The sequence below is a fragment of the Prinia subflava genome, assembly GCF_021018805.1.
Source record: "Prinia subflava isolate CZ2003 ecotype Zambia chromosome W unlocalized genomic scaffold, Cam_Psub_1.2 scaffold_2cwr_NEW, whole genome shotgun sequence".
Classification (NCBI taxonomy): domain Eukaryota; kingdom Metazoa; phylum Chordata; class Aves; order Passeriformes; family Cisticolidae; genus Prinia; species Prinia subflava.
Window position 1 is genome coordinate 3,080,140 of NW_026960607.1, and position 288,358 is coordinate 3,368,497.

General features: G+C 38.8%; 1 protein-coding gene across 1 annotated transcript; it reads left to right on the forward strand.

Moving 5' to 3' along the window:
* The first annotated feature begins 27,223 nt into the window (after window positions 1-27,223).
* On the forward strand, window positions 27,224-242,641 carry SPOCK3 (SPARC (osteonectin), cwcv and kazal like domains proteoglycan 3). Its single transcript, XM_063424260.1, has 10 exons — window positions 27,224-27,377; window positions 101,764-101,809; window positions 120,314-120,428; window positions 150,245-150,371; window positions 176,261-176,375; window positions 207,281-207,400; window positions 231,561-231,782; window positions 238,160-238,222; window positions 239,377-239,514; window positions 240,514-242,641. Exons 3-10 carry the CDS (start codon window positions 120,346-120,348, stop codon window positions 240,687-240,689), a joined length of 1,044 nt encoding a protein of 347 aa, XP_063280330.1. The 5' UTR covers window positions 27,224-27,377; window positions 101,764-101,809; window positions 120,314-120,345; the 3' UTR covers window positions 240,690-242,641.
* Window positions 242,642-288,358: the final 45,717 nt, after the last annotated feature.

Here is a 288,358-nt window from a genome sequence, read left to right on the forward strand (position 1 = left end):
CTCTTATTGTTCACAAATGCTAATGTGCTTCAGAGTTTTGGTAATGTTCATTTGCAAGGAGTGTTTGTAAAGCTCAATCAATGAAGACTGCATTAGGTGAGACACTGAAGGGATATGGGGAACAGAGAGAAGTATGTATAGCACAGCTTATCTGGGAGGCAAAAAGCAGCTTAGTAGTGTTGATGTACTTTTTCCACTCTCCAGAAGTTGAGACCAATAGCTGTGGACAGAAGTTCAACAAGAGGCCAACATTTTGCTGTGCCTCAGTGGAAAAACCCAGGTCCATTCAACCTGATTGCATTACAAATGGCTTTCTACAAGGTAAACTGAGTCTGCTATGCAGTTTCCTGTACTGTGTTCTGGGAGGATGGAGTTTGTTATTAAAGTGCTTAATACTGCATCCAGAATATGCAGAGGCTAAATTTAGCAATGCCAATTTGAACTCTTGGGTTTGGCTTGTTTGGTGTTTTTTACTGTCAAGAAAGAAAAAAACATACGGGGTAAAAATGTGTACCTTAAAAATAGTAGTGTATTTGTAGAATCAGAGTCTATTTTATAAGCAATTTAATGGAATATCTGAAAACGTTATATTCATTCCTAAAGGCAAAATTTATATTTTATGCAGCAAAAATAAATTGCACACTTTCAGTACATTTTGCATTTTGTGATTGCTTTGAAGGAACATATGTTCTGTGAGGACTATTCAAATTTTTTAAATGTCCTATTAAAATCTTAGACACTCTGAAGAATGCTATTCTTGAGCCAAAGAATGGGGTGAGGGAGGAAGGACGCGTTGCTTCTTTTAGCACCATGTTAGTGTCCAGTGGCACTTGGGAAAAGCATGTCCTGATACTAAAGTCACTGAATAGTTAGAAGAGGTATTACTTTAATGTAAGGAAACTGATGGACAGGTAGATTCTTTCTGCCATTAAGATACACTTGCAAAAGTTGCATATTCTTCTGGCAGCCTGGAGGACAAAGTAAAGGGCTAATACAAGGAGAAAGCAAAGTGCTTTAGACTGCCATTTAACATTTAAGCAAAATTTGTTATACTAACTGCTTTTGTGATAAAAGTAGTTAAAACAAAAAAACCAACAAACAGCAGAACATAGTATCTATAAACTTGCTATTACCTCTGTCAAAACCTATGCTCTTCAGCCAGGGAAAGAAACAGAAATCCAGAAAGATCCCCAAGGTTCTAAGTGTCCTGCAGTTACAGTCACATCTGTACTGGGAATTTCTGCCAGTAAACAGGTAACAAGAGCAGGTGCTGATCTAGATGTTATATTTGATTTATCTCTTTGTTAAAAATGTCCTCCTCAAGAAAAAGTCTGTCAGGAGATTTCTGTGCCTACCATACTTTCACCTAGTTCACTGTCCAGTAGAAACACTTTACCTGAAGAATTCAGGGTGTTCTAATCCAAAGTCATAGTTCTTTTTCATGTTACAATCTTATCCCATATCATCTAGGTCTTTCCTCCCATGGTCCCCTATGACTGCCCTTTGCCATCACTGTCCTCTCAATGGTAAATCCTGTGCAGCTCAAAATGTTCCTATCACCATTTTAGAAACAAGATGCATGGTTTCTACAGCATTTCCATCAGTAAACCACTATCAATTAGCATGGGAATGAGAAACTTGAAGTTGATGAAAACATGCAACTGTTTCAGGTTCTATCAGACACTTGGTAATTAGTCCTGCACCTTGTGAACTGGTGCTTCTAAATTTTTGAAAAACAGCTTGCCAGCATTAGGAAGTATTATCAATGTAATTAACTGTGTATGTGCAAATTTTTCAAGTATGGAGCTTGCCTCATCTGAGACTCTTAAGGATGGAAACACTAAAAGGTATAAGGGAAACAGGCAACTCTGTGCTGATATGGGTCAGTGCCTGAGTGGTTTCAACCAGGATGATAGTTGTACAGGTGGAGATACTGAGTTCTATAGAAAGGCATTTCTAAACAATGCAGAAAACAAGAGCTACCACATCCCAAGACACCAGAACTGTGTTTATGAATACATTCAACTAGTCAATCCCTAATGCTATTTGTGTGTACAAGGTATTTTTGAGAGTACAAGTGAAGCACTGGGAGATCTGGGTGATAGTAATACTGTCTTTATGGACCTTGTCTGCTGTTCCACAAATGGGGAATATGACATTGTTATAAAGAAAAAAGATTAAAATGTTAAGTAGAAAATAAATATAAAGCAGACAGCAAGCTACTCCTTCAACAGCTAGACAGAAGTTACAGAAGCTTTTCATTTTGTGTGCCTGACTGAGGGTGACGTAAAAGAATGCCTTAGAGTGTCAGGCATCACTCATATACTGTGATGCAGCTCTAGCAGAGTCAAAAATGGGTAATCACTGTAATTGTTTGCTATACTTGGCTCAAGCACATACAGTAAATGATTTGCAAAAGCCCATTTTAAAGTTCTGATGCAGTGTATCATCAGACACAAGCAAGAACATTGCCAAGACACATTAACAATAACAGTCAAAGCTTATGAAAAGTAGCATTATATAAATTTCATATTAAAAAAAAAAAAGACTGAGCTTTTTGCTTAACCTTATACTATATTTGAACTCAACCCTGTTTTGTAAGTGGCAGAGCTAGTGATCTGACTGTTGTCTCAGTTGGAGTGGATGGCTTTGCTGCTTTGAAATATTATTTCCTAGGCAGCTCAAGTGTAAACAGATGTGGAGGGTTTGTGGGTGTCTCTGCAGAATTTCTTTGCTTGCTGAAAATGGCAAACTATCCTGTTGCACTTCTCTTTATGTCTCCAGACAAGGCTACTTTCTCCAGAAAGCATTTCTTTTGATCTTGCCTCCTTTGCTATGTCAGAATTATGACCTGTGCATACATTTTCCTTTTGTATTCCTGAAAATGGATTTATTATTAACAATGAATTTGCTTTCCTTAACTCTTTCCCACAAAATATTATTTATAGGAAATAGTATAAATAATGTTCAGCCATTTTCCATGAAATTGCCAACAGCATTAATACAGCACCTGATTATATGACCTGTATATTTTCTTCATTAACAAAAGGCAGCCATCCTCTTGCCATATAATCTGGTTTACTACACACACTTACATAGATCTATTATTTTTGTGGTAGGCTTACACTTTGAAAAATTGCTGTATTTCCTCAGTATTCATGGAACAATTGCAGATGCTTTTGAAGCACCTTAAGAAGATAAGCTGCTGTCACAGTGCTTTAATTCCAGCTTCTGTTGTCTTCAAAGGAGTCACAGATTTGCAGGGAAGACTATGGGACTTGGGTCTGTCATCATGTTACTGCAGGGTGATAGCAATACTTGCCTGCTTGCTGCGCTGCTGTAGCAGGAAAATGTCATGCTGAGATGAAACACAGCTGATCCTAAAGACAGATCTACACAGCAGACTTTTGTGGGCATTAAAATGCTGGTCACTAAAAGAATCTGCTACATGGCCCTTACTGACGCTCCTGCATTAGCTTTTCAAAGAACAGCAGTCCTGAAACATGTCTGCAATCACACTGGGGTGCCAGAAAACCTTAGGATAATTGTAAAGGCATAAATTCTGGTATCTGAAAGCAAGGCTTCCAGGATCAATAATTTTTATAGGTATAACTAGTTACAGTGTAAGGGACAAACAGAAACACACCCAGAAACACAAATAATATCCAGTTTCTCTGTATAAATAATTAGGAAGAAAAATAAGTATTATATTTTTAAAACGAGCAATGGAAAGAATTATTGCTCGGACGGCGAGCAAGTAGCAGAGTTGCAATTGCTCAGCTTTCATCCCCATCTCGACTGAGGTCCAACGGAGTAAATGCGGTTCCCCGCCGCCACCAGGGGGCGATCCTCTCCCAAGTACTTCGGGAAAGGCACAGATTCCACATTCCGGGCTATCCCGGTGAGATGTTGCAATGAGCATAGGTCTATTTAAAGAGGTTTCTAGAAGTAAATTTTAAAAAGGTAAGAATATTTTGGCAGCTAACATTTAGTCACGCTCCTAGAATTCTTGAATCTTTGAATAAATTCAATTTAAACATTAATTTAGAAGTGACTGTGCCTTAAGGAACTGGAATGTTTAATGTATTCTCCTTGATTTCAATTAATGAAGATTATTATTAAATATCTTATTCGTGCTTAGAGATCAAAGATACTCTCATAAGTCTGTCATGTTTTTATCTTCATTGTCCATTTCTCATCATTAACCTAAAGTTAGTTAATACTTCCTTATTAATTATCCATATACTTTTGAAGAAATTTATAATTTACCACTCTTTGACTAAAGGAACAAAAGATAAAAGCTTTCCAAATGTTCAGAGTGTATATATATATTGTTAACCACTACTATTCTTCAGACCTTTAACCCAATTGTGTATTTCATTCCCTGCGAGTGCATTGGCATTGTATACAGGACGAAACAACTTCATTTCCAGCTGCATAAAGCAGTAGGCTAGTGAGTATATCTGAATAGGATCAGAGAAATGGAGAAATGACAAGGGAGATACCTGCCATTCAAAAAGAAAAAAAAATTAAAAAGGCAATAGTGGCACTATATTACATGATTTTTTTATAAATCAAAAGCCCACAGATTTCATCATTTACCTTTCAGTTTTGTTTACTGTAACCTCTTAAAAACTTCACTCCAAAAATCTAATAAGGGCTTAAAACAACGGGCATTTTAATCAATATGTAGAGACAGACTTTTTCAGATTGGTAAAAACTCTTTGAATAAGTTATGGGAAGGACAATTATATTTTAAATACCCAGTTTATTAAGACAAAAGTATTCACTGCATGCTTTATAACTCTCTGTCTTTTTATAGTATCTGTGTACATGGCCTAGGATTAGGAATAATCGGGTTCAAACAAAATTTCAAGTCTTTAGTGATTAGTACAGACTTCTGGCATTCATAATGTGACTTGGTGTATTGATCAATGCAGCTATTCATTTAATGTGAAAAATACAATTTGCTTCTGTTGTTCTAATTCTATCCATCATTTTCAGAACAATCTTTGAGAGGAGGCATCAAGATGAGTTCCTAGGCACAAGTTTTATGACACTGTCTAAAAATGTCTGTGCTATGTCTCAAAATATTACCTATCTTCATAGCTTCTGTTTTGATTTGAGAACTATGGTCTATCTTGGAGCTAATTTTTTTACTACCAAGATAGTTACAGGTTGATGTCAAAAATCAGAAAGCTCTATGTCATTCACTCATTGCTGATTTTTAAACTTCTCTTGGTGCATGATTTTCTCCCTCTTCCAGGGGACTTTTGGTGAAAATCTAATTGTTTATTGTAAATCTCTCTCTCAAAAAGTAAGGATTGAGTAACCTCAGCGTTATGACTCTGATAGGTGGTCACCAATACAAAAAGTTAGAATGATGAAGAATGTGGACACTCCTCCACCTTGATTAAAAGAAAGTCTTCTATCACGTGGCTAAAACTGTTCTGTTCTGTAACTCTGAATCTGAGAGAGACCCTGTCATTAGAATTAGGTGATTCTTTGATATTGTTCTGATAAACATGAGGCTGGATGCTGTGCAGGATTTTAGAAAAACTCAGACATTGATTTCCTACAATAAGACTGGATTTGCAACCCTTAATGAATGCAATGCAATGCAACCCCTCCTTCAAAGGTGTTAACAGTTTGGGGTTTGGATTCTCAAAGATGCTGGCAAATTTCAGCTCCTATGTTCTTGACTCTCCCTTTTGCTATTAAGTGTATCATGACTCTCCCTTTTGCTATTATAAGTGTATCATTTAGAGTGATACGTGAAAATTAAATTTCTATATAGAATCCAGAACTTGTACAAAAGAATAAAAAACTCCTGAAAGGACCAGTCTTCTTTCTCTCTTACAATTTGAGTGATGACTTATATTTGGTATTTGGAGTGACTATGTTGAATATTAGGGGTTTCTCTAAAACACAAGCAGCTTCCTTCAAATGAATCCTGGAGCAAGGAAGGAGCATTCTTAGTTATTATCTGTAATATAGGCAAATTATGTCACTTGTACAGTGTTTGAAGGTAAAAGGAAATTTGGAAACAGAGGAGAACTATAAAAAAAAAAAAAAAAAGGCAAAGCAAACAACCCCCCCCAAACAAATACCAGTGAGAGATCAGAATTACTTGCTGTTGCTGTTGTACTCTCTTGGGTTGGTATAGTTAAGATGGGTGTGATATATGTTAATATAAGTATAAATCATATTTTATTATGGTGACATAGGAAAAAAATTAAAAATGCAAAATACTATGTTGTGTATTAACATACCATTATTTTACTCTAATAAACTGGGAAGCTGTTGGACACATAATGTTTTAAATTAAAAAAATATCCCAACAATTATTCTTTGAAGAGCTATTCATTGAAGGTCAACTTATGGTCAAGTATGCAGCCTAGCCACATGCCAAGTGAGAGAAAGGGAAGAAGGAAGTTTCATCAGCTCTGTCAATACATTTCTGCATTTCTATTGAGCTCTATAGGAGTCTCTGGAGGAACTGAGGCCTACCAGTTGGGTACTGCTGCATCTAGGGGGTAGCTCAGTGGGTTACCATCAGACTGACAGTAGCATCTTCACTGCTGTCCAGAAAGGCACCATAGGATAACAAAATACACCGTAGAAATGTTAAACCTATGACCTAACAAATCTATTTAAACCTATTTGGATTAAATTCTGGGTAAATTACAGATGTTTAAAGCCCTATACTTGTCAAGGTAAGTGGAGGAGGTTGAGCAATGTTTTCTCCCTCCTTTCCTCTATATGCACAGCCATTTGGTATACTTTGTGTGTGTGCTAGGGAGAAAATATTTGCTGTGGATCTCATCATCTCAGAGGGATTTAGATTTGAGATTGGAATTATGGTAACTCTCCCCATGGTATCTTGCGCCCTTTGAAACATATCATCCTAATGGAAAATCATCTTTAAGTAAAGGGCATGCAAGTTTCCAATAGATTTATAAATTGCTTTCCAGACTTCACAATGTGTACAATATTTCATTCCTTTCACATTTTCTTCCATGTCAAATAGAGAGGAAACATCAATGTCCTAAAACTATTTGTTGAATTCTAACTTTAAAAGGATTTTTTCTTTAATTTCAGTATTTTAATGTCCTTGAATTGAAAAACTTAAAATTAATTGCATCTACTGGTATCTTTAAATTATTCTTTATTGTCTAAACACTATGTTCCTGTTCTCTCCAATGGTCTACCTAAGAAGCCAGATGGTTAGAAATTTCCAGATCTTTGACTGGGCTCTGAGACAAAACTACATCATCTACAACTCATTACGGTCTCCTTTGAGATTTAGACATATCTGACCCAGAGAGTCTAGGACTCAGAAACTTAGTCTTTGAAATACAGAAACTACAAATTGCAGCCAAATAATTATGATGGAAACTACTTTTTGGTAGGTCACCTAAATTTTGACAAAATTAAATCTTTCAATTTGGTTGCATAAAGTGTTATATTTTGCTGTGTGAAAATGCCCACAAAATAAGCAGAAATAGCTTCCTACAAGGATAAATTATTTTGTACTAACACATTTGACCTGTTTACCCAGTTAATTTGTTAATCGGAGTGCCATGGAACTGGAGTTCCTTTCCTGTGTTCCTTGGGTTATTTTCTGGTGGTTTGTGGTTTATTTTGTTTGGTTGTGGGGTTTTGTTTGTTTTAGAACTTTTTTCCTTGTTTTTTAATATATTAAAGGTGATGAAAAATCATAATAGTTACAAGAATGATCATATGGAAAAATATTTAGTTCCTAGATGTCCTGATTAAGACAAGCTGCCAATTGTGAAACACTGCTGCCAATTCAAAATGTCCAGTTCAATATGGAGAGATTAAGCTGGAAACTGCAATAATCTATAAATTAGCACAAATCTACTCCTGATAGCTTCATCGGTCCTGGAAATCTGGAAGGCCAACTCTACTTCAGAGCAGTGGTGTTTGTTGTTGTGGTCTTCTTGTTCCACATCCAAATATAGGCAAAGCAGTCAACTGAAGAAAGTGAGAGAACAAGGAAGAGATGGAAAAAGATGAAAAGGAATAGGCAAAAGAGAAACTACATATCTCTATTCTGAAAACCCCAGAAAAGGAAATGAATTGGAAAGAAGTGATTTTGAAAGACAGGAAGTGACAGAAAGATGAGAAAGGTATTGGTGGTTTTAATAAATGAAACTTCCATGAAGAATTGTGTCATTGTAAGGTTTTTTTTTCCTGCAATAAATTTGATATTTTCGTATTTAAAAGTTGTGTAGAAATGTGCAGAGGCACTTCTGAGTTATATCATAAAAATTCTATCTTATTTTTTTGCGAGATTTATGATCAATTTAACTTTTAAATTTTACAGAAGGTTTAATGATTACAACACATTGATAAGAACAAGAGAAATGTCATTTCAGAGACCTAGACTTTATATGGAGGTTATTTGTAAAGAAATTGTACCTAATTGCGTAGCCTCCTCTCACTTCTGACTGAAGTGGTAACAAAGTAAGACACAGCATGTGTGATAGTGCCTACAGGCCCAAAACAAATTAATGTAATGGGCACAATTGTGTATTCCTGTCAAATTATGTATTTGATTAGGAAAGGACTTGGTTTCAACTGTACATGTGGTTTTGCAGAAAAAAAATAAGCCAGTTAACCCATGTAATTCTGAAATACCTTACACAGGTCTAGAAACAGAGTCAAAGAATAGATATGGTTTGTGATTGAACTGTAAAACTGAGATTCCTCTTCTGCTGTAATACAGATTCCTTTAATGCTTACACTACTCCAAAATCTATCATGTTGACTAAGTAAAGCTTGACTTTCATAGCAAGATTCTTTTGAATATGTGCAGTCCTCCAGATTTTAATCAAGTTGCATGGGAGTAGTAATCTGCTGGAGGGTTGCAAGCTCTACAGAGGGATCTGGACTGGCTGAATCAATGAGCTGAGGCCAATTGTCTCAGGCTCAACTAGGCCAAATACTGGGTCCTGCACTTCAGCCACAACCCCATGTGGTACTGCAGGCTTGGGGAAGAGCAGCTGGAAAGCTACCTGTTGGAAAAGGACTTGAGGTGCTGGTCAACCAGCAGCGTGCCCAGGTGGCCAAGAAGGCCAGTGCCATGCTGGCTTGTGTCAGAAATAATGGCATCAGATTGTATCAGTAGGACCATGGCAGTGATTGTCCCCCTGTACATGGCACTGGTGATGCCACACCTCGAATCCTGTGCTCAGTTCTAGGCTGCTGACATGGAAAGGACATTGGGATGCTGGAGCAGGTCCACAGAAGGGCAACAGCTGGTGAAGGGTCTTGAGCACAAATCAACCCCCAGCAGCTGGGGTTGTTGAGCCTGGAGAAGATGAGGCCCAGGGGAGACTATTGCTCTCCACAGCTGCCTGAAAGGAGGGTGTAGCCAGGTGTGGGTTGCTCACTTCTCCCTGGTGGCAAGAAAAAACAGCTTCAAGCTGCACTAGGGGAGATTTAGACTGGATATTAGGAAAAAAATCTTCATGGAAAGGGTTGTCAAGCACTGGAACAGGCTGTCAAACCACAGGGAAGTGGTTGAGTCACCATCCCTGGATGTATTTAAGACATGTAGATGTGGCACTTACAGCCATGGTTTGGGATGGGTTTGGCAGGGCTGGTTAATGGTTGGACTTGGTGATCTTAAATGTCTTTTCTATCCTAAATGATTCTATGATTCTACAGTAACAAAATCTTTTAGGTGGAGGTAGCATGGTGCGTTCAACCACAGTCAAAGTAATATGACTCTCTCTAGGTAGTTCCATAGGTTAATTTATCAGCCTACATTTAGTCAATAAAGTATTGCGTTTAAACCTGTTATCACTATAAAATACAGCATACTTGTGGGGAAAGGCCTTTGCTCAGTTACTGAGAGAAGAAAGGGGCAATATATATCCAATATATGTCCAGTATATAATAAAAAGATATGTTATATTGTATCCAATTGCTTTGAACATCATGCATAAAACATTTTACAGGAAAACATTAGTTTCCTAATAAATAAGATTCAAAAAAGTCTGAAATAGGAACTAATATAAAGCAGGATATTTCTGTATTGGATAAATTGGATTAAATTGGTTTAAGTATTTGAGTAAACCTCGCCATTTTGATTAGTCTGGCAAAACAGTAAAAAACTAACCCTGGTTTTGCACAAAAAACCTCAAAGAAAAGCAAAGTCTTGTAATGTGTTAAAAAAAAATCCATGAAAGCAGTCTCAAGGTTAGAAATTTATCATTAAATAATTTTCTTGCTTGCTACATTATGTATAGGCTAGAGCTATTGTTAAGAGAAGCAGTCAAGAATTTCAAGAACCTTGTCTTCAAAATAAGATGTAAGAGCAGACAATGGCTTGTGGTCCTGGAGAGTAAATATTGGGAAGGACATTAATTAGCATGCCAAAAGAATTTTACTAAGATGAGGTGGCTACAATGGGGCTGAAAATCTCCAGCTGTGCGGAACTCTCTGGAAGGAGGAAAAAGTGGTAAATGAAGAATCAAAAAGGGTCCCCTACCTGTTTAATCAACTGCAACGATTAGAATAATTAATATGTTTTCAAATAGTGTTGCAGAAGCATTTCTTAAAAGATGCTGGTTATCCACATAGTAAAGAAAAACAGGAGAGTGTGTTTCAGAGAGAAAATAACAATTTAAAAACCCAACAAACTCTTCTGCTATGTAATATGCTTTTTTCCCCCATGTTATTTTCATTCTTATGCAAATGAATGAAGAGCTAAAAGTTTCATTGCATACTTCATCTTCTAGTTTTGTCTGCACCAGAATTACTTGCCCAGGTAAGTTATACAAGTGAATTTGCAAAATTATTCTTATAACTTACTTCAGGCTTGAAAATCCATAGTGAAATAAGGTTACCCAAACCAAATATACCTTTCATATCATACTATCATCCACAGTACTTTTTGTTCAGCATAACTCAAATTGTACATCTATATTTCTGACCAACATATTTGAGTAAACAGGAAATTTTCAGTGAGTAAAAATAGGAGCAGTATCACATCTTTGCTTATCGTTATTTCTCATTTTTAGCCGAGAACAAAAACCATGTGGAAGACCTTCGGTCACATACTTTGGAAAATGTAAACTATAGGGGGTATGAATTAGAAAACTGCTGACCTACTCCATAAACTTCTAGAATACTTAATTATAGAAAATTATGAGAAAGACAAGAAAGAAATTTAGAGAAGTCAAAACTCACAAAGGGTACCTATGTCCTACGCAACTTCTGAATTGCTTCTATTGAGATTTTGTGGTGTGAGATGGTTAAAACACATCATCACCCAACACACAAATATCAACTTGACGCCAAATGTTTTTTGGTGCTTAAATAAAGCCAGATCTGAAAATTCAGCCACAGCTCTTGAAGGTACATCTGGATAAGGAACATGCAAAATAGGGATGCTTAAACTAGGAAAACATCTTCTCAAGGAGATTGTGAATAACACAGGAAGGTCTTAACAGGCATTGGTTTAGAAGCTTCATCAATCTTACGATGTTATGACTGTTTTGTTCACAGAAAATCTACTGCATACAGTGTTTGATTTGAAAGGTTGTGTCTGGGACTAGGACACAGGAGACATTTGCCTTTTTCTGGAAGCTGTGATGTGTGCTAGATAAAACTCCGGGACAGGAAAGGTTTCAGATTTTTTACATTGTACTGAGAACAGTCAGATGAGAAGAGTTCATAATTTATAATGAATAAATTGCATCTAAAAGAATTGATATGTAGAGATAGAAGATTGTCCTTGGCATCAAGGCACTGCTGATTATTGTGTTGTAAGTTTTAACATACAGTTTAAATTGTTCACTGGACAAGAAAAGAGTTTTGAATTTTTGAACATCAGCAAATACAAAAATTCATTGCAAGCTTTTCTAGATACATAAGCTTAATTTTGACAATGACAAAATATTCTGTCATCAAAGTGAAAAATTAAGATTTTATCTCTAGGCAAGGTATTTTTCTTGATCAAACCTGAGTTTGGTTGGGGAAGTTCTTCACTTTGTATTACATAAAAAAACCAGATCTTTCTGTGTTTAACAAATTTGGATGAAGAAGAAATTATCTTATTTTTGAAGGCCTGATTTATCTTTGTGAATTCCTGTTGCATCTGCTGTGGTTGTTGGGGCTATATAGAACATCAGAAAGATTAGATGCAGTGTCAGGCAGAGATATCACACCATTAAGATGTTTTCTGTTTCAGTTGTAAGTTTCTGAGAACTTTGCTGTCCTGGTTTGAGGGGGAAGTGAGTTTTCCAGGAAGTTGTGGGCAAACCAATCAGTGGTCAGGTTTTATGCTAGCACCTGGAGTAGCCACTGTGAGGTTAGACATGCCTCTGAGAACACAAAGAGTTAAAAGCAAGGACTTCAGAGGGATTGCCCCCTCTTTAGTTCCAGTTGCGAGGTGAGCACACATCTCTCCCCTTCCCCCCAGCTCGCGGGGCTGGGTGGGGGAGGGGAGGGGAAAAGCCATGCGGAGCCTCTTCAAGATGGACGGGTGGAAAACTGTAGCGGTGCCTTCCGTCCCCGTTCTCCTCTCCCCCCCCCCCACCCCTACAGAGAGGTTGCCACTTCAGAGCTTCAAAATTGATATTGGCAGCAGCCGGCAGCAGAGAAAGAGCAGGGGAGAGAAAAAGTTCCCAGCTGCGTAGAGATATGCTGAACCTGTGACCCTGACCGGGAGCCAGAGACTTTTAACTCTTTCTTGGCAGAAGAAAACTTTTTTCTAGACATTGATTCTCATGGCTGGTAGTTTGTGAGAAGAGAAAGAGAGACAGCCTGAGACTGAGATGACAAAGGAAGATGAAAAGAATCCCAGATGGGCAGTGATGAAGAGGAGTGGCTTTTTAAGCTGGACTTTTGCATAATGTTAGCCATAGACTGAACCTGAGTCTTTTTTTTGAACATAGACTGTATTTGGGTAGATGCAGTCGGCTCGACTTTGCTTCAGTGACTAGCACTGTAGGAGTGGAGCGAACAGAGAAGAGAGGAAGAGAGTGTGGTGGCGCCCTCTGCCCTCAGAGATCTCTGTTCTTAGAACCCTCGGCCCCAGGGGAAAGATGGGGAGGGACTGCTGTCCTGGCATGAGACTTAGCCAAGCATCCTTAAAAAGAGCCCTATATGCAGCTTTGGCCCATGGACAGTGGTGAGAGCACTGGACATGGAAAAGATGTCACCACGGCAGACCTCTCCGGGCGGTGCCATGGGTGACTGTTGCCCTGGTTTTTCTGAGATTTTTTTAAAGCCTTCTACTTGCTTATAAGATGGAGTCAGTTCTTTAGTTACTGTACAATATTAAGGGTCAGTTTTTCACTTTCTTACACTCTGGAACATAAACAACGTTTCTTGTTTTTGTTCACTGTCCTTTGCTTACATATTTCCAGCCTGAAAACAATGTTGGTTGACAGCTGGTCTGGCCAGTGGGGTGAAGGGGTAGTAACCCCAGAAGCCAATCTGCTACCAGACCCACAAAATTATAAAAGGAAAAGAAATAAACAGGCTGGCCCCTTTTTTGGTGGGGAGCAGCTTTTCACTGAAGACCTTTGCCTCCGTGTTGTTGATTTTGCGTTCCGGGCAACAATTGGTGACCCCGTCTGTGTGAGAAGACATTTGGTGAGATCCTTCCTTTCCCTCCCTCCCTGTTGTGCGGTGTTTTTAGGAAAATTGCTTTGCACTGCCCCGGTGCCAGTGTCTACTCCTGTGCTAGTATGCAGGACTCCGTAAAGTTGGAGTTTTGGGGGGATTTGTTGGAGCGGAAACACGCTCGGGTGTCTCGGCAGGAGCTTCAGCGTTTGTACGAGCGGGGCAGAGGGCGTGGGTTCTTTCCCACGCCAGATGAGATGCTCCGTCCAGAGGCGTGGTCCCTCCTGGGAGAATGCCTCATGGAAGTGCTCGAAACGGAATATGATGTGGAATTAGCATGCCTTTTGGTGCAATGGAAGCTGTTTGAGGGGGCTGCGTTCAGGTCAACCCCTCCCAGCTCGCAGAGCTCGCGGGCTGTTTCCCCCATCCCGAAAGGGGGCGGGGAGCTGGAGGAGGGCAAGGTCATTCTGTCAGACCCAGAAGTATTGTCTGAGCCCGGACTTCAGCTCCCAAGGGAGGAAATCCCAACCCCTCCCTCTCCGGTCGCTGCGCCGGGGGGTCTTTCTACCCCGGGCTCCGGTGTGGATCTCCGGGGGGCGGGGCGCGCCCCGGGCCCCTCGGAGCTGCTCGGGCAGCAGGGGGGCGGGGCCCCGGCAAGCCCGGGGCCGGTCCCGCCTGTGCCTGCGCCACGGCGCCGCTGGGGCAGGACGGAGGAGCCCCTCCTCCATGCCTTTCCGGCGCTGGAGGGGGACGGCGACCTGGGAGCGCGGCCCCCACTGTTCTTTGACCGGGATTCAGTCACGGTGTGGTGTCCATGCTGTGTCACGCCCACTACGTACCCGGTGAAGCCGGCTGGAGCGGCACAGCCCGCTCCAGCGTCCGGGCTGGCCCCGGGGGGTGGTGCGCTGGCCACTTCTGCGCCCGCCCCGCCTGTTCAGGGCGCGGGGGCCAGGGACGCCGCAGGAGGCGAGACCCCGGTCGGTTTTTCGCCGGACCCCGCCCCGGCGGGCGGGCGGACAGCCCCGCTCCGCGCAGGGACGGCTCTGCCTGCTGTGGGTGTCCGCCCTCCCGGTGGGACCCTTCTGGGGGCGGTCCCAGACCCTCCTCTCCCCGCGCTAGCTGCGGCAGCGGCCGTCTCTGCCGGGTTGCCGGCGGCAGGTGGGACGGCCCCGGCGGCGGCCGAGCTGCTGCTGTCGTCTCCGCCTGAATCAATCCCGGGCGGTCAGGCTTTGCCGGGATGCGTGCGTGCCGCGGAGCCCTTGGAGCGGTCCCCGGCGGCCGGTGCCGCGGCGCTGCAGGCGGGCTCCAGCCCCACGGGGGCTGGAGGCGGCCCCGGCGTCAGCGGCTGGACCCGCTGCCCCTCCCTTTCCCGCTGTGAGCGCCACGGCGGCTGCGGACGCCGGGATGTTTAAGTTCAGCGCTAGCGGGGACACGGCCGGGATGCGGCCGGTCTTTGATAGGAGTAAAGGGCCCCGCACTGTTGGTTCTTCCTCCACAGCCTGGTGGACACTTCCCCCCGTCAGGTGATAGTACGCCCGAGAGACCACGAGCGGTTTTGGGGGGAAGTGAGAGCTAAGGCTGAACGAATGGGTGATTGTGCTGGTGCGCAAGACTCATTGGGGGTTGAAGATGTGTACTCCAGCCCTGTTGGTATTGCTGCTGATGCTGCTGCTGGACCTGCAGTGTCTGGTGTTCAGCTAATCCCTAGCCGAGTGCCTGCCTCTAACCCTTGGGACCCACAGGGCAGGATGTGGCAGGTTCTGCTGCTTCATCCGGGGGTCTTCAGGCCTTCCCTGTCCTTCAGGGCGTTACTCATAACACCCATCAACCCTTGGCTTGGCAGGCCTTGGCAGAGCTGCGTGATGCAGTCAGGAAGTATGGTCTGGGGTCGGCCGAGGTGATGCAGATCCTCCAGTTTTTCAACGCAAATCTTTTAATACCATTTGACATAAGGACCATAGCTTGGACCCTCTTTCCACCAGTTGAGTATGACTGCTTTGAGTACAAGTGGACTCAGCTGGCGGCCAGAGCGGTGGAACGGAACACGACACTGGATCCGGCCGATCCTAGGCGTACAGTTAATACTGATATGCTACTGGGAACAGGCAATTATGCCAGGGCCGATGGGCAGGTTGGTTTTCAGCCCTTGGTCCAGGAGCAGTGCCAGGAAACAGGCATGGCAGCCCTGGTCCAGACAATACAGCTGGCTACTCCACAAGAGTCCTTTGTGACGATTGTCCAGGGAGCTGATGAGCCTTTTCTCCGCTTTGCGACAAGGCTGACTGCTGCTGTTGAAAAGCAGGTGAGTGATCCTGCAGCTAGGAAGCTCATGCTTCAGTTGCTTGCTCGAAGCAACTGCAATGCTGTTTGCAGGGGGATCATTGAAGCGCTTCCTGGGGATCCACCAATGTCACGGATGGTTGAGGCCTGTGCGAGGGTGACCCCTCCCAGCCACAAGATGGTTGCTGTGGCTACAGCTGTACAGCCAGCTGTGCCTACGGTCGTCCAACCAACGGTAGCTATGGTGGCCCAACCAGCTGTGGCTGCAGCCATGCAGCCGGCTGCGGCTGCTGCTGTACAGCCCGCCTGGATTACTCCCCAGGGTGTGCAGCGGCAGCAGAGGGGTGCTCGGGCCAGGAGGAAACAGGGCAGAAAGGCGCAGAAGCCTAAGGCTGTCTTGTTCTTTTGTGCACGATGTGGAAGGCCGAATCACGTTGCGGACGCGTGTAAGGCAACAGTGCACGTGAATGGTCATTCCTTGATCGGTTCAGGAAATGCGACACGGAGCGCGAAGGTGAGGCGCGTGCCGACACAAATGCCTCAGCCTCAGCCTGAACCAATGGAGATCTGCTCGGCAGGCTTGCAGCCAGCACCCGCAGTTCAGCAGGTGTTGATGTCTGCACAGCCGAGTCTGTCGTGATTGGTTTGGACAAAATACACAAGGTTCCCCTGGATGCCTTTGGTCCATTGGGTGATGGCATGAGTGCCTTCCTGATGGGGAGGTCCAATGCCACGATTCAGGGTATCATTGTGCACCTGGGGCTGATCGATGCCGATTTTTCCGGGCAGATTCACGCGATGGTCTCCACACCCACCCCCCCTCTTACTATCCCAAAAGGCACACGAATTGCTCAACTTGTTCCTTTTAAGTCTTCTGTTTCCAGGACGGAGGACCGGTCACGAGGTGACTGCGGCTTCGGCTCTACTGGGCCACCTCAAGTGCACTGGACTGTTGCCCTGACCAAAGACCATCCTGAGATGGTGTGTACTGTGTCCATGGCTGGTGCAATGCCACCGGAGACTCAACTTCGCGGCCTCCTGGACCCCGGGGCCGATGTTACGATTCTCTCCCTGGCAGCTTGGCCCCCGCAGTGGCCTTTGAGCCTGGTACAGACACCTATCACGGGCATAGGAGGAACGACACAAAGCTACATGAGCCAGAATCCCATTGTCATTACCAACCTGGAGGGACAGACGGCCATGGTTTGGCCTCATGTTATGAACACTCCTAAGAACCTCTGGGGGAGGGATGTTTTGGCCGCATGGGGGGTGCGACTCAGCACGGATTTTTAATGGGGGCCACTGTGATGAAGGGCGCAGAGTGTCCCACGCCTCCTTTATGGTGGCTGGTGGACAAACCCATCTGGGAGAATCAGTGGCCCCTCTCTCATGACAAGCTAGTCGCCCTTCGTGAACTTGTTCAGGAGCAGTTGGACCAGGGGCATCTGGAACCATCTACCAGTCCCTGGAACACTCCTGTGTTTTGCATTAACAAGAAGTCTGGGAAATGGAGGTTGCTACAAGACCTCCGAAAAATCAATGCCGTGATGGAAGGCATGGGGACATTGCAGGCGGGCATGCCATCGCCTACCATGCTTCCCACGGACTGGCCGGTCCTCATTGTCGATCTGAAGGATTGTTTTTTTACGATCCCTCTGCATCCCAATGACAGACCAAAATTTGCCTTCACGGTACCTGCAGTAAACAATGCCAAACCTGCGTAGAGATATCAATGGAAGTTTCTGCCTCAAGGAATGCGAAATTCGCCGGTATTATGCCAACGGTACGTGGCCCATGCCTTGTCTGGAGTTCGCAAGCAGTTTCCTGACGCTCACGTCTATCATTATATGGACGACATTTTGGTGGCTGCGCCCACCCAGGATGAGCTGCTGAGGATACAGCCTCAGTTGTTGAATGCTCTGCATTCACATGGACTGCAGGTGGCTCCAGAAAAGGTAAAACAGCAACCTCCCTGGAAATATTTGGGTGTCAAAATTCTGGAACGGACAATCCGTCACCAGGAGGTGCAGTTTGTGCAATCTGTAAAGACACTGAATGATGCTCAGAAGCTGGTAGGTGTCATCACTTGGTTACATCCTTACTTGGGACTGACCACCGCACAACTGTCTCCCTTGTTTGAATTGTTGAAAGGGGACACTGATTTAAAGTCACCTCGTAAATTGACCCCTGAGGCACAAAAAGTGCTGGAGGAGGTGCAGCAAGCTGTTTCGGCCCGCCAGGTGTACCGTATTGAACCTTCCATTGATGTCCCTGTGTTCATCACCACTCCTGATTTACATCCTACAGGTATCATTGGCCAATGGAACGATGATTGGACTGGTCCTCTGCACGTCTTGGAATGGGTCTTCCTGCCTCATCAGCCGCACAAGACGGCAACTGCGTTGTTTGAATTGATTGCACACTTGATAATCAAGTGCCGGCAATGCTGTTTGCAACTGATGGGTGCAGATCCCTCAAAAATCATACTCCCGGTTCAGAGGGAGGAATTTGATTGGAGCTATGCGAACAACGTTTCGCTGCAAAGTGCTCTAGAGGGTTTTTCAGGGCAGATCATTTATCATCTGCCCAGCCACAAGCTATTGCAAGTGGCAAAAAATACTCAATTTTCATTACGACCCAAAAACAGCCAAGAGCCAGTGCAAGGACCCACTGTCTTCACTGACGGTTCAGGCAAAACAGGAAAAGCCATTGTTACCTGGAAGGATGGATCCGAATGGCAGGTTTTGGAAGGCCATGAGGACGGGTCAGCCCAACTGGTTGAACTAAGGGCTGCCGTCATGGCATTTGAAAAATTTTCTCAGACACCCTTCAGTTTGATCACGGATTCCGCCTACGTTGCCGACATCGCACAGCAATTGGGTTATTCAGTTTTGAAGGAGGTCAGTAATCCTGCCTTGTTTCATTTACTGAAGGCCCTGTGGTGTGCAGTTCAGTCCAGGGTTCATCCCTATTATGTTCTGCATGTACGAAGCCACACTAATTTGCCAGGGTTTATAGCGGAAGGTAACGCAAGGGCTGACAAGTTGGCTAACCCAGCGTGGGTAGCTCCTCAGCCTGACACACTTGCTCAGGCCAAGGCATCGCATGGGTTTTTCCACCAAAATGTGCATACACTGCAGAAGCAGTTCCAACTGACGGCCACTGAGGCTCGTGAGATTGTTGAGTCATGCGACGACTGTCACGGTCTTGGTGCGCCATTGCCGGCAGGGGTTAACCCCAGGGGCCTTAAGGCCTTGGAGCTTTGGCAGACCAATGTCACCCAGGTCGCCGAGTTTGGCCGGCTCAAGTATGTGCATGTCACGGTGGACACATTCTCCTCTGCGATGTGGGCTTCGGCTCACACTGGAGAGAAAGCCTGCGATGTCATTGCCCACTGGAGACAGGCCTTTGCCATTCTTGGCATACCTTCTGCTGTGAAAACTGACAATGGTCCTGCTTATGCCTGTCAACAGGTACGGCAGTTCCTACAGTCGTGGGGTGTGTCACACAACTTTGGCATCCCTCATTCTCCAACAGGACAAGCGATCGTAGAACGCGCTCACGGTACACTCAAGTGTGTTCTTCAGAAACAAAAGCAGGGGATGCAGGGCGAAACCCCGCACAGTCGGTTGGCAAAGGCTTTGTACACCATCAACCACCTTACAGTGCCGCAGAACTCAAATAACCCTGTGATTTTGAATCATCACCTCTCGTTGCAGGTTTAGGATGACGCGCATCAGCCTCGAGCAAAGGTTCGGGTCCGAAACTTAGTCACCAAGCAGTGGGACGGTCCCTATGACCTGATAGCTATGGGGCGTGGGTATGCATGCGTGTCCACAGATACTGGGGCACGTTGGGTACCCTCAAAGTGTGTCCGTCCTGACCTGCGACCGCAGAGGCAGAATTCGGCTAACAGGAGAGGTGGAGGCCATGATCAACTTGAAGGTCGCCAAGTGGATAAATCATCAAGTGATGACTCAGATGCTGATGATGCGAGTGGTCACTCTGATGATTCCTCCACAGAAAGTGGTTGAATTTGTATATACGCCTTTTGTAAATTTGTTCATTTTTCTTTTTTTCTGTTTTTCTTTTTGTAAAGTTAAAAAGGGTGAGATGTTGCCCTGGTTTTTCTGAGATTTTTTTAAAGCCTTCTACTTGCTTATAAGATGGAGTCAGTTCTTTAGTTACTGTACAATACTAACGGTCAGTTTTTCACTTTCTCACACTCTGGAACATAAACAACGTTTCTTGTTTTTGTTCACTGTCCTTTGCTTACATATTTCCAGCCTGAAAACAATGTTGGTTGACAGCTGGTCTGGCCAGTGGGGTGAAGGGGTAGTAACCCCAGAAGCCAATCTGCTACCAGACCCACAAAATTATAAAAGGAAAAGAAATAAACAGGCTGGCCCCTTTTTTGGTGGGGAGCAGCTTTTCACTGAAGACCTCTGCCTCCGTGTTGTTGATTTTGCATTCCAGGCAACAGGTGACATGGAAACACTGAAGGGTGGACCTGTGTTTCCTGGGGGGAAGTCTATGGTGTGAGAGAGACTCCTCTCTCCCTTGCCGAAATGAAGATTAGTTTTGTCTGAGTAGTGATTGTTTTGATTGAGAACCCAGGGTTTTGGTTTATGGAGAATAACGTGTAAGGGGTAGAAATTGGGGGAGGAGGAGAAAATGTTCTGGGAGGTTTTCATTTCTGTTTTTGTGTGTTTAGGGTATTTTTCTTTTCTATTTTCTGTTCTTATGTAGTTTAATAAAGTTTTCTTTCTGTTTTCAAGTTTTGGGCCTGCTCTGCTCTGTTCTTGATCACATCCCATAGTAGTTGCTAAGAAAAACATATTCATGGGTGCATTAGCATCTGGCCAGTGCCAACCCATGACATTTGCTTAGACCTGTCTTGAGGTGGTCTTCTGCCTCTGATTTTGGACAGGTCCACATAACAATACCTTATTCAGTGGTGTATGTAAGCTCTCCATAAAAACAGATGGATGTGTCCTTAATGCTGACCATCATGCTCTCTGGATCTTTGTGGTTTCTGCCTTTTTGACAGTACTTGTGTTAGCAGAGATCCACAGGTGCTTAGCAATCTAATCAAATTCATGAAGAATGAGAAATATGAGCACCTTGGAGCATTTACCCTACAGGAAAAATATTAAGGATTAAATTGCAGTAATAGCAGAAGAACAGGGAAAGCCATAGGGGACAAACACATTAAATCTTGAAACCTGCAGTGGCCTGAAGTAGAAGATGAAAATCAAAGAAGAATGAAAGATGAATACTTCAAAGCAGTTAGTCACAAGTTGCAGAAGTCAAGGGGAAGTTGAGACGCACCTAGCAAAAGACATCAAGGTTAATAAGAAGTAATTGCAAACATAGTATTACTATAAAGATGAAAGAAAAGCATGAGTTCCATTGTAAAGGAAGAATGCAGTAAAGAGAAAAGTAAGAAAAAGTAATTAAAAACCTATGCACCAATCATTAACGGCATGTAGTTGGTTAAGTCAGTCATCACAGCAATGACAAGAAAAAAGAGCTAAGACTGTAATGAATCTATTCTGTAATTTTTGTAAAAATGAGATTGTTGTAATCATCTTATGAACTCTGCCCTGAATATTCACAGAATTGTTTGAAAGGGTCTCAGAGTTGTTATTCATTGCTTTTGAGAAACTGTAGAGAACAAGCAGGTACGAGATGACTGTGAAAAACCATAGAAAATTAAAGGCTTTCTTTAAAAAAAGGGACCTTCAAAAAAGTGGGTGAAAAGGGGTCAGAAAATTAAATTCTTGTTGTTCTACCTTCAATTTCTGGAAGATACAGGGACAGGTAATTCAGCACATTAATGTCTAGATGTCTGGAAGATACTAAAGAAGATGCAAATCCTATCAAGCCAAAATAATTTGTTTATGAAGTAAGTCCTCTGTTCAATGATGTTCTAGTGTTCTAGACATTGACAATGCAAAAACCTCATAGTCCAATTCAGTGGGATAATAAAGTGATCAGAGATCCCAAAATCATGGTATAAGATTAACAGAACAGGGTAAAAATATGGTAATAAACACATGACTGGGATGAAATGCAAACTGTGGTTACAATAGTTTCCAATATGGGAAAGCCTGCTGATCAGAGGAAAAATCATTTGTTCTTCATGCTTTTGGTGAATAGGATTCACCATAAGTTATAAGCTTAAATTGCAGCAAGATCAACTTGTTTCAGGTATTGGAAATGTCTTCTAAAATTGGTCTAGTAAAACCCACTGACACAGATCAGTGTGGAGTTTCTATCACTGACAAACTCCACTGATAGTGATTCTAGAAATAGATTTGGATCGACATCTGCCAGCAGTAACAAGGTCCATCTGGCTTTGCCTGTGGGCAGTGGGATTGATTTATTAAAATATGAATATCGATCTAATATCAATATTCAACTGTGACGGACAAAAGACTCTCTAACAGGTAAAGTTAGAAAGTGTATGTTTATTGCGACGCTGGGCAGCGCGTGGGATAGCTCCCTAATGCGCACTGCAAAGATCACAGGTAATTACAAAGCCTTTTATTTACAAAAATGTTGAATACACAAAATACAAATGCATATTCATACTCCTGTCCCTTCCTCTTCTCCGCTTCGTATGCTAATTGACAAAAAGGCTATTAAGCATGCGTAGTCTGTTCCCTGAAATGGGTCGGTGGTCTTTTTGTGAGGAGTGGTCACCAAAAGGAGGAAGTAAAACCAGTCTTCCTCTTTCTAAACTTTCAACCTTTTCAATGCAGATGTGATTGATGGATGGTAGAACTCCCTGTTTCCTGTTTTCCAGGACTATTTCAGTGGGTTTCTGGAAACAGGAGGCCTGGTGTTGTATTGATTAGTTTCTCTGTTTGACATGCAATGAGTCATTAAATCCGGGGTAGCTTATCTTAAATCTGGTTTCTTTTAACCACCCTCTAACTTTTAACTGATTTCAGCAAAGCTTATCTATTCATTTCAGCTAAATCAGCAACATCTATTGTTAACTGTAACCTTAGCTTTTCTCAAAGCTTCAAAATTAGTCTCAGGATACCTAGATGTTCCCTTGGGATTCCCTTCAACATAAGTTTATTCAAATATAATAACACAGCCCTTTCAGTTAAAATATTTTAAAAAATGAACTCCAGACTCAATTGCCTTAAGTGAACATATTCTTCATTTGCAGGAAATGGTAAGGCACTTTTGTGACAGTGTTCAGGGCATAAATTTCCTTGCATTTCCTAAAAATTTATCAGCATGTCCCTTCTATTCCATCAGTAACCTATGCATACCAACTTTTCTTCCAATATATATCTTTGTACATAGGTTGCATAATTCTAATGCTCTTTCATACAACACACAGATGTATCCACAAAACGCATATTTACATGTATACTCCCTCTTTTTTTCTTCTTTCCATCCTTTTCCTTGTGCAACAACCATATTACTCATGCCAGTATTGTAATTTGCAAGTATATTACAACCTACACCATTTTCATTGCTTGCATCCCTGTAGGATACATCAGCTACTCAGAGGGGAAGACACTGGAACAGTTATTATTCTAAATTAGTAAGTCTTAATATTGAAATATTTGTTAACGAGAATTTGTAAAATAGATAATATTTTGGAATGGAGAAGAATTTTTTTTTGTTAATAATAGCAATGCTTCTTGATTGGACAATGATAAAGAGCTATGAGGCAGTTTCTAAACTCTCAGTTCAAAATTATGTTCCTGTACCATTAGTATTCTCTTACCACTGCTGCAGTAACAGATTCCCTGTCACATCTTAAAGATGCTATTGTTAAACACATCAGTATGTAACAATACAGTTACATTTTCTGTAAGAAATGTATGTACATTTAAAATAAAGAATATTTCTCAAGGTACATAAGTTTAATCTTTGAAGAGAAATGAAATCATTGAGGAAAAAAAAAACTTCTTAGTTTTGTATCTTCAAAATGCCATTTCAATCAAGTATCACTGTGTGCTTGAATAAATGGAACTACCAACTTGTGTAAAGTCCTTGATCAGAATGAGGCTCTTAAATCAATTAGGTAGAGTTCAGAGTGTTTAAAATTATAATGAATACATTTAGAATTATTAAAGGCTTCAAATAGCTTGGTTCAGGCAAAATTACATAAAATTGATCATTAGTGTGTGTTGTCAGTAGAAACTGCAGTCATAGGTGTTGAAGATAGCTTTTTAGACAAATTGCAGTGAAACTTTTAAAACTCAAATCATAAGAGATTTCCCCTTCCTAAGGATTTTAACTGAATGCAAATCTTAGCCACTTTTAGTCCTCTTCTCTAAGTATGGAAAGATGAACAATAACTTAAAAATGCTAACTAATATCATCTGGATGAAATTGTCAAAGACACATGAAGCAAACCAAAACAAAAATAGATCACCTTCATTGCTGGGTAAGTGAAAACACAAATTCAGGAACTGGGATGCTGTTAAAAAAGTTTAAGTAAGTCTTAAAAAAAAAAAACCAAAAACAAACCAACAACAACAACAACAAAACCCCAAAAAACCCCAAACCCCAACACATTAGATTTATAGAGAAATTTCTTCTTTGCCAAAGGGCAAAGCAATTTGTAGGAAATGAACATTAAGACTGACAAATAGAAACTGGATTGTCAGAGAACGATTCTATAAAGCACTGACTCTATAACCCACCCTGAGAATAACATGACTGTTTTACTGATTATTTAGCCTCTGTGCAGACCCTCTACCCCTTTGCTTTGAATTTTATGATTCATTTATTACAGAATATAATGTCATTCTGGATAGGTAGCATTTTTAGAGTCAGGCACATAAATTCTAATCTTGCAATCATCCTGTCTGTCATACGGGTGACAGGATTTTCATTGATTTTAGTGATACAAGTTTAGGAACAAAATGGCATGTATTATGTACTGTATAATGTAGGTTCTTTGATTTAATTAATACTTTACTATCTGTCTGTAGTTACAGTTTATGACCAAAATCAAAACTTGCTAAACTCAGTGGCAATCTCATAATCCCTTCTCTTTTTGCATGAAGTGGCATTTTTCTGCCATCAAAGAATCTCTTGATGGACTTGACCCTGTTGTTCTGGTTTTTCTGAGTTTTTTTAAAGCCTTCTACTTGTTCGTAAGATGGAGTCAGATCTTTAGTTTCTGTGCAATATTAAGGGTCAGTTTTTCACTTTCTCACACTTTGGAGTGTAAACAACCTTTCTTGTTTTTGTTCACTGTCCTTTGTTTACATATTTCTAGCCTGAAAATAATGTTAGTTGAAAGCTGGTCTGGCCAGTGGGGTGAAGAGGTAGTAACCCCAGAAGCCAATCCATAACCAGACCCACAAATGTATGAAAATGGAAGAAATAAACAGGCTCACCCTCTTTTTGGGGAGCAGCCCTTCACTGCAGACCTCCTGCCTCCGTGTTTTTTGTGTGCCTTCCAACAAGACCCTAGTTTCAACTCTGAAAGTAACTCATATTTTACCACAAAAAATACTTTCAGCAACTACACTGAGAGTGCTGTGTACTTGACATACTTGGCTACTTCGCGGTGGGTTAATCTTGGCTAACAGCCAAACGCTTACCCAGCTGCTCACAGCCCCTCTCCTCAGCAGGACAAGTATAGGAAGAACTGGAGTGAGAGAGCTCATAGGTTAATAGAAAGGAATCAGGAACACTGTTTACCGATTACTGTTGCAGACAAAACAAACTTGACTGGGAAAAGTTTAATTGCCAATTAAAATAAAAAATGTAGTACATAGTTTCAGTAGGGGTAAGGAAGACGACACACTTTTAAAATTTTCTCCCTTCTTTTCCCAGGCTCCTCTCTCCCTGACCAGCACAGGGAAAATTGAGGGCAGGTACAGTCAGCATGTAACAATTTCTTTGCTGCTTGTTCCTTTTCACACTTTTCCTCTGCTCTGGCATGGCTTTCCCATCGGCTGCAGTTCTTCAGGAAAATGAGCTCTGGTCTGGGCTTGCTACAGTTTCTCTGAGTATATCCCTTTACTCTGGCATGAGTGTTCCAGGGTCTGCAGTGCCCTGCCATGGAGAGCACTTTCTCATCTCTCTCTGGCCCCGGCGTTCCCTGTTGTTTCTCACCCTTTCTGTTCCCACTTCCTCTCTCCGCGCAGCATTTTCTGCCCTTTGTTAGCTGTGCTTTCTCAGAGGCACCGCCAGCTTTGCCGAAGGGCTTAGCTGTGGCCGCAGTGTCTCCACTGTGGCGCTGGTAGGAGCCAAAAGGGAGCAAAAAATCCCAAAACGGGAGTCCCGCACCTCTTGTCACAGAGCCCACCCCGCAGTCTCTGCCCCACTCCCTCTGCCGAATCCTTGCAACACGCAGCTAATACAAACCTAAAGAGCAGTGTTACTCAAGTCCAGGGAATAAAACTAACATTAATAATTTGATTAATTAGGTCAACAGGATGGCAGAACTTAAATATGGAGGCAGGTATGCTGGAAAGGTAATGGAACTATTTCTGCACCTTGCTCAATTCTAAATTAAATTTAGCTAACTCGGCAAAGCAACCAGATGTCATTGAAGGCTTCGAGTTAATATACTGTTGCTGTTTAAAAAACAAAAACCAGAAAGGGAGGGAAAAAGGCTTCCCTATCCCTTACAAGAGGGATAACACGGGCAGGCGGCATCACAGCGTGCCTCCATCAGCACTCAGAGGCGATCCGCGAGCTTGCGTCTCTCCTTGCCCTGAAAGCGCGGGAAGTTCTATCTTGACATGACGGTGAGTTTAAGGATCGCGTCCGCCGAGGGGCTTTCGCCAATCCAGCTCAGGGTGCGAGGTGCCAACGCAGCTGTAGCGAAGTTCCAGCGGCATCCATCCCCACCTGGAGGAGGCGGCGGCATCGCGCGGCTGCTGCGGGGCCGGGCGGTGCTCGGCGGGGGTGTGCCGGTGCTCCCGGCCCCGCGCTGTTCCCGGTGGTGCGGGGTGCCCAGCTCCGGGCGGGAACGGCGGGCGCGCGCCTCTCCCGGTGCGGCAGGCGACGCGGCGCGGGGGCGGGGCGAGGGGCGGGCGGCGCGCGCGGCGCGGGAGCGGGGCGGACGGACGGGCGGCCGCAGACGGCGGCGCGTGCGGGGAGGGAGCGGGTGCGGGGCCGCCTTTCTGGCCGCGGCGAGGAGCGGGTGCGGGGCTCGCAGCAAGGTGACGGGCTGGGCAGCCTCCCCTTCCCCTTCCCCCCGCCGCTCTCAGGTGGGCGAGGGGGCCTGTCGCAGGCGGCTGTCCCGTGCCCCGCCGGCAGCCCCCAGGCGGGGTTCGGCTCCGCTGTGGGTAACCCCCCTGCCCGTGTCCTCTCTCGCCCAGATGCTCGCGGCAACCTTGGTGTGCGTGTGTGCAGCAGCCTGGTGCAGCCCGGCGGCGGCGGCGGCGGCTGGGGACAGACCGGATAGCGGCAATTTTCTGGACGATAAACAATGGCTCACGACCATCTCCCAGTACGACAAGGAGGTCGGGCAGTGGAACAAATTCCGAGACGTAAGTTCAGCCCTTCCACCCTGCCAGCCAGCAGCCGCGCCCAGCCCGCTCCCGCTGGTTCCGTTCACTGCAGGGTGTTAGGGCATCCCTTGGGGAGCAGGGGCTGGGGTACAGCCTCAACTTTCCCCCTTCCCCTCGAATTTTAGTTCTTAATTAATTGCCTGCGGCACCTCGGCGAAGAGGATGGGGGTCCCGCCGGGCAGTTCCCGGGGCGCTGCCGCCGCGGAGCGGCCGGGCCGCCCGGCGTTCCCCGGGCCGCCTCGCACCTTCGGGGCCCAGCGGCCGGGCCGCGGGAGCCGCTTCCCGCCCCGCGGGGCGCCAGGCGGTGGAGGGGGAGACCCGCGTTTGTCCTCCCTCCGCCCGTTTCCCGCCCCGCTGCGGGAAGGGATGCGGTGCGGGCGCCGGGCCGGGGTAGGGGCTCGCCCCGCCGGTGCCGCCCGGGACAGGGCCCCTTCCTTCCCCGGGCACCTGGCAGCGGCGCCGAGCGGCACCGCCGCGTCTCGCCGTGCCCTGTCAGAAGTGCCGGCAGGGAGGGCGGGGGAGAAGGGGCAGCGCTCACGGCCGGGGGTTGCGGTGTCAGGGGTGCGGGGTCTCAGCGCTGCGGCGGTGCGCGGTGTCCGGAGCGCCGTGCTCGGAGCCCCGGAGCAGCAGCCCCAGCCTGACCCGAATCTCATCAGTTACGAAACCTGCCGCTGTAAGGTGGCTCTGTCCTCAGCGTGCTTCCCCTGTGCACCGAGTTCGGGCTGTATTTGCTGCAAGTGAAGTGAAACACAACCTATTTTCAAAAGCCGTTCGCATTTCTTTCAGTGGAAAAGATTTTCTTTGATCATCCAGTGTCCTGCATCCCTTGGTGTCACTTTTAAAAACCTGAATTCCAACCGTGCAAAATAATTTTCTGTTTTCTTTACTGTTTAACCTACTGGATTTCTTTGATTTGGTGTAAAGCATTGATTTGGTTTGCAACTTAAGAGGCAACAGGTTTCTTCTTATTCTACAGCCTGCTGGTGACTGCAGTTTACTGTAGCAAACTGAAGTAAATGTCTCCAAGAAGTCTCTTATTTTTCTGAGACCTGGAGTGTCTTGTGATGCATGTATTTTCCAGCTTTATGTCTGTGTTGCATGTGGGATGCAAACTTGGCTTTTTATCTTAAGCAACTAGGAAAGAACTACTGGAGTTGTGGGAGAACTTATTTTCCCAATATTTTTTATTAAACAGGATATCTGCTGCGTGCTTCTAATCAGTAGTCAGATATTTTTGTTTGCCTTGAATATCTAAAATAAAAGAGCTTAGGTTTATGTGAAAAATACCTGTTCAGTATGCTGTGCATTGAGACCTGTGATTTTAGAAAAAAAAACACAAGCTAAAATCTGGTGCTATAGAAATGTTCTAGGATTAAAGACTGCTGCTAGAAAACTCCAAAATACGTACATCAGTTATGTTTTGTAATTGGGCAAAGTCATTTATCTAAGGACTAACCTGCAAGGCTGAGGAAGCTAAGTGCTCTCTAATGCCCGTCTCCTGGGTGCCCACTGACATGTACTGTAATACTGGATATTAGCCAGATAATTTATTCTGTGACAAGTAGGTGTCCCCAAGGATTTTAAGAGTGACTGCTTTGAGGAAGTACTGCATACTGATTCTTCTGAGGCAATTTGCAAATATGCTGGCTTATTTTTACACTGTGTAAATTTTATAAGGCTGTTTCTTCAGTGAAGGGTATGCTTTCATTTCCTGTGCAGAATGCTTATGTCCTTATGTCTGGAATATTTATTTAATTTTTCAAGGCTCTCCCTTTAAAGCATAGGTAGTTTTCAGTAATTCATAACATATAACTGTAAACCCCCCCCAAATTATGTTAATCTACCTGTATGAGAATCCATTAGAAAAAATCTTGTAAGAACACTTATCAATTATCATACTTAAATATAACATGGTAGAGAAGATTTACCATCCTGCAATTTTGTATAATTAGTAAATTTACTTGTGTGACTGTAATCTGTTGGTTTTGAAATTGTAATTAGCAATGTAATTAGTGATTCAGGTGTGGCCTCCTGTTAAGGAACAGAATGGCAGCATTTGAAACGTGTAGGGGTAACTGTCTTGCAGAGTTAAAATCAAGGTATGCAAGGCCTGTGTCTATAACTTTATTCTCTGGCCAGAGTAGGATATTTTTTGCAGGCTTTAAATACCCTACAGATGTAATGATGAGATGGAATTCTGGTGTGAAAAGAAGTATTGAAAGTATTTAAAGGCTTAACTTAAGACTTAACTGACAGGACTGATTAATGTGAAAGATAATGACCCTGACTTCTGGCTCATTGGCTCAGTTTAAGAGTTTTAGATCACAGAGAGAAAGAACACAGTCAGAAAGGGAACCCTTACAGAACCTGATAAACCATGCTATTTTATTTATAAAAAACCAAAAACCAAGCCAACCCCAAAACCTAGCTCTCTTAACATCCTCTAAAATGTCAGTTTTGTCAGTAAGTGTTATTAATGTGAGATTATTAGCTAAGATCTTTTCAGTACTTTGTACAGGCAGAACTGTAACTGACTTCAATTCTTGTGAAAGGTCTTGATCATTCTGACAAATCTGTTGAAAATACTGCAATAGGTCTGAGCAAGAACTGTCCCTTAACATGTAACAATGGGAAACTAGATGTGTGTTAGAGGCTACCTACCTTCCCATTTTTCTTGTGCAAAAATTGAGAATGGTCTTGTTTTTAAATAGGGGACTGTCCATCTTAAAGATGGAGGAGATGGGGTATGTCAAATATCAACTCCCTTAAGTTGTATGGGCAAGTGGAACATTTTGGGTTCTGTAGGAGGGTACATTTATTTTTTGCCTGAAGTGCAGGAGAGGAAGAGTTTACAACCCCTTCTTAGTGCTGTTGCACTCCAGTTGCTGAGTAGCTGCAACTATTCACATCTGTCACTAAAACAAGTCTCAGGGTTGATGTGTTTACTAAGGTTTTCCAAGCTGCCTGGTTAGGCTGCTTTAGCAGCCAGTGGTGTCATGATGCTGGGAGGTTCTAGCCCATGGGAATGTATCCTCTGTTTATTTCAGGCTTGGGAACTGAGGCTTTTCGGTAGATGCTCTTAGGGGTATCTTCTTCATTGATATTTTGTTTTATTGATAATGCTTTGTGGTTATGGTTTTATCTATGATGATAGCACTAGATATTTGATAAATATATGTACATATACTGCAGTTTGTCTGAAATAAAGATTCACTTTTTGAAAAATGTGATTGAGAAATGGTATAACATTTATACTCCTACTTTGAACATCCTAAATCTTATCTAGCAAACCTTCATTACTCATAATGCTGTAAATCTGTGGAGAAAAACAGATTATTGGAATATAGGAATTATTTTTTTCTTTCTGATTACTTTCCAAATAGTGGAGGTGTTTTTAATCCTAGAGCAAAACACAGTGACTTTGTAATTTAAAATAATTTTGTCTTTTTATATTATTTTTACAGTCAGTTGGACAAAATTGCATATAACCATAGTTTTTTAACCTATTGTATCACTATCTGAAAAACTTTCAGACTTTCTTTTCAGAAGTTTTATTTTTAATTTCTTTAAAATACAATGAAGCAAGATTCTGTAGAGTAGCTAGTTTTAGTAATTGATATTTGTAAAGTGTCTTGTGCATTTGTGTTCATTAAAAAGACTGTTTTATATGGTGAATTTTACTTGCTGCTGGAAGAGAGATTTTGGGTTCTAATTTGCTTGTTAGTGATACATACTTTTTCTTTTCAGAGGTCATAATTAAAGTGATTGCTGTATTTTCAAATTTAAGTTGATAAATGAACTCCACAACTTTGTCATAGTGCTGTGAAATAGTAGGGTTGGTTATCATTGCAACCAGTTGCACCATACTGCTGTATTAACTATCATCCCACCATGTTAATACAGTTATCAAGGGTAAAGAAGGTAGAAGAAAATGGAACAGGCCATAAAACCAAGCATCTATGAAGAGGAAGTTTGCACTGGAAGTACTCCTTTTTACTCTGCTTTGCTGTGGGGTGTTCTCACATTGACCATCAAATGTAATGCCTTCTACAAGACATGGCAAGTTTGGGCAGCTTGTGTTGGCTTTCAAGGGGAGTATTTAAAGAGTATGTTTTTTCAACATTAGTGAAAACTAAACCTGTGTGTTTGGAAAGGAGATAAATTGAATATTCGGTCTCCATACCAATTCAGTAATAGCCAGCATTAATTATTCCCTTGTCTGTTTTGGAGGTTTAAGGCTTCTCAAAAACAAACACTACCCCTCAATTAAGCTCCATGCCAACTGTGCATTACTGTTGTGAGCAGAACATCTCTGTCCAACTGTGGATCCCAACTACATCTTTGTACCATTGAGCAAGCCAAAGCCCTTTTAAGAGGGATTCATCACAAGTTCTTTGTGGGATTACCATGTAAACATTCAGAAGGTTTTCATGCTTCTGGAGTGGAGTACCAGTGCCTTTACTTGAGGAGGAGGACTTCTGTTCAACAAGACTTTTGCAATGGACAAGAAGCCTATCAGAAGTTTATGGAGGGTCCTAAATGTAGTTTGGAAGAACTCAGTATTTAGGATTGAATAGTGCAACACTCATTGTCTTTTTTCTAACTCATGTTACCTTCTTAGCTGTGAAAAAAGGTTTGGTGGTCTTATTTCTCCAGTACTTTTTATGGTTCAGGGTAAAAAAACCTTATTATTGGGTACAGCAGCTCTTTTATGGCATAAATGTCATGATCATGACATCAGGAGGAAATGGAATTGCAAAACATGAAAGATGAGCTGCTTCTTTCTTATGTTGCCTTAAGCCGAAGTTAAACCAAGATCTTGTAATAATGTAAAGTTATTTTTGCAAATAGGGCTTTGAATCTTTTCCACGTGCCAGTCTGTTAGCTGAAACTTACAAGCACTTCTTAAGTAGTGTCAGTCACTTTTTTCCATGACTTGCTTTGTATGATCTGAGTCTTGTTAATATGGTGAAGGAGAAAAAATTTGGAGCCCAGGAGGTCTGACCGAAAGAATAAGTATTTAGTACCTTCACCTATAATTACTGCCTTTGAAATAGAACTAATAAGGACCCGAGTGCTCTTTTTTAAACTCTGAAATATGGGAAAGTAAATATGACAAAGTGTTAAGAATTTGTATTAGTTTTAATTAATTAAGGAAATTTAAGCAACTATTGAATTGTTCATAACTTCTAAATTGAATGTAACAAATTAGTGGGAAAGAGTAATGGAAATCTTAATTTTTCCTTTCTTCCCTATTGTAGACAAAGGCTTCTAATTTTTATATGTGCTTTTAATTATTCTCAAGTATGGATTCCTTTTGTCTTTCCCATGATTACATTTCCTATGGTCTGTTTTTGCTGCCTGTTTCTAGTGCCAAATACTTTTTTGTCTGAAAAGGCAGAGTCTACTAATCTCAAACTGTTGTTAACACTGAACTCTTAAATGTCTCTTGGAAGGCGTTAACTTGGAAGCTCTTTATATAGCTAACGTTTAAAAGTTAAGTAAATGGTAATGTGCTTTTCCTTAGATTGCCCTCATAATCTAAAGTAAAGCTGATAACATTGTTTCATCTTATCTCTATCTCCTTTCTCTGAAGAATAATCTTTATTTTATATGCTGTAGGTTATTTAGTGGCTATGGATACCCAGTCTTCTCTTGTCTTTCCATTAAATCTTATTGGGATTGACTTTAGCCATCTGTGCTTATTATAGTGTAGTATAAATAGCTTTGTAATACACAAATAGATGGTAACAGTAACAGAAACTGCATAGGCTATCTTGGCTTTACAATTAGAAGGGAAAAATGCTTAAGAGGTTTTGTAAGGGGTGGCAGAATATAGAAAACAGTGGCTTGAGCAGAATGAGAATATTTTTAGACTAACGCCATTTCCTCTTTCTTCCTATCTCCTCTGTTTCTGTTAATTCATAATAATTGAAGTATTTGATGTAACTATCTGCAGAAAAGAGAATAATAGCTTGGATTAGTATGTTTCCAAGTGTTGGGCAGTTTCTGAGTGTGACTCCTTCGACTGAGTTAAGCAGTTGTGTGTTGTTTCTGTGTCATGACCATGTTGTCATGACTTGTGGTGTGTCCGCGTTGTCCCTGAACCCCCTCCCTTCCCCGCAAGATATGCTGAAGGATAAGAAAATAAGAAAATCCTTCAGCAGCTGGTTACTTTTTTGGGAGCCCAGCTTTAGAGCAACTCCCATGTATTCAGGCATCAGGCAACTTTTATTCCAACCAAGGTATTTCTATCACTTTTCTATCAGTATTGAAAAAGTACTTTAGTAAAATAGCTGTATTTTGTTTTGTGTTAATGTTTATAATGTAGACATTTTTTTAAATTTTTGATATTGATTTTGGAATGGTGTTTCTCCTATTACTTGTTGTTTTTCTATTATCCTATTTGTCCTAACTTGACATATTTTAGTGTCTTAGTAACCATAGGGCATTTCTTTTTCTGCAAGTCCCACTATGCTTAATGCTAAAAATCTTTCCTGTTTGCTTTAGAAACAAATACTGTGGAGGCAATGCTAGTAAATGCCAGCATAGGAGATTGTATTTAAAGCTTTTGTAATTTTCATATTTCTTGAAATTTGATTTCTGAAAGAAAAAAGATAGTGGCTAGTTATATCAGTGATCAGAGCTTCACTGGGAATTCTTACCTAATTTGAACAATCTCAAGTATTTGTTAGATCTTTTTTTTAATGGTTTTTCACTTCTACTTTCCCATTTCACTCTGATAGATGACAGTAGGGAAAATTATGTAGGAATTAATGATGTACCTAAAAAAGATGGTGCAGTTTAAGGTACCAACCTTGGACAAGACACAAGGAGAGACAGAATGAAATTATAACCCATGACAAAGATTTCACATTACAATGAAGATGTGATTTCACTGATCTGTTACTATCTTTGCAAGTGGCTGCTTTAACAGAACACAATAAGAGAATGGGTTTAAAAGATTGAAATAATTCAAACTTTTTGGTGTTTTACCACTTCCCAAAAGTATTATCTTAATATGTTGTTCTTACAAACTGCCCAGTGTTGACATTTTGCTGCAGAAAATACTTATGAACTAAATTTTTATTTTCTCATGTGATACATAATCATTGATTCAGAAGAGACTGTCAGTTTGCAGCTTATTCAGTATCTCTCTAAAAAAGCCTACAAGTCATCAATTTTATGTAGTGCACTTAAACTGGGCCTACATGCAGCTGAAAACAAACTCCTTTGACATTTCTGAGCTTGCTCTTGATGATAAAATTCATTCCAGTTGTTAAATCTTTGTGGCGTAGCAGTGAGAAGTACCGAACTTACTCCTTGTTGTATGCTACTGTGTGTGAAAAATGATGTGTTTTACTAGCTATTCATTAAAACAGAGGGAAGTTATTAATCTGAGCAGTGTGGGGGGTCTATATTTAATGATGCATATATGTTTAAGGATTTAGCAAGGTTTGTGTTGGTGACTGGGGCATCACTTAAGGAGAGTACCTAAGCAGTGATTCTTAGAAATGAAAATGATTGGTAGGTAAAGGAGCAGTGACAAGAATCCATTGTAGAAAGTGGCCTTGCAGCCTTTTGCAACAGAGTAAATTAACCACTTTGGTCAGATTTAGAAAGTCCATGTCAAGCTCTGAGAAATCTGTATTCATAAAGTTTAGGACCAGAGTAGACCATTGGATTTGACAACATGCTTGCCTGCGTATAGTGACTTACTTTCTTATATCCTGACAGATTATATTACACCCAAAAATTGTACTTTGGCAAAAGCATTTCAGGTTTCAGCAATCTTTGTGTGCTACTGACACAGATTAAGGTTTGCTCTCTAAGGCCTGCACTGTGAGGGAATTAATTATCTACAATAATCCCAGATGATCTAGGCAACAGATTTATGCTGTTTTGCAGAAGAATGAGGAAGAATACTATTTAAATTCATACTGGTCTGATCTGGAAGTGCTTCCTTCTTTGGCCCCAATATGAAATGACTGGAATGAGTGCTTGATTTTTCTTATGCTAATTTGCTGTTTAAAAGGATTTCTGTTCCACCATCTTTATAGAATTTTCTTGTGTGCATTGTCAGTAAAAGACAATTGCTTTTATGTGAAAATTCACAATTGGTTTTGGAATGCAAGCCAATTCAAATCTTAAGGAAGATGGAGAAATGGCTTTCAAATTTTCATTAAGATAATCACCAGGATACATACTTGTCTTAATCTGGTGTTCAAATCTTTAAGCATATTAAGAAATAGGTAGGAAGTTTTGTTTCCAATATCCAGGAACAAAAAACATGAATGTGAACAGCTCCTTTACAAAGCCAGCAAAGAGCTGTCAGATTGGTCCCTGTATTGCAAATAGTGCACAGTATTTCATACATGAACTGGATTAAGGCACACTAAGTGCATAACTATTTTTCTAAATCTTAGTCTAGAATTTCTCTCCTAAACTGTTAAACTGTTCAATTTTTCATACCTGTGTGTATTTTTACAGGTATATACATTTAACTTTAGTCAGGACTTGGTAGGCAGTTACAAGGTCCTGTTTTGATGAACTCTGGTACTTGGGGCATGAGAGGACAGAATTTCTTTACACTATTAATGAAAAGATTGAATTATGTTAGAAAAAGAGGCAATTGGTTCCACCTGTGATAGCCACTGATATTCATGGACTCTTTAAAAGAAAATATCCTCTCAAAGCATGCAGGGTTATATGCCCAAAACTGCCTTGTAGTTACTGTAAGTAATGTCTTAGCCAAGTTAAGTGTAACATGATTATGAATCATGAGATTTCTTTCTGAGATCTGCGGGTGTAGTCTCATAAAGATGGAGAGGGAGGTATATGCAGAAGTACAATTAACTATGTAGATTTGTACTGCAGAGTGAATAATGTAGACATATAAAATCTCAGAATATTTCAATCTTCTTCATTAGGACTGAATGTGGATTTATAAATTGGGTTCTACACAGTGGTAGAACTGTGGTTTGGACACAAGCTACCATACCCTTCTGTGTTTACATGCTTTTTACATATGCTGAATGTTTACAATTCCTCTCTTTCTTTTTTTTCATTCCTATGTATCAATGATAGTTTCTCAGGGTGTATGAAACTATTCAGTTTTCCTCCAAATTTTCTAGATTTGGATTGTAGCACAGCTTCTGTAAATGGAAGACATTTTTGAGTAACATAACTCATTGGAAGAGAATAATATTTTTCCCCCAGAAGGTTCTAAAGTACTAATATTATAGAGTATTTGATGTTCAGCACATGGAAAAGTTGAGCTGTTGTGTTTCTTTTTGTTTTTGTGGGGTTTTTTGTTGGTGTTTGTTTGTTTGTTTTGTGTGGGTTTTTTTGGTTTTTTTTTTTTAATTTGTTTGGGTTTTTTTACATAATAAATGAATGAGGCCACGTGTATGTGAGGGCACACACATGCTTAGTCTAACTGGTACATCAGATCAATAACAATGTAAAGTGATTTTACGCTGTCTGTCCCTCGTTCTGAGCAGCAAAATGCCTCACAGAATATGAGAAGTATTTTATAGGTCCAACCTCAGCATGTCTGCAGTTTTATTTTACCATTTGATATCCCATTGATTGCAGATCATTTTTGGATCTATACTGAAGGTGACATGGGTTTAACAGTGTTTGTGTTGTGCAGAATGAAATAATAATTCTGAATTCATATCTCAGATTTGTGAGGCAGTTATCTCCAATAGTTTCAGGTCGCTGACTGGAAGAACTACATCTTTTTTTACATTCCTATAAATATCACATAAGAACAAGGCAAGTATTGCTACAAACATGTAGAGATTGTAAAGAAAATGTTTGTTTGAACTCCAGCTTTTCCAAGAAAAGTGGAAGAAATTATAAAAATAATACTTAAAGAAAAGGTGAGAAATTATTCTGTGGAGCAAAGCTGATGCTTGATTCTAACAGTGCTTATCTTGTTGTAAGATGTGATAGCATCTTACACAGTTTAGGTTTTAAAAAGATCTTTCTTGTCAAACATACTTCTTTAGCTGGAAAGTAAGGGGATCTTGAATTTTTTTGCAATTGGTCTGTGGCTTTCCAGCCCAGTTTGAATGTAGTTGGACTATTCAACAGCATGAACGTTAGGAGATCTTTTCCCTAAAATATTGTAAATTTCTGTCAAACATTATTAATAATAATAAGTTCATCTGGTTAATAATATCTGGTTAGTGCTGCTTCTTCTACAGATACCAATGCTTTTTATTCTAATGCAGATGAAGATTAGTAATTTGTACATGGTTAATTCCCACATACACAGATCCTACTCTTGCTAAGTTATAGCAGAAAGATGCTTTTTTTAATTACCGAAAAAAGTACTAGTTGAAGCTAAAATTTCTATAGCTGTAAAAGTTTTCACAGTATTTATACAACTGAGTTAGAATATGTCAATGTGTGTCATTCGTTTATACTGCAATAAAACAAATTTAAGTATGAAAATGAAGTAGATGTATTTTCAGATTTGACAAATGAATTTTTCAGTTGTTTTAACTTAGGTAGCTGTAGCCAAACAGCTTGCTCATTAGACCAAAAAACCTGCCAAGAGTAATCAAGCATAGGGATGAAACAAAAGACATGCTGTATTATTTTGTCGTGCATTGATCAAGAGAAGTGGTTGATTGAAGCAAAATTAAGAGGAAAAAAAGAAAATAATTTTCATAATGCTGAATTAATTATAATTTCAAAGTGATGTGTAGTCAGCCAACCCTGTAATGTCTGAATTGTTAAAGGAAGTTTTTCAAATAGTGTATTTTTAAAGAGTTTTTCAGGAAGTGAAACATTTCTGCTTGAAGTTTTTGGATTGTTTTTTCCATTTTATCAAATCTTCACTGTGGGTTTCTCAGAATCATAGAATCACCAGGTTGGAAGAGACCTCCAAGATCATCAAGTCCAACCCAACCCTAACACCTCAACTAAACCATGGCACCAAGTGCCACATCCAATCTTTTTTTAAACACATCCAGGGATGGTGACTCCACCACCTCCCTGGGCAGACCATTCCAGTACTTTATCACTCTTTCTATAAAAAAAAGTTTCCTAATATCCAACCTGTATTTCAGCTTAAGTCTGTGTCCTCTCGTTCTATCAGTTGCTGCCTGGAGAAAGAGACCAAGCCCCACCTGACTACAGCCACCTTTCAGGAGTTTGTAGAGAGTGTTAAGGTCACCTCTGAGTCTCCTTTTCCCCAGGCATCTCTGGGATGGTGTTGTATTAGACTGGAGCTGAACCTGATTTGTAGGAAGTCTTGTCTAATCGAGGTCACTGAGGATACGTTCACTGATATTTGCAGGGGATGGAATTGTGCTAATCTGCTTATTTTAAATAATTATTTGACCATTAAGTCTACAAAACAGACTTCTGGATATATTCTGGATCTTTGAAAAATTGAAAGAAAGCAAACTTGAACTGGAGAACAAACTAAGTCATCCATCCAATAACTCCTTTTCATTAGAAAAACCTCTCTAGTTGTCGAAAGTAGTGTAAAATACCAAGATTATTGTGTGGATTTTTTAAATTGTATTTTTCTTTTTACCTTATTAGGTATAAGAGAATTACAAGTTTGTTGCAACTTACGTAGTACAATGTAAACATTGTTTCTTTATTTTGTTGAGTTACTATATTTGACTGGGGATTTTAATTTTCTTTTCGATAAATTATTTTCCTGAGTAAGTTGTTATTCTGCAGCTCTTCCCCCCTGCTTCCCATCTTCAGCCATTTACGAGGTGTGAATACAAAACAATCTTTCAGTTTCACTGACCTGCATCAAAGTATTTCATTTTGACTAATTCATCTTCGAGGATTTCTGTTTGTGTATTTAAAGTCTGTGTCTGATTCATTTGCTGCATTGCTTCGTGGAGTTGTAGGTAGGTGCCTCTGTGCTGCCTTTACATGCCCTGCTCCTACAGTGAATTGCAGATTGCATGATCATTCTGCTTTCCCCTTTTGCTGAATCACGATGCTCTGTGCAAAACAGTACAGAAAGTCAAGTAAATTGGAGTGTGACAATTATGAAGTAGAAATAAAGTCAGACAAGCATTAAAAAAGCTTCACAGTGCATAGCAAGACAATATTTCTGAGGCAAGATTTTAATCCTGTATCAGAAAGGCCATTTATATAGATAATAATATTGTTAAAAACTAAAGCTGAGGAGCCTATTTTGTCAGAGGTATTAAAGGATCTGTTCCACAGTTTGATTCTGTGGGAAATCACAGAGTTGATGGCAAAACAAAGTACTGGGATGGATTTACACAGTTTTTTCTTTCATCTGTTGCTAGAGTAGATTGATCATCTGGCATCATTAATTCTTAGATGTCTCAAGTAAGGTACAAATCTGTAGGCAGAACAAGTCAAAAACAGGTTTAGGTAAGATATACCATTGTATAATTATAACTATATTTTTTGAAGTCTGTATTTAATCTCTGTTCATATTATACTATATCCTGCTTATTTTGCTTGTCTTAAGTGAAGTTCTGTTATACCTGTCTCAGATTTATTTTTTTAACAAGTTACTTAATCGTTTGGTGTTTCTGACATTTGTATTTTTCCTCATCTTTATTCAGAAATCTAAGCTACTTGTTATTTCTCTTCCTGACTAGGCAACACAATGGGTTGTTCATGTTTAAATATTTTCACTAAAATCAAAATATTTTATGTCACTTTCATTTTATGACATTCACCAGAAAATTAGAAATGAGGCTAGGATGAAATGAAAGTCAAAATTTTATTGCTGTTATATCAGCTGTAAGGATTTGCAGCAAGTACCTTATGCATGTGGATATTTCTTTGACACTGGTCACGGTGATAAATGTCCCTTTCTACTCAACCTTTATACCAGTTTCAAGTTTCTGGTCAATCCCATAAACATCTCGAGGGTTAGTGTTGCTTGGAGTCTCCAGGTAAGAACCAGTGATTTTATGCCTTTTCTATGCCAGTTTATTTTTATGTATTTGGTATGACAGAACTGGAAAAATGGGTGAAGAAAGAACTTCTTCCTTTTTCAACCTGGATCTAAATCATCAAGATGACTCCTGTTTTAAACAGTTAAATGCCTGAGACTATAAACTCTGAAGCTGAAGGTCAACAGCACCACCCATCCTTGGGGGCTAGAGTTAGTGAGCATGTAAACTTCCCACCCTTCGTGAACCTAGATTAGTGGAAAGCTTGGCAGTACAGTTGCATTGTGTCAAAAATAGAACATCTTATCTAAAAGCCTGAGTATCAATTCAGGTCAGAATTCCAGATCTTATCACTTAAGCCATGAATTTGGAAGAATTTTTCTCATTCTATTTTTGTCCTTTCTGACAAGTAGACTGTATGAGGCTGGAAGTCTTCCTGATTTCCTTCTGCAACTTTAAGTTTCTTAAAGAAGGATTTGAGTGAATAGTGTGCTTGCTGAAGTTAAATATCTATAACAAGAATCTGTTTTATTTGTGTGTGTATTCTGTGAAATTTGACTGTGACTCAGATAATGCCTTATTGCTTTTCAAAATACTGGTATTTTCATATTTTGTCATTTGTTGGGGTTTTTTTTTTTTTTTTTGATTCATTTTTCATTTAGAAGGAGTTAAGTACCTAATTTTTATTATAAAGCAGGGCAGTTTGGCACAGAAAATGTCCTGTAAAAAGTGTAGATTGTACATTGGGAAAAAGGTTTAAGAATTAATTGAGTTATAGGGGATTAAAAGGGAGGATAAGTGCTTTACTCCAACAGTGTAGAATTAGTTAAGGACTTGATACTGTTATTTAGCTGTTCTGAGCGATTTTTGGCTTGAGGTGTTAGGAGCAGGTATTTGTAATGACTGACTGCCTGGTAGATTTGTAGGACAAGGAAGAATCCTGAAATCTTTAAACACTATGTATTAGCTTTCTGAGAAAGCTTTCTGAGGAAAATGTGTGAAGTCTTATGAAACAGCAGAATACTTAACTGTTTTTCTAAATATGAAATAGTATTGCACCACCCCAATAATCTTTGCTTTAAAGTTAAAAAATAACACAAATATGAAATAATTATTCCATATTGTCCTTTGATTTACTGTTTCTCACCTAGTTCATTGTCATTGCTCAATTTATGTTGTTTTGTCACCATGAGACTTTCCTAGTTTGCTGAGCGTTCATAATAAAGTAGAAGTGTGCACCTTCTCATGCTCGTTAATGTAAACAGGAGATCGTGTTTTGTAAATATTGTCATTGTTTTGAATTCCTTCTCCAAGAGATGGGGAGGTTGAATGACAGCCTCCTTGACCAATGTGGGTGAGAGGTGGGAATGCCCACTCTCCAATCCATGGTCACCTTGCTAGAAGTATATAATAGGAAGTAATAAACAAAGCAGGAGGATTCTCCCTGCTGCTCTCTGATCTCTCCAAACTCCGGCTCCGTGTGTCTTTCTGGCGAGGCTCACAGCGACATTGTTTTCTCTCTGTTTAGTTGTTTGCACACAGCAATTAAATTAGCATTCTTGGGAGTAAGCTTAAGAGCAATTTTGGGGGTTTCTAAAGAAAAATTGCTGCTTTATGATCACATGAATACTGTTTCATGATTTCTTCTGAGAATGAAACAGCACAATTTGTAAGCAAATATTCATCCAAAGGCATTTAATTTCCCAGAGTTCTTACCTCTTGGATGTCTAGTTACCCCCTATAGGCAACCTACTATATGTGTTTGTTTGGAGAAGTGGAATTTATCTGGTTCTTTTACTAGATCAGATTCCTAGTTAATTTCTAGGAGTCTGTATTTTAATGCACTAAAAATAGCTTATTTCCTTACATCACTTAGTAACATGATTAAAATAAGACTGAGTGCCAACTGTTAATTTTCACAACAGCTTTTAATGTTTGAACATGTTAAGTGCATCCTGAAATATCAGTGATAAAATGATCAGGTATAATGATTTGTTAATAAATCATTTAATGATATTCAATTTTAGTCCAGTACTATTGACCAATACTTGGATAGGTTGATTTCAGTCTTAGAGGGGATCTGATGCTGGATTTCTCAGTTGAACCAAACTGACAGTGTAGTCATCCTAGTTAATCACTACTGGGACTGATTTCTGCATACTGAGTTTGAATTTCTCGCGTCTTGAGTGCTCTGTGTTCTGTCCAGCAAAGAGTTTAGGCCTATGGCTGATGTAAGCCTGTGAACAAGCTTCCTGTGAAATCACTTGTTGTTATTCCATTAAGTAAGATTATTAATTTGTGTTAAGATCACTTGTGGAATTGAATTTTATTTAAATGGTATGCTCTGTCTCACCCCTCCAAAATGTACGGTTTATCCCAAGTCTGTAACCTCCCCTGCAGTATCATGTATCTGTAATCCCATTGGCCCAAGAATCAATCCTGGCCCACTTCGAATTTCCCTGTTAAGGGTGCGGAAGGAGGGGGCTCGCTCTCTTGCTCTGGAGGCCTGTGGAGGCTCTGCCCCTCTCCCCTTCCCTCTCTCCCCCTCCTCCCCCCTTCCCCCCTCTCCCTCAGAAACCATGCTGCCTTCCTGGGGTCGGACTCCAAATAAATCCTCATCTAATCAGCACCTCACCAGCCGTCTGAGGTCTCCTTGCCTGTCTGCATGCAAATACCAGTGAACATAGGGCCAGGGGGGCCCCCCGGGGGGACCTCCCCAAATCCGCACTGCAACAATCACTACTATTTGGCCAATTTCTTTTTTTGCTATTGTTTCCAATAGTGTGGGGTTGTTTTTTTAATAGATGAAGTGGTTGTATTGTTTGCTTTTGGAACAGGTACTGCCTTACTGGTGGGTTTGATACAACAATATTACTTGGACATTTTAGGAAGTTAAGCTCTGCTACTTTGGCAAGATTAATTTTAGCACCAGTTACTTTGACAGCCTAATTCACATTTTATTCACACACACAAAAAGGAAATATGATAAACTGTCAAACTACTGTGGTGTCTGAAATGATTTGGTTCTTTTTTAAGGAAATGCTAAAACCACTGTGTTTATTGACCTCTGAAACCTGCAATCTTCTTTTAAATTAAGTTTCTCATTACTAATGTAGTATAACTTTCCAAAGCATAGAATTTGTGGTGGGATCTGCTGTGCAGGAGCAAAAAATGTTAGTGCCAATAAATATCAGATCAAGTGTGTAAATACATGTAGATCAATTTCTAGATTGTTATTTGCAGGTATAACTATCCTGAGAAAATACTATCCTTTTCACTATTTTAAAATTTATTGAAGAGGAATATACATTAAGAAACCCAAAATCTTTTCAGTAGTTAACGTAGTTTATCTTACTTGGACGTGTTTCAAAATTTTATGTTAACCAGTAAAGCTAAAAGTAAGATTGTTTATGAATTTAAGATCGTATTTAGTTTCTGCAGCTTCAGCTCTGTATCCCATCTTTTTAGTGTACTCTTCTGTGCCTAAATATTCTATACTTCCTTTATATCTGGACGCTCACCCCTTCCTGTGATGTAGCTCTTTTAAAGTTAAACATTTCTATAACACACAGATCAATAGTTTATTTTGAACAATGGCATACAGTACATGACTCTCAGGGTTGCTGTTCCCTGAGATGCTCCTTGGGGTTGCTGTTCCTCGAAGTAATAAGGTTTTCTCCCAAGGTTGCTGTTCCCTGGGAATCTCCTCGGGGTTGCTCTTCCCCGAGGTAATAAGGTTTTTCGTCTTCTCTTTGCCCTAAGTGTTTCATGCCGGAGCCAGAGACGACAAGCTGAGTCCGCCAGTGCGTGTTTCCAAGGTTGTTTATTCTTCATTATCTCTCAGTTCTTTCTCAGCTCTGCCAGGCCTCCCTGGCAGGGTACCTTATCTTAGATCTTTCTCAGCTCTGCAAGGCATCCCCAGCAGAGCAGGACACGCGGCGGACTGGGCGGATCAGAGAGCCCTGCACCTTATGTACGGTACCCTTGACCCAACCACCGTCCAAAACGTACTTTTTATTTACAAAATTGTACCAATACCTACTACCTATGCTAACATGTCATTTCTACTCTAAACCAATCTCTAAAATCCAACTCAGCAAAAGATGGGGGACGAGAGCAAGAACAAGGAGCATAGGGGCCACTCTCCAATTCCTCCATCTTGCCTCTTCAACCCCATATACTAAAAATCCTAGATTCTACATTTACATTCTATGATTAACTACTGCTTATTTTGAATTCTCTCAGCTTGTGATTCTTCATACAATGTGGGCATTCACTCCCATGGCCAGGGATCAGAGGCAGTGTCCTCCTGGGCTCTGTGTGAGGCTGGTTGACCCCCTTGTACAGATCCCAGACCCCCCTGTCCGGTCTCCAAACCCTCCAGGGTGGCCAGAGGGATGTTCTAGACTCCGACATCTCCCCCTCCTCTTTGCAGTAAAAATGCTTCTCTGACAACTCTGTTCTTGGCCCGCCGTATGCATTGAAGCAAACACAGCACAAACATCAGAAGAATCACAAGCTTCAACAGGAAATACACACATACTCTCAAAAGTTCCCTCTATCATGATAAAAGGTTAAATAAATTGAACACTCCATCCATTCAAGGCTCAGTTCTCATATTAAGTTGGTTCACAGCCTTTTTCCAATTGTCTTATGTTCTCATGATATCTCCTCAAACTTATCTACTCGAGTCTCAGTCAGCAATGAATAATCAATTGCTGTTCTGTTTTCACCTCACACTGTCAATATCCGTTAACAAATCATTCAGTGCAAGAGAAGTGGCATGGGCATACTTGTTCCGACAACAGCCCCTTTGATCCAATGGTGTTAAAATCATCCCTGATACTATCTGCATTGCCATCACAACTTGGATCATATTGTTCAACAGATCTTTCCTCTCTTGCTCTTTTATCAATGTCATGCTGGGTGTTAACAAAGAAAATCTCCTATTGCTGCATGGACCATCCTTGACATATGCAGGGATCACAGACTGAATCCTGTCTTCACAAATGAAAAAGATTCCTTTTGGGAATTGCATTGAAACCTGGCTCGATAGTTTATCTGACATCTCAGTGTAGTTACACCAAGATGATGCACTTTTACAAATCATATGATTTGGAGTGACGTCTATGATGTTATCTTTTTTGTGTCACTCCAGAAAAGACCAAATTTTTTGCACAAATTCTTTTTTGCTGAACCAAAAATTTTTCATTCCCGAGGTTCACAAAGAACCACAGAAAAGAATTTCATTTGAACATGCCATTTGTCCACTAGGTTGAAAATGAACTGTGAAATTGCTGGAGGGATGTCCTCTGGGATCGACTACTTGCTCGATCACCTGCCTGCTAAAAAACTCATAAAACATATTGAAAAGAATTTCCTTGATCTTGAGTATATCAAACGAAAGATGTTCAACTCTGATGCATTGGCCAGAGTTTCCCAACCATTCTCCCTTGACTGAATCATGGACGAAACCACCCCACTGCCTAACGCAAGCAGTGAGAACACAAGGCACTGTTGCCATGAGTTTTTCCTAGCTAGTGAGCGTTTCATATTAAGCAGAAGGTTTGTACCTTCTCACGCTCTTTTCATGTAAACACCAGCTATGTTCTATAAACATAGCCATTGTTGTCACATTCCATGCTGGGACAAACAAAACTGTGTGACAGTCCCCTTGACCAATGTGGTAGAGAGGTGGGGATACCACTCTCCAATCCATGGTCACCCTGCTACAGGTATATATTAGGTATAATAAACAAAGGGGGGGTCTTCTGCCCTGCATGCTCTGTGAACCCAGATCTGTCTCCCCAGTCTCATTTCTGGTTAGGCCTCGCGGTGATAAGGCACAAGTATAATACTTGATTGAACTGCATGTTCAGAGGCCTCACTCTCTGTGGGAATCTCTTAAATGCAACACCACTCAAGTCCCAAGAGAAATCCCAAGTCCCAAAATCTTTTGCACGCCGAACGAAGAGATGTCCGCAGTCTTGACAGCTCACGTCTGCGTGCTCGCTTCTCCGTTTCTTGCACCAGCGTCTGATGCCGTTGACTTTGGCAGAGGTTCTCATGCCTTGCTGATGCTCATTTTCAGCTCCTGTGAAAACACAAGCACAATCCATGCCCCAACCTTCAATTTAAATGATTTTCCAATCCATCCTGTCTCTGGGTTTCTGCTCAAGACTAAAGGATTCTCTTCCAGTTCCACTTGATGCTCGGTGAAGTGGACTCTACAAAAGAACTTGTCAAAAGTTTAAAACATACTAATTTTTCCTCAACATTCAGGATTCTGCTTAAATTTGCACTCAACATTCCTCCCCTCTCCTTTTGAACCATGAAGGTTATTTCAATTTTTTTGAGATATAAAACATGACATGAGTACTATAAAGCATGACAAAAGACTTCAATAAAAAAATGCTTAACACAAAGAAAAAATTCGGCATACCAATGAAAATGAAACGTGATTATCAAATCATTTTTGCCATCACCTCAGAGACTGCCAACTGCTGAAACACTTTCCTTCAGTGAAAATTCTGATACCCTTTCCCGGGCAAGGACATTAGGTTTCACCTCAAAGTTGATTCAGCTTTTATATTAATAGGATCAAATTGCCAAGTCAAGATAACTTGCATGTTATTTTTTGGAGCAGAAACCTCTGGGCTTTGTTGGCAAACAACATCCGTCCAAGTTAAGATCAGAGTCTGGCCAGGACTCAAACTTCAAGTTGGAGTGATGCTCTTGAGTATATTCTTTAAATAAAACCTCTAACAACAATGAACATAAAACGCCCAAAATACAACAAACTGTCATAACATTTTTACACAAAAGAAATACTTAAAGCTTAAGATGAAAAATGGATCAGATCACTCAGGAACTCGTCTTTTCTGGAACTTTTCTTGAAAACAGTTGAGTACCAATTGGAACAATCACAGGATCAACAGCTGATGGAAAAATCATCAATGATGCTTCAGGTATCTCTCTCCAAGACCTTCTGAAAAACACTTAAAGATTTAACAAACTGAAATGCAGTGCCTCTACTCACACAAGAGGTACCAAAACAAGCCCAAAATCTCATTCCAAGAGAAATGCATAACACAGTTAAAAAATCAAATGAAACTTCAAAAGGACATGCAAAAACATTGCATAAAACATACAAGATTGATTACAAACGAGACAAACTATATACTTAAAATGAAACTTAATAAAAAATTCTGACTTGCACTTAACAATACAACTACATTTTTCAGCAGCAGCATTTACGAAATGCTTAACTGGCTAAAAAACAAATAGAAAAATTCAAAATGACAAATGCCTTTTGAAAACCCTATAAACAAATGACAAAGCATAAAAACTTAACTGTAATATCAACTTACAAGTACTATGAATTTTTTATATATATTTTCGTACTCTATAATCAATATATCAATACTTAACATGTGAAATTTTATTTCAAGACTCTCATAGACTTGTTAATTCAAAACTATGTATGTCTTGGGTTGGAAATTGTAACCAAAGATGTGTATTCTATTTTCATCTGTTGAAGTCGGTTGGGAGATATTGTTCCTTATCTCTTGTAACTCTAGGGGTGGAAAGAGGGCGGATGCCTTCTGTTAATGGGACACCTGATAACACCAGATAAGGCAGTGCCTTCTTATCTCTTCCTCCACCCACCCTGCTCTGAGGTATATCACCTGTGAATGGGCCATTTAAGGCCTCTCACATGACTGATAACATTACCTCATTCCATTGTGAGATGCTCCACCCAGCGGGAGGAGCCAAAGCCTTTTTACCCGGATAAAACCAGCAATCCCAAACACCAAGACAGCCTATTTCCACTGGATTCCCAGAGGACTGGTCCCTTTCTTGAGGATCCTCTCTACTTCAACAGAGCCACATCTGTCACTCAAGGAGGACTTACTTCGGACTGCTTCCTACACCCTGACCAACAGGGTGTCAGGTTTGCCCTCTGACTCTGTCAGTGGTCCTTTTTACTATTGCATTTGTCTTATTTTTATTTTTATCTTTCTTGTTGTTTGTTCTCTCTCTATTCAATTGTATTTCTGGCTTGGAGTCTCACTGGTTTTCTTTCAAACCAGCACACTGTAGAAACTTGCCCTGTTTGTAAACTTACTTGTTCTTCTGCACATGTGTTTTTGTTGTAGATCTTTCATGATAACTTGCTGAAGAATAAGCAATAACTAATCAAGAACAGCAGAAATCAAGAGCATGACCTCAATTTTTTATATCCCAGGGGAGAACTTAGTATATGAAATGTAACTTGAATATTATGAATGTCTTGGGTTGAAAAATGTAACCAAAAATGTGTATTCTATTTTCGTCCTTTGAAACCCATTGGGAGATATTGTTCTACTCTCTTGCTCCATCCATCTTACTCCTGCACCCATCCTCTGCCAAGGGACATCACCTGTGAATGGGCTATTTAAGGCCTCTCACGACTGACATTACTTCATTCTATTGTGAGATGCTCCACTCAGTGGGAGGAGCCAAAGCCTTTCCACCAGCATAAAACCTGCAATTCCAAACCCCAAGGCAGCTGGTTTTCTACTGAATCCTTGGAGGAAAGACCAGACCCATCTTGCCAGCACTGGACCCTTTTCTTTTTCTCTACACAATCATCTCTACTTCACAGAACAACATCTGTTACTCCAGGAGGACTTATTTGGATTGCTTCCAACTCTGACAACAGGGTGTCAGGTCGTATCTCTGACTCTGTCAGGGTTTTCTAGGACTTTTGTTTGTTTGCTTGTTTGTTTTTTGTACTACCGTATTTGTATTTTTTTAATATTTCTATTCCCATATTTTTGCCTGAAAGCTCCTAATTGCAAAATTGTAATAATTTGGAGAGAGGTGGTTTTTATACCTTCTCCATTCCAAGGGAAACTCCAGTTTCCCCTGACAGATACGCGTCTTTCCAAACTAAGACAATGAGGTATGGGCCAGGTGTTTTTTAGCAGCCAGCTCCCGTAGTTTATGTGCCTGCATTCAGCTAGAGCTGCTGCTCTGAAAACACTGTTCTGAAATAGATTTGTATGTTTTTTGAGTACCTTGGGAAAGTTTTGTTTTGATAGAAATTGTTTCAGGTTCTGTAGGGCTATTGATGAATTCAGCAGAAGATAAAAATAGCTTTTAAATTGAACATGTGTAGAAAGCACTCAGTTTCTACATAGAAAATAGCCTTACCTGGTGGGATTTCTGTACAGTTTTCTTATAAAATGTGGACTTTTTGATGTCAAATGAATTATTTTCAGCAGATCTGATGGTTTTTGCTGAAATGTTTGCAACTGTAAACAGTCAAATTGTTTTCATTAAGACTTCTTTTTGTAGGAAGCGAGGTTAGAGAAACGTGATATGGAAAGTTAGTTGCATGCTCATAGACTTGTGCTATTAAGTGTTGCTTAGCACTGTCTGGGAGAAAAAAAATCACCAGAGGTACTGCTTATATGTGAAAGGTTCTCATGGGTTGTAGTGAATTCAAGGTAGAACTCTGACCTATGAACAAAAATGGTGTACTCTACCAGGCTATTGAAAAAAACCTCTCTAAAATACCTGATGAAAACTAAATGTGTGCTTTTAAGCACTTCCAACTCTTACAGTTATTTCACAGTACTACCATTTATTTGTGGTCACTGTATTTCTTGGTAGTTTCTGTCAGTACCTTGCTGTCCCGTATCACTGATATAGAACCAAAGTGTGATACTGCAGTGTGGTTTCACAATAGGCATCATATTTCTTGATGGATTTTGGTGATTGATTATATGTAGAGATATATGTGATTCTTAGCTTGTATTTTTAAAATGCCCAAATGAACCCAAATGACTTAGCAACCAAGAAGCAGCAACTTGCTGCACATAATTAAGTTTTTTTGTTATTAAGTTAGCATATGGATTTGGTTGCTTGGTGAATAAGTCTATCTTTAGCATACATAATCGATTTAAAGGGACAAAGTAAATATGCTTAATATTTTCTTCCTGGTTTTAAGGAGTAATTTTGTATACTTTACATTTTCATATATTTTCCTGTTTGTTTTTATTGGTCAACTGCAATGTGTTTCATATCTTTGTGTCTTGTGTTTACTTTCGTGTTGCTTTATTAGATAACTGATGGAACAAAAGTAGCTGAGTGCTTCTCTAGGGGAAAGAGGAAAATAAAATGTTGATATGTATACAACAAGCACTAGAAGGATATTTTCACTCATTTACAAATTATAGCATCAGTATGGCAATTTTTTCATAGCTGGATTTTTAAAGCCAATGTTAGGTGTTTTAGATTTATTTAGGCACAAACCAGCAGGGCAAATATGTGTCTGTTTGCAGGAGGAGCAGCTGGTTTTTTTGTGTGTGTATGTGCATACATATGCACATGGCAGGTTTTTTTGGTATAAAATTCCTTTGACTGTTAACTGTAGGTCTGAAACAATAATACTCTTTTTTTTTTTTTTTAGAGTGAAGGAAAAAAAATGAGGCTGGATGCAATTTTACAGCTTCTGTAATTCTAATTACAGAGCTAAGCTTAAGGAAAGGGTGGTATATGTTCTTTTTATTGTATACCTTGCCATATATGATGTGGCATAAATTTTGTTGGAAAATTTGTTTTTTTGGGATTTTTCTCTCTCTTGTAGTCAAAAAATATGAGTTTGCATTATTTTGCTTTAAAAGGACTCTTGCAAAAATACTGACTTGTTAAGTTTGTCAAGTGTATAATTAAACCTTTTGTCTCATATAGAAGTATTTCATTTAAGTTGGTAATGTTAGGAAGACTTAAATCAGTTTGTGATAAATGAACATGATATTATCCTTGCTGTATCAATTATAGCGAGTAAAGAGAGAACCTTGGAATAACTTATCTCTCCAAATGAAACTGGAAGATCTTACTAAAACTCTTAATTATTTGTTTAATAAAGTATTTGTCATCAGGGCATCTGTCACTCCTATGGGTCTTAATTTCTACTGAGCACTTTTTCTATCAGTGATGGAAAAAGTTGAAGTTTCATGTAGAAGAAGAAGAAGAAACTTTCATGAAGAAGAAACTCATAAAGATGAGTTTCATGTTGAAGAGTTACAGAAAAAGATATTTTTCTGAAGTAAGAGTAATCTTGTGAATTGAGTCCTGATTACAGAATTACTATCAACAGCCAATACATGTATATGATTATAATTGAAAAATAAGTAGTTATAGAGAGAAAATGCTTTAGCTATTCCTTCTGGTATCTCCCTGTGGAGAGACTAAAGGTGCATCTGCGTGGCAAAATGCTCTCAAGAGATACGTGTAATGAGTGAGGCTATGGAAGTAATAATAATATAGCAATAGCATAGCTCTAGTAATGCAGGGCAATAAGCAAGCAAGTTTATCCTGTTTCTGAGCAATGCCTAAAAAAGCAATATATGCTCACACTTTCAAAGATTTTGGTATTTGAATTTGGTGTGCAGAGGTCATTTGAATGGATCCGTGTGGAACTTTGAACAAAATGTGTAGTTTTACACATTTTGTGTAAAAGTGCTTAAGTGCCTTTGTGTGAAGTAGCTTAATATAAACCTCATTTTTGCCACCTCCAAGTGAAAACTTAATGCAGAACAGTTTGCCATCTTGCTTGTAGGCAGGACTTAGTCCATTGAGATTATTTTTGAACATCAGCCACTAAACAATTATATGTATTGTGGCTAGCAGCATGTGTGTTACTGCTGCTTTCCAAAACCAAAAAATGTTCAGTGGCAATGTTGTAAAAGTAAGTTGTTGGTGTGCAATTATTTGGAGGCACTGCTATTATCAAAAAAGCTCCAAATATATTTAGCTTATTCAATTGTTAAACCTGAAACTTGAAAAAATATTTCAGTTGTTGGTGTCCTAATTTTTTTGACTTGGTGACTAAATTTTAATTCAAATGAAAAAGAAGAAAGTTTTCTAAAGAACGTATTTGACACATTTCAGATTTTTTTTTTCTTTCAGTACTCTCCAAATGCTCATGAGTACCAGACAAAGAGCCCATGCAGATCAGGGGCTCCGTTTACTAATGCTATTCATAAATCAGCTATACTGCTGCAGAAATTTTGATATTTCAGCTGGTCCTTAATCCAGGACCCCCCAAAGTACATGCTTTCTTTGACTCCTTTTATTCTAGCAACTGAAGTAGGTATGAGAGGAGGGAAGAGTCCTTAATCTGTGGGGAAATTTAGTTAGGCATTTTTTTGGCCATGGTTAACCTCACTTCTGATGTAAAGAATGAAGAGCAAAGAGAAGGATTAAATTGAGGAGGAAAATAAGTGTACACACCCCAAAAACTTTAAAGTAGAAAGGAGAGATTTTTTTTCTTGTCTCTTTCTGACAGTTATTGGAGAGAGGAGAAAACTTCAAACTGAATGAAAGCATTGTTTGAGATGTTTATATCCTCTGCTATGTATGCACATATTTGAGTAATTTGCCTGTTGAGCATCCAAATAGGAGCAGACTCTTCCTATTGATGTGTTTCTTCAAGGTTCTCAAAGATAAAGCAGCCTAAGGAAAACTGACATGTGTTCAAATACTTTTAGAGGTGTAATTTAATTTGCTTAAGGCTATTGCATCTTCCCTTTTCTGGTAAGGATAGATGAGGAGTTCGACCCCAAAGTACCAGAATGAAAGATCACAGTTAGGAAAAAGCACATGGTTGAGATTGGATATTGTTATCACTGTTCCGTGTCACTTTATGTATTTAAGACAAGCTTAAGACTCCTAAAGTGTGTATATAATAGTCTTGTTAAAACAGGAGGTATTTGTTTATATTACAGTGTTAGAGTAGGAAGAACATATAACCACACAAAGGCGATCATATGCGGTTCTTTATTAGCACACGGGACACGGACGGTGGGGACACCCAAATCTTGTGCCCAAGGATACAAAGTTGCTTCATGATTTTATACCTTCACGTTATACATATGTTAACAAACACCCACCCCTAGCTACTGACTCCCCTGATCCTTAGTTACTATCTCAAATCATACCTATACTTTACCCTGAGTTATACTTGATTTGGTTAAGACAGTTCTTCCCCAATTATCTCCTGGGCTGGAATCACACCTGATTCAGTTAAAACAATAGTATGATGCTAGTTACAGTAAGCTGACGTTTGTTCCAAGGCCTGGCTGCGTCAGATTTCAGGCTGTGCGTCTTCTAGCTCCCCCACCACCACCTGAAGTTAGCCGCTAGCCATGCAGAAATCATTTTTAACCCCTCACTATCAACAGTAGCCTTTCTACTTTGTTAACTGTGTTCCTGTACATTAGACTCTGTTTTCTGTTTTTCATTGTGAACTATCTGGAAATGGAGGATATAGTGAGACATTTTTAAGGCTTTTAAGCCTTTCAGCACTGATTAATGTGACAGTTGGAGAGGGAGAAATTTTTCTCAGGTTATCTCCTGAAAGGTCATCCATTTTCCACGCAATTTGAGCTGTAATTAAAAGGAAGAGTTGTTTAAAAGGGGAATGAGCTTAATGGATATTACACTTGTTTGAAAGGGCAAATCTGCTGTGAGTAAAAATTCTGCTTCCCAAGTGCCTGAGTTTCTATCTCAGGAGGTGTTTCTTCACTTTTCCTCTTTGTCTGAGCCTTTTAAAACTAGACCTAAGTTTCTTTCTCCCTCCATGCGAATCACCAGGAATATAGTCCAGGCAGGAGTAAATTGCTAGCATTATCATCAGAGGAATGAAAAGACTTGAAGCTCTTGGTGACCATGTTATTTTTGCTCACTGGCTGTTACCATCTCTGCCTTAAATCAGATCATGTGGTGTGCCCAAGGTCTGTGCTCTGTACCTGTACATCTCTAACCCCAGTATCTTGGTCTGAAAGTGTGCACGTCAGTACAGCTGCAAATAGTAAATACTTGACTGACTTTTGCTATATGAAGATTAGACCAATGTTTCTGTCTTTCCTGCTCTTGTATTTCTTTCCTGTTTCCCTCTCCATCTCCTGCATGCTGATTTTTTTTTTTGTCATTTACATGATCACATATGGCAATGGTCAGTTGGCAGAAATATGTAGTGTCAAATTTTCCAGTGCTGAATAATTCTTGGTAGGATTGCTCTAGATAACTTCCACTGTAGTTAATTATTACGGTACCATAACTTGTTGTCTTTCTCCATATTTATGAATGTAGTCTTCATGAAGGAGTTTTGCTTTAATCTGAATGTCAATTACCTGAAAGCTTCATGCATTTCTCTGTGCTAGGGTGGAAGAAAGAGTCCTGCGATAAGGCAAGAAGAGATTTTAATTTTTATTTCAGAAATGTTTTGGTAGAAGAAGTAGAAGAAAAGCTATTATTTTCTATAATCCATCATGACTTCTGTCATAATTCGTGTCTTTGCCATTGGGATACAAATCCTTAGAAGCTGAGAAAATGGAAAGAACCAGTTCAAGAAAAGTTTTGATAAGAATGCTACTTCTCAAGGATGTCAGGATAGTGTGAGTTTCTCATGGATAGATACATACATCACCCTAATAGTGGAAGAATTTTGAGAAATCTTCTGTGTATAATTTACATTTTTATGTATTCTTTTCTCTGTTAAAATTATTACTAGGCAAGAAATGAAATTTCTCTCAGGAAGGAAGCAGGGAACCAGGTCACACAGGATATGAAGAAGGCTGACGTACTCCACAACTTTCTTGCCTCAGTCTTCACTGGCAAGTGTGCCAGTCACACTGGCCTGAGTTGCAGGATGCAAAGGCAGAGACTGGAAGAATTAAGAACCACCCACTGTAGAAGATCAGATATGAGATCATCTAAGGAAACAGGGTCCATGGGACCTGATGAGATACAACTGTGGGTCCTGTGGGAACCATCCAAGGAAGTGGCAAAGCCACTACATATCATATCTGGAGTCTGGTGAAGTTCCTTCTGGCAAAGGGGAAACATAACCCTCACTTTTAAAAAGCAAGATAAGGAAGACCTTGGAAACCACAGATCTTACCTAAGTGTCTTACCTAAGTGTCCAGCAAGATCATGGAGAAGTTTCTCCTGGTAACTCTAAGTGATTGGTGACAGCCCAAATAGCCTTCTTTGATGGGATTACAATGTGGATACAGTAAGAGCAACTGATATCATCTTCTGGGAACTGTGAAGAGCATATGACACTGCCCTGCACAACACTGTAATCTCTAAACTGGAGAGACATGTTTGGTGGGTGGATCCAGGGAATCAGGAATTCACTGGATGGCTGCACTAGAAGGGTTGTGGTCAACATCTTGATGTCCAAATGGAGATGATTGGCATTCCTTGGGGGTTGGTGTTGGCACTGGTGCTGTTTAACATTGTTGACATGGACAGTGGGATCGAGGGCACCCTCAGTAAGTTTGCCAACAACACTGAGCTGTGTGGTATGATCATAATGCTGGAGGGAAGGGATGGCATCCAGAGGGACCTGGACAGGCTTGAGAGATCGGCTTGTGTGAACCTCATGAATTTCAGCAAGGCAGAGTGCAAGGTCCTGCACCTAAATTGGGGCAGCCCCAAGCACAGATACAGGTTGGGTGAGGAATGGACTGAGAGCACCCTGGGGAGGACTCAGTGTATTGGATGAGAAGCTCAGCATGATCCATCAATGTGCACTTTCTGCCCAGAAAGCCAACCACATCCTGGGCTGCATCACAAGAAGCAAGGCCAGCAGACTGAGGAAGGTGATTCTCCTACTCTATTCTACTCTCATGATACCCCACCTGGAACCGCTGCATCCAGGTCTGGGGCTCCCAGCATAAGAATGACATGGATGAGAGGGAACAAGTCTAGAGAGGGGTTGTGAAAATGGAGCCTGAAGTGCCTCTCCTGTGAGGACAGGCTGAGAGTTGTTTAGTTTGGAGAGCAGAAGGCTCTGGAGAGACCTAAGAGAAACCTTCCAGTACCTAAAGGGGGCTACAAAAGAGCTGGAGAGGGAGTTATTACAAGGGCCATGTACTGATAGGAGAAGGGGGAATGGCTTCCAAGTGAAAGGGAGGAGGTTTAGATGAGATGTTAAGAATAAATCCTTTACTGTGAAGGTGGTGAGACACTGGAAAATGCTGCCCAGAGCAGCTGTGGATGCCTCATCCCTGGAAGTGTTGAATGCCATGCTGGACAGGGCTTTACATAACCTGGTCTACATAAAGGTTCCCCATCTATGGCAGGAGAGTTAGACCCAGATGATCTTTAAGATCTCTTGCATCCCAAAACATTCTATGCTTCTGTGATACCTTCTAATTTTTGAGTGTTTCAGCAACCTTTTCAAAAATCTGACTGGGATAGGAAGTGTTAACTGTAGATCCTGATGCCTCAGTCTGTATGAGGCTTATTTAACTTTGATGCTCTTGCCAATTTGCTTTTTGATGGTCTTGAAACTTTGCTTTTTTGAATAAGTGTGGAGGAGGTTGCAAGTCCCATCTTCCTATTTTCTCCAGTGAAATTAGAAAAAATGTGTTGTTTGTATGGAGTCAGAAATTGTATTTTGTTTAAAACCTCCAGTGCCTTTTCATTGCAGTAATTTAAAATTAATAGATTATAGTTGTCCTTACAGAGAACAGTTTATCCACTTATGCCACATGGCGAAGCAGTTTTACAGCAAAGCAGTCTTTTATTCTGAAGTCTGACTCCTTTTTTATTCAAATTGAATGTATCCTCGAGCTTTGAATTTGTGACTTCTCCTGTATTAGGGTAGCCTGAAGGTGAGCTCTAGTTCTTGGCAAGTCCTAAGCTCTTTTTTCAGAGTTTTTGTCTTGCAGAGCTGTGACCATCTAGTGGTAGATGCCTTATTTTTCCTTCTAGAAGTGTACTTTTCCCTAGTGAACCTAAATATTCTCTAATCCCGTTGAGAGTAAAAAACTCTGTTCTGAAGAGCACTGGCAGTACTTTTTATCTGGATAGAATGCTCTTATTATCTTAACAGTATTGTAGGAAGAAAGCTTACTTAATCAGTATTGTTAAGATGAACGCCAGTTCTCCAGTTTTACTTTTGTGTCTTCTGTCAGTGGCCAGTTTCGTATTCTAGGTTATTACAGATCTAGATTAATCTGAGTTCTAAACAAAGGATTGCTTTTGACTGTGTGTGGGGGTATGTTTTTCTTGTAAAGTGTGTATATGTTCAAAAACAAAATGGTATTTTTTCTACTTTATATTTTGAAAAACATCACAAAGTCCTATAGAAAGGATGGGAAACTGCCACATTTCTCCTGAAAGGAAAGAAATGGACAGTTTCAAAAGGTTACTTATTAAAACCAGAAAGATATTTTGATGCTACAATTAATGTGACTGGTGAAGAAACCTTGGATCAGGACTGTTAAAATGACTCTTCCCCTGGATACTGGTTAGATTGTTGTATTACAAAACTGTGTGAAGAAAACCCAGGCAGATATTCTAAGGCATTCTTCACTTCCCCTCCCATTAATTTTTTACAGTAGCTTATATTGCTGGCAAGTGTCTAGCATGTAATCCTTTTTGTATTCCACACCTGGAAAGGGAAGGCTTTGTGTAACTTGTATATTCCCAAATCTGTTCTTTTATAACAAAAAGACTGTCCATTTACTCCACCATGTACTTAAGTATCAAAACTACTTAAGATAACAAAGGAAAAGCCACAAAGGCATAATGTTGTAATTTCAAAATGATACAGAGGCACTTCAGAGCAGCCAATAATATTACAGGCTTTATCAGTGTTGCATTAGTTCTTTACTTCATAAATCTTTCCCTATACAAATCAAATAGATATTTGACAAAAGTGATGTAAGGGAAAAGATGTTACAAATCTCCAGTACAGTTAAAATGACTGCAGCTAAAGAAGGTGTAATTATTTCATCATTCCATCTACAGTTCCCCAATTCATCTAGAAAAGCAGTTATTGAGAAAGGCTTTGTAAGTTTGAGGTCATGTTCATTGTAGGCTTTAGACTAAGTAGTTGGCTCAGGTGCAATATTATGTCTTGCTACCCAAGTCACTGGAATTTTTGGGGGGTCAATTAGTTGTTTGGGTTTTTTTTCCCTACTTAGTTGCACACACTTGGCCGTATTACACAGAATACAAAAGCAGATATTTATAATTTTTCTTTACCTGGTAGGCAGTCACTAGAGGGTAATATATTCTCATCTCACTTTTGGTCTTTCCAAATCCTCACGCAGCTGCCTATGTGCATTTATTTAGCCTGTGAGGCAGAATTGGCAACTTTTTGAATATTTGCAATCAGAATACTTTTGTTGGATGTTACAGTAATGGGGCTGGAGGATTGCCTGAAATCTTCATTGGAATAAACTGTTAATCTCAATGCTGTTGGCAAATAAAGCCTGTATTTTCAGCAAACTCTTGGATTCTTGAGTTCTTTTAAGTTTTCATATACTTGAAACTCTTTTTGCAAAAGAAAACCCCTTTGAGATTCTACCAGGCTAAGTGCTTGCAAAGAAGGATGACATTAATCTTGGATTTGGTGAGAAGTGTGTGGTTGAGGCATATGGTTGTTTCGGACCATTGCAATTTGGGGAGAAGAAAATGGAAAGGAAATTTTTTTTTTTTGAGTAGCTTGGTCAACTTGATGTGTTGCTGCTCAGAATCACAGAGAATTCATATTCTCAAATAATGCTTATCAGACTGCATGTCTGTCTAGAACTGAAAATGGTGAAATTTTTAATGTGGTATTTCTATTCAGCAGTCAGACCTGATCTACAGAATCTGAAATGGCTTCTTATCTCATTTGACAACTTAGTAGCTACAGATTATTTCAGGTTTGTTCTGGTCTGCTGTGAGTTTTTTCATCAATCTCTTGCAAGAAATGTTCTCAAGGATTCTACTGAATCAAATTCTCTACACTTATAAGTGCATAGTGGTAACAATTTCCTTTTGAGTGGTAGCTTTCAGTTATCTATACAGACAAATTCACAAGTGCTTTTGAGAAACTCCAGTAATTTTGTCTGAAGTTCTGTTTTATCCTCTGATTTACTGAATTCTAGTGGCATAAATCAGTTTGTTATTCTGTCCTTCAAAACTCTCTGCCTTCTATTTGCACCTTTTTATCTTTCCAGGAGATTAAAAAGTTAAATTCTGTTAGTTTTTAAAATATCTTAAACCTGGCCAATGACCATATCTGTGGTTTGGTAGACACTCAAAGGTATGTAGCTGAAAACTGTAGAAGGAATACCAAGTTAACAGCTGCAGTTGTGTGCTAAAAATATATAAGGGGTTAGATGAAGAACTGTAAAAGTAATTGTAACATACCTACTGCCTTTCAATGACACTGATCCCAGAGTGCACCCTTGTCTAAACGTAGCCAGCATTGGAATTTGCCACCAGAGGGCAAACTAAATGAACATGCTCCCCACTTCTATATGTTCTTGAAAATCAGCTGCAATTCTTCATGTCAATGTAATTAGATTTTTTTCCCCTCTACATTAATGATAAATATTTTTTAAAGAAAATACTCTTTTTCACTGAAGAGATCGTCTTGTCTTGGTTCATTGTGTAGCAACAATAACCTGAAAGGCTAACTTTGAAATAGCATGTTTCATAGGAATGATGTAAAACATCACCAGGCTAGTTTTACATCTTACTGGTGGATGGGTTTTGATGGCATGTGCAAGCAGAAGATCATCAGTGGGTCTTCTGCTTCTTTTCGTGATCTGAAAGAGCATTAGTCAGTATGAGGGTGTCAAAGAGGCTCTTTTGTTTACAATAGGAAATCTTTAGTCATGTAAGTTTGGGAATAACTATTCTAAAGTCCATTTCCCTGATGCTGCAGACACTGACATTGTTCCTGTATGTTTGAAACAAGATATAATTTTGTTTTGCAACTCAAAGTAGTTCCCTTTTACACTTGCATAGAGCTTTGTTATTTACGTTCCCTTTAAAGCAAACCACTTTACTAGACAAAATTGCACAAAAGTTTTGCTGAGGCAGGTAATGAATTTGTTCTCAGTTTAGTATGAAAGATGACACATATCAGTGTTCATATATTTTTTGGTCAGTAGAAATAGAGGGTATATTTCTTTGGAGAACTATGTACAAAATTAAAATATAGTAAGAACAAATAAAACCACCTTTTCTAAACCTTTCAACTGCTTAACAAGCAGGGAATTGATTTTAGTCACTGAGTTTAGTAGCTTACATGGATATTATCTTCTGTCATTGTGTACTGATAGATACATCTTAATTTTCATTTGTCTTTCCATGAAAGAATATCTTTCCTATTTGACATAAAATTATGGCTATCAGATGAAATAGTATATGTAATGTAATGTGTATCTCATTGGAAGAGAATGGTACAATGACTTAATTTGTTGTTAGTTTCATGTTGATTTTAGAATGTAGAGGAATGCATTTTCTTCCTGGGATTTCTCAATACCAAGCTATGATGTGATGTGCTCCTGTTTAAATTTGGGCTTCTTGGCCATGGTTAGTTTTATTCTGTAAAAGTTTCAATATGGCCTGGGTCAAAACACTGTGAAGCTAGATGAGATTGCAGGATAGAAAGAAATGCTTTGACAGGTTCTGTATTGAGTAACTTTGATTTAAAGAAATGGTTAATTAACCCTCATGTGCAAGACAGTAATTATCACGGACTGTATGTTTATGATAAAATTTTTCTGTCATTCTTTGTAAACATTTGTAAATATATTTGTTGAGCTTTTTCTTTGGGATTTGTGTGACTTGGTAGAAATTTTGGATTTGATTCATGTAGAATATTGGTCATTTTATAATTGGAGAACTTAAAAAATGGAAAATGATCCTGACAGAGTAAATACAGTATTTGACAGATTTTCAGTGGGTCTGCTTTGTAGATAATATGTTCTAATATAATTTAAAGTATATTATATTTGCAGTATAATATTTCTGTAATGCCTGGCAGAGGAAGATTTTGAACCTTTACATCTGTGTACAGCTACCTACTAACATGATTTGTAGTAAAGGACCATTTTTATTAGTGGCAGTTTGATATATTTTCCACAACATCTTGGCCATATCCATTGTATTTCAGAAAGGTTTTCTCTTGAAAGATTGCGTGGGTAAGATGAACATGTTACCATGTAGAGGTATCTCCCTGTATCATTAAAAAATCCAAGAAAACACAAAAAAGACTAGAAACTCTCTTAAAGCAGGAAAGTGGTAAACTTCAAGTACTTGCTTGTGCCTCATCTCTATGGTGGATCAAACAGCTTAAAGACTCATTTGATACATTTAATGCTTTTATTTCAATTAAAACAAAGCATGTAAAGAGTCGAAGTCTGACGTCTGGGACTGCACTTGAGGCTGGAGACCGAGCAACGCAGGTCCAATCAACGTGATTAATAACATACGTTCTCCTCTTTATTCACGAGATGGCTGGTTATATACAGTACAGAATAGTTTACAGTAACAGGTGCATTTCTATTGGCAGTGAAGCGTGGACAAATATGTAAACTATTACAGTTTAAGGCAGCTACCGTGTTTCCATCCTAACTATCTTAGCTAAGGCATGTACACACCTTAAGTGAATTTTCTAACTGCACCACAGGTTTATCTACTTCTACGCAGATTAAACGTTGAGGCCTAGCAGGCCCAAATCTGAGGCCCAGTTTGGAATAGCTCTACCTTTATTCTATGTCATCCTGCTCTTGCTACAGAAGTCTTCTCTTTTATTTTGGTAAAACTGTATGTGTAATAATGTGTATTTTGTTCCTTATATACTTTTTATTAAATAAGATCGTAAGATATATACTTTTTATTCAATATATACTTTTGTCGTGGTTGGGGGGGAGAGGTGAATTCTTCCAGGGGGATGTGGGCAGTCCAATCAGTGATCAGCTTTTCTGCTGGCACCTGGGTTGGTCACTCGGAGGTTTGGACACGCCTCTGAGGACACAAAGAGTTAAAAGCGGGAGTCTGAAGGGCTCAGCCTCTTTTTTCGGATCCTGGTTCCAGCAGAGGGGCATGTGAGGCCTCCTTCCCCTGCCTGGCCACGAGGCTGGGTGGGGGAGGGGAAACACGTGGTTGGCTCAGGTAAGCCGGAGCCTCCGGGGGGGGAAGAAGAGAAGGGACAGGACTGGAACTGAGCTGCCCCGTCCAGGATGGAGGGGTGAAAAACTGTGGAAGTGCCTTCTGTGTGTGCTCACCCCCCTCCTTCCCCCCAAACTCCGGGAGAAAGTGCTCAGCCACGTGGGGGTTTGCGGAGCCTGGGAGTGCCTCCATCTGCAGCACCCTGCTGAGAAGAAACTGTTAACCCTTGCTTGGCAGAAAGAAACTTTTCTTAGACATTAATTCTCATGACTGGTGGTTTTCAGAGAGAGGGAAGCGGCCTGGGACCGAGATGATAAAGCATGATTGGAAGGAATTCGATAGAAGAATGAGAGGAGTAGCCTTCTGAGCTAGAATTCTCTTGCATAATGTCAGCCATGGACTGAACTTGAGTCTCTTTTGAACATAAACTGCATTTTTGGGTGGATGCAGCTGCCCCTTGCTTTTGCTACAGTGACTGGCACTTGAAGAGTTGGAGCGAGCAGAGAAAAGAGGGGGAAGGTGAGGTGGTGCCCTCTGCCCTCAGAGCAGACCTGCTCCTGGAACCCCGGCCCCTGGGTGAAAAGGGAGAGAGCTTGGCATGCAGCATCCTTAAAAAGCCCTGTATGTAGTTTTGGCCTATGAGACAGCGGTGAGAGCGCTGGACGTAGGAAAAAGAGAGTGTCACCTTAGCAGACTTCTCCGGGCGGTGCTATAGGTAACATGGAAACACATAAGGGGTAAACCCCTGTTTTCTGAAGAACAGTCTGTGGTGCCAGAGAGACTCCTCTCTCCCTTGCTGAATTGAAGATTAGTTTTTTTTGAGTGGTGATTGTTTGATTTAAAACCCAGAGGTTGGTCTGTGAAAAGTGATGGGTGGGGAGGTAAAAACTGAGGGAAGAAATGTTCTAAGAAGTTTTTATTTCTGTCTCTGTGTGTGTTTAAGAGTATTTCTGTCCCTGTTCTTATGTAATTAATAAAGTTTTGGTAGGTTTTTTTTTGTTTTCAAGATTTAAGCCTGCTCTGCTCTGTTCCTGATCACATCCCACAAGAGTTGTTAGAGAAAAAACATATATTCATGGGTGCACTAACATCTGGCCTGTGCTAACCCATGACATTCATGGTTCCCTGACCGGGAATCGAACCGAAAGAATGATAGAATGAAAACTGTGAGATAAGATCAAAGAAGAACAAGAGCAAAGCATAAATTAAGTGATGATGTAAATTTATAGATGTAATGTTAGTTGTTACTTTAAGACAGTGTGTCCTCAGAGGCGAGGAGTAGAGACTGTCGTAGTTGGGGGGGAGAGGTGAATTCTTCCAGGAGGATGTGGGCAGTCCACTCAGTGATCAGCTTTTCTGCTGGCACCTGGGTTGGTCACTCGGAGGTTTAGACACGCCTCTGAGGACACAAAGAGTTAAAAGCGGGAGTCTGGGGGGCTCAGCCTCTTTTTTCGGATCCTAGTTTCAGCAGAGGGGCGTGTGAGGCCTCCTTCCCCTGCCTGGCCACGAGGCTGGGTGGGGGAGGGGAAACACGTAGTCGGCTCAGGTAAGCCGGAGCCTCCGGGGGGGGAAGAAGAGAAAAGACAGGACTGGAACTGAGCTGCCCCGTCCAGGATGGAGGGGTGAAAAACTGTAGAAGTGCCTTCTGTGTGTGCTCACCCCCCTCCTTCCCCCCAAACTCCGGGAGAAAGTGCTCAGCCACGTGGGGGTTTGCGGAGCCTGGGAGTGCCTCCATCTGCAGCACCCTGCTGAGAAGAAACTGTTAACCCTTGCTTGGCAGAAAGAAACTTTTCTTAGACATTAATTCTCATGACTTGTAGTTTTCAGAGAGAGGGAAGCGGCCTAAGACCGAGATGATAAAGCATGATTGGAAGGAATTCGATAGAAGAATGAGAGGAGTAGCCTTCTGAGCTAGAATTCTCTTGCATAATGTCAGCCATAGACTGAACTTGAGTCTCTTTTGAACATAAACTGCATTTTTGGGTAGATGCAGGTGCCCCTTGCTTTTGCTACAGTGACTGGCACTTGAAGAGTTGGAGCGAGCAGAGAAAAGAGGGGGAAGGTGAGGTAGTGCCCTCTGCCCTCAGGGCAGACCTGCTCCTGGAACCCCGGCCCCTGGGTGAAAAGGGAGAGAGCTTAGCATGCAGCATCCTTAAAAAGCCCTGTATGTAGTTTTGGCCTATGAGACAGCAGTGAGAGCGCTGGACGTAGGAAAAAGAGAGTGTCACCTTAGCAGACTTCTCCGGGCGGTGCTATAAGTAACATAGAAACACATAAGGGGTAAACCCCTGTTTTCTGAAGAACAGTCTGTGGTGCCAGAGAGACTCCTCTCTCCCTTGCTGAATTGAAGATTAGTTTTTTTTGAGTGGTGATTGTTTGATTTAAAACCCAGAGGTTGGTCTGTGAAAAGTGATGGGTAGAGAGATAAAAACTGAGGGAAGAAATGTTCTAAGAAGTTTTTATTTCTGTCTCTGTGTGTGTTTAAGAGTATTTCTGTCCCTGTTCTTATGTAATTAATAAAGTTTTAGTAAGTTTTTTTTTGTTTTCAAAATTTAAGCCTGCTCTGCTCTGTTCCTGATCACATCCCACAAGAGTTGTTAGAGAAAAAACATATATTCATGGGTGCACTGACATCTGGCCAGTGCTAACCCATGACAACTTTCTATTAAAATAAGATGTTTGAGGTTTAAAAAAATAATTTTTGATAGTATTCTTTCAGAATATCTAAGAAAGGGCTTTGAAGTTCCCCTGTAGCAGGCAGCCTTACATTATAGAAAAGAATTGATGACATTACAATTGGAACAATAGTCTGCATTGATTTTTCATAACATCATGATAATAATGTGGGGGATAATTTTATAATACCTTAATACATATTTGGTTATTTCAAGCAAAAAAAAAATCAAGTCCTATTTTAGTACAATTTCATATTTAAAAATTAAATGGTATTTCTGGCATATACAACTGAAGGAGGCATACCTTGGGTCTTACACAAGATTCTTTGCTGACTGAATATTGAAACATGTTTTCAAATTAATTTAGAAATTGTTTTTATGGCATTTCTACCAACTCCTGTCCAGTTTGAACTCTTATCTATATTATTAATAAACCTTTCTTTTTCCTCTCTTCTCTCTCAGATCTGACCTACCTGCTCATGCTCTTGAATAAATGCAGGGATATCTACTCGAAATGACTCCTGGAGAGAAAAGCTTTTAAAAAGTGACCATAGAAATAGAAACTTGATGTATTTATTAGTGTATTACTTACTTTTCTCGAACTGGATAAAGTGAACAACTCTAAACGAGGTGATTCATGACTCATCAACTGAATTATTGAAACAAATAAATTCCCCCGAAATGTTCTGTTCACACAGTAACAGAGGGTTTTCCAGTTACATCAGAAAAACTGACATAGATGGCTTTCTTTTCTCTGCCTTTTCTCTTCCAAATAGAAGTTCTTGCTGCCTCTGCATGAGATGGGTGACAGTTCAAGGATGGAATGTAGGAAAGCAAAAAATGTCTTTTTAATAATTGTGTTGCTCATGAATGCTTCAAAACAGGCTCAGATAAGTTGTTGACAACTTGAACCTTAATGACAGAGTGCATGGTTGCTTTGTTTTGTTTTAGAAACCTGGTATTTTCAACTAATCTTGTTTTTCTATCATTATGAACATGTATATTTAACTATGTGATCCTGCATTTTTGAAGGCAGTTTTGCTTGTTTGTTTAACAAACTGTCTTACATTCAAGGTTCTTTTTATTATTATTGTTTTAGTTATGTGCACTTAGTGAATTATAGACTGGACCTTAATGAAGTAATTATTGAGGGAAGAACAGTCTGCATCTACTGTATAATTGTCTTTTGCTGGCTAATGCAATCAAATTTGTAGTTACACTCATTCAGCTTTTTGTGTCTCTTCACTTGGGTCTTTTAAGTAGATTGTTCTAAAAATAAACCAGTTGGTCTACTTCATATTGTAACTACTGGTGGGATTTAAAGCTTAAGATCTTTAGAGGAAAAAACCCCAATGCCTTCATTGATAGACAGGATAGATACCTGTTCCTTTTTGTGATGCTGGCTATTAGCAGTCTGCTTTGTAGTTCTTCCACATTTGAATTAAATGTGGAGTTTTTCAGGAGTCAGTTATGATCTTGGCTTCTAATAAAACTTACTTGGACTTTATCTTCCTGAAAAATAGAGTCTGAAGTAACTGTATCAATGTCTCTGGAATATTTTCTACAAATGTCCCAGACCTGACAGAAGAAATAAGATTTCTTTTAAATTTTTCTTTATGTTATACAAGAATAAGGATGTTTGGAACCAATATGTTCAGTCCATGTATCAAACATTAGATATATCTGTAACAGTTAGGTTCTGATAAGATTGCATGCAAATTTCTATATTTTAGTTCTCTCCTTTAGTATTTCTCTCATAATCAAATAAGCTTTAGGGAATAGGTAAAGTGTATGGCATATATGACACTGATTGGAAGATAGCAATCTTGTTGGACTTGAACTGTATGTCTTGTTCATATATTGATAGCTTTGTATGAAATTTGTTTGAAACATACGCTTTTGCTTGCAGAAAGGAAGCCAGTGTAGAGCTGTAGAGATGTTAAGCTAGCCATTGGCTTGCCCTTTGTGCTCTTTCTTGCTCTTGTTTTGTCTACAGTCTTCTTTCTTTTTTTTTTTTAGCATAAGAATACAGAGAAAATTAAAAACTTTCCATGGTCAGCAACCCAATGATCCTAAAATGAAGTCTCCTACATCTGCAGTAATGACAGCTTTATATGAACTACGTGAGGGAAAATAAAACAAGTCGAGCTCAAAGTCTCTCATCCAGCAGCTTATGTCTGATAGTTGGCAATAATGAGCAACCACAATAGCAAATAAATGCATCACTGTAGTTATGGAGGCTTCCTCTTTAAAAAAAACCCAACCCTCTGAAAATCTGTAGTGCTACAGTATCTTAATGTATTTCTGTAGTGTGCTATAGCTGCTCCCCATTTTTGTGTTCTGTTTTGCCATTCATGGCTGTAGTTGCAGCTTTGAATGCAAATTACTGTCCTTCTAGTGGGATAATGGTTTTACTTTGTATTCCAGACCTTGTCCTATACAGATATTTAAAAATTAAGAACAGTATTTTATTGAACTGAATTACATGAACCATATAAAATTTGTATTTCCATAGAATTTAACAAGGAGCTGACTTGGCCTTCTCGTTAAAATAGATCTTAAGATACTTCTGAGTCAAAAGTATTTCACCAGCTACGACTACATCATTTGGCTTCTACTCTAACAAGGAACAAAAACTATCTTGGATGTTTTTGACTTTGATTTTCAACAGTTAACCAGCAAACATTTGCATCCAATAATGAAGGAAAAACATATTTAGGTTTGTATTTTGGTATTAGCATAAAGTTACTCCTGCTTTACTTAAGTTTGACTGTATATTTATATTTTTTTTCCTTCTTAATCAGTTATTTTGGATTTCCTAGCACTGGATTTGTACCTGTGTCTGTCAGTGATCCCTTTTCCTACTTCTGAAAACTTAAGAAATGATTAGTCTTCTTTTCCTCTAACACTAAAGGTTTTTTTAACTATTACAAGTGGCTGTGGGATAGCTGCTATTCAGAAAACCGTGATATTCTTAAGAAATCTCAGTTGTCACTTATATTGCTTGTTTGGGTTTTGTTGTGTACCAATAAAATTATTCTAACATTTCTGATCAAGCTACAATCAATTCTGCAGTTCTTTTTTTTTCTTTCCCTCAGGTTAAAAGCTGCTTTACTTTTTTAGATGCTGTGCTTAAAAATTAGGAGCTATTGCAGTACTTACAAACTCTGAAGGTGTTTGAATTTTATCAGTGCTGTTTCCTCATCAGATTATCAGATAAGGAAAAGGATAAAACAGCAATTTATCAGGGAGTTTGTTAACTGAATACTTAGCTCTTCATATCCTACCTCCATATAATTCTTGTATAGTCTGTCCACTAATCTTTGAACTTGATAGTCACATTGAATTTAGCTCTCATTAGGCACTATCATGGTACTTTACTTGCCACCTTGTTTTGTGTGGAAATTTATCTTAAGCAAAAAAACTGAATTGTGGTAGTCATGACTGAATGTAGAATTTTGTGGGCTATATTTAGGCATTTTTTATAAGGTAGACTCTTCTGTACTTTCTCTTGGCATCAGATTTAACTAGAATGAACTGATGTATTGCTGCTACAAAAAACAGGAGAGGCATAGAGCAATTCAGGTTAGAAAGACAAGTATCTCCAGAAACATGTTCTGACATGGGTTGGTCCATTTTATTCAAAGGCAAATTGTACACTTTCATCGTAAGTATTTGGGATGGAATTGCTTTATTCAGTGATCTACATTTTTAAGCAGCTAAGTATTACTTGTTTTCTTCACAAATCACTGATCTTCAAAAAATTAACATCAATGAAGATGCAATTTTCTGAACATTTAGGCAACAGTCAATATAGAAGGAAAGGAGAAAAAATAAGCTACAAAAGTGATTGTTAAAGGACTTATTAAATTCATTTTAGAGGAATCTAAAATACTGAGGCCATTGAAAAAACCTTAGTAGATATTATGGGCCCCCAGTAATCATATAGTACAATAGTGAGTTTGTGAAATGTGGGAAAATTGTGGATAGAAATCTTGAAGTGCCTTATATTTTGGAATACACAGGCTTCATACAGGAGACAAGAAAATTTTAAAATTGCGCATATCACCTGCAGAGTTGCAAAATTAATATTCTACACTTTTACTCTTCAGTTTTTCTGTGTCTTTAAGAGGATTTTTATAAATTAAATAAAAATATGATGCACAGCTTTCAGTAACTCCCATGTAATTTGTGGAATGTGATCAATAATTCTGGATTTACATCTTGTTTATGTGGACATGACTGAAGCTGATGTTATGGAACTGTCTTACAGATAATGATTTAAAATGTAAATACAACTTGGGAGATGGTGATGGCAAAATTGAATGTGTATGCTCGTGCTGGAGCTTTGCCACTCTTCAGTGAGCATATGAATGTTTTCAGGTTGATAATATTCTGATACATTTTTATCATCTAGTGAAAAAATGTTTGCATTGTGGGTATATATTTAAATCCAGAATGCTACACTTACAGAAAGGAGTGAGGTAATCCTAAAGTTTAGTCATTGAAGTAAAATGCTACTTGTTTACTTCGATAGCAGAGTAGGGCAATTGTGTCACCTTTAACATTACTAAGTTTCTTTGATGTCTTCAGAGTTTATGTGGGTCTCTTGCCAATGTATGATCTTTAAAGGAAGCATTAAGTATTTTCTACTTGAACCTTCCACTGCTAAAAGTTCAGGAAGAGCCAGTTTCTCTCTGACTGTTTGAATGTTCCAAATAGCTATTTGCAATTTCAGTCTTTCAATTTCAAAGTTACCGTGTGGTTATAGACTGGAGATTGTTGGGTTTTCTCTCAATTCTAAGTGTCATTATTATTTACCTTCAAAAAAACTGTTTGATTGTGGTATCTTTTTAAAAACAATTTCCCCTCCCTACTTTTATCTACCTTTATACAGGAGACAAATGATTGTAGGATGCTAAGGCCGTCTCTACAGGTTAATAGATCTTAAAAGTCTAAGAACATTTTAAAGTCTTATGCAAAGTTGTTTATTACAAGAAAGCATATTACTGAACGTGCGAGAGTCTTAAATGAGCGGTTTTGCAATCGGTTGTGAGCATAAAGTTTTAGAAAATAAAATACTAGAAAAGCAACAGTCTTGACACAGAATTTAACACCGCATTACAGCCTCCAGGTAAAACAACTTCCAACTCTTGACTTCAAGCAGGGTTCTCGGCTGCAGGGTCACAGTGGCAGGAAGGGGTCTTGGGGTCTCGAATCCGTGCAGAGTCTTCGGCAGCCTCGAACAGAGTTCTGGGGCAAGTGCCACAAGGGGCAAAGGGAGAGGACCCCAGAGCCCTGATTTCACGTGACAAAGGCTACAGTAGATGGTACTTTTAAAATCTCGTTTCGGCTTCCTGGCAGGGCTCCTTCTCCAGGCTGCAGGAGGTGGAGTTTGGATCGATAGATCAGATTGATCGATCAATACTTCCACTTTCAACCTAGAGTCTTTTTATCTATGTATTACAAATGCATATTCATACCTTTATTTACACACTACTCAATCTAGGTTCAATTCTCTAAGTTCGTAAAACTACGAAAAACTACGAAAAGCAGTATCAAAAACTTACACATATAGCATATCTGTCAGTGCAAAAATTCTATCTTGCTAACGTAAAAATTCTATCTTATTGTGCGTGAAAACTCTATCTTCATATACATGAGAAACTTTATCTTATTTGCGCAAAATTCATACTAATAATTATAAACAGTACTCTATTTTTGTTGTGTCTAAACTCTATCACTAGGCCTTAAGCTCTGAACTTCTACACTAACAATTAGGCACTTAGGGTATGTGAAGCTTAAAGCTGAAGCTTAAACCTCTGTGTGTGTGTGGCTTTATATATTCTAATTTTTCTAAAGGTTTTGATTCAGCCCCTATACTTTTCACTCTCTGTGGAGGATCTATGGAAACATGGACTCCAACATCTCCCCCTCCTTGTTGACTTATGTAGACTTTCTCAACAGCTTTATTAATCATCTATACTTGTTTTAGGTTTGGCTAACTGGTAAATCTGTGCTACTAAAAGCAAGCAAAGTAAAAAGGCAAAAGGATAACATAGAATTGTTCTCTGTTGGAGTCCATGTTTCCATGGATCCTCCACAGAGAGTGAGAAGTACAGAGATAGAATTAAAACCTTTAGAAAAATTAGAATATATAAAAGCTTTAGATACATAAAGTAGAAATCTAACCCTTAGCTTTAGTTTTACATGCCCTAAGTCCTAGTTGTCAGTGTAGAAGGACACAGCTCCAGGCCTAGTGATAGAGTATAGACATAACAAAAATAGAGTAGAGTACTGTTTATAATTTTTAGTATGAATTTTATGTACAACAAGGTAGAACATTATGCTAGTAAGATAGAGTTTTACGTTAATAGATATGCTATGTGCGTAGGTTTTGACGCTGATTTTCGTAGTTTTACGAACTTTAGAATTGTACCTAGATTGGTTAGTGTGTAGATAAAAAATATGAATATGCATTTTGCAATTTGGGATAAAAAGCCTCTGTGTCAGTCGGTCAGGGGTCGATTGATCAATCTGATCTATCGATCCAACCTCCACCTCCTGCAGCCTGAGGAAGGAGCCTTGCTAGGGAGCCGAATGGGATTCTAAAGGTACCACCTATTGTCGCCTGGCATCTGGGCCCTGGGGTCCCGTCCCTTCCCCCTGCGAGGGTGCGAGACCCCGGGACCCCTCCTTGCCCCTGTGATCCCGTCCCTTCCCTTTTCCCCCTGCGGCGTTTGCCCCGGAACTCTGTTCAGGGCTGCTGGGGAGTCTGCGAGGGTCCGGGACCCTGGGACCTCCTTCCTGTCTCTGCAACCGGGAACTGCAAGGGTTTGGGACCCCGGGACCACTCCTTGTCCCTGTGGCCCTGCGTTTGGGAACTCTGCCGAGTTTGGGACCCCCCCCATTGCCACTGTGATCCCCGTGGCCGAAACCCCTGTCTGGGATCTGTGATCTTGTGATCCCTTTCTGTTATTGTGACCCCACGGTTAGAGAATCCTGCTTGGGGTCAGGAGATGGGAGGCTGATTTACCTAGAGGCTGTAATGTCAGATTTATGCTTGCTTATAGTCTTACTAGAGTTTTGCTTGTTAGGAATTCTATGCTTTGTTTGCTGGTTCATTAGAGTTTTGTGTGTTAAGATTTCTATGCTTTGGTTATTGTTTTATTTAGACTTTGCTTGTTTATGTTTATAATTGATCGTATTGTAAGACCGCTCTTAGAACTCTCGCACCTTCAGATACATGCTTTGTAAATAAACCACTCTGCTTAGATACTAAAATGCTGTAAGACCTTATAAAGACTTTAACCCGTACAACGACCTCGGCAGTTCTCCACATCTACTAACAGAAATTCTACATTACTACAGATTCTTACATTAAAATCTCAGAAGTCTAAAGTCTTTTGTGACTAAAGCACACGATAGCAGGTGCAAATTGAAATCTCTGTGCAGTTCACGTCTGCGTGCTTGCTTCTTTGTTCTTGGAGTGGTCAGCGTGTTTCTGTGCTTGATGTCTTCACATTCTTTGCTAGAATTCACTTGGGTTCCAAATCTGCAGAAACACAAGCAAGCTCTTTGCTCCAAGTTAATAGAGAAAGTGTACCTTCAATTTGTCCTGTTTATGGATTTCAAAACTAAAAAGAACCTTTTCCCTGTGTGTACCAGTGTAAAATTGCACTTAAATATATATCCATTAACAGATGGATATTTTGTACTTCTCGATTCTCATGAGTTGGCTGCTCCTGTAGATACAGGAAGTTGCACTAGCTGGTAGACTGGGCAATATTTATGATTGATGCAAATATAACATAAGTGCACAGGTACTTTGAACAAATGCATAACTGTTAAGGACTAACAGAAATCAGGAAAATTCAGGTACAACAATTAAGAATATTTTCGATAACAGGCATAATTGATGACTTATCAATGATAACGTGTGTGAAATCAAATGATTAATAATTACTAAAATATTGTGCCATCATCTCAGAGTTTGCAAACAGCTTTTGGAACTTTTTTCCAGTGAGGACTCAGACTTCTTTTCTTGGGCAAGATGCTCAGGTCTACTCCGAAAATCGGTTCAGCTGTCATTTTATAGGGTCAAATTGTCAAGTCAAAATGACTTGAATTTATTTTTTTGAAGCAGAAACCATCGGAGCTTTTGGCAGAACATCTGTCCAGATAGAGTCAAGGCTTGGCCAGGGCTCAGGCTCTAAACTGGAGTGAGGTCCTTTAGTACATTTCTAAAACAAAGATCTTAACAGTAGCATTTATGAAATGCTTAAACAGTTAAAAAATAAAGGAAAGATCTTGAAATGACACGTGTTTTTTGGATAATTAGAAGAAGGATATTAAAGCACATTAAAAATCAACTGCAAATAAGGAAAATTAACAAATTCACATCATATAATTAATATATCAACACTAATCATCTTAAAAGTTGAAATAACACTTTTCTAAACTCATATACTTATAACTTACAAAAAAGGAACTTTACTAAAACAGCTTACAACCAATAACAATCATAACATGGATTTGTGAAATTGCAGCTAATGATAAAACCTTTCATGAAATTAAGGATATGGCAAACTGCATCTTCTTCTATCTACTAATAGGTGTTCCCCAATGTTTCATCACTGCTGTTCTCATGAAGTATCTTATCTCTAGAAATAATTTAACTTTACAAATAAGATGAGCATATTTTAACAGAACTTAGGGTGATTTTAAAATCAAAAAATACTTAAACTCACTATGAATAAATTTTGGCAGAAAGAACTTAACAAAACTCATATGTGATAAAACTTTAAATTAATAGAATATAGACTTAATATTATCTAAATTTTATAAAACTTAAACTTACCAAAACTTAAAAGTAACTGCAACTTAACAGGGCTCAAACTTAACCAAACTTAACATAGCATAATTTAACTGAGCAATACTTAACTTATACTTAAACTAAACTACACAAAATTTAATCTTAATATTGACAGATTACTAAAATATAACTTAACTCAGACATATATATAATAAATGACTCTAATTAAAAATTAATTTCTATTTTTACTCTCTGTTGTAATAGTGCTCCATATTGTAATGGATTTCTGTATGGATCAAACTGCAAGTTAGGTGTTGTTCTCTTTGGTGGTGACTGGTTTCTCCACAACTGGACTGAAGAAGCCCAGAAGAGATGCTGGACAGAGGTTTTCCATATAAAGACATGCCAGGTCATCTGTACATTGTGTCTATAGCATCTATCAGGCGATCTACAAACGTAGAGAAATGACTCTGATGTTGCTTGCTTTATTTCTGTATAAGTCTCTTAAGGAGTTTCTACTGACTGAGTCAACACCAGAGCTTTACAAGCAGTGTTTTTAGTGTCTCTGATTTAGTGGTTCTAGTGAGTTGGCACCCTCTCTGCCATCCCTGACTGGCAAAGCTAAAAGCGGCTCTTCAGCCAAGTTGAAGTTCTTGTCTCTAATTGCTTGGCATCTGACTGCTGCCCAATTTGTCAGGGATTCATGCTGAGCTCTTTTTGGAGGACGTCTTGATTCAGGCAGAGGTGAGGGGTGTTCTGTGTCAGAAGTGGATAAGTCTCCTTGTCAGTTTGAATCTGCTGGGTCTGAAGTTGATGAATCTGAGTCATTGTCTGAGGAAATATCATTTATGTCTCTGTTTTGATGCATTATAGTCTTGTGGTGTCTCTCACTGATGTCCTGTGTAGTTGCTTCACTTTGGTGCCTGCCCACCCTGTTCCCCCCTCTTGTTGAAGCATTGGTATTGGACAAAGGTTTTTTCATACATGAATAATCTTTTTCTTCATTCCAGCTAACTGAGCTGATGTACCATACAGACTATGTAAATAGTGACCTATGTGTGATATCACTGTAACATCAAAAAAGACTTAAACCAGGAAGAAGTTAGTTTGTGATCTGATCCATTTTTTATTTAAAATGTATGCTAGAATTGCGATTACAGATGTTTTAATTTAGATGCAGTCTATACTTTAAAGAAACATATGGTTTAGGTTTGAACAAAATAAATCATCTTCATACGTATTGTTTGGAAGAAGATGCATTTTGTGCTTACCCATGCAATAATTACCTGTGTTTTAAATGGGCAGGCTAATGACGTGCACTGATAGCAGTACATGGATACTTTATACTTGCAGCTTCCAAACTTGAACTTGGGGAATGGAGCAGTACGTGCTGCTATGTGAGAATGAACTCCATGCCAGCCAGACTGAGTACAGCCTGCTGCCTGTTCCTACTTGCATGGCTTCTATCTTTGAGTACTTTTATTCTGTCTTGCTGGAGTTCTGCTTCCTCCTTGCTTCTCCCATGTTTGATTTCACTGCCATCCTGCTATGAAGCCTGTCTCTTGTGAGAGACGAGACATTCACAAAATGTGTTTTTATTGTATCTATAAGAGCACTTCTCAAACTTTGATTTGCTACTGTAATCATACATTGTTCATAAATTGTGGAAGTCAGAGGTAGCTGCTTCTCCCAGACTCCCATTTTGCTTCTAATTTAGAAGCATTACATGACGAATTAGTGCTGAAGTACTCCCCCACATGTATGCCTCTCTTCAGGACTGTTACACACTTCGTCAGTGTAGACTGAGTTGAGTACTTAGTCTTCTGTCCTACTCAGTTTGTATTACTTTTTTCCCCTCCTTTTTTCTTCTTTTAGTCTGTTTTCTGTCTTTTTAACCACAACAACTGCAGTCAAGGCAGATAACCTATTAATTCTGTATGTATTTGAATACATGTGTAAAACTTGTTTTTTGATGAACTTCATTGTAGTTTAATCTTTTAAAATTATTGTTGTCCTTTCCCTCATTCAACATCACTACTTGATTGGTACCCTGGTTCTTTGCCAAGGATCACGTTAAAATTGCAGTATTGAAGGCTATATCCATTTTCATTGTTAGCTGGGTTTCTTGTGTCACTATTGATTAATTTGTTTTTTAGTTGCTGTTTCTCAGTGAGCTCAAAACACTTGATACCTAACACTTGATACTTTTGTTTATAACATTCATTACAATACAATGTGATTTAAATTATAATTAAGCATTCTTTTGCATTTCCTCTCTTTTCACTTGGTTGTAACCTTTTGAGATAATTCCATGGAATAAAGAAGAGAGCACAAAACAGTGGAAACTTCTAATTAATTTTGAGTAGTGTTTCTTCTGTAAGTGGTCCAGTTAGTATACATTCAGAATTCAGATGATGAGTTACAGGATATTACCATTACTAATAGGAACCACTTGACCAAAAAGAAAGTCAAATCATATGTTAGCAACTATTAGAAAATAATAGAAAACAAATTAGATGTGTTCAAGTTGCTGTATAATTCTGTGGGGCACATTGTCATTATCCCTCTTCTAACCCCTCAAGATATAGTCTAGAATTAGAAAAAATATTAAAAAGGGGAAAATAAATTATGAAGGGTATGAAAAAGTAGATTTTGATTTAAAAAATTACTCAATATTTGAGAAATCTGATAGGGAAAAGGAATGGTAGTGAGAGGATGTTGCTTTGCTTTCTTTCTCTAAAGACCTCTGTCTCTGTTTATTGATCAGTCTGTATCACTTCAGTAACAGACTGCATCTGTCTGTTCTTGGCTCCAGTTGGAGATGGAAATTTGGGTAGATGGTTCCATGTGGCAGGGTTAGTTGCCTGCATACAGTGGCATACATTCTAAAACCAGGAACATTTACGTCAGTGGAAGTATTTAAATGCACAGGAACTGTAGTGGAATGAATACAAGATGGATTTACTTGAAATTTAAAGCCAAAGACAGTAGAATAGTTTTAACAAAGAAAATGGAAAAGTCTGTGTACCATAAGTAATGGGAAGGTTGGTGGGTTCCCAGTCTTGTGGGTGACCATGTGTTTTGAGAGCAGAAAAGAGGTATTTCTCATTGAATTTGTTTCAATTCCATTGAATTTCAGTTTCACGGGAGGAACAGTTAGGGTCACAAGGAAACTGAAAAATTTATTTTCCACAGCTTATGCCAGTCCTAGCAAACATACAAGCCGGGTGAATCTTTTATCTAATCTACCTCCAAAACTAATACCAGTGACCAAAAAGAACTCTGAACAACAGGTGGCGATTTCGCATTTTTGAAACGTATTGCTAAAACTGTTATTTTATAATGAGTCATGGTCTGTGGACACATGATTTGCTTCCAGTGCGTTAAAGACAAAAATCATATATAGTAATCATATATGTAATTGTCCTTGTTACTGGATGAAAATATGTAATATGTAATTGTCCTTGCTACTGGATGAAAATCAAGATGGCAATTAAAAACCAAAATTCACCTCGGCAAAAAAAAAAAAAAAAAAAATAGAAACAAAACTAAGGAAAAAAACCAAACCTTTCATGATTTTATCTTTACCTTTTTATCGTCTTCACCTCCACGCATTCTGGTTTTCCTTCTTTTGTCTGAGTTTTAAAAAAAATATCTGCAGATCAGTAAGCACAACCAGCACCTCTGTTAATTAGCTGTGATTTATCAGTCCTGTTCTGGGTAGTTCCAGTTTCCCATATTTATCACTGTATGTTCTATGAATAGAACTATTGTGGTCGGTTTTGTTAATTGAGGTAGGCTGCAGCCATACATTTGGAGTATCACTGCTGCAATACTTTTCTTTGAGGAACTGCTGACAAAACTGCCAGCTGGTGACTGGTATAGATAAGGAGAACTTGGTCTATGATTGCAGATTGCTTTGTCCTTGTCATTGAGATCTCAGTATCTTTCAGGAATTTCATAAAATGGCACAAGTAGGGCTTGACATGTGATTATTTTTCTATTTCCCTAAGTGAGGTTTTAAATTTTGTTTTTGCAGTACTTATTTTTCCTAGTTTCTGATGATGATTATCTTTTTCCTTATGGTAAGGTATGGCCAGACAGTGGATATTGCATTTTAGAAAGGCAAGCAGCAGTGCGTCTAAAATTCTGTTGCTGTTACTTATTTTACAAGATATTAAAGAAAGACCAAAACAAAAATAACCCGGAAGAACAGTCTTCAAGGATACATTGTGCACTGTCAAAAACTCAGCCTGAGCAATGATCATTGAAGCTTATTACAGAGGGATAGAAGGACTGGTACTTGGCATAAATTGTATAAGTTGCCTAAAGAATTAATTTCTTCCTGGTATACTTGTTGGAAATAGATACAGAATGTGTAATTGGCTTTGTCAGTCAAAACATGCACGTTTTGTACAAAATATTCAAAGGAAATTTCATCCAAGCTCTAAGATGCTTGAAACTTTCAGATGTACAGTAAGCTGGATTGACAGAAGTCAGCTGGCAGAAAGGAGCTGAGCATGTGAAGTGTAAAATTGCTTTGTTTTGGAGTAATTTCAGTGATACCATTTTTTAAATTTTTTTTTTCCCCTTTTGATTTGCTTTGTTCCTTTTAGTTTGAATGAGCTTGGGCCATGTGTGGTCATAATTTCTCCTTTTTTCTCAAATGCTCTTGGAGGATTTTGTGGAAATAACAGGCTGCAAATCTTGTATCATTTTGTCATGTTGATTCAGCATGTCGTGTATGTAAGAGAGCTGATGCTTACAATTGCATCCTTATAATGGAGATGGTGTGGATGTGGAGTGTTTAAGACTGTTCAATGACTTACTTAGAATCCGGGATAGCAAAAGGTTGGAGAAGATCCTTTAGATCATCAAGGCTAACTGCAAAAGTATTACTGTTGAATTATTTTGATCATTCTCTGGCTAAGCACGAATAAAGCAGGTCTGAGTTAGATCAGTGGAGTTTTCGGTATGCATTTTTATGGTATGAGCAAAGATAATGCCCCTACAACACCGTGTAAATGAGCAGCCTCATGTTTATAAAGTCATATGTCATGGGTTAGCACTGGCTAGATGTTAATGCACCCATGAGTGTATGTTTTCCCTAATGAGCTACTGTGAGATGTGGTCAAGAACAGAGCAGAGCAAGCCTAAAACTTGAAAACAGAGAACAAAACTTTATTACATTACATAGGAACAGAAATAGAAAGTAAAACTCTAAACACACACACAAAACAGAAATGAAACCTTCCCAGAACATTTCTTCTCCTCCCCCAATTTCCACCCCCTACACGTTACTCTCTACAGACCAAACCCTTGGGTTTTAAATCAAACAATCACCACTCAAAAAACCCCTAATCTTCAATTCAGCAAGGGAAAGAGGAGTCTCTCTCGCACCACAGACTGCTCCTCAGAAAACACGGGTCCACCCCTTATGTGTTTCTATGTCACCCATGGCACCGCCCGGAGAAAGTTGCCGTGGTGACACCCTCCTTTCCATGTCCAGTGCTCTCACCACTGTCCATGGGCCAAAGCTGCTATAGGGCTCTTCCAAGGATGCTTGCATTCTGAGCTCGCCCCATCTTTCCCCTGGGGCCGAGGGTTCCAAGAACAGGTCTTCCCTGAGGGCAGAGGGCGCCACCACAGCCTCCCCCTCTCTTTTCTGTTCGCTCTACTCTCTAAGTGCCAGTCACTGTAGCAAAAGCAGAGGCAGCTGCATCCACCCAAATGCAGTTTATATTCAAAAGAGACTTGAGTTCAGTCTATGGCTAACATTATGCAAGAAAAGTCCAGCTCAGAAAGCCACTCCTCTCATTCTTTGCCCATCCAGGATTCTTTTCATCTTCTAACTTTATCATCTCGGTCCCAGGCTGTTTCTCTTTCTCTTCTGAAACCACTAGCCATGAGAATCAATGTCTGGGAAAGTTTCTTTCTGCCAAGAAAGGGTTAACAGTTTCTGGCTTCCGGCAGGGTGTGGGCTCAGGCACTCCCAGGCTAGGCAACTCCCACGTGGCTGGGCATCTTCTCCGGGGGGGGGACGGGGACGGATGGGACGACATGGAAGGCACCTCCACAGTTTTCCACCCCTCCATCCTGGATGGGGCCAGCTCAGCTCCAGTCCTGTTCACTCTCTTTCCCCCCCGGGGCCCCAGCTTACTTCAGCTCAGCCGCGTGGTTATCCTCAGCCCGGCCACGTGGCTCCCCTCTCCCCCTCAGCCTAAAGCTGAGCGGGGGAGAGGAGATGTTTCCCTGCTGAAACCGGAACCCAAAAGAGGCAGACCTTCTGAGAGTCCTTGCTTTTAACCCCTTGTGTCCTCGGAGGCGTGTCCAACCCCTCAGTGGCCACTAAAAAATGCCAACATTCAAATCTGGCCACTGATTGGTTTGACCACAGCCTCTTGAAAAAACTCACTTCCCCTCAAACCAGGACATCATATTTCCTTTTAAAATTGTGTAGTGCCATCCATGTTGTTTATAAAATGCCCTAAGTTAGGGAAAAAAAAACAACCCCAAAAATGAGTGCTGAAAATTATGAAGACATAAGTAGCAGTAATATGTTGAAGATACCGTTTAAGTACCTAGGGTTAGGAGGAAGCTGATGAATAAAAAAAAGCAAACTACCAAAAGTAAGGAGATTTGAGATGGTAAAATAGGATGTCTTCTTCCATGTAGTGAATGATATATTGACATAAAAGAAATATGGCAAATCAGCCTTTCCTATTGAAACTGAACAGAAAATTACATGTATTTAGCAAAGATATGACTGGCTAGTATAGCAGGAATTTGGTATTATGTATAAAGGGATTTTACAGTAAGCTCTGTATTAGTAGCACCCTTAGCAATGTTAGTTTGACTACTTGGAGTACAAGGATTGATGCTGCTGGTTTTTTAGAATCTTGTTTAATGTAACTGAGTATTTTCACGCAGATATGCCTAACTCTGCTAGTACTTTTGGCCTTGATTCTTCTTTGTAGTGAATATAGGCAACTGGTGGCTTTGGAACATCTGTCCAAATTTTGTTGTGTCAGGTATTTCTAATAATGTTAACTTTTTTTTAACTTGATGGTCTCTAATTTTCCATATACTGTTCCTGTAATATGGTAATTAGACCCACAGAAGCAGAGATTCTTGATTGATAAATTTAAGGCCAGAAAAAAAGCCATATTTACTTACCCTGATGTCTTGTGTTACATCAGCCAAGTAATTTCACTACCAAGCTCTGGAAAAAACCCAGATTCCTTAATGCTCTCAACCTGATGTACAGTCATTGGGCTGATCCTTAGGATATGAAAGTTACGAAATCAAGCATTCAGAAATTATACTTAAAATTTCAGCCAAATGGATTTATTGGTCCTGTTGTTGGTCCTGTTGTTGCTACACAGTGTGATACAGCCTTGTACCTGCATGCTCATACCTTGCACCTATTAAGTGGAAGGGATTTTCTATGAACCATGCTTGACCTCAAGGGCAAAGGACTTACGAGTCATTATACTTATGTTTCAGTCATGTTTCAAAGTACAGAATAGGTAGTGAGGGCACAGAACTACAGGAAGAAAAAGGAAGGTAAAGTTAGTTTATACTTCAAGTTATGTGTATGGAAATGTAATCTCTGGTTTCTGTGTTTATTTTTAAATATTCAAGCTTTCTAACTTGAAGAAAGTAATAGTATTGAGTGCAACATTAAAAAAAAGTTATTAAATTTTTTTTTCCACAAAAACAGCTATTAAATATTTAATGAAATAGAAGTGATGAATTAATACTGTAGCATTGTCATGTCTAATGGAACATACACTGAAGAGAATACTTGAAGAGAATGTTACACTTTGAAACCTGACTACTCTTACTCAAAGACTTCTTCAAGGGAGATCCAACATAGGTTTTCTGTCTGTGAAACTCAGAGAAAGGTTTCATATCTCCCAGAGTGAGCATAAATCAGTTTAAGTTTTTAAACTTGATTCCACTTTAGAATGTAAATCAGCTGCTTAATCTGTAATGTTTTGCTGCAGAATAAACTGCAGAGATTACATGTAAAGTTTCAATGAAGTTTCTTTCATGCAAGCTGTCATAGTAAATTAAAGAATTAAAATCCCAAGTGAAGGTGGCCCTGAACAACCTGCTCTGGTTGACCCTGCTCTGAAGCATGGATGAAATGAAAAGTATTCAGTTGTTCATGCAAACTTGAACCTCTCTTTCTCTGATCCTGTACAATGCAGATGCTGATAGTTCCCTTAATTAACAGATGAAGCTGTTAGTCATTGTTTTCAAATTCATGTTTTAAAGTAAGCTGCTGATAAACTCTAGAATGTCTTCTGTGCTCAGGGGTTTGGTAGTTTTTGAGTGTCTTTTTTGGTTGGTTGGTTGTGTTTTCTTTGTTCTGTTTTTAAGGCATTTTGCTTTGTCCCAGTTACAAGCCTAGCACATAGTTTTTTGGTAGAATTCTATTGCAACTCAAGTGACAGCAGTGCAAGTACGTGCTACATGTATACACACACATATTAAAAAATAAATGATCCAGCACTTAAAGTTGTTTTGTATTGTCCTAAATTGGTTTTGTCTGTAAAGAGTAAGAAAATAGGCTTTTGGATTCTCTCCAGGGTTTCCTTCTTGCAGACCTGAATACTGATTTTTTTTCTTTGTGTATTTCTTGCTGCAATTGTTTCTGTGTTTAGTAGTTTAATATGAGCAGTTGCTTAAGTGGGTGCCTTAACTTGTTTATTCTGCTTCATTTTCATATTCCTCAAATTTTCTGGAAAAAAAAATTCTAGTTAAATCTAATGTTTACTAGCTAAAATGCAGATTATTTAAAAAAATAAAACAACATGATCTACATAGAGGCAGATATTCCTGTTAGTAATGTTGCTTATACATGTATGTGTGTATCTGTGTACCTCGTAACAAAACTGTCTAATTTTTCATATTTTACTGTGGAATTAAGTAAACAGTTTGGAAGAAAAGCTTATTTGTTTAAGTGTAATAAATATGTGTATAGACTTTGGTACATAGTTCTGAAACAGAATTTATGTGGTTTCAGTAGACTTCTGGAAAATAACTGGTTTGATATCTTATAAACAGGTAGATAAGAGCAATTTCTTGGATTTGTGTGCATGTACATGGTAAGCCATCAAACTGTTTAGTAAATCAGTAGTTTTCACCAGCCACTTTAGACACAGTCTCTACTTTCTAGTGAAAACCAAAAGAGTGTACTATTAAAAAATTGATATTTTATTCCAAAAATGTGTTGCTTATTTATAATGTAAGTACTTCAGTGCTTTAGTGAAGATTTATTTCTTGATGATGGCAATAATATACAGTGGAATTATTTGTACTTGACTTTTATGTGTGAGAACTCTGTGAAAAGTGCTTGTCCATATTCAGATGTCTGTAAATATTCCAGGAGTAGTCTTAATATTTCTGTATAAATAGGAAAGCTGCAGTGAGGCTAATGATACATGTAGTAGGAGGACAGGTATTGAAAAGCACTTTGCCCTAGTATCTGCTTTAAAATCTGGAACTGAACTCTAGCTCTGAGATAACAAATTCCTTAATATCAGCCAAAGCTATTCAGACAGTAAATCTGCATGCAGATATGCATCCAAATTGAAAGGTCAGCATTGTTTCTTCTCCTTCCCTGTAAAGCAAAGCAAATAAGGTCCAGTCTCTCTCTCTCTGAGTTGAAAACTTAAAGATGACTCAGTATAAAGGGACTTGGGGGTAAAAAGCCAAAGGATTTTTAACAATATGAGTCTCATCATCAGGATACTATGATTAAGTTCAAATATTTTGTTTGCTGCTTTTAGAGGATGCACAGAATTGGGATCTGGAAGGTGACAAGAGAGCTGAAGTTTGCAAATGGGTGCAGCCATTGATCCTGATGTAGCAGCAAGCAGTACTGTCAAGCCAGAAAACATGGAAATACATGCTTTTCTTTGCTGAAAAGATTTCATCATAAAAGGCAATCAAAACCCTCAATGTATTTAGTAGAGATTTGAAATAAAGATATGTTTTAGCATTGCAGAACAATTCTTGTAGTTTTGGTCTTTTGATTAAATATTATCATACTTAAGTATATTATATAGTAGTATATAGTTCTTACAATAAAAAAAAGGTTACTATGTATTTCATAAACTCATAGAATAGTTTAGGTTTAAAGAGACCTTTTAAAGGTCTTCAGTCCAAACCTCCTGCCATAAGCAGGGATGTCCTCAACCAGGTTGCTCAGAGTCCCATCCAACCTGGCTTTTCAGACAGGGCATCTGTCACCTCTCTGGGCCACCTGTTCGTGTGTCTCACTACCCTCATCGAAAAAAATTTCTTCCTTATATCTAGTCTGTATTTGTGTTCTTACCAGTTTAAAACCATTAACCCTTGTCTTATGACTAGAGACATATTTGTTGTGCTTCTGTTCTTGTACGTAATTTTATTATCTAAGCATGTCAGCTATCATACAAAACATCACATATGAAATACTTTATTAGAAAAAATTGTTGGGCTGTAATCTTCTTGAAAATGTTGTGTGTGGCTGAAAATAAGGCTTGTTGATGCTAATACACTGTAGCAACTTGGAAATTGGCAGGATATTCATAGGCTCAGCTCCAGTATTCAATCTATGCTGTAGAAGAAGAGCTGACTTGACTGTATTCTAGGGCCTGACAGGCAGAAAACAGATCATCTTCTTGGTGGTTTTTTTTCTTACTTTTCCTTTTTTTTAGCTACATGTAGATGGTAAAAAGTGGATTTTTTAGTCTGTGATCCTCATTTATGTGCTACAGATATTATTTTAATCTCAGACTTGGAAATCTGTTGTAATAATGAATATTCAGTGCATTAGAATAAGAAAGCATGGACTTAATTGATTTTGCCTGTTGTCTCTCAAGAAATCACAGAATCACAGAATCACAGAATAATGAGGTTGGAAGAGACCTCTAAGATCATCAAGTCCAACCTATGCCTTAACACCTCAACTAGACTATAGCACTAAGTGCCATGTCCAGTCTTTTTTTAAACACATCCAGAGATGGTGACTCCACCACCTCCCTGGGAAGACAATTCCAGTGCTTTATTATTCTTTCAGTGAAAAATTTTTTCCTAATATCTAACCTGTACCTTCCCTGACGTAGCTTGAGACTGTGTCCCCTTGTTCTGTCAGTTGCTGCCCTGTGGAAGAGACCGACCCCCACCTGTCTACAACCTCCCTTCAGGAAGTTGTAGAGAGCAATAAGGTCACCTCTAAGCTTCCTCTTCTCCAGGCTAAACAACCCCAGCTCCTTCAAACGTTCCTCATAGGGCTTGTGTTCCAAGCCCCTCACCAGCCTTGTTGCCCTCCTCTGGACACGCTCAAGCATCTCAATATCCTTCCTAAACTGAGGGGCCCAGAACTGGACACAGTACTCAAGATGTGGTCTCACCAGCGCCGAGTACAGGGGAAGAATGACCTCCCTGCTCCTGCTGGTCACACAATTCCTAATGCAGGCCAGAATGCCATTGGCCTTCTTGGCCACCAAGGCACACTGCTGGCTCATATCCAACCGGCTGTCGACCAGCACCCCCAGGTCCCTTTCCGCCTGAACACTATCCAGCCACACTGTCCCCAGCCTGTAACACTGTAGGGGATTTTTGTGGCCAAAATGTAGAACTCGACACTTAGACTTATTAAACTTCATGCTGTTGGACTCTGCCCATCCATCCAACCGATCTAAGTCTCTCTGCAGAGCCCTCCTCCCTTCCAATAGATCAACACAAGCTCCCAGCTTAGTGTCGTCTGCAAATTTACTAATGAACGACTCAATCCCGTCATCCATGTCATCTATAAAAATATTAAATAGAACTGGTCCCAGTACAGACCCCTGAGGGACACCACTGGTGGCTGGTCGCCAGCTGGATGCTGCACCATTCACCATCACTCTCTGGGCCCGGCCATCCAGCCAGTTCCTAACCCAGCGAAGAGTGCTCCTGTCCAAGCCGTGGGCTGCCAGCTTATCTAGGAGTATGCTATTGGAGACAGTATCAAAGGCCTTGCTGAAGTCTAAATAAACAACATCCACAGCCTTTCCTGCATCTACCAGACGAATTACCTGGTCATAGAAGGAGACCAGGTTGGTCAGACATGACCTACCCTTTGTAAACCCATGTTGACTGGGTCTGATACCCTGGCCATCTTGTAAGTGCTGTGTGATAGCACTCAGTATGAACTGCTCCATTATCTTACCTGGTACTGAGGTCAGGCTAACTGGCCTGTAATTACCAGGATCCTCCTTCCTACCTTTTTTGTAAACAGGTGTCACATTGGCCAGTTTCCAATTGCCTGGAACCTCACCAGTGAGCCACGACTCCTGATAAATGATGGAGAGCGGCTTCGCAAGCTCATCTGCCAGCTCCCTCATCACCCTAGGGTGGATCCCATCTGGTCCCATTGATTTATAAATATCCAAGTGTCCCAGCAGTTCTCTGACTGCCTCCTCTTGGATAACAAGAGGACCATTCTGTTCCCTGGCACCACCTACCAACCCCTGAGGACAGTTATCTTGAGGATAAGCTGTCCTACCAATAAAGGCTGAGGCAAAGAAGGCATTAAGCATTTCCGCTTTTTCCTCATCTTTGGTTACTAAGTTGCCTGCCTCATCCAATAAGGAACTGAGGTTGGTTATACCCTTCCTTTTATCATTGATATATTTGTAAAAACTTTTTTTATTGTTTTTAACAGAAGTTGCCAAGTTAATTTCAAATGTTTAGAACATCCTTGAAAAGTGTTTACATGAGGGGAGGATGAGAAAATAATCTTAAATATTGAAGACTAAGACAGATTTTGTTGCTGTTTTCAGCTGCCCTTTGTGATAGTTTAGAGCAGGTAGAGCCAGGCTGTTCTTACTGATGGGCAGGGGTGGGATTAGAGGTAAAGAACAGGTTATATGAAAACCCTAATTAAGTGAAATAAAACCCGTTTCTTGTGAGAGTAGACAAAGAGTGGAATAGGTTGCCCAGACCAGCAGTTGGAATCTCTCTTCCTAGAGATACTCAAAGTTTGGCTGGGCATGACTGTGCAACCTTTTTTAATTGGACGTGCTTTAAGCAGGCGTTAAACTAGATGACTTCCAGAGGTTGTTTATAACCTAGATTTATTTTATGATTAAATGGAAAATTAATATTAAATAAGAGACTTTGCTATACTTAAGAAATAAAAGGGAGTTATTAAAACCTTGTTCAATAAACAGTTTGTGATGGTATTTTGTGTAATTTGTGAATGTAAATTGCAAGCTTTAAGTATTAGTGTGGGATTGCATTTTATGGAAATGGTTTGCTCTTGTTCACCCCTGGAAAATGTATGGTTTATCCCAAGTCTGTACCCTCCCTGCAGTATCCTGTATCTGTAACCTGATTGGCTGGAGAATGTTACCGCGCCCCTTTGAACCTCTGTGTTAAGAGTGCTAACGCAAGGGGTCTCGCCCTCTTTGCCCTTCTTCCCCCTGGAGGCCTCCGGACGCTCCCCTTCCCTCTCCTCCCTTCCCCCTCTCCCCTTCCCTTCCCCCACTCCCGCAGGACCATGCTCCCTGCCTGGAGTGAGGCTCTGAATAAACCCTCATCTCATCAGCACCCCACCGGCGTCTGAAGTCTCTTTGCCTGCCAGCACGGGAACAACCACGACCCTAGGACCCAGGGGTCTCTCGGGGGACCCCCCCCCCCGGGGACCCCCCAAAATTTAAACAACCACATATTAGATCTGATACTGTTCTGTTAAGGAAGTTTACAAGATGTTCACTTCTTTCCTAAGTCAGAATGTGCAACTACCCATTATTTTCCAGCCTATTTATTTAGCAGGGTACAGGAAATACTTGAGGGAGAATGATACAATAAATAAGTAATTTTCTTTCTACATGTAACACAAATGATACATAATTACAGCAGTTAAATTGCAGAATATGTTTGAGAAAAATTATGTGTATTTATGTGTACCTTACCACAAACACATAGATCTGTGCACTGGTTCACAAATTTAGAAATCGTTGCTAAGTGCCACTAGCAGACTAGGGAACTTGCTTTCTAGTCTAGTTAAAAAAGAATATAGAATGGAGGATGGACAAATTTTTTACATCTTACAAAGATAGTCTCCTCTTCTCTTGTTGTCTTACTGTCTCCCTTTATCTGTGTGCACAGTGGTTTTGGTCTAGTAATTTCCCTGTCTCATAAGAGTAAATACATCTGTTGCTGTGTTGATCATAATAGCAAAGAGTAAACTAATTCCACCTCCTTCCTTTTATCAGTAGGTTTTTGTTAGAATTACTCAGCAGGACAGCATAGAGACATTTCTCCTCTGAGTCTTTTAAATATTTTAGCACTGATGCTGTTGAGGCAACACTTTTTATTTTTTTAATCACCTTAAATTTCACTCCATAGTGACAAGTCAGGAGGCTGAAGGAAAACACAGTCTCAGGCCAGTGAGGCTGGTGCAGTGTTAGCCACTTTTGGATCTAACAGCGTGGTTGGACCATCTCTCCTAAAATCTGAGAAAGATGCTCTAGTAGAGGATTTAGGACAAAATGTAATTTGTTCAAAGGCACCATGATTTTCCTGCAGTATTTCAAGGTCCATAGAGAGAACGGGACTCAGGATACAGAGGCTTGGCATAAGGATTCAGATCCCAACTGACCTCACAATCCAAAGCAGACAGGTTCTCTCAAGTATTTAAGAGGGAAGATTGTTCTTTCGATGCAGTAGGTCATAGCTGTTGACCTGGAAAACATTTTGCTTTTTTTACTTCTGTCACCAAAGTGAACTACACCTGATCCTGACAAAATATGACTAGTTGAGGATGGGAACTCAACCTATCTTGAAAGTATCACTGAGAAGAAATGAACTGAATTTTTAATGTACTCAAGTGCCCTTTCAGGCCATTGTTTTTCTTTTCAGCAGAAGGAAGGTGGTACATATAGGCCATTAGGAATAATGAAAGACAGTCTTCAGCTATAATTGCAATTTATTTATAAAGTGTGTTATTACTGAACATTTCCATAGACTGAAGAAGGGAGTTGGCATCTGTGGGCCTGACATTGGTCTGAATTTAGGCTTCAGGCTATGCCAGTGTCTGTGTGAAAGGCAGACGAGCAACTTTCTCATGTTATCCTGAGAAATCTAAAGGAGGAATTCAAACAAACCTTGGGAAGTGAGAAACCATCTGCAGGTGGTGTTTTTCCAGCATGTTTACTGGAAAGAATTGTTTACTAAAAGGTGTAGATGCTGAATAACCAATCATGTTCTTTGTACCGAACTACTCTATAAAAGCAGAATTTAAAAGAATAAAGTTTGCTCTCATTTTTACCATCATGGAGAGTCATGTTATTTCTGTGCCGTCCAAAATCCATAACAACAGGCATCTGGTCTTAAATGTTAGCTGTAGTTCTTGTTATTGTTGAATTCACTGCAAAGATTTGGTATATTGCTTTATTTTTTGTAACTAGTACATTGACAGCCATGACATTCTGCTGCTGCTTGTTTGCCACCGTAACTAAGACAACTTGACATGCAGAATTTGTAGGGAAACACACAGTAAGGGCACTAAGGATTTGATCCCTGGTCTTGGTATGTAACTTTTTTTATTGCAAAACCTACATGACAGAAAAAGGCAATGATACGTGCAGTATTTTAGAGATTAGTGTTATGGTAGATAAGGGTTTTTAAAATTTTCATTAGCACTGTATCTGCTGCATTGAGCTGTCATTCTCTATAAGTATAGCTGTTTTTACTACTAAAGTGCTTCTGGTTTTGGTTGCTGTACTCTTTCAGTCTACTTGATAGATGCAAAACCTGTGCTCTTTACACGATAAATTGGAATTAAATACTAATGTCAACATTTCAAGGAAATGTCAGGCAAAGAGGACATGCAGACAGAAAGTCTGATTCTCCTTCCACTTATATAGTGTACTTCTTTCAGAATCAACATGGAATTAAATTAACAGAATAGTTATTGATGATGTTTTCTTCGTAATCATGTTTCCCTATTTGGAAATGGGAGGTCTCAGCTGTTTTTTAACTAGATCAGTCTCCTCTATGCCAAGCTTTACTTGGGCAGGGAATCTACTGGCAGACATATATAGTACCTTGTTGAATTTAACATGCCATATTTAATAAACTGTGTTTAGAAAAATACTTAATTTCTATAGCGACATCACTGTAATATGGAAAGAAGAGAATGTGTTTAATTGGTGATAAAAGTATTATTTAATGTTGGTCTTTTAATAAGGTAGGTTATGCCAAGTGGTGTTTCCTCATGAAGTAAGCTCTGAATACAGATCCTCTGTGTTAAAGAAAAAGTAGTGGCAAGTTAATCCATGCTCTTCCAGCTAAAAGATCAGTAATTATTTTTTGTGTTAAGAGTGTAGGATAGTATGGAAAATTCAACAACAGACAGGCTGGATATGCTCAACAAATCATTATAATTACTTGTGTGTCAAAGTCTCTTTTTCTCTGTACTTTAACTGTGACTTTTTTTTTGTCTTCTTCTTATAGTGATTAAAGTAATGGTGAAGCCTGGTCTCAAGGTGAAAAAAATATTTGGAAAAGCCTTAATGGGCATATGTGGATTTTGGGTCAAGTCTGTGGGGAAATGTTACTGAAATTTAGGCTTTGAAACTTGATATAGTAAAATGGAAAATGAGGTAAGGTGATTTTGAATGGATTTTTTTTTTAAAGCATAAAGCTGTGGAGATTCTTACAGGAATGTAGACTCGGGTTTAGAGGTACTATAAAAAGAACATTTAATTTGATCTTCTATCATTTTAGCTAGGTTTAGCCTTTTAACAAAGATAAGTCTCATTAAAGTACTACAGAAAATTTCTGAACAGAAAAGACAATAGCTTTTTTATAAGAAGGAGTAGAGAGTTCTGTTTTGTCATCCTCAGTATAGAGCACCAGGGCTTAACTCAGAAACCAAGAATGAAAGAAAGATTAGGAAGAGACTGAAGTTCACAAATTGCCTTCAATTTGGAAAGATCCCAAAATAAATTGCACTGTATGTTGTACAAATGATTAACATTTTGGCAACATTGAAATTAATCTCATTCTAGAGCAGGACATAGCAGATTTTTAGTGCTCAGCAATACAATTCTATTTTAAGGCAAATTGAAGACTCTCACTGTTCTTGAAGCACAGGGAAAACTCAAGAATGCAGAATGCAATTTCCTAACTGGATACCAAAAAGGCTCATTTTCCTTTTCAGGGAGTGTGTGTGCATGTGCACGCCCATGTGTGAGGAGTTGTGTCAGTTGTAATTGCAGCTGCTAAGAATTCAGCCCAAGTAAAATAGTCAAGTCTTTGGTGTTAAGTCCCTCAGACGTAAAAAAGCTTCTCAGAGCATGTCCTTTCTAAGACACTGCTCCTCTGTGAGTTCAGCACGGACTTGGTGTGTCACATACCGAAGCATCAGCAGGGTTTCCTGCAGCCGGTGGGATTATCCTTTGTCACTCATCCTGACAAGGTCCGAATCTGGTAGGTTTGAGATTAAAGTCCATAATAACCTGACATAAGACCTGAGGAACTGAGATAACAGAATGCTCTTGTAGATGGGAAAGGAGAACGATGCTAGGGGTACAGTAACATTGAGAAAGTAGCATGATGTAATTTCTTTGACTGTTAAATAATAATTTGTCTTGGTCATGGTATTTTATTGTGATAGTTCACAGATATTTGGTATTGGCAGTTGGCAGTTAAGATCCAAACACTGTGATAAATATAGCTTTTTAATTTTGATGCGTGCAAACTAGTCCTTTAGTCAAATCAGTGAAAAGGAGTTAGCATTCAAATATTTACCTTGTCTGAAAACATTTCTGCTGATGTCCTTGAGATTTGGAGAAGCCCTAAAGACTGAAATTAAAAAATGTAACTTTTAAAGAAAAAAGAGTGAAAAATTTTAAGAAAAAAAAATTGAAAAAACTAAAAGTAAAGAGTAGGTGATTAGTTAATGAAATTTGGAGACTATGATAGAGTCCATTAGTGGTCATTGTAAGATGCTGCTGCAGCAGGGATACTAGCCAATAGACTTTTTTCTTTCAAAAGTTTCTAGACTTAAATTTAGGGTAACTTTTCCTTCATCAGTTCCCAACACAGGTAATGAGACTTTCTTTACTCGTGCTTGGTCTTTCCTGACATTTCTTACTGTAGAACTTTGTCCTTTATTTCATGTTCAGTGTTCTGGAAACCGTTTAGGAATGGACATTCGGCTTGCAAATATTTTTCTAGGAAATGAACCCTGACTTGGTTCTGTTTAAACAAACAGACTAAGATATACCAGTGAAATCCCTTTCATCTGTAGAATAACTATTTCTTTTCAGTGAGACAGCTGATCTTTTCTAAATATATCTAATAATTAAGCCCATTTCAGAAATATATTGCTTGCTGAAATGTGTATTTTCCCAAATCACGATATAATACCATTACTGTACTAAATCACGAATCACCCTGAAATCTCTGTGTGCTTCTGTCTTTTTCTTAAATGTGCTAAATTTTTAATTTTCTAATGTTGGCAAGAACTGTGGGAATTTCTTTGTATCCTACCAATCAAAAGGGATGACTGAGTTACTTAGAATATAGTTCTTTTTTTCTTACCAACCTTATTTTCTTTTGTCTATATACTTGTTCTCTTATTGATGTTAAACTACATGACATCTTATTTAAATTCCTTAATTGTAGATACCAATTGATTTTTTAATATCTGTGTAGCACTCTTGAACTGAGACCAGTAATTTTAACTTCCCTCTATTAAGTTGCAAACCTGTTGTATACATATGGTTTTCCTTCCATCCCATTTTCTGTTGACACGTTATTTGCTTTGTAATGACAATAACACTAATTTCTCTCTTATAATATTTTATATTCCTTAATTTCTTCCATTTTGGACTGTTTTCACAGTAAGGTGTTCTTTCTCTCCATGGCAATGAGAGGTAGACTAGAACATTGTTCTGAGCCTTAGCATGAGAGACCTTTTTTTATTTTTCTCCTCTGCTGGGAGAAACATACCCAAATTCTGTCTGTGCAACTGGCATGATATGGTAGATCTCATGATTATCTTTGTAATTAATTTTCTCCAGGATGAAAAACAAACAAGCAAAATCAACAAAAGTATAGTATCTGTTTTGTAAGTGATTCCAGGTTTTTATCCCCGACATGCTAAAAAGACAGAAATTTTCACCTTCATGAATGAAAATTGATGAGTAGCACTTTTTTTTTCCCCCCTCTTGCTGTGGTCAGATATGGTTGAAAAAACGTTTTCCAAAAACTGCATAAGAGCCACGGCCTTTTCAAATCCTTTCTTAGACATTTAGTAGACCTTTAAAATCTACACTATTACTGTCCTTGTGTCCTCTGAGTGTCCTTCACATCTTGCAGGACTTCTGTCCTGAATATGATCCAAGTTTTTATTGCTGCATTATACAAAAAAAGGCGGGTGGAGAGAGAGGCAAGGGTTTGAAAAGACAAATGACATGAGCTCCTGTCATTTGTGGAATAGTGCAGCATTTGATACAGAAGGTGCACCACACCCCCCATTGTCTCCTTGTGCAGAAAACTGTTCCTTCGTTGTACAAGGCTCTCTGGCTGGTAAGCACCCTTGGTGGGTCTCTGCACTGAGTATTTCTTTCTTAGCTTTTACACTTTAAGGTGTTAGCTGTTTATTCCAGTTTCCAGAGATCTCCTTTATAAAGTTCACCTTTTTTTTTTTTTTATAGACACAAACCATAGCCTCACAATCATATTGTCATTCTCTTTCAACATATCAAGGTAAATTCCCTCCAGCCTCACGTATGTGATCTGAGCTCCCTGTATAGTCTGGTGCTGTTTTGCCACTCTTAGCTGTCTGTGGAACTGTATGCAGAGGATCGAGGAGTAATTTTTGCCCTTGTTGCCTTGGCTGATGCATTAGTAAAGTGGCACTTGAGGAAATGGAACAGCAACAGGCCTATGAAATGCCTGAGCAGGCATATCAAAGTCCCATGGATAGTTTTTACCTCACATGTCATCTGTCGTCATTTTTTTAATCCTATTGTCTAGCAAATGTATTTTAAGGCCTTCTTCACAAGTTGAATCTTGAAAGCAGAATAGGAGGAGCATGACCAGAACTTTTTGTATTTGTAGTGAAAAGATAGTTCATTATTTATTTTATTCATGATGACAAAATAGGAGATGCACTTTTAAAGAAACAATGTTTTAAATTTTACTGGGATCTAGAAGCTTACAGTGTTTGTCCTTTGATATGAATTCCTTCCTTTTCAAAATGTTTTTCAGTATTTTCTCCGTATTTCTGAATATATGCTTTATTGAGCATTTGGTATTTCTTGACAAGTGATTTAAAATACTGTGCTATTCAAATTTGCTGTTAGTAACGCTGCTAGTACCAAATAGACAGCATCCACAGAAATCTTACTGAATGGGAGCTGTGCAACAGAGAGGGCTCAAAAGTGGTGGCTCCTAGCTCAGCTTCATCAATGGTCCTGGAAGCACGAGGCAAAGGAAGGGAGCAGGATAAACATTAAATGTGGGGAGCTGAGTGCCAGAGTCACTGGAAGCAGCTATTGATTCCAATTGTGCTTTGCCAGCCCCATGAATACAGGTGTCAGGGGTGGCACAGCCCTGGGGCTGGGGCCCCAGAGGAGGCTGACATCAGCCTCCCTGGAGGCTGGCATGGAGCAGCAAAGCCGTGTCCTCTCACCTGTCAGTGTGGCACCCACTCACGGAGGCTGCCTGCCAGACAGGCAGCAAAGGAGCCCTGCAGCAAGGCTCTATCTTCCTTGCAGGTGATTGTCTTTCTCTGCCAGAGGAACAATGATTGTATTATCTCTGGGGTGGTTCATTATTTTGGAGTTTTTCTCATGTTGGTTCTTTGAGTTACTAAACTGATATCTTGACTCATTGATTCTCAGAAGTATTGATGTAACAGGCCACTGCCTTTATCTGTATCTGAGTACTTGGAGCACTGAACTCCTGGTGGTTTTGGCTAAACTAATTGTTTCTAATGGGAGACTTAATCTGCAGTCAAGGCTGGCAGAAGTCACCGTTGTGCTAGCCTGTAAATATCTTCTGGACTTTTTTTATTGTTTTATTCTAATTTCGTAAGTGTAATAAATGTAATTTTTTAAACTTTTTTTTATTTTTTGAAACTGATTCACTGAAGAAGGGTTCTTGCTCTGTGCAGTTCTTAAATGTGACTATGGGAATCATAACAGGTATTTCAGCTGATGAGAAAAGGGAGATCTTGTTGGGAAGAAAGTATTGAGCAAAAAAATGTGCTTGATACAACAGTCCCCGCCGTCCTGGAACTAGTTCTGTTCCTAGTTCTACTGCAGGGCTGTAGCTATATGACATCACATAAGGTCTGACAGATCAAGCACAACCTATAGAACACATCTGGGACAATTAGTAAAAACTGTGCTAAGGAGCACATGGTCCCTCTTGGCTTCTTGCCTTCACAGGTGTTCTGAGATACGTGACATGCTGTGATAGTCAATAGGCTTCTGGGGTGTGCAGTATCTGCCTTATTCTCATGTGTGCACTATCCTGCATTTAACAGGCTAAACTAACACTCCACATTTGTACAGCAGAGTGCTCACATGGCTTATGATAGATCAGATGTCTGTGCATATCACCGGAGATGAAAACCAGCATCTGATAGGCAAGTGAGTATCCACATGCTGCTGAACAGCATGCCTGCATCCTGGATGAGAATTCCAGACTGGCTCGGGTTTCAGGTTGAGGAATTTTCCTGTAATTTTCCAGTAATTTTCCATAAGCATGATGTATTTTCCTGGTGCAAGTTATGGTTCCTCAGTTATGGTTTATGTTTTGAGGTAGTACTCTCATTATATGTGTGTATCATAGCTCCTCTGTGTGTGCTGTCTATGGCCTCCATTTATTTAAGGAAACTACAGTGTTTAGGACTGGTGTATTTCTCATATGATGGCAGCTTTGTTGTTGTCTCATCCTTTTGTTCCTGTAACAGTTCTCCATGCGACCAGCAATTTAAGGATAATGACAGTCTCACTGACATTAGACCAAAGGTCCTGGAGCAAAATACAAGTGGAAAATAATTTCTGCACGTTTCGTGCTTTCTGTTTCCGGCACTGGGAAGAGGTTGGTGCAGAGGTATCAGATGACAACCCTACCCCAACTCTTTCAGTGAGACTGAGGATACAAATATATGCTACAGTCTCTGGGGAGGTTTGGGGCAGATGAGCCAAATCCTCTACTATTGGACTGGTGCAAAGATGTGAGGGGGAGATACTTGGTGAGCTCAAGTTTGCTGCAGAAGTGAGCTTGAGGCAAGGGGAGAGCTGCGATGTGGGTGAGTTGGCTTGTTGAAGTGGAGTTTGAAAATAGCATAGCTACCAAATAGCAAAGACCTAGCCCAAAAGAGGTAAAGAGCTTTCATGTTGGATGAGAAGCAGATGTGTGTACTTGAGATGCAGATAGAAAAATTGGAATGGAAAGCCCATTAAGAACTCCTTGAAATTAAAATGAGTGAAATACTCAATAAGAAAAGAGCTAAAAACAGTGAGGAAAAAAATCTGAATCTAATGCTGTAGGTTTAAAGTTTTTAGGGAGCATGTGCAGCCAGAAAAACTTGCTTCTGAAATTGTCAAATGCAATTCTGTGTCCCTCTACATACTGAAGTATGAAACTCTTCTTTGTTAAAAACAAACCAAGCCCTCTATAGGAATAGGGAGTCCAACTCCCTATAATGTATTTTTTGCATTATGGTGAGTCAAAATCTGAGTGGAATTTTGTACAGGCAGAATTAAGTTTGCTGTTGAACAGTGTTCAGGAAATCTTGTCTTTCCTGCTTTAGTAACTGTTAGAAGTACTGTTTCTTGAAAAGTTATTTTAAATGAAGCCTGACGTGCAGTTGCCTATTAGACTTCTTCTAGAAGTGGTAGTTTGTAACTCACATAAATAACAGTATCCCTGTGCTGCAGCAGTGTAATTGTATTTCAATAAAATATAAAGATAATTATAAGTTCAGAAAACTGCTTCAATTTTAGTGGATTCTCTGTTACAAATCAGCTTTTATTTTAATATAATAGTTTTTATTGTATAGGCCGCATTAGAGCTAAAATGTTGAATACAAAACAAGGGCTGAGTTTTCTTTATCCAGTTTTTTAGGTCAACCTTGGCCTGAAAATATTTGTGAGGAAACTTCCTTCCTTGCCCATTGACACCTGCTGTTCTCTGAGTCACTCATCAAGCATGTATTACTATGTTCTTTAGAATATAGATTTCTGTTCAAGTGATGGCAGCATCTACTCAAAATGTTGCAGAGGAGAGATTGGTTAAATAATGTAACAAATGTGCTGCAGAGGAAAGAAAAGTAATAGGATCATAGGTTCTCTGTCTATTGAAAAACGAAACTTCTGCTGCATAACTACATTGCCATGTATGGGTTAGGTTTTTTGTTGTTTGATTTTTTCCATGGAGCTTTTTTCTCTCTTACCATACTTAAATGTGTGTTTTTTAAAAACTTATGTAATAGCTCCTTTTTTAACAATGAGAGAAGTCCAGAAACAAGCAATAAAAAAGGTCAAGGTAGAATATTTTTTTCATTTTTTAATATATTTTCTGATTAAGCTGCTGTTTTGGTTCTTTTTTTTTACAGTTGACAGATTTTCAGATGACATAGATTTTTTTTATAGTAAGACCTTTTCAGGAAAAAAAAAAAAATTATTAGTCTCAAAGTGCATATATATTTGTAGCATGAGCTTAAGTTCTTAGAAACACTTCATCACTATGATCCTGAATGAGCATAATGCTTAATCATGCATAATTTTAAGGCATGGATATTAAACTCATTGAAATCCGTCATCCATGGCTCTTAGAAGTACTTTGTGTCTTTCCAAGAGACACTTGAAAGAAATCCTGGCATTTCACATAGTTTCCAGTAGAGCAGTAAGGGTGAGTTTTCTGTTTAAAATGTATGAATACCTTTAGCTGGAAAATGTTGAAAAAGTGGTATGGTTACTGTTACAAATCTGTGACTTTATTCTGCAAACTTTTACAACTTGTCCTTTAACATGCTCAGGACAAAGACAAGAAAACCCCAAAGAGATTCAGAAGACTTAGGCTCTGTCTTGAGATCCTGAGACATTGACTTTTGCATTTATAGATTGTTAAAGGATACTTTACCTAGAGATAACTGTGATGCTACCCAGCCTTCACTGTAAACTGTGTATTCCTTCATTCTGTTTTTATATTAATATGAAAATGTGGCTTTGTATGTTATATAATGATCTTAATTACATTCTGCAGAGGATATTGAACATTATTATAATCAAACCTACTGACTGAAGATCAGGAAAGATCTGAATGTAAGAGGAAGCCAAGTTCTTATGGAGAAGGTTAAACAGCTTCAGGAATATTTGTAAAACTGTGATACTATAATTTACTGAATTTCTTTACTTAATCTGACAACTGATTAACAATTTTAATTGTTTGTAGAGGCACATAGGGATTTTGTTTAACATATCCAGTAGTAGATTTTATTTAAGTAGCAGCTGATTGGAAATATTAATTCTTCAAGAAAATCAGTATAGGTATATATGGTTTATGGGTATTTATATTTTGGATTTAAGATAGAAAATTCCATGCAAACCATTCCAATCATACAGTTAAAAAGATCAAATCCACAGACACAACCTATAAAGACAATAGAGGGGTAGGTGTATTGGGGAGAATACAGAACAAAATAGTGTTGTGTTGTATATAGATCCATAATGCTGCTTTATCTTGAATGCTCTACACAATTCTAGTTGCCAGGAAAACAGACTTGGAAAAGATTCACAGAAGGGTAACAAGAAAGGTATAGAGTTGCTTTGTAGACAGAAGTAAGTCAGCAAGACTTCTAGCAATGCCTGAGGGATATTATATTTGGGATCTGTGAAGTTGTCTGCAGTACAGAGATGAACAGGAATCGATTTGTCTTCTGGATGGTTTGAGGCCAACTTGAGAACATGTAATTTATACAAGCCCCACTTGTACAGTCTTCCTTAAGCAAAATGCAGGATGCTTTGCCTTAGAGGGGATATTTGTCACACTCAAGATGACTTCTCTTTTGTTCTAATAGCTTTATGTTCTAGATATTCTAATTTTTTGCCATTTTAATAATAACAACCCAAATTTCTGCATGGACTCAATCAAACATTGTTTATTTTAGTAAACGTAGAAAGAGAATCTGCCACTTGGATGTTTTTTCAAGATTTTAAGTTTTGCCACTGTGGTTTGACTCCTGGAAGAGCATTGCCTTTCAGCTGGTTCAAATCTGTTCAGAACACCACTATAGAAATAACATGATAGAGACTATTAGGAGGAATATTTGAAAAATACTATCATAATTGTAATTTCTGCTTACTTCTTGTGTGATTAGAAAAAAATGATGTGCCTGTGTGTATTTTATTACTTTAAAAATACAGTAATTAAAAAGGCAAATCACAGTTACTGATTTGGAGATTGTTAATCTGTGCAGCACCAGAGTAAAGGAATGGTTAAATATTGGTACAGAAATACAGTTCCATTTTGCACTTCTAGATTCTGCTCATTTCTTTCTTTCTCTTTCAAAGCACAAATTTTCATAACAACATTTTTACTAATTAAGTGTTGGAGTCCATGTTTCCATGGATCCTCCACAGAAAGAGAGAAGTGCATGGATTGAATTAAAACCTTTAGAAAAATTAGAATATATAAAGTCACACACACATAAAATAGAGATTTAAGCTTCAGCTTTAAGCTTCACATACCCTAAGTGCCTAATTGTTAGTGTAGAAGTTCAGAGCTTCAGGCCTAGTGATAGAGTTTAGACATAACAAAAATAGAGTACTGTTTATAATTTTTGGTATGAATTTTGTGCAAATAAGATAAAGTTTCTCACTTATGCTAAGATGGAGTTATTACGCACAATAAGATAGAATTTTTAAGTTAGCAAGATAGAGTTTTTGCACTAATAGATATACTATATGCGCAGGTTTTTGATACTGCTTTTCGTAGTTTTTCATAGTTTTACGAACTTAGAGAATTGAACCTAGATTGGGTAGTGTGTAGATAAAGGTATAAATATGCATTTGTAACATATGGATAAAAAGCCTCTGGGTTGGAAGTGGAGGTATCGATCGATCAATCCGATCTATCGATCCAACCTCCACCTCTTGCAGCCTGGGGAAGGAGCCCTGCCAGGAAGCCGAAATGGAATTCTAAAGGTACCATCTATTGTAGTCTTTGTCACTCGGGATCAGGGCCCCAGGGTCCCTTTCCCTTTCCCCCTTGTGGTGCTTGCCCTGGAACTCTGTTCAGGGCTGCTGGGGACTCTGCTTGGGACTCGGGACCCTGGGACCCCTTCCTGCCACTGTGACCCTGCAGCTGGGAACCCTGTTTGGGATTCGGGACCCCAGGACCCCTTCCTGCCACTGTGACCCTGTGGCCGGGAACCCTGTTTGGGATTCGGGACCTTGGGACCCCTTCCTGCCACCGCAGCCCTGCGGCTGGGAACTCTGCGCAGGTTCGGGACCCTGGGAATCTTTCTTGTCACTGCGATCCCCGCAGCCGGGAACCCTGTCTGGAGTTCGTGATCTTGGGACCCCTTCCTTTTATTGTGATCCCTACGGCCGGGAACCCTGCTTGGGGTCTGGAGTTGAAGGCTGTTTTATCCTAGGGCTGGAATGTTGTGTTAAATTCCATGTTAAGGCTACTGTTTATTCTGGTATTTTATTTCTAAGACTTTATACTCGTAACCGATTGTAAGATTGTGAGACCGCTCATTTAGGACTCTTGCACCTTCAGATATATGCTTTCATGTAATAAACAACTTTGTATAAGACTTTAAAATGTTCTTGGACCTTTAAAATCTATTAATCTGTAGAGACGGCCTCGGCAATTAAGCATAATCACTCAAATATGGTTTAGGCTGCAACCACTTTTTTCTTTTGGGGTAAAAACCCAACAAGTGTTCTGTACTTTCAAACACATATTTGATGCTTGATCATTTTTAACTTCTGACTGTGTGGCTTTGACAACTGTATGAGATTTACATTTTCTCAGTAGTTTAAATTTGTATAAATTGATGGTTTTTTACAGTGATCTTTTAGCAAGTGGGATAGAACTGCTGGATTTGACAGTATATTCACTGCGTTTTGTTAAGTTTAATTAATACAGACTTTCAAATGTTTCGTACAGTCTTTTAAATATTTTGTTCTAGATAATAGCTAGTTGGATTAAGACATAATAATAAATCATTCCAGCCATTTTTCTGTGACACCTCTTATCTGAGGTGTGCAGATCAATCTATTGTCTTGGCTATGAATTTGTAATTTGTTATCAAATTTCTCATAATCTTGAAAGCAATTTATTTAATTCAAGTTTTTCCTTCTTGGAATTGAAGCCTAATACAGCTGATGACAGAATTAGGAAGATATTTTATGTTTATGAAGATGATTCATAGAAAATAGAGCAAACTAGACTGATTAAATGGAAGATCTGATACAGTTAAAACTGCATAGCAAATTATTTTTCTAAAAATCACATTTTTTTAAAATAGCTGTATTTTATTGATGATGACTTTGAAGCTTTACTTTTGAAAAATCATACACTGAAAATATGATTAAGTTTTTTAATACTTTTGAAGTTAAAAGACAGGAAAACTACCAGAACATTTTAACAACAATGTTAGAAACATTACCTCTGTGAGTACTGTAAGACATTTTCTATTTCAAATGCTAGTAAGATTTTTTAGTAGCATTTTTACTTTATGAGTGATGCAAATGGCCTCTGAATTACACTGTTTTATTCTGTTTAAAGAAATGTGTCCCATTATGATAACTGTAATCTTTTTCTCTCTTTTTTTTATTTTATTTTGCTGCTTGCCTTTTCTAGGAAGTAGAGGTTGGTATGCTTCTTCTGTTTTTTATGATACTGTGAGCTTTTCATGGATTTCTTAATGCTTTACTAAACTTAGGTTGTTTCTTTCCCTCCAGGATGATTATTTTCGCACATGGAGTCCGGGTAAACCATTTGATCAAGGTAAGATTCCGTTCCTAGGTACTTGTGTGGTCTGGGAATACACAAGACAGAGAGTCAAACAGACTTGATTAGCATAGCTAGTTTGATAACCAAGATGCCATGGCAGGAGCAAACAGAACTGTGAAAATTACAGGAGATGGGATTACACCTGCTTACGGGAAGAGAGAAGATGGAATCAACTTCTGCAAGCAAAGAATTGTTGTAAAATGCATGAGTTTTTTGTGTGATTTTTAACCTGATTATTGTAGTAGAAATTATTAACCTGTTTGAAATAGTATATAAGCTTTTGGGAAACCTGAGTAAAATCGAATTCTGATCACCGAATCAGTCTTCCGTCTCTCATCAATCGCCAATAATTGGTGCTCCGTATGACCCGAGAAGAACCGGCTATCTGCTGGCAATTGGCGACGCCCCTGGAACTGATTGTGATGATGAAAGAACCGCGTTTGGGCCCCTGATCATCTGTACGCCGGACGTGACAGGTGAGCCAGGGGAACTGAAGGTTTGGGACAGGACGTGTCCAACGGGAGAGATGTTAACAAAACCATGCAACGCTTGCTGAGCAAGCATGGATCCCCAATCCTTAAGTAGGACCTTAAGTCGCTCCTACAATGGGTGTCACGCATGTTCCCCGATACCTCCCCTTCCTCTGTTCTTACTCTCCGCTACTGGGACAAGGTCGGCGTAAAGCTCTACGACCTGGCTACGCTGCCTGGCCACGAGCCAGAGCTACACCTGCTTCCTGCATGGAGGGCGGTCATGGAAGCAATTAAAAAAGAGGGGGGGAGCGAGGCAGCCACCGCAGAGACGGCCCCGGAGGCCGTGCCAGACCGAAACCTGCCCAGGTCCCGCTCCCCGTCCCCCGTCCGCACCTCCTCCCCGACGAACGCCAGGGATACAGCCCAGCTGCCAGCTGCACCCCCACCAGGATCCCACCAGCGACCCCAGAGCCGCCGAACGCTAACCGCTTATGGGGACTCTGACTCTAGCAGTGATGGGGAGTCTTTTGATCCCGGCCCCGAAAAAGATCTGGACTTACTCCCTTCAAATATGCATAACAACTGGTTACGGATAAAAAAGAAAGCCCTTAAGGACAGAGACTTTGATACTGCAGCAGAAATATTTGTAGCCCCTGTGGGACTCGGCCCGAGGGGGGGGAATCCCCAATGGGAGCCCTTGGGCCACTCAGAAATTAAGGAACTGCGCCATACTGCGGCAGAATATGGTCTGGGGTCCCCTTACTTCAGTAATTTGTTGAGAGCAACTTTCACTACTCACCTCATGACCCCTCATGATGTTAAATCCTTAGCAAATGTTTTGCTCACCTCAACTCAATATGCGATATTCATGGCACAATGGAAAAGGAGACTGGAGAACTTAATTGTAACATATGCAGGTCAAGCAAACCAGGCCCTGGTTGCTTTAACTATTGACCAGTTAGCAGGGGAGGGAGCGCATACCGATCCTAATGGCCAGGCTGCCTTGCCAAGAGAAGCCCTGGAAGGGATCACAGAGGCAGCTCGTTTTGCATTTCTTAAAGTCCCTGATGCAAAAACCCCCCCGCAACAGTCCTTCATAAATATTAAACAGGCTCCCCAAGAACCCTATATGCAGTTTGTGGACAAATTGAAACAAGCACTGGAGAGATAGATTGATAATGATCAAGCCAGGGAAGTTGTGCTCCTCAAACTGGCTATTGAAAATGCTAACGATGACTGTAAACGCCTCTTGAAAGCCCTGCCCCCAGAACCTGAGCCCACACTGCTTCAAATGATAGAAGCCTGCAACCGCCTGGGGACATTGCAGCACACTACAGCAGTGACCTACCAAGCTGTGGGACAAGGCATAGCCCATGCTTTTGCCGCTTTAAAGATAATACCCAAAAAGCAGTTGGTTTGTTTCAGCTGTGGGGAGCCCGGGCACCTTAAAAAAGACTGCCGAAAGGCACAAAACCCGAGAACACCGAACTTGTGCCCTCGCTGCCGGAAAGGTCCTCACTTTGCTAATTCCTGTCGCTCTAAATTTCACAAAAATGGCCAGCCTTTGCAGGGAAACTCATCTCACAGCACGGGATGGCGAAGCGTGAAGACACAAGTCCCACAGCCAACCCAGCAGCTGTCGCAACCGGAACCAACCTTCAGCTTCCAGCCAGTGCAGGCCCTGCCCACCGGACCATCTCCGACCTACGTCCATCAACCCCAGGGAGTGCCGGACTGGACATTTCAACCCATGATACAGTAACGTTGACCAATTCCTCAGTGTTTTGTCTCCCCACAGGAATTTACGGACCTTTGCTACCAGGTCACCATGCTTTGCTTCTAGGTAGATCTTCGACCTCAGTAATAGGATTGTTTGTTTTACTGGGAGTTATTGATTCTGACACGGTTGGGGAAATAAAAATCATGGCTTGGACCCCACAGCCCCCCTGCGTGGTCCCGGCAGGGACCAAAATAGCCCAGCTTGTATTTTTCCCAGCAGCCCCCTTATCCACACCCCCGATAACTAATCAAAGGGGAGGCGGGTTTGGTTCAGCAGGGGTACCACAAATTTTTTGGACGCAGCGCATAACTCCTGAACGTCCTACGTGCCGATGCAAAGTGTCTCTGAGAGGGAAAGAGTTAATTTTAACCAGACTCATTGACATGGGCACAGATATTAGTCTTATCTCCCAAAATCAATGGCCTAATGACTGGCCATTAATGCCTGTCCCCCAGGTCCTCTCAGGGGTGGGTGAAAACAGTCAAAACTATCAAAGCCAACACCTGGTACAGATCACAGGGCCTGAGGGGAGGGTGGCAACTGTCAGGCCTTATGTGTTGTCTGTGCCTCTGATTTTGTGGGGGAGAGATGTTCTATCTCAATGGGGAATTTTTATGCAGTCAAATTTTGTATAAGGGTCATTGGGGCACGTGACACCCCCAAACTGACTTGGAAATTCTCTGATCCAGTTTGGGTAGACCAATGGCCCATGTCATTAGAAAAACTGCGGATATTGCAAGAACTTGTACAGGTACAGCTGGAAAAGGGACACATAGTCCCATCTAATAGCCCTTGGAATTCACCCGTGTTTGTAATTAAAAAGCGGTCTGGGGGGTGGAGGCTGTTGCATGACTTGAGGAAAATAAACAAGGTAATTGAGGGAATGGGGCCCCTACAGCCAGGCCTCCCTTCCCCTTTTATGATTCCTAGAAATTGGCATCTAACAGTAATTGATTTAAAGGATTGTTTTTTTGACATTCTGCTGCATCCAGATGATGCACCCAAATTTAGCTTTTCTGTGCCGAGCATTAATATGCAGGCACCACTAAATCGATATCATTGGTTATCACTTCCCCAAGGAATGCGAAATAGCCCAATTTTGTGCCAGTGGTATGTGGCAAAAACCCTGAGCCCGATACGGGAACAAATGCCTGATGTTCTGTTGTATCATTATATGTGTTATAAATGCCAATACAATATTCCAATTAAAATAATAATTTTGTTTTTTAACAAAAGATTAAATTACAGAATTTTGGTAAACCCATCAACAGCAGAGATATTTGACAATTTTTACCCGGGAAAATGCCAAGGGTTAACCTTGAGACACAGAACCTGGCCGTCTGCTGTCTCCCCCTAGGTTCACAAATTTGCCGGGTTCGGGGCTTGGTTTTTATACACTTTATTCTGCCCTTGGCAATATTTCCTCATTTTCCCCTTTGTGTCCAAGCTAGCTATTCAAATTCATGGGTGTCTCTGGCTCAGCTGAAAAGAGTCCCCTCTCTCCGGTAAGGTGTTAATTTCTGGTTTCTGCAGATTTCCTGGCTGATTAATGGTCCCAGATATGGATGATGATGCTTGATGCTCGGTGAGGGTGTCGGCTGGTGGTGTTGATGGCCCTGCCGCCTTATCTTGATGGGTCTCCTCCTGGTGATTGAGGAGACTGCCAGTTTTCCTGTAAACCTTTTGTCTATTTCTGAATGTGAGCTTCTGGGGTGGTGCCTGCCTTTTCATAATTTGGTTTAACAAAATGTTACAAGGTATCCTGAAACTTATACTTTCATACAACACATATATATACAGTTTTTTATAGTTTTCAATTTATCATTAACCATAAGAACATGAATTAATCATTTCACATTTTTCACATATGGATGATATTCTTATCTCTGCAGAAACTGTGGGTCGAGTGGAGGAAGCAGTGCAGGCTGTCTGCCAAGGTGTTACCTCAGCGGGCCTCACCATTGCTTCTGAAAAGGTTCAAAAGGCATCTCCCTGGAAATATTTGGGCTGGCGAATAGGCATGCATTCTATTTCTGCACAACCCTTGCAAATTTCAGTTGAAATCAACACATTACATGATGCTCAAAAATTGCTGGGAACAATAAATTGGGTATGTCCCTTGCTTGGGATTTCAAATGCAGATTTAGAGCCATTGTTTGCCCTCCTGGGAGGAGAGCCCAACCTCTTATCACCCAGACGCTTAAACAGAGAAGCACAAATTGCGCTTCAAAAGGTAGCTGATGCTATCGCTCAGAGGCAATCAGCCAGATGGGCTCCAGAACTGCCATTGTGGCTAATCATTCTGAACCCTAACAAACAGCCTTATGCCTTAATATTTCAGTGGGACTCAGAAAAACCAGACCCTCTGCTAATTATCGAATGGGTCTTTTTGCCTAACAATATTCCCAAGACTATTTCCATGCAAGATGAGCTTATGGCCATGTTGATTTTCAAGGCTCGTCAAAGACTGACCTCTTTGGCTGGGAAAGATTTTGATCGTATCTACCTCTCACAATGTTTTATTTGAATTGGTTGCTACAGATGTCTGAAAATTTGCAAATTGCTTTAAAGAATTACCCAGGGCAGATATCTATCCATCCGCCTAAACACAAATTATTAAGTTCGTCTTTTAATTTAATCCCCAAGCCAAAGAGAAGTGAGACTCCTTTGCAAGCTATGACAATATTCACAGATGGGTCTGGGAAAACCCATAAATCAGTGATGGTATGGAGGGACCCTGAAGCTGGAATTTGCCAATCTGATATTGCTGTTGTTGAAGGGTCTCCACAAATAGTGGAACTAGCTGCCATGGTCAGAGTGTTTCAGAAATTCAGCACACCTTTTAATTTGATTACTGACTCCGCATATGTTTCAGGTATTGTACAGAGAGCAGAGAATTCTGTTTTGAAAAATGTTAAAAATGACATTCTTTTTTCCTGGTTAAAACTGCTGGTCTCCCTGTTAGACCAAAGGACGGCTCCTTACTTTGTGATGCATATCAGGTCACATTCCAATCTACCCGGCTTTCTCACTGAAGGTAATGCCCAGGAAGACTTGTTAACCTTATCAGTGCAGCATGTTTTGCCTAAAAAAATAGAACAAGCTAAACAGTCACTCCTTTTTCCATCAAAATGCTGGGGCTTTGGTAAGACTTTTTAAATTAACTCCAGCATAAGCCTCTAATATTATTTCTATATGCCCTGACTGTCAGTGTTGCTCCCTTCCTAATGTGAACACAGGGGTCAACCCAAGAGGTCTACAGACCCTGCAAATTTGGCAGACAGATGTGACACACATTCCTGAATTCGGCCACTTGAAATTTGTGCATGCTTCTACTGATACCTTTTCAGGTGCTCTGTTTGCCTCAGCTCACACAGGAGAGACAGGGAAAGACACCTGCCGTCATTTCGCTGCTGCCTTTGCCACCTTAGGAATTCCGCAACAGATTAAGACAGATAATGGACCTGCATACATTTCCCGTAGAGTTGCAAACCTCCTTATGGTGTATCACTAATAAAAGAGGCATACCTCACTCACCCACAGGACAATCAATTATAGAATGCGCCCATGGCTCTCTCAAAAGTCTTCTGTTACAACAAAAGGGGGGAGCCGGGGACACTCCTGCTGAAAGATTATGCAAAGCCCTGTATGTTTTTAATTTCTTGAATTGTTCAATGACAGACTTAAATCCCCTCAAATTATTAAACTTGCTACTGTTGTCAGAGCTTTTCAAAATTTTTCTCTTCCTTTTAATCTAGTGACAGATAAAGTTTATGTTGCAAAATCGTGAAGCCTCAGCTGTAAAAGAAAGTGTAAAACCTGCAAACAGATGATAGATTTGAATAGCTGAATAAACTCCTAAGAAGCTGAAGACTCCATAAATAAATTAGAAATTTAGTTAAAATAAGCTTATATGTATTAGACATTATATTATGTATTGTTATAATTATTCCTTTTATTTTAGTGTGTTTAAACTAAAAGTAGAATCTGGATCTTGGCTAGATAACCTGTTTAGTGGCTGGGGTTTGACACCTTGGCTAAAAGATTTTCCTAGGATAGGAATGCATGTAATGATTTTAATAATAATTGTATTAGTTATGATACCTTGCTTGCTTCAGTGTGTGCAGAGATTAATTAATAAAGCCATCAAAGGGGTGTTCTTGGTTAATACAGAAGGGGGAGATCTGGGAATACACAAGACAGAGAGTCAGACTTGATTAGCATAGCTAGTTTGATAACCAAGATGCCATGGCAGGAACAAACAGAACTGTGAAAATTACAGGAGATGGGATTAAACCTGCTTACGGGAAGAGAGAAGATGGAATCAACTTCTGCAAGCAAAGAATTGTTGTAAAATGCATGAGTTTTCTGTGTGATTTTTAACCTGATTATTGTAGTAGAAATCATTAACCTGTTTGAAATAGTATATAAGCTTTTGGGAAACCTGAGTAAAATCGAATTCTGATCACCGAATCAGTCTTCCGTCTCTCATCAATCGCCAGTAGTGTTGGATTATATTTGTGTAATTATAGTAATAATTTAAGTAATTATATTTGTGCTCCTGTTCTAGAATACTAACAGAATTCTGTTTGTTTGTGTTATTTTCTCTGTCTTCAAATAATTGATTTAAAGAGGTTCAGAAATTCAGCCTTATCATCGATTTATGTCTGTGATTTTTTCAAACATTTATTGGTTAGAGAAAAATATGGGAGCATTAGAAACCTCCAAAGTAGCTTAAAATTTCCCTTGGGAAAACATGAGGTTTGGAAGATTCTGTTTTATTTGTATATTTAAGTTAAGAACTCATGCCTTTTTAGTAGGACATCTGACAAAAAACAGGCATGCAGTCTAATAAGTCTTTTGCAGTCAAGAACAAAATTATTAATATTTTGAATGTCTCTTTATATCCATTGGATAAAAGATGATCTAGAAAACCAATTTTGGGAATCTGTCGCATTCAAGTGATCTATCTTGAGGCAAAATGCAGCTGGAGCTATGGGAATGCTGCAGTACAACAGTTTTAAGCTGAGAATACTATGAACAAATGCAGGAAATATTCCCATTACACATTCCCTCCCCAGGCTTTGGAACTTAATATTTACTGTGAATATAATCCCCCTCCTGTATGTTGTTTCAAAGTGTATTGCTGCCATTTTAAAACTGCTGAGAATCTTGTTACTTTTTTAATTGCTCTGAGAAAGGCTTCAGGGACTTTGTCTTTTCTGATAGCACCAGAGGCATAAATACAATGAAGAAACAATGCAGGGGCTTGTAAACAAGAGACCAAGATAAAAATATGTTGCGAAGATAGTGTTTATTCAATTTCAAAGACTTTCTCCACAATGGATACTGACTTGCGAGGGATATTTTTTTGTTATAATATTAGAAAATTTTGTAGTTCAAGGAACTGGTAGTTGTGCATATTATAAAAACGAGTGTTATTAAATTTAAGCCTTCCAGTCCCTAAAGGAGCCTACATGAAAGCTAGTGAGAAGGGACTTTCTACAAGGACGTGTGATAGGAAAAGAGGCAATAGCCTTAAGCAGGAGGAAGCTAGGTTTAAATTTGATATTAGGAAGAAATTCTTTACTGTAAGATGGTGTGAGGCACTGGAACAAGTTGCCCAGAGAGACTGTGAACATCCCTAGAGGTGTTCAAGACTAGGCTGGATGGGGCTCTGACTAACATGGTCTAATGGAAGTTTCATTGCCAGCAGTGAACAGGGGCATTTGAACTAGATGATATTTAGGATCCCTTCCAACCTTAATATTTCATGATTCTATGAATAGTGTTTTAATTAATTCTTCCATACTTTAGCACATTTCTTACGTTAATGGTTTAAAGTGTGTCAGAATTGCTCATGTAGACAGATCTGTGTAATTCTATTTGTATTAATAAGAGTTTCTATATGGAAATACATGTCCAAACATGCTAGGAGGGTAGCCCTTACTATGAAAATGTATAATGGTATTTATTCCTGGGCTGCAAGATCTATTTTAAAAGATGGAAAAATACTACAATTTACATTGCAATCCACCACCACCATTTCTTAAAGCAACATCTGACATTTGTTTGAAAAAGAGAACTTATTCTCATTGAACTCATTTGCTTATATCCTTAGAAGATAGAAAAACATATTTAAATGTTTTGAATGTATATTTTATATGTGTATAAATGTATATAGACCACTGATAATTTTTTTTCTATAAATACCACAATGTAACTTGTTAATGAACAATTATGTGGGGCAGTTATTACTGTTGGAATAAATCTGTGTGTTCTATTAGATATTAGATATTTAGTTACTGCTAAAAGGCAAGTTTTGCTCCTTCAGTGGTTTTAGAAATAAGCAAGTAGAATGTTTTGTGTTTAGGACCATTCAAAGTTGACTATTTCAGTAGCTTTATCAATGCTTACTCAAATTAACCTCCCCATACACACACAATATTTTCTGACACATTTTCTTCATACACCACTTTTACATCAGATAAAAATATACAGAATACTTCTGGTGCATTTTATTTTTAGACTATACATGGTAGCAGAGCTTGCAGGGTGTAACTAGTGAATAAAATTGCATATACAAAGACACTGCTGTAATTTTGTGAAGTGGAAAGGATGTTTTCCTTTGCTCAATAGAAATACTTTGGAGGAAAAGTGGAGTATATTCATGTAACTGAAAAAAAATGCAGCATGACATTTCTGTAGAGGTTGAACACCCTGAATGTGTAGTTGGTTTGTAGATGTATTTATAAAATTTCTTGTAGACCATTCCATTGAATTATTTTGTGCTTTTGTAGTATTAGGTTATATTAGATGTCTGTTTACAGCAGGAATTTTGTAGATACTGTTGTACACCTAAACCATATTTTGAAACTATTTCGCTTGTATTAGTTTAATAGCTCTGTGTATTTCATCTACCTAGTTCTATAATAATTTGGGTAACTAAGGATATCCAGATATATGCAAACATATCTCTATAATTTGCAAATATATTTCTGTACAGTGAACTGAAATAATTTAGAGTCATATTCAGTAAAATAATTTGATTCACTCATTTCCAAGCCCTGGGAAGTCATAAGAGAGTTTAATGAAGATCCATTAGTTGAAGACTGAAAGCAGTTGTGTAGAATTAATTTTGCTGCATTTGATGTGTGCTCTCATGATCTAGTTTTTATAGAACTATTGATGTTTTTAAACTAGAAATATATATCCATCACTTTCATGATAAATTGCAGTGCTTTACAATTAAAATGTATCACATAGCACTTTAAAATGCTCTCTCAGATAAATAATGGTGTCTTTGTAGGAGGACATTGAGTTTCAAAAAGAGCAGAACTGTAAAGCTTTTAAAAATATTTCATGTTTATTTACTGTTAAGACTAAACTATATTTAATCTGGTGAACAGTTTCCAGTTTCAGGTATTCAGGTATGTTTAGGAATCCTGCTCACTAATGAAGTACACTAGATCCTAAACAAATTCCCACTGCTTTATGATACTTTCAGCTAGCCCTTGCCTGGAAAGATCTCTTGTAGATGTTTGAGGAACGCTTTCATGGTGTTTTATCTTAATTATCCGATGCTCTGTTTAAATGATTCTTTTATTATTTCTCTTTTACAAATTTATCTATTGTGGTAACATCACAGAAGTGCCTTGCCCTGTACAATTCACAGACTTGGCTCCTAACTCAGGTTCACAGCATAATACACATCTGCTTCGCTAGTTATGGCTTGCAAATTCTTTCAATATTTATTTTGTGGGATCATTGAATGAATTCTAAATTTTATCGCTATTTTTAAAAGAGGCTGTAGAAAGGATTTTTATTGAGGCTACACTGAGCCCATAGTAAAAGATTTTGCTTGCCTTCAGTAGCAGTCTAAGCCCTTATTCCTGCTGTCCTGACACCTTTACTTTATGCCCTGATGTTATGTCTAGAGTCATCATATTGAGGATTATTATAAGATAAAATAAGAAGTGTGTTTTTTGTTTGTTGGTTTTTAACATGGCCAAATCCTGGATTCAGGTGGCTGTTCAGACCCACAAATAGTTGTGTCAGAAAAGTGGAAATGCGTTGCAGGGTGATAGTGACTGTCCAGAGGTACAGCACCAGAGCTTCTTGAGCTGGCAGCATGCTGAGAAAAGGGAGTGTGAAACTGTTCCCTTGCAGCTACAAACCTGCTAAAATTTAGTCCTGCAAATCTCTCACTTTAGAAGTCCAGCTTCTCTCCACTGTGCTGGCATGTCCCAGACAATGGTCAAGTCCTACAAGCACTGCATACCTGAAAATATTTTGGTGTGTACTAGGACTGCTTCTTCTTTACAGGCTCACTGAAAGGCCTAATTTGCTTATGTTTGCCACAGAAATTCAATATGAAGGCATGTAAAGCAGCTAATAGTGGAATGTATTAAGAATATGAAATTGGAAATAACATTAGTTTAATGGTGAGGGAAAAAGAAATAGTTTAATAAATCCCTTTAGAAGAACCAAACAATAAGCAAAGACTGTAAAGAAGAAAAAAAAGCTGTACATAGTTTTACTTGAATAGAAGAATGAAACCTGAAATATTAGAAGTTGCCTTTTTGACCAATTTCTTCTTGTATTTAAAAACCTGTTAATCTTTAAAATTACAAATATAAAAATTGTTAAGATATTCTTTACAGAATTTTTGTTGAGGTTAAAATTTCAGTTTTACTGCAAGTACATTTCCTGGTCATTTTTGTTATTCCAAGCTTCTTCAAAATGCAGATATATTTCTGATGTATTAGATACTTAATATGAATAGTCTGTTGAATTCTGGTTTAGCTGGTTTAAGAAATTCAAAAGCTGGAGTTGATTACAGTAAAATGAAATTATGATTAAAGTTTTCCCTAAGTAACTTAAGAATACATAATGAAATACAGAAATTAGTGTTCTCCAAGAGACAAAAATAGAATCATTAAGGTTGGAAAAGACCTATAAGATTGTCGAGCCCAACCTTTAACCCAGCACTTCCAAGCCCACCACTACCCCATGTTGCTGAGTGCCACATCTACACATCTTTTAACTACCTTCAGGGACAGTGGCTCAACCGCTTCCCTGTGCAGCCTCTTCTAATGCTTGGCAATCTTTTCAGGGGGAAAAAATTCCTACTATGCAATCTTAAACTTCCCTGGTGCAACTTGAGGACTTTTCCTTTCTGTCCTATCACTTGTTAGCTGGGAGAAAAGACCAACTCCCACCTCAATACTCTCTCCTTTCAGGGAGTTATAAAGGGTGATAAGGTCTCCCCTGAGCTTCCTTTTCTCCAGGCTAAACAACCTCAGCTCCCTCAGATATTCCTCATCAGCTCTATGATCCAGACTCTTCCCCAGCTGTGTTGCCCTTTCTGGACATGCTCCAGCACTTCAATGTATAGAGGGCCCCAAAACTAAACATAGGATTCGAGGTGCGGCTTCACCAGCACTGTATCTTCTAGCATGTTCTTTTGCAAGAATAATCATCTTGGAGAGTGAGACAATAGGTGGGAGAATTTTCAGGAAGATGCATTTCTGCTCTTACAGGTCTGCAGATGTTTCTTGGTCCTTGTTGCCCAATTTCAAGAACCCAGAAGTCAGTTCTAACACAGCTAGCATGTTTCTAAATTATGATCTAGTGTATTTAGGGAAGGATAATATAATGCTTAACTGTTTGTTGGTGATATATCACTTGTGAATGTTCAAGTAGTCTTAAGGTGTTATTTCTTTTCTGCCAAATCAAGAAAGTGAACACTTTGCTATAAAAACAAAAAAGTGCTTTACTAAAGCTGTTGAAAACTTAAAAAGTATGCCAGGGAAGTGTGCACTTGCATTTCTCCTTGTCTTAGTGGGTTTGGGTATCTTTGCAGAATATTTGAGAGTTCCTTATTATATATAGAAGAAACTCAATATAATTGTCTTAATTTTGTTGGCACTTACATCAGTCTGAGTCTGAAATAACTGTTTTTCAGCTATTTAAATAAACAGGATCATTTCTGAATTGTCACAGATAATGATAAGGGGGGCATTTGATTGACTACATGGAATTTCTCATTTACATCTCTTTTTGAGCTATGTGTAACCTATTCTCTTGTAAACTTTGAAGTAATGCCCAAAAGACAAAACACAAAAAACGGGAATTGTTTTGAAGCAGAGATGATAGATAGTTGTGAGGGGGAGAATTTCTTATAATTTAGTCACTGCACAAGTGGCTTAAAAAAGTGTGAGTCAGTGAAGATGACTGTTTTAAAGAGAGTGGAGAAAGAATGAGTGAAGTATTTGAAGTTTTGAAAAAGAGACTAAGCTTTAGTGGGTTTGTTCCACAGGATGAACAGAGACTGGCAGATTCAATTTTATATTTTTAGCACTTATTTTAACTTATATTATCAAAACCTAGAATACCAGGTACCGTGTTATGAATCAGTGTAATGGCATTTTTATGTCCTTTTTAGAAAATTTGCAGCAGTGAGCAAAATGGAAATATGCAGTACTTTGTGTCATAAGGTTATAACCAGTGTCAGATGGTTATAAATTTGTATTAGATGTTTATTTGTTTATCAGAACTTTTGTGTAGCGTAACTACAACCATTGCAGGGCAGCTAGAAACTCGGTACTGACGTCCCAGAGCTTAGTAATATAGAACAGTAGGAACAGTGGTGCTTTTTTACAGAAGCCTGATAGAGACCTTACACAATTGTCCTTGAGTCATCAGTATGGAGAGTTTGGAGCACTCGTGAGAGGAGAATTTCTTGGGTAGAAGCTACCTCCATACACATAACAACTTTAATTATTGAAGCACTTGCTCACAAGTTAGAAACCAGACTAGACAACCAATGATGTTCAGGGATTTGAATCTGAACTTTCAATCACTTCTTTGGCCACCTACAGAAAAACCTCCACTCTAGCCGTCTTACTGAAGTTGTATATTCATGTGTCCAGATGGAACTAGTGTTCAGGAAGATTCCTCTTGTGAACATCCAGCTGTAGTTACCTATTCTGCTTTTTATGCTATATAGTGAATCTTACATGGCAAATACAGTCCCTGGGAAAAGAAACAAAAATTTGAGATTCTTCTTTTTCAGAATGCTCCCATCAAGTTACTGAGGTAAGCTATTTCTTGTTTATTCTCTCATTTTTATTTATAAATTTCAGATTTCTAGCTGCCCAGTGGTTCATTTTCATGTTGAAGTTAAAAGGTGTTTTTTCTCAGTACATGTTGCATAGTAAGAAGGGCTTTTCTTGTTACAAATCCACAGCAGTGTGGGTTCAAACCATCTGTGACTGAGGAGGATTTATATGTGCACATGCAAATTTTGAATGCTGATCACTACAATTTAGGCAAAAGATAACCATTACCACTGTTAATTTTAATTAAACATTTATCTGAGCTCCCTGTTAGCTGACAATATCAACTGAGTGTTTATGTGCTCTGACTTGTTCTCCTCCCTACTGTTACTGGGAATTGTGGTGCTGGGATTCTACAATTATCAAGACCCACAACACTTGTCAGTGAGAAATCCTGCTATAGCAGGCAAGAAATTGTCATCTTTCAAAATGCAGAAGTAAGGATACTCATGGTCTCTCGGTACCTTTGGGAATTGTGTGATTTATCAAGGAGGCAATGAGTCATTCCCTTCTACAGCTCTGTGTGCCTTGGGTTATAACCTAGGCATTTGACCTGATTATTGATATTTTAGTTAAAACTTTTAGATAATTTAATTTTTTTCTCCCTGCATTGTCAAACAAGAAAACTTTGTAGGCAAAAAAGTCAAGACTTGCCTTTTAAAGTAGTGGAATTAAATGACTCATGAGATGTGCAAAGCATAGCTAAAGTTTTGGTAAATGGAAACAAAATATGTAGTTGCTTCTTATTTTGCCCATCAGAAATGAATCAAAACATTGGAGGAAAAAAATAGACTTTAAGTCTGAAAACTTTGTCCTTAACCTTTTTTTCACCTTTCATTTTACTTCAAGTGGAAAGTAAGGAACATGTTAGAATGCACTCAAAAGATTGTGGAATAATGATAACTTACTCTGATTTCTGCCCCAGTGCTACCATTAAGAATATTCCTATTATATTCTCTATAAAAATGATGTTCTGACCAATGTCAGTTTTCAAGAATGCTAGCTGTAAATTACCTTACAGAAAAGATGACAGGAAGTTTTTCTTAATTGCTTTCCCAAATTTGAATTATAAATAAATAGATCCATTAGTAAGAATTGAATCAAGTTTTCAAATATTAATTGCTTCCTTACCATGTGAGAAGAACAAATCCATACTAATGGAAAGTCAGCAGAAGTTCCTAATCACAGAGCGACTTACTTGTCATTTACAATATAAGTTCTTAGAGAAATAGTAGATGTTAAAAACAATTTTTACCTTTGATATGCTTTTTGTGACAGTGATATTTTTCTCCTTGTTGAAATTTAGTTAGAATGGCATTTCATGGTAGTGTAGCCAGATACATGGACAAATGTAAAGTAGGCATGCAGACAAATAACCTGTAGCAAGTATACTTTTCTGAATATTAGAAGCTGTGTAAAGCTGAACATTATCAAGTTGTTAAAGCTAAGATCAGACCTGCATCTTTAGAAGCTGCTTGTATTCGACATTGTAGGAAGTCAGCTGATACAGTAGTAGAGATGATTTCTGACAAGATTTACATAAATACATTTGTTACATCTAGAGTCTCCTTCCTGTAGTGCAAACCTTTACCAGTTTTTAACAGCAGTGTAATTTTGCTGTACAATTGATGTTTTCACTTCAATTATGGGAAAGCCTCTAATTTTCATAAATATGATGATATTTTAATAATTGGATAAAAACTTGGATTGATACCTGTTTCACGTTGAAGATAATAGCTATGAGGAACACATCAGTCCCACTGGGGGATTTTGATGCTTGTGATGATTTTGGTGGGAATATTGTACTTTTTCAAAGCTGCTTATTTTGGCAGAAATGGAAAGAAACATGCTGTGTTGTCTATGCAAGTCTGCATATTCTGAATAAGGTGGAGGACTGCCAGGAATGTTTTGTTAGGGATAGCTAGAAGATGGACTGAAGAAGTAAAGACTTAGTGCCATGTATTTTGTGATATAAATGAGTTACATGCTTAGCAGAAATCTATGGTACTTTTCCTGGTATAAATTTATGCATTTTCATATTAGTTTAAGCTATTTAGGATGACTCCTTGTAGAGACCAGACACATAGTCAGACATGTCCCTGCGTTGTAAGGGGATTACCGTTCTTCCTCAGCATGAACAACTTCAGACCCTGGTTTTGAAAACTGTTTTTCTTGTGGCTTAGCCTTTATTTCTCATGAAAATTATTCATTTGTCAGTTCTAAGTATCAAATAAAACAGACTCAAAAGATAGGCAAGCCATTTCCATGCTTTTGTAAATATATAATTTTTTTTAGTCCTTTCAAAGCTGGCAAAATCGCTAATGCAATCTGATGTGGGTGCTATGTACTTTATAGTGTAGGATTGACTAGAGCATCTGATGTTCAAAGAGAAAAAGAGGAAGACTCATAGTGGTTTCCATGGTTTCTAGCAACATTTCTTTCTGTGTTCTTTCTTGTTTTTATCCTCTGGCATGTTGTTAATCCAGGCAGACATTGACCCTTCAATTAGTTCATTTTTTCACGTTCCAAAAATTTGCAGTTTTTTATCAGTTATTTATCTGATCTCTCCCTTGCCGTTCAAAAAAAATTTCCAAGGATATACATTCTTCTCTGACTTCTGCATCAGTAAAACTTAATTTGGTAACTAAGAAAGTTTCATGAAAAAGTACTGGGAAAAGGGAGGTCATGCATCACATGTAACGCGAGGACAAAACACTTCTACAGGGAGCTCATAGCTAACAGAGCAAGTTCAGCAGGTCATGGAGTGAAAATGTGAATTAGTGTCAGTGGCAAGACCATGGGTGCTGGACATGCTTTTGAATATAAAAATGGTCTTGTGATTTTGGCACCCATGGCTCTGCTGGCTTATTCACCTTCCTTAGTGAGTATATAACTCACCTGAGGTGATCAAGGGTTACATACAGGGCATGATAAGCACTGAGTGCAAATAGTAAAAGATTATATTACTTATATCAGTAAATTATATGTCTTGGTTTCCATTTGATACCCATCAAATTGTTGTCTTTATGACAATGTGGGAAATTACCATTTTTCCTTATAAAGTTGGGTTCTGCCTGTAATATTTTGCCAAAATGTAACACATTGCCAAAAACGTATTTTATGGCTAGCTAAATTTGATGGAATTGTCAAAACATATCTTCAGAATCCCAAGAACTTTGGAAATGAAGCAACCATTTCAGTGGGAATGGTTACATGATCTCCCATGTTCATTCTTTTTCCTGAAACCTGTTTCCTACTTGGTATTAAACTCAGCATCCTTATATGATTCCAGATTTCTGTTACTCATGGGTTTTTTTATTACTTCATTAACCTATTCTACTTTACAGAAGAGTTATCTGAAGATAGACCATATTCCAGTATCACTACCTTAGTGTCTCCATCAGGGAACATTCTGGGAAGAGGTACTTGGACCAGTAGCTTTAATGATTACTAGTAGCTGGCATTACATTCTGCCTGACTTAAAGCAGAGAAAATATTTTAAATGGAATCTAAAAACTGAAGTAGATAGGAGAAGGTTATGCTCCACTTAGTTTTGACTCTGACTCTCTAACCCTAGTTCAGTCTTTTTTTTTTTTTTTCTGCATTGCTTCCCATTTGTATAGAATTGTTGTAATCAGATTTATTCTGGATTACTTGTAGTGGTTTCATGGCTAGTTTGCTGTAGAAATAAAAATGTGTGGAAGAAGAATTCATCTTTTGATGCAATTAACAAAATACTTCTTTTCTGTTGGCATTGAATTATTATTATACTAATGATTCCATCACTTTTCTGCTTTGATGATAATATGATGTATTTGCTTTGCACAGATGAATGTATTATAAAAGAAAACTGAAAAAGTCACTGCTCAGACTACATTTAATTACACTTAGCACTACATCATCTTGTGTCAGAACTGAAACTAATGATCAGCTCGGTTCTTTTTTTCTGGGTACATGCACGGTTAGCAGGCTTGGGTTATATCCTCTGTCAGGTCACACAGAGATGTGGTTAAAAGATTATTTTGGTTGTGAAGTACAGAAGAAATTTCTTTCAGAAAATATATATGGAAATGTATGCTCTCAGGCCCATGGTGTGATTGTTTGGAATGTCCTGTGCAGGGCCAAGAGCTGGACTTGATGGTCCTTGTGCGTCCCTTCCAACTCAATATTCTGTGATTCTGTGCTATTTTATAAGCAGATGCAAGAAATGGGGAAAGAGCATTTCTGAAATACAACTGAATGCTGGACAGTAATAAGCTAATGGGAAGAACACAGGAAAACTGAATTCCAGTTGTTCATAGCTTTTTTGATGTAAAAAATGATACCAATAGGGGTAAAATATCAGTTTTGGAATACTTAGATTACTTGAAAAGGCACCATGGAGATTGGAGAAGGGAGAAATTGGTTGGCCCTTGTGAGAGCTTAAATTGGCAGATGCTTTTCTATATTATAGCCATGTAGGCATGGCTACTTCAGAAAAATGCAAATTTAATAGTAAGCAACAAACTCCATTATTTGGCTTTTCCAGTATTATAGCCAGAAATTACTCTTTGAAGTTGGAATTGTGCTTCAGAAAAGACTATGGATAATGACTAAAGGACCAGCTAAAAAAAAACAAAAAACAAAAACAAAACCACAAAAAACCCCAAAAAACAAACAAAAAAAACCCCCCACAAAGCAGAAATAGAAACCTAGAAGGGGAGTAGAATTTATGTTTAAAGATGGAGTCACACAAATCACTCACCTGCATATTTTAGTTTACATTTTCTTTTACTGAAATCTCATCTGAGTAATAATTTCTCAGTAAATTCACTGTCATTGTTCACCACAATGTTGAGTTGGTAGAACCCATTTGTGTCTTAGTAAGCACTTAAGGGAAACTGCTTTCAAGGTGGCAATACCATCATTTGGGGATGGCAGTCAGAGAGTGGCGATTGTTAGAATATAGCAGGGAGTATTTACTTACCTGCACAACAACTGTATATTTTCCTGGTTCCTTTCAGTCCAGCACTGTACAAGCAGCAGGCCAACCCCCTCCACATACTGAGTGGGTTTTATGTGTGGTGTTGCTTCCCTAATTTCATATTCTAGATAACAGTTAACAACTGTCTAAAACTATTTTCAGCTTTAGGTCCGGCTAAAGATCCATGTTTGAAGATGAAATGTAGTCGCCATAAAGTGTGTGTTGCACAGGATCAACAAACTGCAGTTTGCATTAGTCACCGAAGGCTTATGCACAGGTAAGTACTTCAAGAGTTAATCCTGTAGACATTTTTGTAGTGTTCATGACTGACTTGTAAACTATAAATCCATTATAATTAGTTTAATTACTTAACATATGAGCAGAGTAGAAGTGGGCTTTAGGAGTCATTATGTATACATAGCTTGATTATAATATTTACTATTTGATTTGTTTTAACTAGAAGTTATACATATGTAATATTGCAAGCTGCTGGTACAGATACACTTAGGGAAATAACCACTGTGCCAGTACCAAATGAATAAAATTATTGTGATAGTATCCTACTGCTGTACATTACCTCTCAAGGTTAACTTTCCCTGAGATTCTCCTTGGGGTTGCTGTTCCCCAAGGTAATAAGGTTTTTCCCCCAGGGTTGCTGTTCCCTGGGAGTTTCCTCTGGGTTGCTGTTCCCCGAGGTAATAAGGTTTTCCGTCTTCTCTTTGCCTTAAGTGTTTCACACCAGAGGTAGAGACGACAAGCTGAGTCCGCCAGTGCATGTTTCCAAGGTTGTTTATTCTTCATTATCTCTCAGTTCTTTTTCAGCTCTGCCAGGCCTCCCTGGCAGGGTACCTTATCTTAGTTCTTTCTCAGCTCTGCGAGGCATCCCCAGCAGAGCAGGACATGCGGCGGACTGGGCCGGATCAGAGAGCCCCGCACCTTATGTACAGTACCCCTGACCCAACCACTGTCCACAACGTACTTTTTATTTACAAAATTGTACCAATACCTACTACCTATGCTAACATGTCATTTCTACTCTAAACCAATCCTTGAGATCCAACTCAGCAGAAAATGGGGGACGAGAGCAAGAACAAGGAGCACAGGGGCCACTCCCCAATTCCTCCATCTTGCCTCTTCAACCCCATATACTGAGAATCCTAGATTCTACATTCACATTCTATGATAAACTAACTACTACTTATTTTGAATTCTCCCAGCTTGTGATTCTTCATACAATGTGGGCATTCACTCCCATGGACAGGGATCAGAGGTAATGTCCTCCTGGGCTCTGTGTGAGGCTGGTTGACCCCCTTGTACAGATCCCAGACCCCCCTGTCCGGTCTCCAAACCCTCCAGGGTGGCCAGAGGGATGTTCTAGACTCCAACAATTACCTTGACATCATCACTTCTTATATGAAGCTAGAGAACTCAAAACTGCCTGCTGAAGTGTAGGTAACAGCCTGATACAGTGTAAGTTGTTTGAGATTAGTGGGGGTTTCTTCCCCTCTTCTTTTTCTCCTGTGCATTCTGATTTACTTTGCATGCTGGACTGGTTAAATGTAAGAAGAAAATATATAATAAATTCATGTATTTTTGTGGCTTTATCTGAGGCAGAAATATGAATATGTAGGACCTGAACCGTACTTAGTATGGTTGAATATGTAGAACCTGAACTTAGTTGAGTCATGACTGTTGCGTGCTAAGGAGATGGAGTCATATTGCATTTTCGACTTGAGATTGTTCCTTTTTTTCCCACTTTATTATGGGAAACTGGACACAGTAGAATGTCTAAATTTCAATAAATTGATTTAAATAAGTGTCTGTTAAAGTGCTTTACTCAGTAGTGGCTGAAAAGAGCTGAGGAAAATAAGACTTCCTTGTGTGTTGGAAGAGGATCATTTCAAGTACAGTTTTATGAATGATACAAGGAATGTTCTTCAAGTGTCTAGGTATGTTAAATACATCCATCTGGAGCTTTTCAAACAAGCAAGATAGTACATAGTGAAAGGAAAAGTTTGAACTGTTCTCGATCTGCAGCTGTACTTAATTAACAAAAAAAAATCAACAGTATTTGTGGAGTTACACTGTTTATATTAATTTCAGTGTAGAGCTAGACATTTTAGTTTGATAAGATACTATATATGGTGCAAGAATTATTATCAGACAAAGGTAGGTAGCCTGATTTCAACTGCATATGAAGTGTCAGGAATATATGAGTGTTAACTGTGAAGAGACAACATAATTCAAAATTTCTAAGAGGTATTAGATGTCATGGAAAACAATGACAATAATGACATTTCCTAGTTAAGTATACATGCAGTAGGTGACGACTGAAAACTCTTTTAGATTAGATGAAGATGCATATTCTGGTTGAATTAAGAAACTTTTTGACATCAACCTTCATCCCTGTATTATTCCTCCCACAGTTCTTAGTACTCTTTTAGAAAGGTAATATTTTAAAAGACAAACTTGCCTGAATATAATGCAGTCAATAATGGGAACCTTTGGAATGGCGGCAACTTGATGATCATGAAAAGAACTGTAAATCTGGTCTTGTAAAGTAGATTAAGCAATTTTCTACCTACCTGTGCTGAGCCAGGGTGGGGTTTTCCCAAGCTTAGATCTCCCTTTTCCCCCAGATTGCCAAATACAAGAAGTAATTTCCTTTGTGCTTTCTTTCTAAAAAGGTTTTTCTTCATGCGGTTTCTGACCTTTTTGTAACATGGTGGGATTAAAGTATGAATATCATAAACACAACAGTCATGTCTGCTGGATCTCTTTACTACTATGGATTTTCTTTGCCCAACATGTTATTCCTTCACTTGTATCTACAGTTTGCATACTCATCAGTAGGGCCATTGTTTCCCAGAGTTCCCAAAGGACTAGTCCACCCTCTATGAGTCTTGGTAAAAATTAGATGAGAAAGCATAACTTGACAGTTGATAATATAACCTATCTACCAGTATCCATTTCTAATACATCATTTGCGTGTAATCTGTTGTGAATAAACATTTACAGAATTTCATCCCAGTAATCCTTCGTTTTGCTTAGTTTGTGTGTATGCACATGTGGTGTTCTTCTAGGATCAGATAATATAAATAATTAAGAAAAAGCAGTTGGGGATGTTTTCTGAAAAAACAGTTGAGACCTTTTTCATGAACTACTGGGAACTCTTCATAAAGAATTTGCCCATAGATTTTAATTTGGACATATTTGCTGTATGTATACATCCATAGATGTTCCAGAGATTTTTCCCAAGACTCTTGCACAGGAAAAGTAGTTTAAATATATGAATTGATACAGTGGCAAAGATGATCCCCAAGAGACACTCAGGGAAGAAGAGACTTTGCACGCTTCCAAGATAAATAAAAAGTTTATGGGCACCTTTGTGCTACCCCTGGGGAAAGAGGCAGCTTTCAGTTACAGCTGAATAGATTTTTCTGTACTGTCATCAAGTTGAAATACACTGATTTATAGTGGAATTCTCTATTACTGGAAGCAGCATTCCCAAGCAGCCCTATTACCTAGTTCATAAATTTCTGTTTATAAATTCTTTTACTTTCCTTAGGTAATAGCATAAACAGAGAAGTTGCTAATCAGTGAAGTCTGATAATTGTATCAAATAGAGGACTCAATTTAGTAATTTCTTTTGTGGTTTGTAAGAAATTAACTTGCAGAAAAAACAGATAGGCAGATGTTGTTCAGTCCGTGCTCTCCTAGGTGTTCTCTGTACAGTACAATCTCCAAACTATTGTAGCCAAATTTGGATTACTGAGGGCCCCTCAGCAGCACACAGTGAAGCATGGGTGGATATCCCAGCCACCTGCAAGGCTGGTAGTGACATGATATGGTAGTGACATGACAAGGTCCCAACAGGATTAATTAATGTGACAGCACATTTTAGTGATGATTCTACCTGTTCTTTCAGAAGTAGTAAAATTTCTATTAACTTGGGGATCTCAGCATTGTGATCTTGCTGCAGTGTGCTTGCATTTGTATGGTTTCAAAACCAGCTACTGTGTCTCACTTTCCTTTTTATGGAGTTGTGGGTCAGGCAAGCCTATGGTTTTGCTCTTTCCTCAGTTTCCATGGCAGCTGAGATCATGGTCTCCCCTCAGTCTCCTCTCAAGGCTCATTTCCTTTTCTGGTAGACTGCCAAGATGGCAAGTCCTAGCACACTCCTGCAGGCCCACACCACAAGAGCTTCCTTTATGTGTTGTCCTGTTGCATTCCCTTGGGGAATGGTTTCTCCCCCCTCAGAGACCCCTAGAGCCTGTAACCATGTAGTTTAACCCTTCCTCCCCTTTCTGACCCTATTGGCTGTGTTCCAATTATCCCTCCCTGGCAGAAGCTTAGATAAGGCCCTCTTCTTCCGCACTCGTCCTCTTTCCCTTCTGGTAACCACCTGGAATAAACGTCTTGAACTACAGCTGGGGGTCAGAGCCTCTTTTGGATCCTTTGTCCTGTCCATGAAATATTCCTCCAAAGCCCTCTAAGGTCTGAGCTAGCATTGGAACATTGGAGGGCCTACAGGGGGATTTATTTCACTGTCCTGGAAAGACTGAATAGCATTTGACAAAAAAGATGAAATAGGTGTTGTAGATCATTGGTTGTGAGAATACTTGGAAGTACCAGGACTTTGAAAACACAGGGACGTGCTTAAAGGAGCAAGGTTTTTGTTGGTAGCAGGTAACAGCATTTGCATCTCTGCTGGCTCTAACTGTGTTGGAAACTGTGTTCTGTGTGCTATACACTTAGCTCTATGCTGTGAAAGAAAGATAATGTACTTGAGGGGAAAACATGCAGGATATGTATATAAATGTTGGTCATATTATTCCCATGTGGATTGCTGTGGAAAGGCAGTATCTGCTGGCACTTGAATGCATCATAAACAGATAATTCAAACTATGGTGTAAAACAGAATTTTCATTGATTCTTTGAAATTTAGGAATTTGTCATTAACTTTTCCTTTTGGCTGAATGGTGTTTTGCTATCCCATTGTGCTTTCCAGTTTATCTTTATTGGTCAAGTGAAAGGGCTTTATGGGGAAAAAACCCATAAAGGGTCTTTACATGAAATAATGAAATGTTTTGGAGTATGCCTTATTCAGTTATAAATACAACTTGCAGAATATGAAAACAAATATTGCTTATACTGTGATGTGTTGATTGAGAGTGTTACAGTGACAGGCAGGATATTCATCACACTAAGAGGAATCGTCTACTCATTTTAGTTTCCAAGCTCTTCACTCTCAGGAGATTTAGTTATTTGCATCTGCGGTACTAAGAATCTCTGGCAACTATGAGTTCACCCCTGTGAGCTTGGGGAAGAGGAAAGAAGTTATGTGAGTTTTCTGCCAGAAGACAGTTGGAGAGGAATAAAAAGGGAAGAGTCAGAGCAGAGGGCTGTAGGTGGTAATGGACATTTCATAATGCCCACAATGGAATGTGTACTTTTTGTATATTGAGGGCAGCAGGTGGTAGAGATAAATCCTTAAATCTCCATGTACTTCTTGTTGCTACCTTGAGCGAGGAAAGAAAGGATACGTGCAGACACTATGACATGTAGGAGCTCTTTAAGGCCATGCCCGCTGATTAACTAACCAGGCTCAGAAAACTGGAAAAGTTAGTCCAGTGGTGACCTATTTACACATCCTGATGAATAGTGTGTTAACTTTCTTTTAGATTTGAAACAGAAAATTATGATATTGACACATACTGTAGTTTTCACTAAGACTGAATGCTGTGAATAATAGGCTGCAGAACTAAACTAAACAGTGTATAGGTGAAGTTCTAAGCCAGTAGGTTAGCTGCAGATGAAGAGCAAGAAAACCTGAAAAAAGGGGGGAGGGTTGCTATGCAACAGAGAATTTTAATGTAAGCCTAACAGTAAACATGGGACAGTGCCTGTGGTTTCAGGTGAATTACTTTTATTGGAATCCTTTCTGTACTCTGTGTTTGTCAAAAATATTTAAGTGCAACACTTAAAGGTGAAAGAAAGAAGAGGAGGTGTGGGCTCTGTCTTCAAATGCTTCTCTTTCCTTTTATCTCAAATCCACTGCAGGAGACAATTTATAAAGGAGATGAATTCAGTTGAGACCTACTTATTGTACAGCCCATTCCTAGATTTGACTGCTTACAGCTGGAAACCGGTGAAGACTCTCTCAACATGATTTGTCTACAAGTTCAGAAAATTAGGAAATTGCGAAAGTTTTGGGCCAAAAATCATGTTCCAAGGAAATATCAATGTCTGATATATTAGAACCTAGTGACTAATCTTGTACTTACTCATTGATCCTAGTGGAATCTGATAAAAACCAATCTCTTTTTCTTCTTCCCTAAGTAGAACAAAAGTACTGTAAAATTGATTGGATACATTTAATCAATCAGTGCTTGGAGGCATTAAATTATTCAGTGCATTGAAGGTGTGTGCAGTTTTTCTAGGCAGATGTAGATCTCTTATGAATTCCCCACAAGACATAATATCCCCTGCCCCCACTGTCAAAGTTCTGCTATGCTCCTATGAGTTTATGTGAATTGTGCAGATCGACACAACATCCCCTGCTATGGCAGAAATAGATTGCATTTGTCTCTGCCAAAGCATGTTAAGATGGAATAACAATGTTTAAAGACCAGACAGCACTTACTTGTGTAATGATATCAAACTCCCTATTTCTTTGGATTTTTTACCTTCTCCAATAATTTATTCTTAGGTTTCAGAGTAAGGAGCAGTAGTAACTGGTTCTCAGTAAATGCTAAGCCACCGATTCTGGTGATACTAGCAATTCTAAAAAAACCCCTCACTGTTCCAGAGAAATGTGCAGGCTGGACATCTGTAAGGTCCGCAGCTGGGTAGAGGTGAGCAGTACAGAACGTGAGAAGTACAGAATTCACTCTCTAAGAATTAGTGACTTCAGAGTTCTGTGAAATGAAATTAGATTTAGTGACAATGGTTCCCTGCCCCAAGCCTGTGTGGAGTAGGACCTGAATTTAGGGATTAATAAAAATTCTGTAATATTTGTGCCTATGGGTACAGTCTTCAAGTCAGGACAGTTTCACTATTAAAGTGTATTAGAGTGTCACTTTATCAGAGACTCACAGAAGCTGATAGTGGTAGAGATGTTGCATCACCTAATCTACTTCATTAAGGTAGAGGAGTTGTATAGCTTCATACATTTTGTGGTAGCATTTAATCTTGTTACAACTTCCTTCAGGGTTTTAGTTTAAATGACATTTTGAAGTGCTCATTTGGTTCAAGTCATTGGTCATGTAGACTATTATTATGCCCTGGACTCTGTCCTCTTCCAGTTTTTTGAAGAATGTGTAAAATCAGTCTAAATACATTTTAAATGAGGTAGATTATCAGAAGTTCTTCCCTGTGTTTGGTCACCTTAGTATTTTAACTTGAGGAAAATGTTCCATCTTAGCTTGGAAGTGATGAGTGTTTTGGCCTTGGAGCATGATGTGGATTAGCCTGGGTCATGTGACAGAAGCTCAGAGTAACACTGTGAAAGAAAGCCAAAACCTTTTCTGTTTCTATTCATGTGGGTACTGCACGGCTGAGATTATGCTCCCAAGCAGAAAAAGTGAAGAACTCCAAATATGTGGGAGGCTTATTTGTGAAAAAAATGCACACACATATATAATGCCTATGTGTACATACATATGTTCACGTACATATATATATGAATGAATATACATGCATATGTATTCTTTTTGTTCATATTGTATGGATACATGTATCCTAGATTTCCAAAACATACTTCTGAACCTGAGGTATTTTGCTATCTCCCCTCCTTTGCAACAAAGGAAAGAGGGATTTTAATTCAGACTTTTAATTTAGACTAAATTTCTGATTAATAAAGAAAAAGGATGTAATTGCAAATCTGTAGTTGTATTAAGTAGTCTGAGCAATTTTGAAAGCTAATCTATTAGAGCTGATATGGAAGATTTTCTCATTTGGTTAGAAAAAAGGAAAAGAAGCAGAGAAGAAGGAACAGTATATCTTTGTAGCTTTCCTGTAATTTTATGTGCTGCAATGTTTTATAATTTAAAAAAAGAACAATAAAATAAGCTTTTAAAAAAAGAAGGAAAACAAAAGACTTACTTTGGGCAGATTTTGTGAAAGTTGCAAACACCACTATTTAGGATGTCATCATTTCACATTATAATGCTGCTGAAGAAGGCCAGCTGGTGCAGTTAAGTCCCTTATTGGAAAATTTAGTCTGATTCATTACTGTGATGTGTATTTGTACACAGAAACACTTAATCATTCTTATCCTCCAAGCTCTTGAATCTACTGGAGGCTTTCTGGTTCTTTGCATAATTTGTGCTGCCAGTCTGCCAGCTTGGCAGTGTTTCAAGCTTGTTGCATTATCTGTGTTTGTTTGCACAGGAAGTGATGCTGCACGTAGGCTGAATTTACAGTAATTCTTTTGTAATAGGCTAATGAGCAACACTACTTCATTCACAATACTAACATTATATAGCTTTGATTAGACCAATTATTGTGTAACTATGCCATTGTGATCATACTTGCACTCTACAAAGTACTGAAAAGGAAAGTTGCTTAGCCTTGGCTTAATTGAACTTGCTGAGAAAATAATTTGGACTTTTATGTGCTTAAGAGAGGTGAAAATTTGAATATGTTGGAGATTTTTGTATGCTATGCAATTTAATTTATTAAAGTGAGAAAATGAAGCTTCTTTTTTTACTCTGCATTTCATTGCGTTGGGGAGGAAAAAAGGCGACTAACACTGTGCATCATACATTCTGCATGTGTTGTGAAGGCCTGTTAATTCCTTGGTGAGCTTGTGTTTCCTCCATTCAAGTTCGTAGGAGTTAGGGGTACGCAGCTAGAGGAAAACAGGATCCTCTCATGGAATTCCTTACCTCTCTATAGGGAGCTTTTGCTAGCACTAGTGGAAAACACCTGTGCCAATTGCATTGTATATTGCAGTTATCGGTGTTGTCCATATCAGCCTTACTATTTATTAAGGTTGTTACTAAGCCGTACAGTATTTATACTTCTTGCTGTCCAGCTTCAAAACTCAAAAATTGCTGTCCTTATGGAAAAAAAATCTTATCCAACCCCTGGACTCCTCAAACTGTTTCTGTAAAAATCAAAAATACTATTTTTTTAATATTTGGATTTGTTTTTTGGTGGTTTTTTTGGTTTGTTTTTTTTTAATATGTAAAGCAGATGTTAAATAAAAGAGACTTAAACAGAGCCTTTGTATTCTATTTGTTAGCAGGAGTTGTCCACTATACTTTCCGTGTTTAAAAATCTGTGATAATGCCTTTTTTAAGGAAAATGTGGAGCCCTATGCTAGACTAAATCATATGGACTTCAGTTAAATTAATAAGTCCTGGGCCTACTCATTTTCTACCTGCTCCAGCAAGAAGCTTGTACAGACTCTCAGTTGCTTGTAGGGGTGAAAGGGTGCACTGGATAATCAGTGCCCATGGTAAATATTTTTGTGATTATGAGACTTCTGCTTAGAAATTCTGCAATGAGATTATAAACTAGGATTGGAATTCTTTTCAGGAAAATAGATTTCAACATGCTGTAATTCTTTGTCTTGCTGTTGGTGGCTGAAGGCACACTCAGTTGTACCATCTCCTAAGAAGCAGTGAGTTAGGACACTTCTGTTCATAAACTAGATAACAGGAAAGAGTGTGACTAGGAAATGTGACTATCTAGGAAAGCTTTGCTGTTAGAGTGTACCATTTTGACTAATCCTGGGAGATGTTAATGTACTGTCCTGTTTGTAAAAAATGGTGTGTCAGCTTTTGTTGTGTTGTTTTAAAATGGTCTTTTTCCTTACAGTATTCCTGAGAATCTACTTTAAAAGATGACTCTTTTTGTTAAAAAGATCAGGAAGAATGATGAAGACAGTGCTTTTAAATTACTTCTCTGCCCTTAACTATGAAGTTGTGATTGCAGTCCACAGCAATAAGACTTGCTGTGTACAACTGTAAACACTGAAATAATACAAAATTATAAGAATAAAATCTTTGAATATTCCTTTATTACAAGAGATAGGCAAAGTGACTTCAGGAACAGTTCAGCGCCCCTTCCTAAAAATACCCGTTAAGCTTGTGATATGTTTTATTGTGCTTTAAAAATTAGCTGTCAGAATAAGCTTTCAGTGTATTTTATTAGAAAATATTATCAATTCTAAAATAGCTGATGCAAACATTTTTAATCAGTTAATGCTTAATATGGAGTTTCTTCATGGGTTCTGTGTTCAGGGGGTTGGTTTTGTTGTTTTTTTTTTTTCTTTCAGTATTACTGAAATAATGTAATACTGGGTAATGGAACACAGTAGAACTTCAGGGTGCTTGTATATGAAGGGTTCTTTCACAGGTTTTAAAATTTGATTTTGGTTGTAATGAGGTGCTTTTATTACTACCTAGCATCAGTTCTTACACATTTCATTTTATGTGAAAGTTGTGGTTTGCAAGTTGTGTTTATAGGCTCTGGATACGTCTGTTGTTTCGCTTATGTACCAGTGGTGGGAAAAGGATAGTGTGTGAAACAGAGTAGGAGGACTATTCAGGGAATAGAAAGTATTGTACTAATTTCCATTTATGTAAAACAGTACATGTAAGGTTTCCAATGCTGAGAAATACATTAAGTGTAGTAGGTGGAGGTGTTTGTCATCATCGAGTGAAATATGTGCATATATTGCTACTTTACAGTAAAATGTACTACTGCTTTTGGAAATCAAATAGTGTACTCAGGATGCTAAAGGCATGTCAGGAGTCTCTAAATGTTTGTGTTTGTTACATGGTCAATTATATAAGAGGGTTTTGTGTCTGGCAGTATTTTTATCTTTTGTTTAAAATCAAATGCCAAAACCCTTTTCACATGTCCAGATTGTCTAAAGTAGATTTGCTTTACAAAATGTTGTAGTCTGCTACAGAAGTATTTTCCTTAGGTGTGTTGCTTTTGAGATAGACTACTATATCCTTTATATTAGATCCTTATTACCAAAAAAAAAGTATCTATTTTTTTTTCCATTTTATGTCAAAATCTACATACTGGAATGTTTATACCACACAAATACTTTTCTTAAAATGCCCATGCATCTTCTGTATTAGTAGTAATAATAATAATGATGAAAAATTCTTATAATCACAGTACAGTTTAAAGCTGAATTTAAAGCTTCTGAAATCTGTGAGATCCACTGCCTTAATTCAGGCACTGTCTTTCCAGGGGTTTGAAGAGTTGTTTTAGGTTTATTGTACATACACAGGCTATCCACATGATGTGTGGCACTGTAGATTCTGGGTCCAGAAGTGTCAAGGAAATACTCAAATTCTGTCTAAACAGAACTCCTGAGGGAGGCAAAGAAGAGATTACACCTGAGGAAACCTGAACTCATAGTAGCTGTGAGTGCAGCATGTTCTGGTTCAATTCCTTTGAGGTGTACTTCTTTCAAATAGACTTTCAATGATACATTTGAACATTCAACTGCAGGTACACTTTGGGGATAAAATTTATATAAGCATTTTATAATAGTAGAGTGTGGTTTTTTACAAGATTGCAAAAGTGCAAAACATTCAGGATGTATCCTAATTTTATAGACTGAATGTTGCCTGAAGTTGCAGATGCAATAGCAACAATGCTTACAAGTATATCACTTTCCTAATAGACACAGACTTGCGATTCCTAGACTGTTCCATAAAGCAATAAAAAGCAAACAAACAAAAGGACCCCAAAACAAACTAACAAAACTACACAGAAGAAGAAGCATCAATTTTCTCTTGTGTTCAGGACAACTTTTCTCCACTAAGTAATGGGATAGAAGGATTAAGAGACCACTAAACTGGTTCATAGCAACTATGGATCAAGCCATCCAAAATTATAATTTTGGAGGATATGTATTCATCAATGCTTAATTTTGTCACTGTGATTTAAAATTTAGTTCTTTGTGTTTTCAAGCACGACTGTGTATGGGACATAATTGTTCTGTTCTGCTTGTAGATTATTTTAGTGCAGAGTCTAAAATAACTGTTGTAAAATACAACCATTTGAATCAGAAATAATGCTTCTGGGAAAGATGTTTCATAGAGAAATACACCTACGTGGGCTTTTTCTTGTCAGAGAGTTTCATATGTGTCAACATTTAAAGTAATTATTGTAATTTAGGGATTACTTCATTTCTTCATCAGCTGAAGATCTGGGCACCTAAATGTTTCTGAAAACATTTGCACATCTTGAAGAATGCATTCCCCTTGACTTTGCCTTCATTGTTTGCACATTAATTGCCAATGAATGTTTGTAGTACAAAGATTTGCATACTTACGGAAGCTGCTTTGAAGTTTTGATCCATAAATTCAACACAAATTATGTTCCAATCTTTGTCTGTTGGGCCTTCTTCTTAAAGATAACCCCAGACTTCATCTCCTCTTCAACCCCAAACTCATTGGTGCAAGGTAGAAGCAAAGAGTAGAAAAGATTGTCTGAGAGGAGCTTTAAGCTGGGGAGTAGGGTGATAAACTACAGGAAAGTGATATCCTGAGGTTATCAGCTGTAGCAAGAGCAGGATGATTTATGGAATGAAGGTTGAGCTATCCCAAACTGGGCCTCAGATTTGGGCCCATGTAGTAGTAGATAAACCTGTGGGGCAGTTAGAAATTCACTTAAGGTGTGTGAATGCTTTAGCTAGGACAGTTAGGATGGAAATACGGTCGCTGCCTTAAACTGAAATAGTTTACATATTTGCTCACGCTGAATACCAATAGAAATGCACCTGCAACTGTAAACTATTCTGCACTGTATAAAACCAGCCATTTTGAGAATAAAAAAAGAACATATGTTATTAATCATATTGATTGGACCTGCGTTTTTGTTCCGTCTCCAACTCCAAACAAGGTCCCTGATTTCAATCAGTGATTGATTTTGCATATTTGGAGTATGCTACTAGAGTCTCTAAAAGGTATGAAGGTACCACCAAGATCCTCTGGAGGATCTTAGATATCATAAACCAAACATACATAGTAGGAAGTAGGAGGTGAGGGCTTGCTGTTCCCTCATTCATTATTATAGTGAACACTGGAGACCTCTATACTATTGACCTTTCTACCCATACAGTTCTTTCACAGAGAACTCACAATGGTAACATTTCTAGGGTAACTTGAACTTTTTTCTGTACACATTTGAGATGTCTAGAAAATGGAATTTCTTTCATATTTCAGATGTGTACAGATATCTAGAATTTTTGACATCATATAACTGTTAACTTCAAAGAAGAAATGCTGTACGTTTTATATCTATACTGCAGTATTTTTGTCATGCTCTAATTCACCTATCCCATTTTCAAATTGTAAAACAAGATAATTTTGTCATAGGATCAGTAATTGCTTATATGTTCAACTGAAAAGCAAACACAAAGGGTCGTTATGAAGAAGTTGTAAAATTTAGGCAGATGCAGTGTAGCAAGAGCAAGATGACTTATAGAATAAAGGTTTAGCTATCCCAAACTAGGCCTCAGATTTTGGCCTGCCTAGAAGTAGATAAACCTGTGGCGCAGTTAGAAAGTCACTTAAGGTGTGTACATGCTTTAGCTGGGATAGTTAGGATGGAAATACGGTAGCTGCCTTAAACTGTGATTGTTTACATATTTGTCCACGCTCACTGCCAATAGAAATGCACCTGTTACTGTAAACTATTCTTACTGTATATAACCAGCCATTTCGTGAATAAAGAGGAGAACGTATGTTATAACCATATTGGTCGGACCTGCGTTGCTCTGTCTCCAACTCCATTCTCAGAGTCCCTAATTCTATAATGCAGTAGTTATAGTAGTTATAAAAGCAAACAAAACAATGTAAATTTGTAAAGAATGGTAGAGAATAGTCTGTAAATGTTAAGAAATCGTTTTGAGTGAGGTCTCACAATTTATTTAATAGCCCTGTTATCTATGGCTCCTTGATAAATGACACATACTAGAAACAGAAACACTTATGAGCTGTTGAAAATAGGATCAAAGACCTAAAGAGAGGTCTGGATGAAGACACTGGAAAATGGGCAATTAAGTTAGTGCTAACTTAGTAAGAATGATTTTGACAGGGTTTTATTTCTGTAATCATTGCTGTTGGGGGTTAGATTTCTTTTTTCTTTCACTTACAGAATTTTTTTCCCATAAGTTGCTAGGAGACTAACTACTGGGTACTTGTCTAAAACAAAAGAAGTGGCCAAAGGAGATGGCAGCACCAGGCTACACCTATTGCTTTTGGGTCTCAGGGAGCTTCCCTCAGAGGGGGGAGATAACGCCAGTTTTGGGAGAGGTAAAAGACAGGGTTGGGGGCAGCTTTGCTCTCTTGCTCTGGGCATCAGAGGCAGAACGGCTGCTGCTTGCTGCAGGAGTTCGCTGTTACCCACCCCCGTCCGGTTTTGGAAAATCGACCACCATCTGCTCGGGTGTGCCAGAACCCTGAGCTTGCCTCCTCCTGCCCTGCAGGGCCAGCCCTGTCCTGCTGCCGCTGTTCCTTCAGCGCTGCTTTAAGGCTTTCCACCACTCTGTGGCCCTGCACTGCCCTGCCCTGCTGGGACATCCCTGCTGCTCCAGCCACCACCAACAGAGCTTCTGACACATCCACCAGCCCGGGACTTTTTTCATCGCTCCAGCTTGGTGCTCTTGGAGTCCCAAGAGATCAGACTGCCTCAGGCTTTCTGAAACCAAAGCCTCTCGAGGTTCTTGGTTCTGTTTATTATTAATGGTGTAGTTGTTATTGTTTATTTGCCTTGTTAGACATACTAGTAAAGAACTGTTATTCCTACCCGCATACCTCTGCCTGAAAGCCCCTTTAATTTTCTAAATTAGAATAATTTGGAGGGAGAGGATTTGAATTCTCCATCCCAAGGGGGGTCTTGCCCCTCCCTAGCAGACACCTGTCTTTCAAACCAAGACAATTGCTCAGTTACTTTAATTTACTCTCATAATAAAGGAAAGGGGAAAACACATGGGGCAGCAGATTCCAAACAAATTTTAAGAACCTGTTTAATTTTGAAAGATGCTACTGCCACAGAGCTCTTGGTCTGCATTATAGTTAAAAGGAAGGTTGAGAAATGTAGGAGAAGGGAACACAGGTGACCTTGCTCCTGATAAGTAACAGCTGTGTTAATTACAATACAGCCTCACCCCTGATGAGTCACAGCTGTATCCAATAAAGATAAGTGTGATAAAAGGCAGTGGGTTAGCTGGCGAGGGAGATCATGAAGGAGGAGGAACCTTGTGGAGGAGGGAATGAGAGACTCATGAGGAAGAAGGAACCTGGGGAGAGGGAATCACTGCTTTGAGGTCAGTCTGGGTCTGTAGCTAGAGCCTGTTGGTGGAACCTGCAGTCACAGTCTAGCTAAGTAAAGGCCTGCATTCAGAGTCTGCAAACTAATCCCTGCAGTCATAGTTTAGCAGGAAATAACCAGCAGTCAGAGGCTGCAAGGGAAACCTACAGTAGGAGCTTGCTGCAGCCAGAGTCAGTGAGTAGTTGGAGTCAGGATGGCTGAGCTGTAAAGAGGAATAAATCAGGACTCTTTTCATGCTGTGGTAAACAGGAAGTCTGTGTCTTAGATCTTTTCTACTGTCTGACAAGAGGGCTGCTGCAACAGAGAAATATGTGTGTGAAGAGCTAGAGCAGTCCTCTAAGCTAGCGTGTACGTATGACAACTGATTTTTCTGGCATGTGACAAACCTGGTCTTTGCAATAGAGTTGTAAGTTTTGTCTCTGGTCACTTTACTCCTAAGTTCCTTTTAGCTGTTCCTTTCCAGCTGCTTTCTACAAGGAGACTTATATTTGACCAGCAGACTGGACACGAGTCCAATTAGAGACCACCATTTACTGTCTTACCAAAGCCATTTAGTTATCAGAATATGTGGTTATTTATATATGCCTGAACCTATAAAGACTACAATAAAAATAAAATTTGAGCTAAATTATGAAATACAGAAGGAAAAATGCCACTGTAAAAAGTAGCACTGTCTCAGGAGCTGCTCTTAGAATTTTTAAAATAAAAAAATCCTTCTCTTCTGCAAACAGATGCTTTTCCAAGAAAATTATGAAATGCACCTTTTTTTGCCCCACAGTGGGAGCAGAAAATATTTATTTCCAGTTGTCATCTCTCAATAGATTATTTTTTTCCTTTTTCTGTGTAACCACAACATTTTTATCACTTTTACTACATTGTAATTTTGGGACTTTGAAGTTGAATATGTGATTGGTCTTCTGAAGACAAGTGTTTGGAAACATGTTCAGCTGTGAGGCTGAGTGGTGAATTTTTTGTTTTGCAGAGTCATGACTTTGAAGATGAAATTAGGCAGCTAAATCAGGATCAGTATTGTGTTATGGTATGCAGAGATTCAGGGGTGTCCAGCTGAGGCACCAGCAAGGGCCTCGGTTGTATGAAAATGTAGACCTTGTAGGAGTCATTAAACAGAGGAAGGGGTGAAGCCTTAGGTATCTGATTTTTCGGTTTTTCTGGACATTTGGAAATAATTTTTGAAATATAATAGAATTTTCAAATTTTGTGTGATGCAGAGTGAAGATGTCAAAGTACAGAGCCATAAAAGCTGAACTGCAGTTCCCTTTGTGTTACTATCCCAGAAATATTGATTATTGCTGTTTCACCTTTTGTATTGTCCTTTTGTTTATTTAAGAATTCTCTCTTAGTGTTTTTGTTGTAGTTTTGTTTACTGTTTTTCTCTCTCTTCAAATAATTCTTTGCCATTTTTCTATATTACTTTTCTTCATCACACTATTTAGTATTTTCACTCAGCATTGCTTATTATTTATGCAGTCATATCCAGTAAGAGATGCTTTAGGGTGGCTTGAATAGAGAAGAAATAGATTATGTATTATCATGTAGGTACCATTTTATGGGAGCCACATTAGAGTAATTGAAGAAGGAAGAAAGAAAAAGTAAGGAAGAGTCTATACCGTTGGTGTTTATGAGCATTGATAGAAAAGGAAAAGGTATTAGAAAGTATTGGAACATTACTGACTTCTTAATGGCAGAAAAAGAAGTTATGTCCAGTTGTTTGCCTGTCAGATTACTTTATGGAATTGAGATTGTTTTTTCTTACAGACATAAGGGCAAATATAATGTTAACATAAATAATAAAAGAGAACTTCTGTCATGCTAGGCTAAATAATGTGAAATAACTTTACAGTAGCTAGTAAAACTACTTTTGGCAGTATTACTGACAATTTGTTTTTCATTGATATTCTGGCATACATATTTCGTCATGGATAAGTCTGTTTTGTATTAAATTTTCATCTGTAAAATGATCTATTTATATGTGTGAATTATCAGACTAGAAAACCTCACTCTTCAAATCTTTGATTTTCTTGCCTTGGGCAATAGCACAAATAATCTTTTATGTTTTAAAAATACCTTCATTTATAGATGGCAATGAAAGTAGCAAAGTTTTGTTTTAAACTGTTTGGTTTGTTTTCAATACACCAATAACTGTATCTATCTCTGTGGGTTTAATATGTCTATGACAAAAGCAGATTAATAAGTAAAACAAACTATATATTATTTCAATTTTGAATATTTTCAAGCTGTAAAAATCATCACTTGCAATATATATAAAAAAGCTTAATTGCTCTGTAATTGTTAAGGGAATGTTTCCCCCATTGAGAGTCACTGTTGACAATCCTTGGATATAGTCAGAGGTAAAAGAATATTACAAATTAAAAGTAGCATTTAGGGAATATCAGTATTGTTGCAAAATATGGTCAACAAAGAACAAGAGCAAACACAAGCAATATGCAGCCAAAATGGAGGCTGTGCACTTATTGCTCTTTCTTTTAGTACATTTAGCTGGTGCAATGCTGTAGTGAACTGGGTTTATATTTTATCAAATTTTTGCCCTCTTCTCCCATGAAGTTTTTCTAAACAGATTTTCATACTCGTTCAGTGAATTTCTGCATATTTGCTAATATGGGTGACCAGAGTGTACAGACCTCTGTTGCACAATGAGTGTGTGATAGAAACGGTACTTACTGATAGTTTTGGCTTATCGTGGCATGCATGGATGTCCTTGCCTAGGCAGGCTCTGCCCTGAGCTAGCTGTGTGAGATTTGAGGAGAAACACTCCTGAGCTATGACAAACTTCGCCTTTAGTAGTAAACGAGGAGGAAAAAGGAAAAGTTTTATGTTCTTTCAATATAAAAGACTATCAATAGAATAAGTCAGTATATTGCAACAGATGATCCTCCATGGCGAATTGTTTGACACCCTGTTTTTGCTCATTTATCATCTTACTATACACTTGTTGCTAAATGTTTTGTCTGAGCAGACCTCTATGTGATAAAAGCTTGTCAGCTTTATCTTCCCATTTTCTGTCATCAGACTTAATTCATAAACTCAGAAGACATCATACTGGCAGAAAAGATAATATCAAGCTGAGAAGCCTTTCTGTTTGTTTGTTTTTTCTCCTCTTCCTCTCCCTCTGCAGGAGTGAGAAAATCGGTGCTGATAGGTGATCTTCCATCTATCTAAGGAGCACTTGGAAGATTACAGTACAGTATGTTGACAGTTGTCTACATGATCTAAAGGAATTCTCTCTTTCACAGACATGCCATAGCTATTAACCAGTGCCAGAATACAGAACTTTTATGAGGTACTGATTCACAGACATTGATAATTCTCTTAAAAACTCATGAACTGTAAAGCAGTGCTCTTTTAGCACCTGATTAACAACACCATCTAAAAACATTGCAGCCTTTGTCAAAAGTGACCTAGAGTAACCACAATAGCAAAACTAGTTTGAGATAAGAGTTCTTTAGTTTTAATTTAAATACCATATAGATGTACTTGTAATCCTGAGCACCACTGCATAACACAATTTTCTATCAGTGTGTGCTGTGTCTTAGAATCTGTAACCACAGACGTGTTATTATCTTTATGGCTGTAGAATTAAGGGCAAATAATACTAGCACTAGAATTATCAAGACAGCTGGCCTATTTCAAGCCTTGTTCATAGGAAGGTTTGGCTTGGAACAAACCTTAAAATCATGTAGTACAACCCCTCTCTAATGGACAGGAACACCTTCCACTAGACCAGGTTTCTTAAAGCCCCATCCAGCCTGTCACTTCCAAGGACAGACCATCCATAATTACTCTGGGCAGCCTGTTCCAGTACCTCACCACCCTCATAGTAAGTGTTATATATGCATAGCAAATTAATAAAAGAATTTTATTAATAATTTACAAAATAGAATTTAGAAAAAGCCACAAACAAAATCAGTGTCGAGCCGAGGGTCAGCACTGGGTGAACTTAGCTTTAGCCTCTATCGCACTGGAGCTCCCCTGTTCCCAATTTCAGTCTCTGTGGGGCCAGTTTATATACAGTTTCTTTGGCTGGACAGGGCATTGCCTCATAATTCTTTGTCTTTCCAGTTTCTTTTCCATATTCATGTAACCTTGTCTTCACTGCAGGACGGTTGAACAGATTTCCAAGTAGAGATGAATACTTGATTCGATTTCTGGGAATCTCGTATTGGGATGCACACCTCCTAGATCCATATCAAGTGATAATCCTTGCATCCTTGTCGAGTCTATCTCCAGAGTGGGCTTATCTCTTCTCGGAGTCACTCTCCTTTCTGTTGCAAATTGTGGTCCTTGCCTGAGTTCTGGGCAAGGGCATTTACAGTTCCTGAACATCTTTCTTTATTTCCAAGCCCGAGTGACTGTTACTGTATTTCTCCTAAAATGTGACTGATTTTACACCATCGATCACAAACGCAAATTATTTCACATTATCTTACATGAACATGAATTATTTCACATCATGTATTACAGTGAGGAATTTCTTTCTATATCTGATCTAACTTTTTTCAGAGTAAACACATTACCCATTGTCCTATTTCTATGTGCCCCTGTATTGCTCCTCAGCGCCAGGCAGTAGATAATATGTAAAGACGTTGGTTATGTCTATTATGGATTTCTTGTTAAGCAGAATTATTCTTGATTTAGGTAGAGTATGAGTCTAGTTCAAAGTTGTTTAATCTTAAATGGGTGTCCAGGGTAGGTATAATTATAGTACACATTGCCTGTAATATAGCAGTTTAAAGTAAAAAATCCCACTTTTCCTGTTTAAGCAACTGATTTGTGGTACTTCAGGAGGAGGGGAGAACAGTAAATTAAATCTGGCAGGTTTAAGAAGCTGAGCTGTAGGTGGTGGGTGCAGCATCAACCACGCAGATGGACACACTGATGAATGGAGTTAAGTACTGTACAATAAAAGCTGAAGCAGAGGCTGGGGAGCAGGGAAGTATCACTCACTCTAAAGCTGTGCTAAAGAGCAAAGAACATTTGTTAAAATGGATGGCTGCAAGGTTTTGTGGCATAGAGTGATTCTGAGGCAACCCTGAGTAACTTAGGCAATTAAGGAATATTCAGATCCCTGAACATGAATGTGTTGAATGCATTCTTTGTAGAAGGGGGCTTGTTATTCCTCACAGGTGTAATGAGGAACTCAGACTTGTTAAATACAATCGGAAGAGACTTATAGTTCCTTATGTGTCTCCTTAAATTTTTCAATTTTGGTTCAAAGTATGTTTCTTTACTTACTTTCCATACTTAGTATTCAGAAAGAAAAAAAAAACCTAAACGTGTTCATTTGAAAGTGATCAATACCTGATATTTTCTACCTGTAATCCTACCTAAAGAGTTGAGTATAGAGAGGATAAATTTAAGTCATTGGCAGAGCAGACATATATTGAAAGGACATATATTAAAGGAACAAAATGCAAATTCTTCTTTCAGATATTGATTACTGTGATGCTTGTAAATGGATTTTTCTTCCTTCTTTTCTGTCTTTATTTTTAAGCAGCCACTGTGACTGATCCTGCATGAGGGAAGAAAGAGCTGCAAGTGTGGGCAGCAGGGGTGCAACTTGCACTTGACAGGCAATGAGAGAGATAGATTGCATGAGAATCACACTGCAGGGTTCTGAATCTGATAAGTGGAATATCAATTTATTCTTATAGTGGTGAAAAAACATTTTTGTGGCAGTGTTTTGAGCCAATAGGAAAAGTAGCTATTTTCTAGTGAAAAATTATTCTGTAATTATGTTCAGCATAAAGTAGTGAGTGTTGTAGGAATAGACATCCTCATAGTAATATTAGTCAAAATATTGTTACTATTTATCTGCTTTGGATTGTAGATGTGATTATTAGTTATTTGACTGTTTCATTTATTTTAATCTTTTTTATGTTTAAATTATTTTTATTCACTTGTTTTTTATAAATCAGTAGCATTAAGGTGCTCTCTAATGAAAACTGTGGTTTTTTAATTGGACTATCAAATGTAGGTAACAGAAAGCATCATATGATGCAAAACAGATTCTGAATTAATAACTTTGAATTCTCTCTCAATAATAGATACATAATCATTGAAAAATTTAAACCATTACCCTGCCTTGCAGTTTTGCAATTGCTCAACATGCTGAGACATAGGACCCCTGTTTAAGTGATGATCAAATGAAATTATTGCACTTTTCTTACTATTAGGGAATTTTGGATTCCTGTTCCTTAGCAAACTACTAAGAATTTAGGATGTGACACAACACTCTGGTTAGTAGATGTAGTTCTTAAAATTAGGTGTATTGACTGAAGAGAACTATTTGCTGCCTTAAAAAAAAAGGTTTCTGCTTTATTAAATAACGTGTAAAAGAAAAAAGTGATTACTTTTGCTTCTTGGTTATCTGTTTTAGAAAATGTTGAAAAATGCCTGCATTCCTTTGGAACACAAATTGATTTTTTTCCAGTAGAACTAATACATAGTGAATATATTTATATTCAAAGAGGTAAACTCTGCAAGGCTGAGTACACACACAAAATCTATATAATGTTTTGTCTTTGTAAAGTAGAAAATTATAGGTTCGAACTGTGTTTAGTAATTCTTTTGGCTTTATAAAATGAAAAGTTCTGAGAAAAGAAAATAAATATCTCTAAGAAATTCTTAAAACACTGCATTGTGCCAAGGTCAAGCACTTAGATTAGCATAAAAAGCCCTTGTGAAAGACATCTGCATATCTTGGTGATCAAAAGGTGAAGTCTAAGTTTATAAGTTTATAAGTTTATACACTATTAAAAGTCTTTCTAAAATAATACATAATTGCTTTACCCCAAAGTGGGGGGGGTGTGTGTATATGAATCTCAATTTCTTTTGTAATAGTGCATATATGTTGTATCAACTAAAATGTGTATTCAATTTTTTGAAGCTTCAATTCTGGAATGACTTAAAATTGTGAGCATCCCATGTAGTCACTGAAGCTGTTCAAATCTTTGCAACTTCATTTCTGTCAGTTTGTGTTGTGAAAAATTTAACTATTGAATATTGAAGACAGGCTCCCTATTAATTACATGGAAGCTGGACTGAGCAATGCAGAGCACAACCAATATGGTGAAATCATACGTTCTCCTTTTTATTCCCCGAAATGGCCGGTTAAATACAGTTTCAGATAATTTACAGTTACAGGTGTTTTCTAATTGGTATTCAGCATAAAAAGGAATGCAAACAATCTCAATTTAAGGTAGATACCATAATTTCACTTTAACTATCCTATCTAATACATAAACACCCCTTAATCTAAATTTTAACTGCGCTACAGGTTTATCTACTTCCACACAGGCCCAAACCTGGGGCCCGTTTTCAGATAGCTCAGATCTCGTTACAAAATACCTCATATCCATGTTCTCTAAGAACTTCTGTTACAGAATATTAGTGAGATATATAATGGAATGTTTAAGGTTTTATCGAGTAAAATAAAGCCTCTTTTTTTTTAATTTTAGTAACACTTAAGTAACTTTGTAAGGTAGGAGATCCTTAGTTTCTTACCATCTGTTGAATGAGTAAAAGTGCATATATCCACTGAAAGAAAGAAGTAATTTTTAGGTTAGTTCTATGAAGTACAGGAAGTCCTCTAAAAACTTGAATTAGGAAAAATGGTAGGTGAGTTGATAAGGTTAAAAATTATGAAGTCAATGGTAATTTTTCATGATCTCTAATCTTTGAAAACAATATCTAGTAAAGGAAGTATCTTTATCACTTAAATGATGATACATTTTCATACAGTTTCAAAATAATTGAAAGACCTTTTGCTGTAGCTTTACTGTTCTCCAATTCTTACGTTGGAGGTCAAAACAGCTATGCTGAAGAGCCACATTAGACATCCTATGATAGGTGAATCATTCTGCCATGTGTGAACACCTGCTTCATCCAAGGTTTCCTTCCAGCTTATGCTTAACTTGTGAAACCATTGTTGTAATCTTTGCTCTGTAGTCCACTTTATTCAAGTAGTTTTTACAGGATGCAAAGGCTCTGTAGGCAGAATACAGTCTACCTGGAAGTATAAAATTATTGCCCAATGGACACAATATTTAGCAGGGACTAATTTGCTGTTACACAGGACTGATGATACTCTCCATCTCTTTCCAGATACTCAGTGGGTCTTTGCTGGCCAGACAGTTCCAAGTATAATGTATTGACTTCTATAGCTCATTGAAATGGACTGATCCTCAATGTTGTTTAAACTTCTGTCTCTGTTTTTGCTTTTATGATTTTATAACTTTTCATATTTGTGGTTATTTTTCCCTCCATTGCTGACTGACCTTGTTCAACAATCTTTGTTCTGTCTGCAGTTTTACCTTTCTTACATTTCATGGTTCCACACTACCTGATTTCTGATAGTTCTTCCTCACAATTTAGTAGTTTCCTCAGTAGTGTATGCCAAGGTTATCCATCCATGCCATATTAAAACCTCAGTCCTTAGGAAGAAGGCTAGGCACTTAGCTGTGAGATAACTGGGAAATAAATGCCATTCTTCCCTATTCTTATGGCCTGAACTGCAGATACTTGTGGGGTGATGGAGTGTGCTTTGCTGCTTCATTGACCAGCATGCCTAGAATTCTGAGACAGGGAGAATATGGTTTATGCTCAACTCTTACCTTTAGTGGGTGAGCCTAAAGTTTTGACAGCATCTGTAGCTCAGGACTTCTAAGTAGGATTTGTAGAATAGGTAGGAATAAAAGGCAAAACATTCACAGAAGTCATAGAGCAAATGAAAGTGTGGGGTAAAAATGGTAAATACTAATTTGTTTAATAGTCTTATTATCTAGGTATTTATGCAAATGTGCCTCACTAATTTCTCTTGAAGTGATTTTATCAATCTGCTAATTTGAACAAATATTGTGATAGAGTTGTTACAGATGTTAAGGGTCAGCTTGCACCTCTGTCTTTAGAAAAATCTGAGTGCATGTTTTCTGTGACAGAATGTCACCCTGGTTTTGAAGACTTTTCTAAGCCTTCTGAAATGTTCTTCATATAAGAGTCAGAAATTTCACCTTATCACACTTTCTACTATAAACACTGGCCATGTTTTGCTAACTGTCTTTCATTGTTTACATATTTCTGAGTGAGAAGAGAAAGGTGATTGACAGTTAGCTTGACCAATGTGGATTGAGAGGTAGAATTCCGTCCTCCAATCCACGAGCACCATAAGAAATGTATAAAACTGAGTTTTGTAAATAAACTCGTCCCTTTTTTCCTGCTTCACTCACCAGTGTGTCCTCATGTAGTTCTTTCCGTGTCCACTGTGACATCAGAAAATGTCTATTATGTACAGGATTGCTTTCCACATCTCCGGCATTTGCTAAGCAAAATCTGCTTCAGCTATATGTGTGTGTGTGTATTTCTAGTTATATATACAGGAAATGCATGGAACTAAATCAGATCTGTAGTAGGCATATCCATAAATAATATTGGACAGGAAGTTCCACCTGAATGGACCTCAGTAAACTTGCAAATGACACCAAGCTGAGTGGTGCTGCTGACACTCCTGAAGGACAGGGTGCCACCCAGAGGGTCCTGGACAAGCTCCAGAAGTGGCCTCATGGAAAACTCATGAGATTTAGCAAGGCCAAGTGTGAGGTGCTGCACCTGGATTGGGGCAACCCTTGATATCAACACAGGCTGGGGGATGGACAGATCGAGAGCAGCCCTGCCCAGAAGGACTTGGGGATACTGGGCACAAGCTGGCAATGTGCCCTCTCAGCCCAGAAATCCAGCTGTATCCTGGGCTGCATCCCAAGCAGCATGGCCAGTAGTTGAGGGAGGTGATTCTCCTCCTCCACTCCATTCTTGTTAGACCCCACATGGAGTGCTGCATCCAGCTGTGGGGCCTCCAACATAAGGATGTGGATGGGATGGAGCAGATTCAGAGGACGGCTGCAAAGGGCTGGAGCACCTCTCCAATAGAGACAGCCTGAGAGTAATGGGGTTGTTCAGCCCATTCAGGAGAAGAGAAAACTGGGGAGACCTTGTAGTACACCCTAAAGGGGGCCTGCAAGAGATCTGGAGAGATTTTTTTCAAGGGCATTTAGTGATGGGACTGAAAAATAGTAGGTTTAGATTAGATACTAGCAAAGAATTCTTCCCTGTGAGAGTAATGAGGCACTGAAACAGGTTGCCCAGAGCACTTGTGGATGCTCCATCCCTGGCAATGTTCAAGGCCAGGCTGGATGGGGCTCTGAGTAACCTGGTGTAGGGTCAGGTGTCCCTGCCCATGACAGGGGGATTGGAATGAAATTATCATTAATGTTCCTTCAAACCTAGAACATTCTATGATCCTATGATTTCTGTGTTGGGGTGCAGTCTTTATTTTTTTGTCTTATTAAAATGGTACACTTGCGAACTCATTCAATCTACCCTAAGACTGGTTATCAATACATACAAATATCTTACCAACAATGTTAATTTATTTAAGTTGCTAAAATATATTTTATTTTGATGCCCACATTAATCTTACTAATTTTTGTTCTCAGTTAATTTATCTCAGTTTCAGTTGTTATTAGTTTATTCAAATGGATTTTTCTTCTATTTGTTAGAAATAATGCAAAGTAAAGAATGAAGTGAAAATAATATATTCAAAAAGACTGGCAGTAATGGATTGAGAGGTTTTGACATTTGAAAGAAACATCTTAGTAGTATATCGACAACTATAGTTTTCTTCCAAGAGGCTTCTTCATGAAAAGGCAACTTTGAAGGAAATTCAGGCAACTCTAAATAAAGCAATTAAGATTTTATGATACAAGTGGGTTTTCTGATTATGTTAATCTGACACAGCCTGATTGTGTCCCCCTAAAGGCCATGGCAAAGCATAATCAGGCAGACTCTCTAAATTAGAATCACTCTAAAATCTCCTAAAGATGCAAATGTAGTTATCAGAGAACAATTACAAGAGTTCTTTCAAAGATTAGTTTGTAGTAACTCAGACTTTTTTCGACCAGTGTGTATTTGAAAAAAATGTGTTTGAGATTATCAAATCTAGCTATAAAATACCCTTTTTCAATTAAATTGGGCACTCATGCATTTTATAGACATCATTAAATAAGTCATGTTGCCAAAGAGTTGCTCGAAGCTAAATTTCAAATAGTTTACATTAAGTATTCTCAAAGTATTTGAAGGCACAATCACTGTGTATACAGGAAGGTAAGTTTATGTATGCAAACAGGTACATAGGCTAGAGTTATTGGGCAGATTGGCTAATTATGTTTCTAGGCAGGCATGCACAGTTTGGTGTATGCAAATTAATGCAATCAGAAGCACTGCTGGTAAATTAAGCCCATATATTTAATTTTACCCTTTAGGAGTCAACACTATCAGATAATGCGGAGCTTGCATTCAGTAATAGTTATTTTATTACAAAACAGGTACCAAAACCTTTTCAGGAAATTTTCAGTGGAAGAGGTTGACTTTCTCATGACATCATATGTTTAATGTGACCACATACTAACAAGTGCAAGAACATTTATAGTGATTGCAGTAAAACTGCAAAATTAAATGACAAAATTTTATTAGCTGCAAGTTGCTGTGATCTGGGTCTTCTTCTTGCATATTGAATTATGATAAATATAAGGAAGAAAAGTTATTTGTTAAAGTGAAATAACTGCCTTGTTTGCTATTTTTTTCATGTCATAACATTTTAAAATGTAAATATATATTGCTATATCTACATAGCTCACATAAGTAATAACTAATTATATGCATTATAGTTTTGTACCTGTTTCAGGATATTATTGACATACATCAATGATCATATCTCAAGATAATTTTTATCATCACAGTAATTTCTCAGTTATTTCCATGTCAGTAGTTTGTGTGATCATTGCCTAATTGTAAAAAACATAACTCCAACACCTGGTTACAAGGAAATAGTCAACAGAAACAAATCTGATGCAGTTAAATAATGGTGAAAGGAAAAGTTTGAGCACGTAAGTAAAATGCATTATTCAGGTATTTTGTGAAATGCTTGTATCTACCATAACTAGCATTAAAAATACTTTTAATTGATTTTTCATATTTGCCTGTCAGTGACTGACAGTCAAAAAGAGCTGTTCAGCAGCTTTGATGATACAGTCCACTTTCAGCATCATTGTACTAAAGCTTCTGAATAGATATCCATACAAACCATTCCCATGACCAGATCTCTGGATTGATACCTTCAAAGTATCATTTTTTTATAATTTCTTTATCGTTATGCCTCTCAGTACAATTTTGGAAAAATAGAGATCTATCTGTTTTTTGCAAAAATATTATTAGTTATATAGAAGCCAATTTTGGTAACAGTGATCTGTTGAAGGTCTCAGAGGAGTTCTGTGTAAAAGAGGAAATTTGACACTCTTCAGCTTAAATGAGTGCTCTGGGTCAGTTTGCATTTAAAAGCCTAACAAAGCAGAGGTTAGTTGAGGAAGGTAAGTTATCTGATTATATCAATTTCTATTTTCTTCATACCTTTCCACTCATCAAAGAACTGCAATTTCTACGTTCTGAACCTGTTCTAGTTTCCATCGTCCTTGCGATGCTGAGACACCTCTTTTCCTTCACGTGATTTTACTTCTCTTCATCTAAAAGGAGGGTTTTTTCTCCTTTTTCTGTCTTTTCTTGTCTTCATCAAGGGTGTATATATACTAAAACACTAAGCACCACTAGTCCTTTCTTTGATATATTTTAGGCATCTACACCAAGTCCTTCTGTGTGTCTGACAACTTCTACTTCCAGTCTGGTTTTTGCTGATGCCAATGAGCTTCTCTCTGTTGACGTCTTTTGCAATTGATTTGTACAGCATTTTAAAGTTACTGTGTCTCTGATAAACAGAAATTGCATCAGGTTGATAGTTGGGATGCTGGTCTTGTCAGTAGCCTTAGGCTACTGGGATGCTTCTGGATAATTGTGAGCTACAAAAGTAACAAGAAGTTAGAGAAAGATGCAGCCATCTGTATAATCTAATAATGCTGGAACTCATGTTGAATGATTGGAAAACTCTCAGTCAAGTGGAAGGAGCAGCAGTAGTCTGATTATTACTACATATTGTACATAAGCAAAAATACAGTTCAACTTTTTTTTACTGTAATAGAAATTAGATGGTTTTTCCTTTGTCTTCAAATTATGCAACTCATCAGAAAGGATTGTTACATGTTAATAAAGGTGTTATGTTTGAATTGTTTCCTTTTTAATACTTCCTGGTGGACAAAATATCTTCCTGTATTGATAATTTATTACTTATTATGCTACATATAACTAAAGCTCTTTCTGGCTTTTTCAATAGTAACCGACAGCTTCTGTGTACTGTGTACAGCATCTCACGTTCTTGTTTACACTGTAAAAAAAATCTGTGCAGTTCAAAATTTCATAACACAGCATAACCTGAATGTAAACTTCTATGATTCCTGTGTGGTTTTTTTGTGGGGGTTTTTTGGTGGGTTTGTTTGTTGTTTTTGGTCTAAAAGACCATATTTACAGCTAAAATTATTCACAGCATGTTAACATTAGCATGGCTTGGAAATGGGCTTTTGTTTTTTGTCATCACCAGTTTACTGTTAAGTGTGCTTTTAGCCTTTTACTCTGCTCATTATAAAACCAGAGGATGAAGAGTTTCTCATGTTTCTTTCTATTACTCCAGACAAATTCTCAAACAGTGATTCATTGCTAGCAAAATAGTTCTTGATTATCTGTAGGTGAAAGAGTTCTGCTCCATTAAAGAATATTTGATTTGAGATTTTAGAAGTTTGAGCATTTGTTTGTGTTTGATAAGTCATTGCTGTATTCTAAGTGTCATCAGTTTTAGGTTCCTCATTAAAATCCCTAGAAGAAAAAACCCAGTATAAAAATCATGCTTTATTTTTTTTTTTATTTATTTCTATGCAAGAAGTAACTTTTTCATGTATTTTTAGGTCATAAAGGAATTGTTTCAGGATACAGTGGCTGCTAAATGCTTTCACAGTTGAAAAAAAATGGTAAAATTAATGAATAAGAATTAATTGAAAGCTACAGAGAAAAAGCATGTCTGTCTGAAGGTGGCTGTATACCACAAACTGAAAGCTATAAAAATACTGTGAAGAAGCATCAGTAACTTATTTTAGACTTTTAGTCTGACCCAGCGTAGCCTTTTCCTAATTTGAAATAATCCATCTAGCTCTATGTATGTTTATATGAGGGTACACATATATGCTTGTGTAGATTGATTATGTGCTCCAGTGGATTAACTTCTTTTTTTCCTTTGAACTTTATATTTAGTGTTGACTGAATTTTGCAAATTGTAAACAATGACAGACAGTGTTCAAAGTGTGGCAAACAGTAGGACCACCTCCCTGTTTCTATAAAGGTATTTATGATACAGTTCTCTAAAACCTAAATGTTGCCTCATAAAATACCGGTGTTGATACAATAGCTCTATTCCTACTGTTTAATAACAAAAAGAGTAAGTGCCAAGTAATTCTAACATCTTTCACTGATCAATAAGTATAACGGTCCCCAAAGCATCATCTTAATAATCTTTTTCTACTCATATGTCTTAGAAAGTGAAATAACATGCAGGCATCAAGTACCACTACAGCGAGTAAAGTACCAAGGTGAAGAACTTTATGCCAAAGACATTAGCAGCCTTTTATGTAGAAGAAAACTTTATGGTTCAAATTCTGTATGGCTTACTGTTTGTAAAGGCTCATTAAAATACCCTGAATGTGTTCTATTTTTACTACTGCTTATCAGAATTACATACTTTTTGTTTACTTACAGTATGAAAGAGGCTGGTTTCGGCCATAAAGAGTGGAGGGGTGGTCCCATTTCATCAAACTGCAAGCAGTGTCCAGTAGTTTATACCAATCCTGTTTGTGGATCAGATGGTCACTCATATTCTTTTAAGGTAAGAACTGAATAAAGCACTAAATTATTCTTTCATTGTTCCAGTCAATTCCAGCTCTTGGGAATAAAATAATATATTGTAACACAAACCAGTATTTATTTGTTTTGGCTAAAATATGTATTACAGAATGCAACCTACAACAGTTCTAGTATTTTGTATGATGTAAAAGCAAAATGGTAGCAAACCCTAAGCAGCATAAACCAGTAATACCTGGAGCAGCAGAGTGTGAGAGTGCTCCACAATATAACGGAGCACACTGAGTGCTCCATAGTGTGACAAGACACCATGGCAGAGTTTTGAGTAAGCAAAAAAGTGTTGGGTGTCTCCAGCTGGGGGTAGAATAGATATCTTAAGTCAGATTTCCCAGTTGAGCATTGAAGGTGTTCTTCAAATTCCAGGCTCTTAGACATAGAGGTAACATACCCAGAAAAAAAAAATGTAATAATGTAACCGATTGTTGCATGTCTTTCCTTGCAACAGTGTATTATGAGTTTTAAGATCATAATCAATTCTTCCTTTTCTAGTCCTTAACCCTCCTGTCTTTTCTCTCATACATATTTGGAGGTAAAATAATTTTAAAATGTCACTGTCAGTTTACCCAGTCTTGTTTGGATGAAATATTTTGTGCTGCTCCTGCTGAAGTCCAAAAATCCTGGAACTGCATTAGTACAGTGCAGAGATGAAATTGTGAGTTGGAGGGACTTCATAATGCTGAAAACAGTTTAATTTGTTTAGCATCCTTCATTAAAACTTTGAGCAGAAGAATGCTTAGCCATCATTAACAACTGAGTCTTCTTTAATAGAAAATAGTGTGGGCTCTTGATAAATCCATTTTTCTCAGAAAGAGCATGTAATTCAGCAGTGTGAAAGGAGCTCCTGTATTCTGTCTTACTGACACTGTGTCCTTACACTAACAAATTGTTTCATTAGTAGATAATATCCAGTGCTTCAAGAGAAGTATAATAATAGATTAAATTGATGAAGATGAAGAAGCTCTGTGGTTGTTACTTATGAAGAAAAAAATCCATATTGCATTTTAAACAAAATACTTTAAGGATATTTCCTAGTATCTAAAGATTTTAAGCGTTTCCATAATTTGGGGTTTTTTTTTGCATAATCACAAATTAATCACATCTGAAGTTTACACATCTGTAGTCACATGCAATATTTACAAAAAAGAATTAGTTTCCAGGAGGGACTGGGTGTTGGATCGAACACCAAGTATCTTTTCCAAAGTGTCTTGGGTTGAAAAATGTAACCAAAAATGTGTATTCTGCTTTCATCTGTTGAAACCTGTTGGGATATATTGTTCTTCTCTCCTCCTGCACCCATTCTCCTCCAAGGGACATCACCTGTGAATGGGCCATTTAAGGCCTCTCACATGACTGACAACATTACTTCATTCCGTTGTGAGATGCTCCACTCAGTGGGAGGAGCCAAAGCCTTTCCACCAGCATAAAACCTCCAATCCCAAACACTAAAGCAGCCGGTTTTTCCACTGAATCCTTGGAGGAAAGACCGGACCCATCTCGCTAGCACTGGACCCATTTTTTTTTCTCCAGAGTCATCTCTACTTCACAGAACAACATCTGTTACTCCAGGAGGACTTATTTGGACTGCTTCCAACACCCTGGCAACAAGGTGTCAGGCCGTATCTCTGACTGTCAGGGTTTTCTAGGACTTTTGTTTGTTTGCTTGTTTGTTTTTTGTATTACTGCATTTGTATTTTTTTAATATTCCTAGTAAGCAACTGTTATTCCTATTCCCATATTTTTGCCTGAAAGCTCCTAATTGCAAAATTGTAATAATTTGGAAGGAGGGGGTTTTTATGTTCTCCAGTTTTCCCTGACAGATACCTGTCTTTCCAAACCAAGACACAAGGATATTTTATTCATGATAAACTAAATGGTCAGATTTAACTAGTGCTTCCTAAACCCTGACAATATTTTATGGCTTTTATCTTAAATCTTACATTAGAAAATGTTTTTCCTACTAACTTGAATATTTAGTTATAGGGATTTGGTCTAGAATCTTAGTTTTCCTTTAAAGAAAGCAATTAAAAAAATTCTGATGCTTACATCAGGTTATCTGAGGCCCTACAAATGAGTTCTGGACTCTGGCGTAGCTAAAAAATACTTCCTTTCATTGACCCTGTGACTTTAATTTAGGAATTTGAAAAGTATTCTGATTTTTATTAACTGTAATCTCTTGCCTATGTTTTTTTATAAGCTAAAAGTGTGCTGGTATCTTACTAGACATTAGGTGATGCTGTCATTTAGTATGTACTTCCATTTAAAGGTTCAGGCAGTCTTTAATTCTCAAGTCCAGGCTGCACACAGATATAATACAGATGGTAGTCTCTACAGTTTTGCAATTTAAATAGATGAAGTAGATAAGTTAATATAATTAATACTGGATGAGCAACGTTTTTATTTTTTATATACTGTGTACTTCATTTATTGCAGTCTCTCCCTAAGTTCTTCCTGATGTAATAAAAAGATCACCCCACTTTAACCTCATTGCTTATTTCCTATTTTACCATATAGGAATGCTGTATTCTAAATATCTCCATAGGTAGAAGTGACCTTTCTGGCCTCTCACAGTCTGGTCTGGAGTAGACGTACAAAAGTCTATAAATATAGATAAGATGCAGATATTTTGAAATCAGTTGATGCGTTAAAGGTGCAGCTGTTCAAAGGGAATGATGAGAAGTGAGTGGATTAGACACACTGTGCTCCCATTCCAGTGCACTGTCAGTGCTGCAGTCAATGCTGCAGTATGTTAGCCAACCTCAATATCCCTTGCATGCGAACAATGCAGAGGTAATGTACCCTCAGAGGTATTCTACAATATTGTACTTTTGTCTTCCACTACCTTGTAATGGTAGATTTCAAATCTCAGCTTACTGAAGAAAAATGCTAAAAATGTTTATTGCCACAGAATCTCTATATTAGCCTATAAATATTTATCTTTATTTCTTTTCAGTGATGTGACGATTTCGTATTCTGTGCTGACAGTTGCATCAGAACAGAGGTCCTTGCCAGGTTATTTCAAGAGCAATGTTTTTAAAAAATTACTAAAGACAAATATTTGTGTTCCTATACTCCAGGCAAAATTTGTTTCATTGTGTCATCAAGCTCCAGTAGGAGTTTGTACAGCACTTTTCTTGTATTTAGAAAGCATTCATCAATGACTCTGGAAAATTTTGTATAATACATTTTCTGATAATAAGTCATTAAATAGTAATAGTATTGTAGAACACAGCCAGGCAGTTGACATTTGAGAGATGTTTGCTCTTTTGGGAGTATATCCTTGCTTTTCAGGACAAGCCCATGAAACACTTGAATTACGTTATGTAACTATAGATATTTCATGCGTTTTGCTTTGGAAAGCAAACAAGCAAAAAAAGATGATATAATACGTGAACTGTCTAGAAAGAAAAGTTACCTCCTAAATTGAGCTTTTCCGGAGTATTTAAGGATTATTTGTTTCCCGCTCATTTTTGCAGTCCAGGTTAGGTTTACTGTTTTCTCAGCTCACAATTAGTCTCATGAAGTCAGTGTAAAAGAAAAGTAGCAGGTGTAAGATATTTGTCCCTAGCATTGCAGGAGTGTTGAAACAAAAATATTACATGCTGAAATGTTGAGTAATCACAGCGAACATGAATTATTGTGCGAGAAGAAATTCAGTTTAAAGAGATTCTGCCATCTCCTTGGCATGGTGGTGGTACAATTTTTACTTAATGGCCTTTAAATAGTATTGCATGTGTTCTGCAGCTGGTCTGTTTTTTACCTTCTGCATTTCTCTAAACTTTGGCATTTGAAAGTGCAGTATGCATTTTTACATTAGGAATTCTCAAGAAGTGCTGTCTCATAAGCCTTTAGTATCCCTATATACTTGACATTCTCCATGAAAAACACAGCCTGTTTGTAGCTTCATCTATCCTGGGATTAATAGGGAAATAAAAGGATATGAAGTGCAGCTCAGATGAGTTGTTTTGAGGCAGCAACCCAGCTGCTGCCATTCTTTCACCCAGGGAGGCAACTCACTGCTGTGCAGCACACGCTGTAAAGCTGCTGGTGTAACTGGGATGATGGTGATGCTCAGGCTTGGATGCTTCTGCTGGAACAATTCTCCCATATTGCAGTATATTGTAATTGGACTTTCAGAAAAATGGCCAAGAGGAAAAAAAAATATGGTCATGCAAACAAATCTTCTTTTGAGTGGATTTTGCATATTTTGATTTTAGCTCTGCTATTTGGTGTAATGGGCTGAAGTTTTCTCTCAAGTTGAATGCAGTTGAAAATTAGTCCCACTTCAGCAAAATCTAACCTTAAATAAGATCAATGAACAGTGCTTGCAGTATTTTGAAAACACAGCAGAAATAACTTAATCTTTAAATTATGCCCATTGTCCCATGTTTTTATGCCAGAATCTCTTTGGCAGTTTTATTGTTAGCAACAATTTGCTCAAGATGGCTTCATATTGATAGTGGAATTTTTATGAAATATGTTTTCTCCTACCTGTGAAAGCTTTGTCTTATTGATGACAACCATGTATGTATAAATAACAAGAAAAAATGTCTTCCAAAAGTAATGGGTCTAAACTAGCTTCTCAGACTTAGATGCAACCTGTATAGGAAAGAAATCAGAAAAGAAGATAAAAATCTTGAAAGACTCCACAGATAGGTAGGTGGATTTAGATATTTTAAATATTCAAATACTTTCCTCAGTTTCCCAAATTACAATTCCTTTCTGTGGGGAGGTTTGAAAGAGTTGGGGATAAAATTGCACTATGTGAAGGAGTGAGTTTACTACTCCATTCAAGTTTCATTTATCATTTTGCATGAATCTGAAACAGATTTTTATTCTCAGGGCATCCCACGTTTAACATTTTTCTTTTTAAAATCATAGCTATCTTTACTCATTTCAGGTATTTCAAAATTTTAACTTAATAATCTGTATCTTTTAGCAGTGTGTTTAGTGTAAGACAGCTTGTTGCTAAGAATCAAAAAAAATACCTATTGGCATTTTTAATCTTTGTTGTTATTTTAATGACTTAAAATAAGAGTTAATTAAGGGTTATTTTAAATCAACTTATATGGATTTAAATTTATTAATTAGTGTATTGTGAGCTTTCAGGTCACATGCCTCAGCTGTTGAAAGTTCTTTTCTACTTCAGGAGAGATTGCTAGAAACAGAATTGCTATTACATAGTAAATGAAAGTATTTTTCACAAGCCTGATTTAGTGTATGTCAGTCTTACTTCTTAAATTGGCCTAATCCACTATGCCTTTCCATTTTTATCTGATTTGTTACTAAGCAATCTGCTGTAGACTTAGCTGTCAGTTGAAATGTGGCCAAAAATAATAACGTTAAATCATTGCCTGTCACCTTTAGTAATAAAACAATGTAATCTCTCTGAAATAATTTTCTTGACAGCATACAGATACTTTACTTTTGCAGCTGGAAGAAGCAGCTTCTTCCAGGTGCTCTACCAGCACTGATTTCTTTCTCTAATAAAAGTAGATTTTGTCAAAAGGGACATATCAAAATTAAGATTTGTGTCTCTAGCCCAAGCAACACCCAGCCAAAATCACCCCGTTCTAAGTGGAAAAATCTAAAACCTTCTACAGACCAAATCTGGGTTGTACTGTTACAATGAACTTGTGGCTGAGGTACACTGACAAATAAAAAATTTGTTTGTAAATGGGCGGGGGGGGGGAACAACCCCCAAAAAAGCCAACAAACCATGGCCAGCCCTTCTTCTGCCCCAATCTCTCACCTTAAGAAACTCCATAAACAATGAAAACCCTGTAAAAAACTTTTCTTGAATGACACTATAAGATGACGAATAGACAGTGAGAAAAATAAAATGTGTCATGTTTGATCCTGGAGTACACTTTGTGTTTTTACAGAAATAGTAGAAACTGGTTGTTGATTGTTTAAATGCTTAAAAAAGGCAAACAGTGAAAAAAGAAGGAAAGGAGATTGGCTGAAGCTGGAAAATCAGACATAGATGGGTTTTGCCAGTAAGGCCTGAAATTTTATCTGGAACCTTTATATTGATAGGATGGGGTATAAAAAAAAAAAAAAAGGGCAGAGTGTAATATCATAAGGGTGACTAACTTTATTTAATCCAGATTTTTAAATAGGCTGATGTACTAAAAATTCCAAATTATATCAAATTATACATAACTGATCTCCTCTTTATCTACTGCATTCAAAAGAGCTGCTAAAGCAGTAAAGAAAGAAGACAGTAGCTTAGATAACAAAATACTTTACCGAAACTTTAATATTTTGAAATTCTGAGCAACTCAGTATTTCTTAGACTATGATGATGTATTTATATGAGTAAGAATTGAGTTTGATTCCCTTTTTCATTTCCAGAATATCATGTTCATTCAATATAAAATTATATATTGAAGTTGCATTAAGAGATACCTAAACTTTAATACTTCAATTAAAAAAAATGCAACTTTATGGACTGAAAAGTATTTTCCAAAGGCTTCGTCTACGTAATTCCTTTAAATGGAGGTGCACCTCAGAATGAATGAGATGCTGACCAAGAGCTTAAGGGTCAGGATTAAGGGGAGACGGGAATCAGTGACATTTAAGTGGGGGAGTGCTACAGGCCACTCCACCAGGAAAAACAAATGAATGAGGACTTCTATAGACAGATAGGAGCAGGCTCACTTTCACAAGCCCTTGTCTTCATGAGGGATTTCAGCTGCCCTGTTGGAGGGACAACACAGCAGGGCATAAGCATTCCAGGGGTTTCCTGGAATGTATTCATGAGAAATTCATTCTCCAGGTGATAGAGGAGACAAGAAAGGAGAACTACAAGAGAGTTGGAGAGAAACTTTCTTCAAGTGCATGTTGTAATAGGATAAAGGAGAATAGTTTTAAACAGACCATGAATAGATTTAGGTTATATATTAGGAAGCAATTCTTTACAATATAGGTGATGAGTCACTAGCACAGGTTGCCCAGAGATGTTGTGGTTGCCCTATCCCTGGAAGTGTTCAAGGCTAGCTTAGACGGGCTTTGAGAAAAGTAGGTTTATTTGCCCGTAGCAAGAGAGTCTGAACTAGATGATCTTGTAAGGTCCCTTCCAACCCTCAAACATAGGGTCATACTGTGATTCTGTGTATGTTTTTTAAAACGGTTTTATCTTTTTTCTAGAATGGAAAGCATCTGGGCTGTAAGGAAAAATCAATCAAAGAATAGGACAAACAGATAACTGAAAGAAGTATCAGTGTTTATTAAATTACTCTCATGTCATGGCACTAGGATATGGATCCAAAATTTGGAATGTAAATTTGTGTGTTAACTGTCCGATGGGACAACCAGTAAAACAAGAGAAGTCACACTTCTGAAAGTGAAGTGGAGATTATAGTTAAAGATTCAGATTTCTTGAACTTTAGACTGCATTAGAGACATACATACTTATGTGGAGAACAGTCTTTCTCTGAGAGGTTTAACCATCAGAAGTTAATCTTTTGAAAATAGTATTAAAAATGTTCTAACTAGAATTACAAGTAAAATAATCTGAATCATTTTGGCACAGCAATTCTTTTCCAGAAAAATGTGTCCACATTATATGCAGGCAGAAATGCATAGGAGCTGAACACAGGAACTTGGATAGTTAGCCTTGTGGAGCAGAAACCACTTATGTAAAGAAACCAACAGAGAAGGGTCTGGGGTGTTGAGACAATTAATAATGTTCTTATGTTTTGTAGTTGTTTGAAACATTGAGGCACTGAGAAAATAGTATAGAAGTTAGAGATGAGCTGTGTCAGTTGAAAGGAGGAGATCAAAAGACACTGCCTCAAATCTACAAGTTGAAGCTCATTAAACCATATAGTTTAAGTGGAGTAGAAGATAAGGATGGTAACAATTCAAGAGCTAGTTAGGTGGGTTAAGAGGATTTTTATGATCTTGGGAAGCTACTGTTTAGGCATTTATTTCCATAAGAAAATTGAAAAGAAGCTTTTAATAGGGAGGGAGAATGGTTAAAAATTACATGAAACGAAATAACGTCAACCTAGGGAACTAATTTTGAGAGTTTATAGTAACAATCAGTGATAAGAATGGGGTTAAAGAAGTTGAGATGGAAACAAGCAAATTGCAAACAAGAACTGGCTCAGATCTTGGCCCAGTGAAAGCATTCTGTAGCAATTAACTGCAGAACTGCAAATAAAGTGAAAATTACTAGAAAGAATGTAATTATTCAAATTAAAATTTTTAAAACATGTAATTACATTTAGTAATAAAACAGAGAAAATTGTTTAGCTTCTAAAAAGATCCTTACACATATGTTCGTGCAGGTCACATTTGCATTTAGAAAGAACCTGAAATACTGTGAAATTTAGGTTTCAGACACCATAACAGATTTAGACCAGCAATGCTATAGTGCTATAGACTAGTCATGTTAGCCTGGAGAAAAAGAGAAACTTTGGTCTTGTTTTTTGGGTTTTTTTGGGGGCTTTTTTTGTTGGGTTTTTTTTGTTGGTTTTTTTTTTGTTTGTTTGTTTGTTTTTGTCAGATTCCAATGAGGAAAAATGTCTGTAATGTTAAAGAATCATTTTCCAGGTCTCACATTTTGTTGGGTTTTTTTTCAAATTTGTAGTTCTGGCAAGCTCACAATGAAATATTATAATTGTGAGCCAATTGCTTCATAAATATTTCATTGAAAACAAATTCAGACATATGACTGAGTATCAGAGGTAGGTCCTCTGCATCATAGCAATGTGTCAACTACGGCAAAAAAAGGAAAATCTTAGTCCACCATGGACTTACTGAAAAAGAAAAATAAGCATTGGTGTAGCAAAATTTTTCAGTCTGGTTCTTCATTCAAAACATAATATATGAAAACATGGCTTTATGTTGTCCTGGTTTTAATCCATACGTTTGTCACAGAACAAGAATAATTTTTGCATGTTTTAGAAATCAAGTACTAACAGCACAAGGGGGAACAACTAAGGCACAGTTTTTTGTCTCTACAAGATGTAGCTCTGTCTTGGTTTGAAAGACAGATATCTGCTAGGAAGGGGGCAGGACCTCTCTAGAGATGGAGAATTCAAATCCCCTCCCTCTAAATTATTCTAATTTAAAAAATTAAAGGAGCTTTCAGACAGAGGTATGGGGATAGGAATAACAGTTCTTTACTAGTAGATATAACAAAACAACAAACAAACAACAACTACAGCATTAGTAATAAACAGAACCAGGAACTTTGAGGGCTTTCTTTTACAAAAACGCCCGGGGCAGTTTGATCTCGGTGCCCCTGCAGGACTCCGAGAGGCCGAGCTGGAAGGGAGGAAAGTCCCAGGCTGGTGGATGAGATGAGGAGCTCTGCGCTGGTAGCTGGAGTGGCAGGGGATGTCCCGGCAGGGCTGGGCAATGCAGGGCTACAGAGTAGCAGGAAAGCCTCAAAGCTCGGAGCTCAGGATTCCTCAGTACATGAGCAGATGACTGTAGATTTCCCAGGACGAGACAGAGGCAGAGTGATGGCCGCAAACTCTTCTTGCAATGGGGGCAGCTTGACTGTCCTCTCCGAGGCTGAGAGCAAGCAAGAGTGAGTTCCCCTCCCTCAGCTCTGTCTTCTTGCCTTTCCCAAACCTCGTCATCTCTCCCCTCTGAGGGACACTCCCAGGGACTCAAAAACAATAGGTGTAGCTTTGTGCTGCCATGTCCCTCAAGTACTCCCTTTTGTTCTGACTAAGTAATCAAGGCCTCTTGGAAACTTATGGGAAAAAAATTCTGTAAGTGAAAAAAAAAAACAAATCTAACCCCCAACAAGCTCTTTAAGCTCAAGAGGAGATATGTGATCTAGTGAGAAACAGTCATGCTTTGGAATGTTAATTCCCCCTTGTACAACACCATGTTTCTTTCCTGACAGAGTGAAAACTAGTATGAATATGGAATTACGTGAATATTTTTTGTCACTGATAGCACATTGAGCTTTGTATTTTGGACTGTATAATAAAATCTAGCACTTAGAGCTCGGTCGTGGTTGCAGGGGGAGGTGAATTTTTCCAGGGAGATGTGGGCAAGCCAATCAGTGATCAGCTTTTCTGCTGGCACCTGGATTGGTCACTCGGAGGTTTGGACACGCCTCTGAGGACACAAAGAGTTAAAAGCAGGACTCCAGGGGGTTTCGGTCTCTTTTGGGTTCTGGTTTCAGCAGTAGAAACATCTCCTCTCCCCTGCTCAGCTTTGGGCTGAGTGGGGGAGGGGAGCCACGTGGCTGGGCTCAGGAAAACCATGCGGTGGAACTAAAGTAAGCTGGGGCCCCGGGGGGGAGAAGAGAGTGGACAGGACTCTGGAACTGAGCTGCCCCATCCAGGATGGAGGGGTGGAAAACTGTGGAAGTGCCTTCTGTGTGTGCTCACCCTCCCCCCCCCCCCCCTGCCTCCGGGACAAGATGCCCAGCCACGTGGGAGTTGCCCAGCCTGGGAGTGCCTGAGCCTGCAGCCCTGCTGAGAGCTAGAAACTGTTAACCCTTTCTGAGGCAGAAAGAAACTTTTCTTAGACATTGATTCTCATGACTGGTAGTTTCAGAAGAGAGAGAGAAACAGCCTGGGACCAAGATGATAAAGCATGATTGGAAAGAACCCGATGGGCAGGGAATTGAAGAAGAGTGGCTTCTGAGCTGGACTTTTCTTGCATAATGTTAGCCATAGACTGAACTCAAGCCTCCTTTGAACATTAACTGCATTTGGGTGGATTACAGCTGCCCCTGCTTTTGCTACAGTGACTGGCACTTTAAGAGTGGAGTGAGCAGAGAAGAGAGGGGGAGGGTGTGGTGGCGCCCTCTGCCCTCAGGGGAGACCTGCTCTCGGAACCCTCGACCCCAGGGGGAAAAGGGGGAGAGCTCGGCATGCAAGTATCCTTAAAAGAGCCCTATATGTAGCTTCAGCCTATGGACAGCGGTGAGAGCGATGGACATAGGAAAAAGGAAGTGTCCCCTGGCAGACTTCTCCGGGCAGTGCCATGGGTGACATGGAAACACATAAGGGGTGGACCCGTGTTTTCTGAGGAACAGTCTGTAGTGCGAGAGAGACTCCTCTCTCCCTTGCCGAATTGAAGATTGGGGTTTTTTTGAGTGGTGATTGATTTAAAACCCAAAGGTTTGGTCTGTAGAGAGTAATGTGTGGGGGGTGGAAACTGGGGGAAGAGAAGAAATGTTCTGAGAAGTTTTTATTTCTGTCTCTGTGTGTGTTTAAGAGTTTTCTGTCTCTGTTCTTATGTAACGTAATAAAGTTTTGGTTTTTTTGTTTTCAAGATTTAGGCCTGCTCTGCTCTGTTCCTGATCACATCCCACAGTAGTTGTTAGGGAAAAAACATATTCATGGGTGCATTAACATCTGGCCAGTGTTAACCCTTGACAAGCTCAAATTAATGTTAGCATACAGTATGTACTGTCTACGTCTGTGCAAGTTGCTTTTAGTACTTTTATTATTTTTCCTGTAATTGAAACTAATAGGCATGCCCTTTAGATGCTATTTTACCTCAGATACAACTTTATAAATATTTCAACTTAGATATAATTGGATAAATTGAACTTGTTTAATTGGCAATGCAATCAAGCCAGCATGGCTTAGGAAGTCATATCACATGAAAAATACAGCGATAATGCATGCTAATAAGGAATAAGCAAATTGTTTTAACAAAAAGTTCCACACTTTAGAAGCCATTTATGTCTTGTTATAGGGTTTTACAGCTTTGCCATTACTTCTGTGTTACTGTTGCCATTATTCAGAAATTTGCATGCAACAAAATGTTTTTGTTCACCTTTAAAATTTTTCTTTGAATGTTGTTATAAATGCTAATCGGATATTCCAATTTTAAATAATAATTTGGTTTATTAATAACAAATCAAATTACAGAATTTCGATAACCCACCAACAGCGGAGAAACTTGACAGAGTTTTCCCGGGAAATGTCAAGGGTGAACCATGAGGTACAGGGTCTGGCAGCCTGATATCTCCCCCAACGGTTCACAAATTCGCCCTGTTTGGGGCTTGGGTTTTATACACTTTATTTAGTCCATGGCAATATTTCCCCAGATTCACCATTGTTTCCCCACTAACTAAACAAAATTCGAGAGGCTCCCCAACCAAGCAGAAAAGAGTCCTTTTCTTAGTTCAAGTGTTAATGTCCAATTTCAATAGGTCCTTATAGTTGATGAGTGGTCGAGATATCGAGGATGTGACTTGATGGTCCGCGAAGCCGGCACCCAAGGTGTGAGTTGCTGGTGCCAGCTTATCTCCGGGGTCCCCTCCCTGGTACTTGGGCAGCTGCGGGCTTTCTCGGAAAAATCCCTTTGTTCTCTTATGAATGGAGGTGTCAGCGGTCTCGGGGCTGTCAGTTTCGCCGTCTGCTGCAAAGTCTCTTTAAAACATAAACTTCTACCTGATATCACATTATACAACTTTATAAATTTCTAATTTATCATAAAAACATGAATTAACCATCTATGTTTATAACAAATGTTAATTCTCAAATTTGTAGTGGGAACTTGAAAATGTAGAGTTAGTTTTATCTGAGCAATATTTATTTTTCTGTCTCTCAAGAAAATTTTTCCAAATTGCAAAATACTGAACGCCAGTAATGGGGTACACCAAGGATCTCACATACACACAGTGCTGCGTCACATTCTGTGCATCTCTAGCTTGGGTGGGATAAATATGGAGAAGTTTGAAACAAGGAGCCTGATGAAGTGCTGAGGTTTGGACTATACAGGCAAGAGCTCTGAATAAGAGCCAGAATTTATGGATTTAAGTATATGCTTATATATGTCAGAAAGAGATTTTTTTTTGTGTGTGTTAAGCATGCTTACTAGAAGCTTTTAGTAAATTTTCAGACTGCATCAATGTTTATATTTTTGGAGTAAGTCAAGAGCACAATATAATATATAACATGGTTATATATTTTTAGCCCTTTTGTGAATAAATTTTTAAAAACACAATAATTTTATTTTTTATTTGAAATATCTTTTTACACAATTTATTGTATTCAAGGAATATTGAAATATTAATTTGGATATGAGGAAATATATTTTGTACACAAATACTAAAAGCATTATTAATAGTTATTCTTAATTTACTAGAAATAGTGTATTTCAAGTAGGGATTTACCATTAATTAAGCTTTGTGTTCTTACTTGATGATATAAAATATTAGTTAGCCTGTTTGCAATATGTATAGAATAAGTTAGTGAGGTGCATATTTTCCAAACTGAGTACGTATCTAAAAATTCAGACAGCTGATTTTAAAAGCAGATAAGTTCTTTGAAGGATTTGCAGAAGCTCCTAAGCATCATGTGTCTTTAAGAGCGTCTAAGTAGGAGAGCAAAGATAAGTAGGTGCCTAATTTAAAGAATCCCAGTCGGCATCTATCGGCATGTTTCTGAGACTTAATATGTGTTCTAGGGTGTCTGAAAAAGACTGACTGTCTAGTTGACCTGATTTCAGTGATTTCAAACTTTTATACTATTGCACTGCAGAGTGCTGAAGAAAACAGACATGGTGGATGGGAAGAAAACTATGCATACAGGTTTTCATTTTTTCATGAAAATAGTGTTCTCTAATTCATAGCTTCATAAACAATGTATCATCGGGTTTTTTTCAACCACAAAAGATTTTCTTTGCTCAGGGTCTTGGTTCAGTAGACACATTTCCTGTTTTTCTCTGATCAAAGTGCTAGTTGCATGTCTTTATCGTTAATATATTCAACAGTTGTTTTCATTTTAAATAGTACTTGTTTGCTGAAAAGCTTTTTATCCAAACTCCTATTTTTTAGGTGAGTAATACACATGCTTAGCAGGTTACTGATGAGACAAAAAGGCATCTGTAGATCCGGGTGATGCTTCATACATAGATTTGCACATTAATTTTTCCTTTCATAAGCTTGAATTAGTTGAAAATATGATCTCTTGGCATTATGCCTAGCTGCATTTGGCTTGAAATTCTATACTTTCTTGGCTGCTTTTTGTAAAGAAATTCAAAATTACATAAAATTTTCAAAATTAAGTTTACCACATCACCAACTTTGACCATATTTTCGCCTTCATTTAAAGCCAGCCTAAAGTGATTGTATGAAGCAGTCCTTTACTTCTCTTCTATGTTCTTGTAATGGTTTTGAATTCAAAACCATGCAGAAACACCAAATTATGTAGAGGTTTAAATATTTTCTTATTGTATGTTATAAATGCGTAGCCAATCCAGTTAATAACAATGAATTTTATTAATAATTTACAAAAATAAAATTTGGAAACAAAATTTGCAAAAACGAAAAAGCCACAAACAAAGTCAGTGTCAAGCCCGGGGTCGGCACTGGGTGAACCTAGTTTCAGCCTCTATCGCACCGGAGCTCCCCTGTTCACAATTTCAGTCCCAGCAAGGTCAGTTTATATACAGGTTTTGGCCGGACAGGGCATTGCTTCATACTTCTTTGTCCTTTTCGACTCCTTTTCCATATTCATGTAATTCTGTCCTCACTGCCGGAGGGTTGATTGGGTTTTTGAGAAGAGATGAATACTTGATTTGATTTCTGGGAGTCTCATATTGGGATGCACACCCCAGATGATGAAGTCTAGATCCATATCAAGCGATAATTGTCGGTTGTGTTCAAGTCCATCTCCAGAGTGGGCTTATCTCTTCTCATAGCCACCCTCCTTTCTGTTGTAAATCATGGTCCTTGCCCAAGTTTCGAGCAAGGGCATTCACAATTCTTAATCCTTTTACTTTTTTTCCAAGCCCAGGTGACTGCTACCATATTCCCCCTAAAATGAGGCTGAATTTATACCATCAATACATCATATTACATGAACATGAATGCTTATACATTTATATTGCATGAACACGAATTACATCATATATTACATTGTGAAAATAAGATTAGGAGAAAAGGCAAAACAGGCTCAACTTAAAGAAAAAAAAATTATTAACACACACTAAAAGAAAGAGGGAAAGAAAATAAAATGAAAGTTTTCAAAGCACTTTCACGACTCTTGCTAATGGTTTACTTTCTCACATACAATATAAAGAGACAAAATTTGTAATTTTCAGTCAGTTTCACCATTCAAATATAATCTTTCATCTGTTCTTTTAGGAAAGGAGTCTCTCTTAGAAACTTCTATGGAATTTCTCCACTAACAACATAAAAGTTGTCTTGTGGGTCTCATCTCTCACAAAGACAGCCGCCCAGAAACCTGCCTTTGTGAGGTCCTTCTCAAATGCAGCTTTCCCAACACTGCATATGGGCCATATCTGCTTATTAGGGGTACTGTTTAAGGGTGCCTTTTTCTAGTATAAAACAAATGTTCTCTTCTATTTCTCAAATCATCTTCATCTCAAAAACTAAAAATCTCCTTTTCCTTAGGAGCAAAGAGCTTCATATCACTTTTAACTAGAGCTTTACATCCCCCCCGACAGCATTCATATGTCACAAGAAAAAAAAGTCCATTATCCATAATTTACTAGAGACGTCCAGCCAAATTAGGCCACTCCTTCTCCTTTGTTCCAAATAGTCTTTTCACTCACTCTTGAAGTTTCATGCTATGTCCCTTTATAGTTCAATCACTTTGTCTGTTCTCACTTCAGGAAGGGCTGGTGCTCTTGGAGTTCCATTTGCTGGCAGGAAAGCGTTAAAGCTTGCCGGGCCTGCGGTGCTCATATGGTCTCGCCGAGCAGCAGCTGCAAAGATCTCAAAGCCATGCCGGTGGGACAGGCTGGTGGATGCTCTCTTTTCCACCCCTCGATGTGATCTAAGGTAGCTCAGCTCGGGGCTGCCATCAGTGTCTGCAAGCTCCTTTTCCTCACTGCTGGCTGCTCCGGGCCTAGCCATGGCCTGACCCCCTCTGCTGCGGCCTCCAGCACATGGCCAGCCCTGCCGACCCAGAGCCTCCCCTCTTCCCCGCCGGCAGCCGGGGAGGAGAGGAGCTCGGTTCGGCCGCCCAGGCCGCTCCCCGCAGCAGCGGCTCCCAGAGACCGGGCCAGGCCCAGCCCGGCTGCCCAAGGCAGAGCGGGCCTAATCCGGGCCCTGCCGCGGCCCATGATGTTACCTGGTGGCTCACCGGGAGGGAAGAGAGGGAGGGCTCAAACAAAGCCTCACTTTTATATGGGTATTGCCAAAAGTCACATTCTGTTTTCTCAGTGGTCAAACCACATGCCAATAGTCAAGAACTGGCCCTTGATACGTCCTTGGCTTTTCTAAAGAAATCCAAGGTCCTGACAGCACAATAGTCCATATTCTTCTTTAACTAAAAACCAATCTGCGTTAACCCATAACAGTTCTGTATCGAGTAATGGTCTGTGTTGAACTGGACCTGGAACACACCTGGTCAACACTCACCCTACCCACCCTGCCCCTATGTTTGGTGACAGGAACAACCGAGTTAAAAATAGATACTTTTGTTAGAAATGAGATGCTTGACATGGCCAATATAACAAGCAGCAATTCAATTTAATAATTAATTAATTAGCATGGTAAAGTGTGAGCAAAGACAGCGCGCTGGGTACAGTGGTAGGGGTTTTCCCTTCCGACTGCACACCAATTGCTGGACTTGCTGGATTTTATTGGCTATATTCATACATATTCATAAGCTTTTCTCAGCAGTTTCTATTTCCAATATTTAACATCATTATTCAATACCTATTGTGATCTATTTTAAATTTCAGTATTCCAGGATGTTTTTTTTACCAGTCTGTGAGAAAGCCTTTTTACATTGTAAAACTACAGTTTAAAATTCTTTAATACAAAACAAGCTTCTAAAGTTATAATTCAAAGACTCTTATTACAGAATAGCTTGAGATTTATAATAGGTAATTGCAAGCAAAGTTTGTTCAAAAACCTTCCATGCTTTCCTCGGTTGTTTATTAGAACTCATCTTTATAACTGTCCCATGGCTGTGTTCTACAATTACAATTACACATTCTTTTTATTTCCCTGACACAAAATACAACTTTGTATTTCACACTTTCTTAACATATTTGACTTAGATTCAAATCTGAGGGCATAATTTCACATAACAATTTGCACCAAATACAGCAGAGGCAAATTTTGTGCTGGGGAACGTATGTAAGCTTTTTTAGATAGGAATTAAGTTTGAAAATGGGGAATGTGGATAAGAAAACAGCATGAAGATAAGTTGAAAGCACATAGTACTGAGTAATCAGTTTATCTGTTCAGCTGTCAGAGATACCAGCTTCTAACAAGAGAGAGAAAACATCTGTATTGATGCATGAATGTGGGGTTCTGTCGGAAAGATTTCTACCTGTGAAACAATGATACAGGAAAAAATATATCTTTGTGGTACTCTAGCATGAGCTGTTTTTTCAGAGATCCTGTTGATTGCATCATATAGAATTTTTCTGAGCATGAATTGTTGATCATCTAGAAAATATACAGGAAAGAAAGAACTGTGACCATGTTTTGGTGGGAACATATAAACTTTGAAAGGATATTCCAAATAAACCCAGCAATTCTATTTGTAGCATATTCACTGATAGTTATCAGGAGGAATCTGAATTTAATTATTTAGGTGTGTATTTTTTTCTAGACTTGGATAGCATGCTTTGTTTGATTTTTATATGTACAAAAACATTAGGACTTCTACAGAGCTATTGTTGAGATAAGGTACGCTTAAAAGTGGTGGTTACTTTTCAAGGATGAGACGCTCTACAGTTGCATAAATATTAATTAATGGTTGTCTAAAAAGTAATTTACTAAATGTTCAGTATTAAATATGATGGTGTTCTAGAAAGCATTTCTGTAAGTCTCAGCACCTCAGCAGATGAAAATATCTGAGAGTCTTAACAGTGAATTCACATTTTGTCCAATATTACAGATAAACTTCTGTTTAGAAAAGAGTGTGTTTTATATCTGGTCAAGCTTCAGTCTTTCAGTGTGAAGGGCTTGAAGCACATAATGGACACAGTATTCTCTGGTCATCTAGGTGAATATCTTGGCAGCTAATTTCTGCTGACTTGTGTGCTGTAGGGGTGTACCATATCTGCTTCCAGATGCCCAGCATGTATACAGATGGAAAAGAGGGATTGGAGGGGAGTGTCTGCAGAACACTTAAGGCTTTGTTCTTTACTTGCCAGAGAAGTCACAGGAATCCTCATTACTTAGTTTTAGTTAGTATTGTTTAAAAGTCACTAGATATTCCTGGCAAGACAGTACTGTTGTGGAAAAACTTGCACTGAGGTTGTAGCATTTTCAAAAAGGAACAGAATTAAGTCTGTGAGAAGAAGCAGATTGATAAAATTATAGGAAATGCCAGAGTCAATGCTACTCGAGGACTTTATCTTTCTTTTTGGGTAGACTTAGAATGCAATCCTAATTCTATTGCTTTCTTCCAGAGGGCTCTTCATTCACATAACACATGGAATGGACATTACTCCTTTTTATCTAATCAGGAATTTGTTGTCAGTACACTCTTAGGTCTTTTATTTTACGGTAGCCAGACAGTTAAACTAAATTTCTCATATACTTTAATATGTCTTTATTCCTTGTACATTTTGAGAATTCTGCAAATAGCAACTAATTTACAGCTGTCTCACACACTGTCCCTCTGTGATGTCTTTTTACAAATAGATGATGGTTCTGCAGATGAAAGCAAATAAATTATATGTGAGATGTCGTTATCCAATTTAAGGATTTTTCTGTTCATATTTCACATTGCATAGCATTTTATATATTCAACTAATTTTTGTTTTAGTTTATCTAAAAATATTTACAATGTTCTCAAATCATATGTCAGGTTTTCAAGACCTCAGGAGAGCACAAATACACTCAGTACCAAAAAGAATTTTGCTGAAATTATCTAGGATCAGTAGACCACTACAAGCCTTACTTTTCTTTCCTTTTGTGCCATCTCCCTAGTTCATTCATTACACATCTTTCAAACTCTTGAGTAAATTAACAAGATTTATACAATCAGTAATCTCTTGACACTGGTTCATTCCTGTAGCGGATCTGTACTGTACTTCCCAACTGAATGACCTTGATGCCATTTGATCCACCCATGTTCTCAAAGCAAGATAAGCTGCACAGGTGTAATTCCTGATGGATTTATCTAAGCCTGGTTGTAAAGACAATTACTAAGATTCAAAAAGCTTCTCCATTTTAAGATGTCACTATCCTTAAAAAGTCTGCCTAGTATAATTTATTACTTCTCTGTAGCAATTTAAGACAATTATTTCTTGTAGCATTCATCGTGGTATTCTTTTCAGGTACCTTTCAGATGTCTTTTGCTTGTTTGACAGCTGTTATGTGAATCGTCTTTTCTTAAGAGTCCTTCAGCCTCTTTTTGGTGACTATTTTCTAGGTTTCTCATTATTCCTGTTACTCCTTTTTCAATTAATTCCTGTCTGGTTTAAAGCCTTGTCACAAGCTGTACAGAGCTATGTGAAATTATCTTACATGTTTTGTAGGTTGCACTAGCATTTATATATCCTGGTATAATGGTTTTAAACACTGCTCAATTTTTTCTTCCTTTAAAATAGATGTCTAGCCAATTGCTCCAGCTTTTGTTAATATCTTAATTATTTTGTCTGTGTAACAGTAGACCATAGCAGTTTTCTGTATTGAATTACATTTTATTTTAGCATATTTTAATATTATGCCTATTTCTATTATATCTCTATATTCTAAAACTCTTCCATGTTCAATAGGACATCCTTTAGCTTATCTTCCAACACTCTAGAATAATAGAATAACCTGACTTGGAAGGGACCACAAGAATCCTCATGTTCAACTCCTGTCCTGCACAAGACATCCCCAAGTCACACCATGTTCCTGAGAGCCTTGAACTCTGTCAAGCTTGGTGCTGTAATCAGTTCTCTGAGAAGCCTGTTCCAGTGCCCAACCACCCTGTGAGTGAAGAACTTTTCCCTAATATTCAACCTAAGCCTCCCCTGACACAACATCAGACCATTCCCTTTAGTCCTGTCACTGGTTACCACAGAGGAGAGATCAGTGCCTGCCCATCCTTTTTCTCTCATGAAGAAGCTGCAGACTGCAATGAGGTCTCCCCTCAGTCTTCTCCAGGTTGAACAGACCAAGTGATCTCAGCCACTCCTCATATGGCTTCCCCTCAAGGCCCTTCACCAGCTTTGTGGCTCTCCTTTGGAGGCTTTCTAATAGCTTGATATCTTTTTTATGTTGTGGCACCCAAAACTGCACACAGCATTCAAAGTGAGGCCACCCCAGTGCAAAGCAGAGTGGGACAATCCCCTCCCTTGCCCGGCTGTCAATGCTGCGGCTGATGCCCCCCAAGACACAGTTGGCCCTTCTGGCTGCCAGGGCACAATGACTCAAATTCAACTTGCCATCAATCAGGACCCCCAGTTTCCTTTCCATGGCACTGTTTTCCAGCATCTCATTCCCCAGTTCATCTGTACATCCAGGGTTGCACCATTCTAGGTGCAGAATCTGGTACTTTTCTTTGTTGATCTTCATACAATTAGTGATTGCCCACCCCTCTTATTTGTCTAGGTCTCTCTACAGGACCTCTCTGCCTTGGAGGAAGTCAGCAGCTCCTCCCAATTGAATGTCATTTGCCAACTTTCTTCATATACTTTTGAGTCCTGCATCCAGGTTGTTTATGAGGACCCTGAAGAGCACTGGCCCTACAGTGGAGCTGTGTGGAACCTTATTAGTAACTGGTCACCAGCCTAATGTACCCCTAATGTTATCCCATTTACCCCACAGCACTTTGTGTCCAACCCATGAGCCAGGTGCTCAACAATCACATGATGGACTCATCCTGCTGTCTGCTGGACATTTTGTCCAGAAGGGCACTGTGAGAGACAGTATTGAAAGCATTACTGAAATCCAAAAAGGTTATATCAACTGGCTTCCCTTGGTCAGCTAGGTGAGTAACTTTGTTGTAAAAGGAAATTGTCAAGTTGGACTTCATCCTCGTTAAGCTGTCCTGGCTGTGACCAGGATTGTGACCAATTATTGCATTGTCTTTCATATGTCTTCCTGTAACTCCTAGAATAATCTTCTCCATAATTTTACCAGGCATGGAAGTGGGACTGGGTCAGCATTTGCCAGCTTCCTGTTAATTCTCCTGATTCCCAAGACCATTGAAAAGTCATGGAGAGAGATCTGGTTAGGAAATCAGGCAGCTCTTTGAGTACTACACTGGCATGAATCCCCTCACACCACCTCTCGTTTTTGACCACTGTTTCTCATTGTGTCCTCATAGCCTGAATGTCAGTGAATTCTTTTTCTGTGGAGCTTTTCAGGTATGTTTCTTGCTCTTCTACCAGTTTAAGAGTAACACTGAAGGAATTTTGACCCACCAATATTTACCTGAACTATCTTTACAGTGTCTTAATGCACTGTTAATCTGGGGAATGATGTCAAGAGGTTTGAACCAGAGTTCTGTTTCTGGTGTCGTTAGCTGCTAATAAATTGTCAGAACTGCCTTGATTATTTCCAGCTTATGTAAGCACCATGATGTTGCTTTGTTTCTGAAAACAATGAATATATATCTCTGCTGCCTGCCTGTCCTTAAAACAAGTTCAGCGAGGGTAACATTTTACCATACCTGTGAATGGGAGTACTGGTTTGGAAGTGTGTGCTGACCTTGCACTCAGTATCTCATGTATCTCTGTCTGTGCCAGATGTTGAGCATTAAGTATTTTTAGTGTTTAAAAGGATAGTGTTGTTATAAATGCCAATACAATATTCCAGTTAAAATAATAATTTGGTTTATTAACAAAAGATCGAATTACAGAATTTCGGTAAACCCATCAACAGCGGAGATACTTGACAGTCTTTTTCCCGGGAAAATGCCAAGGGTGAACCTCGAGACACAGAACCTGGCCGTCTGCTGTCTCCCCCTAGGTTCACAAATTTGCCCGGTTCAGGGCTTGGTTTTTATACATTTTATTCTGCCCTCGGCAATATTTCCCCATGTTTCCCTTTGTGTCCCAGCTAGCTATTCAAATCCAAGGGTGTCTCTGGCTAGGCTGAAAAGAGTTCTTTCTCTCAGTTCATATGTTAATGTCCAGTTTCTATAGATCCTTATGGCTGATGAATGGTCAAGATATGGATGATGAGGCTTGATGCTCGGTGCCTTATCTTGATGGGTCTCCTCCTGGTGATTGAGGAGACTGCTGGTTTCCTGTAAACCTTTTGTCTATTTCTCAATGTAAGCTTCTGGGGTGGTGCCTGCCTTTTCATAATTTGGTTTAACAAAATGTTACAAGGTATCCTGAAACTTATACTTTCATACAACACACATATATATACAGTTTTTTATAGTTTTCAATTTATCATTAACCATAAGAACATGAATTAATAATTTCACATTTTTCACAGTGTTATTTGCAAATAGGACAGAGTAGACAACTTCAAAGGAAAAGAAATTAAAAAGAATAAAATTGCAACTCATGATGCTAGCTGAAGCACCTATGAAGTATTTACTAGTCTCTTCAGCAACTTCACTCTGAGTGAATCAAAGGAGCATTGGAGTCTGTAAAAAATAATCTCTCAAAAAAAGGATTAAAGAAATCTTCAGAAATTAAATCAAAGTACTACTTTTTTTCTTCACACTTCCTACTCTATTTCTCAGTAAATCAAATCTGGAATGGGTTTATATGTCAAATATTAAGTGGTGGTCTCACCAACCAGAGTAATCAAAGCCTAAAGCACAACACTGTAGGTTTGAATTCTTAAACTACTAAGTTTGAATAATAAAAACTCTCAAATCTTAAGGAAAGACATCTCTTTTTAACAGAGACGAGTATTAAATTTGAGCAATAATCCATTCCACAAACTCCAAATACTTGTTTGAGCATTAAAATATGGATTAGGTCATGTACTTTCTGGAGAGAGGGCTGGTGGGCATCACAGTAATGTAAGCACTCTCCTGTACAGCCAGGATAATTGAGGTAGAAAAAGTATTCAGTTACTTCAAAATCAGCATGGGCAGGTGTTTGGTTTGATTCCACTTTCTAGTCCTTTATGAGATATTTATACTATATAGCTTTCAGTTGGGACAGTTACCTTAGGATTTTTTGGGAGAATTAAAAGGTTATAAGTGTCATTTTCCTTTAACCATGCCTTTTTGGCAAAAGGTGATGCATTCAAAACTGAAGTACAGTAATGACTTTATTTAAGTACACAAAATTTGAGGTATTAATTTCTGTCTTTTTAGTACTGGCAATGGTGCACAAATGTACTATTTTTATACAGTGATGCACTTCAGATTATGCAAGATGTAGAACTGCATAAGAGTGTGAAAAGACTAGAAGTCTGCTTAAAAAGTTGGTAAAGTTCTGTAAATTTGCAGTGCTTAAATCTGCATACTACTGGGAACCTCAAGTGAAGTCTTTCAGGAGGCTTCTTGATTCTTACATAGCTACAGTGCTCCCACCCCTTACATATTGTTAGGAGAGGGAGAAACTTGGGCTTTAGCATTCTCTGGAAATCCCAAGAATCATACAATGGAACTGCGTTTCAATTAAGTTATGTACCCCAACAAAATATAACTCAGGGAATAAAAGCGACAAATTCGGGTGAGATTGTTCTGAAGTGTAGCAATGCATAGAAAACACTTCATATTTTTATTTGTTACTTGAACTGGTTTTCTGACTCGTATGGTTCTGTGGCCTTTACCTTTTTAAAGAGACATCTGGCATCTTTTGTTCAAGGATGAAGTGTTCTCCATAACAATCTTTCTTCTTTCGCTTTTTGAAAAAGCTCTCTGTAGATGCTTCCCTCCCTTGTTTTTTTTGTTTATGTTTTTCCAGGTAATACATTGTCATGGGTTAGCACTGGCCAGATGTTAGTGCACCCATGAATATATGTTTTTTCTCTAACAACTCCTGTGGGATGTGATCAGGAACAGAGCAGAGCAGGCTTAAATCTTGAAAACAAAAAAAAAACCCACCAAAACTTTATTAATTACATAAGAACAGGGACAGAAATACTCTTAAACACACACAGAGACAGAAATAAAAACTTCTTAGAACATTTCTTCTCCCAGTTTCTACCTCCCCACCCATCACTCTTCACAGACCAACCCTTGGGTTTTAGATCAAACAATCACCACTCAAAAACAAACTAATCTTCAATTCAGCAAGGGAGAGAGGAGTCTCTCTCGCACCACAGACTGTTCCTCAGAAAACACGGGTCCACCCCTTATGTGTTCCCATGTCACCCGTGGCACCGCCCAGAGAGGTCTGCCAGGGTGACACTCTCTTTTTCCTATGTCCAGCGCTCTCACCGCTGTCCACAGGCTGAAAACTGCATACAGGGCTCTTTTAAGGATACTTGCATGCCAAGCTCTCCCCTTTTTACCCAGGGGCCAGGGTTCCAGGAGCAGGTCTGCCCTGAGGGCAGAGGGTGCCACCTCACCCTCCCCCTCTTTTCTCTGCTCGCTCCACTCTTCAAAGTGCCAGTCACTGTAGCAAAAGCAGGGGCAGCTGTATCCACCCAAAATGCAGTTTATGTTCAAAAGAGACTTAAGTTCAGTCCATGGCTGACATTATGCAAGAGAAGTCCGGCTCAAAAGGCTACTCCTCTCATTCTTCCATCGAGTTCTTTCCAATCATGCTTTATCATCTCGGTCTCAGGCCGCTGCCCTCTCTCCGAAAACCACCAGTCATGAAAATCAATGTCTAAGAAAAGTTTCTTTCTACCAAGCAAGGGTTAACAGTTTCTTCTCAGCAGGGTGCTGCAGGCGGAGGCACTCCCAGGCTCCGCAAACCCCCACGTGGCTGAGCACCTTCTCCCGGAGTTTGGGGGGGGAGGAGGGGGGTGAGCACACACAGAAGGCACTTCCACAGTTTTCCACCCCTCCATCCTGGACGGGGCAGCTCAGTTCCAGTTCTGTCCCTTCTCTTCTCCCCCCCCCGGGGGGGCTCCGGCTTACCTGAGCCGACCACGTGTTTCCCCTCCCCCACCCAGCCTCGTGGCCGGGCAGGGGAAGGAGGCCTGACACGTCCCTCTGCTGAAACCAGGATCTGAAAAGAGGCCGAGCCCCCCAGACTCCTGCTTTTAACTCTTTGTGTCCTCAGAGGCGTGTCCAAACCTCCGAGTGACCAATCTAGGTGCTAGCAGAAAAGCTGATCACTGATTGGACTGCCCACATCCCCCTGGAAAAATTCACCTCCCCCCCAACCACGACATACATCCCAAAGAAAGATCTCTATGCAAAGAACTTTTTTATTGGAAGAAAAGTTCAGCTTTTCCGTAAGAGTGACAATGGTTTACAATGATATTATTGTCTCTGTATGTGGCTTTTAACTACATTATTTTTATACACTTGAAACAACAATTTTGTTTCTCAGATATAGTTAGCTTTTATGTGGTTTCTGGATTGGAGCTGTAAGTACGCAGATCAGAACCTCACAAATGAATCTGTTTCTGTATCAGAAAAAATAGTCACTATGCATAATTACGTTAGGCACAGCTTTTCATTTTATTCATTAATGCTTTTTACCAAGATACTGTCACCTTAAAGATAGAAATTCAGTAATAAATTCTATAAAAATTGACTGTTTATTGCTCCTTTCAATAATGAATGCTGTTGCTGTGTTTATTTGCTTATAGCATACAGATAAAACCTATGCAGTCTACTTCCATTTAGCATGGATATTCATATCAGTCTCACACCACAAGTACCTTCATGCTTGAATTGAGTCTGAAACTGTAGCCAGGCTAGAAACCAAAAACTTTTTACCTTTCTTTATTCTAATTTTTCTTACAGAAGTTGCATTTAATGCAGAAGACTTTTCTTCACACCTGTCTGGAAAGATTTAAGCATTTCATGAAAGATTACTTCAAATTTCATAGAACCAGAATTATTTTTAATAAAATATGTTTATATTAATGATAGCCATTCTGTCTCCTTACAGTGCAAATTAGACTATCAAGCTTGTGTCTCAGGAAAACAAATTTCAGTGAAATGTGAAGGACGTTGCCCTTGCCCTTCTGACAAATCCACAAATGCAGGCAGAAATGACAGAAGAGGTGAGTGATGGTAATTTGTGAAATATTTTTAATATTCATTTCCAGAAGGAAGGGAGATTTTGCACGTGGAATATTACAGTTATCAGAAACATTCATTATTCTTGAATAAAACCAGCTTTGTTTTGTTCAAGGTTGTTTCTTTGCCAAGGGTTTTGAAATTGTACCTATAATAACATACCATGGTATTTTTCAAATGAGCTGTTCTAGTATGAGTTACTGCTGTTCTTTTCCTCATTTGCTGTTTAATACTCCTGGAGATGCTTATAGGTGTATTTAAGACAAGAAATTATTCCTTGCTCCTCAGTGTTTTTAGTTGAATATTTAGGAAAACGAAGTGTGATAGAAAGGAAGTCCTTGTTGCTGGTCATAGTAGCAGGCAGTTGAGCTGTACAACTGTTAGTAATGGCTGTATTATGTAAGCAAGTTCATTTGAAAAGTGCTCAACAGGTGTAAATCAGCTTGCTTTTGGACCACGAATGAGATTATGCTGTGTCTTGGTTTGAAAGACAGATATCTGCTGGGAAGGGGGCAGGACCTCCCTAGAGATGGAGAATTCAAATCTTCTCTTTCCAAATTATTCTAATTTAGAAAATTTAAGGGGCTTTCAGGCAGAGGTATGGGGATAGGAATAACAGTTCTTTACTAGTAGATATAACAAAACAACAAACAAACAACAACTACAGCATTAGTAATAAACAGAACCAAGAACCTTGAGGGCTTTCTTTCACAAAAGCCCGGGGCAGTTTGATCTCGGTGCCCCTGCAGGACTCCGAGAGGCCAAGCTGGAAGGGTGAAAAGTCCCAGGCTGGTGGATGAGATGAGGAGCTCTGCGCTGGTAGCTGGAGCGGCAGGGCTGGGCAGTGCAGGGCTACAGAGTAGCAGGAAAACCTCAAAGCTCTGAAGAAGCAGCGGCGGTGGGGGGAGGGCCAGAGAAAGTGAGCTCAGGATTTCTGGGTACACAAGCAGCTGATGGTAGATTTCCCAGGACCAGGCAGTGTGATGGCCATGAACTCTTGTCATGCGTTAGCACTGGCCAGATGTTAAAACACCCATGAGTGTATGTTTTTCCTAATGAGCTACTGTGAGATGTGGTCAAGAACAGAGCAGAGCAGGCCCAAAACTTGAAAACAGAGAACAAAACTTTATTACATTACATAAGAACAGAAACAGAAAGGAAAACTCTAAACACACACAAAAACAGAATTGAAAACTTCCCAGAACATTTCTTCTCCTCCCCCAATTTCCACCCCGTACACGTTACCCTCCATAGACCAAAACCTTGGGTTTTAAATCAATCACCACTCAAAAAAAACTAATCTTCAATTCAGCAAGGGAGAGAGGAGTCTCTCTCGCACCACAGACTGCTCCTCAGAAAACACAGGTCTACCCCTTATGTGTTTCCATGTCACCCATGGCACCACCCAGAGAAGTCTGCCAGGGTGACACTTTTTTCCATGTCCAGTGCTCTCACCACTGTCTATGGTCTAAAACTGCATATAGGGCTCTTTTAAGGATGCTTGCATGCCGAGCTCTCCCCATCTTTCCCCTGGGGCCGAGGGTTTCTTCTCTGAGGGCAGAGGGCGCCACCACACCCTCTTCCTCTCTTCTCTGTTCGCTCCACTCTTAAAGTGCCAGTCACTGTAGCAAAAGTAGAGGCAGCTGCATCCACCCAAAAGCAGTCTATGTTCAAAGGGACTCAAGTTCAGTCTATGGCTAACATTATGCAAGAAAAGTCCAGCCTAAAAGCCACTCCTCTTGATCTCTGTCCATCTGGGGTTCTTTTCATCTTCCTTAATCATCTCGGTCCCAGGCTGTTTTCTCTTTCTCCTCTGAAACCACAAGCCATGAGAATCAATGTCTGGGAAAAAGTTTCCTTCTGCCAAGAAAGGATAAACAGTTCCTGGCTCCTCCCGGCAGGGTCCCAGACTCGGCACCTCTTTACACAGCCGGGAACTTCTCCTCTCCCCTCCCCCCGCTCTTTCTTCGCTGCTGGCTGCTGCCAATGTTCGAAACTCTGAAGCAGCAATCTCTCTCCTTGGACTTAGGGGGGGGACAACACCTTCAGAGTTTTCCACCCCTCCATCCTGGATGGGGCCAGCTCAGCTCCAGTCTCGTTCACTCTCTTCCCCCCTTCCCCGGGCATCGACTTACCTTAGTCCGGCCACATGGTTCCCCTCCCCCACCCAGCTTAGTAAACTGGGCAGGGGAGTAGGAGATGTTTCCCTGCTGAAACCGGAACCCAAAAAAGAGGCAGACCCTCTGGGAGTCCTTGCTTTTAACCCCTTGTGTTCTCAGAGGTGTGTCCAAACCTCCCAGTGGCTACTCCAAGTGCCAGCATAAAACCTGACCACTGATTGGTTTGCCCACAACTTCCTGGAAAATTTACCTCCCCCTCAACCACGACAACTCTCTTTGCAGCAAGCGGCAGCTTGACTGTCCTCGATGCCGAAGAGCAAGAGTGAGCATCTGCCCCCCCAGCTCTGTCTTTTACCTTTCCCAAAGCTGGCTTTATCTCTCTTCTCTGAGGGAAACTCCCAGAGACTCAAAAACAATAGGTGTAGCCTTGTGCTGCCATGTCCTTCAACTACTCCCTTTGTTCAGGTTAAATACTGTCGTTAAGGTTTCTTAGCAACTTATGGGAAAAAATTCTTTAAGTGAAAAAGAGGCAAATCTAACCCTCAACACGCTGCTAGAAAACAAAGTTGCTTTGCAGTGCTTCTTAGACATTGGTGCAACTGTGGAACAAACTGGAGAGAAACAATGGTGGCTAAGCATATCTGTATTTCAGTGGCTCCCAGGTGATTGTGGAAGGTGGTCTTTAAACAAAACATGGTAGTGTATTTGGTGCTTCTGAGTAGAGAGCGGTCATGAGGTTTTAGGCTACCATGGACCTGAATCTGTCAAGAAGAGCATGATTGGAGGTCTGCATTTTTTAAATTTGTTTAGACTGATCTCTGTTAGATGAATCTTTTGGTTCTTTTTGTATAGTAACACTTTTGATGAGTAAAATGCTTTGAAAATACAGCAAAATTAGTTTTAAAGATGACTTTTTTTCCTTTTGCAACCTTATAACTGATTTATTAAAATATGAATATCGATCTAATATCAATATCCAATCGTGACGGACAAAAGACTCTCTAACAAAGTTAGAATGTGTATGTTTATTGTGACGCCGGGCAGCTCGTGGGATAGCTCCCTAATGCGCACTGCAAAGATCACAGGTAATTACAAAGCCTTTTATTTACAAAAATGTTGAATACACAAAATACAAATGCATATTCATGCCCCTGTCACTTCCTCTTCTCCACTTCATATGCTAATTGACAAAAAGGCCATTAAGCATGCGTAGTTTGTTCCCTGAAATGGGTCGGTGGTCCTTTTGTGAGGAGTGGTCACCAAAAGGAGGAAGTAAAACGAGTCTTCCTCGTTCTAAACTTTCAACCTTTTCAATGCAGATGTGATTGATGGATGGTAGAACTCCCTGTTTCCTGTTTTCCAGGACTATTTCAGTGGGTTTCTGGAAACAGGAGGTCTGGTGTTGTATTGATTAGTTTCTCTGTTTGACAAGCAATGAGTTACTAGATCCGGGGTAGCTTATCTTAAATCCGGTTTCTTCTAACCATCCTCTAACTTTTAACTGATTTCAGCAAAGCTTATCTATTCATTTCAGCTAAATCAGCAACATCTATTGTTAACTGTAACCTTAGCTTTTCTCAAAGCTTCAAAATTAGTGTCTCATAACAGTAAAAGAAAAATACTGCATTCCTTCATTAACGTTGGTATTTCATTATAGTTTTAAGCACTATTTCAGATTTATTGTGCAGGATAATCTTACTTTCCATTATATGCTGTAGCTACTGCCAAAACTATATTTTTTTCCTAGTTTAAAAGCAAATTAATGTTCTTTTAACAATGAATGAAGATTACTATAAAGAATAAACTGTGTGTGGGCATACAAGTCAATTAAAAAACTGATCTGAAACACTTCTTTAGGTCACATTTTTCATCTTTGGCAATATAATTGATTGTCTAAATATTAATTGAATATATATCATTAAATACTCCCTGTGAAGTAACCCCTCTGCAGAATTATAGCCTTAACATTTTTAAAGCATTAATTTACAATTTCATACAGTATCTTGAAAATAAATAGACAAATATGTCATCTGCTCACATTGTTGAACACAGTGAAAAGTACTGGAAGACCCAGCATCATGTGGCTAATGTGGCCCCTTTGATAGCATATACAGTGAGTGTAACCTTAATGTGATTGCAGCATCCTCTAGCAGTAACTTCTGTCTCCAGGATGGATATGGCAATATTTGCTAAACAGTGGGCATGAAGTGAAATTAAGATAATGAGGCTAAAAGCATCTCTCTGTGAGTAGTGGGCCTATCATTCTCCAGTGTTAGTCTTTTAATATGCTATCACTGCCCTTCATTTTCACCAAAATAAGATCAGCATTTTCTCTGCTGGAAGCTGTTTCATCTGATGCAGTTATCTTTTTACTTGTGTGTATTCTTTCAAGCATATTTAGTTTTTCATACTCCTGTGCTAAAACGGTAACAAAAATCTAGAGACAATTTTTTTGCTTCAGAAATTAGAATTCTTTAAAATTAAGAATGAACTCTTCTTGATGATTTAAGTTGCCTAGGAGTCAATATTACTTGTGCCTAGTTATGTAAAAGAGAAGGAAAAAAGGTATCATAGGTACATGAATTAACACTTATCCTGTCCTGACAGATTTTCAGAGCAAGCAAGATACAGGGCTTTTCCAAATGCTACATTTTGTTCCAGTGCTGAAATTTGTTCATATATTTTCTTTACAAGGCCAAAAGCCAGGAAACTTGAGAAACATGAAAGTGATCTGAGTATCATTAGTGAAATTTCAGCTTTTGTTGTGACAGAATACAAAATTTCTTACGACAGAAGTTCTAACAAAAGTTAGAAGAATACAATTTTTGTCTGTCCTGGTTTGAGGGGGAAGTGAGTTTTCCAGGAAGTTGTGGGCAAACCAATCAGTGGTCAGGTTTTATGCTGGCACCTGGAGTAGCCACTGAGAGGTTGGACACACCTCTGAGAACACAAGAAGTTAAAAGCGAGGACTTCAGAGGGATTGCCCTCTCTTTGGGTTCCGGTTAAGGTGAGCACACATCTCTCTCCTTACCCCCAGCTCACGGGGCTGAGTGGGGGAGGGGAAGAGCCATGCGGAGCCTCTTCAAGATGGAAGGGTGGAAAACTGTGGAGGTGCCTTCCATCCCCGTTCTCCTCTCCCCTCCCCTCCCCCCCAGGGAGAGACTGCCGCTTCAGAGCTTTGGAATTGATATTGGCGGCAGCCGGCAGCGAAGAAAGAGCGGGGGAGAGAAAAAGTTCCCGGCTGTGTAGGGATGTGCTGAGCCTGCGACCCTGCCGGGAGCCAGAGACTTTTAACTCTTTCTTGGCAGAAGAAAACTTTTTCTAGACATTGATTCTTGTGGCTGGTGGTTTGTGAGAAGAGAGAGAGAGACAGCCTGGGACTGAGATGACAAAGGAAGATGAAAAGAATCCCAGATGGGCAGAGATGAAGAGGAGTGGCTTTTTGAGCTGGACTTTTCTTGCATAATGTTAGCCATAGACTGAACTTGAGTCCCTTTGAACATAGACTGTATTTGGGTAGATGCAGTCGGCTCGACTTTGCTGCAGTGACTGGCACTGTAGGAGTGGAGCAAACAGAGAAGAGAGGAAGAGGGTCTAGTGGTGCCCTCTGCCCTCATGGAAGATCTCTGTTCTTGTAACCCTCTGCCCCAGGGGAAAATGGGGGGGGACTGCTGTCCCAGCATGCAAGCATCCTTAAAAAGAGCCCTATATGCAGCTTTGGCCCATGGACAGTGGTGAGAGCACTGGACATGGAAAAGAGAGTGTCACCATGGTAGACTTCTCCGGGTGGTGCCACGGGTGATATAGAAACACATAAGGGTGGACCTGTGTTTCCTGGGGGCCAGTCTATGGTGCGAGAGAGACTCCTCTCTCCCTTGCTGAATTGAAGATTAGTTTTGTCTGAGTGGTGATTGTTTTGATTGAGAACCCAGGGTTTTGGTTTAAGCAGGAAAGATGGAGGGTAACGTGTAAGGGGTTGAAAGTCAGGGAGGAGAAGAAAATGTTCTTGGAGGTTTTCATTTCTGTTTTTGTGTGTTTAGGGTCTTTTTCTTTTCTATTTTCTGTTCTTATGTAGTTTAATAAAATTTTCTTTCTATTTTCAAGTTTTGGGCCTGCTCTGCTCTGTTCTTGATCACATCCCACAGTAGTTGTTAGGAAAAACATATATTCATGGGTGCACTAGCATCTGGCCAGTGCCAACCCTTGACATTGTCTTTCAGTGGAGCTCTGTAAAGTGTTGTAGTGGTTGGATTTGATGATCTTGGGGATCTTTTCCAAATTAAATGTTTCTATGGTTCCATGATTCTAAGCTGCATGTGCATGTCAGTTGCTTACAAATCTGATGAAGCAAACAGGCAAAGTAAAGTTACTGTTCCTTTTTCAGGATAACTTAAGTGTTTCCTAAAATACATCCCCTACCTAGGCTGTTTAGGACGATTGTTCATCTTTTCTGATTGAAATTACTGAATGTTTTTGGGTGTATCTGGAGAGCAAACTATGTCTGCGGACTTTCCCAAAACAGTCTTGGTGTGGATCTCTATACTCTTTTGCGAAGCAAGTTTAAACCACTGTTAAGAAAACCAGATTTTCTTCTTAAAATATATGTGAGGTTAATAATGCAGTCATAGGGTCCTTTTAGTTGGAAATGAACAATGAAGTTTGTCTAATCCTTATCTCTGATGAATGCATGAGGCAGGTGAGGGGATCCAAGCTTTTGTGAATGCTGTCTCATTTTAATGAAACATTGAACCCAGTTAATGTCCAGGGTCTCTTAGGTCAAATGCATAAATGAAAGGGCTAAGAACTTGATCTGGATCTACATGTTTAAGTTGTTAAGAAAAACAAATGTGAAAAGAAAAAAAACAAACAAACAAACAAAAAAAAACCACCCCACAACAAAATAAAAATCTTTACCATCTTTGTTTTGAATGTAGTTTAGATAAAGCAATGGGTATCATATAAACTATGAACTACAATAGGTACTCCAGTAATTTTTGGAAAGAAACAGAAAAGACAAACTCAGGGTGACAAATGGGAGGGGGACATCTGCGGAGCATTAGAGGCAGTATTAGGGGAACACAAAATCAGAAATAAATTAATAGGGGGAGTACAGAAGAGAGGGAGGGCTTAGGAAGTTGTGTAGAAGCACAGTGAGAAAAGAAGGTAAAGCACAATGAAGAGGAAGCACCACCGCCTGTGATGGATGTGTTGGATAAGAGACATGTGAGGAAGCATCTTGTTTTCCAAGCATAGCCATTACCTCATGTCCTGCTTTTGCCCCAATCTCCTTTTCAAGTGTGTGCCAGGATTTGGGGTATCCAGGTCATACTGAGTTGCATAGCTGTGAATGAGAGGATTTCACTGAGCTGCAATCTGCAGATCTTTATTTTTCTAAGTACTTCTGAGTCTCTTTTCAGTGTTTATGTGGAACCAGAAGCTAGGAAGGGTTCTGTGCACATTTTTACAAAACCAAGGAGTCTTTTGTCCCCTTGGCAGTGTCTGGGCACAATTTTTTCTTTCAAATAGTGGTCATGGTCCTTTTGCTTTGAGGTGTAGTGAGCTCTGTGTCTTGCTTGTCCTGCTCTTCAATCTGATGGGTAAGAACAAATACACATGATGCAAAGTAGGGTCAATGAAGACCACAGGCATTTCTGCAGAAATTTTGTCTGCAGAGGAGTGTATGGCTGACAGCTCTTAGCTATGGTTAATGACCTTCAAAGGTATCTAAGAAAAGCATCTATTTTCACTTATCTTAAATTTGCTCTACTCCAGAGTACATACATCGGGAAAGTTTAATTATTCTTAAAACTAAAAGTCTTGACAGAGTGCTTCATTTTATTTCCCTGTCGAGCTGCACTAACATTCTGACAAATGTGAGCTGTGACATGCCCAGGATCCTGATCTCCCAAACAGTCTGTTTCAAAGATTTGGCTGTGTACTACAGCATCCTTCTTGATTATGTCTCTGGATATCTTCATCACAGAAATAAGGCTATGTTTCTGCCCTGACATAGGGTCAAGATTCAGCTGGGATATGCAGTCACACCCAAAAGCTCAGGGCCAATTGAAGGCCCCGCAGTTTAAATGGCAAAAGCTGTATCATTGTTGGCAAAATATTGAATATACATTTTTATTAGAAATTGAAATAGAAGAATTCAGTCTCAATAATTTTTGAGTTAATCTCTAATAAATCCTGTGCTGAGAGCTCACTTAATATTTTCACTAAAATAAGAGATTTAGGCTCACATTCATGGAAGAAAAAAAGGACTTCTCTTTCTTTCGGCATCCGAGGAAGACTATGTAGCTAACAAGGAAGCTCTTACAAAAGCTCTTTGACTCTAAGCTTTTGCCAAAAGGAGGTGAAAAGGCAACATTGCATGCTCAAAGTATTTTCAGTCAGCATATCTTAAAGACTTTAATGACAGAACATGACTGCTCTCTCAGCTGCATCCTGTTTTCTACTGAATACTGCCAAATTGTTAATTGCTTTAACAATAAGGGATAAATAACAGTAGGATTAAAGACACTGTGGATACTGGTTCATTCTGTGTGCATCAATGTTTGAAAAACAAATAGAGGGACAAACAACCAAGCTGCCCTCTCCCAAATCCTCTGATTTAATTTCCATAGCATCATCTTTTCAATACATGACCTCCGCTACTCTTCATATAGTACAGGTATAGATGCCAAAAATGAGCTTTGTTTTGTTTTCATTCAGAGAGAACACTGACTGGTTTCCAGACTTCACAAATAAAGAGACTGAGGGCCAAAAATACCACTTAACCTCCTTAATCTCTACTTTGTATTTCTGCCTTTCAATGACAGATGCTACTGTTTTCTAATTCCCCTTTTTTCTTTTGAAAAAGTAACTACAGGACATCAATAGAATAAAAATCCATGTTCAATCCAAGATTTACCAGGCCGATTAGGACTGATATTATCAGTGACCAGTTATGGGGTTGCCAGAAGAGGTCATTTGTATGAGACAGTGAGCAAAATTCCCATCTGTAAATTGAAGAGTTTCATGCTGTGTGGTTGAGGATAAAATTTAACTTTCAAACTTGTAGTATGACAAAAATAACACACCAAAGAAAATTGCTGTTATGTTATAGTGCTGTTTGGGCTTTATTTCCAAATATGGCAGTATGTTTTAAATTTTTTCTGAAAAGATCTAATTCTAACATTTAATTTCACTCTGTCATGCTTATTACAGAAAATAAAGTGACCAGCCTATAAAAAGAAGCACAAAGGAAAATATGCTGGTTCTCATCATGGGCAAACTGTTCTCAGTTAACTTTCTCAGAGGAATATGCACAGTAAATGGAAGGAGGTGGTCTTGGTAGTCTGGGAGTATAGGTGGTAGCAACATTTATATGTGAGTTAAGTTTGCACTAGGTAATTGTCAGCTTTCTAGTTTACTGTTCTTCTTAGCCATACATTTGCATTCAGTAAGATTTCTTTATGTAATTCCTACTACAGTTCTACAGAATGCAACAATAGAATAAATTCTCTCTGATTTTTTAGTTGCTTTTCATTTGAAAATTTTGCTGATTTTTCTCAATATAGTCTAGATGATGCCTGAAATACAAGAGCATAATGATGAGGTATCTGTGGAAGCACTGAAATCCAGGAGTTTGTCTTACCTGTACTGCTTGAGCTTGGTGTCATTGTGGCCTCACAACAAAAATTGAATCTGGGGCTAATATTTCTGCCCTTGCCTTACTGCTGGCATCAGTGTGAATCATGCTATTGATTTAAATGTAAATAGGCTATAACATCAGTTATATATTTTAACTCTGTTTCCTTGTTAGCAGAAAAGACATTATCCATAGGTAAGCCTTCTTACTCTACTAATGTTTCTGAACACTATTTTATTATTGTTTCTGAAACCTTTTGGTTTTAAAGGTGCTATGAAACTAAAATGTGTTACTGTGTATACATTGTAGTTCTTCAGAGGGTATTGACTTACAAGTAAATGTTCATTTTACTTTTATTGCCTTTTTTTCCTAGAATACATAGTTTTTACTTTTCAGTCTTAATGCTATTCATCTTAGAGCTGTACTTGTCCAAGCATGGAAGCTACTGTTTTTCACCTTTTTTACTTTGTTACACACATTTACAGTAGTGATGAGCTGTAAGTATACATTATTTATGATTTGAAGATAAAGTGAAAATTGATGCATTGTGAATTTTTATGCTTTGATATTTGGTCAGCCTAATTCATTAGGAATGTCCTTTTCTTCTCTGTTTTATATAAGGTGAATGACATTTTTTACTTGCTCTTTAATAAGAACTACTATTGTTTTTCCAGATTTTAGAGCTTTACTGGATATTTTATAAATGGTAGGTTATTTCTGAGATAGCAGACTAATAATCTTTGCAACAATTCATTTGAATATGTAAATTATTTTCATATCTATGATAGAAAGGGAATTTGCTAGCACAAAAATACTGTGTTACTTTATTTGTAAAATACTGCATTTATTTAGGATTCATTACTGTATTTGTGTAATAACAGAAACTCAGTGGAGCTAATTTTATTGGTTGTTTCTTCAATGCTAAGATTTTTTTTTTGCATGAGTCTTTTAAATGTTTGAACTATCTTTTTTTCTCAAGTGACACTGAGCCAAGTAAAATTGAATTGAAAATCTTCCTGTCATTAATCAAACTCCATGCTAAGACTTTTCAGAAAGAGACTTCTTCATGATAATTAGTAGTAATCTAATGTAGTGTGATTAGTAGCAATCTAATGTGGTGTAGAATGACAGAGAATGTGTTTGGGATGAGAGTGAGCTGACCTGCATGCCCACAATCCCTGGTTCCCTTGTCAGCTAGCCTGGGCTTAGCACAGCACACCCATATACCTGGGCTTCATTCCTTTGGAAGATGGGAAGGATTGGAAAGGAGTCTTATAGGCTGCATGCCAGGTATTGTCCATGTGTGATGTGGAAGTGATGAGGGGCCTGTGGCTGAGTTTGAAGGACTGGAGAAATGGAGATGCAGCCATGTAAGCTGTTGTTAGGCTCTAGAAGTGACTCAGTTTTGCTTCTGTTTCTCCTGTAATAAAACTTCTCCTGCATGGAGTAGTGTGTGTTCACGTTGTTTAAAACTCCTTTATAGTTGGAAAAGGATAAGTAGAATGGGTTAGTATACTGGTAGATGACCTTTTGGCTAAATTTTTTTTGCTTTTTCTTTCTGTTCTTGCAGGGTTTATAATATTTGGGAACAAGCAGTAGAAATATGTATTGTGCAGAAAAGAAGTGATACCACAAATGCAGATAGAGCAATGCGGCAGAGACATTCTAGTAAAAAGAATGCTATTAATTCACATCAGAGTGGAACTGAGAGTGTAAAAAAAAGTGAAAAGGTAGAATGTGCTTCAGAAGTGATCTATATTTTGATATTCTCTGAAATTAAGTCATAATTGCAGAATGAATTAAAATTTGATTGAGCTTGACTGTTACAAGGAAGAAGTGAAGGATTAAGGAAAGGTTGTCTGTTCCATAATAATACTGTTTATGTAAAAAAGGCTAGAGTGTATATGTTGTGTTTGTGAAAAATAATCCCTGCAGCACTGCAGAACATACTCGAGAATGCTTAGAAGAACATTTTATTGTTTCCAGGATGAAGTGTAATACTGAGAAAAGATTGTTAGCTGAGTGCTTGTTGTCAATATTGCAAAGAGCTATGACACAAAAGGGAAGATGGGAATATTACATACCCATTACTGGAAACAGCTCTTTGTTTACAGTTCCAAGCACCTTTGCAACAGCAATCTTCTCTAGAACCACCTTGCCTTTGGTCTTCATTTGGTCTGTTTATTTCCAAGTCATTCCACTTTTTATGGCTACTTTCGGAAACTTTTTGGTACTCAAATCTATACAGTTCTGTCAAATCCCATTATGTATGTTGTATCCACAAATTTACTCTTGAATAGAAAGTTCCTAAGGTCTCAATGCTATGGAAAGCAGTTCTATCCTACTGTGGTCGACTGCACTTGGAGAATTTGCTTCTCATGTTTCTTGTTACCAGCAAGTGAGTGTTGAACTGACAGATCTGGCCTTGTGTTAAAAATAGTTGTGTAACACAGCTTTTGATTTCTAAAATAATGCCAGTGTTGCATCTCTGCTCACTGTGTGAGTACTTTTTATCACAGGACACCAAGGGCATGTATGTCCTGTGCAAGTTGTGGCTTAGAAAACAGGTGTGCATGTTGGAGGAGCTGGGCACACCGTGGGACCCCTTGCCCATCCTGTGTGTAGGGAGCAATTCAGGGCGAACTTCCCAAACTCCATCTCAAGCAAAGCTAGCTGGTTCACTATAAGTATGTGGGAGTGAGCTTATACACATGGGGTGAATGCTTAGAATGCATTACTTTTTTTGTAATCTTTGATTTCTGTGCAATTGTTCCAACACTCAGGACCATTTATACACTGCTTCTTTTTAGGTAAAGAATATATACAAGATGAGTAATCAGTCATTCAAAGTTGTAGTCTTACTACTACAAAGTATTCATATACTTTTCACAGGGGAAAAGATTGTTCTATAGGAGTTCGGTTTAAAATGATTTATTATGAAAATTTTGATTAGCTTGACTGATTTCTTTACTTCATTTCCCCTTGTGTTTTAGTAGGAGGGGGAGCCCCAGTGAACCCAATGGTGAGTATGCCTTTAGAAGTGAAAACGTTATCTACAGTGTATCAGCCTGTGGTTTTGTGTGTTCTCCTGCAATTTTAAGAGAACTAGGCAAGCTGATATGACTAAAGAAGATAATTAATGCTGTTTTCATTTAGGTTTTATAATCATTAATTTTATCTTAGATCTTGAAACAATTAATGAACAAATTCAGTTCTAGAGTCCCCAAAACATGCAAATTATTTGGTAAGTTTAGTCTATGTAGCACAACAAACTCTATTAAACTATTTTAGGTAGTCATGAGAGCATGCTTTTTAGGATATATTCATTATTTTCTTTTGCACTTTGCCAACCAGCTTCCATGGATTATTAAATGGAAGCTTAAATATAGTCCAGACCATTAAAATGGTGCTGCATTTTATTATATAGCTATAATTGCCTTAATGATGTAAATGAAAGGGCCTTGCCAGTCTTATGGTACATTAAAGGCTTTACAAGTGTGTCACAGTAGTTGTATTGAGAATAAATAACCAAAGAGATGCAGATCATATGCTAAGTATCTGGATCAGCATTATCTTGCTGTTCATGCAATGTACAAATAAACTAAAGATGCCTTTATGTTTGTGTCTCAATTACTGATGTGATGGTAATATTTTTTTACTGATACTATTTTTATACCATCAGTATGCAGTAATACTTAAAAGTCTTTCATTACTCAACAGTGGAAGATTACTAGAAAAATCAGGGGTATTTTTGTAAATTAGGTAATTAAATTACTTAATTTGCTCCTCCTTCTTATTTATTGAAGATAAAACATGGTGCTAATTGCATAACCTAATTTGGAATTATTTTTTCTGTAAGTATGTCAGTTTATTGAACAGTGAAGCTACCTGAGATCCTTAGGAAGCTCAGGAATGGACTGATGATGGTTCAGTAGTATTCTGAAGGTGGATCAGTGAGATTCACGGAGTCCTCTTCAAGCAGGATGTAAGCTGAGTGGTATTTAAAGAACATGTGATAACCTTTTGGGAACCACCTCTCAATAATATTAATTGAGTCTTTAGTACTTCAACTGTGCTATGTGTGCTCCCTCTTAAATAGTTGCAGTATCACTTTTCCAAAGTGACTGTTCTAATAGCTGCCAAAATTTTAGTATTTTCTTTAAAATATCAAAGTTCTTTAGAAGGCAGGGATTGAAATGTCTGTCTTTGGCAGCTATTGCTGATGTTTCTACAGCTGCTACACTGAAATTGACAGAAAATTGTTAATATCCTGGTGATATGGTGTCCCTTTCAATTTATTGTTTTTTAAACATACATGTTGTATCTCATTTATTCTTTGAAGGTGACATCTGTCATGGTTACTAGTTTCTACTTGAGCTAATTTTAAGCAAATATTCCAGTAAGATACTATGCAAGGAAAAAAGTTCACTTGGTATCAGCACATCCTTACTTGGTTACACAATATCCTCTTTCTTTCAATAGTAAATATATAATCAGTTCTTACACATAAAAATAGAAGTTTTCTCTATAGCAATCTTTCTCACCTCTCCTGAGCATACAGACAAAAGAACAGTATTGATTTACTGTTTCACTTTTGCTTTTCTTGAGTAAATGTTTGAACACACTTTCATAGTTGAGAATCATTGTTCTCTTGGTTGGTGTAAAGTTTTGAGGCACTACTGAACATTTTCATGTGGTTGTGTGTATTGACTGATACTCTGAAAATATGTCTGTGCATTGAAGGTACGATGACACCTAGGCCATGTTCATATCTCTCATTTCTAGCTGTGATAATTTCTAAAAGTTTGAAATGATGATGCAGTGTTGGAAAGAAATTTTACACTATTAGAAGAAAGTTATTTAACAAAACTCTCCAGGATGATTTTTACATGCTTCTGAGTGTCTTTAAGCAAGAGAAAGATGTATTGTCAAAAACTCTCCATCCTTATTTTGCATGCAAAATAGTCCTGCTAGCTTTGAGTCTTTATGTAGGTTACTACAGGTTTACGCAGAGTCTTGGTAAGAATATGTACTAGTGTCAGCATGACCTAATTGATGTCTTGAAGGTTTTTACTGCCACAAAGGCAGGTTTTGTATTTGTAGATACAGATTTATTTTGTATTCTTGATGAATCAACATTATGAAAACAAGTATTAATAAAATTATTAGATCAATCCTTTGTGCCTCAAAGTATAGTAATTACCCAACTGTGTTGCTTTTTATCTGCATCACAAAATACAATACTAATTTTATTTTTTCTTGATATCTTTATTTTATATCACAGGTGCAAATTACTTTACATGTCAGAAATTCTCTAAATAAAACATTAAAGTCTTAATGGAAAATAAAAAACCCAACTTCTTTCCTGAAGATACCATGACCCATGAAATTAGCTGTGGCATCTTTTTTAACTGTTCTGCTGATACTGCAACATTGAGTGCTACAGCCACCTCACATGCAGGCATCAGCACTTGTTGAGTTTTGTCAAATTGTTAAGCTTTGGGTCATTAGCATGGTGGCACCTTTAAAACATAACTATCCCCTAAAATTAAATGGCTTTATATTGTGATTTACTAGTACTGAAGTATGTTTTTGTAGGAAAAAAACCCAGCAAACAAATCTTATATTTACCATTTCAGAGAGTACAAGTCATAAGAAATCCTGGATTGATTCATTTTCAGTAATAATTCCTGTCAATAATTTTTGCATTATTTATCCTCATTTTAGTAGAGGTTTGTTAGAATATTGAGAACAGTAGTAGAGCACAAAACATTTAAAAAGAGAGTCGTAAAGCCAATTTAAGTGGAAACTAAGTAATTAACACAGTTTTGTTCTCTTTGGTCTCTTCAGCAGGATTCTCTCAAATTCAGATATGAAGGTTTTAAGAAAGTTTACTCTTTCTCATAGGAATCTGATTTTTTTGGTCTAGTTTTCATTTAAGGTCAGTACTTGAAGCTGATGAACCCCTGTGGTATTTCTGTATGTACAGTTTAAGAGGATTAAAAGATACAGTGAAGATACAGGACACTAAATCGCTGGTATTATATAGTTACCTTCTTTCTAAAGGTTTAGCTTTAGAGAAGGAATACAAGAAGAGGGTATAGTTTTAGCAAAATGAACAAAATACTGCTGTAGTTCGGAAAAACAAAGAAAATAGTAATACTTTCTGATTTTGTGTTTCATCCTACTTAAATCTATTAAAGAGAAAAAAGTGTACAATTATATCCAAGTCAGTTGTCATGTTTCTGACCCTTTAATTGAGCATTGGATCATAACTAGACTTCATAGAAAACAGATAAATGCATAACATTAGGAAAGCAAGTTTAAAAGAAAATTAGTACAGATTGGAATAATTTAGAAGAGTTGTCCACCAGCTTTAAATATTACTGATTGATAGCTTAAAAGTGTTTTTTTCTGAGCCAAAAGCTGGCAATAGCCAACAGTACACAGTGTCAAGGCTAAAGGATGCAGACAGTTGTCAGAGACAAGCATCTGTGACAATTTGCTGCTTAGGAAAAGAAAGCTAGAGATCAATGCAGGTATTCACAAGGTTATTGTGTACATGTATTTATTTCTTGATGTCTCTAGAATTTCATTCACTAGGGTTAAAGGTAGAGTTTGTAATGCAAGCACTGATTTACCATGTCCATAGTTCATCCAGACGGTCTTTAATTATTAGTGAGAGCTCTCACTGACTGTAAGGATTAGCAGCCTGCACCTGTTATAGCCAGCACCTCTGTAGTGTTCATTTGTGGGCAACATGAATCTCGTCGTGTAAGATGCCAGTCTGTCAGCATGTTTTTCCTGCATTGCATGGAGGGCTATTAGAAGTTCATTGATGTCACTGAGCGATGACAGGGAACTGATTTATTTAGTTTCTTAAAAAAGGTTCTCAGCAGTGGCAGGAATGTAGCATTCAGTACAGAGTAAATACTGTAATTCAGCTTTCTAGCTGAAGTATATTCCCTTTCCAGAGAGCATCCTGATTTTCTTACATTGAAGAACTACATATTACTTCTTTCTGTCTTTCTCCCTCTCTCTAGACCACTTGGTACTATTTTTGCACATACCATGTAACACTTCACTCTGCAAGTGATAAGTCTAAGGTATTAGTCCTTGTAAGTTAGGGTAAGAGAGTTAGAGTGAATGATAAGCATTTAGTTACTCATTTATCTTAAATTGTTTGACTTGCTATTTTAGTTTATTTGAAATTAATTCAGTTTTTTGCATAAGTGATAGCCAGTGTCACAAGGATTTTTCATTTTTTTATTTTAAATCTATTTCTAAATTCCTCTAGGGTATTGAGAAAGATTTAAACTCAGTTGTGTTTCCTAAGAACAGACTTTGACAAGACAAAGGGGCTGGGCTTTTGATTTGCTCTGTTTCTCTTTTCAAAACCAGAAACAAATATAGAAATAAGCTTGGGGGGGGGGGGTAGGTGGAAAACTTTGCTTAGTGTAAAAGAAGAAAGAAAGGAATATCCTTTTTTCCCCCAAATAATCTGTGGAACTACACAGAGAATCTGAACAAAGACCCAGTAAATGAAGAATTAAATTATACCATCACTTGAATTGATTTTTGTTGAGATGTTGAAAATTATCAGTAAAATACTTCTGCCACCAAACTTTTACCAGGCTGCACACCAGTATTACAGAATCACAGACTAGCAGAATGGTTGAGTTTGAAAGTGACCTCTGGAGGTGCTCTTGCTCCAACCCTCTGCTCAAGGGCCACTGAGAAGAGGTTGCTCAAGAACTTGTTCAGAAAACTTTAAAGTGTCTCTGAGGTTCAAGCCTCTACAACCTCTCTGGACAACTCAGTTACTCTCACAGCAAACAAGTTTTTCCTCATGTTGAGCAGAAACTTCCTGTTTCACTTTAAGCCCATTGCTTCTTGCCCCATCACTGGGAACCACTGAAAAGAGCCTGGTTCTGTTTTAATGTCCTCCCTCCAGGTATTTATTCACATTTATGAGATCCCATTGTTTTCTTCTCCAGCAAAAATGGTCCAAGGCCTTTCAGCATTTCATCACATGAAATTCTTTTGATGCACAAAATGTAAAACTAAAAGGTCCACATTATAATTAGCTATTTTAAATTGTCTATCATAATAGAATCTCATGAGTGATATTGTCACTTTTCATGGCAGTTAGTGAGACAATTTTGGTTAGCTGTGAAGACCTGTGAAAGAGGAAAATTTTTTAACATGATCTGAGAACTATAGCACATGTATGTATATTAAGGAATACTACACTTGCTTCTGTGTGCAGATGCATATTTTTCTTGTTTAGCCAAAATATAAAGATAGAAATTGTCTGATCTCATGCATTTGAGGATCAAGTTGAGAAATGTGTAGCTTAACATATAGCATGAAATATAGTCATGAAAATGTGATTTATAGCTCAAAATACATTTATCACAAAAAATTCTTTGTCATTTTAGTGATGATGTAAATCCATAAATTTCCTAGCTAACTTTGTACAGTTTACAGTGATTCTAGATTTACATGCTAACTTACGTTAAGAGAAATCTCAAAAAAAAATATTGTTTGCCTACATTCACACACAATGCACATATTGTAATACTTTATATATATATGAAGCATAGTTTATATCTACATGAAGCACCTAGAGCATTGAAACTATTCTGTGGAACCAAGTGGAATTTTTGTAGGGTAGCATACTCATGTACAAGACACACTGAATACTATGACCAGTAGTAGTAGCAGTAGTCTAGAAACCCAACACATTTTACAGAACACAAACTCATAAAAAGTGTTTGCAAATCATAAAGCCTGCAAAACAGCCTTTGTTTTCCATCTGCTTCAGGCACAGTGATGTAACATTCAATTCCATCTGAAATAAGCATTTTAGTGGGTAATGATTTATTCTTGACATTTGGACAAAGGACACAAAGGAGCCTTGGAAGTAATTTTTAAATTCCTAGCTATATATATTTATATGTAGAAGCAAGTTAACTATGCACAGCATAAAGATAAAATTGTACTGAATTTCATTACCATAGAGGTCGTGGTATAATTGCACAATCTACTATTCCTTTTTTTTCTATTGCTCTACCTCAAAGCAAGATTTCTTCAGACTGGAAGAAAGTCCCTCCTGCAGTTTAAGGATTTACATAATGGAAACAGAAATGCATATATCCATTAAGAAGGCGTTTACAAAGAGATTGATGGTGTTGGCATGTGTTTGTTAAGCACCAGGCAAACCACCAGTCCGTATGTGCAGATTGCCTGCACTGCATGTGCTGTGGTGTGTCCTGGAGGCTTGCGGCTTAATAGCTTGAAACTTGTATGGTCCACTCTTCTGGGAGAGCTGAACATGAAATGGTCTGGTCAGAGCTTCTGCTCTTGTTCTGTTATAATCTAAATTTCCTTTTGATTTCCAGAGTTTTGGGGTAGATAAAGAACAGCATTCCAAAAAGCTGAATTGTGGGAACTCTTTTCCTGTGTGATTGAGCAATTTGTTCCAGTGTATCACATGGACATTGGGTTATTTGGTTACATAAATCAGAATGGAATATAAAATCCTTACCAAGCATTATAAATGCTTATTGGTGTTATTTTGAGTGACAAGAAATTTCTTTTGCAATGGAAGCCAAACAGTAACTGTGAAAACAAAGTACATCTGCCTATTGCGGTCTTTGCAGAGGTACTTATTTGCTGTCAGTGTCTCAGTGTTAGCCTGCATCGTTTTATTTTCTAAAGCTTTGAATTTACTTTATCTGTGCAATATCAGGCCCTACAAAAAATGAACATTTTCATGAAGACAATTTCCTTACTTCTTTCAATGCTGTAAGAGAAAATGTGGACTCAAAAATTACACATATCCACATATCTTTGTAGTAATTGGATTACTATCAATTAATTTAGATTAAAATGTTCAGCATCTTACCTTTCTGAAAAGAAGTTTTACATTGTAGTGTTTTTCAAAAAATTAATACCTATTATTTTCTCCAGAAAAAAAATCATTTAGTAAAAGTATGGTAACGATAAAAGATATTTTGTTACAGAAATATGTGCTGAATGACAAATACTTGATTTCACAGGAAACTTTTCAACACTAAAGTGATTAAATGGGACACCTTGATTATGTGTTGTACAAGGAAATACAAATAATGTGTGGTTCATTAGTTCATGACTTCAGAATGTGAGGGACTAAAGAAAGAAACAGCCTAGAAAGGGGAAAAAGGGGAAAAAAAGAAAATGTGAGTAACAATGAGATGATGATTCTCTAATTACATCTTTGGCTCGGGAGCATAGTTTTGGGCCTACCAGGCAGGTGCTTGGCTGCCTTGTCTAGATAAAAGAGGAGAGAAACTCACTATTTTTTTTATGTCTATATTCAGCCATATATTTATGTATGTTCCTATCTTCTACTGAAGAGCTGAAAAATTTTGTGTGTGTGTAGTAAATGAGAAACAAATAAAATCTAGATATCTAATATATCTAGTTGACTACCTTTCAGGGAGATTTTGGAGAGTTTGTGTGAATTGCTCCACTGTGGACCACTATCACTGCCTATATCCTCAGGAAGTTTCTTCTAATTATCATCACTGCTGAGTGACTGAATAATCAGAGAAGCTGTTGCCTGCATCTTTTTCACAGGTGATCGGTGTGTTGAAAATGTCATGGTTTCTGTTTCCTTGTTTATTAATTTCTTCTAAGAGACTTACCTAGCACTCGGGCATTTTTTGACTTTAGGCAGTGACTAGACATTCCATATTCATTTAATTTATTTTGGTCAGCTATTAGTTTACATCAGATATTTTACACAGCAGTGTCATGGTGGTAGCAGGAGTGGTTTGAGTTCAGAGGACTGAGTGTTGTATATTAAAACTATTTGGTCACAGCTCCCTCATGCTGACTCCTGTTGAAATAAACAGTGTTACTGAGTAATTCTGGGCACAAGTCTGAATTGGGAGAGGAGTGGCTGGAGAGCAGTCCTGCCAAGAGGGATCTGGAGGTGCTGGTCAGCAGCAGCAGCTCAGTGAGAGTCAGCAGGGTGTGCCCTGGAACCCAGAGGGCAAAACCCTTCGTTACAGCATAAAATGAGACTAAACTAGCATTTTTTTCTCTATAAGTTGATTGCATATTAAGAAATAACAGCAGTGTTGGTTCTTAAAGTAGAAACGTGTTGATGATTTCCTTTCAATTAATCAATTAATATATGCAGACAGCAGCAAATAAAATCCCAAGTCTCTTCAGGTATTCAAGCAATAGCCTTCAAATTACAACTGTGAAACTAGGAGGAAGTTTTGAGGTTTTATGCAGTAGCAGTAAGGGGTTTTCATCTTTGTTGAATGCAAAACTGGTACTGAAATCAGTGACAAAGCTCCCACTAAATGGAACCAGGGTTTTTATTTGTTTAATGAAAGAAGAGCCATGGAGAAACTCTTAAACTTGCACCCATTACACTGCAATTTAATCTTTTTGGTGGTGGTGCCTGCTGCTGAGTCCAGTAATCTCTGCACACGTTTGCTGTGCCTCAGCTCCTTGCTAGATGTAAATTTGCTGTTTGAAAGTCATTGAAGAGCAATATCAACATCTTGAAAGCGAGGCAATGAGCAATGCAGACAGGAAAGCAACAACTTTCTGAGCTCAGTGCAGTGGTAGCAAAACATGGGGTTTGACCTCAGTGAATTCTCATGTGGCTGTCAGGGCCTGTATCTTTTAAAACTACCTAAATAGCCTAGTGATGCAGCTGGCCCTATAGGAGAATCTATATGAAAAATAGACATAATTTCACACTTAAAATGTTTCTTACTGTTGTTAATAGGATGTCTTCAAAACCATTATCAGTAGATATTTCATTATTTCTTAAAATAATTAAGGTACTGATTTTGTTTCTCACTTTTAAGTCTCAGGTACTGATGCTTTATTTGCAGACTCTTTCTGATGTCACTGACAGTTTAAAGACTTCTACAGATTTTGTAAACAGTGCAAAACAGTGGTGCCATTATTAGGGACAGTAGTTTGGAAGTCTCAGATGCAGTGGTGAAGAGGCTCACAGTTGACACATGGCAGTTCTTTTCAGCTGTAGGCAATGGTGCTGATAATCGGCACACCCAGTTAGTATGAATGCCTTTCATGGCTTATGATTAACAACTAAAATTATAACTGAATAGATTACTACCTGGCATCTCTAATTGCCCATACTCTTTTTGCCTTGAAAGGCTCTTAATCACCATGTGGAAAAACAATGTACATTCTAATTATATAGATTTTGTCTAAAACGCAACACATTTTCTTGTATAGGTTTTTTTCAAAATATAATGTAATTTCTTTAAACAAAAAGGTTATATTTTTCTTTTCTTTTAATAGATTGCAAAATTTATTAAATGTAATTTTTCATTGTGAAAATGTCAACAGAATTGTTTAAACAATCATCACTGTGTTGATCAGTGTCAGCATTCCTTTCCTCTTCAGAGAACCAAGTAGTTGGTCTAGACAGCAGCTAAATGAGAGTGAAATTCTGGCTGTACTGCAGTCAGCAACAATTTTACGACTGATTTCAATAAAGTAAGGATTTTAGGAGAGCTTTGTTCTGTTCTGCATACGCATGGTGCTGATTTGTGCCTTCTGTAAGCAGCTCCTTTCAAAAACTTCTGTACTTGCGAAGTCAACGTGCAGACAATGCTGCATGCAGGTAGCCAGCAGAAGGACTACAGCCGGGAAAGAATTTTCTGAAACCTGTCATGATACCAGGACTGACCCCTCATGGTGTCTGGTTGGGATCTGATGTTGATTTATGTCACACACAGTATACTCCGTGTGCTAAAGGTTCTCTGTAACACATATGAGGATCACTCTTGGTAATGCAAGATTTTTGGATTTAAAATACATATAAGAATAACCACATTAGAAATTACTAAGGCTAAATAAATTGCTATCTCCATGAATATTCATCTACAGCTCATAAAAATTCCCTGATCTACATCAGACATTCATGAACAATCCATTCAGTGCTGAATGCATAGACTAGCAAAACATAACTGCACTTTGCTAACATATTTCATGTATGCATTTGTAAACATTTTGGGTATTTGTGCCCTAATCATATTTTTTAAAACTCATTAGCTTTTGCATTTCTCTTTACAGTTTTGATTAGTGAATTTGTGTGGAGACACAGCTGCAGATTACATTTACTTAACCAGCATTCTGATTTCCCTGAGGTGGTGGTAGTATAGTAGAATTTGCATCTCACTGCCTGTTATTTCTAGGCCAGGTCCTGCTGTTACATTGCTGTATAATAGATTAACTGTCATAGGTTTCTTCAATAGTAGAGAAAGAGCTTGTCTACTTCTGTTGGCCTTACTTTAGGAAAGATACAAATAATTAGATAAATTGGGGTAATTTTGCCCTCTTGAAAGGTCTACAGACAACTGTGTACTCTTTAATGAACAATTTATGTGATTTACAGCAATGTTAGTGATTAAACATTCAAGAAAAACACACTAGCAAATGGTTTGAGTACATACAAAGTGGTTTAAAGCATCAGATCACAATCTAAATATGAAAAAGTAAATTACTGAAATGCAGCCTTGGATCTGTCAGACTTCAGTGGGATGCAATATGATGTAAGATTACTTTATGTCAGAAACTTGCAGAGCAAATTGTAGTTAATTTCTGTTAAAGGGTGATTGTTCAGCCCACTGTTCCATTCTCTTGCCCTTCCGTGCCAGAGAAAAGGTGCAAACCGGTAGATAGTCATAATGAGGAGCAATAATTTTCTCACAACAGAAAGATCTATCAGTCCCTTCTAGGTTCTGTGCATGGTTACCTGATGTGCTGCACTTCTCAAGTGTTTTATCAGGAGAGAACATTTCTGATTTCAGAAAATACATAATTTGAAATGGTGAAATAATATATACATATTTTAAAATTTTCTTTATAAAGAGCATTGGTCAGTGATCCTTTTACCTTTGTGTCTACTATGTTTCAAGGGATTGTGTGTCAAATGCAAGAAGTCTTTGCAGGTCTCTGTCAGTCATGATCTTGAAGGGAAGAAAATGTCCAGACTTTGTCCCATAGCTGTGTAGTGCTTTCAGGAATCCTTAAAACTGAGTTTTGAAAACTACCATAGCTTTAGGTTATGGTTTCCTTAAAAGCTTTCACCAGTAGCACAATTTTGATCTGTCCCTGTTGTAGTTTAGATTTAGGGGGGACCCTGGGGAGGGTTCCCCGGGAGTCCCCCAGGTCCTAGGGTCATGGGTGTTCACATGCAGGCAGGCAAGGAGACTCTAGATGGCTGGTGAGGTGCTGATGAGATGAGGATTTATTTGGAGTTCGACTCCAGGAAGGCAACATGGTTACTGAGGGAGAGGGGAGAGGAGGGGGAGCGGGGGAAGGGGAGAGGAGCAGAGCCTCTGGAGGCCTCCAGGGAAAAGAGAGCGAGCCCTCTCTGCTTGCACCCTTAACAGGGAGCTTCGAAATGGGCGCGGTAAGATTCTCTAACCAATACAGTTACAGACACACCATACTGCAGGGAGGTTATAGACTTGGGATAAACCATACACTTTCCAGGGGTGAGCCAGAGCATACCGTTTCAACAAAATGCAATTCCACATGTCCCTATTTGATACTTCCTATATCTTTTATTACATGAAATTATTATTACTGGATTTAGTTGAATATACAGAAGTATTTGAAAATTATCTTGGAATACAGCATATTACAATGGAACATTTACTATCTTCTGCTGTGTGTGTTCATAACTACGCAATTTACAGATTATTAACATCATTTTCATCCTCAGAAATTAATAGTTTGGAATAACAGAGCACGATGAGAAATTATAGCCAACACTACAGGTTAGCAGCATTTAGCAAAGGAAGCCATGTACATTGACTCTCCTTCAGAAAATAAATTAGCAAATTCCACAACAGGTCTGTGATACTTCTGAGAGACTAAAGAATCAGTATTGTCTTACTTAATTGGAATGTCTAAGTCCACATATTTCAAGTTGAAGACAGTAACTTGGCACATAAATTCTGTGTTGTGGGTACTACTGTTTTTCCTGCACTCAGGAATTATTATATTTTAATGTGAAGTATTTTAAAACTGTGAGGACACAAAAAGATCAGATTTATTTTATGAAAATGTAATTTTTTAAAATCATTTTGCATATTGTGAAGCATTAATCATGTGCAGAATGTCTGTATGGAACATTAATTTGGGGCAGTAAGAATAAGCAGCCACAGTTTCCTGATATGGTATCTACAACATTTGTATTAATTATCTCATAACATAGACTAACTGAAGTAGAAAATTCATTATGTTTAGCTAAATAATAAGGAAGTCAGAATGCTTTTATTTATTAATTTCAAGATATTATCTTCCTAAAATCACTGGCCCTGGAGGTAACGGATGACTGATAAATATCAGCTTATAGAAATAGAAATATATGCATGAATTTTTTCAGTTAACGGCCTTTAAAAAAAAAAAAAACAGTTCTAACTGTACATCTGGGACGGTAAAAAGATGACTGAAATGACTGTTCCATATTTTAGTTACAGGTTTGGAGGAATTTTTGTCCTTTCATCAAATTTTGGGTTTTGCTAGCATGCCCTTTTGCCATATGTTACTCTTCCCATTTGTGACAGAGGATGCAGAGCTAGAAGCACTGCTCTATATTGCAGGAATTGTAAGTCACTTGCATACAATTCTTAGACATTTAGAGTTAGCCACATGGATACTAGCCCTAATTCTGGAGCCAGGAATTTTCAGTCCAAGTAATCAGTTCCTCAGGGCTAAATTTACAAACCTCTGCAGAATGGCAGCCTTGCAAGGCACTGTCACTGGGTAGTTACTTGTGCTATAATGTTCCAGCTTACTATAGGAGATAATGTAAGTAGATAATGTCTTTAAAGGCAGCACTGAGTTCTGATGGCAGTTTTAGGGTTACTGTATTTTCAGAAGAATGTTTAAATGCTCGTGCTGGAACAGATGCTCAACATCTACTGTGCAGCCATATGATAGTACATGGTTGGTAGGTGTCATGGGTTGGCGCTGGCCAGATGCCAGTGCACCCATGAGTGTATGTTTTTTCTAAAGAACTACTGTGAGATGTGGTCAAGAACAGAGCAGAGCAAGCCCAAACTTGAAAGAAAACTACATAACAACAGAAAATAGAAAAGAAAAGAAAACCTAAACACCCCAAAACAGAAATGAAAACCTCCCAGAACATTTCTTCTCCTCCTCCAATTTCCACCCCTTACATGCTCAAACTGTTAACACTTACACATTACCCTCATCTTACTTGCTTAAACCAAAACCCTGGATTCCCAAAGTCATAATCACTCAAAAAAACCAATCTTCAATTCATCCAGGGAGAGAGGATTCTCTCTCGCACCACAGACCCCCCCCCCCCCAGGAAACACAGGTCCACCCTCCCGTGTTCCCATGTCACCCATGGCACCGCCCAGAGAAGTCTGCCAGGGTGACACCCTCCTTTCCATGTCCAGTGCTCTCACCACCATCCATGGACCAAAAACGCATATAGGGCTCTTTAAGGATGCTTGGCCAAGTACCATAAACCAGCCATCTTCTCATATTGGGACTAAAGTCCCCCCCCATTTACCCCTGGGGCCGAGGGTTTCCAAGAATGTCAGAGATCTTCATCCTTCAAGACAGAGGGCACCACCACACCCTCTTCCTCTCTTCTCTGTTCTCCACTCCTACAGTGGCAATCACTGCCACAAAGTCTTTGATTTCGAGCCAAATGCATCCACACAGTCTTATTTATGTTCAGGAGAATTCAGGGTCCATCTATGGCTAACATTATGCAAGAAAAGTCCAGCCCAAAAGCCACTCCTTTTCATCTCTGCCCATCTGGGGTTCTTTTCATTGTCCTTTATCATCTCGGTCCCAGGCTGTCTCTCTCTCTCTCTTCTGAAACCACCAGCCATGAGAATCAATGTCTGGGAAAAGTTTTCCTCTGCCTCAGAAAGAGTTAAAAGCTCCTGGCAGGGCCGCAGGCTTGGGCACTCGCAGGCTCGGCAACCCCCCACGCCGCTGGGCACCTTCTCCCTGGGGGTGGGGGGGGGGATGGAAGGCACCTGCAAAGTTCTCTACCCCTCCATCCTGGATGGGGCTGGCTCAGCTCCAGTCCCGTTCGCTCTCTTTTCCCCCCCCCGGGGCACCGGCCTACCTCAGCCCGGCCGCCTGGCTGCATGGTTCCCCTCCTCCACCCAGCCTGGTAAGCTGGGCAGGGGAGGAGGAGAAGATGCTTCCCTCCTGAAAGCGGAACCAGAAAAAGGAAGTCCCTCTGGGAGTCCTTGCTTTTAACCCCTTGTGTTCTCAGAGGCGTGTCCAACCCCTCAGTGGCCACTCCAGGTGTCAACATTCAAACCTGACTACTGATTGGTTTGACCACAACTTCTGGCAAACTCACTTTCCCCCAAACCAGGACAGTAGGTAATGCTTTGAAAGGGCATTGGGCTTACATGAGCATCAGCTGTGGACAGCAGCTTCTAATAATCCTGCTCACAGCTGATTCAGAATTGCTGCTCTAACCAGGTTTCTGGATGTCTAGCAATCCTGGACAGATGGGTGCAATCCTCAAGTTACAGCATGAGGAAATACTGTTGTATTTTTCAGGGGGAACAGTATAGAGCTACAAAACAGTTGTTAGTAGATTCTTCAAAGAGGGGTAGTCTCTCAAACACTGAGGAACCCTCACATGAATTGTGATGGTCAGAGGACATGAATGACTGCCCTGAGCAATGTGATGTAATTAAACCTACTTTTAGCAGAGAGTAAGACTGAACTACTTCTGGACGTCTCTTTCAACATATATTATTGTTTGATTCCGTGAATCAAACAATATCATATTGTTTTTTAATGGCAATATTTTTGTAAGTCATGCACTGATTCTAGTATGTTGAAAAAGATTTAATAGCAAGAAGTCTTGCTTCAGCACATACTGACTGATCAGTTGCCCATCTCACATGGAGTAGTTGTTAGTTGACTCTAAAACACGGTTGATGTGTACCCTTTTCTTTAAGTTTTCTATATGCTGTTTATATTTACTTCCTGGTTATTTTATCATATACATGAATTTATGAGTATAGTTCTACCTGATTGAATGAGAATATGTGTGCTGAGGAAGATCATCTGCATAGCATGCAGTGTGTTTCTCACTTCTTTTTCTTTCTAAATCATTTTTGTGACCCTTCACTTAGCAAAAGCTACTCCTTGGTACAACAGTGTTGCAGTATGCTCATTATGTCCACGTCCATTCAATACTTACTAAGCTACAGATCATTTTTTGTGTGTCTGTGTTTACATAAAAAGGAAGCACTGTTAAAATAACTTACTTTCTCTTATTTCAGGAAGCTAAGACTGGTTTAAATATGTTAGGGAATTCAATACATTATGCTAGCACTAAAACATGTTCTGCATGTCTTTACAGCTTTCAGTAACACTATTTTTACTTCATTAATTAGCTTGAGTTGAAAGACACTAAAAGAACTCAGGCTGACACAGCATTTTTAAATATTTTACTTCCAATCTGTAAAGTATATTCAAATGCCAGCACAAATCATAACATTTACTTTATGTGAAAACAGATAGAACAGTTGTTTTTCCACCTAACATTTAAATAATATTTATCATAAAGATATATCTGGATTAAGTACCTATAAATTTTCAGATACCTTCATTTTTTTGCATAGCCATAGCTGTTAATTTTACAAGACAGTCTCATTGCTTGAAATGGCAGTAGACTCCAGTAACCTTTGAGCTAGTGACTTCGTATTACCTTGTACTAATTCTCTTAATGGCTACTAAAATTTATTGTAATAGCAGGATTGCCTTGCATTGGCATTATACAAAAACTGAAGTACTTCTTGGCAGGTTCCTGAGTGGATTCATGTGATTTAATATGCATTTTTTGATTACTGTCTAACCTTCTACAACCTTTACTGTCTGTCTTTCACCATTAAAGATTCATCTCCCAGTCTATCAGGTGAAATAATAGTCTGAATAGATCTGAATTACCTCATCTTGACTTATTTTAAATCAGACAAATTTGCACAATAATTTCACTCCTCTGTATCTTTACAAGTTCATCACCAGGATGAAAAGTTCCTAAACATTTTTTAGTATGTATCAACTAATTCATATAATTTTTCATCACACAGTATAACCTTGAGCACACATGCTTCAGTGGCAAATATCATTCTAGTGAATGGATTGTTGAGTTGATCATCTCTGTTGCAGAACATGAATGTTACCTCATTCCTGACTGGCTCAGCCTTGGCCAGCATTGGGTCTGTCCTGGAGCCAGCTGACATTGGCTCTGCTGGACATGGAGGAAGCTTCTGGCAGCTTCTCACAGAAGCTGCCCCTGTAGCCTCCTGCTACCTAAACCTGGCCTTTCAAATCCAATATAGAGCTGTAATGGAAGGAGAAATTAAAGACGAGCAGAGTGTCCCAAGTTAATGGCTGATTCTTTGTGCTGACGTGTCAGCTGATTGCAAGAGTTGGTACAGGAAGGTGTCCTTATGGCAAACACAGAAATCCCACGTGTTTGAATTACGATATGTAGGCTTGGATCAGGAGACCATTTTCATCTGGTTGTTGTAATACATTTTTGAGTACACATGCCTATTTTTCATTATTTTTTCTGAGTTCTCTATAAATAATCAGAAAAGAAGTAGTTCTGTTACACAATAGAGAAGCACAAATACAATTTTTATTAAAATGTCAGTCCATAACATGCAAATATATGTATAGAGGAATTGTACTTTAGTCTTTCATGGATAGAATCAAAGTATCGAGAGGGACTTAAGTAAAGAATAAATAATCCCATCTTAGATGTGTGCAGTTATACAGGCACTGATAGTTGTTGACATAATGACATTTCTTATTCCAGAATACAAATTGGTGTTTCATAGTGTTGTTCAATTTAATGAAGTGCTAAAAAAGCTATGTCACTATGTGTTGGATTGCTACACAATAAAGGAAAAGTAAGCAAGCTGGAGATTTATTTTCAAGAGTGTCACTGTGAAGCTCTGCCAACTTAGGTGGGAGCTCTTCAGGTTGTAGCTTATTCGTTTACTGATAGACCTGGAAAGTGATCCCAATTTGGAAATGATAGCTATTGAGAATGGCAGCAAAAGGCATTTTGTTAACTGAGCAGGGCTATATCTGGTGTCTTTTCTGCTCTTGTCATCTTCCAGATACTGCTATTTCTTTTGTCTTCTCTTAGCTTTTCCCAAACAAATGGGAAGATGGAGTTCTGGGAGGGATCTCTACTTGGTTCAAGCATGCCCTTTCTTTGTCTTCTCAGTGAATAAGCCTCTTGACTGCAAATCTCTCTCTGATAATCTGCTTCTGTTGCTGGCTTCTATATGAACTGCCAGTACTGTACAGCACTTCAGCCAGTCTGCTACTAATCTGCTGCTCTTGGTACTACAGATGCTCTCTTTGGTCTGGTGTACTTTTTCTGCCTTTGCTATTTCTGGTCAAAGAATCCATCCTTTCCATCACCGAGTGGCTGTACAGTTGCCTGTTTGCTGTCACGTGCTCACAGGTCTGGCTTGTGAAGCTCCATTCCATGGTATAAACTTCCAGGACATTGTTGAAACACTTTTGCTGTCAATCCCATTTCCTCTTTTCATGCCTCAGCATAGGAAAGCAGGTTGGCTGGTCATGATTATCAGCCTAAATTATACTTCTGACCTGTTCTGGTAGGGCTTGGATTAGTATTGCCTTAATGAACATGGAAATGAAAAGACAAAGGACTGCAGTGGGTATTTCAGCCTCATCTGCAGTAAGATGTGAAAATACCTGTGCTGCAACTATAGTAGTTTGCAAAGGAAGTTTTCTGTTTCTTGGTATCTGTAATTTTATAATTCCTTTATACAGCAGGTATCTATTTCTGGAGGACCTTCATTGGGTTTAGAAAGCATACCTGAGCAATGCAACTGATTTAAATAAAAAAAGCTGTGGAACGTATATGTTTGTATTATTATATGGGTATATGGGGTTTGGTTTTTGTGGGGGGTTCAGGGATTTTTTTTTTTTTTTTTTTTTTTTTAGCATAATTTGAAAAGTTCTATTTAGCTCGCTGGAGAAAAAACATTTAACAACTCTGCATTTTGTTTTTCAGTGTGCAGTGATCTGGAATTCAGGGAAGTTGCAAACAGATTGAGAGACTGGTTTAAGGCACTTCATGAAAGTGGAATTCAGAATAAGAAGACTAGGATGGTTCAAAGGCCTGAAAGAAACAGTAAGTGATTTCTGCTTGTCTTATTTGATGTTTTCTTTGGTCCTTTTCTATTCTTTTGTTTTTCCTTTGCTAAGACCTGCCTTATTCTTGTGTGCTTTAAATAGGCATGTGTACAAAACTATAACTTTGGGTTTTTCTGAAGTTGGTTTCCTATTTATGGCTTAGTACTAATACAAGATGTTCACTTTAGACTTTCAATATCATTTGGTAGGACAGCTACCATTCACAATGCTTTAATTTGTGAATGCTGTCAAATTAAAAAAAATAAAATAAAGGAGCTTAAATTATGTGTGACCCATCTTTACTAGTTAATGTCACTGTAGGTACTGGTACAGAAATAGAGATGGAAAAGAAGCTTGTGAGTAAAAAGGAATTTTTAAGGTTGTACTTGAAATTGGAAAAGACTCAGAAGTAATAATGAAGTGGAAACAGTAGAGGGCATAATTTGTTTTTAACCCCCTAAAATATTTAAATAGATTTTTTTTGTTGTGGAAAGTAGTTACATTTTAAAATGTAATCATCAAAGGGCTTATTTAGAAGAGCAATTGAAGTGTGCATTAATAGTTCCAAAAGTGAAGTCCTACTGTGAGAGGATTCAAATTGGATTTCATAAGCCATAAAACTCTACCTTTTGTTAATATAATGAGCAAATAATGAATTCTTCCAGAGTATGTTTCACAGAACTTAGCCACCACTGGCTTCTTACCTTACTTTATTTTTAGCTTTTTAAGTATTTGAGCTATTTTTTTAGCTTTTGGTTGTTTCAATTTGAAGCATTACTTTTTCTTTTTTTTTTTTAAGAAATCCATTAGTTTCACTTAATTGGAAATGCCATTTCATTGTGTGATTCTTTTCATGCTAAAAGATGTGAATAATTCTGTAAAACAATGAATTAAAGATGGTTCTGTCTTATCTGGGAATATTTTTCTTAACATTGATATAAATCATTTCTGAGGTAAGGTGGTAATACAGTTGTTGGAGTTTATGTTTCTATGGATTTTATATAGAGAGTGAAATGTGAAGGGACTGAATTAAAACCTTTAGAAAAATTAGAATATATTAAGGTATATATGTATAAAGTAGAAATTTAAGCCTTAGCTTTAAGCTTTATATGCTTTAAGTGTTTAGTTGTTAGTGTAGAAGTACAGACTTTTAGGCTTAGTAATAAAGTTTAGACACAATAAAAATAGAGTACTGTTTATAATTTTTAGTATGAATTTTGCGTAAATAAGATAAAATTTTTTACGTATGTTAAGATAGTTTTTTACATAACAAGATAGAATTTTTATGCACAATAAGATAAAATTTTTATGTTAGTAAGATAAAGTTTTTACACTGATACATATGCTATATGTGTAAGTTTTTGATGCTGCTTTTCATAGTTTTTCAAACTTAGAAAATTACACCTAAATTAAGTAGTGTGTAGATAAAGATATGAATATGCATTTGTAACTTATAGATAAAAAGCCTTTGAGCTAAAAGTGAAAGTATCAATTGATCAACCCGATCTTTTGATCCAACCTCCACCTTCTGCAGCCTGGAGAAAGAGCCCTGCCAGAGAGCTGAATAAGATTCTAAAAGTACCATCTATTGTAGTCTTTGTTGCCTGGGATCTGGGCCCTAAGGTCCCGTCCCTCCCTTTCCTTTCCCCCTGCGGCATTTGCCCCAAAACTCTGTTCAGAGCTACTGAGGACTCTGCAAAAGTTCGGGACCCCGGGACCCCTTCTTGCCTCTACGACCCCAAGACCCCTTTCCTGTCAAGTTCTTAAAAAGTAATTTCAATTATGAAATTATAAAACCACTCATTTAAAACTTAATACATGCTTTCATATAATAAATCACTCTGTTTAAACCCTAAAATGTTCTTAAACCTTTAAAACCTTTAACCAGTAAAACAGCCTCAACATACAGTTAACACCATTTTGTATTGAAATTGGAAAAATGACATTTAAACCCATATATTTCCAACATGCATTCTGGTTGGTGCCCATAACTGGCATGTGATCTGCTTCTTATGCAGTAGTGAAAACAATAGAAATACAAAGTTTGCAGCCCTTAAGAATTTATTGTATAGATAAAAAAAATGTATCTAATTACGTAGGTTAGTACATTGCTTAGTTTAAGGTAAACTGAAATATTGTGTAGGGTCCTGTTTCTTGCTGAATGCTTACTTTGATATTTGGGCAATGATAAAAGAAGCAACTGTAGAGCTATTAAGTATTATGTCCTGCATAAATAACAAGTCAGTGTTTCAAGAAATTGGATTCCATGTAATGCTAGAAAGTAAAGTTCATTAATACTTTGAATACAGTGAGATCTAGTGCAAACGCAAAATTCTTAAAAGTGAGATTTTTCCCTTGGCTTTTTTCCTTAAGCACACAGGTGGTTTTGATAAAACCTACAATCTCTACTTGAAACAGGCATTTGTACTGTGATGTGTATGTGGATATAATATAGTCATATTTATTATGTCACTTGTATGCTTGCAATTTTTTTTCTTTATAATAGCAATCAATGACTAGTTTTAGACTTAAGATCCAAGATTTTAATGTGAGGCTAAAAATGCAAGAATCTTGTGGATTTTTGGACACTATTTTGGAAGCCTTCAAAGTTATAAAGTTCTCTCTTTGGCATTGTACAGAATGCACGTATTTTTGGAGGTATGTGAAATTTAGGGCACAATTTAGATTGCATGCTATTCTATCATTTTTTGAGAGATAGAATCAAGAGTTGATTTGAATGACTAAGAATAGTCTTTGCAGGGCTTTTTTTCATCAACAGGTAAAAGATTACAATCTCTGTGGAAAATTCTGTTTCCCATATATTAAATTATATATGTGACTTTAATTACTTGTCAACATCATGCTGTCATAAATGTTTGACTTAGGTTTTTATTATGGTACCAGAATTTGGAATATTGTACTAAGTATTAACTTACTACTGGTTCTAAATTTGATTGCAGTTTGATGATAGGCTTTGGTTTGATGCTTATTTTCTTTTTACTAAAATAAAGCAAATCAAGTTTTACAAAATGGTTACATGTGAGACATTCAGTTTGTCCTATATTTTCTTCTTTTTCTTTTCAAAAAAGAGATATTCAACAAAAACCTATAGTGTTTCGCATTTGAACAATTTGAACAATTGTTCAGTGGGTAATGTTCCAGTACTGTGGTCAGTTACTCAAATTGCATGTAGCTAATTGTGAAAAAATACTGGATATAGATATTAAACATGCTATTTGTGCAGTATTTACTCGATTTTATAAATAGCCAATATTTACATGTTTGTAATAATTTGACAGGCTACTGCAGGAAGACAGTCAGTCCATCTATGGACAGAAAGCAATTGAAAGATTGTATGTTCAGTAGTAGGTTTTCTTCAGTAATTTTACACAAATTATTTTAAAACTGGTCTCACTAGTGCTGTATGTTTTTCCTGTTATGTAAATTTCTGTACTTCAGAATTTCTTAAAAGAGCAGAATACATACTGCATTTTATGAGAAATTAACATGTCTGTTGTTTAGAAGAAAATAATGTGTCACTGTGTCCCTGTAAACACATAAAGAAACATAAAATATGATAACCATTTAACATGGTAAAGTCCTTTCTAATACCGCTTAAAATTTTTTAAAACTGTTCTTGAAGAGCAAAGTTCTCAAGTAATATCCCTCGATGTCTGTTTTCAAAGTCATAGGAAGTCCAAGACATCAGGCCTGTTGCTATCTGAGTATATCAGGCCATCCAGCCATATTGATATCTTAGTACACCAGGGCTTTCCAGTCCCTATTTTGGAAATATAAAAAGCTATATTTGGAAATAGAGAAAGCTACAGCTACAAATAAAACTTGCAAAGAACTTCTTATCATGTATAATGACTTTAAACTTAGCACATGAGACTTAGTGGTCTGTGCAGAATAACAGCTGTAACAAAAAGCCACCTGAATGCAACTTCTCCTTTCAGAGTCTGATCTAACAGATCCCTGGAGTTATTCATTACCCTTGGGGAGTTAAAAATCTGTTTTGTCACCCTTTTCCCCTAGGCTTTCCTGTATTCTTATCATAAAGTTCCTTCCTCACTGAAAAACCATTCTGCATTTAAAGAAGCAATTTGTGGCTTCCTCCCTGGTTGTCTCTTTATATTTAGGGTTTTTTTCATATTTCTGTCACTCTGGTGGCATTTAGGACGGGATATATTAGAAGACTTGAGCACAGTCCTTCTGACCAAGGCAGATTTGCAAGTTTACATGCCTCGCTGGTGCTTTTTAGAGTTGTTCCAGCTATTAAGTAATCCATTTTGTTCCATATAATCATTAATATACCTAAACAAAACAAACAATAGTGTTCTGCTAGAGCCATCACTATGCTGTTAACAAGTCAGAAAATGTCTGGTGCCTATATTGCTGTGTTTTTACAAGAGTAAGGTAATTTTGTCTTACTGACACTTTTTTTCCTAGAGCAGAATATTATTAGTAATCAAGAGTAGGAAATTTCAAAAAACAATAGGGTATTATTTCCAAAATCCCTTTTGGGTCCAGATGTGGTCAAATGCAATAGATCTAAAAGTATCAATAATATAGATGCTACATACAGACTTAAATCTTTTCCTCTGGCCATTTATGGTCTAAATAGATGACACAAAGGGGAAAAGTATATTTGACCCTCATACTACAATAATACCCCCATTATTTTTCGCTTGTGGATTGGAATATGTGGAGTTAAAAATATTAAGTGACATTTTATGTACCTGTTTAAAGTCTATTCAAATATTTTTTTCTATTTCTGTATTAATTTTGTGTGATAAAACACAAAATTAATGCATCATATGCAGAGCACAAAAAATACCATAGTCCCACAAATATTTCTGCTAACAGGCAGTCTATTTCTGAAGAATACTTGTGCACCTTGTCATGTTAGAAGTTGAAAGACCAAATGTCAAAGGTAATAAATAGAGAATCTTCTTATGGCTTGGAAATAATATGATGATTTGGAGTCTAATACACTAATAATTTTGAAAATATCCTAAAAATACAAGAAGCCTGAAAGAAAATTACTTTCGAGTGGCTTGTCTGGAACTAGGATAGTAAGATATTATTACACTAAAATTGACAAGTCCCTATACGAAATTGTGGGAGGAAAAGACTAATTTTGTAAAGAAAAGTAAATCAAATAAGCAAATCCAGATTTTTGCTTGAAGATTTTCATTTCATTCTGACTATCATGAGTTCCTTGTTGATGAAGAGCCAAGCTGGTATTATGCAGTGATAAATTACATTTCCCTGATCTTAACTGCCAAAGCATATTTGAAAACCCTGAGGTACAGACAGAACTCGTGAGAATAATAGGGTTTTCCTTACTCCTAGAGTAAAGAAAGAACTAGAGCAGAAAGAATTGTGGTTTTAAACAGTATTTTTGATGTCTTCAAAACACTGATGACTTGAGAATTCATCTAATTCCCGAGATTGTTTCAGAAAATGTTCCGTAAAGCTGAACTGCAAAGTTGAACAGGCTGGTAACCTGAACCATAGTTCTAGTTTGCTAGAAAGGAAAGGTTCTTCCAATGAATTTCTTCATGTGTCGGGTAAGCCCATGCAAAGGCATCCTCAATGCAAGGGTCTGCAAGAAGAAATACAGAGTAGAATTAAAATCCATCTCTACTTAAAATTAAGTCTCTAAATGAACCACATCAGTGTTATTGACTGAAATTGGCTTTGACTCAATCTTTTGTACAGAATTATCCTTATACACAATGAAACATGTGGATCTTTATTAATTTATATTATATATATATATATAATTGTTGTTGTTATTATTATTATTGTTATTATTAATCCTCAGTTATCTGCTTTCCTCTAGCAATCACTCCAGTTCATAAAATGGTAAATCTGGTGTACCAAATAACAAACTTTATCTGATCCATCAATCTATTAGGAAACTGATAGCTTCCAGGAATAGGATTCATGTTGTTTCCTCCCCCTCCCATAAAATTCTTAAAAACACTTTCTGGAAGAGACTTCAGAATGTAACTTTCACAGGGAAATTGCAGTTGTACTTTATTTCTTTCTCTTGTACCTTTTGTTGTGACATGAGAGTCAGTTTTCCTAGGTTTATCAAAATACCTTTGGTACCTTCCCCATGTTCCCCAGGGCCAGGAGTTGATCTTTGATGATTCTTATTGGTCCCTTCCAGCTCAGGATATTCTGTGATTCTGTGTCTTGCCTTAACCTGGGCTCTGCTGGTGTCTGTGTAATCACAGTGAGCAGGAATGTATTACAGCCTCAGGGGACAGAGAGTGTTATGCCTAAATCTGTCTCCTGGCTCTTATGGAGCCAGACGAGGCTCACCAAGATCACCACTTTTTTGATCAAGTACAAAAGCATTCACCTCTGCTTAGTCCTCTTTATTTTAGTCTTTCCTGCTCTGCTCTGTCCTGATTGCATTAGGAAGTGAAACATTTTCCCAATTTGTGCGCAGTAGGCTTCTGCTGTGAGATTCTGTTCACTGAAGGTTTTCTGCTAACCAGAATATTACAGAAATCCATTACAAAAGAAAACCTTCTTGCTTGCAGCTATGCAAGCACACTGAACAGGTAAAATCCACTGTCTAGATGTCAGCCAGGAGTCTGGCCAACAGTGCATGTGTGTTTATTGGCATGTGTGATTTGCCAGTGACTTTTCTTGCTTCAGACAGCACTGTGATATTGGAAAAATTATGCACTTCCTGGCATATTAGATAAACAATTTCTATATAGTACAATGTGTGAGCCCTGTGTATGTATGCTGTTTTGATTTTCACATGGTTTCAAAAGCTGTCTTCCTCAGGCACACGATAGTTTTGTCTTAAAAAGCAGATAAGAGATGAAATTCTCCCTGGAGAAATAACCAGAAAGAAGAGCATTTCTGTTGGTTCCTTTTGAGCAAATGTTTTGAATGCCCAGTATGTAAGCCATGGAGGATGGGTATATTTCTTAATAATTTTTCCCTTGGGATTGTTTTGACCAGGAAAAGAGCATGAGCTGGTACTTCATATTTTTTAGACAGTGTTCAGAAATAGCTGCATAAAAGTTCATTATGGTATATGGAAATAGATTTTGAGTAAGTGGTTAAAATGAAAAACATCTTTCATAATTTAGTCATCTGAGCAGCAGTTTTTGCTCTCCTCAGCATAATGCCCTGGTACTTAATCATCAAGAATAAATTGTTATTCAATTATACTAATTATTCCTTTGTTTCTGCTTATTTCTTTGTGTTACAACTCTGAAAAATGTGTAAAATCAGCATTCTAGTTGGTGTTCCAAGTGATAATATGTGGGAATACACAAGACAGAGAGTCAAACAGACTTGATTAGCATAGTTGGTTTGATAACCAAGATGCCATGGCAGGAACAAACAGAACTGTGAAAATTACAGGAGATGGGATTACACCTGCTTACGGGAAGAGAGAAGATTCAATCAACTTCTGCAAGCAAAGAATTGTTGTAAAATGCGTGAGTTTTCTGTGTGATTTTTAACCTGATTGTTGTAGTAGAAATCATTAACCTGTTTGAAATAGTATATAAGCTTTTGGGAAACCTGAGTAAAATCGAATTCTGATCACCGAATCAGTCTTCCCGTCTCTCATCAATCGCCAATAATTGGTGCTCCGTATGACTTGAGAAGAACCGGCTATCTGCTGGCAATTGGCGATGCCCCTGGAACTGATCGTGGCGGTGAAAGAACTGTGTTTGGGCCCGCAATCATCTGTACGCCAGACGTGACAGGTGAGCCAGGGGAACTCAAGGTATGGGACAGGACGTGTCCGACAAGAGAGACGTTAACAAAACCATGCAACGCTTGCTGAGCAAGCATGGATCCCCAATCCTTAAGCAGGACCTTAAGTTGCTCCTACAATGGGTGTCACGCATGTTCCCCAATACCACCCCTTCCTCTGTTTTTACTCTCCACTACTGGGACAAGGTCGGCGTAAAGCTCTACGACCTGGCTACGCTGCCTGGCCACGAGCCAGAGCTACACTTGCTTCCTGCATGGAGGGTGGTCATAGACGCTATTAAAAAACAGGGGAAGAGCGAGGCAGCCTGCAAGGCTACCGCGGAGACGGCCCCGGTGGCCGTGCTAGACCGAAACCTGTCCAGGTCCCGCTCCCCCTCCCCGACGAACGCCAGGGATAGAGCCCAGCCGCCACCTGCAGCCCTGCTGGTATCCCACCAGTGACCCCAGAGCCGCCGAATGCTAATCACTTATGCAGATGCTGACTCTAGCAGTGACAGAAAGCCTTTTGACCCCGGCCCTGAAAAAGATTCAGACTTATTCCCTTCAAATATGCATAACAACTGGTTACAGATAAAAAAGAAAGCCCTTAGAGACTTTGCCTTTATTTCAATGCCGCTTCAAGTTTCACCAAATGGCCAGCTTTTACAACAAATCATCTCACAGCACGGGACAGCAACGAGTGCAGACACAAATCCTACAGCGGACACAGCAGCTGACATGGTAACCAGGCGCAACCTTCAGCTTCCAGTTGGCCCAGCCCCCATCCACCGGACTGTCTCCAACCTACATGCAGCCACCCCAAAAAGTGCAGTAATGTTGTCTGATTGCTCTGTTTTTGTCTCCCTACAGGAAGTCTATGGACTCTTAGTACCCCGTTACCATGCCTTGCTTATAGGTAGATCATCTGCCTTGGTAACACAACTGTTTGTTTTACCAGCAATCATCGACTCTGACACAGTTACAAAGATAGAGATCATGGCTTGGATCCCCCAGCCGCCCTGTGTAGTACCGGCCAGGGGCAATATCGCCGAGCTCGTACCTTTCCAGTAGTACTCTTATCCACACCCCCATAGCTAATCAGAGGAGAGACAGGTTTGGTTCAACAGGAATACCACAAATTTTTTGGATGCAGCGCATAACTCCTGAATGTCCTACATGCCGATGCAAAGTGTCTCTGAGAGGCAAAGAGTTAATTTTAACCGGATTCATTGATATAGGCACAGATATTAGTCTTATCTCCCGAAATCAATGGCCTAATGATTGGCCATTAATGCCTGTTCCCCAGGTCCTTTCAGGAGTGGGTAGAAACAGTCAAAGCTATTAGAGCCAACACTTGGTACCAATTACAGGGCCTGAAGAGATAGTAGCTACTGTCAAGCCTTTTGTGCTGTCTTCTCCGCTAGTTTTGTGAGGGAGAAATGTTCTATCTCAGTAGAGAATTTTTATGCAGTCAGATTTTGTATGAAAGTCATTGTAGCATGCGACTTTAAAACCAACCTAGAAAGCAAAAAAAAAAAACCAAACCAAAAATCCCAGTGTGGTAAATTGATGTCTCTTAAGTTCTTAACAGGAAAGGGGGAGCCGAGGATGGCACCCCTGATGAGAAGACTGCAGAAAGCTCTTTTATGTTTTCAATTTTTTAAATTGTTCTTGATGGACTCCAAACAGATGTTACAGCCTTTGAGTAAGAACTTAATGCAAGACTGCTTCTCTCTTTTCTCTTGTTTAGTTTGTCATCAAACCTAAGTTGAATGCAAATGTGCTATATGTGAGATACTATAGTACTGTGCATCTCATAAAAGACGAGGTATTTGCTGTCAATGTGATCCATCAAGATGCATCAGAAATAATGCACAAATTCAACAATTAATGTGTGTATATAAGTTTGATCTACCTGAACAATTAGAGCACAGTGGCTTGCTGCCACTGAAAATAAAGATATATGATGATTTCCTGAATATCATGATATTTACTAAGAATTGTTTCTAGTGCTCAGACATAGCCTGTTAAACTTACATGTTTTTGACAAAGATAGCACGCTGATAACCAGTTTGATTTTAGGTTCAAAAGAGATCCCTATAGAAATATCTAGACTGATGCATAAGAATGCATTCTATTTCAGCACAACCTTTGCAAATTTTAACTGAAATCCAAACTTTACATGATGTACAAAATTTTTTTAGGAGCAAGCTCCCTAATAAAAATTCCAAATGCAGAACTAAGTCCTTTGTTTGAACTGCTAAAGAGAGATTCAAACCTTTTATCTCCTAAACGACTTAATTTACAAGTCCAACATGCACTGCAGAGCTTGGTAAACCAGCAAGCTGCACACTAGGCACCTAAACTGCCTTTTCTTTTAATAATTTTGCATTTAGCAAAACAGCCCCACACTTTGATATTTCTATGACTCCAAAGCACCAGCCCGTGTGCTTATCATTGATTTTTTTTACCTCACCAAGCAACCAAAACCATCAGTACCCAACATGAAATGATAGTTTCTGTCAGACTAACAACTAGTTGGGCTAACTTCTCTTGTAAGTGTAAAATTTTCCATTGTTTTCCTGCCTCTTATCACCTTTATTTGAATTAGATATTTCAAGAATCTAAAGCTAATCAAATAGCCTTTGCTGAATTCAGCAGACAAATCTCAATACATCCTCCAAAACATAAGCTTTTAACACCTTCTCTGATTTTTCTATTAATTGAAATAAAGTTCCACTTCAAGCCTTAACAGTATTCACAGATGGTTCTAGTCACTCTCATAAATCAGTAACAGTATAAAAAACCTCTTTTTCTAGTGCCTAAAGATCAGATGTATCCACATTTGAGAAATCCCCTCAAATTATTGAATTTGGTACTGTTGTCAGAGCTTTTCAAAATTTTTCTGTTCCTTTTAATCTAGTAACAGATTCAGTTTATGTTGCAAGAATCGTGAAGCCTCAGCCCTGAAAGAAGGTGTAAAAAACCTGCAAACAGATGATAGATTTGAATAGTTGAATAAATTCTTAAGAAGCCGGAGACTCCATAAATAGATTAGAAATTTAGTTAAAATAAACTTATATGTATTAGGCATTATATTATGTATTGTTATAATTATTCCTTATATTTTACAGTGTGTTTAAAGGTAGAATCTGGATCTTGGATAGATAACCTGTTTAGTAGCTAGGGTTTGACACCTTGGCTAAAAGATTATCTTGGGATAGGAATGCATGTAATGATTTTAATAATAATTGTATTAGTTATGATACCTCGCTTGCTTCAGTGTGTGCAGAGATTAATTAATAAAGCCATCAAAGGGGTGTTCTTGATTGATACAGGAAGGGGAGATGTGGGAATACACAAGACAGAGAGTCAAACAGACTTGATTAGCATAGCTAGTTTGATAACCAAGATGCCATGGCAGGAACAAACAACTGTGAAAATTACAGGAGATGGGATTACACCTGCTTACGGGAAGAGAGAAGATTCAATCAATTTCTGCAAGCAAAGAATTATTGTAAAATGTATGAGTTTTCGGTGTGATTTTTAACCTGATTATTGTAGTAGAAATCATTAACCTGTTTGAAATAGTATATAAGCTTTTGAGAAACCTGAGTAAAATTGAATTCTGATCACCGAATCAGTCTTCTCTCAATAGCCAATAATAATATATATAGTATGTTATTTAGGCAATAATTTCCTAGGCCTAGGTCACCTGGTGATTTTTTGATTCTTAGTTCTGCATCACCTGACGCCTTCTTGTGTCAAACCCTGTTAGCAGATATTAAACTCTAGATCTGTACTTCAAGGCTTTTCTCTTTTACCCAAGTATATCACCTTCAGGATGTATTATTTTATCGATATTGTAATAGAGGAAGCAAGTCATTGTTAAGAGAAAGTACGTCTGATAATTTTAAGTTTGGACAGTTCAGTAAAGGTTCTTTTAAAATGAACCAAGAATTTTACCACAATAATCTCTAAAAGAGTTGGTAATGTGTATATAGACCTGAAGTGATGATCTTTTTGTGGTGTAGCAGTTCTGGAAGAGGTGGAGTGATCCATTTTATATCAAACAAAGCTAATTCTATCTCTGTCAACACCTGCCTGGTTTACCTCTGAAATACTTGAGCCATTTTTATGTATTTTATTTATTTGAGCAAAGCGAATATTTGACCTACATTTAAGACATTTCTATATTGCAGTTACTGATGGGTGTAAAAGACTGTCTTGATGAAACAGGATCAATGAAAACTAAGAAGAAATGTGATTTTTATCTATTTAAAACACTAAACTTGTATATACTAAACAAGAGGAAGAAGAAAAAACTAGCAAAAACTACAGAAAATATACCTGGGCTGTAAACAAAAATAGAAACCACTTCAGAGTTGAACTCTGAAAAAAAAAACAAATTACTTTCAAGGTAAAACATGATCAGTCTTACAAATTGTTAAATCAGTTATTTAGTAGAAAGTTAGACTCCATGATCCACAGTGCTTTTTTCCTCCAGTATCTGATGCTATTTAACACATAGGTTATGACAGTTTTCATAAATATAAGCTTTTCTTATATAAAATATTATTTTTTTTGAAGTAGGTTTATAAGTTCTGATATACCAGAATTATATATTCCTATCTTCTAGGTAGAATATGTCATGAATATCAGACTTCATACTCTATATTTAAATATTCAGCTATGGTTATGTTAAACTTTCACAGGATTTATTGAAAATATTAGAACATAATAGCATTTTTCTGGTGCAATCCTGTTGGTATCAGTGATCTGTAATAAAATTATCTGCCTTTTAATTATATTGCTGACTCCAATGCAATTTTTTTTTAATTTCAAGCTTTGTCCTTAATTATGAAAAATGTAATAGAGAAGATGTTGGCAGGACATCACTTCTTAAAAAATCTAAAAGCTATATAGAAAGAAGTAAGAAAAAAATTGAGGAATGGGAACAGAGGATGAACTCCAGTCACAGGCTAATGGTAGTTAAGGAAATCAAGAAAAAAATAGGGGAAAAAATCTTATTCAGTTGTATAATATTCTTCCAACCTTAATTTAGTGGTGCGTACACCTTTGAAATGTTCAGTTCTCTTTCACTGTTCTTCAGATCAATCTAGTTCTTATTAGAGTATCATTTGAAACTGACAGAGGAGTTGGACTAAATGATCCCTTCCAACTCAGCTTATTCTGTAAAATAAGCAGATGTTTGGAGGTGTCATGGGTTAGCACTGGCTAGATGTTAATGCACCTATGAGTGTATGTTTTTCCTAATGAGCTACTGTGAGATGTGGTCAAGAACAGAGCAGAGCAAGCTTAAAACTTGAAAACAGAGAACAAAACTTTATTACATTACATAGGAACAGGAATAGAAAGGAAAACTCTAAACACACACACAAAACAGAAATGAAACCTTCCCAGAACATTTCTTTTACTCCCCTAATTTCTACCCCCTACACGTTACTCTACATAGACCAAAACCTTGGGTTTTAAATCAAACAATCACTACTCAAAAAAACCTAATCTTCAATTCAGCAAGGGAGAGAGGAGTCTCTCTCGCACTACAGACTGCTCTTCAGAAAACACAGGTCCACCCCTTATGTGTTTCTATGTCACCTATGGCACCACCCAGAGAAAGTTGCTGTGGTGACACTCTCTTTTCTATGTCCAGTGCTCTCACCACTGTCTATGGGCTAAAGCTGCATATAGGGCTCTTTTAAGGATGCTTGCATGCCGAGCTCGCCCCATCTTTCCCCTGGGGCTGAGGGTTCTAAGAGCAGGTTTCCCCTGAGGGCAGAGGGCGCCACCACACCCTCCCCCTCTCTTCTCTGCTCGCTCTACTGCAGCAAGTCGAGCTAGCCACATCCACCCTAAAATGCAGTTTATGTTCAAAAGAGACTCAAGTTCAGTCTATGGCTAACATTATGCAAGAAAAGTCTAGCTCAAAAAGCTACTCTTCTTCATCTCTGCCCATCTGGGATTCTTTTCATCTTCTTTTATCATCTCAGTCCTAAGCTGTTTCTCTCTCTCTTCTGAAGCCACTAGCCATAAGAATCAATGTCTGGGAAAGTTTCCTTCTGCCAAGAAAGGGTTAACAGTTTCTGGCTCCCGGCAGGGTGCAAGCTCAGGCACTCCCAGCCTCGGCAACTCCCACGCGTCTGGGCATCTTCTCCCGGAGGGGGATGGGGGGGGGGGGGGGGGGAACGACACATGGAAGGCACCTCCACAGTTTTCCACCCCTCCATCCTGGATGGGGCTAGCTCAGCTCTAGTCTTGTCTATTCTCTTCCCCCCCCGGGGCCCCAGCTTACTTCAGTTCGGCTACGTAGTTCTCAGCCCGGCCACTTGGCTCCCCTCCCTCACTCAGCCTAAAGCTGAGCAGGAGAGAGGAGATGTTTCCCTGCTGAAACCGGAATCCAAAAAGAGGCAGACCTTCTGAGAGTCTTTGCTTTTAACCCCTTGTGTCCTTGGAGGCGTGTCTAACCTCTCAGTGGATACTCCAAGTGCCAGCATAAAACCTGACTGCTGATTGGTTTGCCCACAACTCCCTGAAAAATTCACCTCCCCCTAAAACTGAGACAGGGGGGTTTCTGCTTTCTCTTAGTATCGTTTATTAAAAACATAAAACTGTCTTCTACTATCCTAAAATACAAATACTTCATGATGTGAGCTTTGCCAGCATGAACCACAAATGCTAATTTAAAAATATTTTGTCCCAAGCTTGAAAATGATGCCTCTTTCAATAAACTTAAGCTGGAATATCCACATGCAGAGATATTATCTTCAATTACTTTGGCCTACAAGGTCTATCCTTAAATACACCTTTTAAGTGGCTTTTATCTTAAATTCCCTTCTAGTTGGCATCTTTTTAATTAAAATCATAATTGCTCTATTTCTGCCCCATCTGGGTGAGGTGGCCAGGGCTAAATTGAGAAAAAATTTGTGAGTGTAAGAATAATTTCTCCTGTCATGCAGGTACACAAAAGGCAGGATAGGTAGCAGTATGTTTTGTGTTGACCTCTTTTGGTATCCCTAAGGCCATGAGGAGGATCTCTAGCTAAAAGTAGAATTAAGAAAGAATGTGTTAAGAGGCCTTTGAGAACAGAGCCTTACAGGTAAATTATGTTACACTGAACATTAATCTGTAGAAAAAATGTTTTTAAAATGGAGTAACCTTCCAGATTTTTTCTAATCAGAAACACTGGTTGAATAATCCTGACACCTTTTACAGATAAGGTTGCATAAGACATTAACTCTATATCCTTATTCATTCAGTTGGGTCCTGTATCTCACTGTTCTTGGTAATCCACAGAAAATAAGTTTTGTCCTGATGATTTATCAAGGGCTGAAGATGAAAGGAAAGAGATCTTTGGCTGAATGCTTGGATATGTTTTTAAATTGTGCTAAACACCTGAAAAGTTCATAAATATGAAATGGCTGGCTTAATTTTTTTTCCTTTTGTGTCACGGTGCCTTTAAGAGAACTCAGTCTCTCTGCCTGCCTCGGCTAGCTCAGACACCGCAGCAGGCTAAAGGGTACAGCTAGGCAAGTCACGCAAGCCTGCTGATCCCTGTGAGTTCTTGTCCTGAGAGGCTGTGTGAGGCAGTGGAGAATGCTGACAATGATGGAGAAGAAGGGAGGAGCCAGTCCGGTAAAAACGACAGATTTATTTGGGGGTCCCACAGGACCTCCTTACCACCTGCCTGATGCTCAGACTGTCCCTGAGGCTCTTCTGACCTGCTGTTTTATACAGCAGTGAAATGGGGTGTGGTAAGGAGGTTACAACCAATGGGTTTCAACTAAAGGGGTGGTACAAACATGGGGTGACATTACAGAAACCAATCAGGGACAACAGGGAGGGGTTTACACAGACTATGAGAAAAGACTGACAAATAACTGAATAGCTACATGACTTTGGGGAATTACAGGATAATACCAACAGGAGAAAAATGGGGTACAAGGAACATACCATTGTACAATCAACCTGCACAAACCTAACAATCTTATTATGAACTTAATTCCACATGTTATAAATGCCAATATGATATTCCAGTTAAAATAATAATTTGGTTTATTAATAAAGATCAAATCACAGAATTTCGATAAACCCACCAACAGCGGAGAAACTTGACAGAGTTTTTCCCGGGAAAATGCCAAGGGTGAACCGTGAGATACAGAGCCTGGCAGTCTGCTATCTCCCCCAACGGTTCACAAATTTGCCCGGTTCGGGGCTTGGTTTTTATACACTTTATTCTGCCCTCGGCAATATTTCCCCATATTTCCCATTGTTTCCCGACTAGCTATACAAATTCAGGAGTTTCCCCGACCAGGCAGAAAAGAGTTCTTTTCTCAGTTCATATGTTAATGCCCAATTTCTATAGATCCTTATGGTTGATGAATGATCGAGATATGGGTGATGACAGAGATGGAGTAGTCAGGAACCAGGAACCGTTGATGTTTCTGCGACCTTATCTCGATGGGTCTCCTGCTGGTGCTCAAGGAGGCTGTCCGTTTCCCGTAAGCCTATTGTCTCTCTTCTGAATGGAGGCGCCTATTTTTTCAGGGTTGTTAGTTTCACCATCTGCTACAAGGTCTCCTAAAACATATACTTTACCCAATACACAGATATACGGTTTTATAGTTTTCAATAATATTTCATTAACTACAAGAACATGAATTAATCATTTCACATTTTTCACAATTTCCCCATTTCTTTTCCTTTAATTAACTATTTAATTCATGTTCGCATACTTAGCATATTTTTTTCCTTCCCCCTTTAGAAGGCAGTCCACCCTCTCTGATTGCATATTTACCCAACTTTCAATTGTAGACAAAATTTCAATTCTTTTGTTTTCCCGGGTGCTATTTCTCACAAATTCCATTATTATTCTTAGCTTTTTCAATTTTATCTATATATTAATTAGAAATTCGTGGGTCTTTATCTTTGTTTCCATTATATGGATTGGACTGCGTGATGTTAAACCCCCCTCAGAGGTCCCTTTCAGTGGGATTTCTGAGGATGAAGAGAGCATTTGTGACTAATGATCTTTAGGTAGGGTCTGTCGGTTGAAATCCTTTTTGAATTTCATCCCCTGGTCCAAATGTCCCTTTTGAGGGTGCTCCAAGGTGGACTGAATTTTAGCTTCAGGGCCGTCTATGTTGGGAAACCTCAGGCTAAGTTCAGTTTCATTATGCCAGCCCTCTGTCAGGCTCAGTTAGGCTTATGACCATTAGAGTGATCTACAAACCGATTCCTCTGTTTATGCCAGCGCCCATTGGGTTGCATCCAATGGCGAGGTGTTTGTTTCTTCTCAAACAGCAGGTAAAGGTTGCTCCGATCCTCTTTCTGGTTTCTGCCTCATATTTACTAGGTGGTTTCCCCTTAGACGGCTTTAGCTGTTCTGTCGCGGCAGGAGCCTTTTGGACCAAAATCTTGGTTTCTATGTTTTTGCTTTTCCACCCCCGCTTGCCGAATTTTAGGTGTTATCCAATTGATTCCCGTTTTCCCCACCGATCACACGGTCAAAAATGTCTCTCTTAATATTACCCGCCCCCTTCTGGGTTTTCTTTTAAGGTGGATACGAAGGTTTTCCTTCAGGACTTCTCTAAGTCATAGTCCCGTGCTCCTTTAGGCTGTTATGTCCTTGATGTAAATGGATCCTCAAATCTCCTGGGGAAGAAACTACTTTCTACTAGGGATTTTCCTTCGGGGCCTCCTGGGGATGTAGTTCCTCCTCCTTAATTTTTTGGGGCACGGGTTCACCTCTCTTAGTGTTTCTTCGCAGTGGCACCTGTTGTAAAAGGAACATAACAGAGGAACCCTCCAACTGAGGGGTTAGCAAAGACTACACCTTCGTCATATGTCATTCTTTTACCATAATTTATCTGATTATCTAAGTCAAAATCTTGAAATTTTATCATAGCTTGCTTCAAATTAAATTTATCAATTAAGGATCTATGCATAATGTAAATTTAAATTTAGACAGTACTTTTGAAAAATCTTCAGAAATGCCTTACAGGAAAAAAAACCTGCTACAGCTATTATTCAGACAATCTGAATATTTGAATGAGTTTTGCTAGTTCATAATTCACACATCATCTCTATACAAAAATAATCTATCACACAATTCCGCACACAACTCAAAATCTTCTTTTCATGCAAGAATGATTCAATTCCTTATCCAGAATTTAAAGAACTCAATACAAGATTCAAAAATCTTCTTTTTGTACTGTTACAGGGAGAAAGTAAAATTAACAGAAAGAGAATTTTACCTCCTATTGAACGAGGTTTATAATAAAACAGACAAACAACACCTTTTATATATTCTACCAATACATCTGAAAGTGTCCACTTGGTACATGAGTTTTGTACAGCAAGTAAACAATAAACACTAAGACAACTTTAAATCTCATAGACTAGCTCCAGGTAATATGTTTCTAATGAAGGATAGCTTTTAAGTAAAATTAGTATCCAAATGAGAAAAAAACTTAAGACCTCACCCATAATCCTGGGGAAGTATTTTAACAAGACATAGAAAAAAGAAAAAGGAACAAGGCATACAAAATAGAAGAAAATTATATCACAAATAACAGAATCTATTCCTTCACCACTTATAGAATATTCTCAAGATATACAGATGCAATAAAAACAACATTGGCAGCAATATAGAAATGGCCTCGTCTCAGACACTTCTCACATCTGTATTTTGAGACTAGCTTGAAACAGAAAGATTTAGACAAGGAGCATCAGGGTTGTAACTTGTTGAGGGTCTGAGCTTCTTCAGCTTTTATCACAGGAAGTGGATAGAACAGCAAGGCTAATTCATCTGTAACATGCATCAAAATACTTGAAAGCTTTCCAGGGCTGAGTCACCTTAAAACTCAGGCCCTATTAGCTAGACAGCCTTTCCCAATGCAGATACCAGTACGTAGACACCACTATTTATCACAAAGAGCTTCCACAAACTTAGCTTTTACTAACAACCAAACTTCAGCCAACCTATTACCATTTACTTTAGATGAAAGCACCACTCCTGCACCTTTCATCCATTTTTGTGTATTATTACACCCAGAAGCATGGCCTGAAGAACCACAGGCAACTGCCAGCCATATGACATAGAAGCTGCTCCACATAAGTCATTTATTCACTATTTAGAAACACGGGTATCAGAATAGCTCCAAGGTTTGCATTTTCCAAACTGAGGGGTAAGTAAAAAGACACAATATCAAAGGGACAACATTAACTATCTTTTCTATGAAATCAGTAATTAGAAAGGAAAAATCCCTGTTTCCACTAAACAAAATGCATACAAAATAAAGACTGCAGAGAAAAAGATTTCTAACTACTAACACAGAGAAATCACAGCTAGTCCAATTAAGCAGAAAGATCCTCCATGCTTAGATGTGGCTTGGAAAAAAACTTTAAGGCTTGTTTCCCCTACAGAGATTATTATTTGAGAGGAAGGAAAAGAAAAAAACTTTTAGTTCTCAGCTCCTGTCTAGCAGGTGTAACTGCTACTAGTCCTTGGAACCACTGTACCATGGCATAACTCCGACTTAAGAATTGAATCATAAAACTAACTACTACTTCAATATCATCTTCAAGAGTAAAGTTTTCATTTCTAGCCTCTTAACTGCCATAAGCAGCTCTAATTTGGACACCACTGCCCCTATGCCTTAATATTAAGAGAATATACGTAGTGAAAAACTTATGCAACTTAATAAAATACCATATTCCCATTTCATGTTCAAGTTTACTTAATTTCAAACTGTAGCAATTATTTCAAACCTACATGAGTCACATCCATCATGTTATCAACATATTTTAGTTTGCATGAAATCCTCACGTCTAGCAAGCAGATAACTAAGAGAAAAAGCCTTAAACAGACACATGGATACTTTCCACACATAAATACAACTTTCTATACTGTTAATAACCACAAAGCAAGCTTTCATATCTATATTCAGAAGCATTCCTTGTATCCTTCAAATCAATGTTACCTTTTCTCTATTCCCCCCACAAAGACCAAATATATCCAGTAATTTAGCATCTGTGTATCACCTATTAACCTTGGCTTCCAAAACCCCATAATTTATTTATACTAGTTGTACTAATTTCCTGACCTCCTTTCAGTCTTTATCCGGGCATTCAGCACCTTCTATCATCCAATTAACTCAGAGGCAGAAAAGAGAAACAAGAGAAAGGAGAAAAAAAAACCCTTTTAAATTTTTCCCTGCGCACTCAGGTTCCATCGATTCTATGTAAGTCGCGGCAGAATAGCAATATTCACAAAAACACACAGCCTAAAAAAAACTCCTAATACCCTTTCTAGTAAATCAGTTTTATTCTTGATTCCTCCTTCCCAGTCCCTTATCTGTTCTAGTTTTTTCTTTTATACTACTCTCGCCCAGATCCCTACATCGCTATCTCCGTTCTGGGCGGCTCCACGTTGTCCCAGACAGAGAAACACCGCCTGCCCTGCCGCCAAAAAAACCCCGCCGCTTCTGTCTCCTAGCAACCGCACTCGCCTCACCGCGGGGGGTTTTGTTTCCCTTCTCATGTTAACAAAAAAGAAACAGAGAAACTCCACCGATCCTACCTGAAAAAAACCTACACAATTCCTAGGGAACTTCTAAAAAGTGTCCAGCCCGAAATACACAGATCTACCACTACCAAAGAAAAGAGTAAGCGAGATTCCTTTTAAATCCTCTTTCTATCTTTCTTTTAGCAGGCTGGTGAGAAATTTTCCATTCTGGCTTATACGCCTCCCAGCACCACCAGTTTCTCTCTAGTGCATTCCAATTTACTTTAGGTAATTTCTGTTTAGCTCTGCTGCCTAGCTTAACTGTCTTTTTTCCCATGTTTCTTCCCGGGTCGTTCCTGCCACCACACCAACTGTCCCATCCCGAATCTCCCTCAGGTCCTAGATCGTCCTCGGGGGTCCAGGTTTCAGCTAGGGCTTTACCTGATGTATAATTATTTAACTTATATCTTCCCCCTTCCTTTTTCTTACCCTTCTTTCCTTTCTCTCCATAGTTTAGCGTCGGTGGCCGGGGTTCGGGATCGGGACCAGAGGCGGGGACCAGGTCCCCTCTCGGGAATCCCCTCGGGCGAGAGGAGGGGGGCGGCCGCGGAGCTCGTGGTTCCGCATGGGTCTCGGATGACAAAGCTAACACTGTCACCAAGGAAGCCGGGGAGGAGGAAGAGGTGGGGGTTGGTGCAGACAGCGCTTTGGCCACCGAGCCGTGAAAGAGGCTTTTCCCGTAGTCCAATTTATCCAGTATTTCCCTTTGGTCAGAATACAGTTCTACCCGTACCCAGTACCATAACAGGACATATGTTAATTCCTCAAATTCTCTCCTTTTCTTCTTAGATACATAGTCCCACAGAGCTTCCCATGCCCATTCGTCAAAAGTACCAAACACAGGCCATATGAGATTTTTCCATATCTCCTTCTCTCCCCAAACATTCATGCATAGATATATCATCCGATCTTTAGATGCCCTTCTCCTAATTGGGCATTGTTGCCAGCCCTGCACTATTTCTCCCAGTGGGCTTTTCCGGGAGATTTCAAAAGCAGCCCCCGCTGAGGTTTCCCTTAAAGAATCCTCGAGATTCGACCCCATCCTTCCCGTGGCGCAGAAGTTTTGATGGGTTGTCACACACAAAAATTAAATCCCAAATCCTTCTGAACTCGGTGCTGTTAACTTAATAATCCACCAGAGGACCGAACTGGGGAGGTTCTGTTAACGGCGGGCTCTACAACCGCCACCGAAAAAATTAACTGACCCTAAGGTCACAGTCAAGAAGGCTTACTAGTCTCCGAACTCTATGGGACGTCCTCTTTCCTTCAAGACTCCTGGTGACCACCAACCTCCCCGTCGGGAGACATTCACACAAATCTCACAAATTCACACACTTCCCTGTCCACCAGCCGTGTCCCTCGCGGGACAACGGAAACGTGATCTCGAGGTCCGCTCTCGCTTCGTGATAATATCGCGTCTCGTTCACACACACACACACACACGTTCTCATTCGCTAGGTCACCCCACTCAACCACATGATACTTACGGTCTATTTTCCTGTGTGGATTCTTCGTGCACGTAGATTTTTACGAGTGAAACAATACCGTGGTTACCAGGGACCCTTCCCTGCTGAGTTCCTGAGCCCACCCAAGCTAGCTTGTCCTTTTTACCCCTCCGCTGTTGTGGTTTTTGGGTTTGTTTAGCCAGTAGGTTCTGCTGGACTTATCCCGATCTACCGAGCTGCTTTTTACAGCGGGGCACCTCCCAGTCAGATATGGGGGGTCCACAGATTTTCCAAAACTGGCCCCGCTGAGGGCGCCAAAACTGTTATAAATGCCAATACGATATTCCAATTAAAATAATAATTTGGTTTATTAATAAAGATTGAAAAACCCACCAACAGCGGAGAAACTTGACAGTTTTCCCGGGAAAATGCCAAGGATGAACCGTGAGATACAGAGCCTGGCAGTCTGCTATCTCCCCCAACGGTTCACAAATTTGCCCGGTTTGGGGCTTGGTTTTTATACACTTTATTCTGCCCTCGGCAATATTTCCCCATATTTCCCATTGTTTCCCGACTAGCTATACAAATTCAGGAGTTTCCCCGACCAGGCAGAAAAGAGTTCTTTTCTCAGTTCATATGTTAATGACCAATTTCTATAGATCCTTATGGTTGATAAATGATCGAGATATGGGTGATGACCGGAGAGGGAGTAGTCAGGAACCGTTGATGTTTCTGCCACCTTATCTCGATGGGTCTCCTGCTGGTGCTCAAGGAGGCTGTCCGTTTCCCGTAAGCCTATTGTCTCTCTTCTGAATGGAGGCGCCTATTTTTTCAGGGTTGTTAGTTTCACCATCTGCTACAAGGTCTCCTAAAACATATACTTTACCCAATACACAGATATACGGTTTTATAGTTTTCAATAATATTTCATTAACTACAAGAACATGAATTAATCATTTCACATTTTTCACACACACCACCACACTTTTGTCTTCTTTGTATCAAACAAAAATAATAATTAATGCAACAGATCATCAGGGAACTAGAAGTAGAGATCACCCTGATGAAAAGTCATAGTTAATTTAGAATTTCTGGGGAAAGGGATTTTGTGTTGGTCTGACTTGCAGAGGGAGTTTTGATGCTATCAGCTTTCTTTTCCTTACTGAAATGCTAATTCTACCAGAGTAGGCATTTCCATATATAGATATATATCTAAGAGAACATCTTTTGACTTCTAAATACAATTCCAAGATTAAACCTGTTTAGCAGTATAGAAACACTTTTCAGATTTCTTTACTGTTGTCAGAACAACAGCAAAGGCAGCCAGGCTTGATTTTCAACAGCAATACCTGTGTGCTCTCATGTCAACTTTTCTATAGCCATATCTATCAATCTCATTTTTTCAGTGCTCAGTTTTTCAGTTTTAATATAAAGTTTTGAGAAGAATGATGTTTAGTAGCACTAAATCTTGTTCTGTATTAGGGTGTGTACTCAACTTCCTGGCCACATCGGCCTGTGGCATGACCCACAGCACATGAACCAGAAAAGGTCTTTGTATCATCTGCAGCTCACAGCTTCGGCAGAGGCAAGAGGCCTGGTGGTTTATGCATTTCCCTTTCATGTCCATAGGCAAGTCTGCATGTATTTTAAAGTTCATGCAGGAAACATAAATAGGAGGTGTGAGGTTTGGCTACAGGAATAATTACTCAGCCTCTTCCATTTGGCCATTTTTTCAAGCAGTGGTTTAGGAAGATGCAAGCTATATAGGTAAGTACAATACTGGCAGCCGGCTGCTCTTAACAATCATCTTTTACGTGGCCTCCTCCAAGATAGAAAGTACACCATGTAAAGATGAAATACAATTTCAAAGCATTGTTGAGCCTATTATGTTCCTTTTTCATAGATTTAAATGTATGTTATCAGAAAAAAAAAAAAACAACCCAAAAAAACCCAAGCACAGACTCCTACAAGTTACCTGGAATTTATTCTCTTCTTCTGTTAACTTTGCAAACCTCTTAAGTTTCATTCTCTGATTTATAATATCACTTAAATTCCTCATCAGTATTACTTTCCAGGAAATCATTGTATATCATTAATTACTGTGCATAATGTGTGTGCTATACATATAACATTTGACACAAAACCTCATATTTCTAAATGTTTTGAGGCTGACTGTAGGATAGTTTAGCAGTTTAGTGATTTTAAAAGTGAATCTGACATATATTTTCTATGTGCATTTCAGTAGCATACACTGTTTATTTATGGTATCTCTGTACCACCAGAGCTATTTCCATGATGCAACATTCTTTTGTGGTGACTGGGATCAGCAGCTGCTCTAGTTTTCCTCCTATATAATTTTTTTTTTGTTTTGTTTTGCCTCTTAGGATTTGATACCAGCATTTTGCCAATTTGCAAAGACTCCCTCGGCTGGATGTTTAATAGGCTTGATAGGAACTATGACCTGTTGTTGGACCAGTCAGAACTTGGAAGCATTTACCTTGACAAGAACGAGCTGTGCACCAGAGCGTTCTTCAATTCTTGTGACACATACAAAGACAGTTTGATATCTAACAATGAGTGGTGCTACTGCTTCCAAAGACAGCAAGGTAAAAGAAGAGATCAACCTGCATATGTACATGACTGACCTTTTTCTTGGGCTTTATCTTTTTATTAACATATTAAGATTACAGTGAACTACAAGCTCTTAAATACTGTGCAATGAATTTGTTTTAAGGTTTGTGACATATGGCGAATACCTAAAATGAAGTAAAAAAACCCCAAACAAACAAAAAAAAGCCAAACACCTCAAGCTAAATGTAAAGGCTTGCTAGAAATTCAAGGATTCTAAATAAAATGCAACACTGCCGCTAATGCTTTTACAGCTATATTGCTCCTCATGCCAAAATTTAGCATCTATGTAGAGGGAAAGAGCTGAAAATAAAGAACAAAATTACTTAAATTATTTCTTTCCCAGTCTACTTTGCCTACATTATAAAATGAACTTTTTTATTGCTAATGTAGGGTGTCTTAATGTTCAGTGAGCCTAATCAAATAGCTGAATGAACATTATGGGTGAAATTATTTCTAGTCATTTAGACCTAAAACCAGTTGGTTTTTATTACCTAGTTGAATCTCTTGTTAATGTTCTGATGTGGTTTTGGCTAGACAAATAAACACAACCTATAAGCATTGTTTTCCTGAGGATTATATTACAATTTTAGACATAGGTGAGACGTCACGTAAATTATATAATCAAGCTAGTTGTAACATATCAAGGAATTTACTCATTGAATATTGTGTGAAATTGGTCAGAATAACCCCTGGTGTTTTTCTTACTAACATGAGGGAGTTTTTCTAAAGGATAAACAGCAACTAGGGTTTAGATTTCTACTGACGTTAGAGGAAATAAAACTGATTTGGTGGAAAGTTTGCTAAGCTAATTCAGCCTCTTTCAAAGTTTTAGTATCAGTTTTTAAATCTCACTCGTACCCTTTACCCTTAAATCTCACTCTCATGATAAATTCTCATTAACATTCAACATTTATAGTTTCCTTCCAATTTCTGTGGAAATAAAGGTTTTTATCATGCCACATCTGCCAGTTGTAAATCTAAATAAAAATAAAGTTGTACTTCCATAGATAAATACTAAATAGCTGGTATTTTTTCTTTGGTAACTTTCTTGTTAAAAAGTTAACATTTAAACTTTCAAAATACCTTGTTTGTTTTATAGTAGCACAAGAACTTTTGTTAGATTTTTTATAAGCATGTATGTACTGCTATCAACACTAGCAAATTAGAAATAACACAGAAGTAATGTATCTCTTAAAGAACATAACGTTTTGTTCATTTGTCTATAAAATATAAAAAAGACCACATTAACTTCATCTTAATATATAAATACCCTTAGTCTTTGAAGGGCAATATAATTCTTTCCTATTACCAGAGGAAGTACAGCAAATTACATGTAGGCCTACATAGTAGGCCTACTATGGTCCAATGTTTTTCCACCAATTTCATATAATGCATGCATGGCATAACCAGGGCATTAAGAAAACCCTTCCACAGATTAGTTTCAAGTAGTTCGGCATTTTCTTATCTATAAACACATTTAATGCATAATGTTTGCTCGGTGTACTGTTAGAAGCTAAGGATAGTATTGTAAAGATTGATTTAAACACTACAGAATTGTATTAGTGGTAGCCCAACAGATCCATCTTTAAGTGACACTGATTCTTCACATTGCAGAACCCAACATTATCAAGCTTTTCTTCCCCTTTTTAACCAATTTCCTCACTGTCTTGATAATGGTGTTAAGGTGCTGATTTCAAACAAATTAGGTAGTCCTTGATACCACAGTGTATTTGAGTATATAGTAAAAAATATGTCTCCTAAATGGACATGAATTGAAATGTTTCAGCAACCCTTGCACATGAAACATGCACTTCATCCTTTGAAATTAACGTCATCAAAAATCTGTATTATCCGATTTTTGGTGTAAGGAGAAAAAAGTTTAGTCTTCTTTTGTCATGTCTTATTATTAGCTGTTGCACAACTGCCTGAGCCCTATTTCCCTAGTGTATTAGTGACCCCTTGACTTCTCTGTAATTCACATTGTTATGCTGAACCGTGGAATATGTTCATGTCTAGTTATGTTTTACTTGACGGAATGATCTAAATAAGGCCTTTAACTAAGCCTTTTCTGTTAATAGCAAAGAGATGGAAAAGCTGAGAAATTCAGCAGCTTCTTTCTGATGTTTATTAAAATAGGTTGATATTAACAGAATGTTTCAAGCTATGTAGAGCAGTTCTCTGTAGTCATTGAGCTTAGTAGTGCTTTCTGGGCAGTTTTACAGTACTTTGTTGATTAAAGTTGTTCTAAAGGGAATACAAAAATTAGTCAGCCATATGTATATATTGGGATAGCAATTTCATTGTGCTTTTTAGAAGTACATAATATTTACTTGAGTCATTATCTGAGAGGCCCTCACTGGTTTTGATCTTAGTTTTACCATGCAAGATTCTCAGGATTAGACAAGTACTTGAAACTCTTCTTCGTTCACTCTTTCTGCCTGATTACACTACACTAGAGCTATTACTGCACATTACTAACAACTTCTAGTCAATATAGGCAAGTTTTTTATGAATCCTGAAGTCAGATCTTTCTTGTGGAGATGATGATCTTTCTGTACTAGTTGTCCTGCCTTGACTAATGGTTAAACACTTAAGTACTGTCCAATGATGCTTACTGCATTTTTTCTTGCCCTTACTCTGCTTTAAATGTAGTTTAGTATTTCTGAGGTATATCCAAGCCATTAAAATGCATTTCTTCAGTACATCAAAATCTGCACTGTACCAGTTTTCTTTGCAAGGCTTTCTGTACACTTTGATCACTATGGCACTCTAGTTTTAACAATCCAAGCAAGTGTTTCAGCACTCATCTTTAGAACTTAGTTTCTTAGTTGTTCAATGCTAATGTGACACTTCAGTGCTTTCCTAAATGCTGAAATGCTGAGGCCTTTGCAATGTTGGCCTTTTTATAGGCTGATTTTTTTCTGCCAGTAATTGGTTACTGCAGTCTTGTTTTGTTGTGTCACTGATTCAGAGTAGGAGACTAGCCAAGATTATTAATGTTTAGCAGCAAAGTATTTCTTTACTACAGGCCTCTGCATGGATCAATTAGTCCAGCACTTCTGTAGATGCATTTTCTTAGAGGCTCTTCTGTCTGTCATGCCTGGAAGACATCTTCATGACTTTAAAAACAGTCCCTCTTACAGAAGAATGATAATTATCGTGGTTTGTATTTGCCAGTCTAAAGATTGCAAGGACTTCAAATATATTTATAGATAGTTACAAAGGAAGATGTAACATGCTTTTATCAAGATAAATGGTGATCATAAATGTGATCCCCTGGCAGACTTCTTGAAGTGTAATATTGATGCTTCAGATCCCTAAAGTACAAGCTTTGGATGTCCAGCAATTATAATGCTTGACCCCAAGTACAGGCAAGATGTCACTGCAACTTTATCTGCAGTGGACCATATTCCAGAATTTAGAGAAGCTGCCAAATATTATCTACCTGACAGTTGAAAAATCACTGTTTTGTATTGGGATAAGAAAGAGAATCTGAAATTAGGAGGCTCACTGTGTGGGTAACAGCTCCTTGAGACCTATCTGTTAAAAAATCATAGACGTTCTTTGTCAAACCTACCAGTTTGACTCCAGTTGATCTGTTAATGTGCTCTTTTGGTAAATGAAAGCTTAATTGTGGCAGTCTTGAAGAACTTCTTGACATGACTGGGTACTGATATCTCAAGGGCTGGCGTTAATAGCGTTGGCTACTCTGGTGTGCACCAGTACTTTGAGCAATGACACACTGTGAATGGCTGGTGGTGTGTTGCTCATGATTCACTCCCAGCCATGCACAGATATGATCAGGACAGTTCCTGCCACATCCGTGAAAGTAGATTAAGGATGAAGACGATTAGATAGCTTATTTGTATTCAGATTTTCACACAGACTGATGTCAGATTCATTGCTATTTCAAAAGAAGCTACCACCCTGATTTTTGTAAAGGATTTTTTTTCTCCTTGGCTCAAGACTACTATAAGTTGTCCAGTGACTACTTTTTTAATTGAAATAATTTCAGAAATCTGAAAAAAAGCTTTTCAAACTAAAGAACTAATGTGCAGATAAAGAGGGAGGCATTATGATTTGGGAAGAGAGGAAAAAGAATGTACTGTGAACCAAAAGGAATTGGTTGAACTTCTAGCCTGCTGTTCGCTTTGACAGTTTTAAGCACTAGAGTGATTTAGTATTGTTAAGAGTTTTTGCTGCTTTTATCCTGAGAAGCAAAGTTTAAGTGTGAATCTTGAAGATGTAACTTCTGAGAAGACTGTTTTGAGTAAGTAACTACCTCATGTTGCCTTGTTACCTCTTGGTTAGTGGTATTCATTTTTGTATTTATGCCACCAAAGATTTACAGCTATAAAAGATTTTTTTTCTTTAACCATCATCCATAATTTTTACATTTCCACATGTTAGTGCTCATGTGAGCATAGAAACATATCTATGTTTCTAATTTAGGATTGTTTTAATGGAAAAAAAAATCTATTCTTCCTATTTGACTAGTTTTTTTCCATCAGCATATTTGAGGAGAGGAGAGGAATGAAACGTTCTGTGACATAACCAAACCATTAACCTAACCCTGCCAAATCCACCCCATTCCTAGATCCTTATGACCTGTGACATTTGTATGATAAATGACTGTCATTTATTAGATTAATGGTAGTAGAAAATACCTTTAGTTTAAGAAATAATCTATCCTCAGAATGTTGTAGCATTGAGAGTTTAAATCATCAAATATTGGGAAAAACAGAAACCTTAGTTTTAAAAGATAATGAAATAGTGAGCATAATCATCCTCAAAGTACTTCTTGCAACAAAAAATTTAAAACTTTATGTAGCCTCAACAAATACTCAACAGTGATGTTAAATCTCAGTGATTTTCCAAGAGCACACAGAGAAATTGGTTTGTTGTCTGGAAAGACAACTCCTGAAAATTTCTTCTGGCATTAAGACTCCTGTTGACAGTATTTTGAAAGTGGAGCCTACCCTTCAGGCCTTCACTCTAAAAAAAATCATTGTAGATTTAGTGTCAAAAGCCAGACCCACCACAGTTGAAGCCACTGGAAACATTTATGAGCTTCTTTAAATGTGTTGCATATGTAAATGTTATTTAAAATGTAAAACCAAGAGAAATTAACACCTTCCTGCCAGTAAGGGGTTATTATTGTTATCTACTAGTTTTTATTTACTCTCTTAGATAATACCAAAGATGTGTTGGAATAACTAGGTTGTGCCAGCCAAGAGGGTCTGTATTCACCAGAAGTATATTTTTGATCCTCATTTCATCTAGGCATTTGTCACCAGAGTGCCCAACATAGTCACTGGGTTCTGGTCTTACGTGTGTTCTGCATCAGTGGGCTGGGCCAGTTTTACTCATCTTTAAACCAGCTCAGAACACCTTTTTCTATTTGCATGGAGGAAAAGGGATCCTTGAGTCAGGTACATGGCAAAGATGTATTACAAATTATCAGTCGGCTAAAATGGAAAATGCATGCAGTATTCATGGGATGTAAGATTTTGTCTGAGAACTGTGAATAAACTCAGTAATTCTTTTGCTAGTTCAGAATGAGAAATGCCCTGGTGCTAATAATAGTCTAATGTGGTATGCAGTGCCAGTGTTCAGAGATTAATTAGTGATGTAAACACATTCACATCTTATTTTCTTTGCATTTGTGGGGCATACTGTGAGTTTCTTTTATGGACAGTAAAAAATTAAATTATTGAGAACTAGAATAAGCTGTAGCTGAAGCAAGGAAAACTGAATTTTAATACATATTCTGCTTCTTAGAGTCATCTAAAGTTTGGCCTCCATTTTTAAGTTAGTTTGCTGCACATGGGGCTTCATGCCCATGGGTTCCAGTCTTAAATTGTTGCTGGAGAATCACAGTCATGCAGACTAGTGAAGAAAAGAGTCTTATTTTCTTAGTGTAGTATGTGAAATACAAAATTGGAACACGACTTCTAAAAAGGACAAAAGGGAGGAAATTAAAAGAGCCATCCTGTTTTTAGTTAATACATGAGGAAAGCTTCACAGCTGCACTGGTTTTTATAGACCGGCAAAGTAGGGTGTGATAGAGTTACTATTTTGGTCTATCATTCCTCGATCCTCCAGACTAGTGACTAGATGCTCACTTGGAGATGAGTTAACTGGGGGTGGTGTTCTGCACAAATCCATGGTGGTGTGCAGATTCTAATTCTGAAGCTGTAGCAAGGTGTGGAAATTCTTTTATTTCAGATGTGCGTGTTTCATCAGATCAGTTGTTAGAGTGACCTTACAGCATAGCAAACTGTGAAAACGTAGTCATGTGCTTTCTGTCCTAGATACTGTGTAACCTGTTTAACATTTTTTGTCCTTTTAGATCCACCTTGCCAGACAGAACTCAGCAACATTCAGAAGCAGCAAGGAGGAAAAAAGCTCCTAGGTGAGCCATAGATCATTCTTTTGAAGGTTTTATTATTTACATAAATAACCCTAGTTAAACAGCAACACAAAATCAATATTAATCCAATGAAGATAGACCATAGTAAATCTCAGCAACAAAATTTATGAAATTTTTGAAAGCTATTAAACTTGGTTTTATTATGTTACCTACCAAAAGCTCTTACATCTGTTTTATTACCCTGATAGAAGGTACATTTTTACAGTTACAGAGGGGATGGCATGAGGTACTCCTGAAGTAGTATTTCTGCTGATCCTTTAACTGTAATATTCAGTAAGTAATTGAAATCTTTGTTGTGAATCAGTTTATACTGCATCAATATTTCTGAAGTGTAAAGTCTTCATTTACCACTAGCCACTGTGTAAAAGCTGCAATGAAAGGCTTGGCCCAAAGCAGTCAAAACTGTATTTCTCATAAGGATGGTTTCTAACACGAACTATACACTTTCATATGAATATTTTGTTCATTGTGTTCATCTCCACTTGGTCCAAGTGGTAAACAGTGGATTATTCAGCTGTAGGCAAGTCGCTGCCTCACAAAATAAGTCCCTCTTGTACATATAAATGCAAATTTAATATTAATTTTTTACAGTTTTTTGTGGTGTGTTCTGCTGCATTTTTCTTCTGTGGTGGAATAATTAGTGTGGAAATAAGTGGTTTGTAAAGTACATATTAAACACAACTCCTTGTAGCATATAGTTTGTTAGTCAGGAAGTCTGGCCCTTACTATTCAGACTTGTTTGTACTCCACAGATAATAGAACTTCCCATTCAGGAGTGGGTCCTACATTTGAGCCTTTTCACCAGAATACAGTGAAAATCTGGACTGAGATATTCAGGGAGTAAGAAATATGTATCACAGGATCAACAAAAAATTTAAAGGAAGATCGCTCACTTTATTTCTTGAAACCAGTCCAAGACTGGTATGTGTTATTTTCCCCTCCTACATTTGATACATTCAGTCCCTTTGAGTCAACTGAATTTAGTACTACTAACACAGTCATTGTAGAGTCTGAAATGATGAAACAGGAAAAGGTAGTTACTTTCTGCTATAATTGTGACATTGGCCAGGACATGAACTTTAATATACTGATTCAGCATATATATCTATATCTGTCTGTGTCGATCTGCCTTGCAGGGCAGTACATCCCCTTCTGTGATGAGGATGGGTATTACAAACCCAGTCAGTGCCATGGAAGCCTGGGGCAGTGCTGGTGTGTGGACAGATACGGCAATGAGGTGTCAGGATCCAGAACAAACGGCACAGTGGAATGTGGTTAGTTAACCTTCTGTGGTGTTTGGGTTTGTTATTCCCTCTGATTGCCAACCAGATTAAATTTCTTCAGCAGGAAGTGTGGGACCCAACTACATGGATTTTGATACAAAACCCAACAAAATATAATGTGTTATTGTTATTGCTTCATTATTTTTTGGAACTCCTGTCATTGTGTCAACTACTAATAGATCCCTTACATGTGCTTGGCATAGTGTATATAAAACCAGGAAAAATTAATTTTCTAGAGCAGCATTAGATAAGCCACAGAATGTTTCATGAAATTCCTTTGGGTAATCAGCATGCAAGTGAATTCAATTTGATGTTTTTTTTCAGTTTATATTTGAAGGAATTTCTAAAAGTTTTTAGCACACTAAATCTTCCCTTATTTTTCCCTTCCCTGCAGCACTGTGCAGCGTCTTACAAGAATTCCCATGTCACCTTTATTTGATGTCCCAGATATAAAAGATGAAAAAAAGTATTTTTCCTCCTTTATTTTAAAAAAAAAAGTCATTTATGACTCCTTTTCACTTCTCTAACAAAAGAACATAGCCTGAAGCAGAGAGTAACTTGTATACAGTATTTGAGGTACACACTCAGGCCTATTGTCCATCTGATCCAGGATAATTTCTAGATAAATGGACAGTTTGATATAGTCCGAGACAATATGTAAGAAGTGAACAATAGGTAGGGTATATTATCAGTAGTCCTTATTGTCATCTATGAGTTGGACTTACATTTTTTCAATTGTTCCTTGCACTCATTATAGTTCTACAAATCCATAATGTCTCCTTTTGTTAACATTGAGAAATTATTCAATATTGAGGTGAATTTTTTATGACAAAGGAATCTTCATATTATTTATATTTTATTTTTATGTAACACTCTGTAGTTGTCCTGAAAGGAAATATTCTAGTGTGCCTTTTGTATGGTTATGTAAAATATACTATAAATATGTAGTGCATCTTGTGAGTCTTTTCTATAACTATTATACCTTTTTAGCTATCGATTTAGAGACTTCAGGTGATTTTGCCTCTGGCGATTTCCATGAATGGACAGATGATGAAGATGAAGAAGATGAAATAATGAATGATGAAGATGAAATTGAAGATGATGATGAAGATGAAGGGGATGATGATGATGATAATGATGATGATGATCATGATGGATATATTTGATAATATTAAGGGGTCCATACCTTTCTAAATTTCACAAAATGTTATTTCATAAAATCCCTTTGCTTTTCAAGATCAAGGGGTTCTAACAAATATGTATATTTTGTATGATTATTTCAAACATTGCAGCTGAAGTCATAGAGTTTTTTGTTTAAATAAGAATAATTATATTGTGTGCTTTTGAGTTTTTAAATGCTGTTGCACCGAAGAAAACACATTGGAATTCTAGCCTGAAGAAAAAAATGTTATGTGCTACTGAAAATATATATTTGTGCAGAACACATTAGAAAGCCAACGAGTCCCTTCAAAATTCTGCTGAAAGGATATTTGCCCTTACTTGGAACTGTACATGTCCTCTTCAGAATGCATACTGTGACTTAACTTCAGTTCTGTCAGTGTTTTAGGCCCTGCAATTGTCCATTTAATGAATCAGAAATGTATTGCAGTAGAAAAACATTGGTGCACAAGTAGCATCTCAACCAGCCTTTAATTAACCAAAGGTATGGAGAAAAATCAGGAGGGAAAACTGTAGCAAAGTCCTCCTTTAGGTTTGCATTTGTAGTTACATTTTTATTAGGAAATGGCTAGATTATTGAAAGGATTTTTCAAAAGCAGTAGCATGGACAAGCACCAGTTCTGTAGTTCTAAAATTTTCATGTCCTTCCTTTTTTTTTAGTTTTGTGTCAAGGTCATATAAGCTTTATCATTATTTACTTAAACATTGCTTCACCCTTTGTGGTTTCTCTGTATTTCTCTCTAATCAGACTAGCATAAAATATTTACATTTGGGAAAAAGATGTGCTTAAAATTGTATTACCTTTATATGTGACTATATTTCAGAGTATTGTCACTTTCCCCAAGGTAGTTTTTAATAAATGTATAATGATGCTTTTTATTTTCTTATTTCAGGAAATAGTTTTGCTTTTTATCTTAATTCATGTTGTTTTCTGTTACTAGTGCAGAAACTTATAGAACGTATTGTAAAGGTGCCTTGCAAAATAGAACTAGAGGGGTTTTAGCATGCATACCAGTATAGGATGTTAGGCAATAGCTAAGCACACCCAGTTACCAAATTAATACAAGTATAGGTACTGCTACTGGAATGAAGAAAATGGATTATTTTAATTTTTTTCCTATTATTATGTAATTATCATGTGGTCTAGATTATACTTATTGTGTAGAGTAGCACTTAAGATTTGACTGTACAGAAAATTACTTTAATCACTGTATTTATGTTAGCATGTTAATTGTGTAGACATTTTGGGACTCCACCATCTTCATTCATATTCTATCTTTCTGCCCACAATAAAATAGACATGACCTGTTTAATGTATTACTACAGGTTGTATAATTTAAAAATGAATCACTGATTTACGATCATTAATGAAAGGAAAGTCAGATTCTTATTTGACTTAATTTCTACAAAGTAAATACTAAATCTACTGTTTATCTTATGTAATATTGAAAAGTATAATGTGTTTTCTTTTTTACTGTTTCTGTGCAGTTTGCAAAATAAAAACTCTTGTAACCAACCTTTGGCCAGTATGCCCATCATTTTGACTTTTTACATAGTCTGAAATTTAGAATTAGGGAGAATTCATGTTTCAGATACATTTTACCTATAAAATATGTATTTATTTGAATAAAGACATTAATGTTTTTTTTTCATTAAAAAATACTTTAATAGAGCAAAACACATAGGAAGCTTCTGGTTTTCTGTAATTTCCCTGATTTTTCTATAGCTTTGTTATGTACTTTTATGTCATTGTTTTCATTACATAGTAAAGAAAGAGAGACTTCTTTTCAAGCTCTGTCATTATTTGTGGGGCATAGTTGTGTTATTTTCTTAAATAAAGATAGTTAAGAGTTTACCATTCTGGTAGTGGGATTTTGTCAGAGAACAGTTTCTTATGAGTGAAATTCACTGATATATAAACTGATTTTAAATAAAGAAGCTAAAGAACAAATGTTGTCATTATTGGTTGATACAGTAAGTACTGTTGTGGGGAATTTTTTGTATGTGACAAGTGGTTATTAGATGACAAACTGAAAATGCATTTCATTAAAACTTGTGATATTAGGTGAATTAAAAAGAATTCATAATGTGTTTTGTCTAAAGGAATTACAGTATGAAGACCTTTCTGAAAACAGCTGTCATGCAGAAGAGCCTGAAAGAAGTTTATATTCTTTCTTCCCTGAAAATTCCCCACTGAACTGAAAGAGGAGGAGTATAGATGCATTTTAGTCCCCAAGCATTAAAGCTACTTAGCATAAATTCAGAAGTAAGTCAAGATAGTTAAATTAACTAAAGAACAGTGACAGTGGGGAATATGGATAATTTTAGGTAATTTTGGGGGTCCAAAACTAAAACAGCAACAACAAAAAATTGAATTGTTACACATTCCTGAGGAAAAGCCAGAGAAGAGGCTGATACAGTGTAAGTTTTCCTTTGAAAACATCCTTTTGTTTTGTAAAAATAGGTAACTGTCTGTGGATTAATATGGTGGTGTTGCTTAACGTTCATGATACCAAAGGAACTGGAAACTACTTCACTGTGCAATTCTTTCATGCATTAAAGAAGTGCAGGAAATCAGGAGTAGCTAGAATAAATAAAGGCAAAGGCTGATAATATAAATGTACTCAATCCTTAACCATTCAGAAGCTTTTTCCTGCTTTCCATAAAATGCAAGAAGTTGCACAGATGTCTGTCCTCATGACTACAGTCATGCAGAAAGCAGTCAGGAGCCCTTGACTATTTTTACATTGTTGCTGTCGTTTGTTACTTTTTCTTGATCTTACAGTTCTGCACATGTATTTATAGATAGGCAAAGATCGTGATATCAGTGTGGAAATTTTCAGACAGTGATTAATCCTTGTGCTCTTCTGAGAATGTGTGGAATTATAAATCTGAGTTTCATTGAAAAGTAAGGAACAGCAAGCTCAATGCAATAAAATATTACATAGTCTTTGAAAGGAGTATTTGTGGTCAAGGCGCAGATGTGCTTGGTTTAGAAGGAAACGAATTAGTGTCATTAGTTTGCTCACACAAAGATTGGATTATTGTACAAGACTAAGGAAAATGGATCATAATGATAGTTGGCAAATTTTTGCCTGTTTTGTGCACATGGACAAGAACTGGATTTCCTTTAATCTTGTTTAAAAATTCTACTGCCTGAGTAGAATAATAAAAGTTTATCAGGATGTGGATTAGTTTTATGCTTCATAGGAAATTAAAAAGTATTTCTATTTATAGATTCTTTGTGAAAGCACGGAACGTATTTCTAATTACTAAAAGCTTTTGAAAACTGGATTTCAATAAAGCCACGGCAGCACAAATTTATTTGAAATACTGTAATTCTTTTTACTGTTTTTTAAGCTAATTTAAGTACATTGGTCACAAATCATTCACAATTTCATTTCAGTGAGTGCAGTGGACAATAAAGTAGTTTGTCAGCAAGTTCCTGTGTGAAGAGAGATTGCTATTAACATGAAGAAGAGTACAATGGATAGGAAGAATCTAACTTAACCAGGTACCACTGGATGAGTAATTAAAACACCAAGTTTTAAAAAACTCAGCCACCTCCTGAAGGCAAATACAGTGCTGGACATGCTGAATTAAACCTTTTGTCACAATTGGATTTCTGTTAACACAGTGTCTTTGCACTTGCTGTGCTGGAGGGATGCAGTTTGCTAATTTGTTAATTCATCGAGTCAAATGGCAGTAGAAATTACTCTGAAGTTAAGGAACCAGAGCAAGAATGGGAAACAGAGTTGCCTAGCCTAAAAGATAACACCTCTGGAATCTTTGGTTGTTTCAGATGCTAATTGCATCAAATCCTGAAAGAGACCTTTGCACAGTATGTGTCTCCTTGAAAGTGAGATTTACTAGTGAAATAATTGTGCCTATTTTTAAAAAGAATCTCCATGCCATAGTGTTAGTAATAATGCAAGACATTTTGCATTTTTTCACCAGCTTTCCACACAACTCCATAGAAAAATTTGATTAAAACTTCATAGAGGGATATGCATAAAACCAGTGCTCATGCCTGTAACCATTTTTACCAAGGTTGAAATTTATCAGTTAAAATCAGGATGAACAGAGAGGTCACCTGTTCACCCTCTCTGCCCTTAACATTTGCAGCTATTTTGTAAACTTGAGCATCCACCAGACTGTCGAATTAAAAAAAAAAAAAAAAAAAAACACCCCAAAAAAACACATCCTTCCAACTCAGGTCATTATTCTTCTATCAGGCAAGTGTAGTTTCGAAAGAGCTGTCTCTACCCAGCAAAAGGCACTAAGAGTCTGCTCTAGAGGTCTTGTCATCGATGTCAAATACACATTTTTGGGAAGACTCTCCAATTCCTTTTCCTTTTTATAGTTTATTTACTTCACAGACTTAAGTACTGACAGGTGAGATTGTATGCTGCTCTTTGGTCTCTGTGAAGGAGATTGGATCTCTTGTCCTGTAAATGGAATGCTGCTGACTGATTCTACAATCAGAGGAATCAATCTTGAGGGCCACAAGTTGTCTCAAGTCTGGGGTGTAAGAAGAGAGTGTTGCCTATTAAAATATGTTGATTTTGTTTGAAAGCTAGCAAAGATTACTAAGCTTTCAACTTGTTTTAAAAAAACACCTGGCAATAGCAATGTATAGGAAGAATCCAGTTTTGCAGTCATGCCATGATTCTTTTTCCTTATTTTTTAAGAATAATGCAGTTCTTTGAAAGTACACTGTAAGTCACATTTGATTGTTTGTGTGCATTATGCAAAATATCTTCAGAACTTGTTCAGTTTTATTATACTTCTCTAGTAAATTTTAGTAATGCACATTAATTCCGTTGTGCTGCATTAGTTAAGGAACTGAAACATACTTTAATCCAAAATCTGGTGGGTGAAGTTTTTGGTTTTTTTAGTGTAAGCATTCCTTGTTGAAGTAAACAAAACTTAGAAATGATTTTACAGATGTCACCAGTAAAATCCAAGCCAATTCACCTGAAGTAAAAAAATTACTGTAAAAACCATGCTCGGTTTGTAGGAGGCATACATTTTAGTATTGACTACGAAGTGCTTTAAACTGGCTTAAGAATTCTTAGTGCTGTAACATCTGTGGCAGCTACCTGAACAAAACAAATGTTCAAATTGGAAGTTTATGTATTTATTTTGTGTTGGGAAGTTTTCACGTTTGCTTAGTACGATGAAGATTTGTGCAAAGCTAGTGTCTCTGTGCTGTGTTATCATTGTGATTAATTGTGACCCAATGGATGTCACCATTTTATAGGTTAGTGTAACTCAGAGTATGTGCAATGTGAAATGACACTGCACCAGTCTATTTCTTCATGTGCAAGTGAACTTGTTCCCCACAATCTCCCCAAGTGTTTGGAAACATACTGGTTTCCAGTGAAAGACAGAAATCAAATGTTGAGCAGGACTACTGCCTTCGGCAGTAAGAACTCTAGGATCTGTCCCTAGAAATCTTGCCAGAATACAGGAAGGAGGCTCTTTTGAAGGCACAGCAGATTCAAATGCATGATTTACATGACTGATTACTCTTAATAATTTTGTAAAGAAAACCTACCCATAGTTTTAATTTATGCCTTGAAAATGTACCTGAATGTAATGTACCTGAATATAATCTTTGCTCATGGGAAGACAATTCCTAGTTAAAAAAACAAAACAAAACAAAAAACAACCTAAGATAGTAATGCTGAAAGTAAGGCAAGTTCAAAGGAAGGCAGGAGAAACATTAGAATGTGACAGCATTGGGACAGCATCTATGTGACTGAGCAGCTGACTGATCCTGTCATTGAATTAAAAAGTGTGAGGATTCTAGCTCATGTTGCTCTTTCCCCTTCTAATTTCATCACATATGTTTTTATTAGGCTATGTATGCCTTCTAGCATATCTTCACCCAGAAGTTATGCATAAATGCTGAAATGAGTTTAGTTGCCACAGTGGCCTCTGCAGGAATTGCACCATTAAGCAGCCCAGAAGCTGAGAAAGTTACTGACACATTTTGTTCCTCAGAAGGAGTTTTATAGCAGGTGTTTGTCCAGATGTACCTTAGTGTATCCATTACAAATGCTTGGTTGACTCAGTACAAGGAAGTGGCCTATCTCTGCGAGCCTTGCCAGAAAGACACACTGGAGCCGGAGTTCTGGGTTGATCAGAGCAGCAGGGCAGAAGAAGGTGCCTTGTTTATTCTTCCTCTTTTATACCTCTAGCAAGGTGACCATGGATTGGAGAGTGGGCATCCCCACCTCTTACCCACACTGGTCAAGGAGGCTGTCATTCAACCTCCCCTTCTCTTGGAGAAGGAATTCATAACAATGGCAATATTTACAAAACATGATCTTCTGTTTACATTAAGGAGCGTGAGAAGCTGCACACTTCTACTTTAGTATGAACGCTCAGCAAACTAGGAAAATCTCATGGTGACGGTGCCCAGAGTTTTTTGTTTATAAAAATGGTAATTTACTCAGACTCTTGTTACAGTTTTCGGACGGCACAGAAATAACAACATGACTCTCCATGATGGTAAAAATGAGAGCAAACTTTATTCTTTTAAATTCTACTTTTATAGAGTAGTTCGGTACAAAGAACGATTGGTTATTCAGCATCTACACCCTTTAGTAAACATTTCTTTCCACTAAACATGCTGGAAAAACACCACCTGCGGATGGTTTCTCACTTCCCAATGGTTGTTTGAATTCCTCCTTTAGATTTCTCAGGCTAACATGAGAAAGTTGCTCGCTTGCCTTTCACACAGACACTGGCAGAGCCTGAAGCCTAAGTTCAGACCAATGTCAGGCCCACAGATTCTGATATAAACGTGGGATAATACCATTGATAATAGTATCTCTTGTCCATTAAGATAGCTTGATTTTCATGTAGTGGAAATGATGTTACTATTTTATCTCTGCATAGTTTTGTTCAAATCAGCAATAATAGCAGAAAAAGTATTGTCTTCTGAGTAAATTTCCTATATCAGTTTTGTAAAGATAAAAAATGCCAGTATTGACACAAGGGTTTTTTTAAGGCCAAAGAAATAATGAGTAGATCCCCTAATTTATAATTCAGTCTTATGATTTATAGATCTGACTTTTACCATAAGCACTAGCTGCCTGGTTAGCTGTTGTCTGGCCATACTTACATTTCAATTTTAATGAGAAAGTGAGTGAAAGAAGCTCTCTTTTTTCCCCTTTCAAATCTGTAGCATGTCTGTTACAGTTAATAATGGATCAGTTTGTATTGTCTCCCACTCCACTGCTTCTTGAATACCATTATGTAACAATCAGAAAAAAAAAAGGCTGAATTATCTTCAATAGCAGGAATGAAATTGCACAAAATTCCTATTATTTGCTGCTGTATGGAGATAGGCCTTTTTCTTTCTGCGTGCAGACAGGAACCTTGCTGTGCAGCCCCTGTGTCCTTTGAGCGAATGGTGCTGCTGTGAGCAGGGCAGGGTTTTGGAAACCTCTGCTGCCTGGCACAGCTCATCTCTGTGCTGCCCTCCCTGATGGCTGAGCTGTGCTGTGAGCTGGCCACAGAGGATTTGGCTGCACACAGCCTGTGTTTGCTGAAGGGGAGCTGCGTGTGCCTGCTGAAGGGCCTTGTGCTAGTGCTGCTGCTCATGCTTGTCCAAGTGTGGTGGAAGAAAGGGAAAGATTTTTCTCTTTTGGCATGGTGAGGTTATACAGACTGGATAGTCCCACAACAGTGGCCCCTCTGGGGTCTGTAGTTCGTCTTCACAAAAGGTAATTGCTCTGTTACGTGTGTAAACTTTCCATTTCTCCTGGTTGTACCAGCCCAAAATAGCCAGCTGCTTTTCCCTATCATTTTATCTATCTCAAAAAGAAATAAATATTGTGCTTGTGAGGTTTGTTTCTTATTTTTCTAAAGCATTCTTGTTCCAACTCTTGTTAAATATTATATATATATAGTCTAAGCAGGAGAAGAAAACAAGGAAGAAGTGTAAAAAATAGTAAACTACTAACACAGAATTGTGAAAAAGAGTAACATATTGAGGGTGAGAAATCCTCACACTGCTCTTACTCTTCCTTACTTTAACTAACAGCTCTTTGTGATGATCTTTGTCTGCATCAATCTTTAGCCAGCATTTAATTTAAATGCTTCTGGGATTACACCAGCTCGTGGAGCAAACATCTGTAAATTCCCAAAACTACATTTTTCTCGTGGGAAGAAGTTGCAGTCACTCTCCCTTAAGACAGTGACAGCAATGGGTAACTCTCAACATGTGTTGGGTTTTTTTTGTGTTTAATCCATGTGTTAATATGCTGCAGTATAATTTCTTCCATTCCCTTGAGTTCTGTAGGACAAATTTCACATGCCACAAAATATAATCATCAACTTAGTATAAGAATACCAGAGCATCTAAGATGTGATGCATTGAACCAAAGGAACTGATGTCCACTGAGCTTTGCCTTTACCCCTGGAAGACCATCACACAGCTGTGATTTAGTCAAGGTACATTGCAGTGCTATCTAGCAGACACTACCTGGCAAAAAGAGGGAAATAAATGTAAATGATCAGTGGTTATGATAATAGTTACTGTTTCTCTTTGCCCCCTACAACAGCATGTTCTTCAAGGTTTGATCTGTTTGTAGTGCTAATCTGGCCCATCCCTCTCAACCTTACCAGACCAGATACTGGTTTTAGACAAGGTACTGTCATTTCTTCTCTAAAATAGATTTAGAAGGTCAACACATGGACTACATACACATAAAAATATCAACAGCCATTAATAACATCTATAAGACTGCCTGTTTTTTCAGAAAATTAATTTCTATAAATATGCTTCTAGGCATTGCTGAGGTTTATTGGTTCATTGTTCCACAAAGTGACTTCGAATCCTTTTTCAAACTATGAAAACATATCATAGATCCTGGCTTTCCTTATTGAAACTGTTGAAAAGAACCAAACCAGAACTTTTTAAACATTCCTCCTGACCTACAAGTATGCCTTCAAATGGCATCTTCTTAGCAGGGTCACAAAGCATTCAACACATGCTCTGAAGAATTTGTCTTGTCTATAAAAAGAGCAGGTATGACTTTCAATTGTATATCTTCTTACTTAGCTAAACTATAATATTTTTTCCCATTTTAAAATGTGATTTTAGTGGTGAGACTTCTTTTTCTTTGTGAAGAACCTGATTGTTGTTCTTCTACTTCTTAAGCTACTATCTACTAAAAGTTATGACAGCTAATAACTATCTGCTGCACAAATCAATTCTCCATGCATCTACATCTGTCCTCCACCTTAATTTTATCCTTTTTGTCACTAAATTCCAGTCTTCTAGGAAGAGTTAGGAGGCTCCAAGGTTGCTCTTTGTCTCAGTGTTTCATTTGCTCAATAGATCTCTTTAAGCAGAAGACTCTTCACATATGATTTGTGCAGCAGCAGATGGCCTACTTCATATTCCTTGAGAATTAGGAATTGGCTCAGAACAGTTTACACTATTCTTTTCCCTCTTATACAAGCTCTTTGCTGTCCCTCTTGTTTCTTTGGGATATTCCTTGAAAGGAAGCTTATCTAGTGGAAATTTGTCAAATTCATTAGAGAAGTCCAAATAATCATATTTCATGTCTTGCCATTGTTGACTTTCATTGTAAATTCTGAAAATGTGGTAGGCAAGAGCTGAGGAGCTTATTACCCTTTACTTGTCAAACAAGACTAGGAAACCCACATCTGGATCCTCAGGGAAAAAAAATATTACATGACCTATCGGTATTGGCTGGAATTGGTATTCTGTGTAAAAGAGTTACGTAGAATCCCAAAATGGGCCAGGTTGGAGGGGACCAGAGTGGATCATCTGGTCCAGCCTCCCTGCTCAAGCAGGGTCATCCCAGAGCACAGGGCATGGGTTATCTCCAGATGCTTCTCTCTCCAGAGACTCCACACCCTCTCTGGACAATCTGTTCCAGTGCTCACTCACCTGCACAGTCAAAAAGTTCTTGCTCATGTTCGGATGGAACTTCCCGTGCATCAGTTTCTGCCTGTTGCCTCTTGTCCCACTGCTTGGTTTATCCTACCTAAGGATCTCATCCACCAGTATTTTAAAAAATGGATGTAAAAATAGCGAGCTTTCTTTCACCAAGGTTTTTGACATTAATAGCAGTTGACTGAAATAAAGGAGTCACTGATAATTTACATGGTTGTGAAGAAAAAGACCTTTATAGCAATTTAGATGTAATTTTTTAAATGTGAAATTATTTAATAATACACTCCTGTTAGAACATAGATTTTTATGCCAATCCTGGTTAAATGCTAATTTCAAATTATTTGAAACTCATTTATTTAATTTTTTTTTATTACTGGGTAAAAAGTAATTCATGCCTTTTTAACTAAGGAAGATTTAAGAGATTTTTTTATCTTTTCCTTCTCCTTGATTTTTTTTTTCCTAGAGGGTGAAATGTATACACACAAAACCTGTATCTCATAGTTACTTTAATTTAATTTAAAATGGCACTTGCCACCACCTGCCAAACCCCATAATGGAAGTAGTATAATGCCACAGTGACTATGCTAGCAGTGTTGAAACTAACTTGAATTTATTGTTAATGTTGCTAACACTAGGAAACACTGCAAATCTCACCTGGAAAACTTCTCATACATTTTCCAGACCTAACAGTTTTCAAGAGCTGCCAAAATTCTTTTATCTCAGAGTCAATCCTCAGAATTTCTCATTTGGCACTTGCCCATTTCAGATCAAGTGCACTTCCTCATTGTGCACAGCGTGTATTTAGGGATAAGGCCAAGTTCAGCTAGGGTCAAATCCCATTTATGTCCCCAGGGGGACATTTCAGGGAAAGGAGAGAGATCATTCACCAAAGTTTCTGAGTTGTTTTTATTTAGCCCTTTCAGGCTCCTTATTTTCTTGAGGGAATTATTTATAAGACCAAATGTGTCAATTTGTGGAAGAGAAGAAATATTCATGGAAGAGAAGGATTAGTACTGCCTTCAGATGTGCTCTTTTATATGCATTTTTTGGAAGCTGTTTCCTTTGATACAAGACTCTACCCATGAAATATTTTTTAAATTTCCTTTAAACTTGTTTGTTTGGGCTTTTTCCCTGTTAGTGTCTTTCCTTTTTACATTTACTTGTTGGCTTGAAGAGTAGTGGCCAAAGGTGTTTTACATGGTAGTGGTGATGTTTTACACTATTTTTTCCTTAGGATTTGTTCTTTCTTAGTAGTCCACCAGAAATTAGGAATATGTCATGTAGCTATTTAGAAAGATAATGTCATTCCACAAAAGTGTCACTAAGTGTCTTCTTGCACTTTACAGATTTAGGTATTTTTAATCTGCAACTTCTGGGACACCAGAATTTATCATCTTCATTTTTGAGTGTAATTCTTGAAACTTTTCAATGTAATTAAAAGATTTTAATTTTATTTGATATTGCAAGGTTAGGACCAGGGATATGATTAATGCTATCTGTGAAAACAGTGTTTAATTAAAATTTTCAGTGGACAAAGTGTATTGCTATGGTTATTGCTTCAGAATGAAGAGTGGATTCCAGAAAAGCTGTGGTGGTGACTGCTCTTGGATGGACATTGGATGACAGAACTAATGGAATATTACATGCATGTGTTTGCCACACAGAAGATAAAATTTAACTTCTGCTTACAAAAGGATGATCATAAATCCTCCATTGCAATACACAAACAGAAAGGCCTTGTTTCTAAACAGAGAATTAAATAAAAAGAAATAATTGCAGTAAGTAAAGTTTTTATTATATAGCATATGTTCGAGATTCTGGTGAAATTTAGTTACATAATTTCCCATTTTGCTTTTAAAATGTGCAAAGTACTGCACAAGTGCACATATATTAAATATTGTATGTGTGCTATGCAGTAACTTGGAAAAAACTATCAATGTTCTATTCATATTTAAGTTCTTCTCCTGATCATATAGACTGCTAATATTGTTAAAATCCTGACCATCAGCAATCTTGACCCTAAAAACAATTTAAAAATACAACAAAACTTTTTGGCAAAAATTCTAGATTTAGTGTTCATTAGAAATTAAAAAAAGAAAAACAAAACACAATTTATTTTCCTTTTTGCATCATTTTAAAGACAGCTTCATAAGTTTTCTGGTGGACATAATTTTTCTGAACTGTATGTAGAGGAGTGTTAGGATCTCCATCCTTGGAGGCATTCAAAAGCCACCTGGATGTGGTCCTGAGCAACCTGTTTAAGGTGATCCTGCTGAACAGAAGGTTGGACAAGGTGATGTCCAGAGGTTCCTTCTAACCTCAGCCATTCTATAATTCTGTGAAATTGAAATAAGAAAAACATTTTCTATTCACTCTTTGTCATTGATCTTAGATGAGTTTTACAGAATCATAGAATGACTAGGTTGGAAGAGACCTCCAAGATCCTCAAGTCCCATGCCCTAACACCTTAACTAAACCATGGCACCAAGTGCCACATCCAATCTTTTTTTTAACACATCCAGGGATGGTGACTCCACCACCTCCCCGGGCAGACCATTCCAGTACTTTATCATCCTTTATGTAAAAACCTTTCCCTAATATCCAACCTGTATTTCCCTTAGTGCAGCTTAAGACTGTGTCCTCTCGTTCTGTCAGTTGCTGCCTGGAGATAGAAACTAACCCCCACCTGACTACAGCCACCTTTCAGGGAATTGTAGAGAATGATAGTACATGTCAACCCTTCCTCCTCACCTATTTCCTGTTAGAGAGTGTTGGAACATAGTGTGCATTATTTACAGCCCTCATTTTTAAAGTAGCACTTACTGAAATAGAGCCAAGATCTTTCTGAGCCATCCATGTGTTGATGTGATGCAGATCAGAGTAACCAACTGTTTCATACGTAAAGCAGATGCCATTTTTTAGTTTTGACTCAAGAATATAAGCAAACTCTTGTCCTTGTCAAGGATTACTACAGGCCATGGATCACTACTGTTCAACAAAACTTTATTCTAATCTGTGGATGCATGGCTGGAAAAGCAGGGACATGTGCACAATCCTGCTCTTAGCTTAAGGGATGAGTAGAAGATGAAATGTCCTTGACCCATTCCTTAGATGGGATAAGGAGGAAGTAAAGTTCGGAGCAATAGATGTAACAGGATGCTAGACAGGATGCGTTGACCATAAGTTGGAGAAGGCTCACAGCATCCAGCCACGTGGACAGAGCTTCTAAGCCAATCATGTATACTGCAAGGACGCGTGAACGCTATGGTTTAACCAATGATGTTCAGAGTTAGGTGCATGATATGCTTAGCACAGTATAAATGTACGTCAAATAGCTGAATAAACGAGCAAGATTTTTAACTCATATTGAGTGTTGTCTTGACTCTGGCTGATTCCCCGGCCAACACCAATCCATGATTTTTACTCAATTGATACTTTTTGTTGATCTAGCTTTTTCTTCTTTTAGTAAAAAAAGTCATGAATTTTTACCATTTCAATATTGGTGAAAGTTACTGCAAGGTTTTCCATGTCATTGTTTTGTGTCTATACATCCTGTCTGCTAATGGCTTTAGTAATCAGTTCCTTTCTCCTGCTGCTTGATTTATTTCACTACCAATCTGACCTTAAAATAAATCTGGGATTAAAAGCTTCATTTAGTTTCACCATTCAAGAACAGATAGCCATAGTTTCATTGGACTACTTGCAAAAGTAATTTGGATTTCGCCCAGAAATATTGACGCAAATGTCACTAGGAAGCCCAGTCATAGGAGAAAGGAATTTTCTCCCCATTTCTTTCACACAAGGACTCTCAATAACAGGTTTTTAGCCAGTACAAATGAAACCACTAGAGAAATCGTTAAATGATTTTTTTTTCTGCTGTCTTTATTAAGTAGCTTAAATATTTATTGTGTGTTAGCTATCTGGAAAGAAAGGTTATTGTGACTAAGCAGTAAAGAGAATCAGGATTTGAGTAACTCCACACTTATGACAGAAAGACATTTGTTAGTGACAGCAGGGACTGGGGCTGGCAGCATGCTGCGAGATCTCTGATTGAGTAGTTACAATGTGATGTGGCAGCTTAAGGATAAGGGAAACTTTTTGTATTATTTCCATGGAAAAGGATGACTGATGGAATACCAGATTTTTTTGGCCTATTCTCTACAAGTTTTTGTGATTCAGAAGCAAAGCAGAAGTCTTTACACAATTTGAAAATAATTCCTTATTGTCTGGTAAATAGTACTTTTGTCTGAGAAAGAACAGAAAAAGGTCCTGACTAAAAATTAGTCTTGCCTTATTGTCGAAATATTGTAGGATGCATTTAAAAAATTCCCTGTAATCTAAGTGCTGCAGGTCATGTTTCCTCTAAGGTCATGTTCCTTCATCTTAGATATTTTTTAGTGCTAATCTTGAACATCAGTGACCCCCATAGTATCTTGATGGGTTAACATTGGACAGGCAAGAAAGCAAATTTCTAAATCCTTTTACCATCCAGGAAAAAAAAGCCCTTAATGGATCTAGGAAATTTCCATGTGCTTTGCCATTAAAAAAAAAAAAAAAGACAACCTGCAGAGGAACACTTTATTACTGAAGACTTCACAGCCTTGCAAAGCTGATTTGCCTGTCAAATGTAAGAAAAAGAAGTCTAGCTAATCCCCTAAACACATAATAATTAGCAAGTTCTCACATTTTTACACCTCACAATTTTGTATTGCTGTAAAAAAAAAAAACCCTAAGTGGCCTAAAAAGAGCTTGAAATAAAATCACTCTTCCTCTGTTAATTTGGAAATTCCCTATAAGGAAGTTACTGGCAAATGACTCTATGTGGTGTCTAGAATATATACAGAGTAGCAATGAGTATCTATTACAGACAGATTTATATTCATTCTTGTGTGACAAGGTGGCTGTGTAATAAAATCAAATGAAAAATGGAAATTAACTTGTGGGATTCACATTTGTTACCACATGGATCTGGAGTCCATGGGCAGCATGTCCCTTCAGCTGTAAATCACCACTACAGTCATTCTCAGCTGTCAACACCTGACAGAGTTCAGAGGGTTTTTATCCCCCAGGCTATTCTGCTGCAGGCAGAGGAAGTTGCATGGAATGGGAAGTTTCATCCTACTCCTCTTTGGAGACAATAGCAGGTTTAGAAAATATTTTTTGTTCCAGATATCCAACTTCTGCTAGTGAAATATTCTATGGATGACAAGGGAACAAAAGCTCTCTACTTAAAGGAGTGCATCATGATTTGCAAGGACAGAAATGCAGGACAAGGCTGTAATGGCATTTTTGTTTGTCTAGTGAAAAGTTTCAGATAGATTGGTCTAATTATAGTTAAATACCAAATGTGAGTGGGAAGTCATTTGAATTCCCTAAGCCAGATGGTCTAATTCATCTCTCATTTAAAGCACTTTGATATGAAAATTTTGAAAGGGTCTAATGCTCAATTTTACCACATTTAATTCTACAGAAATGTGGGAGAGCAATGTACTGCCATGTAGGATTTTATAGTCTGGGTGTGTGAAATGGGAACTTGAACACAAAAAAGTACCAGCATCTTGCTGTTATTTAATAAGCCAGACATGCTTTCCTGCTTGTGCACTTCTAGCTCTAGATGAAAACCATTAGGAAATTAAAATCTTAGCCACTCTTTTTCCCAAATGTGCACATTTCTTTCTCATCTACCAGTCCTTCAGTTGCTGAGGAGCTGGACATTTCCCCTTAGCACATTGACTGGCCTTTTTTCCAATTGTTTTGTAGTGAATGAAGTTTGAAGCCCAGAGAGACTAAGGGATTAAATCTATTGTCTGAGTCTTGTTTCCCCCAAATGTGTGTCACGTACAAATGTGCTTATCTGGACCATTGGGGGAAAGGATTTTGTATTCTCTATAGTTGTGAGGATTTTGAAAGGTTTACTGAGGCCATCAGCAAAGAGATTCATTGAAATGAGATTTCTGTGATCATCTGTTTACACTGGCTTAACATGGAGCATTTAACAGTGTTGTGGTTTAGGAATGGAATTCTCCCACTGAAAAAAACATGCCCCACTTTCCCTTCCCCCTCCAACTGGAAGAACAAAAGGCAAAGAGCACGGGTTGAGATAAGTACAATTTACTGGAAATAGCAGTGAGATAACAAAACTAACAGCAAAAATATTAATAACAAAAGTGTCCAAAAGAGATAGTGATATGCAAGAATGTTCACCACAGAGCCCGTGACAATAAATGGTACCAGACATCTTCCCGTGCCACATTTTCTTGACCAGAAGGAAGCTCTTCTCCTTGGAAGAGAGTCAATTTCCCTGACCCTGGCATTGACATGAGGTGGTATCCCTGTCCTAGCCGTGTGCCCTCTCAGTGACTGCAAAAGATTAACCCTCTCCTGGCTGGAAGCAGGGCAAGTAGGTACTAAACCTACAATTAAAACATGATCATTTGTTACCCTGACCTAGTCTGTTTCCAGTCAGATGAAGTATATTATCTGAAAGAGATTATTTATTCAGATACACGTGTGCTGAAGCAAAAAATCCTGGATGTTTTATGCATTCTTTTTCAGTTATTCAGACTCAAACTTTGGTACTGAATATTTACATGAACCTCAATCCTTGGCTTCTTAGGTAGTTTTCAAAGTGGAGTCACTGTTCAGCCTTACATTTTGTGCTATTTTGGCATGTTTATAAACATGGAGGGACAATTTTACTGGAAAAATTTTTCAGAATAATTACTTGACCTTGACATTTTTGGGCTTGCCATGTAATAATTTCTCAATTTCTCAATTTGTCTCAATAAAAAGCTTTGAAACTTTTTTCTAGAGGAAATACTGCACACTCAGATTTACTGTGGAATTCAAGAAGATTGCTGCTTTTTGCTTAACTTTCTCCTGTGACAGATTTGCTAGGTAACTGCATTCATAATATGCCGCTGTCTCAGCCTGACAGGCTTAGCACCTTTTTCTCTTCCCCTGAACTTCCTTATCTGCCAGTCTAGCATGTTTCAGGCCTGGATACTTATAACTCATTTTAAAGGCAAACTTATAATGACATACTGGGAGAAATAGTTCTCAGAAGAACTGTCAGAGCTAGTGGTCATAAGAATGTATAGATCCCTTTAGTAGCAGGAAAGATTGCATCTATCTAAATGGTGCTGATGGGGATAAAAATGAATTTTTTCAAGTGAGTTCTGTCCAAAAGCTGTTTCCCCTGAATCCATAATTTAAATCATTGATTTGTTACTTACAAATGTCACTTACTGTTGATGGTCCTGTTTCTCCAGGGCTCTGCCTTGCCTCTAACTGTACCTTTTCCTGGTGAATAGTACCTGGGAAGCTTAAAGGAAAACACGGAGGAATACACAGGTATGTCAAACAAAACCCTGGTGTTTTGTGGTCTCTGCCATTAGAAGTTACTGTATTGCTGATGCAAATTCTGTAAAATTGTATTGTAGAGAAATGAAATACCAAAGTTACTGCCAGACAGGCATTAACATTGTGACCTATCATTGATGCCAGCTGAGGGATGAATGATGAAAACAGCACCTCTAGAAACATTTTTTCGCCAGCTTATTGACTATAGTACAGAAAAACATTGACAGTATCTGTCTTTTTTGTCACTATCATATTACCTTTCTATTTATTTTCTCATCTAGACATATTAAAGGAAGGCAGAACAAACATAGGCACAACATAAAAGATGCTTGAACCCTTCAAGCCCAGTCTGTATCTTAATCCGTGGCTGGTGATTATGTAACAAGGTGCTCTTCTCAACCAGCTCTTGCTAAGCAGCCTTGATGAGCCTCCTTGTAACCATGCCATACCATCAAGGATGGGCACAAATATGCTCCTTTTCCAACACTAATTGCAAAATCAGATAATAGTGACATTTGGCACTCTTGTGCCAAGTCAGTACAGTCCTACCTATGCTGAGCCTGTACACACCATAGTTTCATCTGCTGTTTGTAGTTTGGTAGTGTTTCAGTATGGTAAAGGCTTCTGGCTTTATATGGGAATTCAAAAAACAGGTTCATATGGAAGCCTAGGTATCACTTTCAATTGTTGGTTTGTTTGTTTGCTTTTGAGACGAGTATACAACATCAGTGATTTTTCACATATAGTTTTGAGTGTAGCCAAGAAATAAAACCTATACTGGACCGAATGATTGTTTCTCTGAATTTGGTAACTATGGCAGCTGGGCATTTCCCAACAAATACAAATACATATTTTTTTAATGTCACTCACAAAAAAGAAGTTCTGATTCTGTGCCTCAGGACAGTTGTTGCCTTTGGGCACATGTCAGTAACTGAGGACAAACAGGATGTTCTCGTGCTGTACTTCAGGTCTGAACATAGATCTACTTCATCTACTGCTTATGTTATTCTATTGTCTGATAGAGTGCTTTCAAGAAGCTTCTGAAGTGTCTGTGTGCACAGGAAGTTTTTATTTTTTCCTGTAAATGTAGGTGAAATATTTATAATAGTTGCTAGACTGTGGTATTCATTCCCCATCTATCTTCCTGAAATGAGATCTCAGCTGAAGGAAAAACACAAAAGAAGGGCTTATATGTGAGAGTGTCTGAACAAGGAACATGTTTTTCACTTGGTTACTTTTTTTTTTTTTTAATATTCGGTAGTACAAACACATAGGCTGTAAAGAATCGACAGTTGTGACAGCAGAATAGAGTGTTTGTTGAAGTTACTGATGCTGAAGATACATTCTTTTTCTTCTGAAGTTCAATAACACTTCTTAAATAGGATCAGTTTGAAAAATCCTTCACTGACGAAAATGATTTATCTGTGTGAAGGCTGAATTGAAACACGTTAGAGTTTACATTTAACCCGGAATGAAAAAAAACCTGTTATATATTTGGGCTCATGCAAGTAGAGATGTGCTCAAAAGTGAGAGTTAATAGGAATTTCTGGACAGTGCTCCCTTTTTTTGGCATATCAAAGACTTGTTTTGTGGTCAGCAGCTGACATCTGTTTCTCTTTCCTGGTATATCATAAGTAGCTTTTCCTGCTTTCATCTAAAGATTAGAAGATAATGCTGTAGGGTCAAAGCTTATTCTAACTTGAACCACTGAAGTTAATGAGCAAAACTCCTCTGTCATGTTAGTACACCTGCTCCCTGAAGTGTGTGTCAGTGATGAAACTTACAAAACCACAGAAGGTATTACTGTTTTGTTGGGTTTTTTTTTCCTCTCAGCAGCATGGATACGTCTTTAGAAAAAGCAGTGAAAGTGACCCATGAGGTTATCCAGGGTGTAAATTCAGCAGATAGGTTTTTTTTGCTGAAGTTGCCGTAACACTTTTGAACTAACTTTCAGACAACTGAGCTTCTTATCATACCCTTTTTAAAATAATATAGCAGGCATAAAGAGGCCAAAGTAGTAACATATTCACATGGAAACAGACAGACACAGAGAAAGACATTTTTACAAAATATACTAAATATTTTGTGTTCCTTGAACCCTAAGAGAAAAAGTATACATTAAAAAAAAATTCACTGCTGAAAAAGAATTGCAGTAATATCTATATGAATTATTAATAAATTCTTTGCAGAAGTTTAAGAAAATAGATTTTTTTAACTTTAGACAACTAATAACATCTTACTAAAGAAGTTTTGAACCAACATTTCAGAAAGATTATAGGTGAATTAGTCAAATATTCATTTCTGTGGAGGGAAGTATCAGGAATCATGTTGTGTTGATTGATAATGGTATGAACCTTTTAATAAAGCATTTGTAAATTCTGATGAAATTAGAAATTAGTTGGTAGGGGTTATTGAAGTGTGTTTGGTAGAGACTCAAACTGCTGAGCATCTATTATTTTACCTTTCATTAGTTTTTTGCTATTGGGGACCCATATCAACAATTTAGGGATTGGGATTTTTTTTCTCTTATTTTTTGGGGTTTTTTTCCAAGAGAACTGAAATTCTGCAAGTGATACAAAGACTGCAAGAGTCATAGACAGTGAAGAAGACATTCCACAGTTCCCTTGTTAGTTAGACCCAAACTCCCTGAAATAATTTTTATATAGGCAAAGGTTCAGCCTTGTATCTAGGGAACAAATAAGGCTGTCATGTAGAGTATGAGCTCTTCTGTCTTAGGCAGTTTTTCTGAAAAGGACTAATGAACAATAATTAGTGTATCACAGTTGCAGAATGACATTTTGGCCAACCATACATATGTTATTATGTTTAATGTTTTTCCTACAAAGCATAAGCCACAAATCCCAGTATTGTTGCCTTTGAAGTTATAGGTTGACAGGAGGCTCTTGGGTTGGCTTTCTTGGAAATGTTGTTGTTGTTCCTAATTAAAAATGAAGAGAAGTAAAAGGAAGGAGAAGAGGCCTCTAAGCAATATCCTGTATGGTAATCCCCATAGCAGAGGTCTATGACTTCTGCACAGTGCTCATCACAGCATCACATGCAGGGAACTCCAGGTACCACAGAAACTGTCGGATACATTCGTGTCTACCTCAGAGATGTCCAGATGCTCTCTCCTGACAGCTCTGAGGGACTATGATGGGATTGTGCCTTTTTTTTGGGTAGAAATCATTCCTGTGCTTTCTTGGAGATTGTATTGTCACTTCTACTTAAACCAATTCATAGGGAACACTAACTCTTGCTATTTGATTTACTAGAGAAAGGTGTGCAAACCAGAGCGACACAGAGTCCCCAGGCAGGTGCAGAGGAGAGCTGCTTTTTTGCAAAAGCCAGGCCTTTTAAAGCAGTTAGGCCTTTATCAGTTGCATAGTTTTAAATCATAACAAACATAATTCAACCAACCAACATAAACCACGATGTGAACACACAATGGTTATATAACTTGTTTTTCTGCCTCTAATTCAGCTGAGGCACTTTCCCACAGTCCTTTTTTACTTAGCCAAAGTAACAGACCTGAGCCATGATTTTACAAGGCCTTCCTTTTGTAAGGTTTTACCTATATGCAACAGAAAGGTAGTCTTAAATGAATTCTGGATGCATAAATTAGTCTAGTTTATGCTCTATTGGTATGGATTGTTTCATATCAGTAGGCTTTTTTACTGCATCTGGATAATAGAAGGCAGGGTCGCTACAGAAAAATGAGGTGTCTTTGCTTACCTGCTCTTAGGTACAAAAGCATTCATATAAAAGAGAGAAGACAAGAAAGGAGGGAGGAAAAACAAAATTTGTATGCTTAGAATCCTTCTTTATTACTCTTTTTAAAAGATCTGTCCAATATGTGGAGATTATTTCTCTAAAATATTTTTATTCACTGTATGGCTTTTAAAATAATAGACCAAGCACTTTGGTTCTGGCTGACTACTAACAACATTACCTTCTCTGTGCTAATATGAGTGAAGAAGCTAAGTCAACACAAGCTAAATCCAGAGAAATGAAGCAAACTAAAACCTGTAGAGAACAGAATAATGAATATGTAGGAGAAAGGCAGTTAGCTCTGGAAAACTGAAATAGATTCAGAAGACAACCAGACTATTTTCCTTAGAACCAGAGCACAGAAACAGTCTGGTAACACACAAATGAGTAAATATCAACATAAACAGAAAAAGGGCAGTCATTTTACCCAGATGTTCTCATCCCCTATCCCTAAAATTATTTGCAATTTGGTACATGCTTTGAGTAAGAAGTGATGGTGAGACAAGGAAAAGAATAATTTGTTAACATCTTAAATTTGCGTTGCAGTTTATAAGGTGCCTGCTGTCGTATTTTACATGCAGAATCAATGGTCTCTGCAGGCTCAAGTTGCTTCACTTCCCTAGCAAAGTCAGCCTACCTTTCTTCAACTAGATGAGGCATGTAATTGGTGATGGGTTATATTGCCAGCCATGGAACTTCTTGTTTGTGAATAGACCCTGAATTTTATTTATATTGCTGGCTCAATGCCGGATGGTGTCTGAATGTCAGATCAAGGAGTTTACTATGTTAGTATCATATTTTTAACCTTTTGTATATAGGCATAAAAACAAAGGGCACTTGGGAGGGTTCACATCTCTTGGAATACTTTGTACTGAAAAGGAGGCAAGAAAAAGCTGTACTGAAAGTGTCTGAAAAGAAAAAGTGTCTGAAATCTGAACAATCTAGTTAGGGATTTCCTCATTCAAAGTAAATCCAGCTGTATGATATATTCAACTCCTTTTGCAAGGGTTTGTTCATATCACTATGTCTGCTGCAACCCCTTGGGATTTATATCTTTCAAATATTTACAGTATCATATTATACACTCTTGAGAGCATTGACAAGGGCAAACCTGCTAACCTGGGTGCCAGTTTCCAGTTTTGTCTTTCTTACCCTTCCTTAATGATCATGTAGCTTACAATTCTCTTTTACTTACTGTCATGGGTTAGCACTGGCCAGATGTTAGTGCACCCATGAATATATGTTTTTTTCTTTCTGCCAAGCAAGGGTTAACAGTTTCTTCTCAGCAGGGTGCTGCAGACAGAGGCACTCCCAGGCTCCGCAAACCCCCAGGTGGCTGAGCACTTTCTCCCGGAGTTTGGGGGGGAAGGAGGGGGGTGAGCACACACAGAAGGCACTTCCACAGTTTTCCACCCCTCCATCCTGGACGGGGCAGCTCAGTTCCAGTCTTGTCCTCTCTCTTCTCCCCCCCGGGGCCTCCGGCTTACCTGAGCCGACCACGTGTTTCCCCTCCCCCACCCAGCCTCGTGGCCGGGCGGGGGAAGGCCTCACACGTCCCTCTGCTGAAAACCAGGATCCGAAAAAGAGGCCGAGCTCCCCAGACTCTTGCTTTTAACTCTTTGTGTCCTCAGAGGCGTGTCTAAACCTCCGAGTGACCAATCCAGGTGTTAGCAGAAAAGCTGATCACTGATTGGACTGCCCACATCTCCCTGGAAAATTTCACCTCCCCCCCAACCACGACACTTACTCAGTATTTGTCTTGTGTCTATATGCCTGGAAATGAAGCACAGTGTTCCTGTTACTCTTAGAACTGACACAACCTTGTTTCTTTTGGCAAATCTGAGTGGGTCTTTTGCATCTTCAGACTAAAATTAAAACAACTATCAGTTATTTACCAGCATTTTCATTTAGTATCTATGTCTTTATCATGGAATAAGTTTTCTTGTGAATGAATCTATCAGGTTTTCTTGATGTGAAAGCCTTTTATTACTGAGTTGTCTGCTAATGTCAGTGTGTTTACTATGGAAAGAGAATACTTCAAGATGTTGAAAGAGAAAAGGAAGAAGAAAGCATACTCTGTAGCTACTTTCTGTAGGGGAGGTTAGATGAGGTTTTGTTTTATGATTAATTTTCTTAATATTTTGTTTTAATGATTCAAATAAGATGGCAAAGATGGCGATGTGTCCATAATTGGCATCCAGGAAATAAATTGTTTTCTGATAAGTAGCTAATGTATTGGTGAGTCAAGCATGATGAAAAACAGTCTAGAGGGCTACAGAATTTCCCTAACCCTAGATTACTTTATTTCCCTGAGGGTGCTTAAAGCTTTTTGAGGTAGCCTTTGAAATTCGCCTTGCTATTGGATTTTCACTGACCTTCAATGCCACACTGTCCAACCATTTTATAAAGTGTTGGAAAGTAGCCTGAATGCTGAAGGCTGAATTGAGGCTGAGAAAAGAGGATATATAAGGTCATAACAAGTTCATAATAAAATAAAAGCAAACCATATCTATTCATCCTCAACTTAAGGTTATCCTACTATCTCTAGGAAAATATATCGTGTCAAAATTTCTGTGAAACTTGGGAAAGGTTCCCTGTGGTGTTTCTGACACCACATTTCTGGCAAAGCAGTATAAGCTGCAGCAAATACTCTGTCACATGATATCTGTTTTCAGGTATTTCACTATTCATGTGTATTTCCTCCAACTTTCCTCCAGGCTATTAAAAATATAGTTTCCTTTCCTTCCCCAAAATGGTGAAGTGACAGTGATGCCTACTTGTCACTATACTTTCCATCTGAATATTTCCTTTAATGCAAACAATGTGCCTTTTCTTTCAAACAAGGAAGTCTGGTTTATTTGTTAAATACCGTTCTTCCTTGGTTAAGAAATACAGTTTTAGTAAAACAAATACTGTTCTAAGAAATATTTACTAAAATACATTGAAGAATGCAACATTTTATTTTTGTAATATCCCATTGTGAAAGAGAGACTGTCCTAATCTCTAGAAGATTCTTTTATTTCTTTCATTTTCTTGGCACCGTAGTAATTTGTCCTAAAAGAATTTTATTAACCACCCCCCTACACACACAAAAGAAAAACAACAACAACAAAACTAAAGCAAAACAACAGTAACAGAAAGCACATACAAACAACCAAACACACAACTCAAATGTATTTTTGTGTGCATTTGTAAGAGGAAATTCATGTCTTATTGAAGACAAAAGTTATTTTGTCTTGTCGCACAGAGAAAAGACTCAGGATCTTGAAAACCTAGTATGTCCTTAGGGGTCTCAATGTGTCACAGCAATTCATCATGACTGAATCCATGTTAGGAGGATGATCTGTGTAAGCACAGTAACAGATTTTGAAGATACATTTTTGACTTGGTCAAGTAGTGAACTCTCTCGTGCTTGAGGAGTCAGAAATAATCTTTATTGCTCTTATCTGTTTTACCAATGTACGATCTATATCTCTGTGTGCTTTATCTTTTCAGATATTTGTAGAAATCTCCCTGCTTGCTGTATATGACAATTTTTTCTCTATTCTAGTCTTGTTGCTTTTGAGAGTTTAAACCCGGTAAGCGAGAGAGCCGACTTTTAGCCTATTGGGTGGTTGACCTTTCTGGCAAAGAAATGGAGGGTTTATAACAGATTTTATGTGTTTACTTTTGAACTGTGTAAGAAAGCTCAAAATAATGTGTGGTATATATGGTGTACTGTAAAGGGTAAGGTTATGTTTCACTGTATACCAGAAATATTGATAATCGTATTATCCTCTGTAAATTTGTATTTCTGCTGACATTTTGCTATTTGAATCTTTATTCATTTCCCTATGGTGTTTTGCATTTGTTTTATAAATGGCATGCACACAAAGCTATCCCATGGTCTAGAAGAAAGGGGAAAAATAATCTAATATTAAGCCCTAAAGGCATCTGTTCAGTAACCTGTATCTGAGAGTAAAGCAACCATGCTGCCATCTGTTATATTTTCTGTTTGATGGCTATTGCCCTCATTGTAGTTTATTGCACATCTCCAAGGGCTGTGCTCACTTTGCCTTTGAGACATTTTCTAGAGAATAAAAAATATTTTGCATTTTCTCCTGTCACTGCACAAGCTGTATTGAAAAGATTGCTTCAATTACTAGATCGCTTATGTTATTTTTAAGGAGAATTGATTTTGTTTTTATGTAGTATAGATGAAAGTGAACTCTCTAAGAGGTTTTTAAAATGTGATGTTGTTGCCTTGCATGACTTTGTGTTGGAGTCCATGTTTCCATGGATCCTCCGCAGAGAGTGAGAAGTACAGAGATAGAATTAAAACCTTTAGAAAAATTAGAATAAATAAAGCTTTAGATGCATAAAGTAGAAATCTAACCCTCAGCTTTAAGTTTTACATGCCCTAAGTCCTAGTTGTTAGTGTAGAAGGACACAGCTTCAGGCCTAGTGATAGAGTATAGACATAACAAAAATAGGGTAAAGTGCTGCTTGTAATTTTGTATGAACTCTGTGTAGGGAAGACAGAGTTTTTCATATATGCTAAGATAGAAGTTTTCTACATAACAAGATAGAACTTTATGCTAGTAAGATAGAGTTTTACGTTAATAGATATGCTATGTGCGTAGGTTTTGACACTGTTTTTCGTAGTTTTACGAACTTTAGAATTGTACCTAGATTGGTTAGTGTATAGATAAAATATATGACTATGCATTTTGTAATTTGGCATAAAAAAGCCTCTGGGTTGGAAGTGAAGGAGTCGGTCGGTCGGTAGTTTGATTGATTAATCCGATCTATCAATCCAACCTCCACCTTCTGCAGCCTGATGAAGGAGCCCTGCCAGGGAGCCGAATGAGATTCTAAAGGTACCATCTATTGTAGCCTGGGATCTGGGCCCTGGGGTCCCGTCCCTTCCCCCTGCGAGGGTTCGGGACCCCGGGACCCCTCCTTGCCCCTGCGATCCCGTCCCTTCCCTTTCCCCCTGCGGCGTTTGTCCCGGAACTCTGTTCGGGGCTGCTGGGGAGTCTGCGAGGGTTCGGGACCCCGGGACCTCCTTCCTGTCTCTGCAACCGGGAACTGTGTGGGTTTGGGACCCCGGGACCCCTCCTTGTCCCTGCGACCCCCCGGCTGGAAACTCTGTGAGGTTCAGGATTCCCCATCACCATCGCGATTCCGCAAACGAGGGCTCTGCGTGGGTTCGGAATCTCGGGGGCCCTTTCTGTTGTTGTGATCCCCGCGGCCGGGACCCCTGTTTGGGATCTGTGATCTTGTGATCCCTTTCTGTTACTGTGACCCCACGGTTGGAAAATCCTGCTTGGGGTCAGGAGATGGGAGGCTGATTTACCTAGAGGCTGTAATGTCAGATTTATGCTTGCTTATAGTCTTACTAGAGTTTTGCTTGTTAGGAATTCTATGCTTTGCTTGCTGTTTCATTAGAGTTTTGTGTGTTAAGATTTCTATGCTTTGGCTATTGTTTTATTCAGACTTTGCTTGCTTATGTTTATAATTAGTTGTATTGTAAAGCCGCTCTTAGAACTCTCGCACCTTCAGATACATGCTTTGTAAATAAACCACTTTGCTTAGATACTAAAATGTTGTAAGACCTTATAGAGACTCTATACCCGTAACACGGCCTTGGCAACTTTGCATAATGGTATGACATTATTTACTATTTATTTCAGATATTTAGTAAAAAAAAAACCAACAAACTCTCTGAGCAACTCTTTGTTACCTGTACACAGCAAAAAGAAGGCATTATTTAGAGCTGAATGTTAAAAACCAAAAAAAATAATACATATAGCAGTTGTTTGGTTTTTTCAGCCTCGTTCCAGCCACTATATGTCATGATCTTTGTCAGAGTAAGTCAGCTGTTTTATGAAGAAAAAAGCAACTGACTTCTCTCACTATTTTCATGGCTCTGCTGAGTGTGAAAGGTGCAATACACTGCTGTGATCCTTTTCAGATAGTAATTTCATTTCTTTGCCAAGACTAACGAGGAGGTAAGTAGAAGCCCACACAGTTCACCTGCCAGTGCTTTCATTTAAACTGTAGCTTTTCTATGAAGCAGAATTTTCCTCACTTTTCTGAGTGAAAAAAAAACCAAAACAAACAACCAAACCATGAGACTGTGGGGATGAAACACTTTTTTTTGAGGTAAGAAATAGTCCAGAATTTCAGAGGCCCTTTATGACCTTTAGTTCATGAAATGACAAATGAATGGCAAAAATCTGTTCCTTATTTATTTTGTTTTTAAAATAACAAAATTACAACCTCTCCAACATGAATGTCTTGTTAAAGCTAGCCAATCTTTGGGTGGGGGGAATATTTGTAGATTAAATAATAACATTTAAAGAACCTGGGTTAGGGGTATTTATAGTAATTTTTTAAAAATTCTCTCCAAAAATATAATCTGAATGCTTTGGAAGGTGCCATTGTAAATTCAGGGTTTTTAACTCTCTGCTTCAACTCAGTACTTACAATTCAGTGCCATGGGGAGTAGGAGGGGTGAGGAACAGCAAACCTTTTCATCTAGACAGATTACAAAGGCAATGTCCTGGGCCAGCCATTCTGTTGTTCACCACTAAGTAAATTCCTATGGCAGTGATCGTAATTGGGAGCAAAATATTATGACAGCCTTCAAAGCATCATTTTCTATATTTTTATATACTAGAGCATGTAGTGACAGGACAAGGGAAAATGGCTTAAAACTGAAAGACAGTAGGTTTAGACTGGATATTAGGAATAAATGCTTTACTGTGAGGGTGGTGAGGCAGTGACACAGGTTACCAGTCCCTGGAGGTTGTCAAGGCCATGTTGGGACTGCAGCCTGGTCTGGTGAAAAGTGTCCCTGCCCACAGTGGGGGGGTTGGAACCAGATGGTCTTTAAGGTCCCTTCCAACCTAGGCCATTCTATGATTCTGTGATGTCATTTAACAATTGTAAACAAAGATGACAATCAGCATCTCATAAGGCATTCCATGTTTGGCCAGCTAGCTTTGGGAATTAAAATAGAAAATAAATTTTGAGTTGCAGTTTACCAGCAAGTAATATAGGTCATCTCCCTGCATATTTTACCTTGTGATCTCCTACCTGAAGAAATGAATTGTAAATATGTTAAATCATTTCCTGTTTCTTTTGTATGTTTGTGTGAAAGCAGTTGCAGCATTACTGTCATTTCTTTATCCAAGATATGCAGTGTCTGTGAGGTGAGCAATAGATGAAGTTAACCAGTATCCTTTTAGATGGAACTCTTATCTCTCTCCATTTCATCTGTAGTCAATGCTTTCCTGTAATTTAAAATGGTATTTTAGGTTTCAGCTCAGAGAGTTTTGCATCCTGAAGAGCAAAGAAGAAGACAAGCTTGTTTGCAGGGGGGAAAGAAAGCAGATGACCTTGCAGCAGGTCTTGGAAAAGGAAAATAGAGGTGAAAGCACCTGTTCGAGGTGGACCAGGCACCTATGTATTACGTGTTTAGTCCCTGTGAATTTGCTAGAGGAGAAATAGGAAGTGTTGGGCATTTAATTAGATGTAGCATTGAGTCAGAGTGCAGTTAGAGACTGGTCTCTTCTTGGCTAAAATGAGACAAACCCGTGCTAATCTTGAATAAAAAAAAAGAAATGGTAAATCACTTGAACATCTGAAGTATGGACTCAGTTTCTGAGATATTTCCCACAAACAATGTATTTTCCCACAAACAATGGTACATTTGAATTCCAAATGCACCTTAGCAAACGGTTCAAGTGAATCTTAGTGTATCAAACTTTTCTTCATACTATTTGTAAATTGTTACATTTTGGTGTGAAGTTGAAAGGCAATAAACAGACATAACTATTTCTCCTTGTAGTGTTACAGTATGCAAATTTTGAACTTTAGCCTCTTTCAGCTGCAGGAGTGGTTATTGGGTGACCATTTTCCTTCAGACACACAGGGTGAGGACAGTGACTGTTCACAAAACAGTAGCCTGTTCCATATGTGATTATCTTTTTATCCTCCACAGCAATAGTTTCTCAATATAGACTTGATGAATATAAAAAGAACGTGAAATGTTAATGAGGGCAATTATTCTTTTCATTACTTCATTAGTGCTGATAGGTAACTTAGCTGAAGTTTGTCTAAGGCTTAAGAAATGTGTCGTTACATAAAACAGGCCAATTTTTCTAGATGTAGTTTCTGGTTTAGAAGTAATAGTAAACACCTTGTAAATAACCCTGTCCATCTCCTCAAAGGGGGCACTTGGCAGAAAGCTCTCATTAGAACTGGAGGCAGAAGACACCTGGAGAAACACATTGTGTTGCTCAGAGTAGTTTCATTCATATTCTATAAGCAATGGTAAGGGAATAAAAATCCCTCGCCTCAATCATTTTATCGATGTACAGGATTACAAAATGGAATTGCAAGTTGGAGGGGGTAGTGAATAGAAGAGAAACAGCTGCCTTTAGACAGTGTTACTTATTTGGTTTGGGGTTTTTTTGCATTATCCAAGTATCTTGTTATCTTGTTCCATCTTGTTATCAAGTGAGGCATCCAGACTCGTGGGATGGTCTTTGGAAAGATGAACAGAAATGCAGTGGTGACTAAGTTTCTATTCTTAAAAGAGCTTTTGCAGTCTTTTTGCCTGTTGGTCACTGAGGTTATGGTTTAAAAAGAAAAATTAAAGATGTCAGAAAAAAAAAAGGGAAAGAGGAAGGAAAAAGAAGAATATAAGCATTCAGTTTTAAAACTGGTCTGTTGGTTTAGAGAGACTACTATTTAAATATTTAAAGCCTGCTAGTCTCTGCTACTGTACTGCTACACAGCTCAGCTCCTATTCTATGAAATATCTTTTTTGCTTACTTCTTTTCTTTCAGTGTGACAGGAACAGAGACCATGTCCCTAGAATATTTGGAGAAGTATTCATAAGGCTCCCTTTTGAATTACTGCCTACATTTGTTCATGGATGTGGTCTCCTGGAAACTGGTTCATGCTATGTAACTGTCTGCACAGTGTGTCCTATTTTTATATGTGAAAAACACAACGTTATAAACTCATGAGTCTCAAAGGTGAAATTTCTGCTCAATACTGCACTCAAGATAGAGCCCTTTATTACTACTTTTAAAAGACGGAAGAAACAAAACTTTTCTAAAAAAAATTCAATTTTGACTTTTAAGAAACTAGACTGGAAGGCCTATTTTTCTCTACTGCAGATACCTTTTCCCTTCTATTAGGAAAAGTCTATTTAAAACTAACCTTTTGAAAATTATGAAGGATAGCTCTAATATGTTATGTGGTGTCTATCAACTCCATGTTTGGTAATTAAATCATTGTAATTACCCATCTGTTTATCCCTAAAGTCATCTTTTGACACACTCACTCTTGTTTAGCCTTTTACCGTAACATGTTTTGGTAAACCTATGTTGCTTGAGAATCACTTCATGACATTTTCTTCTTTTTATCTTCTTCCTGTGATTTCTTAATTGTGTGGACATGTCCAAGGAGGAAGCAGCATGTCTGAGCAAATGACAAAGGCATTTGCAAGGAGTGGGAAAAGAGACCCTGAAGAGTCTTTATAACTGTACTAGGGGAGAGAGGGAAAGAGCTAGGTGCTTGTGCCTTCTGCTCCTCCAAGTTTTTAAAAGAAGCCTTTTCCGTAAGTCACTGCTCCTTCTGTGTTACTGAAGAGGAGGAAACTTTCCTCTGACAAGGGAGTCTTCACAAACCAGGGACATTTGAAATGGTCTGTGACAAGTTGTTCTCTTAACAGCTCAGAAAGAATGAAGGAGAGGAGATTATAGATACATGGACGAATAACAGCACATGGACTTAGTCAACGCTGCTGCATGGTGTGCCCTGGACTACCAGCTGCCAGGACTGTGACACCATCAGAGTTGTTGCCACATTTATTAACCAAACCATCTGTCACTGTAAGATAAACCTGGGGATTATTTTCCTGAGACAACAGAGAGCTTCCAAAAATCACCAAGACCTGATTACTCAGTGTGACGAAACCAACATAAATACTCTTGGGACGGCATCTCATTTGAGACATCTAAGTATCACATACAGGGTTCAAAACAAAGGAAAAAAATTATTGGTCTTGCCCCCAGAAATGTTTGCAGAGTTAATTCAAGCTGCTGCAGGTGGCAGAATAAAACCTTTCTCAAAGGTAGCTATTTTCTGCACCAACATTGACAAAAATTTCAGATCTAGTAGGTTAAAATCTTAGGAACTGAACATCCTGAATGACAGTACCTGATACACCTGTTGATGTGACTAATGCTGGATAACATGTTTTTATCGAAGAGAGCTTACTTTTCTTTAAAGCTGCTCTAGGGCTCTCAGCAGGCTAATACCCATTTCAAGTACTTTAGAAGGAAATCAAAGATATCCATTAACAGCAGATAGAGCATTCAGTGATCTGGCCAAATACTGACAAGTCAGTGACAGTAAAGAATAATATCATGTTCTTTCAAAAATGTTACATAATTCATTATGAATTTCCTAAAAGAAGAGTTTTCTTATGTAGGAAAAGTAGTTACTAGTTTAGACAACCAGCAAAATTAGGCCTTGAACATAACCTTTTCTTTGTACAAGACACTGCCAGAATTATCTCTTCTCTGTTCATATTCTGAACTTTTTTTTTCTGCACAGTAGCTGTTTTCCAGACAACTGAATTAAATAATTTCTAAATCTGTACGTGGACAGTCAGGCGCTGACATACACTTCTGTGTAGCTATTCATTTATGCAGGTCTTTTTTGCTCCTAGCTCTGTCAATGCTTGTTTACTCTGCTTTTCATCTCTTGCCGTTCCAACTTGACAAAGCAAGGAGGCAGCCTCTCTGCATTTGCTCCCCTCTCCTGTTGAGGTGCTACATTCCCATCTTACAGTAGAAGGCTTGTCTTAGACATAAACAGGCACTGCATATATATATACATATGCACACACACATATACAATCCTTGGGTTTCAATTCATCCCATAAAAGTCACTAGCTATCCACCTGTTGGGTAAGATAATGTTCTCAGGTCAGAAAATGCAGCAACACAGCCTGTTCTCCCATGCTCGGAGCACAGCAATTGATGGTGCCCTTGTTATTAGTCCTTACCAATATATAGGAGAGAGAATAGAGAAAGAATAAGCTTATGAAATTAAATCTTTAATTAATATAGTGTGAGACTGAGATATTACCAGTCATAACCAAGTGATAATGCAAAAATTTCCACTGAATCATATATAAATGTAAAAATTAAGAAGAAAAAAAGATTCCACATCAGTGAGTGTCTTCTTTTCAAAGTTAGGAAAATGATTTTTGCAATTCTGATTTAAGAGCTAGGAATTAGCAGAGGTATTCTTTGAAAGCAATCTATAAAATGTCATGTTGTTTGGACCATCCTTTTTCTTGCTTCTTGCTTTCTTGCACTTGGTGCCATGGTTTAGTTGATGTTAGGGTTGGGTTGGACTTGATGATCCTGGAGGTGTCTTCCAACTTAGCGATTCTGTGATTCCCATGAACTGTATAGGTGCTCCATTCAGAACTTCTCTTCACACTTTCCTTTGAGTGTCTCAACAGATATAAGAAAAGTTGAATCTATATAGGAAAAGTGACCTTTAGTTAGATTTTATGCCAGACATGTCATCATATGTATCTCTATACATTCTTTTTCTCTGCTTTATGTCCAGGGAACTTCTATGCCTTTAAATATTTATACTTCTACCATAGGGCAGTCCAGCCCAAGGACATTATATTTTATAATGTAAATATTATACTTATTTATTAGTTTTCAGGTGCAGACCTCATTCATTTTTGTATGTGAAAATATTTCATTTTTAAATTATTCTTTTCAGCATGGCTTTGTCATCATGTGGGTGCTCCAGAGCTCTGAAATAACAGATTCATCAGCCAAAATTACATTGGCCTCTACTCAGGTTACTGTGTTTTCTCTTGCACAATAAAGAACTTTACAAATAAATGTCAGGAAAATCTTGTTGCTCAGAGGAGAGATTTGAAAGAAGGTTGTAGCTAAAGGAGGGCAAAGGATTCCCTTTGTTCTAATATGAGGACAAAAATCTGCAAGTAGTAGTGAGAAGACCTTGAATTTGGGGCATTTCTTTGAGATGCTCAAAGAAATTAATTGGTTTCATTTATTATTGAGGATTCACCTTTCTCTACTCAGATATTATTTTGAAATAGATACTGGTGTGGGGTTTTTTTCCCCCACAGAAGCAGATTTACATGCAACTTCTTTTTCAAGAACTGAGCATGATTTTACATGTGCAAAATGACAGATGGTAGAGACACCATGATATAATACATGCATATATATATATATTTGAACAGATACCTCCTGAAAACAAGAACAACAGTGCTACTGCTAAGACTGTGCTATTATTTCCTCTACTTTACTACTGAGGCTTTTCTAAGTACTTCCTCATCTTGCTTCTCCACGTTTCCCTTTTGCAACATTTAAGTAACACATGCCTTCAGAACAGTGATGGAGAAAATCTCTCTCAAAGGAGAACTGATGCTCAGATACAAATAGTTTGAAATGTGGAGATTGTTTGGAGCCTAGAAAGGTGTTTGCTATCTCTCTTTACAGATTGTCTATGCAATACCTACACAAAGCATATAATATAAAGGTCTTTTTTCATGAGCAAGGTTTTAATAGTAATAAAAAAGCACAGCTATGTCTAGTGATATTCCTGTGTAGAATGTCTTTTAAAATAGTGCATCCTTGCACACATTTTATAAATAAAATGCATTATAAATATTGCAATGACAATTCTTGCAGTAATTAGAATAGAAAGGTGTCTGTGATGCTTTCTTGGTTACTTTTTACAAAACCTTCTGTTCTTATTTGTTCAGTGACCATATTCTGAGGAAGTACATTCAGAAAGTATTTGTTTCCTCAGTAATAACTCTGAAACTTAAGAAGCAGTAACTGCAATGAAAGGTTATTCAGAAAACTCTTACTAGGAGGAGTGAAGAAATAATTGTTTTGGCAACAGCATCTTTGTTGTAAGATACTAAAAACTACTCCAAATCCCACTGAAATAGCTGGAAAGATTTTAATTGACTACAGTGAATTTAGGATAGAGCTGATTAAAAGCTGATAGCCTCACACTCTCTCCCTACTAGTAATAATACTTAATACCTGTTACACTGGTAATTACCTCTGTTTCCCTGTTCTCCTTGCATTTCTGTAGGTTTTGTGACAAGCCCATGCTATGTTTCTTTCCTCTGGCCCTGAATTAGATTTCAACATATGTGCTATGACTATGAGATACTATAGGTGATGCAAGAAAGCAACCAATCTCTTATTTTTGTGAACGCCTTGAGGTTAGTTCTTGTTAATCAAAATTAATTTGCTGATCTTTTTCTCAGTCCCTTTATTGTAGCTACGAAACCCACTAACCATTTGTCTTGGTTTGAAAGACAGGTATCTGCTAGGAAGGGGGCAGGACCTCCCTAGAGATGGAGAATTCAAATCCCCTCCCTCCAAATTATTCCAACCCAGAAAATTAAAGGGGCTTTCAGGCAGATGTATGGGGATAGGAATAACAGTTCTTTACTAGTATATATGACAAAACAACAAACAAACAACAACTACAGCATTAGTAGTAAACAGAACCAGGAACCTCGCGGGCTTTCTTTCACAAAAGCCTGGGGCAGTTTGATCTCAGTGCCCCCTGCAGGACTCCAAGAGGCCAAGCTGGAAGGGTGGAAAGTCCCGGGCTGGTGGATGAGATCAGATGCTCTGCGCTGGTAGCTGGAGCGCCAGGGATGTCCCAGCAGGGCTGGGCAGTGCAGGGTTACAGAGTAGCAGGAAAAACCTCAAAACTCCAAAGAAGCAGCAGCGGTGGGGGGAGGGCTGGAGAAAGCGAGCTCAGGATTCCTGGGTACACCAGCAGATGATGGTAGATTTCCCAGGACGAGACGGAGTGATGGCTGTGAACTCTCCTTGCAGCAAGCGGCAGCTTGACTGTCCTCCTCGATGCCAAGAGCAAGAGAGAGCAACTGCCCTCCCAGCTCTGTCTTTTACCTTTTCCAAAGCTTGCGTTATCTCTCCCCTCTGAGGGAAGCTCCCGGAGACTCAAAACAATAGGTTGTCAAGAGCCAAAGGATGGTCATGATGGTTTGTTTTGATTTCAAAGTGCAAAAAGAGGCAATGAGAACTTAGTTCAAGTAAAATGAATTGTATCTTTATTGATACACATAATTATGTGATAGAAGAGAAGGGAAAGAAAGAGAGAGGGAGAGAGAAAAGAGGAAAAGGGGGCTTATAGCTACTGACTAAACAGACGAGAGTCCTCGTGACGCTCGAAACCAAGACCACATTCGCAGTCCTCGTAGCATGCGCCAATAGATCTCTCTTGTCCATCGGGGAGATCTCAGAGAGTCTCCTCTCTGGGGGTCATTATTATAGTTCTTTTCGAGGCGAAGGGCAACATGCCAGGATGGGGGAGAGATCTTGTGGGCACTGCAGGTGTTCTCTCACAATGAAGGGGCGATGTGCCCGAGCCTTCACAGCAGGTAAGGTTGGTACATAAACAGCAAACACCCCTCCGCAAACACGGCCCAGGAACCGTAACAGCCCCCCACTGTTCATGCACGCGTCTCTGAGGAGGGCGTCTCCGTCCAATAGAAGCAGCTGGAGGGAGAAGCTTGGATCCTGCCTCGGTCAGGCCAGCGGCCCAGGGTCCATGGGGATCTCAGCCTCTGACAGTTGTGAGGCAGATGAGGGACCTTTGGACCAACTGTTACATATGTGTAGCCTTGTGCTGCTATCTCCTTTGACTACTCCCTTTGTTCTGGTTAAGCACTGTCGTTAAGGTTTCTTAGCAAGTTATGGGAAAATATTCTGTAAGTGAAAAAGAGGCAAATCTAACTTCCAACACCATTTTATGTATAAAAGATTTTTTTACTTTTACTTATTTTTTATTTTTTCTGCTCCATGAGGAAGAGATTGTCTTATGACAGGACACCATTGTTAGAAAGCAGAGATAAACTTTCATGGATCGTAATATTAGCAGGAAAACATCAAGAACTCATTTTCATGATGATGATATATTCTATTGTGTATGTTCACAGCCACTTTGTTTATAATATGATCAGTCACAAAACAGTTGGCTGAACCAGGTTTTTAAATAATTAATAAATTAAAAGTTTTTTGATTGTCAGCTTTTCTTCTGAGACACTCTATCCTTTCTTAGTGGTAACACTAGGCATTGACTGACATACAAAATTCTGATTTTTTTTTTAATTTGCATTTAGTTCTGCCTAAAAAAAAATTTAAATGCTTAGTGTGTAAAAAAAACCACCCCGAGATAAAGAAATATTTTTATTCAAACTATTTGGAAGCAAAATAAATGGTAAATCCAAGCACAGCTTGAAAGGGGAAGTAAAAGTTCTAATTTATTTTTCCTCCAAGGATTTTTTTACTAAGTCACCTAGTTAATCTCTAGTGGTGTGTTAATGAGTTCTTTATATTTTACAACTTTTTCTAAGTTCTTTGTAAGATGGTTTGTTCCTTGTACCCCCCATTTTGCCTTCCTGATAGTTGTCCCTGGTAATCTCCCACTTACTGTTAAGTGTCAGTCCTTTCCCCCCTCCTCCCTGGAGCCTGCCTGTCACCTCAGAGCCCTGCCTCAGAGCTAGAAAGTTCTGTGAGGGGCTTTGAGTGATAGGCTAGGTTCAGGGAAAGTTCCCTCCCCTCCCTTATGTGTGGTCCTCGTTTGTGTCAGTTACCTTCCTAGCCCCTTCTGTATTGAATCCAATTGGTTGTACCCTTCTCACTGTCCTCTGTGTACCACCACCCCATAAAAGGGGGTCCCAAAAAGTTAAAAGCGGCTCAGTCAGAGCAGTCCTTGGCAGGTGGGGAGGCTTCGCCTGACCCCTCAAATAAACCCCCTTGGACTTACTCGGCCGGCTCCTCCCTTTATTCTCCACCGTTGTCTGCCACTTGCCACCTGTGCCCTGGATGTTTCGTCGGAACCAAGACCCACTGGATCGGTTTGGCTTGCACTGCTTGCCAGCCATACCTGCTGCTTGCCAAGGTGCCTGACCCAGCCTGGGCAGGTCAGGACTATTGCTGTGAGCTTAGCTAGAAAGACACACTTGGAGCTGGAGTTTTGGGTTGATCAGAGTAGCAGGGCAGAAGATCCCTCCTTTGTTTATTCTTTCTTATTTTATACTTTTAGCAAGGTGATTATGGATTGGAGAGTGGGCATTCTTACCTCTTACCTACATTGGTCAAGGAGGCTGTTATTTAACTTCCCTTCTCTTGGAGAAGAAATTCATAACAATGGCACTATTTACAAAACATGATCTTCTGGTTACATTAACGAGCGTGAGGAGCTGCACACTTCTACTTTAGTATGAACGCTCAGTAAACTAGGAAAATCCCATGGTGACAGTGGGACTGTGTTCTGAAAGGCACCAGCCACAGCTTGTTGTCCCATGTGGGGCCCCTCGAGGCATCGGAGGACCCCCCCGGAGAGGGCCGGCAGACGGGGCCCCTCCGAGCCTTGGACCTGCACTTCATCCCTCGACGGCAAGCTACCATCAGTTGTAGCAGCCCCCCACGTCGGGGGGGGGCAGCTTCTTCAGCACCAGAAGTCCCCCTCAGACGGAGATTCCCCAAGACTGAGCTTTCCCCTTGACGCCGGAGCTTCAGTGAGCTCCTCCTGTTCCTTCCTGGGGACAGGAGCCTCTATTTTTCCCCAAACTGGGAGCATGGTGGTCTCTGAATCAGAGCCACGAAGGCTGTGCAGCCCTGGGGTTGTGGGTTTTTGCCCTCTCCCCGGTTTATCCCTCTGCGGCACTTTTAGTTCTTTTAGTGTTTTTTTGCAGTTTTAATTTGCACGGTTGCTTTCGCGCCACACAGCACGCACGCGGCGGGGGCAGGGCACCCGCGCGGTGAGCCCGTGGTGCGGTGGGGTCACCAGTCTGCCCGGTCACTCAGCAGGTTAGCGCCGTGGTCCGTGGCCCCCGTGCCTGTGGCGGCGTGGTGGCGCAGCGGTTCGTCTGCAGGGGGCAGCCTTGCGGCTTTTTGGCGCAGCGGCTAGCCATTCCAAGATTGCGCGGCTGATAGCCCCCAACGGCACAGCGCAACGCAGCATGGTGGTTTTACGGTCGGCTTTTTTATCAGCCAGTCTATGTTACTGCGGCTCCCGGGGGGTCGGAGACACGTGCAGCTCCTCCTGGTTTGAAGAGAGCACGAGTTTGGTTTTAAGTTTGGTGTCCTGGGGTGACGGGACATTTTCATGCTTTGTATCCCAATTGTGTGTTTCTGTTCCCATGCTCTCGGTTTGTTTTGTCTATTAGCCGTGCCCCTCCCCCAGCTGCTGGTTCTCGCTTGCTGCTGCTAGCTTTAGGCTTCGCTAGCTGCTGGCTTTGCTCTCTTGCTTTTTGCTTGCTTTTTTGCCATTTTTCTGCTTTTTTTTTCCCCTTCTTTCCTTCCTCCCCTTCCCTGAAGACATTGGAACCGGCTTCGGACCTTGATCTGGGAACGTCAAGGAAATCCTGGAGTCTGCATCTGAGAGAAGCTCGGCACCCTCCCCAGCAGAGACTGCTCATCCTCTCTTGGACTGGTGAAAAAATTTGTTGTCATCTCAGGCTGTTTTTCTTGTGTTGGGGAGTGTTTTTTGTTGTTTCTTAATAAACAAGTTTTTTCCACTTTTCCTCTGAGGAAATTCCTCCCGAACCCGGGGCGGGGGAGGAAGGGGGGGTGGGAGGGAGGAGTTGTGGAGGTTTGTTTCCTTTAAGGGGCTCCTTTGGAGATTTTCCCCTAATTTGTCCTAAACCAGGACAAATATTTTTGGTGGCCCATACGGGGGGGTCGACCAGACAAAGTGGAAAAAACTTTTTTCTAATAATATTTTGGTTTCAATTGTTTTGTGGGCATATTGGTATGTCACTTTTTGAATTTATAATGTCATTTGGAGTGAAAGCCTGCCTCTATTTCTGGTCATTAGGGTTCTTTGAAGTTTTAATACCTTTGTGGTCCCTAGGTTTATTTTCTTATCCAGAAATAGCTCCGGTATTGTCCCTAATGCGTAGCTTTTGTAGCAGAGGGGCACTAACCACAATATTTATCGGGCTGGGCTTGGTTGTGATGATTTGCAAGAGGTTTATAAAAATGTTGTTATCGGTTCCAGGAATGTATGGTTTGTGCTTGTGGCTGTGTACTCAGTTTGTTAGGGGAGAAGCAGGGGAGGAGGCTTTTCAGCCTTTTCTTTACTTCTTCTCCTCTGAATTATTTACATCTCTATTAGAAAATGTTTGGTTCTCCCTGACTGCTATGGACGCCATCTTTCTGGCATTTAATTTAGTAAGCTTTCTCTATACTGTCTGCAGTTTATATAAAATGAAAGCTGAGATTTCTAGAGGGGCTGGTGAGACTCCTGATTTAGGAGTAAAACCAAGGGTGAAGAATCCTGAGTGGTGTGGGAAATGGGCCGAATTTTAAAGGAGTTTTCTGATCCTATAGTCTGGGACTTTCCATCTGAACAAATTCAGAACCCAGCTGAGATGGTAAAGTACCTGAGAGATGCCATGGTAACACTAAGGAGAAAAGGATCATTGCAGTGAGCTGGGCCCTGGCACATGCTTATCGCACCCTGCTAGATACTGTAGGGCAGCAGATAGAGGAAAGGGAACAGGGAGATAAATTACTGTCCCAGTCACTCAGGCTGCAGCCAACATCCCAGGCTCCAGGCCAGTAGTTAAACCAGAGAGTAAGCCTCAACCAATGGCTGTTGCTGCTAATACAAGAGGTGGAAAGGGCAAAAGCAAGACTGACCGAAGGGTGGAGGATGATGATGATCCAAGAGAAGGACCATCTCCAAAATCAGAAGCCACACCAAGTGGCACAGATTCCGGAGACAATATTGATTCCTTCTCCCTGAAGGACCTTGAGGTCTAAGGAAGGATTATAGGGGACAGCCCGATGAGTCTATAATTATTTGGCTAGTCCGCCTTTGGGATGCGTCAGGGGAGGCTACCATTCTGGATGGCACTGAAGCGAGGCATTTAGGATCCCTGTCACATGATCCTGTCATCGACCAAGGCATGATGAGGGGGGCTAGCCCTCACAGCCTCTGGGAACGGGTCCTGGACAGCGTAGCACAAAGATACCTGTGTGCAGATGACCTCTATATTCAGCAGACACAGTGGAAGGCCATAGAACAGGGGATCCAACACCTGAGGGAGATGGCAGTGGTAGAGATCATTTTTTCGGATGACATAACAACTAGGAATCCAGACTTCGTACCGTGCACACCTGTAATGTGGAGGAAACTTGTGCGCCTTGGGCCACCTGAATACGCTTCTGCTCTAGCAATAATGAAGCGTGATGAAGTATATGAGACTGTGCTCGATATGGCAAAGAAGCTTCGGGCATATGCGGATGCTGTACATGGCCTGACTCATGCCAGAATTGCAGCTGTGGAAACACGACTGCAGAAATTAGAAGACAAAATAGAGGAAAGTCGTAAGAAACTCAGGGAAGAGATTAAGGAGGACCTCCTCCAAATCTCAGCTGTACAAATTAGAGGCCCTAGTATCCAACACAGATGTTCCTCTGTTGGGGAGAGAAGGTACACCCCACGAGCTGAGTGCTATAGGTTTCTGGAGAATGCACATTCCTGAGTACAGCGAGATTGTGAGCCCTCTCTACCTGGTTACCCGCAAGAAGAGCTATTTCCACTGGGGCCCTGAACAGCAACAAGCCTTTGCCCAGATCAAGCAGGAGATTGCTCATGCAGTAGCCCTTGGCCCAGTCAGGACAGGACCAGAGGTGAAGAACATGCTCTACTCTGCAGCTGGGAACCATGGCCTGTCCTGGAGCCTTTGGCAGAAGGTGCCTGGTGAGACCCGAGGCCGACCACTGGGATTCTGGAGTTGGAGCTACAGAGGGTCTGAAAGTAACTACACCCCATCGGAGAAGGAAATCTTGGCCACTTATGAAGGAGTCCAAGCTGCTTCAGAGGTGATTGGTACAGAAGTACAACTCTTCCTGGCACCCCGACTACCCGTGCTGGGGTGGATGTTTAGAGGAAAGGTTCCCTCCACCCACCATGCCACCAGTGCTACATGGAGCAAGTGGATTGCCCTCATTACACAGCGCACCCAAATTGGGAAACTAGATCGCCCTGGGATTTTGGAGGTAATTACAAATTGGCCTGATGTCACTGTGCCGCGTTTTGAGACCTCAGCGTCTCTATACCGGCTAGCCCTGGCACCGTGAATATCGCTTGAAGGGTCAGTTTGTACACCGCGCAAACAATGCTGATTCCTACGGGGTTCTTGTTCCTGAGAGATCCTCTCAGCAGTGCTGGTAAAATGACTCGGACAGAGGCAGGAGGAGGGAGGCAGCGAATAGCAGCGGGTTTATTGTATGTACACACGCTTTCCGGCTGTGCCGCGACTGCGCGCGAAAGCAGTCTGCGCAGAGTTTTATCCAGATAGGTGAGAGGGAGGGGTGAGGGTACAAGAACCAATGAAGGGGATCCCCGGGACCGTTAAGCATGCGGGAAATTTAACTTTACCAACCGGGGAAGCGGGGAGGAGTACAAAAAACCGCAGGCAGCGTGAATGACAGGTAATGGACTGTTATATAACTACAGGTGCACTCACGTGCGAGAGAGAACAAAGGAATAATACGATAAACCTAATAAACCTAATTTGCACACTGCCATATCTCCCCCTTTTTTTTATTAAGATGAGCAAACCTGGCATGGAGGAAGCTGATGTTCAGATTCAGAAAAGCTGTCTCTGAACCATGACTGCATGGATGGCCACTGCTCCTCAGAGAGGCTCTCGTCCTCCCAAGACTTCTCTAAGTTTTCCATTTCCATTTCTTCAGGAACAGTTGCCATGGAAACACGGTTCACAACTGGCGATTTTGGGGATGATGTAGCACTAGACATAAACTTATGAATTATCTTTCTAATAAAACTTATCACAACTAAAGCAATTATAATGATAACACAGGTTTTTAAAATGGATGCAACCCAACTCGAGACCCCCCAGCTCTTAAAGAGGTCGAATCGTCGGAGAGATGTGTCATGGTGGTGACTTTCTCTGGTCTGGGTTGGATCTTTCACACTGAAAAACTGAAAAACAGACTTTAGAACACAGAATAATTAACATGAGGGCTGGAAATAAGAAAAAGGTGAGAGGTCTTCCCATTCCCAGAGAATGGGTAGGGTCAACCTGGTATAATTTCGCCTTTTAAGGCTCAGTGCCGCAGAAGCGACCTGTGGTACATCTTCCCTTCTCTCCCCCTGCTTTTTCCTAAAAGGCTTCACCCATTTTGCAGGAACCCATCTGAGCCCAGTGGGCGTGGAGACACAGTCGTACCCGCGCCCCCACGTCACCAGGTCATATGGACCCTCAACTTGTCTGCTCTCAGGTGACCTGAGCAGGACTGGCGGCTTCTCTTTCTGTTGGAAATCGGAATTTGATCCAAAGTGGCGCACGACTGGTGGGTTAAACACCTCAAAACTGCAGTTTAAGAAATTGATTGTGTACAGCGCCCTGGCCAATCGGATAGAGGGGGGCTCAACTTTCACTACCTGCTGTTGTTGTGCAAGGACCCTTTTGATGTCCTGATGGGTCCGTTCCACTATCGCTTGGCCTATGGGGGAGTGTGGGATGCCTGTTTTATGCTCCACTCCCCATTGCTGCAGAAAGCTGCAGAACTCACCTGACTTGTATGCTGGGCCGTTGTCAGTTTTGAGGCCCTTGGGGATGCCCATGAAGGAGAATGCCTGGATAAGGTGTTTAATGACATCCTGTGCTTTCTCCCCTGTGTGTGCAGAGGCGTAAACTGCACCTGAGAAAGTATCTACTGATACATGGACATATTTCTGTCTTCCGAATGATGCAATGTGTGTGATGTCTGTTTGCCAGAGCTCGCAGCTTTGAAGCCCACGAGGGTTGACTCTGGCGTGTAGTGTGGGCACAGCGTGGGACTGACACGATGGGCACGAGCTGACAATCGCCTTGGCCTGTTGACGTGTGAGGTGGAAACGTCTGACCAGGCTCGGCACGTTCTGGTGGAAAAGCTGATGACTGAGCTTTGCCTGTTCGAATATGTTTGGCAATGGGGCTATCGCTGCAGGAGCAGTGAGGGCATCAGCTCTCCTGTTACCTTCAGCAATAAACCCTGGCAAATCAGTGTGTGATCTCATGTGCATCACATAAAATGGATGCTCTCGGTGGGAGACAAGCTTTACTAGCTTTGAGAGCATCTCATACAGAGTGGTGTTGGACACCTCTTGTAAGATGGCCTGATCTGCCCTAGACACCACCCCCGCAACGTATGCGGAGTCGGTAACTAAATTGAATGGTCCGGTGAACCTCTCAAATGCCCTAACGACTGCGGCCAACTCAGCGATCTGAGGTGACCCCATCACCTCTTCAACGTCTTCCTCCCACTGCTGAGTTTCTGGATCCCCCCAAGTCAGAACTGACTTGTGAGAAGCCCCGGACGGGTCCATAAAAACTGTCAGAGCTTTGAGGGGCTTCCTGCTCTGGACACTCTGCATTGACAATGTGAATGCTGCTTCTGAATTAACAATTTGTGGGCCGGCCGATGGATTGAAATTTGGCCCGTGAAGGAATCTAGGGCGAATTGAAATGCTTCATTCTCTTGAAGCAGGTGTTCCAACATGAATTTTGTCATTTGGCCCGTCTTCAAGCCAATTGGCATGTGAATGCACTCAAAATCACAACCGGCCAGATCTTTCATCCGCACTCTCGCTTTGCGGATGAGCTCAGCCATGAGCTCTTGCGGCTGTGTCATTCTCTTGGGCCGATGGTGGCTGAGAAAGACCCACTCTATAATCAGAAGAGGATCTCCCCTGCCTTGGCCCTTATTACCTTGTCTGGGTGTTCTTGCAGACTGGTCCCACTGAAAAATGATGCCATGCAGGTGCGGCAGCTTTCCTAGGATGATGAATCGGAAAGGCAGGTTTGGGTTGCATCTGCGTGCCTGTCTGGAAGACATTGCTTTTTGAACTTTCTCAAGCGCTGTTCTTGCCTCTGGGGTAAGTGACCTAGGAGAACTCAACCCCTCTCCCCCTTTCAAAAGATTGAAAAGAGGGGCTTGGTCTTCGGTGGTCAGACCTAGCCAGGGCCTTACCCAATTCAAAGCACCACAGAGTTGATGGGCATCAGCAAGGGTCTGGACTTTCGTCCTGATCTCCAATTTCTGCAGAACAATGGTTCGCTTACTTATCTCCAAGCCCAGGTACTTCCAGGGTGGCATCCGCTGAATCTTTCCTGCCTGCAGCTCGAAACCTGCAGCAACTAACGAATTTGTTACAAGGCCAAGTGTGTGGGACAGTAAATCATCTGTCGGGGCACAAACAAGTATATCATCCATATAGTGATGGATGATTACTTCCTCCGCGGCTGCTCTCACGAGGGACAAGGAAGCAACAAACTGCTGACACAGGACTGGAGAGTCCTTCATTCCTTGGGGAAGTACTCGCCAGTGATATCGTTTCCTTGGAGCTGCTCGGTTGATGGAAGGAACCAAGAAGGCAAAACGTGGGGAATCGTCAGGGTGTAAGGGAATTTGGAAGAAACAGTCCTTTATATGAATGACTGCCAGATTCCAATCTCGAGGGAGCATGGTTGGGGAGGGCATTTCTGGTTGGAGAGACCCCATATCTTCGATAACATTATTAATTTGGCTGAGGTTGTGAAGGAGCGGCCACTGAGTCTTGTCAGCCTTGCAGATGACAAAGACTGGTGAATTCCAAGGAGAATTAGTCTCCTCGATGTGACCCTTTTCCAATTGCTCTTCTACAAGCTCCTGAAGTGCCTGTAATTTCTCTTTAGAAAGCAGCCACTGTTCCACCCAGACTGGATCATCGGTCTTCCAATTCAGTCTTTGGATGGGGCGCGTCTCAGCAGCCACTGCCCAAAAATTTTGTGGGGGTTCAGGGATGTCAATTGTGACCCCCCACTGGGCCATGAGGTCTCGGCCAAGCAGTGGCTCCTTGTAATCTAAAACAAAAGGACGTATAGTTGCCAATTGTCCTTTTGATCCCCTTACTTTCACCACGTTCTTTGATTGCTTTGCCACTTGAAGCCCTCCTACACCCTGGACGTGACATGCCACGTCCTCCAAGGCCCAGTGTGATGGCCAATCCTTGATTGGGATCAATGTCAAGTCTGCCCCTGTGTCAAAAAGAAGATCCTTATCAAAGGACTCTCCACCCATCATAAATGTACACTTCACCCTGGGTTGCTGTGTTGATACCTTGTGTACTGTGTTTACTGTGATTGTGTTGTTCTGGCAGTCAGGGTCCCCATATGGGATGGCCTGTGCAATTATCTGTCCTTTCAGTAAGAATGTGGGTGGGTAAATGCAACGCAGCCAGAGGATGAGGCGCCTGGGATTGTTGACTAGTGTCCCAGGAAGAACCTCAACCTCCTGCGGAGTGTGTTTGCAGTCCCCGACGATGATGTACTTACCGCCCTCTACTAATGGCTAGTTGTTGGTGCTGCAATGATCGATGGTAACAAAATGCCAGTTGTGGTCACTTAGAATCAATGGTTCTGTGAGCTGCAACCTGTAAGGTTCATATAGAGATTTAGTTGTTAAAATGGGTTTTTCAAGGTCAAATTCAGGTGAGAGAAATGTCTCGTCCGGTGTGTTATCATCAGTTGGTTGACCCCCTTTTGACCCCCCTGCCTGGTCCACCCGATTGGGGTGGACTCGCTCTCCCCCTTTAGTTTTTTGGCATTTGATGAAAAGGTTGAGGAGTCCCAGGTGTTCGGGGTGTTGTCGTCTGTCCTTGATGTTTGTGAGGACAGGCGGCAGCCCAGTGTCCTTCCTCTCCGCAGAAGAAGCATTGCTGCTGTCGATTGCCGTGGAAGGATGTGCGGCGTTGCAAAGGCTTGTGTTGCGTCTGGCCTGCAGGGGATGCTCGAGCCACACGTGGAGGTCGCAGGAGAGAAGATGCTTGAGGTGGTCGAGGCTGAACCCCATGGCTGAGGAAGGGGACCTTGACCTGACACACTTGAAGCATGGAGTGGAGTGTGTGAGGAGGATCTAGAAGAGGAAGACTCAAAATAGCTGAGCGACATAAATCGTTAGCATTAATGAATGCTATTTCTTCTAATATTTGATCCCTGGCACTCTCATTCTTGACCTGCACTTCAATAGCACGGGTCAATTTCTCCACAAAATCTATAAAAGGTTCTGCTGGACCCTGTTTGAGCATGGTATAAGGTGGCATGGGAGCATGGGTTTGGAGGCTGAAAAACGCTTTGCAAGCTAGATCTTTAATTACTGTAAGGGCTGCAGAGAGAATTAGGGAGGCTTGAGTGGATGGGGAATTCCACTGGCTTTCACCACAAAGGAGTGCAAGGGAAATAGCATTCCCCTGCCCATCAACCGCTGTATCTGGTTGCTGTAAAAGGTGTGGTAGTGTTTCCCGCAACAGCTGTTTCCATGCTGCTTCCCAGAGTTTAAACTCTGTAACATTTATGAAGCATGAAAACAGCTGCTTTAAATCAGCAGGAACAACTGCCACATTAGAAAGATCGGCTGTGAGGACACCACGGAAGTACGGACTTTCCCTGCTGTACTCTTTGTGGGCTTTACAGAGATCCCTAATGATTACTTGGGAGAAAGGTTGCCAATTAAGATTATTATTGTTGTCTCCCCGGGATCTTCAGTAAGTCACTGGTGCCGCAGTGAAGCAAGCCTGTTGACTTCCTGGTTCCAATCGTGGGAACCGGAAGCGTTACCGTGGGAACCAACCAACCAAGATGACCGACTTCCGGGGTGGGGGCACGCCGGGGACTCCGCCTGTGGCTCCGCCTGGCAGGCGGGTCTGTGGGCGGGTCTGAGGGCAGGGCAGGTGGGTGGGAACTTCAGGGCGGTGGGAGGGGTAGGGGACTGGAAGGGGTGGGGTGAAGGGGAAGGGTGGGGAGAGCAAAGGGAATTGTGGGAAGAAGAAGAGGGGGATGGTGACCAGACCACGCGGTCCCCCCCATCTTGGGTGCCACAGTCACCATTCTGAGGCTTTTGTGACGCAGTAATTTTAAAACTAACTTTTGGCTTCGAACCGAGAGAATTCGGGGGAAGGGAAGGTCCTCCGATCGCCTGGCCAGGGCTTTCAGAGGGGTCCCGGGCAGTCTGGCCTTGACTGCCCGAGCGGGGGGAATGGGAATTTTGAAGAAAGCCGGGGCTGACAGACGTTTTTTCTGTCACTTTTTTTAAAATTCCCTTTTTGCGGAGAGAGGGTTTGGGGCTGAGGGAAAGGGAACCCGAGGCAGTTCGTCCTTGCAGAGGCTCTTTCTCAGACTCCCTGTATTTTGCCGCGGCAGCTTTGAGCTGCAAAATCAAAACCGCAAATTTCTGTGTGTCTTTGTCCCTAGCATCTGCCAATTCTGCTAGTTTTCTCTCCGCAGCGCTCCAAAAGTGAGGGCTGCGAGCTTTTGCTCGGGAGAGGTCTGGAAAGTTCGAACAGAGCCATCGGACGAACCTCGTCAAACAGCTTTTTGAAAACTTTACTTTCTTAAACTCTAACAATTCAACCAGAACAATAAAAATTCCCTCCTGTGCCGACAAAAGAGAAGCACCCATC

Bases quoted from the DNA above. Each gene is read 5' to 3' on its own strand.
- SPOCK3 (XM_063424260.1), top strand. From the start codon at position 120,346: ATGAAATGTAGTCGCCATAAAGTGTGTGTTGCACAGGATCAACAAACT. The intron at 207,401-231,560 runs GTAAGTGATTTC...TTTGCCTCTTAG, and splicing joins TCAAAGGCCTGAAAGAAACA to GATTTGATACCAGCATTTTG. The intron at 238,223-239,376 runs GTGAGCCATAGA...TCTGCCTTGCAG, and splicing joins AGGAGGAAAAAAGCTCCTAG to GGCAGTACATCCCCTTCTGT.